A 288,358-nucleotide genomic window follows, 5' to 3' on the forward strand; every position below is an offset into this window, starting at 1 on the left:
CTCTTAGAGTCTCCCTTGAAAGACCTATTGCCTTCACATTAACCATCTTCCAGTTTTCTGGAGCTTTTGAACTTCAGCTATATTGATCATATCTGGCTTATTCAATTTGCTTTATATTAATCACATCGCTCCTCTTATACATGAAAATTCATGTACTATGTATTTATGAAAAGTCTATTAAGTTCTAAAAGATAAGATCAGCCATTAGATTCTGTGTATTGCTTCACATTTACAGTAATTACAGTACTTCAGTGAGGAAAAAATCCACAATTCATCTTTTTAACTGAAAATCTCCACAAACTTAACCTCTGTGAGACTTTATTTTCAGTAATTCTGAATTGTTTCTAGCTCATGGGCTACTTCAAAAATCAACTAGCATAAAACAGTACTTTCTTCTGTCATTCATTGCTCAGTGTTTAGCACTGTCTCTTAATCAGAGAGAAAAAATCACAATGGAGCCTATGAATATTATTTACTATAGAGCTGTAAAGAGCGGATAAAGACATATTCAAATATGTTTTAATTGTACTGCTGGAACATTATGTTCATCTGATACACTAGCACATAGTTTACCTAGCAAATAAATGATAGTTTCAGAACTAGGCAAGACCTATTCTATTTAAAGCTATGAAATTGGGCCTTTATTGAATCTCAGCATTGCACTTGCATTGAAAAACAGTGCCAGAAAATGTGAAAAACACAACATTTTTAAAATTAAGGTAAATAACTTTTTCTTTTTTTTTTTCCACAGCTGAATTACATTATACTTTTGAAGATCCATATTTTCACAAGACAACAGTTTTGTACTCAGTGATCTGATACTGGCTTTTAATTCAGCTTGGTGCTCTTAAAAATATGGAGTTAATATCAAAAAGAGATGTGAAATTAAAGTAAAACTTACTGGAAGCCACCTAGAATCACAAGACTTGTTTTCAAGTTATCTTGCTCATGTTGTCTAGGTCATATTTGGCCTTTGGATATTTAGCCAATAGCCTGCATTTTTAGAACATTACACACTTTGGCTATAGAAGGAGCCACACTCTGTTGAACAGATGTCATGGATCACACATTTCAGGCCAGAAACAGATATTTCTTAATTAAGTTATTGTTTTATATAGAATCTGTAAAACACACTGGGAAAAGTAACATAGATGGATATGTTAAGGCTATGTGATACACGACTCATCTGCACACACTCAAAGTTGCCCAGAACCACAACAGCCAGCAGCTGGAATGGGTCCATCACAGACCCATATTTCTGGATGCCATCAGCTGGAGGAACTGAAGCACAGGCATAGAGTGTGGATGTGTATGTCAGTGCGTGACAGACAGTATTAGGCAGGACTTGGTGGAGAGTAGGTAAGAAGCTTAATAGGTAGGTATTGAAGTGGCCATAAGTCTGGGACAGACCAAGATACTAGAAGGTCTGCCAGTGGGCTACCAGAGGAACCATGTGGTCCAAGCCAACTACTGGCAACACTGTAAGGTCTGAGGTTCACCGGAGACACCCATTTGCACATGTGCATCTTTGCACAAGGTAACTAGAGATAAGCAGATTCAAGGCCCAGTTATTAGGTAGACTGTCTGTTGCTGGTTGGCTCCACAGCGTGTGTTTCTGCATGTGTTTATATTCACATACACATGCAACTGGAGCAGGCCAGCAGCACTGCAGCCTTATATGCCCCAGTGTCAGCAGCTGGGCAGACTGCGATCCAAGGGGCAGCTGCTGGCTAGAATAAAAGTCTGGTCACAGCTGTTGGAAAGATCCACATTGCACATACAAATAGGTTTCTCACTGACAGACCTTCATCCTGATCAGCTGGAGAAGGGAATAGAATGAGGCCATTAGTGCTAGACTTGAGGAAGAATTTTTTTACAATGAGGGTGGTAAAACACTGGCCCAGGTTGCCCAGAGAGGTGGTAGATGTCCCATCCCTGGAAATAGTCATGGCCAGGCTGAATGGAGCTCTGGGCGACCTGATCTGGTTGAAGATGTCCCTGCTCATGGCAGGGGACTAGATGAGCTTTGAAGGTTCCTTCCAACCCAAACCACTCCATGATTCTATACTCTTTGTGTTTGAGTGCTGTGTTTGTGTGTCTGTGTTGATCTATGTGATCACTCATGTACACATACGTTGTATATACATCTTCTATGTATGTATGCTTAATGGGAACACATACTTGGTTTTGCTCTGGGGTGGACCTGGAGGCATGGAGATGTAATAGTCTCATAGCTATCAGGCTACCAGATTTGGCACTCCTGACATATATTTCATAGGGACTTTTGTTTGATTTTTTTTGGTTTTATTTTTTGTTTGTTTTTTTTTTTTTTAGGTTAAAAAAAAAAATAAAATCATCACTTAATTGGCAGAAAATTTTACATCATACTACTTCTCTCATCAGAGAAGTCCAAAAAATGCAGGGTTATAAAAAAAAAATAGATGAAAAACGTTATATGGACAGGTATATGTCTAGTTTAAAAAAGGAAGCATTTAGTATAAGCTATTCTTTTCGGTTCTTTTAATATTTGTAGATCAACAGGCACATCCTAAAAAATTACTGATACCATCCTAAAACAAGTTTGAGATGAGGTGAATTGTTGTCTAATGTTTGTCTCCTTCACAGATTCTATTACTTAACTGTTAGATAATTAAACTTAAGTAAAATGAGTCCTACCCAGGAAGCAGAAAAGCTTCACGATCCACAAAAAGTTTCCCTTCGCCCTCCAATTTTGCAAACCACTGGTTTTAATAATGTGTGAGACCAGACTGATATCAAAAGGTATTCCTGTAGTGATATGCTGCTGTAAAAGGGATACCTTAACCTGTTCTCTCTTCCAGACCAATGAATTGTCATAATGCCTTAATGTCTGTTTAAGGTCCATATCAGGTAAGAAAGAATGCCATGGGCCTGAGATGTCAGAGAGAATAATATATAAAAAGCTGTTTAATACTCAGAAGAAAAGTGTTCTGATAAATGCATCTTTCTTATATAAATGATCATTTTGTGAATAATAACCTCAATTTTACCTTATTCATGCATGGCTATGAAACTAAATTGTCAGGGAAAAGATTTTAGTTTGGTTTGTGTTTGTTTGCTTGTTTGTTTTCTTTTAAATAAGCTTTTTTTTTTTTTTAAAAAAAAAAAAAGGTAATTAGTTTAGTTTTAACCCTTCAGAAACATTAAGTCTTTGGATAACAGTTTAAACAATCTTTCACAACTTACTTTGTGAGCTTAATACGACCCTGAATTAATCCAAAAGGTCACACTTATTGCACTTCAATGTTGCAAAGGTCTTAGTCAAGATAGTAGACTCTTTGCAATGGATACAGTACAGAAGTATGATATATGTGAGATGGAGATCCACTGAAGTAAGAAGGGTATCTGTACTTTGGCGTCCCCTCCTTTTTCTAGCACTGGGTTAGGGTGTGCATGTTTCTGAATCCCACCGAGTTTAGCTTCAGTGTTGCAATGACCTCTCATTGCCTATTTCCAATGTGGCTGTCTCTGTGTCAGCCCTTGACAACCTTACCCCCAAAATATAAACATCAAAGTAGATAAGAGAGAAAGAACGTGTGAGAGAAATGGCAAGGTGACCTAAGTGAATTTCTGGTCACAGAATAACTCTATTGCTAATTGTAAATTTGGACCATGAGATCTGGACCATGAAATATGCTGTCACAAAAGCAATTCTTCTCTGAACAATTACTGCTTTCAGCCTCGTTAGTCTCTCTTCGTTAATTTCCTCAATAACTACATCCACCACAGGAAGCTGCTAATATTCTATGGGAGAAAGGCATTTGAGGAGAGGATATATTTAAGAAAGAAAGCAAAGAATGAAGTCATGCAATTAATCTAATAAACCATCCAGGTAGCAAGGAAAATGTAAAGAACTAAAACAAATTCAGTTGCTTCCATAGATGATTGCATTTTTCTGCAGTTTAGCATCCTTTCCGTCTTACCAGAATCAAAATTCTGACGAGCCACAGCATCAGATGAAGTGGTAAAAAGGACTTGGTGTGAAATGACGCCAGAGAAGAAGGTATGAAAGCTCCCCTTATCCTACCAGTGTGTTTCTCTAGAAGAGTATCACTTCTACTTTTAAACTATACTAATCACAGAATCATAGAACGTCCTGAGTTGGAAGGGACCCACAAGCATCATTAAGTCCATCTCCTGTCTCTGCATATGACAACCCCACAGCTAACACTGTCTGTCTCAGGGTGTTGTCCAGTCTCTTCTTGAACACGGTCAGGCTTGGGGCTGTGACACCTCCCTGGGGAGCCTTTTCCAGTGTCCAGCACCCTCTGGGTGAAGAAACTTTTCCCGATGTCCAACCTGAACCTTCGCTGACACATCTTCCTGACATTCCCTCGGGTTCTGTCATTGGTCGCCAGAGAGAAGACGTTGATGCCTGCCCCTTCTCCTCCACTTGTAAGGAACCTATAGACCACAATGAGGTCTCCCCTCCGTCTCCTCTTCTCCAGGTTGAAAAAACCAAGTGACTTTAGCTGCTCCTCATACAGCTTCTTCTCCAAACCCTTCACCAACTTCATGGCCCTCTTCTGGACACTCTCCAGTAGCTTTATGTCCTTTTTATACTGTGGCACCCACAAACCTGCAGTTGTATCCCAACATCTTTTGTTACAGAACACCCCAGAGCAACCTCATGCTGGGCCTCAGCCTCAGGGCTCTCCCAGACAGAAAAGAGAATGGATACAGCTGTTTGTGCCCTGCAAACCGAGCTGCTTCTGCACAACCTGCTGAAGCAGAAGGATTGCACCTTGCCTATTAATTCCTACACAGGTTCAAGCCAGTTCCTAACGGTACGTTTATCCTATTACACACGGAATTAAATTCTTAAACCAACTTACCATTGTAAAACACCACCTGATCCTGCACAGCAATATGTTGTCACGGAAACTTGAATCAAAATAGTCATTAATAGCTTTCTTCACATGGGAACTTGAGTGCAATGTTTTTTCAGACTGAATAAAGTTACGAGTTCCCTGTCTGACAATAACATCAAAGAAATTTATGAAGATATGCTTCATTAATGGTCTGCTAATGTTTAATGTGAATATCATTTAATAAACATAACATATGAAACTATTATATAACTAAGATCTAAACCATTAGCTATTATGAATTATATCTTTATGTATCTTTAATGATAATTAGAAATATATTCTATAATGTATGTTATACCATAAGTGTTTTATAATTACAATGTAATTTATATGGGGTTTCTATTTTATGCAAAACATATAATTTTATATAATAACATAAGGACTTGGCAATTAAAAGAGTTTGCTCACGGTGATATCTTGATTTAAAATATCTCAGTTTCCATGAAACAAGAAGTATTCTCCATTCTTAAATTAAATTATGCTGAAAAAATTTAAGGAAAGTTTATTTGAATTACATATTTCTGTTCATCTTGATCTTAACTATATGATGGCTAGTAAAAATACTAGGAAAAGAAACAATATTTCAACACAAGTAGGTAGCTAGAAATGTTCAAAGATGAAAATATGATTTTTTTTATGAGGCTTTGTATAATGAAAATACGCCCATCAAAAATATTCAGACACCTGTCTGATAAACATCTGTGTTTTGGGTGAAAACACACTGAAATTCTAATTCCTTATTACTACTGACTGTCATTAGAATAGCTGATTGAATCTTTTTCTTTTGAAACTGAAGAAAGGAATTTTTTGTTACTTTCATACATTTTTAAAATATCCATTCTGCATGGAAAAAACACTTTTAAAAAAAAAATACAACTAAAAAATGAACTTATTCAGAAGAAATCTGTATATTGGTGGGTGGAAGTCATCATTTTGATTGAAACCTTGCCAAGTTGTTCCCTGATTTTGCTTCTCTTCCTTATTCTCCATTTATATGAAGGCTCATTGACCAGTACACATCTTCCATATGGTACCTCTGGCTGTGTGACTCTCCTAACATACTGAAGTAGCTCAATAAGAACAGGAGAACAAAAACACAGTGGGCAAAGTGGGCATCCTGATCAGGAAAAAAAAGCTAAAAGCAAACTGCAAATCCCATGATATCAGAACTTCTGAGTTCCTGCCAGAGCTTTTGAAATAGTCTTCAGGTGTTTGCTTGCTATTTCTAAAAAATCAATGGTTTTAAAAAAAAGAAAAACACTTTTCTGACAAGCCTTGGTTACTGCAATAGTAACTTCCGTGGCCAAACAAATATAGAAACACTGAGAATCAGGAAGCCTGGGTTTATTTTTGATTTTGCCACCCACAGTTTGACATCAGGTACGTCACTTCACTCCCTCTCCATTTCCACTTCCATATTTGGCCCATGTCTCCTGGTTTGGGCTTCTCTTTTCCTTGGGGTGTCTACAAAAGGATTTAAGCCTCATTTCACAGAGCTGTGAATTTTAAGGACAAAACACCAATCTGAACTAAGCTCCTGGCCAACAGAAGCTACACCTTTTCACCACAGAATTCCTGTATCGGGACCATCATTTTCCAAACAAAGAGTGAGTCTAGAGAATTAATAGCATAGAAGGAGCAACCAACAGTTAAGGCTTGTATCTAAAATTATATTGTCTGGCATCAGCTTCTAACCACTGATTCTTATTAACTTTCATCTCCTAGATTAAGGAGAACTGTGGTGTCAGAAATATTGATCACCTTGGTAGTCCTGGGCTTTGATTAAATATGCTGTCAACTTTTTTCCTTTAAACAACCCAAATTCAGTTTTCTAAATCCTCCACTACAAAAAAAAAAAAAAAAAAACAAAACAAAACAAAACAAAAAAAACCCAACAAAATAAAATGAAAAAAATAAACCCTCTAATGATCCTTGCAGCCTCTCTCTGAGTTTTCCTGTCTAGCATAACTTTTATTGCAATCTGGTAGACAGTATTGCACACTGTCTCAAAAACTTCTCTCAGGTAACAGTTCTACTTATGGGGAATTAAAACAAATGAATGTCCATTTGTTATAGGCAATTTACATTTAAATAAGTCACAAGACACCAAAGTTAGTCAAGTATATGTGTGGTTCAACAAGGTGTAGCACAATGAGTCCCAATCTCAGTTGCACAGAGTGGAAGGAATAAGGATTATGGAAAGGCATGGTTGTTGCTAGAGCCGTGCATACCTGGAATCTAAGCAGTGTAAGAAATCATAGGGGAGGAAAATGAAGCTTCAAGATCAGTCCCTCTCATTTTCCCACCTAAACCTTCCCTGCTAATAAGCAGGTTCGTGGTTGAAGGTTAGAGGAAGAAAGCAAGAGTCAGACCCATTTCTTGCTCTGTTATTGACAGATGCCTCACACACCTTACCTGTAAGTTATATATGGCCACTAAAGGGTAACCATACTTAATTAATAGACAAAATGTGGTTCTATCTCATAGAGAAAGGAATATATAAAAATTTTTATAAAATGTGTGACGTTGGCATTTTCAATGGTGTGACAGCACTTCTGTTAAATACCAATATAGGAAACCTCAAAGGTGCTTTGTCTGGAGGGGTCTATGACATCAAATTTGGAGTCTCATCTGGCTGGGGCAGTTGATTTCTGTGTTATTCCCTGGGAAAGAGGTTGCACCAGTCAGGAAGGGACAGAACTGTGCATTATTAAATCTTAGGAGAAATATTAGAATTCTAATCTTAGAAGCATCCATTCATAGACAACCTGTAACTGTAACCATGACCTTTGTCCACTGCAGTCTGCTTCTCCCTTAACTTAAAAATCATTCTTGTACAGATCAGTATCTCCATATGTCAGTAACAAGTGGTCTTTGATTCTCTTTTAAGCTCTTTCTCTGAATATGCCTAATGTTCTAGGTGATATCTATGACCTTGTTGATCTGCTTTGGGATTCACAGAATACAAGTATGACTCAGAGGAGCCTTGTGCCTGAGCCACAGTTCATTTAATGGCCAGAAAATTTTGCTGTTTCTGGATTTAAAGACCATGGAGAGTTCAATCTCTTCTGAGGACATCAAGTCCCTCCAAAGGGAAGAAGAGATAATAAGAACAGAGGCCCCTGGAAAGTGATTTCCAGGGGGACTTTTGGACTCTAATACCTCTGACTATATGTGTTAGAGCAGACCTAACATTCACAAAGGGACAGTGGTGATTATCCTGAAAACCTCAATGCATTCCTAGGTTTCAGTGAGGAAATAGATTTTTTTTATTAACCTTTCATGTGAACTGTGTTGAAAAGGCATGTTCTGATTCTTCCCAGTGAAGCAAATTTTAAGTCAATGAAAGATTATTGATAACTACTACATTGTAACTAAATAACACCTAGAACTGTATGACTCAAAGTAGCAGCAGTTTCCCCGCTCAGATGCTCTGAGTTCCTGTAATTTTTGTTCAGGAGAGATATTAGTGCTTTTAATACTAAGTGTAGATCTCCTTCGTGATTGTTAAAAGGACTATCTGGTGGATAACTATGAAGTGACTGGAAATTATCAAATGCTTTCACTGCAGGCAATGCAATAGCTTCTGAGGACAGTTAATACTCAGATTTGCAATATCAAAGATTTTATCTCCTGTATGACCTACACTTTTTAAAAATAGAAAGGGCTTTAAATGATGTAACCAGAGGGAAGAAATCTTTCTTCTTCAAGCCACACAACATTAGTGGTCAGAATAATAACGAGTTTTGACCAGACCACATTGTCTGTCTCATAGATTAAACCATTAAATCTCCGGGCTTTTTGAAGAATAATAAAGATACAAACAGATCAGCCAACAGCAGGAAGAACCTGCTTCCAAGTGCTTTAGTGGCCCAAGCAGAGCTGTGTATTACAACAGCAAACTTCTCCTGGTTTATACACTGCTCTGCTAGCAATGTTGTACTTTGGTCCAACAGCACAAAACACCTCCATTAGCAAGGTAACCTATACCAGTAGTTGTCCTTTTTAGTGCACGGATGATATATATTCATAAACCTGATTAGACAGATGTCAGCTGCTGGACATTCATAGAGTTGGCTTAGTTTTAGGCAGAAGCAATGTAATATTTAAATTAAATAGTTTTTACCTTGCAACTGTGTGTTAGAACTGCTTACTTCTTGCCTTTTCTCAGTCCCTCTGTTTCAACTATTTTCCATTTAATCAGTTCCAGCAAAGCCAACCTCTGATCAGCCATGCAGGCAAGATAGGGTGCTCATGATCTCACACACCTGCCTCTTGGAAGAATCTCTGGCCCTCATTTCTGAAGTTTGGATGATGTGTTAAATTTAGTAAAATTATTAAGGTTTTGTAGTTTGTTAAGTCCTGACTAGGCTAAGTGGGTTAAATTAGCCCTGGAGAGGATAAATTAAAGATTTAAAGACTTACACAAAAAGCTTTGGCTGAAATAGTTATTCTGGTCTGGGTCTGAGGGATATGATTATTCACTGACAGAGCCATGCCAATGGAAGGTCCTACATGTCCATAACTTGATCCTGATTCTTAGGTTTAAATAATAGTATTATATATAAAGTAGTATGGGAAACAGTATATCACAACCATTGCAGACAGAATGAGTAAAAGGATGAGATTAGAACATGTGAGTAACATGTAAGGCAGTACAGTTAGTACTTAGTTAGACTAAGAGGACTTTGTAGGATCAAACAATATCAGATGCACGAGAAAGAGCCGAGTTAAGGCTTTAGATGGATTAAAAGTTAGAAGAAACCATTTAATTGCCAAGCAGACATAAACATCCTTGCTTTATTTAGATTACAGGAAAAAAGTGTAATCATATCAAATTACATTTTTATAGATTAAGATGTTTCATAATATTGATTGAAGTAATAAAAGATGGTTTTGGCACCCCAGATATGTTCTTCTGTCCTTGAAGAATGGGACTATAAAGCTTCTCATTTGAGATATTAAAATATTTCTTGAAACTCAGTTGTTGAACTTAGGAATATTAGGTAAGATTTCTGCATTAAAATAAGTGATTTCCCTCTCAGAAATTTTTCCTTTCATTTTGTATTCACATTCCTTTATATGCATTTCTTATAAGTCACAACAGCACATACATTAGCTATGTCATATCTGCATGGCATAATTTTTATTTACTTATAAACCAGAACATTTCCAGTACAGCATTTCCAGTACAGCACCGTTGGTGCTTTGCTGCTATTCTATTACTGGTAAAGTGCTTCTACCATCTGTATCTCCCTAGTGTCAAAAGTATATGTTTTTCTGCCCTGTTTAATTCCTTATATGTCCTGACTTTATTTAAAGAAAAAGAAAAAAATAGGAAAAAAAATAGAAAAATCATTCTTTGCTTCTTGTTGAGCAAAATACAGAACAGGATATTCCCCTGAGGAAAGCAAAAAATAACTAAGAAATTCATTTGAAGGATTGAACAAGCAAGGGAACATTGCTGAGAAGGTATAAAGCATATCTTACTCTGTTTCAGAGGCTACTAAAATTCAACATAAGTATGTGGAACAACAAAACAAAACAAAACAACAGCAACAAAAAAATAATAAAGAGAAACCAGAAACAAAAGAGAGCTGGAAGAAAAAACCTGGCTTATTAAAGTGCAGACTAAGAATAACATAGTCTTGTGATCTGAGAAACAGTAATGAGGAGGGAACTCCTACAAACTCATGCTGTCTCTAAGTGCAACATCCTTCACTTCTTTGCTCCCCAAGCAGCAATGATAATCAGGTCCAAAGCACGAGAACGTCCTCCACTGTCGCTTTTGTAGCGCTCAGGTACACAGATGGTGAACTCACCAGGCAATGGGTTGCTCTAATTGACAGGGAGACACCTGCAAGCTGGATGCAAACAGTTGCTTTGTAGGAATAAAGAAATTCCTAATCCAGAAAGTGCTTATGATAGAGTTCACAAGAGCTGCTTCACAAGTTCTTTTCTGGCCTATCGTATGTGTGTGAAAGTTTTCTTGTGTTCTAAAATTGCAGGACACTGATCACACATTTTTCTTTCTAAATCATTGAAAGCCAGGTCATACACTCTCATGTGCTCATATGTGGACTCTGTGATTCAGGGATGTGATTCCAGACCATCAGCCACACTGCAATGAAGTAGATGTGGAAATGCTTCTGCAATCATCTCAACTGAGAGGTCACTTCTGGCTCTTCTAGTAACCCAGGAGCTTTTCCACTGAAGACACTACAGCTATGTATTCTTTGGAGAACAATAACAAACAAATGCTAGAGATCTCCTTGAGACTAAAGTAAACCAGATACAGTGGATGCAGGTAGATTTTCAGATTCAGTAAGCTCTTTTTTTTCAGTACTCTGATGGGGCAGAAGTCCTTAAAAACAATGTAAATATGAAATATTAAGTCCCCTTTATAGAGCTAAGGAAATGCAAAGGAGCTTCGTTGTAAAAAGAATCAGGTTTGAGGACTACATGAAGGTGTGCAAATTAAATTGCACAAAACTAAACTGCATAAACAATAGGGTGGAGAAGAATTTAAGTAGATCCAGGTACCTTGCCAGCAGAAAGGGACGTGTCAAACATCTGCTGATGTCTTTGCTGTTCCCGTTACAAACTAGAACTACTGAAAGTCAACTCAGAAAAGCCCTCCTGGTCCCCTTAGTTTTTTCTTCAAGTCCAATCTCCTCCTCTGCCTTGTATCTCCTGTCTTCTACTATACTACATTAAAATGCGCTACTATTATGAAACATGTAACCTCATCCAGGTGCTCCTGTTCCAGCGGGGGGATTGAACTAGATGATTTTTCAAGGTCCCATCCAGTCCCTAACATTCTGTGATTCTGTGGAACAGTTGTTTCTGTTTGCTCTTTTTGGGCAGGGGTGGATGAAAGAGAAGTGACAGGGCTGGGGACAGAGCAGGGACCAGGGCCTATTTTGCAAGTTGAATTTTTGTTGTAGGAAAGCCTGAACACCCACAAAACTCAGTTTTGCTGTTCAGGCTGGCCAAGTCTGATTTCTACTGCTTCTTCCTCCTCATGTTTGCCTTTTCCAAAGACTTTTTTCTCTTTTGTATATAAAACACTAAGTCCAGATTGCATAAGGTGCGAATAGCCTCCTCCACCTCCCCAGGTTTTGAGGGTTTTTTTCTGTGGCATTTTGTTCTCCATTTCAACAGTGTTTAATGATCTCTTGTTCTTTCAAAAGAATTGAAGGCTTCTGTCACTCTAAACAGAGAAAGTAAAGAAGAAAAAAGCTTCTCATGTAAATGGAGAAATACAGCAAGGCTTGCAGAGAATGGAGGGTAACATTTCTTTGTGTCTACATGAGAAAAACTAAACTGAAGACAGGATTATCTATTCAGCAATAAGTGTGCTCTGTATCTTATCCTATATAGGGCCAAATTCTTGGGTTTGCCTCTGTAAATCTAATAAAACTCTGAAGAAGGAAATGGCATAGCTCCTGTGTTACATATCTGTGAATGAGACAGAATAGATTAACTAGGTGAACAGGTGAACTGAAGTGGTGTAATTTCTACAGCTAAAAATACATTTGGAAGGAGTGAATAGTGAAGAGATATCTTCCTAAATTATGCCTTGGGAAAACAGGGCAGACAGATACATACAGCCGGTACTGTATCACCATCTATAATGCTTGTTGGGTCATGTTCTAGTAACATTTACTTAACACATGAATTTCATGCCCATCATCCACTAAACATTTATTCATCCTCGACAGATAGAACCAGAATATAATATCTGCTGATATCAATACAGACATAGGCACCAGCCATGCAACAGCTGTAAAAATAAAAGCCATTTTCCCTTTCATCACATAACAAAACAAGCCCTGTTTCAATGAACCTCTCAGCCCAGGAAAGATTCTGAGATGGACTTCTCATGGTTAAAGAAGCCAAAAATTTCCCTACTTCCCTCTACAGAGAGATTCTCAACTATGTTTCATAAGAAGCAGAAGAAAATAAATTCCAGTTCTATGAAAATGCTGAAAAGTTAGAAATTAAAAAGGTGCTGTCCAGGTTTAGCTGATTTTGAAAATAATCAATGAAATAATTCAAGAAAAAGGGAGCATTTACTTTGATTTTATTGGGGATTTATTTCACCGTTATGGGTTCAGTAGTTGTTATATATCCCAATGGAACAGAAACACCTCTGAATTGTGTTGCAGCACAGATTAATTTGTTAAAGCAAACTATCACTGAAAATAGCCCATTCTGTAGGGAGAACAAAGAAATAGATTGACGGTATGAGCAAAGATGTGCTGTCTTCAGAGAGGAGCTCCAAATGAAACCTCAAATCTGAGCTCATTTGAAATCTGAGAAACTGGGCTCAAGATCTGAGTGTGTCCTTGTGCCAGTTTTTGCCACATCATGCTGTTTCCCATACTGGCAACATTTACAAAACTTTTGAAATAATAAATGATCATCATAAAAGCAAACAGCACTGCAAGAGCAGTCTGGCACAAGAAAAGTAAACAGATCTTTGACTTCTGGTCACAAGTACATTTTTTGCTACTTTTATGGTGTCCATAATTTTTTCTTCATTACTAGTACCCTGTCAAAATGTTTAAAATCAATCTGCTGTCTTTTTAGTACTTTTATTTTCTTTTGGCTAAGGTTGTCACCTTCCCATTTGTGCTTTCAGCACACAGCATAACTCATTGTAGGTCGGCTGTTTGTTTGCTTTTTCATGAGCTCAGACGTGACAGTCAACTTCAAGCTGGGGACAGAATTTGCTTGAAAGAGAACTGTGGTTTTTGGCACAAGGAAGACAACAGCATCCTGGTCAGATCTTGTCCCCCCAAACTGATGATCTATGTTTGGAAATGTTGGTGTTTGAAACACCCTGGCAGGAAATAGAATGTGACCATGAGAGAACTCATGGACCTCTACTGTCATATTGCATTAGTGAGACAAAGGTGCTAGAAGTTACAATATCATAACCTCTCACTGAAGGAACCAAACTGTGTGTTGAATAAAGCTTATAAATACTTGCATATGAAGGTTCCATATGTGACAATTCATGTATTTTCTTCTTTTATTTCCAACATAAAAAATGGTGGATTCAAATCAAAATCAGGATGCAAATATTTTTATCTTATACCCCTTATTTTGCCTGAATGAGATTCACTCTATTATTGCATTTACCTGTTAATTTTCTTAGTCATGTGTAAGACAGAAGAAACAGCAGTTTTGCCCAGAGGATCTCACAATCAAATCAGTTCAGCTATATCTGTATGCAAAGAGGATTATTGTCATTTCAGGCATAAACTGAGGTTAATTATTTAAGCTGTAAGTAACTTTTAAGAAACAAAAGAGTATATTAAACACAGACAGTAAAACTACCACAAGACATTCCCTACTTGAATGAGTCTGCTTTATAGCTGATTAAATTGTAGCCTCAAACTATTTGATAATGCAGTTTTAATGTTTCCAGTTTATCAAATTTTAATATTAAATGAGTGTGAAATTTCAGTAAGAAGTAAAGCAAAGTTTCAGGACTAGAAAGTTGCTGCTAGCTAAGGCAAAAAAAAATAATATTTATGGAAACTAAAATAGGTTCTGGATGTATTTGCTGTAGTTTCACCATAAGCCAAAAGTAAAAGAGAAAAAAAAATGTGTAACTAGTGCTCATCAAGGAAATCATAGGTCAATTATTTTGCCTTGTTACAGGTCAGGAGGAGAGAAATGCACAATGGTCAGCTGAGTATGTGCTATATGCAAGATTTCTAACTTGAAGAGTTCAGCGATGTAGGATGAAATGCTGGCTTCACTGAATCCACAGTAAAACTCTCATTTACAGCATTTATATCACACTGCAATATCTCTCCTCCTCAGAACAGCTGATAACTTTGCTCTCCCACCAGCCTAGTGTGAGTATTTTACAATAAAAATTTAATATTGCTGAGCAGAAAGCTACATTTTTCTGCTCAAGGTCTTCCAAGATATTCTTGTCTGTTAGTGAGATGCTGGCACTTTGAAGTCATCTGCAGGTTTCAGCCAGTGTACACCTAAACAGCTACTGTCATTTCAAAAGCTCCGGGAAGGTTGAGTAATTTCAAACTCCAACCCAAAAAGGGAGGGTGAAAGCAAGCTAGGTGTTTTGCCTATTTAACAATGAACTAATGCACTTATATCAGACATCCTCTAGCTGAGAGGGCTTGAATTCATGCCACATCCCTCTGAGGTAGCACCATAAATTTTTAGGGAGCTTTGAGTTAAGGACCTCTTAACCTTTCACTCCTTCCTTTAATATCTGATCTAGTTTATATATAATATTTAAATATTCACTAGGACAAGGAGTGTAACCTCAGTAATCCCCTTTGTAGCAGTGGGTCCTGACCTTGCTCTGTTGCTGCCCTATGCAGACTGCACTCTATGCCTAGGCAGCAGGGAGTGGAACCTCACAGAGGTCCACTGAGATTCTGTAGTGTTGATGCTTCCCATATGTTAACATTAAATATTTTCAAGCATCCATGTGACTCTACTAGCGTATTATTGTAGATGGGTGTATAAGGTATCTTGATACAGATGGTGTATTTAAAAATGGTATGAAATTACGAATCTGAGATCACAAAGGAAATATTTGCCCACTAAGGAGTTAAGTTGGTGATTTGCCGTCCCAAGAGTTGAAACATGACTTCTGCACAGTCTCATAATTCATAATAATGCCAATATTAAAATCACTGAACAGAGCAAGCTGTTTTATCTGTTATATCCCTCTGTTGGGCCTTCTGGAAGTTTTATAATAGCAGGCCAGCACCTGATGCCTGTTTTGATATGGATATGGAAAACAAACTCACACTGTCTGGTTAGTGCTCTCTACTCATGGACAGGAACAAGGTATCCACCCTTATTTGAATAAATTTATTATTAACCTTTGAAACTATTGAACAAAAATATGTGCTAAGTGGCCTTTGAATTCTTTTAGGGTTGAAAATTTTCATGTTTTCAGGTCAGGCACAATGCAGGGCAGCTGACTATCACAAAATCCATTTTGTTCATGAGTTTCCATCTTACTTGATATCTAGATGAAGCCACAGAGGAGACCGAGTAAGAACTGGGACTTCGTTGCCCTCCATATGCTGCTGATAGAACTCACCATGACACCCAAGGCCACATTTTGGCTGTGCTTTATTCCTAGTGCCTGACAGGCACCGGGCTGTAGATGAAAGTGAACAGAGCGTGAGTCATTTCGGAGGAGAGGGAAGTGCTGTGTTGTGAGTGGGAGGAAGCATTTGGATGAGCTGGCAGAAGCTGTGACTGCCGCAGGACGCAATGATCAGTCATTACTCCTGAACTCAATAGCACCAGTGGCTGGAAATAATTCTTGACTTCCCCTGCCTGGTGATTGTACCCTCCCTGGTAACTGTGGATGTCTTGATGGTCTTTTCTGAGCTAGTTAACTTGTGACATTGACTTTGGATTGTGAAAAGGTTAGGGCCACCTCTGATGTGGCTGGTGTTAGGTGCTCCAGCTGAGTCCTGTGACCAGGCACGGACACTTCAGATGGCTAAATGAGTATCTGTTAAGATCTGCTGCGTGAACTTAAGGTCCATTCTCTATGTCTGTTTGAGGGTGGGCTGTACCCAGGCTACTTGTGAGGACAAGGAAAGGACTGACCATCTCTGACGATGTCTGTCAGAAATGCTTCCTCTGCAGGTGCAAAAGCAGATCAGCACCGTGTGATAATCACATTTCTTGCTGTATTGAGAGCTTGCAACACAGCCTGGTGGTGACAAGAACCCATTAAATCATCCTAGCTGCAAGTCTGTCCCAGTAATTATATGCCCATCGCACACATCTTATAAAATGGAGGAGTGCATCTTCAACATTACAAAGCAATTCTGACAATGAATAGAGGCAACTGGACCTGCCATTGAGCCATCTTGGCTCGATGACTAGGGCATAAAGTGAGGGCTCAGGCCTGCACCCATTTCCCTGCTGTATTGTGTCTTTCTTTCCTTTGGCTGCACCTTCCCATCCCAAGGGATCTGAAGATCTCCCTCAGAGGTGGTGAAAGCAGGAGTCATGGAAGCACCAGAAATAAGCACTTGCCCCAGCTCAGGCTCTTTAGAAAAGCTGTTTCATCACTTGTGGCAGCTTGTCAGAATTAGAATCAAGTGACCTCAAATGTGTTTATCTTTTTATTATGCAATTAGCCACATTGCAGGGTCTCGTGATTTCTTTTTGTGACTTAATCCTTGTAACTGAATTGCAGAGCTATCCTAGAAATAGACTCAATAGAAACTTGGGAATAGCAATAATTACAAACCTCCTGAGCTTTCCAGTCTCCCAAATTAATGTATGTTTTAATTAGGCAGTGGTACTTAATTCACTCCTAGAGGCAGTTCATTTAAACCATTGCAAAATAATTTAAAAGTTATTTCCATTTTTGCATCAGAATATGAAATCAATGCTTAAAATATCTTGAAAGTTCATGCTTTTCATTCGCACTATCACAATGAGTTTCAGAGGGAAAAGGAAGACAAACAGAGTTTTCATTTTACCCACAGTTTTTCAATGCTGCACCGAATAAATTCAGTGCTTAACAGCCCCACCTCCTGGTGAAAACGCCACGAAAAAACGATCTTTTTTAATTTTATTTTATTTTTTATTTTTATTTTTTTATTTTTATTCTGGGTTCATACATTCCCTGGCAATTTTTCTAACTCTAGCTTACATAATTGGAAACACTTCTTTTTTACCTTTGCATGACAGCTCTGGAGCATGTTTAGAGCTCCTTTTTTTTTTAACTTTTACCCTGAATTCCCTCATTTATTTCTCTTTTAATGGAGATAATGTATTTTAATCCTTGCTTCTCTCCTTAACGTCTCCTTTAAAATAGCTGAGAAAGCTATTCTCTGTCTTTTTATGCCTCCCCCTAGATAAATCCAAAACTGAAAATCAGGAAAAAGCCAGCAGGACCTTGAACTTCTGAAGCAGTTCTTGTGTACAGTATCTTCAAGAGATAAAGCTTTAGACAATGAGGAAGTCCAAAATGGTGTGAATCTTGGAAAATAATTCATTAGGTGTTAGAAAACTGTTATCCAGTAGCATGGGTCAAGCTGCTCCTGCCCTTAGGAAGGACATTTCCTGCGTGGCTCTTTTTGGTGCAAAAATCTAAGCTTTCAGTTCATTTTGTTTCCCAGTAACCTGCAAATACCAATTTCTGATACCTTATATCCTTTTCCACTGATTCCTTGCCTCCAGAAGTGGACTTATAAAATTGATATAAACCCAGAATAGTTAATACTGAGAAAAGGGCTGCCGGCATTTTGGGGGATAAAAACAACCTATATTCAGTGCTTGGAAGCACCATGAGGACAACGAAAAGGTCAGTGACTTCATTGCTAAACAGAGCATACAAGGAGGGAGCATGGCATGTACATGAAGAGGGGCTGGGTGTTTCACAATGAGAGACACCTTCAGTATTGGGCAAGGTTGCTTAAGGTCTGCCACTTTTACTTTTCCAATTCAGCCTCTGCTTCAACTTCTGTGCCATCTTTAGGCTTGGCAGCACCTTTCTCCCCCAGCTACCTGTCAGCCCATATCTTCCACAACCTCCGGATTCCCATCATTGTGGCTGGCCCTGAAGCATCTTGCAGAGAGGAGACTGTTTTGCCATGAACTGCCTTTTGAGCAAGGCTTCATACAGCCTGCTGGGAAGCTGGGGTCTGTTTGGGGTGGGCAGTGGCATCAAGGCAAGTATTTTCTAGAATTAAATGCAAATTAGGCTCTATTAAGGAATGCATTTTAAAGCACCGTAGAGACCAGCAAAGATGTGCTTTTACAGGTATTAGTGCATTTCTAATGGAATCTGTCCAGAAAATATATGTTTTCGTTTCCTCACTTGTCTGTAGGGTTGAAATGCCTCAGCTAACACTTTCCAACAATATCCAGTTAAATACTAATCAAGATCAAGCCTGAATCTATTGACCCCTATTGCAACACAACACATTAGCATGTGAGGGAAACCTTCTCCGCCCATACCTGAAAGGGGCAAACCAGTCCTGGAACCAGCACTTGGCCCCATATAATCGTTATTCCATTTGCAAGCTTAACAAAGTGCTGCATTACATTACATCAGGAACTATTGATTGTTCTCGAGGTGGTTATACAAAATCAATTGTGGGGTTTTGTTTTAGGGAAAGGTGTAAGAGAGCAAAAAGGAGTATATACCAGCATTTAAGAGAAAATGCATGTGGTTGAGAGGCTTGGGAATGTCATGGGATCACAGCTTTGAAGATTGAAGCCTCATCTAGCCAAATCTTTTCTGTTGCTCAAATATCTGATCAAAGGTTGCTTGTGGCTGCCTTGAAGGATCTCCTGGACTTGTTCACCTCCTTTCATTTTATAAGCAGCTCTCTATAATTTTCAGTTTATTCTAGTTTAAAAAAATAAGTCACTGAGGATGAAGAGGGGAGAGTGGATACCTATGCTCATGCCTTAAGGTTGAATTGAACCTTTTATCTTGTTTAAAAGGTTGTGTACAAAAAGGAATAAATGAGAATATTATTGGGATCTGGGTTTCAGTTCTGCCAGCTTCTAAACATATAAGAATACAAAACATTTTGATGCTTATATAATTTGTTGATATGGGATAAATTGATTCACCTTTCACAAGAAAATACATAGAGTATCCTACCTTGCCTACTTTACCTACAACATTTACCAGTAGAACAAGAACCATAATGAGGTCCATGGACCTAATTCAGACCATACTGATGCAGAATAAAAGTCATTTAGAACTGAAATAATGTTGACTCACCACCCAGTGACCATAACACAAAACACTTCTATCAAGTATTGTACTCCCTGGATGTGTCATAGAAGATATTTAGGAAAAGACACTAAAAATGAAGAATGTATCTTCTAACCTCTTGCTGGACTATTCAAGGAGCCTATAGCATCACTTCCATGTTGTACTAACGTACATATGCTGTACATATGTATAAAGAGGAGTTTGTTTTTTCAGGCTGTCAGGAAAAATCCTCTTAGGGAGCACTAAATTAACTACATTCACCTGAGGCTGGTACAGGGGTAATAGTGGCAGGACTCAAGAATTTAAGGAATGGAGTTGAAAGCTGTATATAACTGAAGAAGAAGAAAATATAAAAGAAAAAATTAAATTACTCATATGGCTCATGTTTTAGGGCCTTCAGAACTTGACCAGTAGAGCAATTTATAACTAATAAAATAAGAAACGGCTATTTTTTTTCTCAAAATAATGTGTATAATCCTGCAAAATAACCAATAAGTAAATTGTTCATGAGCAGCTGATTGCAGTAGAAGACCTTTGAGCTGCGTTGGATTACCACATGAAAAGCATAGGGACTGCTATATGGAACCAACCACAGTAAAAAATTAATCAAAGGAATTGCTATGTGAGTAAATTCTGTAACAAATGAAAAATCAATGCAGTTTATGGTTCCGTGCTAAATAGTTTTTTAACAGTTGCTTCCTAATATTCACTTATTTGGGCTTACTATTCCATTCACAAAACTTTTTTTGTTATGCATTCAAGTTGCATGTTTACTTACTATAATGTTTCACTGAGAATATACAATTAATGAATATTTATCAATAATTGATATTAATATCAATAATAGATAAATGGTATTAAATTAATAATAAAGCTGGTAGACAAAAATTGTAATCAAATACGAAGTAGATCCATTCAAAGCAGAGAAAGTACGAGGAAGGATTAGGAGACCAGTGCTGCCAGCATCCTTTTCTATGGCTGTGAGGAAGACAAGTCATTTTGGGATGTCTTTATTTCCCTTTTTGATAGTTCATTTACTTTGGCATGGAGCACACTGCTGCCAGCAGAGTGCCTGGTATGATGAGAGCCTTATCCCTGTGATGTCCCCTGGTTGCGGCTGACATCTGAGTAATCAGTTATATAATTACCGTTTGTCATAGATAAATGTTTCTCAGCGTGTAAATCTCTTAGTGGTCAATTTTTTTTCAGCGGTCACGCACTTCTAACCTTGAAACGTTGCAGGGTTTTTTAGAGGTTAGCCCAAAATCCACCTTCCTTTGTAAATATAATAAGAAAGACAGTGCTGTTGGTAGAAAAGCTAATCAGCTTTCATCATGGGGAACAGACATGGGGTTTTACTATGAATTTCCATGAATGCAGGATCAAGGCCTGTGTTTTGCTGACTTTCTTTTTAACATTTTTTCATTTTAAGATTCCTTAACAATCCCTCCAGAGTTTCACACTGTGAAAGGCATCACCAGGCTGAATTGAGCAATGTTTTGATGTCTTTAAGGGATCTGGATATACTGGGAGAAAATTTCACCCTCTTTTCCAAACTGGACAGGTATTTTTGCTTGGGTTTGAGGAGGAAATAATTTAGATAAAATGGTCTTTCCTCAAATTGCCGTGAATGAGATAAAATGGCCTTTCTTCAAGCTGCTCTATGTCAGATCAGGTAACTATGAAGTTGTAAGAACTATTTCATGTCACTGTTTCTTTCCTCGCTGGCAGCAACAGAAAGAAACTTCTCATGTGCAGGAATTCCATAAGCATCTTTTCATCATGTTACTTCTCATTAGTTCAGCCTATTAACTAAATATTTTGGCTGTTTATCACTACCAAAAGGAGGAATATTCCTCAATATGACTCTTCTCCAGAAAAAAATATATACAGAGGGTCTGACTAAACAGACAGACAACAAGGACAGCATATTATGGAAAGAGAGGTAGCCTTTGGAAAGGCCGTTTGCAGCCTCATCTCCAGTACACATATAAAGAACTGTGTTATTCAAGTCCCACAAGTCTCCTGACAGGACAGCCAGCCTGAAAGCTACTGCTGTTGCACTTGCACCCATGCCTGTGGTCAGTGAACCCACAGGAGCAGTTACCACCAGCTTCTCGTCCCAGACCTGCTGGAATTAACTATGGTCAAGGCGAGGTTAACAAGCTCACCTCTCTCAGGTCTCTCTTCATCCCAAGTCAAAGTCCAAGAGCTGTTTTAATTTCACCTGCCTGTGAGGACTCAAAAATATAGTGGAGTTCCAGGTTGAGAAGCGTGGAGGCAGCTCTGTGCATCCTCTGACACACAGCCAGTGACCGAAACAAAAGGAATGCAGGCATTGAACACAAACCAGCATGTGTGCGCCTTCAAGGGTGCTGCATTTCTATGCCTTGCTATGCATGTGAATGGAAAAAGGAATAAAAGTGTTAAACTAATGCTCTGCTGCACAGCTTTTCCACAGATAGCTGCTTCAAGGCTCAGCTAGCTTGCTAAGCTGAACTGTCTGGGTCTGAAGTGATATAAGTACTAAACTCCACCAAAAACCATGTTGGTTTAGATCCTGAAGTCAACTAGCAACTTTTGAAAATTGATCTGTGGAAACTTGCATTAGAAAATAAGAGTAGCAGAACTTTGGTACACCTAAAAGCTTTTTGAATGGGCCAACAAATAGGTGGAGAGTGGTAAACTGAATATGATTTAATTTCATATGAAATTAAAAGGGCTCAGGTTCAAAACAAACAAAGGGAAATTCTTCCTGGTACAGGTAATAGATTTGTGGAACTCCTTGCTAAAGATGAGTGACTGGAAAAGGCTGAAAGAGACAAATATAAGGCTTTCCTAAATGGAAAACCATGTCAGCTTCAGGAAGTCCCCTCAGCTGAAAATACTTTCAGGCTGCAAGGATCATAACTATTAGCTCCGTTCTTATGCTTTTATGGTCTGAAAGATGGAGATTACAATAGGAGGCAAAAGAAATTGAGTCATGTAGTGACAGGGAAAGACTTTTTTCAGTAGAATAACGCCTGTGTAAATGCAGTCATGCCCTCTGTCATCTCCCTCCTTCAGTCATTAACATTTTGAAAGCTCTAGGACATTTTTTTTTGCAGGTCTTACACTTGCTTGGACAGGATGAGTAGGGTTGTGTGCCTGGTAGGCTGCACGAGTGAACACATTAAATCTTGCAGGCTGTTTTCTGCAAAGCATCTGTTACATATTTGCTTGTGATTGCCATGGATGGGACTCACTGGTGTGTGTGGCCAGTGGTCCTGTACCAGCTCAGGCCATAGCCAGCAGCAAAGAATCCAGTCCAGCCAGTTACTGATGAGGGTCAGAGTGAGAGTAGTAGGAGGACTTCATCCCAAATGAGAGGATTCCCCAGTTTGTTTTCCTCTTGATGCACACATTTTAAAGCCTGGATCTCACCCTCTGTTTTTAGAGCTTACTCAAGCTAATTTCAAGCCTTTCTTCCTTTTTTGTTCAGCTCCAAAGAATTGTTCCTTTCACAAACATGGTCCATTAGAGAAAGTCGTGCTCCATCGGCTTGGCTGCAGTGTTGTGAGACAGCTGCTGCTGTTGTGTCTAACGGGGCTTGCCAACTTCCCTACCTCTTGCTTGTCTTTTGATTCATTATTCATACAGAGAGAAAAGAATCTAATCTAATCTAATCTAATCTAAGTATTAAGGCTCTGCCTGCACTTTTAAAGCTTTTTTTTTTTTTTTCTTTTCAACTTCGCAGAAAAGCTATTGCTGTTTTATAACAAATCTCTCACTATTGGCAATTAGACTCAAAAGTTAGAGTAGGCAGCACATATTCCTGCTCTTCTCTTCTTTGCTTTTTCCTTTCTACTGAATGAGAAGAGCAGCCATGAAGGTATGTGCTAGGTATGAAATAGTCAAGCACACAAGCAGTTCAGAAGAGACAGCTAGATGACTTCCACTGAGCTCTTTTATTTGGAACAAATCCCACAAGCTTTACTAGGAAAAATAGATTATGAAAAAATACCTGAAGATAATTCCCTTCAAACTTTTCCAGAATTTCAGTATGAGTGAATTAAACTTAAATAGACTTTTTGGATCGTGAACAAGAAGGGCAAAATATCCTCTACTGTGCAGCAGATCATGTTCTCTCACGAACAGAAAACAATCACTTTTTGAAATGTCAGAGGCTGTCCACAAATTCTTACATACTTCCAGACATGTATACCTGTTTACATCAGGTATTATTATTTCTCTTTCATTCGTTGATATTGTCCTAACTCATAATACAAGAATGACATATCTTGAAGGATGCTTATATTGGTAAAATCATTACAGCCCAAGTGATAAATGAGGTCGATCCTGAATCGGCTGTCCAATCTTCTGATGACATCATGCTCAAACACTATGATATGGTACTTAGAAAAGAAGGAAACAGATAAGAAAAATGGAATTAGCAAGAGATTTCTGAACAACCACTAATGGTATGAATAGTGCTCAACATAATGATAACTCAGTCTGGAAGTGAGAGTGTTAGCATTAGTAATACTGTAGAAAGTAATATTCATGGTACTGTCTAGCCACTTTTGAGTGTTTTAAGTATCTTACAGCACCTGGCATGCAAATTTATCTATGGGTTTTTTTATTTCTGCAGTGTTAGGGGTTTTTTTTTGCTGGAGAGTGATGTTATTTCTGGACACCTTGTGCCTTGAACATGATCTGACTGATCTAGCACCAAAAAAGCATGCTATGTTTCATTTACACAGAAAATGAACAATATTTCCAAATAGAACTAAGTAGATATTCCTGATATAGCTCCCCATATCTGAGAAATGAAGACTTTTCTTTAGGTACACACTATTTTTCTTTAAGTTTCCTTTACAAGAGCACAATAATTCACCCAAAAAGCACTTCAGAGGTCAAGGACCTCAGCTGAGCTCCCCTGTGGCACACTATCCAGGAAGATGGACCTCAGTCTCTCTGATATTGGTGCAAGTCAAAATTGTCGCTACCCATTCAAACTCTGTACCCTACAACAGCTTTCAAAGGTCATATAGAAACTGTGAAGCAAAATCAAGGATTTAATAAAAAACTCATTTTTATCCCTGTTGCAAGAACTGAGTTAGAAGAGCATTTCTCTTCTCAACCTGCTTTAAAACTACAAAAGCTTGAGTTATTTCGCAAATACAATAAATACAACATATATAATAGGAAATAGGAATTAGCATTCCTTCTGCTTCTTTTTCTTTCCTTCCTCTGTCTTCTAGATAAAAAAAAACCAAGATCCAGCTTTTGCTCTATAATAACAAAACGTGTTGTGAGTAGAAAACTGGGCAAAATTAAAGACAGTCCTAACAGACAGCATTAAACCTAACTAAACATGCTTTCATGGAGATTGTTAGCCAGTTTATTAAATTCTGCACAAGTTCTCAGGTGATGCCAGTCCACAGAAAACATGTATTGTAAGAAACTTTTGGACCAGTGTTATTATAACTTTCTTTCAGCTACGCCTTTCAAAGCATCTTATATCTTTTCTGGAATGAGTATAACAAAGAACAGTTCTCTCATATGAAACACGGATGAAAACCTGGCAAGAGAGATGTTCAAATGATGGAGAAAATTCACTGGAGAGTAATTATTGATCATGCTGTTATTTTACCTAAGGGTGGATAGAAGAGCCAAGGTTTGAAGGAAGACATGGTATCTTTTATCATACCAACTAGTATAGTTGGGAAAAAAATACAAACTGTTAAGCCCACAGTCCTTTTTTTGTGTCAGGTCTTCATATTATGTTAGTAAGTTCCATGTCCTCATGGCAGTGTTTTCATAGCCAACCTGGCCTAAGGATTTTACATAGACAAGGTTAATTATTGGCATTGTACTGCCTGCTTCAGCCTGGAAAGGGTAGGGGGTCTTATAGGCAGAATTATTCTGCTCTTAGTACTCTGTGATGAGCTGGATTTAATGTCAGTGACACAAGTAACTACTAGCATAAAGCAAAGAAAAGATTTGGAGGTGCATGCAGAGAGGAAACAGGCGTGGTAAGAGATTCAATTTGTCTGTTTATTTCCTCTCTGTTGATAGCAAAGAGCCCTAGAGAAACATTTCAGATCAACCATAAATCTATGTAAGTAAACTTTGGTCTACATAGAAGATAATTTGTGTTTGTGAATATACTTGTGTGAGCATACCCCCTGTCTATAAAGCTTATTACATACACATTTGCAGCTGAACTGGCTTAACTATTCCATTACTCAATTGTACCATTTAAATATGTGGGCTGATCTGTTCTAGAAAATAATTCAAATTTGTTTTTCTCAAAATGGGGGCACTGGAGCACTATGCTCTCCTAGTGATGTGAGAAAATTAGATTCAGCCTTGTGCGTTTGCTCGCTTTGAATGAAATTCTACTGTAAATATAAGAGTCAAATGTTGCTGGGAGTTTGTTTTTGCTGTGGGTCGGGCCTCTTTTGTATTTGTTGTTGAACACATGTAGGTAGGAGAATTCCTGCTGCACTGCAGTAAAGCCTAAAATGCCATTAGAATATATTTGTGACAGCATGACAATAAAGCAACAAACTCCAAAATTTTTCCCTGAACATTAAGAGCATGAAAATGAAATAAATGACCTTTGCTTTTTACTTATTTATTTGGTTTTGTATTTTCCATAGAATGAAAAGATGTCATTGTTTTAATTCACATATTCTAATAAAGCTGCATCCAGGTGGTCCCTTATAACCTTTTTAATGAATACCTTCTTCTGCCATGACAAGACCTGAATCTGTCAAAGATTTTCCATTCCTATTGTACATTAAAAAACTCCAGGTTCATCCACAGATTTTTTTTTGCTTATCCTGTGAACCTCACTGATTTATTGGCTGTGACCAACACAGTGCCTTGTTTCCTTGCTAATAATCAGACTTTTGCAAGACATGGTAAAAGTCTGGAGAGGTGGAAAGAGGCAGAAGAATTCATCCTGAAAGAAGGTCTGTATTAATACGGGATCAACTGTGGAGAAACCTGAGGTGACTGCTATTCCTCTGTCTTTCACACACTCTAATGAAGCAGAAAGCGGGAAAGATATGTTTCCTTGCCCTTTCCACTGACTCCTGCATAATTCCTCTTACTGTTGTTAATTGTCTCTTTTAAAATTATAGTATAGTTTGCAGGTGCTCTAAAGCTTGCCTGAATCATATATAACAGTACGGCCAAGGCTGTCATATGGAGCAATCTATATCCCTGGCTTACCAGCACCCGTCAGAACAGACAAGAAGAAATCTCACTACATGCAAATGCCAACCTAGGAAAAGGAATGAAAGCCAGAGTGTAGGAGGGTAGAATTATATCCTGAAAAGTCAGTGATTCTGACTACGATTCAGGCCTTGGAGTGTAGAAATGACTCAGCGTGAACTCCAAATTGAGTACCATAGATAATATATATTAGCAGGATTTTGAAACAGCCAGTGAGGGCGGAGGAACAGAAAGACCCTTTACTTATTTATTTGTTTATTTACTTATTTATTTGTTACTTTTGTATACATCACAGGAAAAAACACTGTATCCAGGAACACTGTATCCCGACATAATAGCTACACTGGGGAAAACTGGAACAGATACAAAAAGTTGCTACAAAAATAATTAGAGGGCTGAAGTACATGCCTCCCTGTGGGAGACCTGAAGAATTGAATCTGTTCTGCTTATCAAAAGATGACTGAGAGATGAATTGATTACAAAATGTTTGTGTTAATGAGGAGAAAATAGAGTTCTTTCATCTAGCGGAGAACAGCATAACAAGAATTAATGACTACAAGCTTCAGCCACACAAATTGAAATTGGAAATTTGGCAAATATTTTTAAAAATGAGATTGATTAGCCAATAGTTCAAAACTCCCAAAAGAGATACTGCATGCTTTGGTTATGTTGAATGATACATTGAAACTGTCTGTAGGGCTACTAGTTGCAGGTCGTAGATTCATAACACCCATGCCACGATGTGTGAGCACTGAGCCATGACACAACCATTTGTGTCTATTCTAGTGTCCATCTACACCACTGCTTTCTTAATCTCTCTCTGCTCATTTTCCCCAACAGTTCCTTTCCTGGGATGTTGTTAGCATTGTTTAAAATAGAGTTTTGGAAGCACATACTTGAGATATCTCTTTAAAAAAGGGCTCCAGAAAGATTTTTTTCTTTATTTTTTTTTCAACTTTAGCCCTTTACCTAGCAACTTATATGGCATACGACCGTGTTTTATGGGATTTTCCCTCTGCATCAGACTTTTGGTTTAAATGTTGCTGTTGTTGTGACAGCAAGGCTGTGGCTTGGGATAATCACCCCGTCCAAGCTGCAAGGCAGTGCCATGGATGCTTCCTTTGTGTCTCCAATTCCATTTATTCCTATTGACATCCAAGCCAGACACGGAAGCAAATACTTGACCTGAGATGTTAGAGGTAAGTCACAATGCAGGGTCTCCACCAGATATGTGCTCAGTGATGGAGTTTACTGTGTCAGGGATTTTGAAGTCTGCTGCCCAATAACCTGTCAGGTTCAGTCCCAAGTTCTGATCAACACTTCATAACAGGTGGTAGGCTCTCCTTTAAAGTGAATCAACAAAACCCCTCTGAAACAAAACACACTTATGTGGTTAGGAGCACTTATCCAAAGAAACCTCTCTTAATGGGTAGTAAGGATGAGACTGGGATTTTTGTCACTGAACACACAGTCCTCTAACACTATCTGAGTAGATGTTCCATCCTCCAGCATCACTATATGTTCTTATGTCACACTCCAGGGAAAAAAAAAAGAAAGAGACAAGCTTTGGTTTTATACCATAACCACACCATTCTCACAGGATTCAGAACAGGTCCTGCCTTTTTTTTTAATATGCTAAATTGAAAAGATACATAATAAATGATAATTATATCATTGGGCCATAGGGACCTATAGATTCTGGAGTTATTCCAATAATTTTCTAATGAAGATATCACGACTTCACTCTAGAGGGGCCAGTCGCAAACGCTGAAATAAAACTACTCTGTAGTGCTTAACCAAGCAACTAGGGATTATTCCCCAGAGTGGACATATTTAACAGCATATGTATAGCCATCTGTGCTATGTTGTTAACACCAAAAGGACTTGAAATATACCATAGCTATAACTGATACTGCAAAGAGAGTCTGTAAGAATGACACGGTTGTTAATGGGCACTGTAGCGTTGTAGGAAGTGTCAAGCCAATACTGCAGCGAGTACATCTTAAGTGGAGAAAAGGATATTGCAGATTAACATTCCAATCCTTTTTCTGAGGCCAGCTAGTTTCTTACATAAAGGAAAATAATCTAAATCTTCATGGAAAAGAAGGCCATCGAAAACATTACGTGATTTATCACCAGTGAAGGCCACAGTGACATGATTAGGACAGATGACATCCATGCTTTTTTGGTTGTTGTTTTGTTTCATTTTTTTGTCAACCTCTTGTCATCTCTTACATATTTCTGGGCATTCAGCCAGATCGTATGTGTTTTGCTACTCTTACTAGTATGGCAGGTTAAATAAAACTGGACGAGGTAGCAGATAGCAATGCTGCATTCCTTGGCAGGTCCCAAAATGATAAGCTTTTATGCTTATTCTTCTTCAGATGTTTTCATGTCCAAGAATTCAACATTTTTCATGGATCTGCTGTGACTGTGACAGTACATACTTACTCAGTTTCTCTTTATGTAACAAAATCCTGGACAGAAAATAGCTGACATGGTGAAGTCAGAAAGAGGAAGACTTGCCTATGAAATTATAAAGGTGCCACTAGAAGTGTCACAATTTCTGCAGGTGGAAATTCAAGGAGGTGGGATGCCAGGACCTACAGGTCCATGCCAAAGGGACTACGGAGGCAAACACTGAATTATATCAAGAAAATATAAGCTTTATTTCTTGAATCCTGCATATGTAGAGTTTCAAGTTACAGACAACAGCTATGAAGGTTTTTCCAGAAAAGAATAACTAGGGATTCCTTCACTAGTAGCCACAAAGTTCTGGTGGATAAGAAAATGAACTGTAGCTGGTGGGAAGGTGCAGTTGTTTCCACTGGTGTTTCCCTGAGCCTTCCTGTTGCCATCTGTTGCCCTTTCATCTTGCAATTATTGTGCAGAAAACTGCATGCAAATGCTAGTGCAGTAAAGAATGACAGATTTGACTCTAGTATTAAAGACTCTACCTCTACCTTGAAGTCACAGCTGCCGAAGTAACACCGTGAGGGGATCTAATGAGGTATGAGATTGCTTCTGAACAAGCCACAGCATCATGAATCAAGACAACAGGCCTGTGGCAGGAAGAACTGCCAAGTATTCAGGGTGGCACTGCAACTCCACTAATCTCAAAGCATCAGGTGCATACAGGCTCCTTGGCATGGTTGAGCTAAGAAGGAGCTGCGAAAGACACTGCTGCCATCAATTTAGCTGGTATCAGCTGCAGTAGTCCAGTCTCCACTGACCTACAATGCTTGAAGTACAATGGAGTGAAGCCTTTCTTCCTGTTGAGAAAGACCTCAGCTTGGATGGATAGGCAGAGAATATTAACCCTGTCAACTACATGGTGGACAATCACATGCAAAAAAAGCCTGTTTTGACCCTTCCTGAGTTGGAAGGGACCCATAAGGATCATCAAGTCCAACTTCTGTCCCTGTATAGAAACCCCAAAATTCATGTCATGTGTCTGAAGGTGTTGTCCAAGTACTTACTGAACACTGTCAGGCTTGGAGCTGTGACACCTCCCTGGGGAGCCGGTTCCAGTGCTGCACCACCCTTTGGGTGAAGCACCTTTTCCTAATGTCCAACCTAAACTTCCCCTAACACATTTTCCTGTCATTTCCTTGGGTTCTAATATTGGTTACCAGAGAGATCAAGAGACCTTAACCTGTTCACCATCCAGAGAAAGTATAAGCCAAGACTAATATGTGCAAAATTCTGCAGACAGTTAACATATAGGAGGCTTGAACTAGCATTACAGAATGAGTTAGAGGTTACCAGATTCCGAATCATAAAAGCAATCATCTTTCTATTCTCAGCTATACTTCCATGTTGGTCATCTAACACATCACATAACAGGAAAGCCAGCAGGGGTGTTCAAGCATGTTATTCTATCTTCCTTCACCATCAGACCTGTCTCATTTTTGGCACAAATTTGGCCACGATATCACGTTTTGATATCTTCAAATCAAGTTTTGATGCCTTTTTGAAAGAAACATTTTTGCCAGACACAGGTTACTGGACTCAGTGCAGAGATAACTAGATGAAATACTATGTCTGAAATGAAAAGGATTGCCCTACCTTTTAGCCTTATAGTAAGTGCACCTTTGGCTTTTACTGTAAACTATGCAATATTTGATGTACACCTCTAAAATAGCAAAGAAAACAATTAGAACTATGATTTGACTGCACACAACTCCCCCTAGTAAGTATATCTAAAAGACCAGTATTTTTGAGAAAAACTCGTATTGAATTTATGGGTTTTTTTGTGTTTGGTCTGGCAAAACAGCTCTCCCCAGGTGTACAGCTTGACAGAGCTGAGAAGTGATAAGATGGTGTTGCAGAGAAAACAAAACTGTTCAGTGAAAAGAAATGAGATCTTCTTAACAACCCATCCCATTAAGTTCATCAAGTAGAAAGCTGAACAGAAGAAACCAACTAATAAGCAACAAGGAGTTTTATTGGAAATACAAATTAAGGAGCAAGATTGAATATACTCGAGTTCCTCTTACAGGCACCTCACCTTTAGACCGATACTACCTAGACAGACATTTCCCGCAACAAATGTCTGTCCCCTCATTCACACACCGAACCTCATGTCAGGGTAGGTTAACGGGCACTGGAATCAGATATAGTCCTCATCCAGAGTATCCACTTGCTTCAATATGTATGCTTGACTGCCTGTGGTTTCAGCCCTATATTTGTAATGTCCGACTATCTTGGGAATCTTTCCATGGTTTCAGAGCCCCAGGCATGGCCTTGCAGAGCTTGTACCATTAATGAAATGATTAGTCTTGTCACAGCAGCTGATCCTTAACTTACAGGCCCTTTAGTTTCCTAAGTTCAGAGCCATCCATGCAAATGACAGCACGACACAGAAACACAGTGGCTGTTCATTCAAAAAAAGAAAAAGAATAAAAACCTTTAATTTCAAAGAGCTCTTGTTTTGATGCTGCTCCAAATAAAAAGTCTTTTGGTTTCTTCTTTTCTTTACTAAAGCAATTGATCATGGCATTTAAATGACTGATGAAAGAATATATTTTACTTTTATTTTTTATTATTGCAGATTAATATGAGTGACGAACCTGAAGACACATACACCATACTCTCCTATTTTTGTGAATAGCAGCGACAGTCTGTGGGAGCACACAAGCCTTCCTGCACATTGTCTGAAGCATATTTTATCTTATTATTTTGGTAAATTAGCATGATTTGTAGGAAGAGCAAAAAGTGCTGAGAAATGGCAATGAAACACAGACACAATAGGGTGGTGGGAGGAAAATGTGGTGAGCACCGAATGAGCAAATGATTTATGGCCTGACCTGACTCGCTCTGGGAGGGGGGTGTTGCCAGAGGGGCTCCTGATCAGATCTCAACCCTTGATTTGTTCCCTGACTTCAGAGAATGTTTCACCTGTATGGACAAGCTCTTGTAGTACCTAAAATGATTAGGTATACAAAACAGGCATTCAAAAGGTTTTAATTAATGACCTCACTCCTCCTGACTATTGAAAATGTAATTCACCAGCTTGGCTGTGTGGAAATGAGCTTTAAAGTCCAGTCTCTTCTGTAAAATATGCACATTTAGAGACTTAAATGAAACTGAATTTGCAAATTCACTGTCTCAAGACTAGGGCTGATCCACACACAAGGAAGCTGGACCCCTCTATCCACAGAGAATCAGTGATAAGCCTGGCTGCCTCCAGGATTTGCAGTGCATTTCTGCAGTGTACCTTTCTTATTAGGGCTGTGCAGTTCTTTATAGAACAGTGGTCGAGATTGGAGATCTAGTCACTGCAAAACGGCAGAGCAAGAGGGTCTGGCTGAAAGTGGTGTGTTTCAGCTGTTTAGTTGGAAGGGTTGATAGAAAATTGGATTTTCAACAAGCCTTTTTTTCAAGGGAGTTAGTATTTATTTGCCAATAAATCTTTAAAATCATAGATTAAAAATTGCCCAAAGATGAAATAATTGAAAGTTCTGTATTTCAAAATGTTACTAGAATACCTCATGATAACTATAATCCCATATAATTTCACCTTTCTCTGCCAATTCACATCTCCCGTGATTCTCTGAAGCTGAGAATATCCAGAATACACTATCTCCTTTTCTGTTAAGGACCATACGATCCATCAGTCAAGACGTAAAATAGTCTGCTAATGTACAGAAAGGAGATACACATATATCAAAGTTATACTACCTGTGAAATATCCTGGAAGTGTTTCCAAGCCGAAATATTTCAGGGCTCTGGAATTTCTTTGGTATTTTAATTTTACAGTCAAAACAAACAAACCAAAAAAACCAAAACTGATGTTGTAACAGATAAAGGGCCAGGAAAAAAGCATAACAGTGAAGGGATCTGTCCAAGAGATTGGGTTTATTTTTGGGAACTCTTCATTGCTTAGCATACTGTTGTGCTTCACAGGCTCTAAGACTGGAAGCAAAGTTGAGGGAGGCACGGGAGCAGGCTGTCAGAATGGAACATTACTCATATCATCAGCCTATGCTTAAATAATTCCCATGTGTGCTGCTACACCAAGTTACTGGGTCTTATTTTCAGCTCTGTTACACTTGCATGAAATCATTGAAATTAAGGAGTTGCACTAATGTGCTTTAGAAGATAATTAAGACTCTTGTCTTAATTTAAAAGAAAAAAAAAGTCACTTGTAATTGGTAACTCTGTATCTTTAAACACATGGATCAACCTTTGTCTTTTCCTTGAGGAAAATAAAAAAACCCTGTGTTTTCTTCTATGAGCCTGCAGTCATTTGAGAGAGAGAATCAGAGATCAGCTGTCATTGCAGAGAACATCAGAAGAGTTTGTGGCAGCAAGCCATAGTGAGGAGGCTAAAAAAAACCCTCCATCATGCATCTGTTTTGTTCACATTGTTGGAGGGAGATTAATGTTAAAATTAGAGGCTCATTGTGATCTTTGGAGAAAAGGTGCAAAGTTTACACTGATGAGAGTATGTCCTGTAGCATCCCATACACAGCAGAGCTGGCACAGAAAAGAAATCAGACTGTAGGGGGGAAAGAGAACGATGATCCAGTCAGGAATATTTCCTCCCTTCTCTCCTTGGCTGTACCCCCCACTTGATCCAGTGATGAGAAAAACAAGAATTTGCAGGGAAGAGTATGATCTCTTACAGTCCCATCTGAGTGAACTGGGGACCATAATGGTCAAGGAGACGAGCCAGCAGCAACAGTGTCTCATCAATGCCACCCTCACCTCAGCTGTGGACATTGCTCGCTGTCTGCCATCTGACTTTCTTCCCACTTAACAGTGGTGTTCACTTGCTTACCCCATACCCCTTTCCTTCACTCAACCTTTAACATCCACATTCTCATTTTTATTTTTCGTGCACTTGCTCCTGCCCTAAAATGTTAAAAATGACAGCCAAATGACAAAATAAAAGGTCATCTGTCATGCAAACATGGTGTTTTGCCAAACTTCCCTCAGATCATAATGTTTATCTGTTTCATTACCTTTCCCGGCTCTGTTTCCATCTAGACCAGTCGGATAATAAACCCTCTGTAAGACAGGCTCTGTCTTCTGTTTGTATAGAAAACCATATTTGGCGTGGTGCCTCAAATGCATGTCTTTACATGAATGGAGTTGCTAAGCTACAAAGTTTATCCAGTTCCTTAAAATTCAGTAGTCTTTAAGAAAAAATAGCTGCTTGGGATAGACAGAACAGGGAGTTGTGCTCCCACTCACCTTTTTCAGGGGTCAGCCATGGGCACAGGGTGCCCCACATAACAGCAAATCACAGCAGCATCTGTCACACTGTGAGAAAAGGTGACATTTTGGAAGTCAAGAGAAGACTCTCAAATGTTCCCTTTTAAAAGTGGCAGGGGCAAAAGCCAATAGAATTATTTCCCTTTCCCCCCCGCCCCTCCCAATGCACCATTTCAACATGAAGCATGTTTCTACTGACAGCGTTCAAGGCCAAGAATGCAGCCAAAGGTAAGAAGGGAGTGTATATTTTTATAAATAAGATGTAGAATAGCTAAGGTAAAGAAAAGAGCTAAGATGAAGAAAGACAGATGAATCCTCATGATACAAAGCTCAAGACAAACAGTAACTATTAAGATTCAGGATAAGAGCATTACTCAGGCAGATTATCATATAGCTGTCTCCTGTGAGAGCTATTTCATCTTATTGTAAAGTATTTGGCGCTGGCCCTAGTCCATTAGTGGATAAATGAGTTGACAAATGCTATTTCTGACATTGTGTTAAATCTTATGTTTCACAAGCAGGGCACCTGGCAGGTTTAGAGACAGACTGCTGGATTAGACTTTATTCACACAAATCACCTCAAAGAGGCTGTACTATAAAGTATTGCTATGTCACACCTCTACTGTTATGACAAGCTTCTTTAACAGTTTGTTTGTTTCCAAAAGGACATAATGCCGAACACCAATAAATCTTCATTAAACTGAGTGTGGGCATGCTACAGGCTATGAGGCAGTTTACTTGACTAAAAACACGGTGTAATATTTTGCTCAAATTTTTAATCTTACTAACCCATTCCTGCTGGGGCAGACTTTCAAAGACACAGGGGAGATATATGATAAAGAATAGCCTCTCCACTGAGTCATCTTGCAATAAATTACGAACAGTTTTCTGGCCAAGAAAAAGTGCCTTTCATTGTAAAATCTTGATCTAATTAATCTGCTTTCTATATCTGAAATTCTGTATGTTATTTTTCATAACTGAGGCTGTTTCTCCCGTTTGTTTTTTTTATTTATTTATTTTTCCCCAAATTTTTATTTTTCTAGTCTCTTCAACATTTTTCTATTCTTCCCACACTGTATTTTCTCCCAAAATCTACTTTATAGTAAACCAGCTTTCTTTGACATTACACATTTTCAGATTTTCCTCATCATTGCAGAGTCCTTTGCTAGTTTCTTAGTCTCTGCTTGAAAAGGCATTTGAGGATTTTTCTTTTCCTCACTTCATGTAAAGACTAAAAAGCACAGGGTCTTATCAGGAAGAAAGGTCAGTTGCTAACAGTAAAGGTTGCATTACAAATACATGTCCACACAGTACCATCGCACAAATCACAGCAAAGGACAAACCAGTGTGTTGAGTACCACTTTTGTTCTGAAGAAATGTTCTCTCCTGCTATCACATCTTGCTATGCAAATAAGACTTCTCATACAGCACAAAATAATTGCAAACACACACAGAGGCTCATAAGCATTAAAAAAAATGCAATTTAAAAAAAAAAAAAAGTTTTTGAAAGTAGGTAGAGGAGAATTAAAGTTTAAATGGCCTTTAGTGTGGAGTACAGACATGTGAGAGGAAACTTGGGGCATGGGATAATTTTTTAGATCTGGACTTATTTTGTTTGGTTGTTTTGTTTTATTCTTTCACCCAGTCCCATGTGGCCTTGGGCTAGTTGGGTAACTTGATGTGCCTTGGTTTCTCCATCCAAATTACTATTTTCTAATAAATTACATAGAGCTATGTCATTTCCAAAACAAAATGAAAGAATGAGAAATGGCGCTTCAAATTCTGTATGCTCCATGAGTTACTCTTAGCGTCTCCCTTTCAGTTTGGTGTTGGAAAGACTTTAGAACAATTAAAGTGAAACTCTGTTGAAGTTAAACATTTTTATCCAGAATTCCACCACAAGTAACACCCTTCTTCAACCCAGGTTCAGACTAGCTGAATTTTGATCACAGAGCAACCTGGCAAAGAAGCCTCTGAAATTAATTGTCGAGGGTTTAGATTGTGGGGTGACAATAAAACCCTGGCAGATGTATTGTTAACCTCCTCTCTCCCCTCCTCCCCCTTTTGCCCCTCCCACTAAGCACAGGCAATTGGAAGGGAAAGAAGGACAAAGAGAAGAGGGTTGGAAAAATTAAAAATGTTTTACTAATGCTACTATTAAGAACAGAGAAAATAATACAAAATATACAAAACCAGTCCTGAAAGTCTCAGCAACTGCAGAGCCGGCACCCAAAGTCCTGGACTGGACTCTGCAGCCAATCAGAGCTGGATTCAGTCTGTCACTAGTCCTCAGTTCACAGGGACAACTTAGCAAGGTCCTCTCCTAATGTCAGCCATAAGCAGAAAGGAAGAAGAGGGAAAAAGAGGGCCGAGATCCTTGCGATCTCCCACTTTTATATGAAGTATTAACGTGAATGGAATGTTATACACAGTTGGTCAGTTTCTTGGTCACCTGTTTCTCGTTGCCCCTCTCGTGAGATGTGAATCTGTCCTTATCAATAAGTTAGCATTCCATTGCTATGTTTACTAAAATACATATCTGGTTCTCCAGGAAAATGCAGCTAATATGAAGGCTTTAGCTGACAGGCAAATTCACTAAAAGAGAAACCTTTTTTTTAACAAAACCAGGACATTAATATAAATTTTTTCAGTACTTACAATATTCCCAGGAGTGGGAATAGGAAGGGGACGACTAGAGTGGTTGTAGTCCCAGTCCACCTTCCATTGCTATGGTGTAATATGCTCAGAGACATGATTTATGAGCAGATAACCTACTCTGCAGGCCTGCCACAATCTCATGTGTCATGTTTCAAAGTTCTCTCTGTTTTCTCCTTAGACTACAAGATGTTCTCATTACTGATATATCAGCAACCTCCTCATAAATTGTGTGGTACTTGATATTTACCAGGTGTTCTTCAAAGATACAGTGATGGATGGATGACAGATGGAAGAAAATGAGGAAGGAAGGGAAGGAAGCAAGGAAGGAAGGAAAGAAGGAATGAAGGCAGGCAGGAAGGAAGGTAGGCAGATGACAAGGCAGTTAACTGAAGAATACTGGCAGTCAGGAAGCACATCCCATGCTTAGTTCTGCAAAACACCTGTAAATGGACTATTATTTTTCTGGAAATTAAGCATTGTGATTGTGCTTATTACTGAAGGGTCACAGAGAAAAACTGTAACTGTCTTGGATTTCTTAGATGCATAGGGATTTAATATTTTGTTATTTTCCTGGTTTGATTTGTGTTGGAATAATATCTGCACTATTTCTCTTTTAAAATGCATTTTTAACAAAGAATGTGAATTTCCCAAGGGAAAATAGACTATGAAAAACTAGCTTATTTGTAAATTTAAGGTTGTCTGTTTGTTTTGGTTGGTTTGTTTGTTTGTTGCTTTGTTGCTGTTGTTCCCTGGTTGTTTTTTAATAAAATGTAATTCTCACTGCAGTCTATGCATGACACTGATTCCATCACTTATTAGAAATCCTGGCACAAGTGGAGTACCAGCAAAAGTGGAATACCTTTCCCTGAGTAATTTTTATTTAATTAAACTCAGAGTATAAAGGCTTCCCTTATATACTTTTAATAATCACATGGAAATTAAACAGGGTGAAAATTAAATGTGGGAAAGACTAATGCACACTTTAAAAATAATTTTAAAAATTATTTTCATAGCACTAATCTGAGGTTCTGGGCTTAGTCCTGAGCAAAAACCAGCAGGGTCTTGGCCCATACTAAAAGCAGTCCTGGAAAAGACATTTGTCTCATGGTCACAGGTCCTAATTATATTCCTCCTATAGGCACAAAAACAAGCTACAGTTCCCTTTGAAAGATGCAACAGATTTCCCCTTTTGAGTCTGGTTGACTGTGCAGAGCTGTATCTTCCTGACATTGCCTGTCCTCTTCCACGCTCCATTGGCACATCTTAGTGAACCTGCCTGTGATTTCTAAAGAGCTGGTTGTGTTTTCCTATTTTCAGTTTTAGGCGTTGGTGACCAGAAGGGCAGGATCTATGCACTGCAGCACGTAAAAAGGGGAACTCTGATTGGATCAGATACATAAGGAGGTCTCCCTCGTTTTTATTTCCTGTTTGTTCCCCTGAGTAAGATAAGGATAAATATAATTTTTAATATAGCAAGCAGCAGTTCATTAAGTGTGGGAGTAATAAATTCTTAAAGGATGGATATATGTTGTACCGATATGCACAAATGTCTTTGTCTATGTATTGAGGAACAGAAATGCTACCAGTCTCTTCTTTGCTCATTTAAAAGACAATTCAAGGAGCTACACTGAATATTTGCATAGTACACTCCATGGAGCTTCACTCACAGGCTCCTACATTGAGCTTTAAACTTCTGGATGAGCAAAGCAGGGGGAATGAAACCTGTTCACCTCTCTCTATTGTATCCAGTGTTTTTATGTATCTCACTGTTTTTTACGGGCGGCATCAGGAACCACATGAAGTACATATTCACGGACAGAGAATCCACATCCTGTGACCTTGGAGCCGCTGTTTAGAATGACTGAGCTACCATATACCTTTCAAAGCATGCTATCTTTGCTACCTTATTTAAAAACACAAAACAAAACAACACAACACAAAGATACCCATAGTTTGACTGACCACAAAGGTGGGATTTAGGATCTTCCTTGTTCTGTCTATAGTCCCTATAGTTCTCTACCTACATGTCAATGCCAACATCATCTGTGACACTCAGCTAAGAGTCCTGAGAATGGAGTCAGTGCTGAATGGCTACTGAAATCCCAGCAAAAGTCCTGAACATCAATAGCTTGTTATGTTGGTAGATGTGAAATTAGATCGGAAGGGCAGAGACTGCGAGGAAAGAGATGAGTCTGAAAGTAATGATAAAAAGCCTTTGGGTAACGTTTTAATTATACTTATACTATGCATAATTTAGAATAGCTTTTCTAATATACTGAATATATTCAGTCAGAATTATTGATGCTTCCTCATGGAAAGCCTACAATGATAGTCAAGTTCATATTTCATTATTAGAATTAGCATACAACAAAATTGGGTTTTGGCTGGGTATTTTGATCATCAAAAAGATTGTCATTCAAGACTAAAAAACTGGTGATATACAATATAAAAAATTATAATGTTCATGTCACTGAAAAGATATTGAATTCACATATTTCACTGCTCCTTCTTTTCATTGTTCTTATTCAGAAAAAATGAGATTTTAAAGCATGTCAAGAAGTTGCTAAGTTCATGATACATTGATCAGATGCAGATGAAACTGCATGAAATAGAATTGTTACCCTTATTATAAAAAAAAAACCAAAACCAAACAAACAAAAAAAACCCAAACCCAAACCAAACAAACAAAAAACAAACAAACAAAACACAGAGACAAAACAAAAAACTTAGTGTTTGCAGTACCTGACACATTTACCACCTGTATCTAGAAATTCTCCACATAGTCTGCATAAAAATTATAAGAAACAAAGGACTGAAAATTAACAACTTTATAGACACATGTTGGGTTTATAATAATAAAATTCCATGCACGATTAACTTCTGTCTTCTGTTTTACATATGATATAATCAATTACAAATATTTTGCACTCAGGATAATGAAACATACCTTCGGAGATAAATGATGTGAGACTGAAAAATATAATTAAACTGGAAGGGAGAAGCAGGTGAGTCAGGAAATTTGTAAGAGTGAAATTAACTTATGTTCTGCACACACCAGGTAGAATTACTTCACAAGGCAAATACACAGTGATGGAAGTGAGTCTAGATATGTGCTCTTTCTGTGCCTGGAGTAGAAGGGGATTGCTCCATTAGCTTAAGGTTAGCTTTCTCTGCAGCAGTTCACATTAACTTTCTAAGGGCACAGGCAGATACACCGCTACTACGTGTCAAAGACTTCACCTTGTGTGATACTTGTTCACAACTGATTGACTACCTGTAAGTAATAACGGATAAGTTCGCAGACAGCCTGCAGCATGGTTCCAAGAAATGTGAACTGTCCATTTATTTCAGCTGTCCAGGGAAATGTGTCAACACCGGGGATAATTTCATTTCCTGGAGAGAAAAGTGGATTTCCAATTTGCACAAATTACTGCAAGCAAACATGTCATTCTGAATGACCATTAGGAGAATCTATCACCACATATTTTCCCTTTTCAAGACAGAAGGGGAAAAGACCATTAACTTTTTCAAGCTCAAGAAAGGAGAAGCATAGTTTTAAGAATTCAGTGGATTGAAACAGCAATGTCATCATCATATTTAGACTATCCTTAAAGTCCCTGGTGAGCAGTGTATTACCTGAGTGACCCATGAGGTCAGAACTTATTTTTTTAATATGTCTTAGGAAATGCCATCTCCTAGTTTCCACCAAATCTAACTGTGGCTCAAAACGGAGAGACAGACTTCCTCAGTGAATGCAGAGACTGCGTCAGCACAGTCTCAGTGTCACAGAATCACAGAATGTTAGAGATTGGAAGGGACCTCAAAAGATCATCTAGTGTTTGATATCCATGTAGCAAATTACAAACTGTTGGTGCAGCAGGTAGAGAGTCTGTTTTAAACATGGGCTGACAGAAGGGGATGTGGAACATGGAGACCTGCAAGTGGCATCCTCAGTCTTCCAGGTTTCTGTCCTCATCTGAGGTAGTATATAGAAAATAACTCAAGAAGTGCCGGTATGAGAGAACTTGAAGACCTTCAGTAATCTATGTAAGATGTTATCTCTTACCTACCTGCCTCATCTTTTTAGAAGGATAATGCTTACTAAATCATTCCAGTTCATAGTCCTGTAGCCAAAAGATGTGGTTTAAAACCCCAAAGAGGGGTTGGATGGTGTCCTCACCTTCAGGCTATGTGGCTGAGGGAAGTCACTTATGGGGGACACTGTCTTAGATAACATGAAGCAAAGAACTGAGCCTCTACATTAACTGCCAACTTCGTCTAGTTCCTTTCCATTCAAGGACACAGCAAGAGTCCCAAAAGGAGCAACATGGTGCAAAACTTTACAAGGAAGACTAAAAAAAACATGGAAAATTGGACAAAATATTTGACAGTTAAAAAAAAAAAAAAAAGCAACCGGCAAAGTCAGTTATGAAAAAACATCCTACAAATCAAGTCTGAAATGGAATTAGGAAGCACAAACAAAAGGGAAAAGGAGGAACAGAAGGGAGGCGAGAAATTATTTGACATGATTAAATGGCAGCTTCTAAATAGTAAAATTAGTCAAACAAAAATCTGTTATTTTCTGACCCTAATGAAGCCAATAAACAGGAAGATAGATTAAGCAAACAGCCATTAAGTGAGAAGAAAATTAGGAAGAACAAGACAGATTTCAAAGAATAAATAGTTGATAGTGTGAAAACAAATGAAAACCAGGAAGTCTGCAAAAGATCAATAATTCCACTGAATCATCAGGGGCTAAAGGGATCTATGAAGGAATATAAGCACACTGATGAGAGGCTTAGCAGATTTTTTATATAATTTTCACGAAGACGACTGCTGGGTAAATACCTTGAACTTGTTCTTTCCTGGCATGGAAAAGGAAATATTTTTGGATATTGAAATGTCAGAAGAAGAAATAATAACTTATAGAGTGATAAAATTCATCACAGCCAAATGACACACCTGGGAGTTCTAAGGAAGCATAAGTATGGAAAAAAAAAATCTACAAAAATATGCAGTCTGTCTTCAAAATACCCACTGTTCCAAAGCAGAAGATGGTGGTAAATGTCATATATAAACAACTTCAGCCAGAATAACAAATGTCTGGGGGGCATCTCAAGAGAGGGACCAGCCAGTCTGACCCCTGCAGAAGAAAATTACATCACCCTACTCGCTTGGAATTTTCTGTATATCGTTAGTGTAGTGGATAAAGGAAATATCACTATGGCAACATATATGTTAAGACTGAACACTTAGAATTTTGAAGGGTCTTTGATAAATATGTTGAGAGCAGGAACAGGCTAAACACCAAGATCCATAGGGGAAGAGGGACATCGGGTGCTACTCAGTGCCATGGTTGTAAGTGACCTATGTCAGAGTAAATCTTTAGGGGTCTCTCATTCCTGTTGGTGAAATCTGCTGTAGAGTTCATGACTAGTAGGTCTGACATACTGAGGACAGGCTAGACCACACATGTTCTGCACACGCAAATGTCACACCTGCACTAGGACTACAGTAGGGACATTAAGTCAAGTGCGTCCAGAAGACATTGCACTCTCTGGGCTTATTTGGCATTTCTCTTCAAGAACCCAAATATCCCTGGGAACTAGCAAAGCCACTGCACTGACTGGCGAATATTGAGGCCTTCAGAGTACCTCACTAAATGTTGTTAATGGATAGGTTGCAGAATCTTTAATCATGTAAGGTATATTCGTCCTCCTAAGTGATGTTCATCATCATTGTTGAGAGTTGTGAGGGATCAAGAAATGGGTGACAAACAGAATCAAAAGGAATAGTGTGAATGGAAAACCTGAAAACTAAATGTTAATTTCCTGAAAAGGAGTGGTATTGGTGAGGTCATAACATCACATAACTATTTAAATATAACAGGTTCAACAAGAACCCATTTTGAGAATATTTTTTAAAGATTTACCTAAGTTAGGTGATGAGGTAAAATAATAGACAACTGCAAACACCAGTTCTGAGACTTCCAAAAATGTTTAATTACCCAGTATGCTTAGAACTGGACAGAGAGTGAGCATCCTGAATGTGAGCTGGACTCTTGAATCAGTGGTTACTCATGGACCCCAAACCAATGGTCCAGCTCTTTATTATCTCTGGTTATTTAGAATTCCTGTTACTAGCTAGCAACTAGTAACCTCACAAGTGACTGCAAAGATAGTGTTTCTTTGTAATTCCCAAGTCAAAACTACCTCATAATATGATCATCTGCTGTGAAATAATTATTACTCTGTCCTATAGTGATAGCAGTAACACTACTGAAATTTTCCCTTTTGGCAAAGTGTCTTGACACCCTCCCTGTGTGGTGAGAGATAACACAGTTAAGTTAAATATTCCTGGTAGCAAAGCACAGTGCATTGCTCTACCTGCAGCCTTTTCTCCCATTACCTCTAACAAACTTAAGCTGTTCTCACTTCCCTGCAGTGTGTGTCATGTTTGTTCATTCTCCAGCCACTTTATGCATAATTGCGATCCCACAGAGACTGGATGTTTTACTAAAGATATTAAATGTTACCAGCAATATCCATTAGTATAAGAGACCACACAGAGCTCCAAAGTGCCTTACATTAAGGCATTAAGTGCATTACTCCAAGAGCTGAGGTTAAAGTTTTCTGACTTGGTTGCTTGCAGCATGTCATTTACAGAGAAAGACGTGATTTCCAGGTGTTATCTGGAAATCTTCCTCTGTTTTATGTTGCCTCCATGGGCCAAGGTCAGCTTCCCATCCTGTGACTGGTGATATTGGCTTCCAGTATCCAGCTGGGAGAGCAGGGTTTCTCATAAACCTTGTGGCATATGAGCTGGGGTCATGCTGATGTCTTGATAGCATGTCTCAAATGCCTGTGTTTAGGCAGCTGGATCGTGTTGCATTCAAATTTAAAAAGCTGAATGTGCTAAGCACTTCAATAAATCATTTAGACATCTGAATATGGATGTTGTGCCTCTATTTAGATATTCGAATTTGAGAATTTTACTTTAACAGAATGTGTGGATTACTTCAGTCATTATTTAGGTTTATGTTCGGCAGATCAGTGAAGCTCTCATACAGTTATTTTAGAAATCACCCTGGATTGTTTCCAGATTATATAAAATTATCTAAAAAAAAAGCTAATATATATATTGATCAAGGAGCTGTTAACAGATTTGCAATTTCTAAATCTTGTTCTCACAGTGGAAGTAGAAAAGGTTGTTTAGCAAATATTTTGTTCAATGTTGAAAAGATCACAGTTGATAAATAGCTGTTTGGGAAACTATGTTTCTGATTAAATCAGAGCCTGTCTGTAAACCAACTAACAAAAGGTGAGGAATTTAATGCCAGATATGTAAGGCGGACTTCATCTCATTAAACTTTAATTGTGCAGACCATTAAAAAATATCTCTGATTCTAAAATAACTCTAATTCCTGAGTTAGTCAGTGGAGAGACAGAGCACTTTTGGACCAATATTTCTGTGCTCACTTTCAGACTCCTCCTTTTTGGGTGAGATGTGTTGTACCATATTTCTCTCACTGACTGTGCAAGCAGCAGACATGACCAGGCCACATGTGGATGTTCACAGTAGGTCAGATGAGTCCCATCCATACAAATAGGTGTATTCATAGCACCTCACATTAGACATCAAACTCAGTGGCCCACACCAGGAAGCAAATCCCCTTGTTTTCAATCTGTATACACAAAGAGAGAAAAGTAACCTATTCCAACAAATAATGCAGAGTTAAAGCCTAAGACATGTATTGATCACCATCAGCGAGTCAGTTCATCTCCCTAGAGCTATTGAGATCCAAGGAAAGAAGTTCTAACTTGGCACCTAGATACAGATGCCTACAGTAAGATGGTGTGATTACTTCCAGAGGGAGAAATTTAAAAGCAAGGATCATGTCTTCCTTATTTTTCTCCCCATTCTTCCTTATTTTTCTCCCTGTAGATGTCACCTCATTTTTTTAAGTACTAGCTGAAGTTCTCCTGGGATGATGTCCCTTCCAATCCCTAACATTCTGTGATTCTGTGATATCCAATCCAGATGTTTACAAAATATTTAAACTTATTTTGTTTTAAGTATTATGAAATATTAAATTTGAACTTTAAATAATATATGTATGCAGATTCAGTTTAGTACTCTTATCTCTGTGGTTGAGCCAATTTTAAAACTTTTTTTTCTTCTATCTTTTCTAATGTGTGATCTGAAGGAATATGTAACTAGCACTGGAAACAGATCAAAACTTAGATTGGGAAAGAAATCTGCAGTACCTGCACACTGAACTGATATTTTCTTGCCTGCAGAAGTAATTGCTTTCCAAAGTACATTTCCTGTCTTGCAATTTTCTTACCTGCAGTAGGAAAAAAAAAAATAGTCATTTAGAAAAAAAAAAAAACAAACAACAAAACCACTACAAATCTCATTTGTTTGGTTCTGACAACCTCATCTGCTTAGGTTCCACACTGCCACTGGTCATTGCTGTTCACGTCCTTGTTAAATCATTGGAACACATGTGAATGTCGTGTAGTATTGCCTCTGCTGGAATACTTCATTTAAAATATTGAAGTGGTGAGTTCCTTTCTTCAGTAAAGGTGTGAGCAGCAGTTATAGATGTGAGAAGGTCCAGGGAACGAATGTGTATGGCTCAAGACCAAGATCTCATTTGATACAAAATAAGCTTTGAATAAAGTAAAATAAACCGTGTCTGGACGGTTTTATTTTCTAAGGACTCTGACACAGGTCAATGGTCTACTGAATTCACTTTGTCTCTCCAAAGGCAGAGTTTATGTCTGTAATAAGCCACTATATACATTGATTTACTACCTTTTATTGCTGTGCTTCTCACTGCTTAAATTCATAGTCTGCAAGTAGCATTTTAGTAGAAAAAAAGGATAGATGCACTTTGACCAAAAGGTTTGCAAAGAACACTGCCATTTTCATGTGCCCTTCACTGGAGAAGCATAACAAAAATTAGATAGAGATATTATACCTTTTCCAGGTCTCTTGTGTACATGTATAATCACATTTTCCTACATTTTTTTCTTTCATATTTAATTCTATTTTTAATATTTGCTGCCAGAATTAAAATGAGACCTCTTTCTCCCAGATTGGAAATTCCATCCTTTTTGTACACTGCTATTAGATTTCACAGATTGCATTACTGTTTTTGTTAAAGAATATATAACAATGAAAATGTGAAGGATTCAGATGATCAGCTCACTGGAGTCTCCAGGGCTTGACTGGGACTATGGAAATTTCACCTTGGGAAGTGCAGTTTGTTCCTATGAATGATCAGTGATCCCATATAGAGTTTCAACAACAGGAACTAACTGGAGGATGATCACCTAGTAAGGTTTCTACAAACCTCTGGTCACCAGCAGTGTTCCTCAGGGTTTGATACTGGGGGCAAATATTGTTTTGTCTCTTCGTAAAGAACCAGCCGGGGGAGATGGAATGTGTTCCCTGCAAGTTTGTGGGTGACACTAAGCTGAAGAGAGCTCACTTTGGGCTCCCCAGACATTGGCAAAGAGTAACAGGTTGAGCAGGAGTCCATCAAGATGGTCAAGAGGATAGAGTATTTTACATATAAGAGGGACATACAGTCCTTTCCCACCTAAATTATTCTGTTATTCTATGACTCGAAGTAACCTGCAAATGGCATTTCTCTTTCTGTTGCCATAAATAACTACTGGAGAAAGATTTGCTTTCATCGTTTCTCTTCCTCAATGATGAAATCAAAAGAAGTAAATGGGAAACAATGAAGACCATGTGAGAAGAAACCTGAATCCTATGTAAAGAGACTGTTTTCATGATGGCTGTACACAGTTCAACATGGTAAATATATCTGCCATGACCTGTTGATTTCTCATCCATGTTGGCCATGAGTGTAGCAGAGAAGTTCACCTTTGAGTGTTCCCTCTTTCAGGATATTCAGGAACTTGGGCAGGGGCAGTCTACCAGTGCTGACCTGAGAATTTGCACTGTGCCATGGCACAGAAACTGGACCTGAGTCAGTCTAACCAATAGTACTGACACATGACACATTGTCTGGTTCTACTCAGTGTCTATAGCATGGAGTCCATAAGATCAGGGAAGCAGTACTTAATTTTACCTGTCTTCAAATCAGGTAAAAGAGTCACCTTCACAGAGATGTCACAGTATTTATTGACATTTTCTATAGAAAGTAGTGTAGTTAAATAATCTCTCTTAAACCTCCTCAAATTTAGCCTCACAGAAAGGTGAAGTTGTGCTATTTTTACTCTTTCCTATATTGAGTTGCAACTCTATGTACATTTTTTATAGATGCATTTTTATATAGTAGCATCCTCTAAAAAGTACATAACATTATGTACTAGCAGAAATTTGTGATTGTGGGACAAGCAGACAGAATAAGTAAATCTGGAAACCACGTCCAAAGGCCTTTAGCAATTCATGTTTCTAAATTAAGTACGAAAACATAATAATTTCTTATGTATCTCAATTTAACCTTCTGCACAGCTGATGTTCTTTTTGCTTGGGCATTAATCTCTGTAAGTGAGGTGGAACACTGGAGCACTGGATACAAGAAGTCTATACCCTGAACTACCTATAGACTTTTTCTGTGGGACATAAATTTAGCCTTGATATAGTTTGTACTTATCTGTGCTTAAGGTAGAAGTGCTTAAACTAGAATAACTCAGTCTTTTTCTTGTATGTACAGAAATAACTCCAATGAGGACTGATGAATGGTGATTTCTGTATAAGCATTAAAATATCATATTTAAATACCTGATTATGCATTTTTGGTTCCTTGTCCTCGGATTGAGCCAAACTCATACAGGAGAGGAATTTGCTGGGCTTGTTACAAGAACCTCCTTTACTTGATCAAGCCCAGTCAGCATGGGTTTATGAAAGGCAGGTCCTGCTTGACCAACCTGATTTCCTTCTATGAGGTGACCTGCGTAGTAGACAAGGGAAAGACTGTGGATGTTGTGTAGTTAGACTTCAGTAAAGACACTGTTTCCCAGAGCATTCTCCTGGAGAAACTGGCTGCTCATGGTCTGGACGGGTCTACTCTTTGCTGGGTAGATGGACAGGCCCAAAGAGTAGTGGTGAATGGAGTCAAATCCAGTCACGAGTGCTGTTCCCCAGAGCTCAGTATTGGGGCCAGTTCTGGTTAATCTCTATCAATGGTCGGGACAAGGGGATTGAGTTCACCCTCAGTAAGTTTGAAGATGACACCAAGTTGGATGGGAGAGTTGATCTACTGGAGGGTAGGAAGGCTCTACAGAGGGATCTTGACCAGCTGGATCATTGAGCTGAGGCCAGCTGTATGAGGTTTAACAAAGCCAAGTGCTTCGTCCTGCACTTGGGTCACAACAACCCTATTAGATGCTATGGGCTCGGGGAATAGTGGATGGAAAGCTGCCTTGCAGAAAAGGATCTGGGAGTGCTCATTAACAGCTGAGTATGAGCCAGCAGTGTGCCCAGGTGGCCAAAAAAGCCAACAGCATCCTGGCTTGTATCAGGAATAATGTGGCCAGCAGGACCAGGGAAGTGACCATCCGCCTGTACTTGGCACTGGCGAGACCACACCTCAAATCCTGTGTTCAGTGTTGGGTCCCTCACAATGGGAAAGACATTGAGGTGCTGTAGAGAGTTCAGAGAAGAGCAACGAAGCTGGTGAAGGATCTGGTGCACGAGTCTGATGAGGAGCAGTTGAGGGAGCTGGGGCTCTTTAGCCTGGATAAAAGGAGGTTGAAGGGACACCACATTGCTCTCTACAACTACCTGAAAGGAGGTTGTAGCGTGGAGGGTGTTGGTCTCTTCTCCCAAGTAGCAAGTGATAGGACAAGAGGAAATGGCCACAAGTCGTGCCAGTGAAGGTTCAGATTGGATATCAGAAAAAATTTCTTCCCCAGAAAGGGTTGTGAAACATTGGAACTGGCTGCCCAGGGAAGTGGTGGAGTCACCGTCCCCAGAGGTGTTTAAAAGACATAGATGAGATCCTTAGGGACATGGTATAGTGCCAGAGTCAGGTTACAATTGGACTTGAGGATCTTGAGGGTCTCTTCCAACCTAAATGATGCTATGATTCTTTGAGCAACAGAAAGGCAGGTTTAATAGGATGACAGGTTGAATTGAAGAACTGGACCTTTCTCTTCCCTCTGCTATAGATTTCATGTGATGCTGGACAAGATGACCTCACGAGTCATCATTCTCTGAGCTCCTCTTTTACTGGGAAGGTGTGGAACAGCACATCCCAGGGTCTAGTCTACTGAAATGCTGATTGCTCACAGCTGCTATCAAAATCACTTCAAGCTATGCTTTTAGCAGAGAAACAAAGAAAATAACCTAAACATCTCAGGCAAAGGAAGTATTAAATTTCTCCATTGGGCTGATAGACAGAAGGCAGATGTGTCAAGATTGTGCTGCTTGCGTTTCCAGTCCCTTTGAACTGTAAATACCTGTCCACAGCACAGTAAAGGGGTGTCTGGGACCTGGGCATCTGAGATGAGCTGTGATCTGCAGAATGGCTTCAACAGAGCCAGCAATAAGTCTTGCATGTGTCCCTTCTCTTTCCATAAAATCTTTCTTTTGGATTATAGTAACTGAGTCCTGCCCTTTGCTTCTGCTCCTGTGAATGACTACTTGATATCAGGCAGTACTGAGCAGGCCTTCAGGTGTGCAGAGTAACCCTCTAGCATCAGTATTAAATAAATCTTCAAGAGGGCTACCACATTGCTCTGGGGTCATCTGAGCTCCTCAGTACTGTGATGTAGTGATGTAGCCTTCAGAAACAGGAGTTTAAGGCTGCAGCGGTACTTGAATACTCCAGAGACGTGAACTGCTCTACTGAACTGGTTGTACTGGGGATAGATTTAAAATGGAGTGTGAGCAAAAGAGTCCTCAGGGTTAGAATAAACGCCTGGAAGCAATAAAGTCTTACCTTTCTGCTGAAAAAATAGCTCTCCAGTAGGATTCTGCTTAAAGCCTTATTCCCATTAAAAAAAAAAAAAAAAAAAAAAGGGTAATTACTTTATTTCTCTTCCCCCACCCCCTGCATTCTGATTTTCCATCAAAATGATGCATATTCAGCTTGGAATTTAAGTCTTATCTGAGTGGTTAATTGTAAAATGACCATTAAAAGCTCAGCAAGCATTTTTGCATTTGTGTCCTCTCTGACCTTATAGGAGTTGTCAGATAACAGAGTTATGGAATTTTGATTTTTATCCTTATCTTTGTCCTTTTATATTTGCTTTTTTGTGGATTTGTTTCACCTCTCTCATTCAAATGTAAAAATCAAGTTGATCTCTGCAGAAATTAGTGAGGCCATAATGCTATTACCTTGTAAATAGTGAAGAAACTTGATTTTAGCTTTGCTATATGCATTGAACATTTGTGACTCAATCCACTCTCTTGAGGTGCCCAGTCACATTTGTATAGCTTTAGGAATCCATGAACACATAGTAGAGGTAATGTATGAAAATGGCACTTTGCAGAATGTTTTGATGATCACATTCATTTGCTGATCAGCGCAGTGGTGTGAAAAAGCTCAAGGACTTGTCATCTAGGTTTTGGGGAGAAATTTAACATTAGAGTTAATGTAATCCAACTCTGCCACGAACACTGTCGCACTCCTTTCCCCAAGAATCTCAAATGTTAACTCATATAGTCCTTGCTGACTTCAATCTGTGGATTGTGCCATCTCATTGATTTACAATAAAAATAGTTAATTAAAAAAAAAAACAGTTTTCATTTTCCTTCAGGTCAACAAAAGGATTAAGGTCACTCTGGAGACCAACATTACATTTGATTGAGGGGTGGAGGTAGGAGATCTGCTTTTCTCGCAGCAACTTGGCTTTTTATCAGGTGAAGTACAACATGAAATTGCGCTTGTTTGTTCAGTGCAGCAGCCTAAACAGAGAAATATTTCATGGTCAAAGGAAGATAGGCCATAAAGGCTCTTTCTATTTCAATGAACAAATCCTGTAGGTGTGGATGGAAATACTTACCAGAAAACAACAGGCCAGAAAGAGGAAAACAATCTACTTAGAAGACTTTTATATGAAAGTTTGTGATGGACCGATAGGCTCTGGACACCAGTAGTCTCCCATTGAATCTGCAAGAGCTGATGAACCTACAGCACCAAAAGTCTTCTGAATGTGTACAAGGACTTGAGCACATATTAATATCAAACCCAGGTCATGTAACTCAGGCCACATTCGAGAAGGAGTGGCAGCCATATGTACATGAAGACTACAGGACTATATATATACATCTCATGAAGCAAAGGACTATCTGAGGGATTTGAACCCTTACCTAGAAGATAACTCTACTTCTGAGTGAGCAGCTGAGGTTCTTTTCCCAGCTATTGTTCCAATAAATAAATGAATTATCTGAGTGAATGAATAACTGAATATGTTGTATGAATAGCTATCTGCTATCAGTAATAACAGCTTAATGAATTGCAGATATTGTAGAAGATATTGATTGCAATCCGTGCTTTGTCCACACACACATACAAATACACACTTGATTCTCTATTAGGAAACAAAAAGGAATTTACAAAAGAGGTAGGCAATTACTCTATTTTGCATTAACTTAATTACAGTGCAAAACTATCCTAGATCCAGGACCCAAGTATCCAGGAAAACAGAAACAATGAGCACTTTGGGAAAGGCAGGATCTTTTTCTAGAATATGTGATAGGTGAGTTGTAGAGGTAGGAACAGAATTCAGAAATTCAGATTCACCGTCTCTTGCTTAGCTCATTGTAATGAAGAAACATGAAAAGCAAAGGAGTGAACTAGATTTCATAAGGGAAAAGTATACCCTGTCAACAGCTATGCTCAAAAAAGTCTCATGGAAAAGTTTTGCAGTTTCTAACATCTCTTCCTGAATTGCTAATGTATCAAACAGTTGCTGCTCACCTGAGGCATAGAAATTCCAATTCCATTTTGCTATCTTCTCTTTCTTGCCTACAAAATAGAGTTCAAAGGTGGCAATTCTTACAGAAGCATTTGACAAATTATTCAGTGGCTGTGGTTCCCCTTCAAAGTGCATTCGAAAGTATAGATACATGTAGTTAATAAATTTTCTAGGTTATGAGCTACAAATGAAGGAAACTCCTGAAGGCTTGTGTCCTTTCAGGACAAAACAGGTTTTAGTAATTTGTAAACACAGCTGGGACCACAACAACAAGAATTAATAAAGAGAAGACAAGGTATCTTAGCATATCCCTGTGGGTAGATCTAGATCTGCTGCCTCACATGGGATAAAAGAGTGTGAACCCATCCATGCAAGCTTCTCCTGTGTTATGGCCAGAACAGACCCTGTCTTCTACATGGCCCTGCTGACAACTTCATCACTTCCCAGCCTCCCCATCGGGATGTAACAAGAAGAGCAACTGATACCTCCTTGACACTTATTTAGGACCACTTAAGAAAACTTGGGATGCTCTAATGTTAATAATAAATTTTCCTTACAGCTGAGGGTGATTTTGCCCCCCTTTTTCCATATTTACTTTCCCAGGATCTTAAACACAATAACACTTCCTTCAGCTACTCACAGTTGCCTCATCCGTCTTGACATTAAAAGTTCTACTTTTCTGCTAAAGGAAAATGAACAACTGGTCTCTCCCTGAATCATCAGAGACTACAGCTTTACCTGATTTTTAGATAATGCTTCTCCACTTACCTGGTTCCCCACATCTTCCAGACAGCAGCAGAACTCTCTAGCCCTGAGAATACAAGTATTTACAGTAAAACCAGTCCCAGTATATGTTTCTGACTAGTTCCTAATTAGTTCCAAACTCAGGTAAGGGAAAACCCCAGCTGAAAATCCCTGTAACGGTCAATATCTTTTAACCTCCCACTTCTTTATGGTTGGACTCCATGATCTTGAGAGTCTCAGAACACTCAAAAAGGTTCACCCAACTTGGTCCCCAGCTGTGTTTTTATCAATTAACTGAACAGATTTCAGCTGCACTCAACTGCTTTCTGCCAGCTGAGGGCAGGGCATGTTGCTCATCTGCTCTGTTCTTTGATTCATAAAATTGTGAATAACTGTTCAATCAGATGAAACTCACAGATCTGGATCTGAGGAAGTTCATCCAGGACCAGTAACTGGACACCAGGAAAGTACCACTTCAAGATTTAAAAATAAATTACCTGTTGGTATTTCTTGACATTTATTAAGAGAAAATGTGTGTGGATTCCATAAAACAACGTATATGTTTATACATCAGCAAAGGCCTACTTAGAGGTCCTACTTTCCTATAGTGCTAGACCATGGTGGCACAAGCAGAAGCTGTGAATTCAGTGCTGGCACACATAAGGAAGGACTGAGTGGAAAAGATCAAACTGAAGCTATTTAAACTGAGGAGAATCAAGGACTAAAAATATTACGGTTTTAAAGAGATACCTAGGCAGTGTCACTGAGCATTTGCATACTACTTTCTAAAGGCAACTGGCAGTGCAGCCCTCAGGGTCAGCAGACCTTGCTAATCCTTTCCTATTCTTTAGTTCAGTACTGGGTTAGAGGTGCAATGAAGATGCAAGGGGAACAGCTGGAGCATGTGGCCAAAAATAGAAAACGTCTACCAGCTGCCAAGGTGGTGGCACACATGGCCACATGCCTTCAGACAGTGCAGCTGGGATGTGCTTTTGGCAGTGCAGGCAGAGAACAGGCTCTTCTCAGTGCTTCCCTTGTTCTGCCCTGACCTGCCTTCTGCAGCATGGTGGATTCTTCATGGAGGAGAAGTCTGGAGGTGGGAACCTATGAGAAAGTACAAATATACGTGGGTGAGGGAAAAAGTGAAGCTTTCAACTTCTCTCAGCTGCAGCAGACCTGAAGTAATCTTGCCCAGATGAAGAGGTCATTCTTCACACCCTAGAGATACAGAAAGAAAAACCAAGCTAAATCTGGTCACTGCTATGTCTCTCTCCTGTGCCTTCCTGGAGAGAATTCAGAGGAGGGCTACGAAGCTGGTGAAGGGTCTGGAGCACAAGTCTGATGAGGAGCAGCTGAGGGAGCTGGGTTTGTTTACCTTGGAGAAAAGGAGGCTGAGAAGAGACCTTCTTGCTCCCTACAACTACTTGAAAGGAGGTTGTAGCATGGAGAGGAGTGGTCTCTTCTCCCAAGTAGTAAGTGATGAGAGGAAATGGTCACAAGTTGTGTCAGGGAAGGTTCAGATTGGATATCAGGAAAAATTTCACAGAAAGGATTGTGAAGCACTGGAACAGGCTGCCCAAGGAAGCAGTGAAGTCACCATCCCTGGAGATGTTTAAAAGACATATTCTTAGGCATATGGTTTAATGCCAGATTTAGGTTATGCTTGAACTCTATGATCTTGAGGGTCTCTTCCAGCCAAAATGATTTTATGATCCTTGGTAGCTGCACAGTCTGCACGTGCTTATCCTGGACGTGGCCACGTCTTTCCTTGTGCTCCTGTTCCAAGCCTCTGCCTTTGCAAAACACACTGCTCAGTGGGTTGTAATGAAGCTACAATTTGCCAGAGTCCACCAGAGCACCTTCTGATTCTGAGCAGGCAGGTGTTAAAATTATGCCTATCAAAACCAACCAAACAAACAACCAAACAGAAACAAACAAAAAACAAATCCCCAAAAACAACAACAATTAAACAGAAACAAATGAACAAAACAAAACACACACACAAAAAAAACAACCAACCAACCACACACACCAGAAAAAAAATCCACCATAGGAAGGCCTGGAGAAACTGTGCTGTGTTGTTGGCAAGAGCTGAGCACTCTCTGAACCAGGAGCTTTGTCTTAAACCATGCCTGTTGGGAGCTTCTTTCTCATGAGTCTCCCCTTCTGCCCAGCATAGGCTTTACCTTTGGTAAGAAATAAACAGGTTTTGGTGGGGCAGAGAATGCTTCACCATCTGTTGTCTGCATCCATGAATTAACTTCTTGATGGTGCTGTTAGGTTTGGCACATTCACATATTAGGAACAAAGCAATGGCTATTGGCAACAGTGTGTGTGCTCGTTTATCCTGGATTGGGCATCAGGTCATTCAGCCTGGGAGACTGATATCCCTGTTATTCTTCTCTGCACCACTGGATGCAGAAAATGAACACACAGTCTGCTTGGGCTGCCTGGACACCAAGGCTCATGTTGCCATTTTCTATGGAGGTATCAACTTTTGAGGACTGTTTTTGTGTTAAACCAGTTCAAGGATAAGGCAAATAGCAGTTTTCTCTTCAAATTCCAATGGAGGAGACAAACAGCAACTCAGAGAAGGCTGAGAAAATAAAGCTGCACTCTTATTTTTAGCTGCTGGTGAAGCACTATCACACCTAACTCCCTGTGTGGCTGTAAGTCCATCAGACAAGATTCACAGTGGTATATAGACCTTTAAAGATAAAGAGGTGTCAAGGGAGAGCTATCATAGCATTCAAATGAGTTTACCCTTTACCTTCTGTGAGATTTAACATCTTACCTGGATGGATCTGTTTTGCAAGTCATTCAGACATCTTTAAGACACTTAAAGACTCCAGAGTTCTACAGAAAGTTCCCATTTTAAAACCAGATGCCTTGTCAAGGCCCTGTGCACAGCACTGTGTTGCTTCTTTCAGAAACGCTGATACACATGGGGCATATTTCTATGGATCCTTGTATGTCACTGGCAGCTAAATAAGGGCTCTGCAAGTGCCCCTTGTAGGCATCTATGTACTGTCTATATGTAATATCTCATACTGGTCCCCTGCATTGCAGTTAAAATAGCCAGATGGTGTGAGTATTGCCCTCCATCCCAGGCAAAAGGTCTTCCTGGTTATCTTTATTGAATATGGCATCACACCTAACTGCATCACACCTAACTGCAGCCAGCTGAAAGCTAAATATGCTTTTTAAGTTTGTCTAACTTTCCTCTGAAGTAATAGAAAACAAACAAACAAACAATTAAAAAAGCAATTAATCCCTGCCATAATTACTTCACTCTTAAGGTTGCCTGGGTCACCCACCAGAGATAGTTGTCCTCAACAAGTAAGAAGGAAGCAAGTTGTCAATCTCAGACAGTGAGTCAGACTTTTTAGATCTCCATTTTCCTTTATTCAAGCACTAGATTCTGTTACCAAAAAAAAAAAAAAAAGAGAGAGAATGAGCTTATAGACACAGAGACCCTTGACCTGAAGAAAGGTTGGTGTACTCACAAACTTCTCTGGGTTCTTTTTTGTTTTGTCCTCCTCCGGCCTCAGGCTCACTCTGCTGCTGCTGCTGCCTCCTTAGCTTCCTCCTCCTCTGCCTGGGCTGCCTTTGACCCTTTCAGAAACCTGTTTTCCCGCTAGAGCCCCCAGCTTGGTTGAGGGGCTCAGCTGTGTCCTGAAGTGTGGCCATTGGAACGAGCTGTATCCAGCACGGATCAGCCCAGCTTCTCCTCACAGAGACCCCTGCAGCCCCCTGGTCAGTGCCTGGTCATGTACACCCTGTGCAGTGACACAGACCACTGGAGGGGTTGCTCACAGCTGTGTGGAGAGAGGACCAGATTCTCACTCCTTGTGGCCCCTGCCCATTGCCCTCTGCCCAGCCATGGGGATGAAGCAGGAAAGGTGAACAGCTCACCGAGACAGAGCTCCCTGCAAACATCTATACCTGATGTACCCACACAGTCCTTCCTTCCAGCCTGGAGCTCCTCTGTTTGCAGAGGACAAACAGTTCAAGCTGTCTCAGTGTTTGAAATGGTGTCTCTCCCTGTAGTAGTGTCAGCAGGGGTTTTCTTCCTCTCTTGTCTTAGTGACTTAACATAGAACTCCCCAGGCTCCATGGGGAACGTAGGATGTTTCTTCCTTTTTGTACCTTGCACAAGGGCAATGGGCAACCATAGTCAATGGTACAGGCAGTGTTTTAAAAAAGCAGGTTGAAAGAGATGTTAAGGCAGTTTTCCAAACAGAAGGGATATCACTGAAGGGTCTATTACTCCTAGCCCTATCAGCTCCTGCAGTTGCATGACCTGTGGAAGGTCCCTGTTTCCACCACACCTTCCCCCAGGCTGGCCCTGACCTGGCTCCTGTTTGTTAAGAAAGTGATTTACATGAATACTTAATATTACTCAGGCTTTGCAGCATATATTCCACCTGAAGTCATTATCTTCAGCCTGAGCCTTCCTAATCACTATTCCACAGCAATCAATGAAGAGGTGACTAACAAGAAATGAGGACTTTGGGAGATTGGGTAAACACTCCAAACACTAAGGTCTAGCTTCTTGTAAGTGTGCTTTGCAATAAAGAGTGAAATCAAAGAAAACCAAAAAGTTCTGAAACAAGAATTAGTCCTCAAATAGAGCAATATAAGATAGATGAGCATGGCCTTGCATATTGTTGTAATATTCATTCTTTCCCTTTCATTTTTTTTTTCTTTCTTTCTTTGTTGTTGTTGTTTTTTTTTTTTTTTTAGGATAAGTTGTACCCTTTGCGACCCCAGGAAAGGGACCATCGTTGGGGCAGAACTCCCAGCTGCCTCAGTCCTTTGTGTGGGTTGCACTTTGAGTGGGCCAAGTGGCCTCTGTCAGCATCTGGGTAAATACCAAACAGTCTGACCCTTATTTCGCTACAGTACACAATAAAGAATCAGGTCCTGAGGAAGTGAGGACCCTGGGAATTAGAAGTCTCATCAGCTCTTTGCAGGAGACAGCTCACTAAATATCTTTTTGGGGTGTCCTTCCATGACCTCCTGAGGTTGTCAGGGCTGTGGAAGCAGCTGTCCCTACAGGGGTCCTTCTTCTCTCAGAGAGCTCTCCTCTTAAATTAACAGATGGGCACACAGAATGAAGCTGGAATAAAAGTTCAGCTATTTGTCAATTGTGAGTTTGGTTTTGTTGTGTTTTCTTTTGTTTTGTTTTCTTATTTTAGTGGATGGTCCAGAACCATGGCCCTTCTGGCAGCAAAGCATGTACTGAGAGCAAATAGCAAGGGAAAGATAGATGCAAAGCAAGTGTCAGGGAGGCTTAAGGCAATGTGTCAGCCAGAGGAATGGAGAGTTTATTTCAAGCATGAGAAAAGGTCTGGCACAGAGAAGGTCCCAGGTGGAAGAGAGAGAAAGAAAGGCTGTGAGAAGAAGAAATTATTTTTTCCAAATTCCCTAAAGAGATAGAAGAAGGAACAATACTGGATTTGATATTGAAATGAAATGGAAATTATCTCTGCATGCAATGAGTTTGGAAAATACAGGTAACTCTGGATTCCCTCTCACAACAATTTCTCTTCTAGCTAGTAATAAACTAAACCTTGTATTTGTACCAGTAATTTCACAATGACCAGACTCAGCACTTGGAGTTTTTATCTTGACTTATTATTCGAGGAAGAGATTTTCCAAAACCTCCACAGAAAATTATAAAAGGATACTGCAAATGGAGAATGTCATTTTGGAGGGTTCAAAAGACCCAGAGCCATGCCAGGAGGGCTTTGTGGAGGGATATTCTATTTGATTGCTCGCTGAAGAAAACCAAGGTATGAAATCCAAGACGACTTTAAATTCAATAGGGGGATTAAAGGATAGCAGAGACTTCATCCCTAGTTTTCACTGCAGAAGAGCTTCCACAAATCAGAAAGAAGTACAAGTCCATGGGCTTTGTATCTGCCTTAGTGGACGTGGCTGAACTGCCGGTGTTTTTCCTCATACATGATAGGTAAAAACCTGCAATGTGGGTGCAAGGTTAACAACTGCAGTGATTATCTGCCAGTCTCACTATATCTTATATTTCCTGAAGCCCTAATTCCTAGAATTATTTTTTTCTCTTCTCTTTTTGTAATAAAAGGGACCTTCTGAATATAGAAGGGTGCTTTATATATCTAAGATCAGAAAATGAATTAAAATCTCAATTCAGTTTAAAAATACCTTGCTGCTTAAAGCAATCTAGTGTTTTCCCACTGTCTGTCTCCTGACTCCTGGATGCCAGGCAGGAAAAGAAAGGGATGAACCATCATGCAGGGTGTCTACAGATCACTAAATTAGGAGTAAGCTGCTCTAGTGCTTGCCCCACTCCTACTCCTCACTTTGCAAGGCAAAGTAACAGGCATCATTTAGTTCTCCTCCTGCCTGCCCTCTTCTCTAAATCAAAGTCACTTTGGGAGCAGAGGACTGAAGAGGTTTAATCTTCCTCCAACTAACAGGGGTCTCTGACAGTCCAGACACTTTTCTCATTGGAAAAGGCACTTAGCCTTGCCCTGTCTCTTCACCCACCTAGAAGATGAAAGCAGTGGACTCCAGTATGAGCAGTGATTGTATTGGCATTATTATTATCAGTGTCTTCCTGTCAGACTATCAGGCACATGTCTTTTCTCTCCATCGCTTTTTGGTCCCAAAATATGTAGACCTCTTGAACTAGAAGAACCAAAATGATTGCTAAAACAAGGAAAAGTAAACAAAAGGTCAAGAGGTTATTGTTAGCTTCAATTCAGCTTTGTGGTGTCACAGTCATATTCCTTTTAGTTCATTGTGCCTCTGTAGCAAGAGTCATGTAAAAAAATGATTAAAATTATTAAAATCTTACTTGGCTTTCAGCTTTTTGTCTGTATGTCTTGAAATGTTGATAATAAACTCCAATTAATAAGTCAGCAGTTTGTACAAACACTCAATTTTCTTTGCCAGTCTGAGGTTGGATTCATCTTGCTGCTGGTCTGGATGGTGTCTGGGTTTGCATCCTATTTTTAGATTAGAAGTGTATACTTTAAAATTGAGTCTGATAGTCAAAATGCTGAATGGTGACTGCTTCCACTGAGCACACCTGCTTAAACTGTTTGAGCACTTAAAATATGCTGGACCATGACTTCCTGAGCATCAAACTTCACTGAGTCCATATATTTCCCAGCTGACATGGGAAAGAAAGGAAACATAAAGCCCCAGATTCATCCTATCTAACTGCAGGCACTAGCCAGAGGTACCCATGGCAGACACCTGTCAATCTAAATCTCCCATGTATTCTTGGAGAGAGACAAGTATCTCAAGAAAAGCAATATTTCCTATTTATCTTAGATGTGATGTACCCCATTTCTTTCCATGAGGGAAAATGGGACCATCTCAGCTCCTGCCTTATATTAAATCACTCAGTTAAATGTCTTTTAGCTGTAATGAACCTGGAGACCAAAGAAAGTGGAGTTTGTTGGACATAGTAAGACACTCAAAGCCTATAACTGCTGTTCTAATAATTTTAACAAAATGAGACAACATCAATGAGTACTAGACCCAAACTGTAATTATTGCTACCCTGTTTCCCCGAAAATAAGACAGGGTCTTATATTAATTTTTGATCCAAAAGATGTGTTAGGCCTTATTTTCAGGGGTTGTTTTGTTTTTCCATGAAAAAAAAAAATCTACATTTATTCATGAACAAAAAAATCAACATTTATTCAAATACAGTCATGTCATCACATTCTGGAACATCATCATAACTCTCCAAACACAAAATTCCATAATTAATTTCTTGTAACTCTGTTTCCTTTTTCCATGTACAACAATCTACATTGACCAATATTCATAAACAAAAATAAACTTTTATTCAAATACAGTCATGTGACCATTTTTTGAAACATCGTCATAACTTTCCAAACTGCATCTGTCCTGCTGCATTCTATTGCCAATTATTTTTACTTTTTTACATGTATAGCTCCCTGAACACTACTTAAATTGACTTTTTTATGAACTGTAACTAAGGCTTATTTTTGGAGTAGGGCTTATATCTCAAGTATCCTCAAAAATACTGAAAAATCATGCTAGGGCTTATTTTTGGGGTAGGTCTTACTTTCAGGGAAACACGGTATGTTCTTCAGACTGTCACAGTTTTGGTCTGGGACATTTAGCAGTACCCCCAGGACTGAGCAAATGGCAGAAACTACTCTCAGTAACTAGTCTGTACACAATCACCCTTTATAGAGCAAGAAATACTAACAGTATGGACACGGGCTGTTCTGAGCTGGTCAGCCAGAGTACCAAAGGATGATTTTGAACACAGGTAGTTTATTAGGGTAGATGTAGCTGGGATGTGTCCCAGCTGCCCTCAGACATCCCCTAACCACTGCCAGCTGGAGATATTTTCAATCTTCTCTTTTGTTAAAATATCACTGCCCATAAATCAATACTATAACAGCACCTCATTTGAAAAATGTGGGCAGCACTTTGAGATATTTCCATTGCTGTGTCACTGGGTTATGATCTGCTTGTGATTTAAATGTTCTGATTGCTTTTATTCAAACCAAACAATTTACGTGTCTCTCTGTGACCTTGCCAACGTAAACATGTCAGGGATGAGGACAGTTCACAGTTTGACAGACCTTCTTGCATAGGCATAGGAAATGACTCCCAGCCAGACAAACCTGACTGAGAGAATCATTTGCTTTTAATCAAATAGAAGCCTGCATTGGAAAAACAGAGCTTGATGCTTAATAAAATGTATGAAATCGAAAGGAAAATAATAAAGAATGCCCTGGGCTATTCTTCAGGGATTAGTATCACAAATCCATCATCACTGAGGGAACATCAGGCGTCTCAAACACCTCTGACACTATCACAAATTCGACAATGTAAACTAACACTGAATGAAATAAAGTTTTGTTTGTTTGTTGGGGGGGGGAAGGGGGGGGTGAGGTTATATGTATGTTCATTTTGTCCACAATGAACACATTTAGACAAAGCAATCTTTTTGTTTCCCAAATACTATAAAAATACAAATGGAATTCTACCATGTCTCTATACCATATATAATACCAGTCAATGTATTAATGTATCTCAAAATGAGTATTACCACTGAGCTCAGAGGGAATATGGCTATGAGCGTTCTGGACTTTTCAGAACACTGAGAAAAGCCATGGGTCAAACAAGGGGGCATGGGCTTCAACTCTGCCAGGGGGAAGTTAGGCTGGATATTAGAAAGAAATTCTTTATAGAGAGAGTGGTCAGGCATTGGAATGGCTGCCCAGGGAGGTGCTGGACTCACCGTCCCTGGAGGTTTTTAAACTGAGATTGGACATGGCACTTAGTGCCATGATCTAGTCAATGGACTGGAGTTGGACCAAGGGTTGGACTTGATGATCTCTGAGGTCTTTTCCAACCCAGTCGATTCTGTGATTCTGTGATTCCAAACTTCTTTTTAAAAAAAAAAAAAACAAACCACTTATTTCTGATGCCACAGTGTCTGTGTTCCACAGTTTAGACATGACATGCAAGATCAAATTCCAAGATGATTCAAGCACTCACATTAGGTAGGGTCTTCAGCTGAAAACTATATCTTACTTAAGAATCACTTGAAATTATACATTCAACATTGCAGATAATTTTTGAAAATAATGGGTTTACTTTGTCCAATTATCCCATGTAACAAAAGGATGAAAGTTAGCAAATTCCTGCTCTGTTACTCTCAGATATCTGGATCTTATCTCTTTCCCCACATCATATGTGGCGTCTCAATTTCATAATCAGATTTCTGGATTTGTTTGTACTCATTCTCAAGATTATTCAGTAATGTTCACTATAGTCAAACAAACAAATATAGAAAGTCTCTTCTGATTTCTGAAACTGCACAAGTCTCTCTGACATTTCAAAATAAAATAAATAATAAATCAAAATTGTAATACCTTTTTTTTTGCTATTGAGAAGTTTAGACAGCTTTGTAGCTGTTTCATATGTTTTTCCCAAAAAATATCAGTTGACCTTTTCAGGCTATTACAATTAAAATTTCATTATTATTGTTTTATTCTGAATAATGTTCTTGTAGCCATAACTGTCTAGAGTTCTGCAAAAGGTTTTGTTTGCCTTAGAAGTTGTTTATTTTTTCCAAGAATATGAGTTGAAATAACAAAAATATATTCTTTTTTCTCTAAATCTTGCTTTTTTTTTTTTTTTATAATGAACTATCTTGTCAGCAGCTCAAATATCAGAGCATTCCAAGCAGACCTCATTTCATATGTAAATTAAGTTGTCTGATCTTCATTTATTTCAAGTCATTTTTCAATAAAAATCTTGGAAAGAACTGAAGCAGAATCTTAATGTCTCATACCTAGACTTCACATAGCTTTTAATTCATGCTTTTTGAGCAGCCTACAGACTAAACAAAATATAATCATGTGTTTTATTTGCATTTTGAATCACTTAGTATTCTACTTTAGTAGACTTTCCTGTATTTTACCTAACAATTGTTACTAAAGAAACATAAGTAATAAAACATAGAAGTGATTTTTGGGAATTACGAGCAGAATCAAGTTTTTCTATCTCCCAGTTGTGTTCTGTAACCACAATAGCACAATCACGTCCTCATTTATGTGGTTTTTCTAGGCCCAGAGGCCCCTCTTTGGAGGAATGGGTAGAATGTCCTTATTTAGTAGGGTTGACTGGTTAGTAACTTCCAATCCTTTAAGGTGGAGGAGAAAATCCAAGCTGAACTTCTCTGGTTCTGTGCCAAATCCTCTAATCATTCGACTTCTACCTAAAGAGAGCCAAAGAGGACCAAGATAGGCACCACTGTTTTTCCACTAGGGAATGAAAACCAGGAAACATCCTCTTCTGAGAGTCCCAGCTGGGTTTAAACACTTACAGTTTGGAAAGGTGTCCACAGAGTTCAAAAACCTACAGGCTTGGTCCATGTACTTATGGACTTCACAACCTTAATTCCACTACTTTCTTACTAACTTATAAAATATGTTTTGAGATTTCCAAAGCTACTAGGTAATATAACAGCTTCCATTCCTGGATACCCCCACCTTTAGACAGGAAAGTGCCTCTTTTTACCTTATCCAATCAGTTTCACTTGATTCAACTGAGTAGCTCACTCTTGCAGCAGGGGCACCTATGCAGAACCTGACACAGCACTGGTCTTCGGTGGCTTCTGAGGAAAGGAAAAGCTCTTTCCCAGCAACACACAGCTGAATTTATGCTGTACTGAGGCAGCATCAGCTCAGTTCATGCCCAAGAGCAGCACACACTTCTTGGTGATATGGGCTTCAGATGTGCCTCTGTCTGGCTTGGCAATATTTTCCACCCACCTTACAAGAACTTGGTACATACGTAAAGGGTTGTAGGCCTCAAAGGACAACCTCTAAATGTACAAAGAGGTGTTTGAGACATAAATTTCTTCTTGGACTCAGTTCAGGACTTCCGAACTTCCGAACTTCCATAACCAAAACTTTGCAAGGGTTCAGATTAAATGTTTCAATGACGTTTTCTTCATTTCAGTACTAAATGGAAAAAACACCCTAGGCTAAAAACACAATAATAGAAAAACATAGGTTAGAAAGGACTCCTGGAAATGTCTAGTCCCAGCCCCTGCTCAAAGGAAGGCTAGTTTCAAATCTGGGTGAGGCAGCTCAGAGCCTAATTTAGGGCTCAGTCAACTTCTGAACATCCCCAAGGATGGAGATTCCACCATCTCTGTTGGCCCTTCTTCCAGTGTTAAACTCATCTCATGGTGGGTACTTTTTTATTTATGTTCTCATGTTCTTTATATCCTAACTGAAGGACAAAGAGTTCCCAATGATCAGGAAAACAAGTGGTGTTCATGAGGAGATGCTGATTAAGGAAATCAGGTGAATGGGATGCAGAAAGAAGGCTTCAAGTGCTGTTTGCCAAGGGAAGCAGTCATTCCTACCAGCACTCTGGGATCCTGAAAGGACTATCAAAAGGAGAATGAGAGCAGTGGACGACTCAGGGAATAATCCTGCCCAACAGTAGAACCTGAGCCAAGTTGTTCAGATTAAAAGCTTAATCGCAAGGTGAGCTTTGGAAAGCTTTCATGCTTCTCACTCTCACAATAATGCTCCAACTATCAGAACCTTAATTACCAAAAAAAACTACAGGAGAAAAAAAAATAATCCAGCATTCCATTTTTAACTGCAGCCAGCTGCAGCTGAACATGAGTACAATAGCAATGATTAGTTGCCCATGGAAATTACAATTATGTTTGTGAATAAACTTCCCCAAGTTTACACTGGGAGATTATTAAAAACAATATGGTCAGTTCTTAGTGAGGCCAAGCATTTAGAGGTTCCCTACAGGTGGCTTCCCAGACTCCCAGCCATGCTTTTAAAAAACACTAATTCTGTTGCTTCTGATCATTCTTCTGCTAACGCTGCGGTCTCATTTGAGCTCATCAGACATAGACAAAGGATCTTCACTGTTCTACTTATTCTCTTTATGACACATGAATTTCATTTGGTATTTCAGAGAGAGTATTTCCAACGGACATCCAAACACAGCTGAAATGTTATTGAAATCTTTCCCTGATGCAATATCAAGAATGACTATCAACCCAGCACGTTGGTGTCATTTAAATTGCTTCAAACTGCTAGGTCTGTGGAGAAGCTCACATTAAACTGTAATGCAGAGGACTTCAGGGAGGCTATTTTAACATGGCACAACCAATTAATTAACAACAGAATGACCTTAACAATTCACATTACACCAGGATAATTGAGTGCCTGAGATCATGCCTCTGAAGTGATATAAAAGCATAGCTTGGATGTTCTGAGTGACAGCAGAAACACAAACTGGTCTACAGGTGAAAGCTGCATCAGTACAGCTGCTAATGTGAAGTCACACCTGGATCATTAAAATAATCCCAAAGGCTCTGTGAGTACATGTTTCAGCATCAGAATTGCTTACTTTAGACTGTCTTATGACTAGGTCTAAAAGGCATAAGCTGTTCGCCAGACCTATTTTTGGAATAACTCTAGCACTAAAGCTATCCCAAAATAAAAATCAGATTGCTTATTTACTCAAACAGCTGCTGGAGGAGAGGGTTAGGCCAAAAGCAAAGCTTCATCAAGTGTAACTAAAGTGCACAATCTCCCCACAAATTTAGGATGCTCCTGTTTAACTTGAACAGCCAGGCTCATTGCCCTGAGCTTCCTGGTCCTTCTCTGGCTCTCTCCGTCTCACTCTTGCAACATCTTTAAAAAGCTTTTTTGCTGCCTCACTTCCCTATGCCAGCTCTTTCTTACCCCCAAACTGTCTATAGAAGTGGCTAGTAGGAGTTCATTTATTTTTTGATCTTAGACTCCAACACTGAAAAAAAAAAAAACATGCCAATGTACTTGGCTGCAACCAGATAAATATGCATTTTCCCTGATCCTCCTCTGTTCTTTTAAGGCCTTCTGATATTTTCTTTGAAGATATTTTATCTCTGCCCTTGTTTTATTTCTGGCTGCTCTTACCGACAGCCCTTTGTAGTTCCTTGTAGCAATATAAACAATACCAAGTAGGTAAATTGAAGGATAGATACAATACTTAAAAATGAAGCGGACACCTCCATCAGCTATGAACTCTTTGACAAGACACTATTCCAAAACCTGGCTCTGGGCTGAAATAGTTATGGTACTTCTAAAACAAAGTAATTATTTTCAATTAAATCACTTTTATTGTGCAATTAGAGTGCCATATGGAAGAGGTTTTTTTTTCTTCAAAACCACTAGAAGTGATCTGAATGGTTGTAAAGAGGCTGGTCCATTCTCCCTGTGGAGATGGAAAGAGAGTTCCTCAGGAACAAACCTAACTCATTTACTCACTGGCTTTTGCAGCCTCAGGTAGCAGTTCAACTGTGATGAATTAAAATCTGGTTCAAGTACATTAGCACTGCCTTTAAGCTCCTCTGGGAGAAAAGTCACAACTCCTTATTGCAATGTTTCCAACTTCCAAACTGCTTTAAGACACTAATGACAGAAAACAACCTGACATATACTTCTGACTGGTAAAAGGTGAGTAGGAGTCTGACAGTTTTTTCATTCTGCAGCTGGAGAGGTTAAGAATAGAAAAAAAAAAAAAAAAATGAAAAGGAAGAGTTGGCATGTACAAAACTAATAAGCTTTTCAGTCCCTTTCAAAGAAAAATGGGAAAAAAAACAACGCCAGTGTTTCCACAAAGAGGTAAGAATGAAGGCAGAAAAAATAATGCAAAAGCACACCCTCCCTACCCCCAGATTATTTGATTTCAGTGCTAGCTGTTCCCAGGCTTTGTGCTTTGTCACAGGTGTTGACTGCGCAGGGGGATCAGAGCAGGAACTCTGGATGGCTGTGAACAGGAGAGGCTGCTCTGTGATGGGAAGGAGCCATCTCACATCAAAGCTGCGTGTCTTGCCATGCAGCTATTTCAGTCCAATTAGTTCCTTGTGTTTCCCAGGTAAAGATCTGATGTTCTTCTAGACTTAATTTTATCCTGCAAGATCTTAACTGAAGAGACCATTAAAACTAATGACCCACAGTCTGGACTATTGCTGCTTCTATTTCTTATTAGATTTTTAATGGCAGAAGTTACAAAGGGTTTTCCCAGCCTTTTGGCAGAGATTTGGGTGAAACTTTGTTGTCTATGCCAGTGTACGGCGTACAGATTGCACAGTGTAAATTCAAGTTGTTTTTATTCATCTACCTTGAACCCACGGCATCAGACATGATTAGCTAGGAGTATAGCTTCATCAAAAGCAAGCCCCAAAATCTGTGATCAATTTTTATCTCTTACCAAGTGCTGTAACTGTTTATAACTGGTTTTTGACATTTTCCAGTCTTGATCCTCAAAAGCCAATAAGCTATATCAAATGCTTCCCATTCATTATTGCAGATCTTTTTTCATACATGTTCATCTTTCAAGGTGTTTCAGGAAGAGATTCTAAAATTACAGGCTTCACTGACACAGTTGTCTCCCCAACAAACAATCCTCTAATGGCATACTTTATAGTTCCTAACAAGATTTTGTTCTTTTTCCCTATGTCTCAAATAGGCTTTAACAAAGAGGGACCAAAACCAGTCATGCTCCACAAAAACATTTGTCAAGGAAATATCAAATGAAACCTCTGCATGGATTAAGCTTTCACATAATTGTGCTTCTAGTGATTAGACTGTGTTTTTTTTAATCCCATCTTTACTTTTTCTTGATGTCAAAATTTTGAAAGAACCATGTCTTGAACAAAACTAATACAAGTGCTAGCTGAAAAATTCACATCAAAACTACCTAGTAAAAGAAAATTTGGACTACCAAGGAAATTATTATTTTTTTATAGTGTCTGATTTCTTCAGAATATTCTAGCTTTTTACTGAAAATGGAACACAAGTCAACATACTTCCCTTGGTGCTAAGAAGTTGCTGTAGTGACTCACGATAATTATAGTTTAAGTGCACTGCTCTCCTTTCTGGACATGTTTTTCTGTCAGCATCCCAGTTTCTATAGTGAAGGATGTGCTGCTGATGTAACACAAGCTGATTTTGAAGATGAAGATTAGGGCTATAACATGGAGCCAGAGTGCATATAATTGAGGAGGAAGGAGGAAGATTGGATCAATGAGTTTCCCGGACAAATATGGTCATCTTCCCCACCTACTGTCCATGTTCTTATAAAATGCTTGTCCTACTTTGAGTTTAGTGGATCATTTGTCCATGTGTGAAAGGAGGGGGAAAAGGAAGAACATGAATTATCTTCTAAAATCATTATGAGATAGGAACTTTCAAAGCTGAGCACAAGAAGTTTAAAAAGATTTAAAACCAAACCAAAACAAAACAAAACACACTATTATATCAGCCTGTTCTCATCTCCACATTTTGTCAGACAACTCCTCCATGGTGTCTAAAATGGGCTTAGATACTGGCTATAGGCATCTGAATTGAATGTTATGAACTGTTCAGCTCAACATGGACAACATGGCAGTCTGACAGGGATGCCTGGGGCCAGCTAAGTTGCCTGAAGGATTCCCACCTGGCCTCCAGCACTTCAGAGATATGCACATGGTCTCCAGTCAGCTCCCTGTAGATTTTCAGATATACCTGTATGTGGCTAATGACCTATGGTCTATATTTAGCCCTAGGTGCATATGAGCTCTAACAGAGCTTGGGCAACTATCATATGCACACACAGGTAAGATTTAGGTGTTCTAACCTTTGGCTGATGGCCATCCTCAGTAGATGAGAGTCAGAGCCCCAAGGGCACTAATAGGCCTGAATGTCCCTGACCAGTCTTGGCTGGGGCTTCCACCTTCACCCTCTCCCCATGGGCCCAGGGATGGCCATTTCAGTTCAGCCCTGGAACTTCAGTCCCTGTACCTTCAGGGCTTACTCTGTTGTAGAATCACCAGCCTCTAGTTTGTCATTGACCCTAACTCCTTGATGGACCAAACCTCTCAGATATCTGCTGTGCCTTGTCCCTAGCCCTATCTTCAGTGCTTTCCACTGGATGGACTCAGGAGGCAAATCTTGTAGCCCAATCTCCTGTCCTGTCCCTTGCTGCATAACCTTCTACTCATGACTAAAACCTCTGCATGGACTCTGGCTCTGGTTCATCCTTTGCCATGTCTAGGGCTGACAGTGAACCCTGCACACTGTCCACCGTGTTAAGAACCTGAGGGACTGTGCCCCATTAGTGGTGGCACTGCCTGCACAAGGATTACCCTCGGGTCCTGGCCCTTTCTCCCTTAGAGCGCAGTCAGCCCTCATCGCTCCCTGACAGTGAACCACATTTGATTGGTGTTGTAGGCATTATCCATCTCATGAACCTATGGCAGATATGGGATCTGGCTAAATATTTATAACTTGGAGTAGATAGTGGGATCACAGACACTGATGAAGGTATCAGGTAGCATATACAGGGTGTAAATAGTGTGCAAGAAGCTTTATGATTGTTTTCCAAAATCCCATTTTCTAAAGGGTTGCACTGAAAGCTTTTAAAACTTCTGGCAGAAAATACTCACTCTGAGACTACAGAAAGCCAGGAACACATATCTGAAGGAATAAAATGATTTAGCACCTATGGGTCAGCATATTTTTGCAACTACTCAATGCCAACATGTGTTATTCTGCTATTCACATGACATGAGAGAAGAAAAATCTTTTCCATAACACAATAGCAAATCAAGGTTAGCTTAAGTATTCCAAAATGTGAAGAAGAAAAGGCTTTAGAAGACGGCCTGGCAGGAGAAGATGTGGAAAGTTAAGCTGTTGTTAACATATAACACAAGTGTGGGGACTCATCATCAGTTTTCCTGATGTGCATGAGCTGAAATGTCCAATATTGAGAAACCACTGCCCCTGGGAAGGAGAACAAACAACATGTTTTGTTCTAGCATTTGTTAAATCCTAAATTAGATAATAACAGAACATGAAAAATTTGTCACAACAGCCTCCACACACAGGAAGAGTCTGAGGGACTACTGAAGCATAGCACGGTGGTGGGGTTCCTGTCATCCTCACTGAGGTGGAATTTTTAAATTATATGCACAACAAAAAAAGGCATCTTAACCTGGACACCTCTCATGGGTTAGTAAAACTTTACATTTTGGAAATGCATGTTGCCTCAGCTACAGGAGTTCACGGAGTTGTCCTGAAGAAGTGACCTCTCCTGGTCTGTTACTTCTGGACCTACTGTGACTTTAATCAGAAAAACAAAGAAATAGAGCCACAACAATGAGATAGAGACACAGTACATCTTTGATAAAACATTTTCTTGAATTACTGACTTCTCTTTCTAGATGCCGCCAATGCATCTGAGAGACAACCTACCATTAAAAACATTATCGATTCTAATCAGATGTATTCAGCTTTCATCCTTATCTTTGGCAGTTAAGTTAGACATATAGTTATCGGAAGAAATCTCTGTTTTGGAGGCAAGAGAATTATACATGTAATGTTGTATACATACAGTCTGTTCTTTTCCCAACCTTGAAACTCCTTCCACCTGCTCTACTGCATACTGAGGAGACTGCTGAAAAGGCAAAGAGTGTGTCTAAATTGGAAGGTCTTTTGGTAGCCCTGTCATTGAAATAATGTAATCTATCCTGTGTATTCTAATGCTCAAGGGATTTGCTCTTTAACACAGTTTTAAGATATTGAAGAATGTGTGGGGCTCAAAGCCAGGGAATACACCTAGTGAAACAAGTTAAAGAAACAAACAAAGAAACAAAAAAAAAAGATGGGGGGGGTTGTACTACTTAAAGCAAACAAGTAAGAAAACTGATGAGATCGTGTATTGCTTGATCAAAGATAGGTAAATACACAGGAGACAAAAATATCGGTTCTGGATATGAAAGAATAAGAGTTATTTTATGGTGGAGGATGAGAAATAGAAGGTATAGAATGGCACAGAGCAAAAATACCTGTAGATCGACCTTAAAGCAATAGAATAATGGCAATGCCTGTTAGCTGGAGAGAAACATGCCTGTGGTAGGCAGCGCTTCATTTTAGTAATTGAAAACTGCGCAAAACAGAACAAGGAGTCAATCCTGTATAAGCAGAGAGCTGGAGGAGGTTACCGAATAACAAAACTTTCGGTCTTATCTCTGACTTGAATGTATGACAGGCAATCAGGAATGAAGCTGTACAACAATACATGTTAAGTTTCATTGTCTTCAGGAGGATGTGTGTGGGATTGATTTTGTATTTCGCAACTGGAAACAGAAACTCTTTTATTCAAAGAAAGGAAATAAAGATCATGGATGATTTTTTTTAATGTAGCTGAGTCAGAAAAGTCTCTAGATCTCAGTCAAAACAGACCTGTTAAAGTCACTGCATTAACTGCTGCCACAGCTGGTAAAACCTGGAGACACATTTCAGCCCATGTCTCTGCCAGTCTGAGTTTCATCCTTGCATATACTTGTTGGACTCTGTTTCTAAGTTGAGTCGTGGAGGTTGATAACAGGACTTCAGGTCTTACCCCTGAGAGCTCAGGCTGCACATCATTACTGAACAAAGAAGAGAATCTTTGGATCAGCAGCTGCAGAGAAATGTTTGAGTAGTTTGGGCTGCCCTAGTTTTTCTGCCACTTCAAGTTCATTTGTCTCAGTATCCTTAATCCTTCACAGTAGTGAACTTCATGATTTCTTAACTAGTCTTTGTTTTGTCTGGGTTTCTCTGTCCCTGCCCACTAGACAGCCTGATAGGCAAACTGCAAATGCAGTTGGAAGCTGTGCTGAGAGGCCTCGAGATGTTTCTGCCATGGTGGATGGCACATCAGCATGTCACCGCCCATCAGCTGCCATCAACAAGACAACCAGAAAGACGCAAAGTCACGTAAAGGATGTTCCTGACCAAACAGCCCATTCACGGACACATCTCCAAACAGCTCTGACAGATCCCAGGAGAGAGAGGAGCAAGAAAACATTCCTTAGAAGAACAAAGTTCTCCTCCTAGTTGTGTGTCATGGAACCTTCATCCAAGATATTCTCTTGCTCCTGCCCTCTTTGTGCAGCACTTCTTCACTCAAACACTTTCTTCTGTGTTCCCAGCCCTTCATTAAGGGCAGGAAACCTTCCTCCTCTAATTACTCCTCTTAACACGGAGGGGCTTCTTACCCTACTGGCAGTCTCATTCCTCTTATTCAGAGAAATATCACCCTTTTTTTCTTTAAAAATACGAGACAGAAATGCAAGAAACTCACTCCATTCTCCCTGGACACTCAATTAATCCTCATAGCCCACTTCCCAGCACTTAAGTGTAGCTTTCACCTCTGACTCATCAAGCTGCTGAGGAGCTATATAAGTTCAGACCTCATTTAGCAAAAGGGTCTCTCAAGTGTGTCCTCTGCCTCGGCAGCTGAGATCCTAGCCACCAGGTCCCCTCGTTTAATGGGAGAATTTAACTGTGACATGGATAATCATCTTTTCTGTTTCTAATCTGCTGACTTGAAACTCTGCCTGGTGTTTTTAGAAACCCACAGCTCTGCTGAAACCACCTGTTTTCAGCCTAGATCATTCTGCACATTTACTGCTCATCCAACTACAGTGATTATTAGTCTGCTTTAGAAATGTTTATTTGCATTTCACCCTCTTCATTGCAGTGAAATCGAAGGCCTCGTACAGTACAGCTCCAGGCTTCCAAATTGCTGTTTGACATCTCTGGTGTCAAAGTATGTGCTGTTTGACATCTCTGATGTCAAAGTGTGTGTTTTCGGGAAGACATTACAGGTATATACCATCTCTGTTGTTTTTACCAAGTTTAATGTCATGAACCATACAAATTGTACTATCTCCAACCCATCCAACATTCCTCTGGCTTCACTGTACTTTTAGGGGGGAAAAAAATATAAAGGTCATTCTGTTTTTCTGAGGCAGCTACTCTAATATAAATGGAAAATTTGTGAGGGTGCCCAGCAGGTTTTCCTACATCCAAAGGATTCAGAGAGGGAAGTGGTTTCAGATAAGATATTATCAAAATTATCTTGATAACCCTGACTAAATATATGACATGACTCAAGTACTTAGGTGGTTGAATCCTCTGTGTCAAGCAGCAGAGTGAACGCTAGGAATATCTTTGAAATCTTTTCTCCTTTTGACAAAAAATGGCAAAAAACCTTTTCTTGGTAGAGTTTTCTGGTAGGGTGGTGATCAAATCTTTGGTCAAATATGCCTTACTATGCTATGAAAAACATTGAGTAGAACATCAGCCCTGTTCTTTGGTGCTGTCTCTGGCTCCTGCCATGGGCCATATTTATCATATACTTCTTTGATATTTCTCTATGATTTACTTGCCCTTTCAGTGGTTCAAACCACCTCTTCCTCAAATTCCTCTCCTAGGAAAAGTCTGGAGGTTTTCCTTGAGTTATTTTCTTCACTTCATGTAACATGGCACAATTGCATGCTGCTTCCTTTTCTCATGACTCTTTTTTAATGCTGGCACTTCCCAAAGGACAAAGCTCTTTCAAAGCTGGCAGCGCTGCCTTCTTCACAGGTATCACTGCTGTTCTCTTTCCTTTTCTAGACTCACTATAACTATATGACTGAGGAGAACATGGAGCAAGAATTTTCCTGTCTGCTTTGGTCTCACCAGACCACCAGCTTCTGAAACCGATGACAGGGAAATGTAGCATCCACCACATGATCCTGGATACCTCAGTATACATCCTCTGTTGGAAACATCATTCTACATTAAAGAGGAAGAGGCAAAATGGAAGTTACATCCTAGAGTAAGATTTACCCCCGTGGGTTGTGCCTTGAATGTTCTCAGTATGTGCATAGCCAGGAGCCAGGCTGAAACACAGATGCATAAGTGTCATGTCCCACCCAGAGTTATGGGTAGGGTGAGAGGTAACTCAGGTTCGTAGGTCCCCTTGGTTGGAAAATAGTATACACAATACCTAAGGTCTGTGAATAAAAGGCTTTTATTTTGGAGTTTGGCCTAATTGGCAAATTATTTGGTGGCAGAAGGTTTTACCTTATTTTAGGTTTAACTGGTAAACATAAAAAGTTTGCTACACATGTAGGGCTGTAAATCTTATGTTACTATAGTACTTATAAGAAGGAAAGCAAAATAATAAAAGTATCAGAAAGAAAGAAAAGAGAGAGAGAGAAAGATTTCACAATCCTCATGGCTACGCTTTATGTGTGATGGAGTTCGTAGTCTCGAATCCAGCGATATGCAGCATCCTCCAGTGTCTTCTTCAGTTCCTGCAGTGACATTGCTGCGTGGAGCGGTCCTCAGAATGGTGGGTGCGCACCACCAGTGCTTGTACAGGTGGAGTTTTATAGACCTCTGGATCGCCTGCTTGCATAATCTTTGGTCAGTTGTGCAGGCATCACTGGGAGGTCATTGCGAAAGATGGAAAAGTCCCAAAGGGTCTTGGGCCACCTTGAAGGGCCTGGAGTGCTCTGGGGTCTTTTCCCTCAGTGCCATGCTGGGCCTTTCAGAATACAGGGCTACATGCCCTTCAACAAGTCTCCTGCCTATGGTATCAGTCAAGCTGGCCTTTGTCTGTGGCTTATTAGCTTGTCCTTGATATGTAAATCACAATTCACCTTATCACGAATTGTTTCATCTCATTCTCCTTGTCCCATCTCCTGTGGCAGGATGTTGTGGAACTGGTTTTGCCACAGTGTTTGAGACACTACCCTTTCCATCTATGACAATAAGTTCTAGGCATTCCCTCATGTCACACTTCAAAATATGTGGGAAAATTGACTCTGCTTCCTACTTTGCAAAGAGGCAGCAAAAGCTTTGCAATGACCTATCTATATTTGAAGTGACCTTTTGTTTGATTACAAGCATTGCCTGCATGGAAGTCCCATTCCACAGTGTCCAAGTAAAAGAGTTTCAGAGCATAGTGTCAGTAATGGCATGAATCATTCAATTATATCAATGTCAGAATTTTATAGCTTCAGGCATCTGGAGTTCAGCATAACACTAATACCCCATGGCTATATAAAAATAAATTGGGAGAAAAGCTGGCAAGGTGGAATAGATTGACTCTTTGAGTGAAAATAGTGTTTCCCAGGAGAGTGCAGCAAAGCAAGATGCTTGCAAGTATTTTTGTACTGAGAAGACCAGCACAGGTGTCAGTGGAGCTGGATTGGGAATGAATGAGTACAGAACAGCTAAAGGATTCAGCACTGTCATTCAGCAGCCTTTGTTCTGCCATTCCCAAGGAACCATTCCAGCAAATGAGAAGTAGTAAATGGAGGTCCAGCTGAACGGTCGTTCATTCTGCTACACTGCTGCGCTAAGATCCAGTAAGAAATAAAATACCACAACACACACAGTGCACCCCAAATGGTGAATCTTGACTTCTGGGGATTCGTCTCCTTCCAGGGATGGGCCATGATGTTGGGTCTGGCCCTTCATCAAACACAGAACTGGACAGAAGTAGCTGGACTTCTGCCAACCTGTCTCTTTGCTGAGTCAAGAGAGTCTCAATGAAATGAGAACATGGTCTTGTGCATTCAGCTCATACAAAATACTGAGGCCTGCAAAAATTCAAAGCATTATGAGAGTAAATGTATAAGTATCTATGACTGAGCTATTGAAATAATGGAAGATGAATAGCTACATCTCAACAGTTAATAGCCCATCAAAGGTAAAAGAAAGAATTCCTCCCTGTGCTACAGAAATTGTTAAAACTGATCTGCTAGAATGTGACAGGTTTTTTAAAGGAAATTCTTAACTTGTCCCCTTCCCATACTGCTGTATGTATCATTTAAATTAACACAGAGTAAATGAAGTTTTGAAATGCAAAGGTGAATATGAGTCAAGAATACATTATGCATAAAGTTTACATATGGTGATGACAAGTGTCATCACATCTAAGCAGCATCCACCACACTCTCTAGAAAATTACTAACACAATTTGAATGCCTCCTTTCTTTAGTCAAATATGTATCAGTCAGATTAAAATATCTAAATAGCAGCATCCTCTACAGTTATAAAACATTAATACTTGCTTTGTGTTGCTTTACTTTTTTACTATTTTGAGCGTGGTGATTATTTTTATTAGGAAACAACATTTGAAGGCAACACCTGAACACAGCCAAACAAGTGGTCCTTCCAAACTTTCTGGCTCCATTTCCTGCATCTCGGATCGCACTCTCTTAACTGCTTCTGGAAGGTCCCGTATTTCTTGATGTGACCTTCCCAGAACCGGTGTCCTGCCCCTGAGGGCACCAATAGCTCTTTACTGACCCTGATGCACCTCACCCAGGGCCTCCCCCAGTCCTGCCCATGGTGTCTCAGCTTGTCTCTGTCCCCACAGAGGTACTAGATGACCTGGGCTGGGGCTGCATGGCCGCACCAGGGGACCATCACCTGTGCCCATCCCCAGAGAGTGCCCAGCCCACACTGTACCTTTGCAACTCAACAGAGTCCAGCTACAGCATTACCAGTATTGGACAGAGTGGAAGGATTATTTCACAGGCCCTCAAAGACTACCCTTCTGCTTATGCACTGCAATGTTTGATTTTCCTGCAACAGCATGACATTGTTGGCTCAATTTCAATAACCCCCTGATCATTTCTTGCAGAACTGCTATTTAAGCAGCTGTTCCCCATCACATGCTACTGTAACCAATTATTTCTTGCTATACACAGTACCTTGTGCTTGCTCCTAGTGAACTGCATCTTCTGTTTTTTTCTTTGTTTTTCTAGATCATAACTTGAATTACTCAAAAACATTTTAAATCTGGTTGTGCCATCCAACTACTGGTTGTCCTGTTTGGCCTGATGCTTAGTAAGAACAGCACTTATTCCATCATCCATGCTTTTACCCCTAGTAGATATTTTAAAGAGTAAATAACTCAATGATACTGCAAGTTAAAAAAAGTCAGTGATGTATGATCACAGACACAATGGCCCACCAGGATGTCTGTTAAGAGCTCCTGATTTTAGGTGGTAAAAATATACAAAATATATATGAAAGATCAGGAGTACATTTACTGCTGGAGTGGTTTTGGACAACTCTCAGTTCAAAGATGGAGAAAGACTTCAATTTTCTATTCTGAATTTGTGGAACTAAAGTTTCACTACTTTCCCAGCCTTTCGCTAAGACTCTGTCAGCTTTTATAAAAATGAGGAAAGCTATTGTCTTGCCCATTAAGTATTTAAATACTTCCCTGCCATAATTTCTGCAGAAATCTCAAAAGAAGTCAACTGCTATGTGAGGGCCATTGCTTACTGCAGTGGTCACAACTGCTCTCTTGTTATCTAGAATTCCTTACAGCTCTTCACTATATCTGAGTGTTGTGTCCCATTCCTGGCTGAAAATTTGAATTAGAAATGTTTTGTTGTTTGTAGACACAATTTGTTTGTTTGTTTGTTTGTTTGTTTGTTTTTAGAGAGAATTATGCAATGGAGTTGTAGCCACAAGTCAAGACTGTAATTCAAAGAAAAAAGTATATGCAAAAGCCTGGACCAATCAAACACACTGGGCCTTCATCTTGGACGCATCTCTCATATATTTTGCTGTGAACCATATTCAAGTAACACTTGGGATCAGTAGGCAGTAGTGCCATAGTGTTTCTTTACTGCTAAAACAAAATGTCTGAGCTGCTGCTTGATGAAAGCATCCACTGGAAACGTCTTGATTAGAGAGATGCCAAAAAAATTAAAGCAGAGCATAGTGTAATGTAGAGTTTCCTCCTTACAAAGCACTGGAATTTAAGATATTTTTTCTCCCATTATGATTCCAGAACAAAAAAACTGTATTTGCTTCCTCATACAATTGAGAGCAGCCACAGCCATCCTCTGTGTAAATTATTCATGTTTCCATTATAAGTAATATTAACCATAATAAAGGTACCTGTGCTTGATTTGCATATGAAGCTATTTAACATGGCTTTAGAGCCCTATAGGTGTCATAGCGATTCTCCATGCCTGTTTCCTAGAAAAGGCTTTTGGGTGTTCTGTAGATTGCTGTGTTACCTGGCAATGAGATGATATTCTCCTTGACTCTTAGTAACATCATAATGTTGAAACTAGAGTACATACAGTCTTTAAGGCTGGCATTACCTTTTCTAGTCTTGTAAGAGAAAATCAGATTAATCTCATATGTAGGATAGACCACCTACAGGCCAATTTTAAATCTTCTTCTGTAGCACCAACAACCTGCCATTGCTATCAAAAGGAGACCAGATTTAATCTGCTACTGCAAATCCTACAACACTAGAAAATGACAGGTTTTGGTGATTTAGAGAAATGCAATATCAAATAGATTGCTCAAACATGAATCTGTTATCCTCCCCCTATGCCAAGGAAGATGTTACTGAATGTTAAAACTAGATAATAGCATGGAGAAACAAGTACTCTGCTGATCGCATACACATTAATAGTATCATTTCAGAGAATGACTAAAGATTGCTATGAGTCAACGATTCCTCCTAAACATTTTGTCTAAGAACACCTACCCAGCTTGACTGGCAATGAGCAGATTAACATGCTTCAGTTATGATGGGAGCTCAGTTTGAAATAAATCACTGTTAATATCAGCACACCAGGCATCAGAGCTGTGGTACGACAAGTCACTTAAAGGGTTATTTTACATTCTCTCAATTTTCTAATGGAAGAAACCTTCATATGGAGGATAAGGGAGTTGGAGGGGGCAAGAGTTTTGTAGCTGGGGAAAAGTACTGCCTAGGAATCCAGCTGAATCAAACCTTGTGCTTATCTGCAGGCCAGGAAAACACAGAGTCCTACACATTTGCATATGCAAAGCGTCTGATGAGGCAATGTTTCAGAAACATACTCCAGGTACTTGCAAAAACCTGCTGGGTATCCTGTCAGCTCTGTAAAGAGCTGCTTGAGAACAGAGCTCGGGCTCTGCAGCTGACATACTGCAAGTCTTTTTTGGCCCAGACTCCCGATATTTCTGTAGCTCTTACCATCCTTGCAACCCCAGCATCCCTGGAAGCAGGGAAGTGTAACCACAATCTCAAGGCTTCCAGGTTCTCTGATTCTGAAAGCAACAGGGCTGCAAAGAAACGAGTTCCCGTGAGATGAAAAGCTGGCTCCATATTTTATTTAAAAATTGAACAGAATTATTTTCCCCCAGACAGAAGAAGAAGGAGAAGAAACAAAAAGGAATTTCCTTTCCCTTGGAAACACGAATGTTTCTAGGTTTGTTCCTTTTCCAAGATTTAATACACGCACATAACCACATGCATACACAACCCTACCAGACTTTCCTCTCTTTGATCTGTCTGACGGGGGGATTTCCTCTTAGGATATGTCTTGCTGCAGTAACGGCAGGATACTGATCTGAATAGATTTAAAATCTCATACAATATAATGGCTTTCTATTTGCAGTCTAATTAGATTTATTGTATATATCCACAGGAAACATCTCCATCCTGTAACAAGAAAAACACTTTGAGATCTGCTTGTGAAAACCTCTACATAGAGCTAAGAATTATTATTCCAAGTGAAAAAGTTATAGAGAATAGCCTTACGTGTGCTTTTGGGGGTTTTTAGCTCCTTTTGAGTGTCTCAAATTCAGGTCTTCTTTCTAGTATTAGTTTCAATTGTAACTTCACCCATCAGGCCTTCGCTCCTACCACTTGCTGCTTCAGATAGTAAATCAATAATAAAATGCTTATGAATAGTCTGCCTGTTGTAGATTATGAAAATTTCACTTGTAGTGCATTGAGAGGTGAATTTAATAGCTCATTTCCTTTTAACTTCTGTTGCAATTAACATGCAAGTCAAAGGTCTTTTGTATTAAAAGAAGAATAAATCTCTTCTTCAAAGGAATCCCATAAAGCATCAAGAACTATCCACTGCTTTGTAAGAAGTATTATTCATTCAGCAATGTGGGTGCCTCAAGGATTCACCAGCATTAACAGCATTGCAAGGAGAATGATGGAGTGTGTAGAGGAGAGAGAAAAGGAAAGAAAGAGCTACTCCCTGAAACCTGGTTGAAAGAGGGTGAAAAGGTGGAGAGAAACATCTGGGTCACTTGGAGATCCCCCCAAAAAGCTTTGTTTTAGGAAGTTTTTTTTCAAATTATTGAAACCATATTTGATTTTGAATTAGGATAAAGACCCTCATTTCCCAAAGAAGAAGTTTCTCATTTTCTAATCAATCTTCTTTACTTTAAAAGCTCCATCACATTTCATCTATGATTCTGAAAAAAAAAAGCTTGTAATCCACAATTAAAATTTGAAAGAAATATTTGAAAATGAAAACCTTAAATTCACTGTTTTTAAAAATGTTGGTTTTTTTTGTTTTTCATGTTTTGTTTGTTTGTTTTTTCCAAGGAGTTGAAAATTTCCATCATATTAATGTCTTTCTGAAGGTTAATTTTCAGGGAAACTGCAACAACTGAATGAATAGACAAACCAATATTTTTCAGTACAGACCAGTCCAGCTAATATATTCCTGGTCAGTACGAGTGCCCACAAAGTCATAAGTGAAAGAATTGCAATGGTCACAGCTGTTAATTCATTTTTAAAACTGGAGTGATGTCTGAGAGGATAAAGAAGAAGACCTGGAAGAGAAAGGGGGAAAACACAGCTCCACCCATGTGTTAAAAGGTGAATTATTAATTTCCAACCACTTATCTCCCTCCATAAAATCCACATGACCATCTTTACACCCTTGTATGTGGGTATGTGTATCTGTGAAGGGAGGGAGAGAGAATAATGAATTCATTTTCATCCAAGGGGACTTGAGCTTCACAACATGGAGAAGTTTTTGCGTGCACAGAAAACAAAGAAAAACTGAAAGTGAAAATTTAAAAAAAAAAAAAAAAAAGATTAAAAAAAATAAAAATGTTATTTTAAAACATAGACATTTAAATTGACATTACTTACCACCTCTTTATACTATAACTGACCTTTCTTTCTTGTTTTCATTCTTTTTTTTTCTTTCTTTTTCCATTTCTTTCCCCTGCTATATAGTATCATTAAGGTATTCAATAACTTAACTTCATTGCCTACAAACTTTAAAGTATTCCATTGATCTTTTCACTTTACTGAGAAAAATCTACTGCAACCCCCAGCAAATGTTGATTTATTTTTTTCCATCATCTGTTAAACTATGTGTCCTCATCCTCATTCTCTTTGATCTTTCAGTCCATGAAACCTTACTTTTCTTTTACCATGGCTTTCATTAATCAGTCTGAGTGCTTTTACTAGCTAGTGTTACAGTTTTTAATCCATTCTCTTATGCTCTTTGCTTACTTTCATGCAGGCATCATACCAAGATACACATTCATTTGAGAAAAACGATAGATGGGTTTTAAAAAAGGACACTCAATCAATAGCAGAAGTTCCTTTTTTCCATTATTATTAGAATGTCTAAATTGTTGCCAAGGAGAAAAGAAAAAAGAAAAGAAAAGAAAAGAAAGTTACAGGAAAACAAAGAAAAACAAAATATGCGTGGGGGAATGAAAGCTAATTTGTTCATGTTCTGTCATTTCCATCATTACTGAAGTTTCACATTTCATGTGTATATGAAGGGATAGACAGATTATATGCTAATTTTTCACTTTTCCTTTTTTAAATAATTCTGTGAAATCTGTATTTAAATAAAGATGATCTATAGTAGCACGAGCATTCCTTCAGAATGAGTTCGATATTGAGGCTACCTTTATTGGACAACCCTGGAGTGCTTGGCAGAGCACAGTAACAGGCTTGCAATCCTGAGGACATAAATAGTCCCACCATGGTGAATGAGATCATTATTTGCATGATAAAATATCATAACATTAAACTGTACATAAATGTTACTTCTGTGGGTAGAGAGGGGGAAGGAGAAGTGTGACATAAACTTTCAGGTGACAGAAGAGGAATGAATTCTGCCTAATTTCATCCTTCAAAAGCCTTCTAGTGACAGTATTATTTTTAAATGGCTTTTAGTGATTTTGTGACACTGCCAAGTCATTTAGCTCTATTAAAAAAAAAAATCCAATAGCAACAAAGATTGAAAAATGCACAGTATTAATCTAGGGCCAACTGAGCCCTATCAGGACCCACAGGACTAGGAGGTATGTGTGAAATTACTTCATTGGACCCCCAGCTCATTCGCCCTTCAGTGGCAACCAGAGCTTGGGCAGCCTCATTGCTCTTCGGCTCCTCACAGTGCTTGGTGTTTCTCCTTGCTCTCCAGAGCCCAGAGCATTGCTGCAGTGGGTCTCTACATTCAGAAAGATCTTGTCCTCCCTTGGCAGCCTTGCACAAAGATGTCCACTGCTTCTGAGGTTGAGAACACCCCCTCCTCCTTCTTCACTGACCTTGGTATCTGCCAGGCTGTTTCTCTCATGTATTCTCGCTCCTCTCTCCAACTTGTGTTGCAGTTGTGCAGCAACTTTTTCTTGTTAAATTTGCTATCACAGAGGTGCTACCACCATTGCTGAATGGCTCAGCTTTGGCCAGTGGTGGGTCCAGCTTGTAGCTGGCTGGCATTGGCTTTATCAAACATAGAGGAAGCTTCTAGTAGCTTCTCACAAAAGTCACCCCTGTAGTCTCCACACTACCAAAAGCCACATACACGCAATACAAAAAATGACAAGGTTTTTAGTAATGGATAATAAACCTGGACTTCATTTTATGTTATGGTTTGTTTGGCTTTTTTTTTAATTTTGACATATGACCGATGTGGGACCTTAAAATAAATGGATAAAACAGAACATAAGTGACTATCCATCTATATGTTCTCTTAACTCATGAAGTAAAAACAGAGATAATGTTATTTCACTGATGTTTTGGGCTAAGTCACATCACCTCACAAGGGAGGAATTAGGTGCAGGTACACAGGCAGTTACTCTGCAGTTAAATGCTGGTGTCCAATGTCATTTGCTGTGCCACAGTCTTAGATTTCAAGCTCCTACTCCAGAAAGGTCTGGCTTAACTTTTGCGTTGTGTCTGCCAGACCCTTTAGGATGTCTCAGATACCATGAGCCATTTCAAATAGTTCTGAGCACTCACCTTCAGGTGACTGAATTGAGTCCTTACTAACAACTCCAGAAGCACAACTGGCATGTGGTAACTTAATGCACCATTCTGCCTGGGGAGATGCCCTTGACCTGTAAGTACACGTGTATACACTTACATATAAGTACGCATATGTATAAGTCTCCCACTCAGACAGTGGGATGCCCCTCCTTCAAAGAGGTGCCCTCCCTGCTTGCTCTCCCTCATGAGGGAGACAAAGTTAGTCAGAAGAGGGCAACAAAGTTGATGATGGGAAGATGTATGAAGAGCAGCTATAGTGACTAGGTCTGTTCAGCTTGGAGGAGACTGAGGGGAGACCTCATCACAGGCTATGGTTTCTTCACAAGGGAAGAAGGAAGGGTAGATGCCAATCTCTTCTCTGTGGTGACTAGTGATAGAATCCAAGGGAATGGTAGGAAGATGTGCCAGCAGACATTAGGAAAAGGTTCTTCACCCAGAGGGTACTGGACACTGGAAGAGGCTCCCCAGGGAGGTGTCAAGGCCCCAAATCTGACAGTGTTCAAGAAGAGACTAGACAACATCCTCAGACACATGGTGTGAACTGTGGGGTTGACATATGCAGGGAGAGGAGTTGGACTCGATGATCCTTGTGGGTCCCTTCCAACTCAGGACATTCTATGATTCTATGAACTTACATGCGAACTAGGCTGCACTACTTTGCCATCACCACTGAAGATAGAGTAGGCTCATCAAACACATGAATGGCAAAGAGGCTGGAGAGGACCGCTGGCGTGGAGGAGGGCAAGTTTAGTATTCATCATGTTCTAAGAAAGTTGGGTGTACAAGATGAAAAAACTACTATGCCTTTTAGTGAGGCCAAATGCAAGATACTTCGTGTAGGCTGTTACGCACATATGGAGCAAATAACACCTGCCCAGGTCTTGAGGACAGCAAAGAAGTTTCAGTAGGTCATCAGTTGTGGATATGCCTGTGATGGAAGGAAGGCAGACATCTCACGGGATGTATAAATAGGAGTGCAGATCATAAGACACAGTTAGTAATCTTTCCGCTGTAGAACTGAGTTGGGTTGTGAGCATCTCATAGAGAGGGGAAAAAAAAAAAAAAATAAATAAAACATGAAACAAGTGTACAGAATGCAGAACAAAACAAAAAGAGCAATCAGAGACTGAGAAAATGTGACCTATGGGGGGAAAAAATGGCAGAAATTACGTTGTTTAGCCTAGGAAATGAGAAGGGGAGGAGGAACAGATGGAAGAGCCATTCATTAAATATGAATAGACTACTGCCAAGAGAATCTGTTGTCCCTGTCCATGGTGAACAGGACAAGAAGGGATATGCTTAGTGAATGCTGCAAGGAAAATTCAGGTTAGATATGAAAATTATAAGGATGGAGAAGCATAGAAATAGGCTGCCTGGAGAGGTACAGGACCTTCATCACAGCAACAGTGGTGAAGGTGGACCTCACTCTGCCGTGAGGCCCAAGGACCCTTCCAGCACTGTGATTCAATGATTACAGCAACATTAGAGGACTGAGAGCTTCCTATCTTGACTTCATCTTATCTCTTTTGAATGAGTGTCTTCTTAAACTGCATTATATATTGTCTCATTTCCCTCTGATTTAGCGTGATTTGTGTTTAGCAATCTGAATGAGCAAGATGCTTTCTTGCTGTGCTCTGGGGTAATACCACTAATAATTATAATTTATTTTATAAAAGAAATATGCAAGTCTTTGTATAAAGCTTCGCCACTTATAGTAACATTTTAGTCTTCAAGTAGTGCTGCAATTTCCATGAGATTTATCTAGGAGTAAGGATGTGTGTCTCTGTTATTATTGTGAAACTAGTATTAACCCTTTCCAGATTAGCAAGGTCAGGCTGAACCACAGGAAAGACCCATCCCTGTTCACAAAAGCACCACTCATTCCTTATCTGGGCTATCAAGAACAAGAATTTCCTCTGCTTATATTTGTACAAAACCTGCTTCACACATGGGACACAAGCTTGACTGCAGTTCCCAAATCCATTGTAGATCAAATACTGAAACAATCAGTGAAATCCTTCCTAAATCTCCTTGCTTTCCTTATAATAATAATAAAAGTTGAATTAAATAATGGCAGTCAGAGGAGTGCTCATGAAGGCTCAGGCCTGATGAAGGTCAGACATCACATGCCATGTCCAAGCATCTGGTCTCTCAATAGAAGCCAGAGCTCTGAGTGGGGTAGCAGAGCTCCCTTTCAGGCAGTGCCTCTGTCCACACACACATCCTCACTGCTGACCAAAGGCAGCTGCTCATTTATCTGAAGGAATTCAGCAGGCTTCACTCTTGTCTTTTGAAATACAAAGAAAACACCTCTCCCTTGGTTTACAACAGTCTAACGTATAGACAATTTCTGTTTCAGCTGCTTCTAGTGAGAGGGTTTCAGCTCCAAAACTGCCTTTCACCCACTTTAGGGTTGATTCTGGACAGGGGAGGGGTGGGACAGGTAAAGACAGATACATCCTACTCCCTTTCTCCAGTCTGTCCCACTGTGCACAAAGCACCCAGGTTTGCTAGCACAGACAGATTCCACAAGCAGGGACAATTTCATCTGCTAACATGGGGGAGTGAGAAGTAGCTCTGACTCCAGTATCTGTACACAGGACGGTTTCTATTCTTCATTCAATGGCTTTAATATAAATGCTGACAGGGTAGGAGCAATCAAATACACAGCACCTTTCTCAGAGGCTCTGAGCTCTCCTGTGAAGAGGTGAACTTGGTTCCCAAGGCTCCGCCACACCGGGCAGGAGCTCTGCCTCCCCAGCAAGGCCTGCGGCGGCTCTGCCTTGTCCTCAGTCAGAGAGATGCCCGACTTCAGCATCAGGTCTCACTTGACATGACAGATGGACGAACCTGCTAGGCGCAGCGGGACAGTCCGTGGCACCTACAGAAGTGCAGCTTGGAGAAACCGAAGTGACAAGCAGAGCAACCTCCTGGGACCAGAGAGCCTGTCCCGGCCCCGCCCCGAGCCGCCGCTCTCTGTTCCCCTCCCGGCGCCGCGGCTGCGGCTGCTTTAACCGGGCAGGGGGGTTGCGGGCAGCCCCGCCGACGTCGTGGGCATCAGCTGACCGCGCCGGGCTCTGCCTCCTCCCGGGCCGCCCGCCCGCAGCATCACTCCGGCGGCGGCGGCTCCGCCGTGCTGGTCCCCGCCGCTCCTGGGGCAGCTCCCCGCAGCCCTGCAGCCGCCTGCCCCTCGCCCCTTCCTCCCGCTCCTCCTCCTTGCTGCCGGGAGAAGCCACAGGGCCGGAGCCCTCCCTGCCCTGACCCGCGGAGAAGTTGGGATGCTCCCAATGGGCTTCCCAGAGCTCTGAGTTTAGAGTGGGATTTTCGTTCCCTGCGCTTTCGCTTTTTTAGGCTTGTTTTTTTCCATGGGACTTTTTTTCCTTTTTTAAAAATTTTTCTCTTTCTTTCTTTGCCTCCTTTATTCTCTTTACCAAGCTAGCCGAGCGTCTGCGATGGATGGCAGCCCCGAGCCTCCCCCGGGCAGAAGCGCCCCGTGAGCCAGGGCGGCGCGCCCGGCGGGGCATGTCCCGCCGCCGGGGGGATGCGGGCGGGCAACCCCCGGCCGGCGGCTCCGGCGCCGTGACCGAGGATGCCCGCGACCCGGCCGCCTCTCCCCTTCCGTCCCAGCTCTCAAGGCTCCCGCTGATCGCAGCCTCGGGAATTACAGCAACTCCCAGGCATCAGACCTTGGAGAGAAGCCACGGGATCCCCGGAGAGAGGAGCTGCCCTCTGTGAACGGCCCTGCAAGGCGGCTTCCCCCATCTCTCCGCGCCTCTCGCCTCCGGATGGGGCCGAGGATCGCCCGCCGGGCAGCGGGACTGCGCCCGTAGATGCTGCGCTCCTCCCTTCTCCTCTCCGGACGCGCGGCTCGGCTCCCTCCCTGCTCACCGCCCCGAGGAGGGCGCGCACCCAGCCCGCCGGAGCACCGGGGCTGCACCGCAGCCGGGCTCCGCGGGATGCGGCTCCGCGGGGCGCCGCGGGAGCGGGCGCGGACGCGGTGCGAGGGCAGCTTGAGCTGAGCCGGTGCGGCCGTCCCACGGACCCCAGCGGCAAACCGACCCCGCCGCCAGCCAAACCATCGGACCCAGGGACCTGCCTATAAATGTGATCCCCACACCGCCACCCCGCCGCTGCCACCCGCCCTTCTCCATCCCCTCCCTCCTCTCCTGCCGCTCCATCCCTCCCCCGGCTCCCCTCCCCAAAGACAGTCCCCCCCTTCCCCTCCCGCCAGTGCTCTGCCCCCCGCCAGTCACCGCCATGGAGCTCTCGGAGGTGCGGTGCCTGAGCGACAGCGATGAACTTTACACCATCAACAGGACCCCCCCCGGCAGCGGCAGACCCCAGCGCCTGCTGTGGCAGACAGCCGTGCGCCACATCACCGAGCAGCGCTTCATCCAGGAGCACAGCAGCAGCAGCGGCGGCAGCAGCAGCGGCGGTGGGGGCAAGGGCTTCAGCTCCGAGGAGACCTGCTGCCCCAACCACCACCCCCACCCGCCGCACCACCACCACCTCCGGCGGCAGTCGGCCGGCCGGAGTTTGGGCAGTGAGCGCCACAACAACGGAGGCACCAAAGTCTTCCCGGAGGGCACGAGCAGCAGTGGGGACTTGGGCTTCCTGCCCCTGGACTGTGCCCCCAGCAACTCCGACTTCTTCCTCAACTGGGGCTATACGTATCGTGGGGTGATCTTCCCTACTCTCCGCAACTCCTTTAAGTCACGGGACTTGGAGCGCCTTTACCAGCGCTACTTCTTGGGCCAGCGGCGCAAATCCGAGGTGGTCGTGAACATCCTGGACGTGCTGACCAAGCTGACTCTGCTGTTCCTTCACCTGACTCTGGCCTCTGCTCCCATGGACCCCATTAAGGGCATTCTCTTGGGCTTCTTCACTGGCATCGAAGTGGTAATCTGTGCCTTAGTGGTGGTCAGGAAGGACACAACCTCATACACCTACCTGCAGTACAGCGGTGTGGTCACTTGGGTGGCCATGGCCACGCAGATCCTGGCGGCTGGCCTGGGCTGTGGCCTCCTTGGGGACGGCATTGGCTATGTGCTCTTCACGCTTTTTGCAACCTACAGCATGCTCCCGCTGCCACTCACCTGGGCTATCCTGGCTGGGCTGGTGACCTCTGTCCTGCAGCTCGTCATGCAGCTGGTTATCCCCAGGTTGGCTGTGACTTCCCTCAACCAGGTACTGTTTCCCCATCACTCTGGGTGAAAGGAGGTGTGGGGTGTCCCAAGAGATCCTCTCCCTTTTAGTCAGGTGCTCAGAAGTTGGTTACTTGGTGGAGAGACCATAGGCAAAATGCAACCTTCTCCTCCCCTGCTCCTTACTCCCCAGTCCCTTCAAGCTGAGGATGGGGACACTTTGTGTCCCTCTCATTGTACGTTCACTCACTGTTGTCCCCTAGAATAGCTTTGAGGATGGGAGATCCTGTGGCAAGTGGGGAGGATGTGTCATTTATCATTACCCTCCCTTATTTCCAGCAGTAGTCCATGGCATGATATGACTCGGCTTGTCCAAACTCTCCCTCTGTTCGTCTCTCATTTTACTTGTTCATGCCTTTTAACTCTCAATCTGCTGGGAGGACTGGTGCTTTCCCATGTGCAGCACAGCTTGATCTGGGCTATGGGAAAACAGGAGCAAAACATACCACTCTTTTGCCAGGGGAGCAAAGTAATGTCTCAGTGAAATCAGGGGAAAGTTTCCATTGGAGGTTTGGAGTGAGGTTTTAGCCTGTTTTTGGAGGACACCAAGAAGCCTTTTCTGCTGGTGATTAGGGGGCAAAAGTTGTCGTGCTGCATCCTTACAAGTGATGTCTAGGACAGAGTGCTGGTTACATGTGGGAGTGGTGATGCAGCGTAAACTGCTGAGAGGCACCAGGAAAGATATGGGTCTGAGGAGTTAAAAACTAACCTGACCAGACTAATCCAACTTCACATTCACCTGTCTTCTCCCACACAAAAGTGAGAATGCACCAAACTCCCTATATCCCTGCAAGGCAAGATAACATTTCCTTTCTAGGGCAAGGTAATCCTGGAGATTCTTGCTCCTCCCTTTCCCTCCCTTCCCAAATTGTCACAGCTCTGTGGTACCAATATTTTACAGCAGATTATCATTTGCTCCAGGAGTCAGGGAGAAGGCGGTGGAGGTGTTGATAGATAATCCCCAAAGGAGGGAGGGTGCAGAGGAATGTGGTGCTGGTGGCATGTTGTTTACATGAATGCCAGGATTCACAGCTGTGAAGTGACTGATCTTGCACCTGGAAGTTTTGATGATGATGGGTCATTGGGACACATCTAACTCCCTCAGACCCTGCCCCTTCTAAAATCTCTGCCTTCCCTGTCCATCCCCCTCCTTGTTAGGGGTGGGTTGCCTGACCCCACTTCACAGGCTCATCTTGTTGTGGGAAAACCTGCCCCGCTGTGTTGTGCTTGGCTGAATGCTATGGAGGTGAGACAATTAGACTGCGCAGAGTTGTTACCCAGTTCGTGGTAGCATGCTGATGAATGAACCACAGCTGTGCACTGTGTCTCACTCCCGTGTGCTGCTGGTGATATTAGTGCTGGGTCAAAAGCTGTGTGAGTTATACTGATTTCTTAATTTACTTCCGTGTCCTATTCTGGAGCTATGAGTAATGCGCTGCTATCTCATTATGTACAGGTATCACAGCTGTTTAGCCAGTCCCCATACACACACACATTTCCCACACACATTCCTGACAACGATACTTCTCAGGAGATATACTAATATCTTCATTTTGCAGCCCGGTACCTTGCCAGTTGTGTGAATGAACTGCCTTTGAGCAGTGCACAATGAGACATCACCAGCCAGATGATTGCCTTCATGAACTACACATATAAATCTCCTTAACACGATCCACACAGCGGTGTTGTGTTATACTGGCTCCCGCCTTCCCAGAGCCCGCTTCACGTCGCCTAATTGTGTGCCGCTTTGGCCCCTCCAACTGGGGAGGTCGGATCCTTCCCCCCGGCCCCGGGCTTCTCTCCCACCCCCATGCAAGGGGGAGCCCGGAGGGGTCCGGAGACCCTCTGCCTCCCGCACAGAGGCTTCGAACCCGCAGCACGCAGAGCTGTTTCCCCCATCCCGCGGACAGATGCGCGGTCGCGGAACGCGGCCGCTCGGGCGCTGTCCGCCACCGTGGTGCTGAATCAGCCGCGGCGCTGCGCGGCCCGGGGGCGCCCCCCAGCGGCCCCGCTGGGAACCTGCGCGCCCCCTCCCGCGCACGGCTGCGCCCCCGCGCACGGAGCTGCGCCCGCCGCGGAGCCGGCCCCGGAGCCTGAGGAGAGGTGCAGACCTACCCAGTTACTTTGTACTGTTGCACCAGTTTTGGTTTTGGTTTTGGTTTTTATTTGTTTTGTTTTTCCCAGAGAACTGCAGCGCACTTTCAAGTGTTAGAGAATGAAGGCTTTTATGGCTGATGAAGAGTATATAACTATTACTTTGCAGGTGAACGCAGAGAATCTAAATGACTGTGTCATCAAGGTCATATAGGAAGTCTTTGAGACAGCACAGATTTCTTGATCTTGCAGACAAAGCACTCTCTTTTATCACAGGGCTTATTTTCCCTGGTAGAATGCTGCATCTCCCCTTCAGAAAAGCCTTACAAAACTAAAAGAACTATTTGATTATGTAGCAATACCTGTGACCATCTTGCTGTGCCTCAGAATGCAGAAAATTGCTTCCACTGGATGAAAACCAGGAATTAAAGCATACAATGAAAACAAACAAACAAAAACAACAGCAGCAACAACAAAAACCAACTAAACCAACCAACCAAAACAAATGAAAAAGCCCCAACAACAACAAAAACAAACCCCACAAACCAACCAACCAAAAATGACCTAAACAAGACAGTGGGTAAAACTCTGATCATGGTACAGATAATGGGTTTTCCACTGACTTTTATAAGATCAGGATTTCATGCACGGAAAACAGTGAATTCAATTCTGAGCAGAAAGAATTGTCTGCCCTGGACTCAGTTTATTACGGTACCCATTAGTATCCACAGGGATAATGGTTCTGATTTTCTTCTCAGTCACACAGGTGTAAATCATTTACAATTCTATCTAAACTCATAATGTTACAACAGTTTACACAATAGGAAAATCAAGTGCTAGGATCTGTTTTCCCTTGATCTCTTAATTAATCTTAGTTTTCATTAATAAATACGTTCACTAGCAGTTTAAATCATTAGCAATGCTGAACACAGGCATGCAGTACTGCTGCCTGATTCAGCTTTTTGTTGAAGTTGACAAAGTATGCATTATCATGGATTTATTCTTCCTTTGCACCTCTAAAATTAACTTGAACTAGCATCCTAGGTAAAGGTGAAGGAGAAAGAGTGCTCTGAAATTAGATTTAACAAAAAAAAAAAATAAAGACAAAAAAACACATGTAGACTCACTGTTCTCAATCCTGCAGAGTGCTTGATGCTTCTGGGGAGATATGACCACCCTTAAATCCAGCTGACCCCAGCCTGAAATGCTGAGCAATGTGTTATTGCTTGGCTAAGTGAGAGCCAGGAAAAAAGATTCTGGTATCATGGTTTAGGTAAAGGTAACACTGATACTGACTTCACTAAATATTCTGTCAGGAAACAAATAAGAAATGCAAGATCTTACTGGTAAACAAGGGCATTGATTTGTGTGCCTGGTCAGGTACCATGTGGGGGGTGGTGTTTGCCTCTGACATTCCCCAAAATGTATGCTTCATTTATATTGCTTTCATTCTTACTTTTTCCTTGGTGATAATATGGTATACAATCAAAAATTTCTAAGATCATATATGTGTTTCCAGCATATGAGGAGGAACAAACAACTCAGGCTTCTTAGTGTTATGTAACATAGGCAGATGATAATATAGAAATGAATTTTGACAGTCTTGGAATTACATAAGCTACAAACATACTCTGGATTTTAATCCTCTGCCTGTGCGCTCTTCTATCATGTGAGTAAATTCCACTGGAGTCAGTAAGCCCACTCCTGTAAGTCACCGGTATAATGGATGCCTTGAAGGATCAAGTCCTAACTTAGGCATATAAAATCAAACTTTAAAAAATACTTTTAGAAATAACCTTTAAGTGAGTAATACCAAGACTAGGGAAACTCATTCTTTTCCCTCTTTTAGCATCTGTCTTTCCAAGTTTTGGCAGTTCTGTGAATTAGTACAGTGATTTTGCTTCCTTGTTTTTTTCCCTCAAACCTTCTCTCAGGATTGCTTACTACTAGTAGAGGAAAAGCCAGGATTCATGAAGTCACAAGAAAACCTATAGAGATAAATCAGCATAATTATACAATAGCAACAGATAGCTTTTATATGCATATTTCATCTGTATGTTTTCCAAAATCTGAACACAGATATCAGTATACAAGTATGTACAAAACACACCTTTTCAAAATTTCTGCCAGAGTCTAGTGAAGTAGCTGTTAAATCTGTAAGATATAAAGATATTTCAAAGTTGTCTGCCATTTGAGGATTGAAATCCAAACACCCCACTTTTATCCATATGGTTGCTTCCATAGCATTACTTACCATTAGTGTTTCTGCCACAGTTCGTTATAGGTGACTTATAACCTGTTTGTGTGATTTTAGACTGGATTATGATCTGGTTTCTTTTTATATCCTGTAATATCACCTGAGCAGTATCAGTGGGTCACAGCATAATTAGATTGGAATTGCATACACTTTTCTCTGAAGCAGCTGCATCACTGTTTTGCTAAGTAAGGCAAATGCATTAGTTATATTTATAATTTGATGATTAATTGCCTTCAGAGAGTTCCTCCAAAATGGCAGAAACATGAATGAAACCTGCTTTTATCAGTGAGTTCCAGCCTACAACAGTTAGTACACTTGTTCTCAGTGAAGGTTACTTTGTTAGATCTATATGACATTTTTTCTACTGTGAAGACACTTCTGGGTTGTTTTTAAGGTTTTGTTTATTGCTTACTTGTTGTTTCTCATGGCCTAGAAAGATGCATATGCTCTAAAATAGCAGCATCTAATGCAAAATAATCACACCAGAGCAGCACACTTACAGCTGACAGTTAACAGCAGATCATGCTGGAATGATCCTTATTAGCGTGCACAGAAGACTGCAGGGGATAAGCATCTCCAGTCCATCCTCTTACTGCACTTCTCAACCCTGTCAATGATGTGATCTGAACAGGAAATAGAAGAGGGCAAAACTAGAGCAGTTTAATGGATTCTTGTTGTTCCAGAGGGCAGAGAAGCTGAGGAGTGGAAGGACTTCTTCCTCTGTTTTCCTTAATCCAGAATATCTGGCAAAGCACAAGAAAAAATAGGTTGTTTCATGCAAAGGGTGTTTCATGCAAAAGATGAATTTTAGTAAACAGAAAGGAATTAAGGTTTAAAGGGATATTTAGGCTGACAGAAACTCCAAGCCAAACAATCTTTATTCAGCTGCTGCCTCAATCCCCATCTCTTCAGGCATCTTGTTAACATCAATTTTCTTTAAGTGCAGCCGCCTTGCACTTAACTCCACTTTAGTTTCTGAGCATCCCATGAAGGGTCTCAGTGACTCAAAGTCACCATTCAGCCCAGCCAGAATGCAAACATTGTTCTAGTGGGAACACATTTTGCAGTTGTACTACAAAGTGTCTGCCTGATGTCAAAGCCAGATGAGAAGGAGACTGTGCCCCTCCTCTGTATAACAAATGTGGTGATGAAGATGTTCCTGGGATGTGACAGACCAAGGTTTAAATCCTTTTTATTCCCCAGAGGGGATTGAAATCCACCTCTTTTACCTCACCAGAGAGTTTCCAAAGCAAACCTTCCCCCATTCCTAGCACAGCTATTATTTTTGGAAGATAAAAGGTTAAGATCCAATGGGCCAAAAAAAAAAAAAAGAGTGAAAGAACAATCTTGACTCTAACCAACTGATTAAAGAATTCATCCATGGTGGTGTCCTTGCTGAACATTTTAGTGTTTTATATCATGCTATTAAATCGTTCCCTCAAGCACACATCCCAGCCAGCAGGCTGTACAGTCTGGTCCTCTCTCTCTGACCAGATGCAATGTGGTGCAGATTCCACAGAGAATTCTTCTTCCTCCTTATCTGCTGCCCCTCCAGCTCCTCAAAAGCAAACATAGCCTACAGGGAGGGAATTTCCTAAGGAGGCAAGAGAAACTGAAGGAAGGGTGAGACTCCAGTCATTGAGCCGTTATATAGAAGATTTATAGCTATTTTAAAAGTCAATGGCAGTCTCTGTCAGCCTTTGAACAAAAATATATAGGTAGTGCCCTCAGGGGTGAAAGGGAAGCGGGCCTGGGGCTGAGAAGCCCAAAGGTAGAGGGAAGACTTCATAATCAATCTCTAAATCCAGAGGAAAAATAAGATTTAAGACATATTTTCTATCTTTCATGGTTCCCTCCTACCTAGCTCTCTTATCATTCATCACACTGGCTATTTTATATTCAATCTGAGACATGAGATTCTTTCTGCGTGTTGTGTAAGGAACCGTAAAAGCATGCTGTCATTCAACACGGGCTTCTGGCTTAAACTCTAGTAGTCATGTGTCTGCAAATGAGGTGCATAAAGACTTTGCTTTGTGGCTTCTGAGTCTTTTTTTCTTCATCAAGCTTTTCCTTCAGACACAAACTTGGTTTCACTTGCTCTGTTCTTGGTGCAGTGCAGCTCATACCCATCCCCAGTGCAGAAAGGCCTGTAGAGCGGCAATCTGTCCCAAGGAGGGAGATGAATGCAAATTGCTGAGTTAATGGTGCAGGGAATCTCAAGCATTTTGGTACCAGCCTCACTCATTCAAACCAGGGACAAAAGAGACCTGATTGGTCAAAAGGGATCAAACATAAAAAGTACTGAGTACTTAGTATTTCTTGGAACTAAGGATCTTACTAAGGGAGCTTATTAGGACCTGACTGACTCAGAGACTCACAACAGCTTGATTTAGGGACCTGAATTACATCCCACAGAGTGTAATATAATGAATCCCACAGACATTAGGATCTTCAGGTGAACCAAAAAGATCACTTCTCAGGACCTTCTGCAGCGAAAGCATTTATCTGAAACCACATTTCCTCTGAAAGAGACACAAACATGGACATCCAGCTCCTTCAGGAATCTATTAGAGTGAGCTCTGTCACTCTTACCTCTCCAAACACCCAGGTCTGCAGAGATACCTCTGTAGTGCTGCCTGATCTAGAACAAAAATATCAGGAAAACACAGGGAAAACTGCAAAGTCAGGCAGCCATTGGCTAACAGAATAATATTTCATCATGTGAGTTTTGTTTATTAGCAACTATTTTAAGAAGTGCTGCTGTTTCATTTGCCAGCTGCTTCTGCTGCAAGGTTTCATGCAGTTAGCCCTAAAGGAGAGAGGAAGGCTGCCGAGTTCATTAATTAACCATTGCTGCAGCCTGAGAAACAGCTGAAGTGTATCAGTGTAAAAAAAATATGTATATACATATATACTTTTGCATTATGCTCTTCGTTTTAATCTAGAGAACAGTTGCCCCTGGTATAAATTAAAGCCTATGTAAATGAGTTTAATTATTTAATGTTCTGACCTACTCAATTTTCTTTTTTAAATTTTGATTTAGTAGTTATTTTACAGTTTGGAATTTTTGTGTCTTCACTTAGTTTTAACAGCACAGTTCCTTAAAAATAAAATGCAGAAATCCCTCTTTACTAAAATCAAGCATTTAACAGTGGCGGAAAGCTAATTGGGAAAATCAGGCTTTGTTCATGTTTTGTTGTTGTTGCTGTTTGTTTTTGTTGTTGTTTTTGTTTGTTTGTTTGTTTGTTTGTTTTGGGTTTTTTGGTTTGTTGTGGGTTTTTTTGAGGGAACCGACCTCCATACACATTATTATTTCTGCTTTGTTCAAACTCTGCTGTTTTGTTTACCTGGGAGCTACTCAGTGATGGAGCTATCTATTCTGTGCTGCCTGCTTTAGGTCTACCACAGTAGGAGCCTCATCCATCAATCCAGAATATCATCACAATGCAAACAAGAAAAAATAATAATGAGGAAAATTAATCAACATAGAAGAACTACACGATATAATTCTGTGTGCTGGTGTTTTATAACTCTGAAGTAAGGATTTTAGATCTAATGGCAGTTATTCTAATAATGCATAATTCTAATAACGCATGTTCTTTTATCCTCTAATTCCTTGTCACATATGAAAGTATCTCTAATGCTTATTAGTATTAATAATCTTCATAAGCATCCTAGATAGGGTCATAATTAACATAGAAATCATCTCACATGTGCTCAGTATGGATCTAATTTAATGTGCCAGATATGTATACTCTTTTAGAGGAAGGAGTGATAATCACCACAGATTTCAGGTAGGTACTGGGAATGAGGGTCATTCTCATTTCATCACTAAGTTTATCATCAGCCTTTGCTGACCCACACAAATCATTTTATGTTTCTGTGCTTCATTTGATTTGAAAATTTGCCTTTCTCAGTTTCTGTAATATGTGACTAATACATTTAATTGCTCTGAGATTTTTGTGCAAAACATGCCCATCACCATCCATGATGCATCACAAGAGGAATACTCTATTGACTTCTGTCAGACACACATGGTTTTTGTTAAAAAATGAATACATTTAATGTAGAGGGAATGTGCATCTCATGTTGAGCTCTGTGCTGCCCAAAGTCCAAGTTAGGACATTTCAGCATTCAGTCCATCCCTCTCCTCAAGTCTGTATTAAGCCCTTCCAAATAGGGTGCCTGCATCCAACATGTGAGGTTGACACTAAGCTGAGTGGTATAGTTGACACACCTGAGGGACAGGATGCCATCCAAAGGGACCTGGACAAGCTCGAGAAGTAAGCCCATGTGAACTTCATGAGGTTCAACAAGGCCACATGCAAGGTCCTCCGCCTCGATTGTTGCAACCACCATATCAATACAGGTTGAGGAACAAAGGGATGGAGAGCAGCCCTGCAGAGAAGGACTTCGGGTTACTGATGGATGAAAAATTGGACATGAGCCAGCAATGTGTACTTGCAGCCCAGTGGGCTACATCAAAAGCAGCATGGCCAGCAGGTAGAGGGAGGTGATTCTACCCTTCTACTCTGTTCTGGTGAGAACCCACCTGAAGTCCTGCACCCAGTTCTGAAGCCCGCAACACAAGAAAGATGTGGACCTGTTGGAGATGTTCCAGAGGAAGACACAAAAATTATCAGGAGGGTGGAACACTTTTCCTATGAGGACAGGCTGAGAGACTTGGGGTTGTTCAGCCTGAAGAGAAGGCTCCAGGGAGACCTTATTGTGGTCTTTCAGTACTTAAAAGGAGCTGATAAGAAAGACAAGGACGGACTTTTTAGCAGGGCTTGTTACAACAGGACAAGGGGTGGTGGTCATAAACTGAAAGAGGGGTTAGACATGAGGAAGAAATTTTTGACAATGAGGGTCATGAAACATTGGTCCAGGTTGCCCAGAGAGGTGATAGATGCCCCATTCCTGGAGATATTCGAGGCCACACTGGACAGGCCTCTGAGCAACCTAATCTAGTTGAAGATGTCCCTGCTCATGGCAGGGAGGTTGGATGAGATAACCTCTGAAGGTCGCTTCTAACCCAAAGTATTCTATGATTCTGTGAAAACCAAATCTATGATGACTTCTAAACCACATGTTGGAATTGTGAAGGGAAGGTTGGTTGATCAAGGCCAGAACAGTACCTGGGACTGTTCTGGTGTTTTAGCAGCTTAAGTGGTTGCATTCCAAAGACGTTCCTCAATGCTGTTTAGTTCACTGCAGGGATGCAGCCTCCCTGCCTGTCTGTCCTCCTCTGAATTACAATGAAGCTGCGTGGGAGGTGTGTACCTGGTTTGCCTAATGTCACGGAGGCACCCCGAGGTTAGTTTAAGGGACAACAGGGTCCAAAACAACTTTTATTAAACTGGTGAGAAACAGGGTTTTAGCACTCCAAAAGTGACTTAAATAAAGGTTCAGATATCAGTTGAGGAAAATTATTAAGGGGCAGCAACTAATACAACAGGCGGTCCACAGAGCACATGGCTTCACCCAAAACAATGCCGGAGCCGTCCCTGAGTCCCAGAGAAGTACACACTTGCCTAAACACAGTGTGGGATTATTTTTAAAAGAGATACACGTACTCGTAGTGAGTATGGAAAGTGTACACTCGTGATTGTGCAAGGGTAAATTTGCAATACACTCGCAATCGCGCGAGAGTTAATTTACTTACACGTGCAAATGTGCACGGAATATTACACGCGCTTATGTGGAAGCACGGGAGGAAAATACACTCGCGATTGTGTGAGGAAATAATTTATACACATGCTTGTATTAAGCACGGAAAGTACGCATGCAAATGTGCATGGAAAGTTGCACGTGCAAATGTGCACAGAAGGAAAATACACCCACGATTATGCGAGGATTAATTTTACACGTGCTCATATGTGCATGGAAAGTATAAATACACTCACAATCCTGTGAGAAGTTTTACTCACACCTGTGGTGGCAAGGCAAGCGGATTCTCCATCCCGGGGCGTCTCTCGGCAGCAGCATCTTGCTCGTGCTCCGAGAGACCCGTGACAATGGGCAGAGTCTCGACAAGAATCCCATTTTTATACTGGCTGATCAGATCTGACTGTAGGCATTCCAGAAGCTTCTCTGCATCCCCACACTGGCTGTGGGTGCCCCTGAAGCCTCCAAACATCCCCCACACTGGCCGCAGGTGCCCAGCGGCTCAGTGGCGCCTCGGCACTCCCTTCTCCAATGGCCCTGGCCAGGGTGCTCTGGGGCCAAACAAAAGAAGCTGTTGGCCTCAAGTAGCAGAGAGAGAGGGAGATGTGCCTACTCCTTCCATACTGAAGAAGGGAGGGGGAGAGAGCGAGGTTTGCATTCTGCCACACCTAATAAAGGTGTTAAGCACATATAGTAGCCTATACTTGGAGCACTGAGGGAGCAGTGTATCTCAAAATGGTTGGTGAGCTTTATATGAGATTCTTCCAAGATCTGGAGATCCTTGGGAGTAACTAGTGAAAATTGTTCTTTGAGACTTAGGCAGAACTTATTTCATATGTATCTTGCCAAAGGATGTTATTGTAAAAATGGTTTTGACATTTCCAGAATGTAGCTAAATGCCACTCTGACTGATGCTGTGATAGTTCCCATGTTCTCCCCAGTCCCTAGAGTAATAGCAGCTTGTAATAATGGTAAGAGAAGAAGAATTTATTATATGTGTTTCATATGTTCTAATGTATTTGCTTTTGTCTGCTGTGTTTCATTAGCTACCTGAGAGGGCAGTAGAAATGGCAGAATACATGAGGTGTTCCATTTTCTATGTGATAGCACAGGATGATAGGGCCTCCAATAATCTTCTTAAAATCTTAATAGCTCTTCATGCTTAGAAATTATTTTTCCAACTACTTATCACTTTCTTTCTTATAAAAATGTATTTGTGCCTCTTTATTCTTAAGGGATAGTTATGTACATTACCTGATGACAGACACTCTTCTTTGCTATTCTTCCATAGTAGAATATATATTGTAAACATTCAGTTACTTCAAATCCCATCAACAATCAACATGATGAAATTTACAAGCTTTAAAAAGGGGCTCTCAGAGGTAATGTGACTTTGGAGAAGGGTGATAGAATGCATGTTAACATTATGCCAATTATTTTAAAGTCAAGATAAGCACTCATATGCCTAAAGATATGCATAAGTTTAAGGTATTTGACAGTCTGAGGCCATAAAACTTAGTACAAAGATTGTTAAGGTAGCTGTTCTTAACTCTTCAAGCAGCTAACAAAGCTTTTGCTGGCCAGATTGCTTTCCATGGCACCAGAATACTCTAACTTCCTTATTGAATTCACAAATGGTCTATCCAAGTGTCATTTATTAAAGAACTCTTTGAATTATTTATAAGAAGGAAGAGTATTTGAGACCATTTCTGGTTTTCTTCTGCAACACAAGGCTTCTGTAATCAACATAGTTGATTTTTTAAAATCCAAAAGCAACCAACATATCTAATAAAATTTAATAATATCTCACATTTAAATTTCTAAGCATTCAAACCACTTTATAGATTTACATATATTGGTATTAAATAGATACAAATACTCAGCAAAGGCAATGCTGTGGAATTTCATGTTTTCTTCTCTTTTTTTGTAACTTGCTTTCAGATTCAGTAATTACATTTGCAAGTCAAAATAATATTTACTATGTTCCTAACGTCTGTGTATATCTAAAGGGAGTTTATAGGTGCAATTTAAAAACGCAAAATGCACACACCATTAATTAAGAGACTTTTTTTTTCTAATTACTATAACTAAAAACTCAAACTATAATCTGGAAATCAAACTGTCATCTTCTGGCTAACATCAATATGAACTCAGCTGTTGCAGATTTGCTAAGAACTTACAAGGTGCTTAGTCAGAGCTTAGTGGCCTTTACCAAATAATGACAATGGACAGAATTTCAGACAAAATAAGAAAATTCTAGAGCATTCAACAAATAAAGAATGGATTAAAAATCCAAATGATAAACATGAAGACCTTGTATGAGCCCTGTGGTCTACAAAACATGGAAGGATAGCTGGTCATAGCAATTATTTCCAGGATAGTCATCTGGCCTTAAGCCTGTTTTTCAATTTGATCTAGGGACTTAAAAGCACGAGGAGGTAGCAAGTGAGATTTTCAACACTCCACAAGCTAAAGGACTCCTTAAATAACTTAAGTGGTTGTAAGAGTATCTTGTTGGACTCCTTAAGTCCCACTAGCTCCCACCATCTCAATAGAGTTAAGCAATCTTACAGGATGCAGACAACACAAAACTGGGAGGAGTGGCTGGTATATTGGATGATCATGCTGCTGATCAGAGAGACCTCAGAGAACTGAGGAAATGGGCTGACAGGAACGTCATGGAGTTCAGTAGAAGGGAAGTGTAAAGTCCTGCACCTGGGAAGGAGTTACCCCATGAACAAGGACAGACTGGCAGCTGCCTGGCTGGAAAGCAGCTCTGCAGACAAGGCTTTAGGGGTCCTGGTGGGCACCAAATTAATTGTGAACCAGCAAAGTGAAGACAAACAACATCCTGGGCTGCATTTGGCAGAACATTCCCAGCAGGCTGAAGAAGGTCATCCTCCTCCTCTGCTCAGCCCTAGCGAAACACATCTCAACTGCTGTGCCCAGTGCCGGGCTACCCAATACAGGACACATGGACATGCTGGAGTGGGTCCAGAGAAGGGCAATGAAAGGCCACCTGACAAATGAGGAAAGGCTGAGAGAACTGAAACTGTTCAGCCTGGAGATGAGAAGGTTCAGGATGTGTGTGTGAGGGGGAAGTAATCTGATTAATATGTATAAATACGTTACTGAGATTAGTAAAGAAGACAGGGCCAAACTCTTCTCAGCGGTGCCTAATGACAGGATGAGAGTCAATGGGCATAAAATGAAACACACTAAGTTCCATTTAAACATAAAAATATCTTTTTTACCCTAGAGGGGATTGAACACTGTAACAGGTTGTCCATAGATGTTGTGGAGTTGTCACCCTTGCAAATATTCAAAATCTGATTGGACAAGACCCCAAGCAACTTGCTTTAAGTGATCCTGCTATGAGGAAGTAGATTTGACTGTGCAGTCTCCAGAAATTCCTTCCAAACTCACTTATGCTGTGACTCTATGATAGCAGTACAGATATTGTTTCAAGCAGACAAATCTGAAGATCTGCTGAGGACCTGGAGGGCAGAAATGACTTCTCTGAACCCAGCCTGAAGCAAACACACAGCCAGACCAGTGCACAGCTCCTGTGATTGCAGTGCCAGATCTGGCTTAAGTGACATGACGTGCCTTCTGTGCTCACTTCACTCCATTCCAGCCTTGAGTCCTACTGTGGGACTTAACTGCAGGCCTGTATCATACAATCATTTAGTCTGGAAAAGACTCTCAAGACCATCAGGTCTGGCTGCAAACCTAACACTACGGAGTCCACCACATCATCACCTGGCATGGCACATCACTTCATTGTGAGAGTTGTTCTATGGACTTATCACCATCATGTGATCCAAAGCTCAAGCAGCATCCTAGCTTTCCCCATCCCCATCTGGTAACATCAGGCAGTCCTGGAGAACGAGCTTGCTGCAAACATCAGGCACACTCACAGTCTGTACTTCTTTAGGGGAACAATTCTGTGAAATGTGCACTATGACAGGTAGAAGAGTTTGAGGGGTATCAGTAATAAATGTCCTTTCTTTCCACCAGCAGAAAGAGCTCCTCCACCAGTACCATCCATTCTGTTCCAGATAGTCAGATTGCTACATAAGTGCTAGGAGGTATCTGATATACAGTGTGTGAACCGTGGCCTCACTAGGGCTTTCTCAACAGGTCTAGCTGCCAAAGAAAGCTAGAGACAGGTTTACCCTTAGGCAGCCTTCCAATGCTAGGACAATATTTTGAGCAACTGACTCTATCCTTGTAAAATAAAAACCCAGAAACTAACATTCTCCAAACAAAGGACTGAAAATCTCTGAACATAAGTGTTTTCAGTTGCAGTGGATCCTGCTCATTTTCACTGCTTCTTGTAGTGAGATTTTAGAGTGGTGGGTCCTTTCAGGTAGTTGTAGACAGCTATAAGGTCCCCCTCAGCCTCCTTTTCTCCAGGCTAAACAGCCCCAGTTCCCTCAGATGCTCCTCATCAGACCTGTGCTCCAGGTCCCTCACCAGCTTCATCGCCCTTCTCTGAACTCTCTCTAGTACTTCAATGACCTTCTTATGATGAGGGGCCCAAAACTGAACACAGGATTCAAGGGGCGAACTCACCAGCACCCAGTACAGTGGCACAATTACTTCTCTAGTCCTGCTGGTCACACTATTCCTGATACAACCCAGGATGCTGGTGGCCTTTTTGGCCACCTGGGCACACTGCTGGCTCATATCCAGCTGCTGTCAATCAACACCCCCAGATCCTTTTCTCCCAGGCACTTTCCAGCCACTCTTCCCCGAACTTGTAGCGCTGCCTGGGATTGTTGTGACCCAAGTGCAGGACCCGGCACTTGGCCTTGTTAAACCTCATACAATTGACCCCAGCCCAACAATCCAACAAAACCTCTATATGACCTTCCTACCCTCCAGGAGATCAACACTCCCACCCAATTTGGTGTCATGTGCAAACTTACTGAGGGTGCACTCAATCCCCTCAACCAGATCATTGATAAAGAGATTATACAGAACTGGCCCCAATATTGATCCCCGGGGAACAGCACTTGAGATTGGCCACCAACTGGATGTCACTCCATTTACCACAACACTTTGGGCCCCGTCACCCCACCAGTTCTTTATCCATCACAGAGAATACCCATCCAGGGCATGAGCTGCCAGAGTGAAGAGAGATTGAAGGGAGACTGTGACAGCCTTCAAATACGGAAGAGGTTGCTACAGAAAGGAAGAAATCAAGTGTTGTTTCTTCTATAGCTATCAGGAGATTATGAACTTAGGTTATTATAAGGAATATTTACATTAGATAGTAGGAGAAACCTGGTAACGATAACCTACCAACTATGACTTAAGTAACACAATTTTTCTTGTGAGGTTTTACCCTGAGGCATGATCAAACAGTTTAGAGAGGCATTTTTTTAGGAGTGATTTAAAAATATCCAGGACCTGAAGCATGGGTTAAATGACCTGTCAAGGTCCTTTCATGCCCTACTTTCTATAATTAAATGATACTGGCTCCTAATTCTGGCTAAGATGCAAAGTGTTCTCAACCCCCAGTTTCCAAAGAAGCAAACATTTTTATATTTCTCATGACTGCTACACTGAGGCTGATGGGTTAGTCTGAAATAGCTTCATTTAGGTAGCCTGAAATGTCACAGGTTCAAGGATTTATATTTGTGGTTTGCTAAGGACATCTTGTATGAACCATTACCCAATAATATTGCCGATAGTGAAAGAAAATAAGAGAATCTAATTGTCTCTTCCAAGAAGCTAACAACTTGTGAAAGGACTGTATTGTTAATAAAGTCCTGTTGGAGGAAAAGAAACAGTAAATAGTGAATCTGCTGAGTAAGGAGGGGCCATTTTTACCCAGCAGAAAATATTTTTCAGGTCATCATCAGTCCGTTTTATTTGACTTTCAATCCTCTGCCTTTTATGTTGTAAATCTGATCTGTTTTTCTTTATTATAAGCATATATAAATATATGTATTAAATATATAAAAATATATTTAGATCATCATCTTTATTGTGTATTCCATTTTTTATATATATTTGTGATGCATATGCCAACTAATTAAAAAGAATAAGGATTTATCTGATCATATATAATAAGAATTTACCTGTCTCTGTTCTAAGCAAAGTATGAAAGTACCTGTGTGCATTTAAATAAATGGATATTGCCCCAGAAATCTGTGGGACTATAGCTGGCTTTAGAACTGTTCTTAGATATATAGTACACATTAAAATAATGGAAACAACATGGGCATACAGTGCCATAAGTAATTGCAGTAATTACTTCATGCTTACTGAGTAGCTGAAACATTATTGGGAGATGGAAGGATCCTGATTCTTCCTTTACATTCATATCAAGCCTATAAAGTGGGAAGCCTCATGAGATAGTTTGTCTCTTGCAAAGTTTCTACATGTGTAACACCCACAATGGATCCATTAGGTCTGAGGCTGTTTTGTGTTACTGGAGTAGCAAAGCACCTTTCCTAGGGCTGAGCATCCCACTCTGCCAGAAAGGAGGGAATTGGGCTTTTACTTTTGAACAGACATAAAATGTTCCCTTCCTTCTCCAATAAAGACAAAGGCCTTAGCAGCACACGATTGTAATTCAGGGAACATGGTGGCTAATGTTCTCTTCAAGGGCAATAAACTCTGACCTTGTCAGGATATTTTAGTCACGTTTTTCCTGTCATGAAGGGCAATTCAGTCTTTCAGCAAAACGCCTTTATTTCCAGACTACAAAATAAGTATCAGCAGTTCAGAGCAACTATACAGAAGCCTTTAATGAAAGATTTTTAAACAACCATTTCTACTCCTGCCAGATACAGGAATGTCTTTGAAAGATGAATACTTTGCGAATTCATGCTGGGTTTTCTGTTCAGAGTAGACAATGGTATAAAACACATGTGAAATACAGGTTCTCATCTTCTTAATGAAAGTAAGGAAGTAGGTAGAGGTAGGTCATCCTGGGGTTTTTTATCGTTATAATCATTTTGATGTTACTCACATTGACAGTTTTTGGACTAGGATAAGTTTTTCCAGGAATGTCTGGATGATCCCAGCCAAATCTAGTGGTATTGCTGTGTTGCCAGGAGCCCTGGACTGGACTGGCTGCTGAGCTACCACCTCTCACAATTACAAATCCTGCAGATCATCAATGTCTGCACTTGTGATCCAGCAAAGAGGTTTTTTTGAATACTGAGGTCAGCAGGAGCCTCCATCTCCCAGAGGAGGGATTTTCCAACTTTGAGTGGTAGTGACTCTTCTGTTTCAGTTTCCAGTTGAACTCAGTGGAAACAAGGACTTGAGAGTTACCAAAGGCTGCTCCCATGCTACAGGTGTCTTCTGAATCCTAAATATCTCTAGGCAACCACATTTTCTGTTCTGGGTGCCACCAGAGTTATATGAGGCTGAGAAAGGCGTTTGCACACATACAAGGCCGAGCTGCTCAGAAATGTAGTAGTTGCGCCGCTTTGCTACTCACTACAGGAAGAGAAAAAAATGTGGTTTGCGTTTTTTTTAGCATCTGCTGAGAACTGAAAATTTTAAAACACACACACATTTTGGTTTTCATTAAAGAATCTTGTTAAAAGAGCCCTTCATAAAACTTTTTTGGGTTATCCAAATTTGTCTTGTCTTTCTCCAGATATTGATCCCAAATTTATATATATATTTTTAATACCATCTTATGAAGCATTTCCTCTGTTGGGTTTTCCTTTTTTATTAATATTTTTCTCCTTAAAAGAATAACAGGTGTGACCGTTTGTCTTTTTTATAAACTCTTTGTGGAAATAATACATAGGAACATGTTAGAAAGCAAGAATGCATGACAAAATTATCTATGATACAACTACACTGTGCACTTATTGCAAGGTTATGTTAGTTTTATGTTCACATAATTGAGTTGACTTTAACAAATGGATATGGATGTTCGTGAAGAGGGCAACATGAAGAAGTCATTTGAGCTTGTTCTTGTTTTTACCCAGAATTTAATATAAGTTACACGTGTGGTTACTCTACAGTGTCAGCCATCAGATGTCAACTTGATGTTTACAACTAGCATGTTTGAAGTGCTGTCTGTAGACACAATTCTAATTGCTTTCAGCACTGCCCTATCTGAACAAAGAGAAAATAATTTGAACAGTGGAGCTTGGCCAGGGCCTTTTTCTTTTTCCTTAAAGAACAGAAAATCTAATGTTTTTGCAGTTTGAAACTTTTATGTGCACTTGGGAAAGGGTGTATCTGGCCAACGCTGACTGGCTGGGTGGCAAAATTTACATTCTATGAATGGATTTCATCCTTCTAGGGGAAAAAAATAGTTCAAATTGTTATCAAGAAAAAGACAGAAGTGATTTCCTAGGATATTTGAAATGCTTGGTTTCACTTGTGTTCTGGTAGCTAACAAAGAAAAATTGTTGGAGGAAACTGCTTAAAAAGCCTTAAGAGTCAGCAGACATATCTCCATCAAACAGAACAGGCTTTGAATCGAGCATTAAACACTAGAAAATGTCTCACCCTGTCATTAACTGTGTCCTTTCTCCTTGAGCCCTTTCATGAATTTAACTATTAACGCTGTCTCGTTCTAAAAAACAATCAATCAGGCAGGACAGCTGCTAAAACAGTTTGTCCCTGGTTCTCTTTTTTAAGGCTCAGAAACCATGTTCCCTCCACTGCCTGAAATTCCAGCAAGAAATCCACTATGTTGGCTAATTTTTGACTTATTATGGCACATTTTTTGTGCCACAGAGCACAGCATTGTCAGCCATGGTATTCATAGCCCAGCATGTCCAAGGCCACACACAATTTCTTTTCAAGCACTCATCTGCTGAGTGCCCTGAAGAGAGCAACGTTTATGTATTATGACTGCTGCTAAATTGATCTGAGTAGTATATACATGAACTAAATTCTCACTAAGACCAAACACTGCTTGGCTCAAGCAAATTTCCCTTTGAATCCTGTACATTCCTGTATGAGCAGGTTAAGACTGAGTGGGTGCCTTTAAACAACCTGAACTGCAAAAATATGGACAGCATTCATGGCTGTGCATTGCATCAAACCTTCTACGAACTGAAACACAGCTATGCTGATGTAAAAAATCTGAGGGCTTCTGCTGTTATTTTATGTCCATCAAGATTTAATACTCTCCAGCAGCTCTCACTGGTATCAACAGGATTCATTACTCAACATCAGAGACAGAAGCTGTTTTGTCTTGTACCATTTATTTAATATTCCATGAACAGTCCAGTTTCATTTTCTCTTGCTTACACAAGCAGTGAAAACAAAGGCATGACTTGTATTATCAGGCAAAGATAATTTGGCCCATGGTAAATACCAGGGGTTGATGTTAATCCCATCCTTGTTTTATACCAGAATAAGCCACTGCCTTCAAAGGAGTTAGTCCTAGGTCACACCAGTGCCAATGCAGAATGAATCCTGTGCTATATGTCTCCTCTGCTAGTGAAGCGGCAGAAGAAACCTAATCCTTCATTATTTGTCTGTGGCGTTTTCTGCCAGCCAAAGGACTGAGTCAACTTTTTCCCACAGCACTCTCTGTACTTTTGATGTCAGTCTGACTTCTTCTAGCTCACCACACTGAAGCATCCACCGTGACTAATAGCAAAACAACACCCACAGGTTTCACAAAGGAAAATGTTTGTCCTCGCCTAACTCTCTGAGATGATGTTTTAATCCAGTTGGTCTGGAATGTTGCAACCTCCCATGGCTTACTTCTGGTACATTTCCACTTGTTCCCATGTCCCTTCTCTATTTTATCTCCAGGATAGTTCCTAAATAAGAGTTTAAAAATTTGAGATAAATCACACTTAAAGAGAATATTGAGTAACATTACATAGTTGTCAATAAAAATCCAATTTAACCTTGGAAAAGAGTTATTCATGTCTTCCACTGTGCCTAATCTGTGTTCAGCTCAGCTTTGCAGGACAAAGGCTCCTGGACCTTATTACCCCATCCCAAACCATCTATATCTTCATGGGCTCACCTTTTCCCTCCCGAGGTGTTATCAGCAGTGGCTTTCAGTGTGGTTAAAGATGCCTGAAATTCTGTGTACTCTGAATTTAGACTACAATCCACTACATCTATGCTGCCCAAGATTTCTCTAAAGGCCTCAGGTGCTATGATCTGCCATGTTTACACCCCAATGTTAGCATCAGGGATAGACAAGAAATTAGGTGTTCAGGTTTTTTGTTGACCTTTTTTTTTAAAACATTTTTCTAGGGAAGGGTTCTAAAAATGTAATTGCTGAGTTCTGTCTTTTCTTGATTTTCAGGGGATCATCATAGCCAACAACAGAAAAATAAACACAGGGAATATTAAATTGCTTCCACTGAAGTTTTCAGGTCAGTTTTCCAAAAACAATTTAAAACGGAAGCAGAGCAGACATAATGGGAAATTTGGAGAGAGGAGATATTTTCCTTATTATTTCTGGGCTAGCAAACCCACAGCCTGATGTGGGATCTGTAAGTCTGCTCTTGTGGTCTCACACTTTAATCCAGTGTAGATTCAATGGGCAAACTTCATCTCTAATGACATCTGTGCAAAATGACAACCACTTACAGGTGTTACTGTGGGAAAAATTTAGCCCTGCCATTGGTCTTTGGTTAAAAATGCTGATAATAAAGTGTAAAGCCTTTGTTCCCAGCACTGTTTTGGCTTTTTTTCAGTTTTAAAAAAGTACAGCTGTGGTGGTTGGTTTGTTTACCAGCAGGTGTAACAGATAAAGATTAACAGCTGATCAGCAGAGCTTGCCATCAGAGTAGAAGCAGGCTTTGAAGGACAAGGGTTGTTTGGAAAAGGACACTCAATACTATGATCTCTTGTTTGTTTTTTATTGCCAGTATTTTCAGTAGTATTTCAATTAAATCAATTTACTTTCTAATAGATATTACTCTTACTCTCACCCAAACTGGAGTGGCTTTCATAAGGCTGTCTTTATTTTTTGATAAAAAATCCAAGAGTAATTTAAGATTATTATGTTTTGCTATTACTTTCTTTTTCCATTGCAATACCACAGGAAAAAATTATTTGCAGTCTTGCTTCTTTCCTCCATCTATGGCCACAAGCTGATAATTCAGAGGAAAACACACATCACTGGGCTTAGCATAGCTGGGAAGAAAGGTTAAAAGCTTCTATTGTGCAGACTGCTGTTATAACTCTGCAGAATGCACCAAAGCAGGGTCACGTGTACACAAATCACAACAATTGCCAGTTCAATTGGGAAGAGACATGGAGTACATACTGCAGGTAATTGCTGGGGTATGCATGCATTTTATCAGATGAAAACAGCGATGAAGTGTGTCAGAAAAGATAAACTGCTGTTAGCCCTACAACATAATTATTGCTTTCTCAGTTTTGACATCCTACTTTGGATAAGAGCCGCTATCTAGAGCAATAAAAACAGCTGTGCACAACAGCACCCCAATCTCATTTAGCAGAAACGCAGACTACCTAATTCTGTTTTCCTTAAAATGTAGTTAAACTCTGCCCAATGTTGCATAGCAGCTTTGTTGAATCTTTTTTCCCCTACCATTACTCCTAATCAGTTGTATAATCTATGAAGGGGAGTACTGGGAGTTGTTCTGCCTTGGCTATATTGCATTGACCTAGGAAGAACTACTGAGATAATTTGAGGAAAATTTCCAAAAGTGACTTTCAGTTTGGAGATCCTAATTTTATGGTGTCCAGGCCCAGTGATGCTCTCAGACATTTCCAGACTGGATGTTAGATAGAAGGCTTTGTCACTGAGAAGTTATCTATGATGTCTGGTGCCTGGTCCCCAAACACTGGTGCATCTGTGTTGGGAGACAGTTATTTACAATTCACACATCAATGTATGTAATGTTAGTGGAAAAGTTAGTATTTGGTAAGGGTTACTTCAAACAAAATCCCAGAAATTTTTTCTAATTCTTAATATCTAGGATGTTGTGAGTATGGTTCCCTGTTTCAGATTATTTCCTTACAAATATTTGTTTAATTGCTGTAACTTTTATTAGGAGTAACTTATTTCTCTAGTGGCTTTAAATGGAATGTGGCTTCTATTGAACATAATTACTTTGATATTTGTTTTGAACAGTTAATGTGCAGCTTGTAGGGGAGTTCAGTTTCCACATTAAAAAGGGTAGGGAATATTTCAGTGTCAGACTGAGCTTCATGAGGCTGAAATATGGAAGTACAGAAAGGGAAATTCCACAGCTGCTTTACACTCCCTTGTGAGCAGTGAACATCATTTCAGCCCTTTCCTAACCTAACCTGATTGCCATGGGCTGCTTCCAGCATGTTGTCTTTTGCACATGCTTTTGTGTTGTGCCTTGTTTTTGCTGGTTTTTGTGTGTTGTTGCAGGATACACTCCTGATTTGACAGCACAGGTAATTTAAAATAATTCTGTAGATCTTGCTCTATGATTTCAAGGTTACGTATATTTGGAGAAGAAAACAGAGATTCCTCTCTGAGCCTTTCACATTTACTTGAACACACCAAATGAGATGAAGTTTTTGGACAATAAAATGATGACAGCTGGAATGTTTGGCTTTAGATGTCTCCTTGTAATTACCCTGCAATGCAGATGTCTCAGAGTACAGGCAGAAGGTACGCAACCAGCACACAGAAAACACTGAATAGGGAAGGTTATTCATGTCAAAGGATAAGATTATTCATTCTAAATATGAATATTTCAGGTATCCATAATAGCATCCTGTGTGCAAAATGATGACAAAAGAGGACAGTGCTTCTGAGTGAACAGGAGAAGCGATCATCAGATTTCATGGTGTAGTTCAGGATCAGTTCCTAGATGAGGGTCAGAGAGTTCAGCAGAATGCCCTGTAACCATGGAAAACAGTTACTAAAAATTGAAGATCAGTTACCCGCCTCTGTCCATTTGCCTGTATGCATGGGCTATGACCCACTCCTGACATTGTCCCAGACATGCCTAGTCATTTTAACATCTATAAAAAGAAAAGCACCAAAAAAGGATTAACCAAAGTCCCAGAATAGATTTTTTAAAATAAAGATTGTCTGAATCCTAAATTTTAGACAAACTTAAAGGGCGTTAGAGGAGATTTGCTGAAAAATATTTGCCATTTGGGGCTCCTTGATGGCACTAGCAGGGTTATATATTTGCTTGACTGCCTCTGTGCATCACTCAAGCTATGTCAGCCCTTATTTGTCTGATATGACATGATTTACCTGAAAGATCTCTTGTATCGCACCATGTTGCAAGACTATTGCCATAGTTGATAGCTGACTTACCAAATTGCATGGTTCAAGCTACCTATGAGCAACTTAATCAGACAACCAATTTTCTACATTTCTAATGGATTCAGTGAGAGAAAGAGCAAGAAGGGGACAGCTATTCTTCTAAGAGCAAATTAAACTCTTGTTCTCAATATTAAAGATAAACATTTCTGAAATGTGTATTGAGATGATTTTATGTAAACATGTCATTGTTCAGAGGGAAAATGCTCTTTGTTTTCTAAATCATTAGCAGTTCAGAAGCAATAGGTATGTTAGGATATTCTGCAGTAGGATGGAGAAAACCATGTCTTACACCAGTTACTCTCTTTGATGGTAATTAATAATTCCTTGGGGTACACTCTGTGTTTTGATAGGGTCAACCTGCCTTGCAGGCTGCAGATTTCATGCACATTAAGCAACATGTTAGACTGTGTCCCTAAGTGTCTAGTGAATTCCTCTAATGCCTAGTATGGATGGATGAAGACCAAGTTTCTTAAAAGATCTCATCTCTCCTAAACAAATAAGATAAATAAGATCCAAGTTTTTGAAGAATCAGCCAATGTTCCCATGGGAGCTGTGCACAGCTGAACCACAAAATTTGGTTCTAAACACAAAATCAGGAGGTGAAACTGATATGAATGGCTCCTTTCACATTTAGTAAATCGGGGGTGGGTGGGGTAAAGCACCGCTCTTAGCCATTATAATCTGTACTTGACTACATTTATCATGAATTAACAATACACCTGCCTTCACCCCTACCTTCTCAGATGTATGGTATATTCCTGTCTTTTGATAAGCTATGTATATGTAGAAGAGATAAAAGAGTTAGCGCTTGCTCCAGCTATGAGTAAGAGCTAAAAAGCCATTTTACGTATACATTAGACAATATAGAGGATTAGGGACAGATAAGCTTTCTGAAAAGTCATGGCAGCAGTTTGGGCATCTTTGTGTGACAAGTTGCTTTCCAATAAATGTTAATGAAGAAGCACTCACAATTTAAAACAAACAGAAAAACCTCTGTCGTGACCATTGGCATTTAACAGCTAGAGCCAGGAGAAGTCAGAAGGAGTAAATGTGGGGAATAAAAAAACTTCTTACAAGGTGATTTAACAAAAAGACAGCAATGATTTCAGTTTAATGAGTTGGCAGCAGTGCCAACTATGAACGTTCATGTGCTTCCTCTCCCTGTGGAGGCTGTGCTGTGAACTCAGACAGCTACTTTAGATAGGAAAATCACTGCCAGCGCCAAAAGTTTGTTTTTTTAAGTTGGCCAAGTTCCCTGATATAGTTCACAGTACGGTCCCACAAATAATTGATCTGGCATGACAAAGGGGAAGCTGTGCTGAGGGATCAAGGTGGGCAAGAGGCAGTACAGAGATACAGGTATTTAATTGTTTCACTGCCAGGAGCTTTGATTCATAAAATCATGGTCTCAGCTGGAGACAGAGGCTTTCTCTAGCCCAGCAGTGAGAGAGCGGTAGAGTCTGTGCTGCCAGATGTTCCTATTCTATACAAAGTCTCAAATCCCCACACTTCTCATGCAATTCTCAGTTCATTCCTGGTGACAAGTTCTTATAAAAGCATAAGTTATTTTTCTTTGAAGTAACCTAAGCAAGGGGGTGATGGAGAAGGGAGAGAGGGCAATGGGATTTCTGAGACATTTTAGTTACAAAAAAACAACACTGTGGTGAGCTGCTATTTTTAGTTAAAAAACTAATGATGAATCAAAATGCTTCTCCAAACCTAATTACCCAATAATAATTACCATAGCAACCGGGGTTTTTTTATGTGGCACATGCTGAAAACACTCTTAAAGAAATGTAACATCTTTACATTCCCAGTTTTCCCAAAACCAGACAAGAACTACTCTAATCCACTGTTGAAGCCAAATCAAAATTAGAAAGCAAAATATGAAAATAATGGAATTATTTTCCGCAGCCTCATTTCAGGAACTAATGAAACTGCTACTCTTTAGGACTGGTCTGCTTTGAGAATGTCAGATTACATTGGAAACCACTTTTCTACTTTTCAGATGTGTTTTGGCGAGATCAGCCCCAGCACTGCTCTGTTTCTGCACAGCAGAACAGAATTACCTGCTGAACAGGAGAATAAGTTTTATTCCTGCAGAGCACCCTAGGGTTTCTTTCTGTTCATGAGGTGGTAACACACAAGCTCAGTGTCCTCATGGTTTTCAAAATTGTTTCTAAACTTTTCTGTCTTTCTCTCCTCCAACTCCACTGTGCTTTCCATGTGAATATATGATACATTGTTCAACTATTCATGACAGAGATTGTCTGTGGCAGTTACTACCTTTCAGGACTAGCTATCAATCAACATATTTCCAATATGTTGGGTTTGTTGAATGTTCTCAAGTATTCACTTTTCCTCAGGTTATGGGTTCTTCAGAAGTGCTGAACTCTATCACTACACAGTCTATAAATGTTTATTGCTTGCAGGTCTTAGAAAGCACTGAATTAGGAGACTCTACAGCTGACCTTATGGCTTTATATAATTTTCCTGACAGACAATTGACCTCTTCAAAGATGAAACTCATGGCAAAAATAAAATACACTTCAGTTATGATTTTTGAAGTTTTAAAACTTCTGGCATTTGCAAATCCATCTCTAACTCGCTCCCAGTTGTTCATAAACTCACAGGAATCTGTGTAAACTCCAAATCAAGGCAAACTCAATTAGGTGCTCTTATTAGCAGAAATGCCTACAAATCCCTGTTATTATGCGTAGTCCAGCTCAGTTCTCACTAACTCACCTTTACTTTCTGAAATTCCTGTCTCCAGAACCAGATTAAATTCTGTCTTGGTAAGCTGTCTGCAACTGTGGTTCACCTACCACTTTGCAACAGACTTGTGAGTTACTTCACTGCCTTTCAAATGAATTCTTCTTTTCCTGTTCTCTTACATTCCTAGGCTGTGCATACTTTGATTGACACTTCTTCCTGACCAGCTGTGTCCAGTGCCTTTTAATTGTTTCTTTGTCTGAGATCTGGTGGTCCTCAAATCCACTCAAAACATTATCTTGGTTTCAGCTGTCTGGGCAAAGCCTTTTTTATACGAGTGACAGATAAAAATGAAATTTTTTGAATCAATGTGTACTGTCAAATTAAAATTTAGCTTTCTTGCCTGACTTATGCATCCTCTCCTTTCATTGCTGTTGTTTTTGGCTAGTTTTCATAACGATTTTACAAGGGGCTCCAAGTTGCCTGCATGACAAACACTTTCTAAATGTAAATTTATTTGACAAATGATTTCTCTGTGAACTAAGCTCTTAATCACATCTTATGAGAAATATGGAAAGCAGAGTTTTGGAGCACAAATTTTAACAGCTGCTTCTAGCTACCTGCATGATCTTGTCAAGTAACTTTCTTTAGCTCTTTTTATCCTATTATGTGATTATGTGCAACTGCAGGTTCAGTGGGGACAGTGCTGATCCTGTTACACAGATATTCCCAATCAGGGTGGTGATGGGTACTTTCTTGTTTGTATTTTTTAAATATTCAAGAAACAGACCTCCACAAAGCCCTATTCAATATGAAAACACACTCATGGCTTTTTAAGATCAGTTGCTGTCTCTGCTACGGTTGTTTATTTGAGTGTTGTGCAAGGTACAAATAGACTAAAAAGACTATAAATGTTGTGAAAATATTTTCTTTTTTTCACATTATACCTCAGCTTTCTTGCTGTGTGAGCATTGATTATCTTCAATCAAAAAGACATGAAACTCTGTATGTCTTATAAAATCAGTCTTCCCTAGCTTGTGTCCTTAATAGGGAGTAGAAAAACCTGCAAGACTCTGGAATTTGCCGCAGTAAACAGTAGAAAAAAGGACTGGCAATGAGAGACTCAAGTATTATCTGTCTTTATTTATTCTTTTATTAACAAGAGCCACAGATTAATATCATTGCAAGGCATAGTGCTTTACCCTTTAGATTGGTTTCAATCAGACTACTATATGTAAGAAAAGCAGATTCTGCTTCAGAGTAAGCTGTTGTTTTACCTGTTACATGTTTTCCATAATTCACTTTGTCCAAATCAAACTACATGCTCATGAAATCTAATTGAAGGGCAAATTCTACTGCATTTTCTCTAAGGAGATCTGCTGAAGTGAGTGGCACTAGTCCTGAGTATCAGCATAGATGGGTGACTGAACTGGGTTCATGAGAAATTTGCAATTAAATTTACAAGAAAACTAAAGCATCCTGCCACTGTTTTCACTGCTGAAATGCACATTTCAAATGTTGTGAAAGGCTTTTCTTTTTCTTTATCTTTTTCTTTTACTTTTTTTTTCCACTCTATACTCTGGCTTTCCTAGTGTGTGAGCATTGATTATCTTCACATCAGTCAACAAGGTATGAAACGTTGATTCCTCCAGCCACCCACAGCTGACTTCAGTTGTCCTGCTGAACAATGTAATTCTGAACTGGTTTTATCTCATGTCAGCTCATCACACGCCTCTTAGCAGCCTGCACCAGAAAGGAGTTATCTCATGGGCTGAATTACTGCATTCTCTGTTTTATCTTGGAGCAATGGCAGAAAGTCTCTGTGGGAAGCTCTGAAGGTCCAGGGCAATGTTTCTCCAGTGAAACAGAGTAAGGTAGTTAACAAGGGAAAAGAAGAGGTGGAATAGGAACAACTGCAGTGAGACTAAATAGTCTCAAATTCCTTTCTCTTTTTAAAAAAAAAAAAGATGAGAGGGGTAATCCTCTAAGTCAGTAAAACCAGGAATGACAAGCAGAAGATGAGTTGGGAATGATTAGTCACTGATTCCCATAACATAAGCATGATGTGGCATTCAGAAAAATTATAAGACTGTGAATTAAAGCAAACAAAATAAACATTTTTTTATCACAAAGTGCCTACTTAAATTGCAGAAATCTCTCATTGTATGCCATAAGGGTCAAAGGTACAATTAGCTTCAGAAAGGTGTCAGAAAAGGTTAAGCAGACAGAGTATGACATTTCCAGCTCAAAGGTGCTGTAAACAACAGGATCCTGGAAGCCAGGAAGATGCAAGAATCATGCTAATCATACCTTATTTCTCACAAGCTTTGCCTAGACATCTATTACTGGCAGAGGTTAAACAAAACTTCAGTTGGAGCCAGGATATGCATTCTTATTTAATCATGGCATATAAATTGTAAATTAATTCCCTGTACTATCATAGAACAATACTCCAGATTCAGGAATACGGGAATATATGAAGCTGAAGTTTCTGCCAAATGCATTTGGTTTGATATCAAATCTCACTTTCAAACCCACATGAATGTGAGGAGCAAGACCTGCAGATCTGAGGCACAGCAAAACAACAAGACTAGGGAATTTTTCTAAACATTTTCTCTCTTAGGACAAGCAACACTGATTTTAGGGAGACTGATTATACAAAAATGGAACCTCCAGCCCACAATGTTATGCAACCACAAGTTTCTGAAGTGTTCAAGACTGTTTTGACAAAATATATCTGGATGCTTGTTTTTTTTTCCTAATACTCTACTGTTTTATCTTTCTACCTGAGCACTCTGTTGTCTGCTCTCAGAAATAGGATCCTGAATGATGGACACTATCTGTTCTGGGGTGGCAGTTCTGATGTTTTCATGATCCTGTAGGTATCACCTATAGCATTATTGTCCACAGCTGGCAGAGCATAGGCAGCTTTTTTGGGCAGGTGATGTGGCTGCAGGGTGATGTAACCCCTCCTGCTCTCCTGCCACTGGGAGAGAGATGCGATCCTGCAAGACAGGGTGCACTCAGTGGGATCTCATAGCACGGTGTCTGTGACAGGACCTTGGCAGGAAGATAGGGAGCTGCAGTTTGCAGACTTTTAGATGATTCACTGCAACCTGATGGCTTCTCTAGATAAGGTAGGAGTCAGAGCCATTTGGCCCTATATGTTGAAACTGAGGAATATTAGTGGCTTCTGGACTTATTTTTCACTCTTGACCCTTTCACAAGTTAAAAGAATGAATAACTTGATATGTCCAAAGAAGAGCAACAAAACTGGTGAAGGGTCTGAATCTCAAGGCTTATGAGGAGTGGCTGAGGGAACTAGGCCTGTTTAGCCTGGAAAAACAGAGTCTGAGGGGAGACCTTATCACTGTCTGCAACTACCTGAAAGGAGGTTGTAGCATGGAGGGGGTTGGTCTCTTCTCTCAAGTAACAAGTGACAGGACAAAAGGAAATGGACTCAAGTTCCACCGGGGAAGGTTTAGCTTGGATATTAGGAAATATTTCTTCACCAAAGTAGTTGTCAGGCATTGGAACAGGCTTGCCCAGCGAAGCAGTTGAGTCACCATCCCTGGAGGTGTTTAAAAGAGGTGTGGATGTGATGCTTAGGGCTATGGTTTGGTGGTGGACTTGGCAGTGTTAGGCTTACAGCTGGACTTCTTATGGTTGGACTTGATGATTTTAAAGGTCTTTTCCAATCTAAATTATGTTATGATTTTAAGTAGGAACTGACAGGAGTTCACATTAATTTGTAACATACAGGAGGTATGAGGTATTGGATAAAGTTGCTGGAATTGCTGGCCTGTGTTGTGTCTCTAGTGAATGCAAATATTATATATTTCTTACTCAGTTTCCCAAACAATCCTCACTTCAATGGTGTTGATGTTCTCTGCCTTATAAATGTGCAGATCATAAAGAGGAATCAATGAAAGACAAATAAATGACTGGAATTTACAACGTCCAAGGATCCACTCCCATTTGCCTCTTTTAAGTTCATATTGCAAAGGAAGAAGCTGTGACGCACTTTGCACAAGGAAAAAGAGTACAGGTCTTATGTAGATATTAGTGAAGAAAAGGTCTGTGTACACAGGCACAGGCTGTGCAAGTATTTGGTTATCCTTTCAGCTTCCCCTGTGAATGGTTCAGGTTTCAGATTGTGCAAGCTTGTGCTTCAGCATCAGCTGAAAATGAATTTATTTAATTTGGTCAATAATAACAGAATAACTATTATCACTGATATTAATCCTTAGCTAACTGACACACTTGTTTTCCTTAATGTGGCTTTGTTCTCAAACTAAGCCATGGAACAAATCACAAAGTTGCTTTTACAGAAGAGGCAGTGCAAAAACAAATTGTTAATTATGCTTGTAATTATTCTTGGCTAGAGCCCTGTGAGTCAGTTCTTGGAAACATCGTTTGTGGTTCAGCTAGAGTTTAATGCCCCTAAATACTGCATATTTCTTCCTCAAGGCAGAGAGAATTTTACACGTTTGATGCCTCTAATTAAGATCCAAGAGATTATTTCATACAAACTTTCCTAACCATTTAGTTAGTAGTCATTCTCTCTCTCTCTCTCTTTTTATTTTTAAAATAGCTATTTTTGGTTCTCCTCTCTGATCAAATCCTCTTTGTTGTTCCTTGCAGATAGCGGCTCAGGCAGTGTTATTTATGTGTATGAACACCGCGGGAATCTTCATTAGCTACCTATCAGACAGAGCACAACGTCAAGCCTTCCTGGAGACCAGAAGATGTGTAGAAGCCAGACTGAGACTAGAGACAGAAAATCAACGACAGGTATTGGGGAAACTATCCTATTTTTATGTTAACAAGACTGAGCTTCTGTAGCCTCATGTGATATCACCTGATTTGTGCAGGTTTAAGTGGGTTTCATGATGTTCTTTTCTTGGTGTGTATTAATCTGATGCAACAACCTAAAGATTTTCACTGGGGAACAGGATGGTTAGAGAATGGCTGTTCATTGTCTTTTCCCTTACAAGAAGAAGAGGCCATCAAATGAAACAGCAGCTGGCAGGTGTTCAAAAATGGGTCTTTACACAAGAGAGGTTCAACTGGGGAACTTAATGTTTCAAAGTGTTGTGGATACCGAAGGTTGTATCAGTCAAGTGAAAACTAAGCATGTTCATGGGAGTCAACTGTAGGCAAGGAAGATATTAAAACATCATATCTGGCTCACAGCTGAAATTTTGGAGCTGGAAAGCCACTGCAGAGAGATATTACTCTGTGCTTTCTATGTTCTTAAACGCGTCCCTAAAAATCTCTTGGCTACTGTGCCCAGTAGAACACTGGTTGAGATGAACTTTCCATCCAAGCAGCTATGGTTGTTCTTAGATACATCAACTTTTCCAATCTAGTATAAGAGGCATAGGATAGAAAGAAGTTTGCTGTTTATTATTTTGTACCAAGGCAGCAGAAATGAGATGTAATGTACTGTGCATATTTTACATTCACACTGAAATATAAGAAGGTTCACCTGATATATATTGAGATATATATATGTATAACGTTGTTATTTCATTCTCAAATTTACTTAGCTATTGATTTTGTCCAGTTGTATAGATATGATTATTGCTTCTCGATTTCATTTCATTAGCATCTCGAAAGCCATGCTCTTATATAGAGATCTAGGAAGACATATTGTAGACTTTACTGACTAATGACTCAGCACCAATGCATGACTGTGCTGAGTAATGCAAGTTACCTATGCCAGAACATCTCTTCAGCCATTGCTGACTGAAGAGCCTTTGAGGGATGCTATTTAGGATGCTTTATTCTCATTTTAACTGCAGAATCACATTTTTATGGCTTTTGTGGGGTTTTTTGTGAGTTTAGGTTTGGTTTTGGTTTTGATTTCTGCTATTTTTCTTCTCTATTCTTTTATAAACTAGTATTTTATAAGCTTTACTTTGATCATTGCTTTGTAGAATTTGTTATAAAAAACTTTGTAAAGCAACATCAAAAGATTTTCCTGTTCCAGATGTCTCTGAGGATTTTCCATTAGAATTGTTTTATTTTCTCATGGAAAATGAAATTTCTAAGAAGACAACATTTTTTTTTGAGAAATTCAATTTTGCTGAAATTTTATTTCTTGCTAGAAAAAATGAAGATAAATTGTTTCCATTTGGGTAGGTTTGAAAAAATCAGATTTTTTTTTTTTTTTTTTTTTGGTAAGAGAGGAAGTAAGGATTGGATCTGAAATATTTTTTTCTAATCAATAGATGTTGAACTGTCCATTTTGTCTTGGCCCAGTGCCTTGCAGAGCATCAGGGCTATGCTGTCCCCTGAAGGCAGAACTTCCTGGAGAGTTACATCACTGCAGCTAAGACTCACCTGTAACCAAAGTAGTGTGTCATAGGCATTGTACAAATGGAAATGCATATGGGAAAATGTATTCAGGCCATGAAAAATGCCCGGAAGAGAAAAATACAGACATCAGGACACCAAATGGAATATGTCCTCTAAAACCCAATTTAATGATAAACTAACCTAAAATTTAGGAACAAAACATTTTTAATATTTCTCATTAGTTTTGTTGAACTTTGTGTCATTACACACACCTATAAATATACATATATAGTACACATAATATAGTTTTCAGCTTTTCATTTGTATTTGGGACAATGACAATGACAAAATATTCCAATAATGGACTGTTTTGATGAATGGGGAGCTTGTTTCCCTTAGTCTTTCATATTTAACTGGCAATGTCATATTTTAGGTGACTGCTTTTCTTGAGCAGCTTGTTCAAGGTCATTTGATCAGTATTCACAGGCATTAATTCAGTGACTGCTAGCATTTTTCTATTTTGAAGACATATATTTCATGATACAGGGCATCTGTAGTTCACATGAATGTAAAAATCATATTACTTGTTAATGCATACCACATTTTAAGAAGTAAGCATTAAATCCCCATGAGATTTCATAAATTAATTCTATGACTTTCTAGACAATAACTCTGGTATAAGAAAGGGATGGAAAAGGGCAGGAAAATGTGTGCTGGCCAATAGTAGTGATGTGACTTCTGAAGATTTCTAAAAATACAGCTGAGAAGCTCAAAATTTGCAGAGAAAATAGAGGAATAATTATTTGTGTAGTTCTTCCATATAATAACTCTAGGTATTCTCCATTCTGTTGCACTTTGATTTATTTCTCCTCCACTTTTCATAAACTGTCTTAACTTGTGGTCTCTTAAGGTTTGTTTCCACCTCACACAGCTTCCACTTCTTACACTAAATAACAGATAATTACAGTGGTTAATTCTATTGACGTGTCATACACATGACATGTCATACACATGACATGTCATACAAAGCATGATAGCTTGCCAGATAGGTCCCATAGGGTTTGATTTTGTACATTGTTTAAATCAGAACACCAGTAAAATTAAAATAAGAAAAACCAGCATAGTTTAAAACAAACAACAAGGAATGGTATGATCTTCCATAAGTAATTGCAGAAAAATATTCCAATTTTTTATCAAGGTTATACAAATGCTTCAGATATACTTTTCTTCATTACTGTGCATTGTCAAAACTAAGAAATCAAGTTTGTGCACTCTTAAAATGACCCTTCCAATTTCTCAATATCCCTTAGATTTGTCATCACTAATAATCTATCACTCTAATAACTACAAATAACATCCAATTTTGAATCAAACGTTTTATAATCTCTATTTTAGAGATGAGTAAGAGGTAGCATCTAACATGTGGGGCAGCACAAGGAGACAATAATACTGATAAGTAAGAATCTGTTTGGGCTTCAGAGACTTTTAAGAATTGTCTAATGAGTATTTGCAGATTTTCTGGAATACAAATATGAAGTTTCCACCATATCAGCTTGTCTCTTGCTGTGAAAAGGGAGAGATGGTTCCCTGTTTCCTGAGAAAATGCATATAGACAAGCTGAACTTTTATTCAGTGAAAGCAGTTTCATTCATTCATTTGCCACCATGTCTTTTTGTGGAGTGTGATGAGAATAAGTGAAGCCACAAAAATCCCACTAGTGGAAAAAACTCTTTGTTGTTGTTGTTTGTGCTACTATGATCTTAAATTTGGACAGTTAGATATGACAAATTATTTTCCAGGCATCATTATTTTCCATCAGTCTATGATCTCTTCCTTTTGTGAGATTTTCAGAGTTTAAGGACTCCTTGTTCTGTTTCAGTGTTTCTGTGGGGTTTTTCAGTTTAACAGTCAAAGTCATTTTGATTTGTAGAAATCTTTGTGTGCCATGTTATGGTCTCAACTGAATATCTGTGAATCTGAATTATCTCTATCAGTTCATTGTCCGTGGAAAATGCCCTCAGGTGCAAGTTCAGCTTTTACAATAATTGCAATTAATTCACTTACTGCACAGGAAGGAAGAGGGTGAAGTACAGACCTGTATGACAGAAAATACTTCAAGAAGACTGGCCAAAGTTTTTTTAGGTTTTTAAGTGACTTAATTTCAAGTTTCCATTTTTCCAAAACTCTGTACAATACAACTCCTATATCTTTTTTTCATCCTTCATCCCCCATCACCATTTACTCTCAACAAGAGTTTAAAATAAAATTTTCAGAAGTATTTCGGAGAGTTAGGAGTTTTAGTCATATTTTCAAAAGTGACTGTGGTTACAAAGGAGAAATACTCTAGCAGTCGTTGCTAATGATGTTTATGCACTTACTGTAAGGTATTGTCTGTGTGATGCAATTTGGAAATCCCAGCACTCTGTGAAACTGACAGAGCATCTGTATCTATTTATTTTCCAATTTTCATTACAAAATTCAAATTTTTATGAAGATTTAGAACATTTCAGAGCTTGACTTAGTTAAATGAGAATATACTCTCATCAGTAGCAGGAAAACTGTCATAGGAAGACAGAAATATCAGAGAACCAAGATAGAGAAGGCAACATAAACAAAATAATTTGTTGTAAAAGCAGTCTTAGTTTACCAATTATCAAGAAAATAATTAATTTAAATATTTTCTAATTAAATGTAGTTAGCTGCTTGTGCTTAAAATGCATAGTTATATCAGTCAACCAAAAATGGCAGCCATAAAATGTCCTCCAATTTTGTTCTCAACACATTGTAATTACAAATAAACAACAAACATGAGTTTTCTTAAGTCCATTTCATCCCAACAATATCTTGACTTTCCCCTACCTGTTTGAAATTTTAGGTAATTTTTTTTGTTTGATACCTATGTGTTTCAAAAAGTCTGGCACCTAGTTCTGTACCTAGTTAATAACCACTTCAAAAACATTGTCTTCCTTTTTACCCTTATTTTATTATAAGAACATACCAGGTAGTTCTGCTTTCATCAGATCTGGGCAATGAAAATAGAAAGTATAACTTTCTTTCTTTCTTATTAGAAAACTTTTAAAAACAATGAGTATGTAATTTCCTTCATTGTGAAAATGCTGTGAACTTGCCTTAATGAAGAGCAGGAATCTGCAGTAAATTTCATTTTCATTTTTGTTTCTTATCATACAAAATCCCTAAGTTTTAAATGAATGACATATTAAATCCAAACACATCTTGAAATGATGACTTTATGAAGAATTGAATTGATAATATATCTCTGGTGTCCTTACCTGCTCTTTCTCCAACAATTCATCTTCAGTTGAAATTTGTCTAACATTTTAAACCTTAAAACATTACCATTTAATTACAAAGAGTATCCCAGATAGCTTTGTCACTCTGCCTTTGCCTCCACTATACATAAATATGTTAAGTTATACATATCTGAAAAAAAATATTGTGCAAGTAGGTTAATATTTGATTTATAATATTTCTTATGACTGAAGCTGGAGACGGAGACTTAAAATTACTAGGAAGGGGACATCACAGAAGTTAAGTAGCTAGATGGTTTTAAAAATCAGTCCAGTACTTACTTATGTTCTTGTAATAAGGCTGCGATGTTGCAGGACTGCTATTCATAGAAAGGTAATATCACTCAGAATTAAGAAACTTCTCCTATGTCACAGCCACACTTCCACTCTCCATTCAAGGCCTCTCTAGACCAATGAGACTAATGAAACCTGGATAAAGGAATAGGGAAATCTGCATGGGAGGCTGCTTTCAAGCTAAGCAGAGTTGTTAGACTCTATTTTTACATGAATAACCTGTTGACTGGGGTAGTGTTCACAAAATCACAGAATCACAGAATCGACTGGGTTGGAAAAGACCTCAGAGATCATCAAGTCCAACCCTTGGTCCAACTCCAGTCCATTGACTAGATCATGGCACTAAGTGCCATGTCCAATCTCAGTTTAAAAACCTCCAGGGACGGTGAGTCCACCACCTCCCTGGGCAGCCATTCCAATGCCTGACCACTCTCTCTGTAAAGAATTTCTTTCTAATATTCAGCCTAAATTTCCCCTGTCAGAGTAGAAGTCCATGGCCCCTTGTCCTATTGCTGACTGCCTGGGAGAAGAGACCAATCCCCACCTGGCTAGAACTTCCCTTCAGGTAGTTCTAGAGAGTGATGAGCTCACCTCTGAGCTTCCTCTTCTCCAGACTAAACAACCCCAGCTCCCTCAGCCTCTCCCCATAGGTCTTGTGCTCAAGTCCCTTCACCAATCTTGTTGGTCTTCTCTGGACCTGCTCCAGCACTTCAATCTCTTTCCTGAACTGAGGGGCCCAGAACTGAACACAATACTCCAGGTGTGACCTCACCAATGCAGAGTACAGGGGAAGGATCACTACCCTTGTCCTGCTGACCACGCTATTTTTGATACAGTTCAAAAAAACCCCAAAACATACAGCCTCTCTGAAACATTTTATTTGCATTACTTCTGGTAGATTTAAAACATGTGATTGGCATCTTATGAAAGAAGAATCTTCTCTGAAGTTGTTTGAGGTGACAGATGAAATCTATCTAGATCTGTGTGCTGCTTATATTAATCTTCTGGTGAGGTGTTCATTCTTCTTGTCACTCTAGCAGGTTCTGCACCATCCATGAAAAGAAAATTCCCTACCTGGTGTGCAGAGTTCACCAGCAAAGCTGCACTGGCACTGCTGCACTGAGCTGTTGGGAGGGACTAAAGTCAAATCATAAAGAAATCCTCCAGTTTTTAAGCCCCGAGAAGCCAAATAGAGAAAATTATTCTACTTTAGCATTACATTTGTGCAGTTTCAGTTCTAGAAGGTAGTAAAACCACAAAACATCAGTCTCTTCAACTGTGTTGTTTACATCACCCTCCAACACAGTCTTTAGCAAGCAGAGCCCTTTCTCTGCAGGCATCATCAAGAGAAAGTCCTCTTATGTGGAAATAAAACTTCTCAGTGTCTTCCCTAAACTTCATGAATATTTTCTTGGGTGTCTATCTAGCACACTGGTAGAGGAAATAGCTGAAGGATAGAAGAAGGAGCAACTAGGATAGATGGTAGGGACTAACCAGTGTCTGTCTCTAGTCTTGCAAGGATTACTCCAGCAAGAAGGTCCAGGCTGGCATCTCGCCTTAGGCACCAGGCTTAATGGGACGCTTCCCATCAAGGTGGGACGAAGACAGGCAACTGTGGGCAGATTTATAGGTTTGGTCAGATTACTGGGAATAAGAAAAACCTTTTCTTCATTAAATCATCTAATGAGAAGAATCCTCTGTGAGAACACCCTAGCAGACATTTCCTCCATGCTAACTGGACATCACCTTCCCAGCTAATCTCTTTCTCATAGGGGATTCCACAAATTCAATTAAAGTTCATTTTGAAAGTTAAAAGAGTTTGGATATTATTTCATTTGACTTCCACAAAGGATTTGAACTCAACCACACTAATGAACCATTTGTCCAGCTGAGAAGTGGGTTGCATTCTTTTGGGGTATGAACACCCATTCTTTTTTGTTCCAGTGTGGGTATAAGGGATGTAGAAGGAGAAGACACCTCTCAGTCTGCTGTTGGCATATGTAATCCTTTCTGCCTGTTAACTGTGGAAGAACTATAATCCTGTCTTGATCTCCTTTTCCTTTAGAAAACTGTTCTGTTTGAACATTTGTTTCCCTTCTACATCTACTTCCAGAGGATTTTTTTCACACTTTCCTCTGCAATGATCTCTATTTCCCCCAGCTTTAAAAAGCTCTTTACAAATTGCTGAATTCTGTGCTGGTTTTGTTTGGGTTTGGTTTTGCTGTGTTGTTTTGTTGTTGTTGTTGTTGGCTGGCTTTTGTGGGTTTATTTTGTTTGGTTTGGTTTGTTTTTTGTTTGTTTGATTTTAAAGAAGCTTACATGTTGTGTAGGTTTTATCGAGATCTTACAAATCTAGATTTTAATCAACCATCAGTACTTTGTAACCTCTAAAGTAAGAACAGATTGGACTGGGATTGGAAAGGACACTTTAAGAGGGTTAAACACTGTGAAGTCATCTTTTTTTTTTACATATTGATGCTAAGAATATGAAAATCCCTCTAGATTGGTAAGAGGATGAAGTCCAGATTTGGTTTTAAAAAAAAAGTAATCTGAATTTTAGAGATCATGTGACATTCCTTTTTCATTATAAAAGTAGTTTCAAATGCTTCATAAATAAAAATTATTATTACAATAATTGAGGCTTTATTTTTAAAGGGCAAACAATACCCCCACAATTAAAAGTTCTGTGTAAACCTCTGGTTAGGTTTTGCATTATAGTCAGCTTTTTTTCTTTATAGCAAATAATCTGTTGAATGTGAGATGCTCAGAATGGCTCCACAGTTATCCAGACTTTCTTTCATTTTGGTGCCTTTCTCAAAGGAACCATGATCCCGAAAGAAATTTGTTCATGGCTTTGCTCCTTTGGTACTCTACAGGATCAAACTCAAAGTATAACATACTGGTTAATCCAACAAGAAAAGGAATATGAAAGATTTATATTCTTCTTCATGATCCATATCTGTATTGTTATTCAGTATATAACAAGCTTCTTAAGTCTATTGATAGGCTTTTCCGCCTCATTGGGGTGGGGAGAAGCAATATTTATATGCACATATTTTTTTATAGGTACCAGGGAAGATATCACAGGACCAGCATGTTCATTTTCTACATCTACTTGTCTAAAAACACCCCATCTGCTCAACCCACTTGCAGTAGGAAACAGCATTTTACCTGTCAGATTTTAGATGCTTCACATTTGCTGCTGATGTGTTTCCTATCATCAAAGCACAATCCCTACATTTTGCTTTCAAATAGAAATATAAGGTAAAATCAAGATAAAAGTCAACCTCTGCCTTCTTTCCCATTCCCTGCAAATCTGGGGTAGTCACATAAACTCAAACAGAAGAGTGAGACTTATAGCCAGTGATAGAAAGATGGAAATCAGATCTTGAACCGCAATTTATACAGGGGAAAAATTATCCCTAAGAATGTCAGGACTTCAGGCATTGGAGCTTTCCCTAGAATAGATTTGTGAGAAGGTAACCTCTGCTTCCTTTCCCCAGTAGATGGATTTTGGATACACTAGTGGTAAAACTACTTTCTGAAAACTTGTGTGTTTTGTTTTCGGGGTTTTTTTAAATCTCTAAACTAGGCTGTTCAAATGCTGTGCTGGTCGATAGTGAATGGGTCTGATAGGTTGTTGATCAGGTTTTGGTGGCCTGTGCCTCCCATGTTCACAGCTCCCTGCTAAAGAGAGACATCTAAAAATTAAAAAAAAAGCTATTATCAGAGCTGCCACTGCCTAGTGACCCTTGCTGATTGTCTCGGGGAAGTGAACAAAGGTGAAATGAGTACAGGGAATGAAATAGTTTCAATCCCTTACAGTGATGAGACACTCCTGCCAGCTGGTCTGTGGTACAGTCATCTCTGCTTAAATAAAGAACTCCAGGCTCCAGATTCATCAGGCTAGTACCTTTCCTGACCTCTGAATATACTTACTCATTGTAAAGTCATTTTTCTTTCTTGTTCAGTATCAGAACTTTGAGAGTACTATAGTCAGTTTATACCAACTTTCCTGACTACCCTGAAATAACTGTAGGAGAACTCTAAAATCCTTACAAGCTTCACAATCACTAAAGAGACTCTGTGGTCCAGATAATGGCTTGAAATTATCTGACCATGAGCAGTACCAATTCTAAACTGGCCAGGGTCAAGGCACTGATGCCATTGCTGAGATAATATAAAGTAAGATAATTTTTTTTATTCATTTTTATGAATAGGCTGGAGGTCTTTCACACTATCAGTACTGAAGTATTTAAGTACCCACCTACAAGCATATTAAAAGGGATATGATTTTCTGAAAGAGACCATTACTCCCACCTATACAAAGTTCCCATGGGTAGTTTTACTCAGGTTGTGCTCTTTAATATTGTAGTCTTATAAGACTCTAACAAGGTGTATTCCTCGTTTTGAGCAGAATAGATGACCCCCTAGCTTTTTTCCTCATTGTTATGCAGCGATTTAGTCATATAAAGCTGAAAAAATAAGTTGCAAGTAAGCTTGCCTTCCATTTTCCATGTCATTAGCTGCAAAATTGGTACTGTTGAGAAATGTATATTTTGCTGAAGTTACTTAGTAGTTTCTAAACCAGCAAAAAAGTAACAAAATGGAAAAACAAACATCTAAATGAATAGAATGTAGAAACAGGGCAGAACAATTACATGAGGATTCAACAGCAGATGAGTCAAAGTGGTCCTAGAAAAATAAAAGTGCATTGAGTACTATAGACATTAATGTTAGATGGGGCCATTCAGATATTTTAGAAAAAAATTAAATCGTAGGAGCTGTTTTACTCTCATTTTCTATTCCTGTAAAATAAAGAATGGCTTAAGATCGTGCCATTATGGATTCAGTCTCCAGTAGGTGTGTCTATCTTCTGTTCTTAAGGTATGTCTTCATCCTTCCAGTCCAAAATAACTAGAATTTATAGAAGCCAATATACTAGAACACAGTACAATTTTTATTGAGATATGTGTCTTATTATTATATAAATGTTTTTGCTCTGGATATTTTACTTTTCTACAATAATTTAACACAAAATAAAAAAAAAATTAAAATGCTCATGAGATTTGGAAGGAACAAATTTACAAAACTGTAAAATCTGTCTTTCTATGTGTTCGAAATGTCTAATGGATTACTACAGGGCTGGGCAGCATCACTTGTAAACATAAGCATTCATATCAACAAGGCAGGGTGGTAATACAAGTTGTTTTGTAACTCTTACTATTTGTCCCATGTCTTTGTTGCATGGTTGGGTTTCACAATGGAATGTAAGTCTAACATGATCTTCATTCAGGAGGTAAAAGATCATGTGTTTTAGGACCCAGAAGCTCCTGGTTTATTAAACCATTGCTTGCACTCAATGCAGACACTGGCACTGAATTTGGGACCTGAAGATCCTATTGCCTAAGCTAAAAGATAGCTGAGATGACAAAGCAGTGTGAGGAGACTGTTTTGTGATCTAGCCCAGCAGATTGAACAGCTGGCCACAGCTGGCAGGGAACACAGACTTGCTCCCTGCAGCTCTTATCCCCAGACACGTGCTCCTACCCACTCCCGTGCAAGTAACTGGCGCTCATGTGGCTTCACAGTAAGCTGATTCATTGTGCTGGTACCAAACAGTGTAGGCATCACCCGCACTTAGTTTCATGATTAATCATGTCACTTTAAAAAATAATTTAATAAATATTTTTGCAAGTGTTTTATGGAGGAATACAATTTTTCACTCAAAAGATACGTGCAGCAGTGGTAACAGGTACCATGCAAAAAAGAATCGACAGGGAAAGTTGTTCCACCACTTCCCAGCATGCTACAGGCTGAGCTAAGTGCTTATGAGGCCAAAATGACACTGGGAAGGTAGGAAAATACAAACTGGCAGCCCTGGAATCAATCTACTGCTCAGGGAGCACAGGGCAAGCAGGCATTATGATTATGACATTGTTACATAGCCAACTGGCCGATGAGAAAGGCACCTGGCAATCAACCGGTAATCATCATCCCTGCCAAGATTTTGTAATGTGGCTTCAGGTACTTGAATCTTTAAACCATTCATCATCCAAACAAAGCAAAGGACCAACAGCATCTTACAGTCCTTCTCTTCAGTATATGCTACATATATTGTCTCATGCTGTTCTCGACAATAATATTGAGGAAATAATTGGACAAATATGCTTCCTGCAAGAATTGTGTGCAAGAAGCATTTTCTTTCTTGCATTAGCAAAGGCTTTACAAAATATCTCAGTTAACAACTATTTGGGCACCACGATAAAAAGACATGACTCTCATAAGCACTGGGCTATCAGTTTGGATAAGGCTCTAGTTATGTTCCATGGCCAATAGCTAAACAAAAGGAGACTCCAAAACCTCCTGTGTGATCTGGCCTTGTTTCTCTTTGAGAACAGCAGATGCCTAAATGGAACATGAAGCCAAGGATGGGATGAATTGGAATGGTAATTGCCTGAATTCACATGGAAGAAAGATGAAATAGCTTGTATCACATATTACAGCAGTAAGTAGTAAAAGCAAACAGCAAACTCATAACCCCACAAGTCTGAATGTATTAGATATTGCAGTTCCTTCCATGTTTTTAATTACTTGCCACTGCCTCAATAATGCACAAGAAAGAACAGCTGCAAATAGACTGTCCATTGTGCACTAAGTAAGAATGAATGAATTTATCTTTAGAGTTGTTCATCATAATGAGAAGTGCTAATTGCCATTTTCTAGAGTGGCATCTACAATAATTACAACTATTCTGAGCATTGTAATTTTTTCAGTAGAAAACAAAACCATTTTTTCTACTTCCCTGAAATGTAACAAGCTCATGAGTCCTGGAAAGGCTAAAACCTCTGCTCTGAACAGCCTTTTTCTCAGCCCCCTTAAGTTCAGTGCTTAAGACAATAAAGCCTCTATGATAGTAATTGGTCATGTTGTTAAAGCCAAGCTTGATGGTTCTGGCAAAATTATTCTTAAAAAACAAGATGGGAAGTGTGGAGCAGTTTCTCTAGAGTCCCTGCCAGGATAAACCTTCCTGGGGTATATCCACTTCAGTTCTACAGAAGCATCTTGGGAACATTCATATCCAATTTATTCCCCAATCCAAAGACTTCCTCACATAAGGTATAGGTTTAGGGTTAGGATTAGGGTGTGAGTTCACCCATCTGAAAGTATGTGTAGAGGAGAAAGAACAAACCTGAACTGAAGTATCATTCAAGAGGGGCTTTTCACCCCCTGGGGAAAGTCAACCCTGATAAACAGGTTGAGAAACAAAGGAAAATCCTGCAGCAGTACAGGCAGCATTTTGTCATTTGCCGTGTACAAACTAAGGGGAGACAGTGCAGGGAGCTTATGCAGGCAGCAGACCTTGTAGGGATGATTCCTCACATAGTCTGCAGGGAAACCTGGTGAATTTGACCTTCCCCCTCGCAACCTCCTGCAGGCCCCAAATTGTTTGATGATGCTTTGTGCTTGTGGTGTTTTGTTTTCTTTGATCAGCACCAGTGGAAAGGTCTCCAGTTCAGTTTTGATTACAAGACTGGGACCTCATGCACTGGTTAATTGAGTTTTCACAAAAAAATGTTCCAAAGGTTGTTACTTACTGATCAGGGACACATCCCACTTTTCCGACACTGTGCTTAGCTACATTCATGCAGCTGTAAGCACTGTTGATTCCTCCTGATTTCAGTATGAGGGACACAAAGGATCAGTGCATGGAGACCACAGGGAAGCTGTTCAACAAAGAATGACTATTGCAGCTGCATAAAACAAGAAGTGGGCATTAGAGAAAGTATCAATGGTACAGTCTTGGGACTTTAAACAGACATATGTGACGCATGAAGTTAATTTACATTATTACTGCAGGATTTATTTCACTGTTCCTAAGTTTTCCTGAAGGAGTAGGTTGGGTAGTAGTCAGCTACATATTTAGACAGCACCTAAACTGGGTGACTACATGCTCTTATAACCTCTGAGCTTCTGCTACAGTCAGCTGACATCTAGTCAAAACAGACAATGGAGCCCGAAGAGACTTGTACTGACACCAAAGTAGTCATTTATATTTGATCTGTTGAGTACCTCTCCAGATTCCCTGGATAAAATAGAAGCTCAGGCATACCTACACTGTAGTTGCCAAAATCAGGTGTCTGAATCCAGATCTGAATTCTACCACCAGTTTGTTACACATAGTGATTTCTACTATTCTTTTTGTCTTTTACTTGGGTATTCTTTGGGTTAAAGGTTCTTTTTTTTCATTTATTTACTCTAAAATGTGACTGTTACATTTTAAAGACTAGAGCTGATTCATGTCATGGATGGTTAATAGGAGAATAGATCATCAGCTCTTTTACAAATACTTTTGTTGCTATCTTCTTTGTTCTATAGATTTTCTCTTGAACAAATATATCTCTGTTTCTTTTCAAACCACTTATCACTACTGCTGCTCAGCTTTGAATTGTCTCTCCTTAACCAATTGCTCAACCAGCAAGCTTTCAACAAAGCTGGATAATGTAGTTTCCTTCACCTTAGAGCTCATGACACTTCCTTATTAGGCCTTTCTCTGAAAAGGTAATGATTTTTTTCTCATGTCTTCCCCTCTCCCTCTGAAAATACTTTCTAGGAGAGTCTGGCTAGAAATGTGAGAACTCTAATCATGTGAATAGTGAGGTACAGAAGACTATTAGAAATTTGCTATTTTTTCTCTGTGATCTGATACTGCTCTTTTGCACATGACCTTCCCACATTTGCACTGTTCTTATGTGACAAAGTACCTAAATCTGTGAAATAGGAATAATAATAATTTATAGTTTAAAGGGAAGTTATGTAGGAAGGATCTTTATATAAAGAGGACTTTCTTTACTGCTGGATTGAAGCAAAGTGATGTGAAAGGCCTGTCAAGCGGGATGTAACCTGGTCCATAGAACATTAACATCAGCTGTAGGAAAAGGACAGACACATTATATACCAGAGTCCATCTCTCAGTGCCCAGTTTGTGGAAACAACCTGGTTCAGCATCCTTACCACCTTGTCAGTCTGGCATAGTAAGAGCAGCTTGGAACAGAAAAAGGCAGCTGATGCACATAGAGGGAAGAATTTTCTGTTCTTTGAATATTTCAGTACCAGAGAACTGACCAGTGGCTGAACCTCCCTGTAAAATTATATATAGACAGACACACATACACACTTAGACATTATTTTCCTTGTAGTCTTGCTCCACGGTATGACGTACATAATACAGAGAAGTGACATGAACTGTATATATGCTTTCAATAGTGAACCCGATGAGATCTCTTCACATGCTGCAGTATTAATAGAGGAGGACTGCAGCAGAGATGTACTAATTAACCTCTGTTTTTACAGGTCAGTGCCAGATCTAATGTGCAGTCAAGAACATTTGCCTTACCTAAATGAGAAGCATGAAGGTTAAGACGTCAAATGTGCTGGGGACATTTTTCATGGCTTAATGAACATGTGTCAAGTGAACTATGTTTTTTAAAAAAAAATAAATATTCTAGAGCCATTGCTTGATACCTTCTTAAGAGAATGCAAACAAAGAAAGTGAGATTTTCCTGTTTAAAAAAAAAAAGTGCTTTCTTAATTTTAGCCATATATCTGTGAAGAAATGGCATTTTTTATCTTCTCTTATCACAGATTTCATAAGCAGCTCAATAATAACCAAGATTCATGTTTGCTTTCCTTTTTTTTATCTTTTCTTTTTGAATTTGTCTTCCTATTTATCTGCTACAAGGATAAGGTAGGAAATAACATATTTCTTTTTAGAGTGAAAAGGTTTTGTGCTGTTGTGAAAGTATCTTCACAGGCTCTCATCGAAGACTTTAATCATATGGCTCCCTGAAAGACTGATCTCATTAATTCAAAGAGTGGATTTATTATACGATCATATTGAGAAATGTATCTTAATAGTGAAGGAATAAGAGAATATATAACCTAAGTGCCTTCAGTTATAGGAGGCTGAAGGACATCAAATATCAGATATATTTCTGGTTCCTGGAATATCAATCACCATCCATTACCAAATATGCCATTTTATGATGCCATGGGACATTTGTTTGAGAGTGGAGCTACCTTGGGGACAGACATTCCTGTGATAACTTGGGCTTTCAGGAGTGGAAAAGACCTCCTGAGAGACTGTTTTTCTTATTGTTACCACAAACACCACATCCAGCATTTACACATCAGAAGAAGAAGGGAGGATAACAGGATTCCCAGGTGGGAAGGGTGGAAGAAAGTCAGGACAATGTAAATGTGCTAAAATTAGTACACCATGTATGGGGAAATGGAAGGTGTGAGATGTTTTTTTTTTACCAGAGTAAAGGATGAGTTTGCTGTATGATATCTCACTGCCTTCTCTGTGTCAGCTGTCACTGCCTTGCAGCATTTTTTTTCTCCCTCCTGAAGGCAGCCCTTGCTTTAGTAAAGGTTTAGTAAAGGTTTGTGGACAAGAGTCTCTAGTCTCTCATTTTCCATGTTAGCAGGCAGGAGCCCAGGAGAAAGCTGCCATCTCAGGGTGGAGTGTTGCCCACTGCCACACCAGCAGAAGCTGTTAACAGAATGTGTTTTGCCTTCTTAAGTAAACGTACAGTTCACCTCAGCTGGGGCTGCCATCTAGACTAATGAAAGCGTTTATCCACAATGCCTTTTCATTGTAGCTGAGGATTGTTTACCAACTGCTAAGACTGCTCAGAGTATGAATTATTTATGATTTTCACTGTAAAAGTTATAAGTGAAAAGCTATCTTGCTTCCTACAAATACTGGGAGAGGCTCATTCATTTTTTCAGAAGTTTCATTAATAGCTACAGTTCATCCACAGCATCTAATCATTCTGGCATCAAATCCCATTGAAAGTGTGCATAATATGTTTAATCTTCCACAAGAAAACTGATAGTACAGAGAGGAACTGAAGCCAGGACTCCTGGGTGCTACACACTTTGGTACTTAGGAAGACTGGCGCAGTCTTCATCCTTAAATATCATCTCACTGAAGTGTGCTAAAACAACTATGGGGGTAAGCAACCACAACCAGAAAGAAATCTGTTAAAAAATACCATTTTGGTGATAGGAGAACCTGAATCAAAAGCCTTCCCTTTTGTAAGATTTAGGATTTCAGTGCCAAGAAGCATTATATTGCCCGTGGAGTGCATTTTTACTTGTATTCTATGGTACTTCACAGGAATAGTGCTCTCCTTATAGTTATTACAAGAATTAACCATATTCGTATAAACAAACCTAAAATTGAGTTTTATCCTCATATTTCTCCAGATAGTGAACCAAAACAGACCTTTAGGAGACCAAAACTTTTCTAAGGTCTGAGAGATGAGGTACAGAGGAAAAAGACAGCTCCTAATGTAACGAATAACTGAGAAATATGCATAGAAAATGCAAATGATGTATAAGTTAAGATCTTCAGACCAAGTTAAGACAATAGGAATCAAAGAGAGTGACCATTGCCAAGCATTGATGACAAAATAAACTTCTCAGCTTCCTGTCTGGAACATTACACAAAGTAAGACCAGGGTGGTTCAGCTGACCAAAAAAAAAACAACCACAAAAAAAATCAGAGATTAATGTAAAGATTGTATCAAGCCTGCCCAGCAATTGTCATGAACAAAACACATCTGCTTACCATGTTTGTGATAACTTCCTACTAGTAATCAGATTTTATAATATGGGTTTTGTCCTGTACCAGGCCTCCTCTGGAATTGAGCTTAGTTAAGAATTTATTGACAGCAGTGGTAATGAAACATTTGTTTCCGTACAGTTTTAAAGCTTGAGTAAGACTTAGCTTTAAAAAATCTGCAATCTATTAAAATATCTGAACATCTTAAAACTTATAAATCTATTTCCAGAACTCATGTTTTTTCTTATCAAATATTTATAGGACTTTATACTGAATTACTTATTTTATTCCACATTCATATTTTTGGATTTTGAAGAGATTTTGAAACCTTTGGACATTTTCTTTTCTGAAACTGATTTCTTGATATCTTTTTGCTGCCAATTCACGTCTGGGTTCAACAGTGATCTCAGTTCCCAAACTTGCAAAGGGCCTTTCTTGAAGTGTGATGGGTGCAGTGAAGGAGATGGAGAAAGGGTTTATGGAAATAGCTGACTTTCCTAAGTATGAAAAAGAAGAGTTGGTCTGGAACCACTTCTGCCCCTGTATGACTTGGCAATTTATAAGTGCTTTCACCATGGTAGTGTCACTAAAGTCTTTCGAAATTACAAGAAGAGATGCACACTGCACTGTATTTCCTCCATTGGCATTGCCTGGGACGACTTTCTTCATTGGTGTCTTCCAGCCCTTTACAGTCTTCATATGTGCCTGATTTTGAAGTTCACATCTGACTTTCCCTAGACCTATCCTATTCCCCAAAATGTCAACTGAAATTTGGTGATAAGTAGCTTACAGAAATGGCATCCTCTTCTTTAGTTCAAGAAGATTTCACTCTTTGCAATCCTGTAAAGCACAAGATGGTTAATAATTTGAAGCCAGTTCAGTGAAAAACTGCCAGCTTTGCCTCAGAGTGATTTGGAGTGATATATTCCAATACTGGACAAATCTACTTAATCTAGAAAAGAAAGGCTGAGGGCAAGAGGACACAATAACAGTATTTCAGTACAGAAATATTGTTACAGAGAAGGTGGCAAGCAATGATTATCCATACCCACTTTGAAAGGATAAAAAGAAAGCTTAATTTTCAGAGAAACAGATTTGGGTGGAATACTAGCAAAATCTGCCAAAGCTGTCAAAATGATAAGCCACTGAAATGAGGATACTGTAAAATCTCTCAGGGGATGATCTAGGGCTTTCATGAAAGAATTCAATAATCTTTCGAGGGCTTGCCTGGCTCTACTTGAATGTTGTTAGTCTTTATACTATGACAGGGTCTGGAAAACGGCACTTTTTTGTACATATATATATATATATATATATATACTTATACACTAACACTATATGTGTATGTACACAAATATACATTGATGTACTGTATGTACACACTAATAATAAACTAATATACATTAATACTCTACTAATGTACATTAATAATATACCTTATTAATAAGCATCTGCATGTATGTCACATCAATTTGTTTCAGATGTTTATTCAGCCTGAATATTGCTGAGACACAGACAAATCTAATTAGAAATGCTGAATATGTTCTCCATTCTTCCTAGTAGAGAGGGTCAGCTTGAATAGCTTTATTTAAATTAATTTCCATTTTTCCTTACCTACATCAGTCAGTCAAGAGACATGCTAGCCCTCAGTCCTGGATGTACAATCTGCAAATGTCCGCTCAGGGAGTTCTTGCACCTTCCTCCAGTAGCAAAGGATGACCCTAAGCTGACTTCACATGACTGGACCTATTACACGTGAGCAGAAGAGTAAACCCTTCTCAGTAGAACTGTGTAACACAGCTAAGGAACTCGAATTGCAAGTATAACTAAATAATTGATTTCCGTAATTGTGACCTAACACCTGAGGGGTGTGTGTTTGCTCACATATTAGACTTACGTTGCCAGTTCTCTGTGTGATCCAGCAGCTTCTTGGTTAGTACTCCGTATAAATGAGATAACAGGCTATTTGGATACAATGAACTAACCTGAAACCAGTGTGAAAGCAGGAGATTGAATTAACTCCCACAATTAAACACTGATGGACCCTTATAGGAGCTGGGAATTTTGGTCAGTTCTAGAAATTCCCAGATTCACCTTCTGCTCTGTCTAGTTCCATTTATGTTTAAGTGTGCTAACCAATATTCTGGGTGGAGTGCCCCATCCAGGACCTTTGCTAGGTGATTTCTTTAGATACCAAATAGAAACTGTCCTTGCAGAAATAATCTACGGAACTAGTCTTTTGTAAGTAGCTTAAATATTTAAGAAGCGGTTAGTATGTGGCCAAAATACACCAGTAGGGGTGAATTATGTAGGACTGGGGTTGTCACACATGATCATCGGCCAGCCAGGCTATAAGAACTGAGCAGAACAGTCATGTGAGAAATCTCTGCTCACCTAGCTGAAGACACTGCCATGAGGACACTTGCAATGGAAACTCCCATCACCACCAGTAGCCAACTGTCCATTTTGGGAGATTTGAGACTATGAGAACATCAACCTATGCAAACATCCCAGTGAATTAGTTCATTCTTTCTCAACAGGCACTCTGCCAGGAATGTCCATACAATGGATGAGTAAAAACCTATCTGCTCCCTTAGAGCCTAAAAGATGGCCAGGAGCAGGCTGTCATCTGCAGAGCAACCCATTCTCCCCACTTCCACATGCCTTTGGGCATAGGAGAAGGCTATATATTCCATGGACTGTTTTGGTAGCTGCCGTTGTACAGTCCTTACTGTATGACATAAACAGAGTAAATCCATTATGGGACAGGGAGGTCATACAAGGCCTTTGGGAAAAAGAACAGTCAGCTCTGGGTCAGCAGAACAGCTCAGCCCACAGTTTGTCCTGGGGGGATCTTCAAAAAAGAGGTGAAGTGGGCCACAAGACAAATGAGTCATCCTGGAATCATATAATGCTTATTTCTGAGATTACATATAGAGTTTTCAAGCTTACATGATTTTCAAGCTGGGAAAGATGTAGCCATGGGCTATTTTGTATGTTAATATCATCACAATAGTTAACAGGAGCTACGTTTTAAAGTGACTGGGGAATGTCAGAGTCATCTCAACAGTTTGTGATATTGAAGTGCTTCATCTAAATGCTATCTTTTTCACCAAGTGAAGTCAGGTTCCTTTGCATATTTTTTGCTTGATTTATTCTCCAGCTTTATTAATAATTATACAGTTTATGAATGCTAACACACAGTATGTAATTTATGAGAGATAAGCAACAATTAAAATCTGATTCTGCTTGCTGTAGAGGATTTTAAAATTCCTCTGACCTCTATCTGTTAATCAAGTGACCATTGCTTGAAATGCAGTTCTTGGTATGTTCATAAGTCAAATTTAGACAGAAGCTTGTAACAGAGGCAATAAGTAGGATGGATCTTTAAATAATCAACAAGTAAGCTTAAAGCATTAGAAGTAAGAATGTCTAGGAAGGGAAGAGAGAAGGGTCCATATTCTGGACTCAAGTTGATAATGTGAGTTATCACAAGTGGTCTGAGCTAGATATTTTAGAGGGGATGGTCACATCTTAAACTGCCGGTTATACAGATCCCTAAATTGGGCAGCGCTCAATCAGCTTCCTGTGAAGGACTAATTCAGACTGATACTGACACTTTGGTTCCCTCTTCATTTCAGGAACGGCTGGTGCTTTCTGTCTTACCACGGTTTGTAGTCCTGGAAATGATCAACGATATGAGCACTGTGGAAGGTGAACATTTGCAACATCAGTTTCATAAGATCTACATTCATCGTTATGAGAATGTCAGGTGAGTGGAGGAGCTTCTCTTTAATGTTTAATGTCTCTGATGCTGTGAAGTGTCTTTTGTTTGAGAGTTTCCCTTCTGTTGCTTCATTCTTTCATAAATTAGAAAATTAACATACCCCTGTTTAAGTGCTGAGCAGATAAGCACTTTAGTGGCTTCTTTACTCATCAGGATGGCTGGATGCCTTTGCCATGGCAAGACCCATTTAAACTGAACTCTGGGGGCTGGACCATTTGTATATTTTTTCACTTTAATTAAGTGGTCAGGGTTGCATAGAAAGGGGAGCCTTGCCTGCATGTGGACACATATTCTGACACAGCAATCTGGTTAACCCCATATGCTCAGAAATGAGATGGAGACTTGCAAGATGCTTGCGAGGACATAGACATGTCATGTGGCTTCTCTGTTTAGTAGCCATTTTCATTCAATCTTTCTTGTTATCATTGAGAAGGTGATAGTTATCCTACGAGCTGCTACTCAGACTAGTAAGTCCTAATTGTACATTTACACCAAAATCATCAGTTTCCACTCCATGATGTTACAGATTCTCTGATTTTATTGTGGTTCCTGATCATCAGAATATTTAGCTAAGCCAATAACATTTTCCATAAGTTTGTCCCAAACCACAAGGACAAATGACTAACAAATGACAGACATCCTTGGATATGATGAGACATGGTTTGCTAGGAAAACATGTCTTTCGCCTTTTGATGAAACCCAAATATAACTTTATCTGGACAAGTTTGAGAAACATCATTTGAACTTCTGCAAAAGAGCAAATTGATTATCTGTTTCTCCTGTGGCCTTATTAAATTTGTTGGAAGGTATCAAGGACCCTCACAAAAAGTTTGAATTGCACTAGATTAAAAGGTCTTCCATTACTCTTTTTAATTCTCAGATTAAGTGCTGTTGTAGAAGAATCAAAATAGGGAGAAGATGGCCCTTCTGTTTAAATAGAAAAGGGGTTTAGTCAGGGGTAAAAACTTTAAAGAGATTTAGAATTAAAATTCTCTGTGCTTTGGAGTACAAATGCTAGGGACCAGATCTTTTCAAAACAGTTAGGGTTTTTTGTTGTTTTGATAATGCAAACTGTAGAAATTAGTTGTTTGAAATCATATTTCTATCAAGTTAAGCTATCATTAATATCCATTTATTTTCAGGTAGTTCGGTGCTTTGCATTCCAATTTTGTTTTTTTCTCACTAGTAAAAATCTTACCTAGTTTATGAGCCTCTTACTTGACCCTCACCCATACTCTTACCAGGCCACACTTTTGAAAATGAATTGAATTATCATTACTCGTATTTTATTGTAATAGAATCGTAGAATAGTTTGGCTTAGAAAGGACCTTTAAAGATCACCTAGTCCAACCTCCCTGCTATGAGCACCTCATCATTATTATACTTATTATCGGTTACTTTGATGATTCTTGGACATTGTCAAATAATGATCTCATTCAACACAAATGAAAGGTTTTCACCTATTCAGATTGTAACACCAGTTATGTTATTAGTTGACTATGAAGGGCTAACGAGGTTCATTTGGACTATTTCCAGTCTGTGCCAGCACGATATGTGTCTTTTTGAATGTTACTAAATTTTAAAGTAGACGATGCTTTCCTTTCTTCATCTGCTAAGTACTGAGCTGTTAGTCCAGATGGTAGCTTGCACAACATGGGCTTTACTTGTATGTGTGTGTATGTTTTTCTATATTCACATGTGCTCGTTGTGGGCATAATGAACAGCCAAACTTGCATAGCTAGGAAATTCACTGGCTGCTGAAAAATCAATTAGAGCTCTGTTTGCAACTAGTTTGTTTGATTAAGATCCTACCATAACTTCAGGCACCCCGTCTGACGCACCTAAATTCAAAGTATAAGCACACTGCACTCCCTGTGAAGTCAATGGAAAGAACAAGGTATCATCCAAATAAAGATCCATAACTTAAATAGAGAGCATTGTATGTCTAACTCAGGTACTTCTGTCAAGTCCCTAAAGTTAGATGCAATAAAGCTGGCCTGAGCCTGGTATATATCAAGATTGTCATGAATCTGTTGTCTTAGGATTTGGGTCTTGTATGGCACATAGTTAAGTAAAGCCTGAAATAGCACTAAAAATTGAAATCACTGAAGTCAAACCCACTGTAAACAACAGCTATATATAAATCCATCCTCAAAGAGTACTGTCAGATGCTAACAGACAGCTGAGTGCCAAATCTATCTGTTTATGCAGCCCTCTATATTACGGGTGCACAACGCTTCCATCTTCTCACTGATAAGTAACGACAACTGCACTTATTAAGGCTTAACTATATCTTCCTGAATGATTTGAAAATCCGAAATTACATAACATATATTTTTCACAAAACCCTTTCTCATACTTGGTGGTATTTCTTTGGTTCCTTTGATATTTGTATTCAGTACACTAGAATCTCCAGAAGTCTAGCCCTAAGGTAGCATGATTTCAAAATGATCCTTCAGTAGCAAATTACTAGAAGGTAACTTAACATATTCAGTTAGCAAAGGAAATAGGCTTCAATATTAATACATCTTCTTTTTTTTTTTAGTATTCTTTTTGCAGATGTTAAAGGATTCACCAACCTCTCCACAACTCTGTCAGCCCAGGAACTGGTCCGAATGCTGAATGAACTCTTTGCCAGATTTGATCGACTAGCACATGTGAGTTAAACACAATTAATTTGCAAAAAGATATTAAGTCAACTCTGTATTTATGAGCTTTTGGAAATATCTTATGATTACTTTGAGCAATATTCATCCATATTTTCCCCATTGGGCCTCTATACAGGTATAGAGGTTGGAAGACACTGAGAAGTTTTTTTCAAAAAGGATGGCTTCCAATAGCCAGTGAAAGCTCAGATAGTCATTCCAACTTCTTGTTTCTGCAGTGCTAGACCAAGAATGGTATGAAAACAGATCACATACCACAGTTTCTAAGGAAGTTTTGTAGTTCTGGTCCTTGCTGGATAACGATTTTTTTTTAAAGACTATAGTTTTATTTATACTTTTATTTTAAGAACTGAGGAAGGTTAAAAGACCTATTCATTGAAAGGACTTCTAAACAGTCACCACAGTCATTGAAATGGTTGTTTTACGATCTTTGGATTGGATTCTATTTAACTCAGCAACGAAATTAATTAAAAACTGCTGGGGAATTTGTTACCTTAGGCGAATTATTTGTTACTTGATTAGTAGTGCTTAGAAAAAGAGCAAAGCACAGAAATACAAGCAGAACATATGATCAATTTTACTAGGCTTTCATTTTCTTCTCTTCTTTGGTCAAAGTTTCATTTTATGTGACTATCTTTAGCTGTCAACATCTGAGCTGGCTGATAAAGTTGCTAGTGTAGGCATTGAAGTACATTTAATGGAGTTTAGCTTATAATTTATGCAACCGAATGTAGGCACCTACTATGGGAAAACAGGAATTACAGTCTGAATGTCATTGACTTTGCTCTCTATTTACTATAAAAAGATCCTATAGTGACTTGCTCTGATGTAAAAATCTGCATCCCTCACTGATTTTTATGCATTTCTAGTTCAGGGCTATGGAGTATTTGTGCAAATATGACACAAGCATCAGTAAAACTCTTGGTGTCTTCTCAGCTTGTAAACTCAAGTCAAGACAGGCAAGACTTCTGTAATTATTCAAAGCTCTTTGGAGTCAGCTATTTTTATCTCAAATATCAATGTGATTTCTCATGTACAAAGTGATGTCATAACCTGCATGCCATTGCCCGGACATTGGTAAATTGGTAAATGCAATAAGGTCAACCTACAATATTTGTTTCTCAAAGAAAATAATCCCATTAACTCTGATCTACATTAACAAGCAAGCAGGGTGAAAGAAATTACCTCAGTCCTGCCTTTTAGAAAACTTATAGGAGTAATGTCTGCTGCTATATGTCTTGACTAAAATAACCACCCGAACTGAAGGTACATATTTTAAACCAAATTAAATGTATGAATGTGTCAGAAGTATTTTAGGCAGAATATGTGCACAGTGTAAATTATTGCCTTGCTTTATATTTCAGTTTTTCCTAACATTCTTGGTAGAAGAGATTATTTTTTTCATGAAAATTAAGCATATTTTTGATATTCAATAAACTATATTTAACCAATAGATATTTTGTATAGAATGACTAGATTCGATAAAGGAGTTAAAAACAAAGAAGGCATTTACATCTAAAAGTGTAATCCAGAGAATTTTCTCTCACTTGCCACTTTACCCTGAAAAAAAACTCCCTGCTTGGTTTTAATATTTTATAGGAACTGAAAATTTTACATCTTTAAAGGCCCAGGAGTTTCCCCCTTTTCTGTGATTTGTCACACATGTCTTACTTAAACCCTCTAGAAATCTTTCTGTCACAGTCCTAAACTGAAAAATCTTCACGAAGAACTCTGAATGTGCACACATAGGAGTGGATATCCCAAAAATGTAGGTGCATTTATTTTAAAGAGATAGTAACAAATATGCCAGTTTATCTAACATATCCAAGAAGTTAATTTCTTACTCTGAAATTTGCAGAGTTTGAGATGAAAGAACTCTGCATGCAAAACTTCATCATCAGGACAGTCACCCCTCAGGTGAATGTTCCAGTCACTAAATTCAAGACTTCAGGCTCCTTGGTGCATTTTCTTTCCTAGTCTGTGAATTTGCTTTTATCTTCCACACATCGTTGACTAGACTAATCCAGTTGTTTAAAACAATCCACTGAAAAGTGAAAGATGCAGGGAAGAATCACCAAAGAAATTGAACAGATTAGACAACAAATATTAGAGTCATTTAACTATGACTAATTAGAATTAATTACAAAGAACGGCATTTTGATTGTGTTTCTTGGTTGTGGCTTCTGATACTTGGATGTCATGATACCTGCCTGATGTTCTGACGATAGAGATGCCCAACAGCCCTAGAGAGGAACAGGAGCTCTACATGGCTTTTGGTGTTTCTGTCTAACCCAAGAGGGGACCAGTTGCCCAAAATATAAGGGTCTAAATCCTGTGTTGGACTTAATGTTTGCCTTTGGGGAATTTTGGAAGTGGACACTGACCAGAATTTTAAGGACTTGTGGTTTACATGGAGCCATCAACATACCCAGCTGATACTGTGTGAAGCTTTCACATCTGGTAAAGGTTTCTCTTTTGGAAAAATGCCACGTTTTCACCTGAAGTTTCCAAGAGATGGAGAAATACTTGCATATCGTGGGAGTGTACTCCAGTGCCTTAGCACTCTCACTGTTAATTTGGCATGGCTTGTTTCTCATTTGATTCTCTCTGACTTTGAATTACGTCCCTTGATTCCTGCTATGACCTATTTTTCCCAGACAAAAGAGCTACCTTGTAGCCACTGATTTTCTCCAGGAATAGATTTGTGTGTTTTGATCAAGCCACTTTTCAGGTTTGCTCTTAATAAAAGAAATAGATCAAGCACATTGTAAAGCTTTCTTATTTGTAAGATTATTTTGGACTCCTCAAATTTTACAGAATTTCTTTAAAGACATAGGTACTAGCACTGAAAGCAGACTTTCTGGGACAACCCCAACTAGTGTGGTAGAGACAGATCATCACTGTTCCTCCCGTTCTGTCTTTCCTTGATCACATGTTTCTGAATGTACAGTGATGACATTATTGTACTGAAACATATTGTTTTGTTCAGTCTTATTTCTTCTGCAAATGTTATTGGCAATGGATTGCCTGTAATTCCTTGACAGTCTTTTTGGAAAGTGGCCCTTTTGAAACTTCCCTAGAAGGATCTTCCACTAATGAGGATTACACATCCACATCTAGATTCCAGATCTATCACTTAACTAGTTCTTAATCAGCTTAACTAGAGTCATCATAACTCTTTAAAATAGACACTGTTGCTCAAACTCTCGGGTTTTGCTAAGAATTATCATCAGAGGTCAATTGCAGAAAGCTTGAGGCAGTTTCTTTAGATTTTAAGGAAAACCCTTATAAATCCCTATTTACTTCTACATAAAATACTATTGTACAATCTCATATAAAGGATTGTTTGATCTGATCTATCTTCTTATATAAATAATATAATATTAAAGAAGACACTATCGCACAACATACTAAATAATGTAATCTAGCTTAGTTTCTTGTTGCTCGTATTCAGCTTTCCTTTTTCTTGTGCAATGCAGAAGCAACGAGAGCTTGGGGGTTTTTCTGAATCTTCAGTTGGTTTCTTCAAGTATTATGGCATATGTTGATGTGTATAATTAATAACAGAAAATTCCATAATATCGGTATCATTACCACAGAACACTCCGAATAAAAATTAGAACTCAGTTCTGTATTTCATATAAGAAATATAATAAATATTGTATTTTGTATAAGAAATATTATGTTATGTACAGATACATCACCTTTCTAATCACTCTTGATATTTGTGAAAGACTGATACTTACTAAATATAAAAGTGATAAGAGGAAAGGAAGAATAAAAAAAAGATTTCCTTATATATCAATCTACTGAAAGGCCTGAACAGAAATTAATATAAATATTTTCTTTCAGTAAAAATTTCGAGGAGAGAAGGGAAATAAGATGGCATTTGGTAAGATACTTAAGCCTAAAAAAGGTCCTGATTTGATGAAATAATAGTTATTTTTGTTGTTTGTTTTCCCCTGCCTTCTCTGCAGTGCTAGATGTCAGCCGACACTATGATTCAAATTGTTTGTTTTATTTCTAAATGTACCCACACTGTGTGTAGATTCAGTTTCAGATATGGCAAAGAGGAAAGAGTAAAACCTTAACGAGAGGAGCAGACATCCGTAAGGTTTGTCACAACAGCAGCTGAAATGTAGTCCTGCATCACTGAGACCTAGAGGTGAAACCAAACCACAACATTTTAATTTAGGCACACACACAAAGATGAACACACAGGGAGTCCTAGGTTTGAGTCTGGGCCCATCTTTAATGTGATGCACTGATGCACAGAAATCTTCTCTGAAAGATTAAAATCCATAGTTTTAATGTAAGAACAAAATGGCCGGCCTGTAAGACACTTCATCTCTTTACAGTCTCATCATGTGATAACCAGAATACTAGTGCTTCTTACTCAATGAATGGAAAATTCATGCTTTAATATGAGTGGTTTTTTCTCTTTGTGTCACCAGCCTGGTGTTTGCAAGAGAGTCATTTGTGTAATGTGAATCACAGGTTGCTTTTAACTATGAAAGAACTGACTAATTTTTTTTATTTTTTACTTTCTGAGAGAGGTGGTCTCTTTCTGCAACCTTAGTTAACTTCTTTCTTGGGAGATTGCAGACAACCCGCCAGAAATTCCTCTCACAGTGTATTTATTACCAGTCTTAGTTGTGACCAGCATTTCCAGGGATGGAAACCAGCCTAACTAGAAGGCTTTACAAGAACACATCATGGTATTGCCCCAGTACATTACCTGCACCAGCAAGAAGAGCATCTTAAAGGCTCTTTTGTGCCCTCAATAAAGACACTCTTGTTGCAGTGTTTTGTCATGCCCTGCCACGTTTAACCTCTGAGCCAGCAGTGCTTTGTTCTTTTGTGAAATAATCTTCAAGCACATAACCCGCAGGACTCCAGAGGCTCCCTAAAAAACCCTCTTTGCTTAAACATATATGCCAGTAAATAAAGGTGAGAATTTATTCATAAGTATATGCTTGGGGTACTGTGTTAAGAAGCAGACTTAACTGGATTATAAGTGTGCATATGTGATATTTAGTTAATTCTAAGGACATTGTACAAATTTATAGTAATGTGAGGAAGTGAATGCTCTTTTTGCAATGTTTAATTCTAGGATGTTTTCCCTCCTCATCGGTGTCAATAATTAATTGCCTAATATTAGTGAACAAACGACACTGTTAAAAATGTTCTTACTAAAGTTATAGTATTAATATTTCAGTTACTAAAGAGCCCAGTAAAACAGCAAAAGACCTGCACAGTCAGATAAAAGCCCAGTCCACAAAACACTTTTAGAAGTGATAGTCCACTGATGAAAATAAGAGATTAAATTAAATTTCAGTTTCAAAATTTCTCAGTGATATAGGAATCAAGAGTTATGTAAATCCAAACCTAAGGAAAAGCAAACAAACAAACAAAACAAAAAAACTTTATGTCATAAATTGGAATTTGAATGAGATTTAAGCTTCACAAGTATATTCTTGAGAAATGTCTACCTCACCCTTTATGTATATGCAGTCCTATAAATTCCTAAGGGGCAGAATTTCCATGCAGAGCTGCTCCTGCCTTAGCAGGAAAATAACACACCTTGAATCTTTCTAACAGGGATTTCTTTGCCTAAAAACACTTATGGCATAATCTACTATTTAACAGTAGCTGGTGAGGATGGTTGCTCACCAGACACAGCAACCACAGCTGTTTTTCTTCAACAGAATGTCAAGGAGCACAAGTGTTGATATAATATACCTAGAAAACTCAAGCAAGAACATGCCTCAGTTCCTTCTGCAACATGGGAGGCCTCAAACTCATCTTTCCTTTCAGCGTGGAGAAGTCCTAACCACACTGTTATAGCTATTCTAGAAAGAAGAAAGCATTCCTTGTGTGATCTGTTGAAGTAAATCAAAATAATTTAATATGGGGTTATATTTAAATTTTACTTGGCCCAGGCAGAGAATGAAATATTGCCACATTTTTCCTTTCTGTGTATAAAAAATAGAAGCAGTCCTTGCAACTGTGACCCAAATCGCATCCTGCTTTCTGCCCCTATTACCAGACTCAAGAACGTCCCTTCAACTGGCACTGTCAAGGTCCCAGCTCTGTTTTCCAAAGCAACAGAGATGCAATAAGAGGAATTTGGATGCATCTCTCTCCAGCTAAAACCCCAAAACAGCCTGCTGATTAACAGCTTTGGCCCAGACCTCACTCATGCTGAGAAAGGCCTTTTATCTAAGTTTCCTATACCTTTGGCAAGTGTTTCAGGAACTGAGCTATTGTACACAAAGGCCAAGTCCGTGCCACCCCCTACTCTGGCTGCCTTTTAAAAGGAGATTTATGTCTATGATCTCTTTGTTCTGCAGTTCAGCCTCAGCAATTTCTCATCCACAGTGTTCTAAATTTTTAGCATAAAATCATAAAAATTGTAAGTGTGGACTTTTCTGTGAGCTGTTCACTGGCCTATGGGATTCCCTTCAAAAACAGGAAGAATTGAAAAAGTGGCATAATTTCTAACACGCAGTTACTTTTTTTTTTTTTCCTTTTGTCATAAATTTAACCCAAGGAAATAACAAACACTAATGAAATTTCTGACTGTGTCTTTCAGTAACTTGATATTTCAGCAACTCATTTCTTCAGCTTCCTTTGCAGTCACTGAGTGTATTTAATAGGCTTAAACGTAAATAATTCACATGTATAAGGTAATTATTTATGAAAAATCTGCATATTTTCTTTTGCTCTGGATTAAGGTGGTTTGGAAAAAGATTTTTAATCAACTGCCACTGAATTAATCTAGAATTATTATTAGTAATAATTGAGTGTTTGAGTTTGCTCAATATCCCCAGGCAATATTTCTACTGATTTAAATTGATCTAGGTAGAATCAGGCCCCTTAATCTTTCACTTGTAGCAAATGAGAAGCTGCAAATAAAGAGAAAAAAAAAAGCTCCTATTTGTGACATGCTGAGAAATTAATTGATACCTTCAGTAAATGTCATTAATGAGTGAGTATGGGGAGGGATGTGAGGATGATGGATACTGATATGAATGTCTGTATAATATCAGCTGTCATTCACATGACCAAGGACAACTTCTGGAATTGCTTATGAGAAGATGAATGAATAAAATAAACAAGCACTCATAACAGCCTCATGACAGTGTAAGGATTTAACACTGTAGTGTAGTACCTGCTGCATCAAAATTCCTCTATGGCTATTTTCTCTTATTTAAATAATTTACTTATTTTACAGTTTCTTCATGCATGTTTATATTTTTCATTCATTTTCATTTAACATCAACTTGCACCTGTTATATATCATTGTGGTGAGATGGTTTTAGGAAGTAGGCTTGAGCTCTAGAGTGTGAGGAAAATCTTGAGTGCTATTATTACCATTTTATACCACTGAGAAGTAGGTAAGCCCTTACAAAACTCCATCTCCTATTTACAACTACAGCATGGGTGCCCACATTAGCTATGAATCTAACCTCAATGTACTAATAAAAACAGCCTGACAAAGCACCTAGTCTAAACTGTAGATGTGATTAAACTACAGAGTTATCAGAGGGAATCTCAGGAGCCCATGCAACCCTCCTCTGCCAAAGGCAAATACCATTAGTCCTCTGTCCTTCCAGGCAGTTGTCGAATCATCTTCTTCTAGCTGAAACTTTTACAGTGATGAGAAATTCACAGTTTACTTTTGAAATAGGTATGATGGGAATAATAAGGGAAGAATAGAAGCCTAAGGGCAATATAGTCAGACTGTGATACATTCCATGTTTAACAGTCATAATTATTTGACTAAGAGGAAAAATAAAGAAGATGCAGAGTTATTGAAGTGCTCCCTGTGGCTTCTGGTGCTAATAGAGACACCCTGCCCGGTCCTTGCACCATTCCAGAGGGACACACCTTATACCTTATGTCGTGTCTATTAGTCCTGCATGGATGCCTCATGTATCCAGCGGTCTTACCAACGCACTGTAAGCTTTTGTGTTGAGAAATGAGCTGAATCCCAGCCAGCTGCTCTGTCTGTGAGCTGAATCAGTCCCTCAGCTTCACTGACTGTGTTATCTGGCTTTCCTTTGTAATGGCAACCTTGACTGACATATGGACACCTATATATAGTCATCTCACCCTGTAGATGACTTATTGAGCTTTGGGAAATGAGTGTAAAGATGATGTATCATGACAAGAGAAAGTACAAATTCCTGTGCAGCTGAAAGGATTTCCTGTGTCACACACACAGACACACAGGTTTGCTTACGTTGAACTCTCATTAGCAGCTCTTGTTATGCATTAAGATCCTTCTTTCTTATTCTTATCAAAATCACATCTTTTTGAAGTGGTCTGCTTTGTTCTGATTTTCAGCAAAAGAGCAGACATGCAGTCCGGTGACAGAGGTCTCATCTGACTTTAATGGAATCAGCACTTCAGCCAGTATAAATGAATCATTAAGAACTAAACCGCTGAGGTTGTTTTCTGTTGCAGACTACGTTCTGTAACTGTGCTGAATTAGATGCTCACTTAATAGGAGATTCTCACATCATCAGATAGGAAGGTACGACAGGTGCAAGACCACTTGATAAACGTAAAAACTAAATTATAGTACTAAAATATGATAATATGATATGAAAATATAATATGAAAATATGATAATAAAATACTACTTGAGACATGTTTCTTCCTTTCCTTTCCTTTCCTTTCCTTTCCTTTCCTTTCCTTTCCTTTCCTTTCCTTTCCTTTCCTTTCCTGACCTTTCCTTTCCTTCCTTCCCTCCCTTCCCTTCCCTCCCTTTCCTTCCCTTCCCTTCCCTTCCCTTCCCTTCCCTTCCCTTCCCTTCCCTTCCCTTCCCTTCCCTTCCCTTCCCTTCCCTTCCCTTCCCTTCCCTTCCCTTCCCTTCCCTTCCCTTCCCTTCCCTTCCCTTCCCTTCCCTCCTTTCCTATAAATTGACTGGTTTTCCCTTTTTTTCCTGTATTTTACTATGCGATTTTCAGTTGTGATGTATTTGTAGTGACTCTGAATGGAGTTGAAGTTCTGCCTTTTGCTTTACTCCAACTCAGACCAATATGGCATTGCAATTTCTCCTTTTACTTTGACAATTAGAATATGAATCAATTGAATGACTCTATTAGAAAGAACTTCAGAGTCTGTTTTATAGTACCTTTATCTCTGCATTTTGTCTAACCAGGGAACACAAACAGAAGCTTAAGGAAGCCCATTAAAAGATGGAAAATCTATAGAAAAAAAAAAAGTAGATGGAAAGTGTGGCAAAATAAAATCTCTAATTCTTTCAATTGAGGAGGAAGCATGTCAAAAACTAATATTTTGGTAGATTTTAGGATGTACTATTTCATTTGCAACAGTATGAAAAATACCTGATGTTCACTTCTGCGGGTCTGCAGAGGGTTTGAAGAGAAAGAGACAAGGAATGTGAAGAGTTACATATTAATTTAGACATTTTGGAAGCCGGACTTTAGTCTAGAATTTCCTTGTGAAACTTGGGCAACGAGGCATTGCACTCTGAGAGCCAGCAATGGTATTAGCTGAAGACTTAGTCAAAGCTTCAAACACAGTCAGCTCCTGCTGATGGTTTAAGAAGATTTCAGGGTGAATCAGCTTACTTTGGCCCTGTGCCCAGAGAAGATTTTTCCCTCACTGGCATGCTTAAAACTTCACTTGACTTCTGAAAAAGCTTTGGGTACAAGTTTGTAGGTTCCCTTTGCCACTCTAGGATTTGTAAGGACTTGTCTGAGGTTGACTACAAAGCTTCCGTCTTCCTAGGCAAAATCTTGAACAGTAAGCTAGAGTCCCATTCATTTGGCCAGTACTCAATTCCTGAGGCACAGTCGGTGTTCACATTTGTTCCTATGTCCTACTTAGAGTTTTCTCTTCCCCAGTGGGTTCAGTGTATCCTTGCTCCCTTAATTAGTACAGCCTCCATCACCGGTTGCCAGAGAGAAAGAGAAAAGCTGAGATAAATACCATGGGCCAAATTTTGCAGCCATCTACTGAACTGGTTTTGCAAATCTTTATCCTGTCCTCCAGTAGTGACTGGTCTTCCTTTTAATGTTCTGCCATCACAGCCTTTGCTGATCGGGTGTTAACACTGTACTTATTATTTCAATGATTCTCCACCATAAAAATGCTTCCCTGACTCAACTTGTAATACCTTTTGCCCAAAGACACTTGCAGCTCTGTCCTCAAATTATTATGGTCTCTATCCCTGTGCATTGATTGTCTCTTGTGAGGGCCAAGTCAGCAAAATACATAGGTCAAGTTTACAGCTAATCTCAGGCTCATTTGTTTTGCTTACCTGGGAACTGCAAAAGTTTCAGTAACTCGGGCACTTCTGCTCAACAGAAATGAATCTTCCAAAATAATGATCCAGTCGCAGAGTGATATGCTGTGTCAGTCTATAACAATGTTGTTGATATGTATTTAAGAAATTAATTCAGTATTTTCTCATAGGCTAAAGGATGTCTCTAGATGGATCCAAGATAAATGAAATTTCCACACAGTGTAAGCCTAATAAAAGGCACCTTCTTTTATATCCTTGGCAGGCAGATACTTGATCAGCTCCCATAGCTGTTGGAAATGCTTGAGTGTGACAGTGGAAACTTTAGGTGGGAAGGGATTGTCAGTGGGAGGAAAGAGGTTTTTAATTTCTTTCCAGTGTAAAAAGGGGGCAGAAGGAATGCCCTGGAGCAATATAGTCTAAAATGAGTTATTCATTATCTCAGCTGGTGTTTCTGAATCCTTGGCCTAGCTTCCAGACTAACTCTGATGAAACCTTTCTCACCATCAGCAAGAGTAACTCTGACTAACATAATACAAAAATCACTATATATTTTCTTTTACTGAAAATGTAAATGTACTTTATTTGAAAAGTGAAATAAATCAAGATTATGCTAATCACAAGCAGGAAACACCCAGCACAAAACTTTTATTTTTCTTTTTTAGTCCTTTTTTAATGACTTTAACATTCATCTTAAAATTATGAAAACAAAACTGCAAATATTTTCTTCCTCTTTGGTACTTTTACATATAGGAACATCATTGTCTCAGAATAAAGATCCTGGGGGACTGTTACTACTGCGTGTCAGGGCTTCCAGAACCTCGTGAGGACCATGCACACTGTTGTGTTGAAATGGGGCTCAGCATGATCAAAACTATCAGGTAATGCCTTTTTTTCCCCCCTTTTTCTTCTTTTTTCATTGTTTCTGACAGTGTCCTGAACTTCTTATCTCAGAATGCTATTACTAGACAAGTAATTCCTACAGTGGTTCAGAGACCTCAGGATTATTGCTGTGAAAAGGGCAGGATTTTTCGATCCACGTGATGCATGGGAACAGATAGTAAATGCATTTTATTAACCTGTCCTGCTTCAGAGCATGTAAAACAATAGCTATGTGTGCATTACGAGTGACAGGTTTCACAGCTCTTAACAGCTCTCAATTTGTACTGTTGTCATTTTAAAGAGGAGGCTGAGAAGGAGGATACTGAATTGCTTCCTATAATCCCATTAATAATAATTTAAAAAACTCAAAAAGCACGACAATATGAACACTAAATAGACATCTGTGTCAATACTTTAACTTGGAAACTACCTCACAGACAAACTCATAAGCACTAAGGTTTGCCAGATGAGTAATTTTTCCTTGTTAAATTAGATTGTTGCTTAAATGTTTTAATTAAAGGATGTGTTCACATCATGTAAATATAGTTGTTTTGATGATAGATTATTGTAATTTGATGCAATCAGGATTAATAATAACAATGTTTCAGCAGTCCATGTATAAAACTTATCCACTGATTTACTGTAACAGTGGCCAATGTCTAATGCTTCAATAGAGGTCTTCTCCATCTTTTTATCCTCTGTATCAATGTTGCTCTGTACCCCTTCTCCAAATCCTTCTTCTGTTCCTGTCTTCCCTAAAACAGTGTTGTTTAATGGAAGCACTCTCCTCTTTCCATGGATGTTTTGCTGTCCAATCATCTCTTTGTCTGCTTCTTTTCCAGACTGCTTTCCTCCTTTAATCTGAGTGTCTCTCATTACCTACATCAGACAGTTAATGTGTACTGCAGCTGTATTACTGTATCTTAATAGAGAAAGAATTTGACAAAAATTAATTAATGGAAAATGTAACTGAATAATGATTATGTGACAATGATCTCTAAGAAGATTGGATTCAATTATCGCAGACTAAATGTTGCAAAAATTAATCAATATTTTGCTTCTGGAATCCCCACAGTGAAAGTGAAACAGGAATTAGAGAACATACACAGATGAAAAAAGCTACCAGCATTGTTACAAATTCTTGGAGACATACATCAAATCATTTGCATTTGCTTGGTAATATAATCTGCAGTGAACTCATTGTAAGTCTTTTTTCTTCTAAGATAGTATATTTATCTGAATCTCATTACACATGTGAAATCTCTAACACCCCAGTGCCTTTTTATAAACTGGATCTCAAAGGTGGTAATCCAGTAGAAATAGTACTGTGGTTTTACCATCTTAAATGACAAATATATTTTGTGGGAAATGTGAAATTAAAATCCATTAGGACTTTGGTCATCCCAGGCTAATTCAGTTCAGACCACCTCCAATTTATTTGATAATCCCAGTATCTGAATTTCTGGCCATTCAGGGAGGATGACGTTTTCCCCAGGCTTTTCTGTCCAGAGTATAGGAGCCTTATGTTACTTATCTTGATGCGTGCTCACAGAGTTCACAGGGAGGATCACTTCTTCCATGGGGTATTACTGATCACAGAATCACAGAACCACAGAATGGCTGGGGTTGGAAAAGACCTCTGGAAAATATCTAGTCCAACCCACCTGCTAAAGCAGGTTCACCAGAGCAGATCGCACAGGAATGTGTCCAAGCTGGTTTTGATTGTCTCCAGAGAAGGAGACTCCACAACCTCTCTGAGCAGTCTGTTCCAGGGGTCTGTCATCCCCAAAGTAAAGAGGTTTCTCCTCATATTCAGATTGAACTTCTTGTATTTCAGTTTGTGCCCATAGTTCCTTATCCTGTCATTGGACACCACTGAAAAGAGTGTAGCCTCATCTTCTTGACATCCACTCTTCAGATATTTATGAGCACAAATAAGATTCTCTCTCAGCCTTCTCTTCTCCAGGCTGAACAGACCCAGCTCTCTCAGTGTCTTCTCATAAGAAAGATGCTTCTGTCCCATAATCATCTTTGTAGATCTCTGCTGAACTCTCCTAGTAGTTCCTTGTCATTCTCAAACTGAGGAGCCTAGAACTCAACATGCGGCCTTATGAGGGCAGAGTAGAGAGGGAGGAACAACCTCCCTCGACCTGCTGGTCACACTCTTCCAAATGCACCCCAAGACACCATTGGCCTTCTTGGCCACGGAGACATTGTTGACTCATGGTTAACTTTTTGTCCACCAGGACTCCCAGGTCCTTCTTTGCAGTGCTGCTTTCCAGCAGGTCAGCCCGAAACCTGTACGAGTATGTGAGCTTGTTCCTCCCCAGGTGCAGGACCCTACGCTTGTCTTTGTTGAACTTAATTATGTCCCTCCCCGTCCAACTCTCCATCCTGTCCAGACCATGCTGAATGGCAGCACAGCCTCTGGTGTGTCAGCCACTTCTTTCAGTTTTGTATCATCAGGAAACTTGCTGAGGGTCTACTCTGTTCTTTCATCCAAGTTACTGACGAATAGGTTGAATAAAACTGGACCCAGTACTGGCCCATGGGGAACACCAGTAGCTACAGGCCTCCAGCTGGACTCTGTGCTGTTGATCACAACCCTCTGAATTCTTCCATCCAGCCAGTTCTCAATCCATCTCACTGTCCACTCGTCTAACCCACATTTCCTGAGCTTACCTATGAGGATGTTACGAGAGACAGTGCCAAAAGCCTTGCTGAAGTCAAGGTAGATACCATCCATTGCTGTCCCCTTGTTTACCCAGCCAATCATGCCTCATAGAAGGCCATTATGTTGATTACATTTCACTCCACATTTCTGCGAGAATTTGAAGTTATCTACAGTCTATTAATTAGAACTTAAATTAGTAGATATCTCTCACAATTAAAATGAGGAGAAAAAAACAAAACAAAACAAAACAAAACCAAACACCAAAAAAACCTCACTTCTTTAAAAAACTGAGTTTCTACTATATTGGTCACTGCAATATTTACCAGATGTAAAACCAGATCAAAATGATATTTTGATGATTATAACATTTTTTACCTTCATCTGAAGATTTCACAAAATAATAATTTTGTGTTTCCAAAATAATAGGGAGATGATCCAAGATACGCGAAGCCATCATTCAGACTTCACAGATACATTCAAGTTACATAGATGCACTCAAAACCTTCTTGCAAATCAGAGGATGTTTACAGACTTTCAAAAATTTCACTACTTATAAAACCTATGTTAACAGTTGTTTCTTCTCCCTCCTACAGAGCTATATATTAGCTTTTAAATCTTAGCTATATTTTAGCTCAAGTGCTTAGTAGACATTAAAATATAAAATAGTATTTATGTTACAACATCTCACCTATAATTGGGATTTAGGCACCTAAATAATGGAGAGCAATCTAGTTACGTTTACACCCCCTGATTCTTATACTAGCTTAAGCTCTTTAAGTAATTATTGTATAAAGAACTTTAAATTAAGTAGAACAGATTTCCTCCCCAGGTCCTGCAAGATTCATGTTCTCTCTATCAACAACAGGTAGTTGGTAATGTTGCAAAGATCAGTACCAATGATTCTGGTGAGATGTTGCCCCAAAATCTACCATCTCAGGGTACCATTACTAGCTTTTCCCTCTAATCTTCTTGATGACTGCATGGTCAGCAGGAATTGAACAAGAACATCAAATCTATTCATTACACAAAACGTAAAATGAATCTACATGGACAGATTGACTCACAAAGGACTTCTGAGTGTTTTAATACAGCTCATATTCATAAAGTGTTAATTTATTATTAACTAGGGCTCTACAACTTGATGTTGAGCTCATACACCAAGGATCTAGACTTGAGTCTTGCTGCTCTGCTCATCTCTTTGCAGATGTAAGGAACTCTTCAGAATGCAACAAAACAATCCAAGATCATTATTTTCTCTGTAGTGATTTTTGTCATCACTGTGTCTTGTTACAAATCTTATAAAAATAAAGTTATTCTTGTAATTCCACTCTGTCTTCTTTTACTTTGCCCTCTACATTGAGTCTGACTGAGATGGAGTTAATTTTCCACATAGCAGACTCAGCAGCCATTGAGTACAATTGAAATACAACTTTCAGCCATAGGAAGGTTCCATGAAGCCTGATATTTACTCTAAAGCAAGGAACTTTGCCCCATCACATTTGTGTATGAGTAAGAATCTGGGCTCTGATTGTCTTGCAAAACCCATCTTTCTGTAAACTGTCTTTATCTGCAGTTAGAAATGCAAATTAAAACAAAAAGAAAAATATCTTTGCAAGGGTTCATTTATTCAGCTGTTTCTCATATCTTTTCACATACAGTGTAACTTTCTGTATTTTATTGTATTAATATCTGTCTACAGTGGCAGTTGATAGAAATTAGATGCTAGTGGAATGTTTAGTCATCAGATGATAATGTTTCATTTTAGCGGTTATCATTCAAGTTAAATGAGTGTCAGCAATAACACAGAGGCAAATTAAATCTGCAGTTGTTCTTACCTATAAGAAAGAGCAACTATCTTATCTTTATCTTTATGTCTATATAGGGAGGGAAAGATTTTTAAGAATAAAGTGGTCATCAGCATTTCATTGCATGTTATTGAAATTCCAAGGCTGTGCTGGAGTGCCAGCTGGATGGGATTATGGATGCTCTATACGATAAATTCAAGATGGGGATATCTATTTGCTGACAGCCATATATGGAACACGAGCTTAAGACCTAACAAAACAATGAGGATAGATTTGGTGAGAATGATAGAATCATTTTGGTTGGAAGAGACCCTTAAGATCATCAGGTCCAACCATAACCTCTCGCACTAAACCATGTCCCTAAGAACTTCATCTACACATCTTTTAAACACCTCCAGGGATGGTGACTCAATCACTTCCCTGGGCAGCCTATTCCAATGCCTGACAACCTTTGCAGTGAAGAAATTTTTCCTTATATCCAATCTGAACCTTCCCTGGCACAATTCATATCCATTTCCTCTTGTCCTATGAAAGACAATCATTCCTTCAATTATGTTAAATGGGTATAAAATACATAACAGAAAGATACAGAATATAAAAGTAAGCTGAACTGAGATAATTTCTAAATCTCACATTATGCTCCAGATAGAAATTAACGTGCTTATTCATTGGGCTTTTCCATTCTTTGGGTTGGGCTGTGAGAAGAGGAATACTGATGTAGAGCATAGTGAGGAAAATTCGGAGGGGAAATGAGGTAAAGGAGAACAGGAGGAAGGGTGACAAAAAGTGGAAGCAGAGGAAGGACTGTGAAAAGAGGCAAGTGAAATAATCATAAACAAGAGGAGAGAGTACTTTCAAAGTGTGAATTACAGAGTGCAGTCTATCAATGTCAGGACTGAGATGAGAATAAAGAATCTTGTTGTGGTGGCCTCATATTAAAAAGCTTGTTAAACATTTTTATAAGAGTACAGGGAAAAGTCACAAAAATAACTTGTGAGGCAGAAGTGCCTTTAAAATAATAGAATTGAGAATCTTGATGTTTTTAACTGAGAAAAAAAAAAAAAAGACTAAGAACCTATTTTGTAGCAGCACATAAAAAATGTTATGGGCAGAAAAATATGTATTTACAAATGGGCAATGGTATTACTAAGAGAAGTGATGGCTTTTCTGTCCCTTGCTGTTTTCAGATCAAAACTGAATTTCTTCCTAGAGTAAATCCTTCCATCAGGCACAAGTGGCTAAAATGTGCCAGCCCATGTGGCACAGGGTATCAAGGTGGACAACGTAACCATTCCTTCGGCTATTCAGCTCAGGACACAGCAGCAGCCTTAAGAGACAGGAGATGCCTCCAAGGGTTAAAGGCTGCTGCTTTCACCACCACCTTCTCATATGTCCTTATTGCTAAAATCCCTGTGGCTGGACATAGAGGGGGGAGAGAGATTTTGTGAGGTCCATCTCCTTAAGGTCTCACTCACATGGTATAACGTTGGAAATCCAACAACAATCCACATAAGAGCGGAAATTCAAACAAACCTTTATGCTGGTGTATTTGTTTGGTCATCTCTTGGATTATGTCCCACTAAAATACCAGCTGAAAGAGTAATTATTATGACAGAAAAGGTAGTCCCAGCATAAAATGCAAGCTAAACTCCAGAAAGTAGATAACAGTTTGTTGTCACTAAAATTCTGCAATTAACTACTAATATTAACACCAGTTCATGAGAGAGGGGAAAAAAAAAAAAACAACAAACCAAACACACAAACAAACAAACAAACAAACCAAAACAAACCAAAACAAAAAACAAAACATCGAGCCAAAACAAAAACTCACCACAGCTATTTTAGATTATCTCAGTGACTGACCTGGCAGTTTTCATGCTTTTTGCAGGAAAAACAGCTTTTAACTTCTTCTGTTGGATGTTAAAAAATAAACATATATATACATATATATATATGAAGTGATCAATGCTTGTTAAAGCAGTTACTTAAGCAGTGAATCAGCCAGGAATTGCTTTGATATTCTACAATTAATTAATCATTCTTTAATTATATAATTATATAAAACCAGAATTGATCCAGTTCAGGATTTCTTCCACAGATTATTTCTTGTATATTGTACAAGGCTCAGCCTATGTTACACAAGCTAGGATTTACAGAAGACAAAATGATGCTTCACAAAACCAAAACCTATTGCTTGCCTTCATCTCTGTCTGATGGTGGAAGGGGCATTGCGGGATATTCACAAGTTCAGCCAGAACTCTTTAGACAGGCCACAGAGTGAAAGGGTTCACACTGAGACTTGATCACATTGTCACCTCCATGTGCCCATTTCAGCCACTGACCGTGAATGAACAGAGCATCAGGACAGTGTCTCTTTCCCTGCTTGTGCTGTTGAGCGTTCATATAAATTGAACTGGGTAAAGATTAATAAGTTCTGAGACCTCTTTTCTTTGAATGTGCCAACAAATACAATCAAAGCTACATTGCCCAGATGGCATAGGAGTATAAATAATTGCATAGCTTTTTATAACATACTTTTCAAATTAAAAAGCAGACTTGTGATAATATTGTTTGTAGTTCCTTGTGCTGTAATACTATATCACTTTCCTGCCTCTCAGAGCAGACAAACATAGAAACAGGAATACAGCAGAGTCTTTACTTCATCCATAAGCTATAGTATCCATCTGAAGACAGAGCAAGTCAGTTATATTAATAATAAGTCTGATGATATGAAACTTCTCCAGATAATAGTTTCTGCTGACGCTCTAATTCTAAGGTAAACTCAACCAGAGTTTTTTAAACTGATCTCTTGGGATAATATCTACCTTAAATTGTAAATTCAGCGCTGTGTAAAGTCCACCTACAAAGTGTTATATCCTGTGAGTCATCGTACCTTAGCTATATTCTTTGAACTGTTCAGTAGTTTAGTTCACCCTGTTACTTAGCTTTTAAAAATAATGGATGGCTCATGCACAAGCATGATACAGTTCCCAGAATCACACTAGAAAAGATCATGTACCTGAGTTCACCTACTATTCTTTAATGTCTGAACCAAAAAAAATTTGAGCTCATTTAGGAAAATTCCACAAATCTGTTGCATCCAACCAAAAAGTTTTCTAGGTAATTGAACCTTAGGATCATAGGACACTTCAAGCTGGAGGGGCATTCAGGAGATCACTAGTCCAACCTTTTGCTCAAAGCAGGCTCAGCTATGACCCTTATTTACTTCAAACGGAGTACATAGATTTTCCTATTACATCTGCATGAGGATCACAATGGTTGTGTCTTGATAGCTAAATTAAACAGCCTCAGGGAATAACAGCTATCACCAAGAAAAAGTGACACCAACTGGCTAACTCCTTTCTTCTCAACTCTTTTTACCTCCAAAACCAGGCAGTTGCATCCAAACTGCCTACTGAAATTGTCTATGACATACATGAACTCCTGAACCTGGGAATAGGATGTGAGAGAGCTAGTTGGCCAGGAAAAAAAAAAATCTGGGGCAGTTTTAAGTATTTCAAACTGTAGACAGAGCCTTGTAGAGTTAAACTCGTGAGCACAGACGCGTGCCACTGTCTGAACCCGCAAGGCATGAATTCTAGGACATTCCAATTTTTGGCAGCTACAGAAAAGGCTGAAAAGCAGATTTTTGACTTTTGGTTCATCTTCTACATGCAAATAGGAAAGCCTCCAAGTAGCAGCACAAAAATCAAATACCCATCAAAGAATGCTGGCCAGAAGGAAACACAAAGATCCAATTAAAATCAATAAAATTTTTATCACCGACGACTGAAATGAGATATGGCATGAATAGCATCAGTCATAATTGTCTCATCTCAGATAAGATATCAGACAGTTTGTGAGGTAAACAGGGTTGCTTTATAGATCATCAATAATGCAGCTTCATGCATGTGCTTTGTCGAAGTATTTGCAGAGAGCCTGTGAAACATTTGAAGCAAATACTATTATTATTATTATTTATGAGTTTTTTACTGAATAAATGAGAAGTGCCCCTATTGATGAAGATGTTCCAGAGTTTTGAAGCTGTGATTTGTTTGTTTGGGGGGGGTTGTTTGTTTTTGTTTTGTTTTGGTTTGGTTTGGTTGTTTGTTTTGTTTGTCGGTTGGTTTGTTTTCCTATGGGAGTATATTAAAAAAGCCTCTTTAAATATGTGGCAGTCTGGCTACTACAGAGATGGATTTGACCATGGTGAAGTCCCTTTCTCTATGTAATTCAAAAATCTGTTTCACTCCACATCATTTTAAATTTTAAGAAAAATAATAACTCCATGGGTTTTTTAAATACTAATCAAGCACCTCACTTTTCAACTACAACCATCTCTTCTTTATTCAATTTAAAGCATTATAACAAAAGTTTGGTGAAAATTAATGTCTCCACAAACATGTTCTCAGCAGCTCTGATCTCAGTCTTGTGTTGCAAATAATAAAGCAGTGAGAGCAGCATTAGATCTCTGTTTTGCTTTGATTCGTGTTCTGGATAGAGCCTGTTTAAATATATCTTAGACTACCTGTGGCTCAATTCAGTCAGGTCCCCTCATGCAATTGGTTTCCTGACTATCCAAATATCCAGCACATTGCTGCAAAGGGCGAGTAAGAGGAGGATGTGAAGATGGGGGCTCTGCAGGTGCACCAGCACTGCAGCTGACAGGAAAATGGAGCAACCCTCAAAGGATGCAGGCAGGTAGCCAAATCCTCCCCGACTGCAGGTGAAGAGCTGAGATCAAATATCACCTGAGCAGCACACAGGAAGAGGTTGCTGGGAGGCTGTGAAAGACAACAGCTGAATCAAGGGGGATGAGACCTTGGTTAGAGTCTGCAGAGTCATGTAGGAGGCAGCATGGACAGCATAGTTATGTGCAGTTTTGAACAAATGTAGAAGTCCTATGTGGCTGACTGAAGATGCTGAAGCCTTTTCAGGCCATCATCATATTTTTAAGACAAAGAGAATGCTAAAATTCAACAATCTGTAGCGAACACTCTTTAAACAGAAGGATGCATAGCTTAGTTGCACCATCATTTGTACTTGGTTTCTTCAACGAGATGTCTGTGTGTTCATTCCCATATCAGGTACAAATACGAGGCCGTAAGTTATAGGAATAGAATAGAATAGAATAGAATAGAATAGAATAGAATAGAATAGAATAGAATAGAATAGAATAATTTCAGCTGGAAGGGATCTAAAACCATCATCTAGTCCAACTGCCTAACAAATTCAGGGCTGAGCAAAAGTCAAAGCATATTGTTAGGGACATTGGCCAAATGCCTTTTGAATACTAACAGACTTGAGGCATCAACCACTTCTCCATGAAACCTCTTCTGGTGTTTGACCACCCTCTTGGTAAAGAAATGCTTCCTAATGTCCAGTCCAGACCTCCTCTGGAACTGCTTTGAACCATTCCCACGCATCCTGTTAGTGGATACCAGGGAGAAGAGCTCAGCACCTCCCTCTCCCCTTCCCCTCCTCAGGAAGCTGTAGAGAGCAATGAGGTCACCCCTCAGCATCCTCTTCTCCAAACTGGACAAGTCCAGAGTCCTTAGCCCCTCCTCAAAGGACATTCTTTCCGGCCCTTTCACCAGCTTTGTTGCCCTTCTCTGGACACATTCAAGGACTTTAACATCCTTCTTAAACTGTGGGGGCCAGAACTGCACACAGGCCTCAAGGTGAGGGCACACCAATGCTGAATACAGCAGGATAATCCCCTCTTTTGACCTGCTGGTCATGCTGGGTTTGATGTGCCCCAGGATGGGGTTTGCCCTCTCGGCTGCCAGGGCACACACTGGTATGGAGCTGCTGTCAATGAGCACCCCCAGATCCCTCTCTGCTCCCCAGCCACTCCTCTCCCACTTGTGCCCGGCGTTACCCCAGTATATAATCTGGTATTTGGACTCATTAAATTTCATGCCATCGATGATTGCCCAATTCTAGTATTTGTCTAATGTTAAATACTAGTATTTATTAGCAATTAAATGCAATAGTACTTAAAAATCTATATTGGTCTAATAGTGTGTGTGTATATCTATACATAGAGAGAGAGATAATATATTGTGTGCATTTTTCAATGAAAAGTTTTTTTGCTTAATTATTCCTCTGGATCCAATTAGCTTTTTATTTCAAGATAAGGAAATCAGACAAAATGAGAAATAATTATCTTAGTCTGAACAAAAGAAAAAGGCAGACTGGGGAAATGATCCTGTGGAGAGTTGTGTGATAATTCCTCTTACAGTTTTAAGTGCTAGTTTAGTTATTTTTGTAGCATATTTATAACAAATCTTCAAAACATATTACAAATTGCAGTGTGGTTGCTTCTTTTAGCTGTAAGGCACCACTTCAGTGTGGAGGAATTGTTTCCATGTCCTATCTTCCAGAGACAGGTGTTTGCTTAATTTTGATATTTCAAGCTCTCTTGCTTGCAAACCAATAAAGAATTTGTAGATGAAAACTCTAAAATCAGTGTCTAATAACACAGATAAATTCCTTCCCGAGGCTTGTTTTTAATTTTATTATTAAATTTTAAATCACTTTGTTTTAGATACTTGAAATATATTAGCTTCCTGATATGAACAGATCTTCTGCGGTGGGTAAACAACTGCACTGGGATATACCATATGTTTTCTCCATAGTTGCAGGAAAGAGAAATAAAGATGAATTGCTTATTTTCAATTCCTCACATGTTTATATGACCAGTTGCTCTCCATTTTGAAACTCGTTTGTTTTTTTCCCCAAACTGAATTGATGCCCCATTGCCACAATGAAAGGCCAACTGTTGAGTGCAGTGAGCAATTTACCCTTTTCTCCCCTGGAGAGGGCCTGTCAAGGTGATGACTGAGGCATTTGAGGCAATGGTAGTTAGCTTCAGAGTTGTGGAACAGAGCTGTTTATTCTTTCCCTGCTCTGTTGTGTGATCTTACTGTGCTGCTATTGACTTTGGTGACGGTATAACCGGGACTCTTGACAAAGAAACAGAAACCTTGTTTGTAGACCAACAGCAGCAACACGCTTTTCCTGTTCTGAGCATGCTATTCAAATATTAATGAACACTAGCTCTAAGAGTATTTCTGGTGCAAATAATTGTTGTCACACAGGCAGAACTGGGAAAGTGCTCTCTTTCTCACCCCAGTGGATACAGCTCAATTATTTTAGTTGTGAGCTTCCCACATTGATCTGCTGGAGTATCCCAATACTGATTTGGAAGAGATCTAAGGTACTACTAAGGTGTCTGTGGCTATAAATGATATATGTTGTCTTGTATGATAAACGGTACTACTGTAACACAATAGAATTCCCTTTATAACCAATAGATAAGATAATTAAAAACTGTGCTGGAACAAAGTCTCTTTTTTGAGACTGTTAACAAATATGCCCACATGTGTTTATTTTTGAAGAGGTAAAATGGTCTTTGCCATCTCACAATGGAAGAAACTGATTTTAGGATCACACCATTATCATAACAGAGCAAAAGGTGTTCTAGCCAAATCATCTGAAAATAATTTACCTTTGGACAAAAAGTAACTCTGGAAAATTTCAGTCAATAAACTAACATTTTTTGAATATTGAAAATTATTCAAAAAAGTACAATAGAATATAAAAATATATGCAGGTTGGATGATTTTTGTAATGTTGAATGCTCTTTTATAATTCCAAGCTAAAGGACTCAATGAGTCCAGATATTTCACTCAGACATCTTTTTATCTTCCTCTTTGTCTTCCTGTCTGATAGGAATAATAATATGTGCCACTGAACCATGCATGCAATTAAGCACTTAATGATAATCTGGCTTTTAGAGTCATGTACATTGCTACCTAGAAAGTTATCTCTTTGTTTTACAGACTAAGTGGTTCTTTATAACAAATGACATCGTGTTTTACATCGTAACATTTTCTAAAAGATATGAAAATGTGCAATATATATACTTTCATGAATCTTCTTTTTTTCTTTTCTTTTTTTTTTCTTTCTTTCTTTTTTTTCTTATATTACAGATATGTTAGGTCAAGAACGAAGCATGACATTGACATGAGAATAGGGATACATTCGGGATCGGTTCTGTGTGGAGTGCTGGGCCTGAGAAAGTGGCAGTTTGATGTCTGGTCATGGGACGTGGATATTGCAAACAAACTCGAGTCAGGTGGAATTCCTGGGTAAGGCAACGTGTATATCACACAGTCAGAAAACATTGCCAACACAGTACACTGTTAATCTTGTCAACAGATTAACTGTCTAACATTATTTCATCAAATATGAATTTATTTTTCTGTTTTGTGGTTTGCAAGGATTTGTGAGGCTACAGTCAAGAAAGGTAGAAATGGTCAGCTTGCAGAAGCATTGGAAAAGACAAAAAAATCTTTCTTTTTCTTTGACAGCTATTATTTCCTGAAGAGGTCAGTGGTTGTATTCAGCCCATATAATACTCAGAGGTAGCCCAAATTTTCCATTTAGGTGTTAAACATTTCTGAGTTTTTCCAGGCTTCATTTTCTCATTTTTTCCATTCAAATGTGGTTGTGAGGCACAAGGACATAATTTATTTTATTCCATAATGCACAACGTTTGGGAAGAATTACGTGTTCTTACATTATTACTCTAATAACAAGGTGTTATGCACAGCAGGCTTTCTAGAAAGTCTTTTAAATAGTTTGATCTTTGGTAGGTGTTTTGAGACATTTATATCAGCCTATCTATAAGTGAAAATATATGGTTTTCCATTGAGCTGCCTACTTTTCCTTTGTGTGAGGTATCTGATTCACCTGGAAGACTGAATGCTATTTCTGCCTGACATGGTCTATATCTCATGGTAGTTTGGAAGTTGCAAATCCTAAATTTGAATCAACAGTAGTGATTTCAGGAATCCTCTGTTCACTTCCAGTTCTACCTTCCATTGATGAAAGATGTAGCAAAAGAGTTCCTACAACAATTTAATTTTAGGCCATGGACACAGAAGCAATATCAGTGGATATCTTTATGTGGAAAAAGCCTAAGTGGTACTGTCATCGTGAGCAAGAGAGGTTTTAAGTCATCAAATCTGAGTCATGTGCTGTACTCACTACACACATCACCATCTGTCAGAGCTGTCATGTTCCCAGGAAGTTAGAAAGATATTTGCTTTATATTGTATTTGCAAATGTAGGCCCCTTCCATTGTTCTCCACAGTAGACTTTGATACTAATATATATTCCTAGAATCAGCAGAAAATGAAAAATTGAGCACTCTGAAAACAACTCCTGTACTCTGCATACATCACTAGCCTATAGAACAGTACCAAATTTTTCTTTGCCTGCTGTATATCCCACATGATAACCCCAGATAACTAAGAAAGGTCACATGCTGCTTTGTTAACATGAGCAAATTAATCATCTAAGTTTCACCACCCACACTTACAAACAGTCTATTGCTGTTAATGCATGCAAGTAATACTGCTATTAACGAACAACCCAGAGAATGCATCACCTTGCTGCTGTTGATAAAATGCCTGGCCAGGCTGCAGTCTATCGCAGCAGAGTGACCTCCACTCCTCCATGTAGTTTGCCAACAGAACGAAGCCTGTATGTGATAGCAATTCACCAGGTCCCTCAAAACAGTGATTTACATCAGGCTTTCCTAGTGCACAGAGCAGATTTAATAGAGCAGATAAATTCACTTCAGCCTCTCCTTATTTCTCCCTGCCACCAACATTCAAATCCCTCTGTCATCCTCAATACCGAGATCATTTCCATTCACAGAGCTGCACTGCTTTCCTCTATTTTTTTCAGCAAAACTTCTCTGGAGTTGTGGATGGTCATAGAATCACAAAATCATAGAACAGTTTGGGTTGGAAGGGACCTTCAAAGCTCATCCAGTCCAACCCCCTGCAATGACCAGAGGCATCTTCACCCAGATCAGGTTGCTCAGAGCCCCATCCAGCCTGGCTTGGGATGTCTCCAGGGTTGGGGCATCCACCACCTCTCTGGGCAACCTGGGCCAGCGTTTCATCACCTTCACTGTAAAAAATTTCTTCGCCATGTCTATATAATAATTAATATTCTAGGATGTATCAACGACAGGTATGATCTAAAGCTTTGGGCCTGATCTGTTTTCAACAGTAGGCTAGGCTACACTTATTTATTTTAGGGCTCAAGTTCCAAATTTACTACATTCATATCAAATTAGAAGGACATATTGGGACTATGGATTTTAAGTTTTTTAAGTAAGCTGTACAAAAGGTGAAAATAGAAAATATCATTAATCTACCAAGTATTTATTAATATTTGGTCCATTTAGGGATATTACATCAATATTCAGCTCCACACTCTGGTTAAAGCTGTTATAATTTCCGTTATAATATCCGTAGTTCAGGACTTTATAAAACAATCTTCCCAAATTATATGAGTGGAAATGACACAAAGATAGTCCGTCCTTCCTTCCTTCCTTCCTTCCTTCCTTTCTTCCTTCCTTCCTTCCTTCCTTCCTTCCTTCCCTCCAGGCTAATAGTTGCTTATATTTGAGAAATTTTGGGGAGATTTTTTGTTGTCAGTTTTACTGATACTGACTACAAAAGAGTACTAATCTCTGTGGACATCATAACAGCATGACTCCAGACAGTAAATGTTGCACAAAACCCACATTGACTTCAGGGGGAAGCTGAGACAGACTGAAAAATGGCTGAGATACAAACTTTTTATCTTTTACTTATATACTCGTGTTTAGTATTCTATGCAGACCCAGTTTGTGTTAAATTCTGATACTCCTGGGTACTCTACAATGCTTAAAGACAACTAGCATCTTATTTTCTAGCAATACATATACATCACACATGTGGTTATAGTCTTTCTACTCCAGCAGTGTTTTACGCATTTTAACTATGTAATGACATCCAAAAGAAAGTTCCAGAAGAAATTTCACAGGAAGTATGTTAGGACCACTTCCTTCAGTGGAGACAAGTCATTTTGTGGTGCCTGAGAAAAATGCCTCAGCATGTGTCATTAAGAAATGATCTAGAATTTTAACTGACTGAATCTGTCTGCAAGCCTGACTGACAGAAAGTACCATACATAAACATTTGAAAAATGAGATGATTTTACAGTATCTTAATGTAGTCACTACATTTATTTGCTTGAGTTATCTAAGTGCCTAATGAAAAATCTCTTGCTACATTTATGATGCTTCAATATAAGGCATAGAATGGCTAAAAACTTGGATATGTTTTAGAGGTGTCTGCAATGTACCCTACATGTAGGAAGTTGAAAATTTCTTAAAAATAGAAATAAAACCTATTTTTTTTTTTCACTTAAACTTCTTTCTGTCCTTCTCAAACACTAATAATTATGGTTAAGTCCAAATACCAGACACCTCCAGGTTTGGTTGGAAGACCTCCAAACCCTTATGATGCTTTCACAAAATTTGAGCTTTTTGTACATCATCTCTTAGATTCAATTTCACTTTCCCAAAAGCTCTTTGAATCATCACTTAGTCTTACCAGAAATTATTACCCCCACCTGCTTTTATATAGTTTCCTGTTTCCCTAATTCACTTCAGATACAATCAGACCGCTAATTTCAGTCTCAGCTACTTCAGGTAACTGAAGAAAATTAAAGAGCATTCATGCAAACTGCTCTAATGCATACCATAAATTTTCCTCTCACCATATTTACCTGCAATTTTCTTTCACTCTGAATAGTATTTTACTCAGTAAGGTCTCCCATTAAACTATTACTGTGAGCCAAAGTATCAGGTGTGAATATCAAGGTGTTTTTCCTGTGACAGGACTCTGTGCATCCACAAGATCTTATTGTTGTGAACATGCCTTGAGAGCATTTGTCCTCAAATGAAGCTCATGTTTGTTGAATACAGTATTTCATTTCCTTTACAGAAATCATCATATACAATAGAAAACTTCCTGTTTACCCATCATGTTTAAAGTTAATACAGAGTTTATAAACTTCTTACTTATGCATACTAGAGCACAATCAATATTTACTACAGCTTATTTCACTTCTGCAGGAGAATTCACATCTCTAAAGCCACTCTGGACTGCCTGAATGGGGATTATAGAGTTGAAGAAGGCCACGGCAAAGAGCGTAATGAATTCTTGAGGAAACATAACATTGAGACTTATTTAATTAAGCAACCTGAGGAGAGCCTGTTGACTTTGCCTGAAGATATTGTGAAAGAGGCTGTCAGCTCCTCTGACAGGAGAAACAGTGGAGCAACATTTACAGAAGGATCATGGAGCCCTGAACTTCCATTTGATAACATAGTGGGAAAACAGAATGTAAGTCAAACTTTCTTTAATGTCATCAAGTACAAATGCATGCTTGAGTCCATTTCAATAATGGAAAGCTCAGAGGAGACAAATTCATCTTTAGCCTTCATTCTAACACATACTGTAATAGCAAAGGATTAAAAAAGTTGTTTCAGGGCAGAAATAAATCATGTATCCAAACTGGGGAAATGCCAGGGGAACATAGGTTTTTACCTTTTTTTTTTTTTTCCAACTGAAATTAAATACTACACAGTTTAGTTTTAATTGAACTAGTCCATAAATAAGTAAACTAAAATTAAAGCTAAAGTTACGGATGTTTTGCCAGAGCAAAAACATAGTGTAGGTTATTGATGTACAAGCGAAAGAAAAAATGTTTGCCTTAAAAAAAGCACCTTGTGAAAAGAGTTTGCCCATTCTTCGTTATTCTGGGTTTTTTTTGTTCTGTTTTGGTTTTTTAATTAGAAAAAAAAAGAAAAAAAAAGAAAAAAAAAGATTTTAAGACATAATTAAGCTTCACTAGCAGGTAAGTTAGTCTAATGTTACGTGTTAGAAACACAAAATCAGAACAACTGCTTCTGATCAGATCTTTTCCAAAAACACTGCATGGCTAATTGCTAGCACCCTGGGAAGCAGGGATTCTTGTACAGTCACAAAAATCTCTTTGTGAAGCCTGCTGGCTCAGAGGAATTAAAGATGGAAAGGTTAAAATGCACTCAGACACCACATGTTTCATAGCATTTTAAAGACTGATGAGTCTTTATGAAAGATGGTCAGCTGGAGTTTTCTTCTATTTTTCTGAGGGATCTGTAATGACATGATATATCCTTAATTCTACTGCACATTCTTAGTCCTACTTGTCTGCACTGTCTGTTGAACTTCAAGCGTTGTTGTGTGGAGGCCTTGCTTTGTCAACCATCTTCTGCTTATAAATCTGCTCAGAAGCGATAAGCCTTCACAATCAGTCATGGTGGTGTGTCTCTTCAGACTGAACCAGAGCATGGCATAGTTTGTTGTTATATAAAACATTTGTTTTATATATGTTCTATACATCTGTGTATCTGCATGTACACTGCCTTTTAGTATTCTCTATATTTCGTTGACTTGTCTCTATATTCTCATTTAATTAGGAATGGAGGTGTGGGTGTGTGCTGCTGTGAATATCTTCTGATCTCTCTCTGTTTCTTCTTCTTTCCCTTTCAGAAAATCTAATTTCTGTAGTCCAAAATATCTGTGCAGAGCAGGCTATCATTTCATTGATCATTTTCTCAGCTAAACCTGACTTTGATATTAACAAAGAGGACAAATGAAATAAAGGACTAGTGTTTTTCATTTGATCATTGAACAACTTACACTCAATAAACTAGCAAAAAGCCCATGAAAATTATTGAAATAGGTCTAACTAAACAGTTGTTTTAAAGCAAATTCTTGTCTTAGGGCAATAAAAATCCATTTTTAGAACAGTTTCTCACTGCTTTTTCAGAACTTTTTGTTCTGCTGGAAATAGCTATAGTTTTATATTACAGAGATTTACAATACGCTTTTAGTGGAAATAAGATTTTAAAAGTCTGCTATTCCATGTGTGATTCAATTATGTATTTTAAATTTTAAAGTTGAGACAATAAACACTACTGCTTATAAAGTATTTCAGCACTGAGATGATAGATTTAAATTATACTAGGCTGTAGTAGCCTTTTTCCAGAAGTGTGTCAGCCTTGAACAAAGCAAACATTTAATAACATTAATTATGCAGCCTAAAGGTCACTGGTAGCAGCAGACATTGAGGATCCAAGTAGCAGCAACCCAACAATAAATCACTCCGTATGTTTGAAAAATTGCCAATAGCATTTAAATTATTTCTTTATTTGATATAAGTTACAATAAAATTTGAGCAACTCTGCTCACATGTCTTTCTTTTAGCTGTAGTTATATTAGGAAGAATATACAATGACAAAGGCTCTGGTGATTTCTCTTGCCAAATTCAAATTTGTCACAGTTCATATTCTTTACCTCAAAATCATTTTCTCTGGGCAGCTGAAGTCAATGAAATGAAGTTGTGTAGATATGAATAAGGTGCAGAATAACCTACAGCACGTTTAGCACCATGTGCCTTAGCTCTAATGGTGAGATAAGCCAAGGATGGAAGCGCCTGCTCTGTGATTCAGCCCATGCCCAATATGGATGGAGCTTTCTGTTATTGAAACAAGTGTCTGGGCTTCTTTCCTAAAGCAAAAAAAGTCAGATAGAAGTTATCTTAAGAGAGTGAAAGCCTCCTCCTCTAAAATTAGTAGCTGATAAAGTTGAACTGGGCCTTGCAAAAGTAGCTGAAAGCATTGTATGGTCACTGTGTGTGGTCCTAGAAGCACCTGATGGGCCTGTAAAGACATGAATTAGGAAAAAAGCATATTAAGATGTCAATGTCTTGTATAAGTTTATTTCAATGGTGCCTGGAATGACCCTTACCAGTTATCACAAAAATTATACTTAAAGACTGCCAAATGACACACAAGTATAAACAACAGGGTGGAACTCAGTTCAAAACCAAGGCACTAGCATTTGTCTCTCTACAGACTGTCCCAGGTGTTGATCTCCCACACAGCTCACCTACTAAACAGCTCCTTATGGTGCTCTAGGGTGCCTGAGACATCCGTATGAGAAAGGGTTTATAAGAGGCCTATGAAATCATCTGGACTATCAGTTAGAAGCCAGGCAAGAGACTCTGACATCTCAAATAGTGCTAAACACCTACATCAAAACACACTAAGAGCTTGATTCAACTTCTTAACTTGAGATACCCTTGCACACTGCAGCTGGGCCCCACCAGCAGCACATGGGGCTCCTGTAGGTCTTGTGCAATATCTCCCTGCTCCAGACTGTTGTCCAGGACACCGTAGGGCATCTCAGCTGACAATAGCTGCCTATGATTGGGCAACTTAAAAAATCCACAGTGTATATTGCCAGTAATAGATGTTTAGACAGTGAGCACCTGGGCACCTTTATTTAGGTGTCTTCCTCTTGAAATAAATCCAACCTGTATTCTGATACATTATACATATGACCCTGTGTTTTCCTATATCCCTCCAAGACCTGGTGTTTGCAGTGTGAAAAAAATAATGTGAAACCTTCTTGGCACCGATTAAATATTCACCTCTTTATTAAGGTCACCATGCTTGGACTCATTGTGTGAAAAGTTTGTGGAAAGGAAGTAAAATCTAATGCCACCTACTCTTTTTTTTTTTTTTTAATCTCTATAAAGTATCTCTAAAGTTGGAGTTTTATTATTTATTTGTTTTAATTAATCCCATCTTTTAGTGTCAAACGCAAGCCTGGCTGGGTTTTTTCCTAACAGAATAATGTCTGTGTTCCTGTATGATGAATGGTCATTGTCAGCAACAGGAAAGGTCAAAAGCCCATTGTAGGATTCACTACTGTATCTTCCATACAGCTGTTCACAAAAGTGTAAACAAGGTAATAGGGAGAACCAATATTTATTTATCTTGTTATGAAAAGGTCTCAAAAGATGCAGAGCAAAGAAAGGGATACAGAGACAAAATGTGGTTAGAACATATTATTGGGACAATAATTTGCATGATATTTTTCATTATTATTATTACTAATTACAGGAAATCAGTGGTCTTGAGTATGTGTATGAGAGTGAGCGTGAGGTGACTCCATTAAAATCAAATATGAATATCCTTGTTATCCTCTGAAAATAAATGCAACTTCTGAGTCCATTTTTGCACTACTGGCACCATTGCCATAGTGGTGATTTCATGTCAACTTCTTCTACCATGAATTGTAAACCTCTTCATACATTCAGCAAGAAGACAGTTCTTCATATTAATCAAATTTTAAAATATAATTTGAAGCAAAATTTAGTCACTTAATAGAATGAATTGAGAGAATTCTCCTCATGTTGATGAAACACAATGACCACTTAAAATATTAGGGACTTTCTTTACCCTCATTTCCAGTGGAGCTATAGCTCTACGGACTAATTCTGAGGAATTAATGCACACAACAGCTTCTGACTTGATCTTGTCCTTTAACAGTGGCTTCAGAACCTCTTGTAAGATTTCAGCCACCACAAACTGATAATTACTTTTCTGCATAGCTCAGTTCAGAAGACATAGTAATAACTAAACTAAAGTAGTACCTTAGTATATATTAATACAGTTGATTCAATGAATAGTTTATCTGGAATTTGGCTCTAACCTTAGAGTTTCCATCTTAGCTCTAAAACTGAGATATATATTCAGGGATATCTGAAACTTGAGTATGAGAAAAGTTTGCCTGACCCTTTTTTTTTTCTCTAAATGTTGATAATACGGACTTTCTGATGGGAAAATGAGGAGACATGAGTAGAGTGGCTTGCCAAACCTTCTCTCTTGAAGTTCTTTCTCTACTAAAGCAAACAAGAAAGTTGCTTTTCACTTCAACAGACAAAAGACTTCAATCCTTTTCTGCCTGTTTATTGGGGTCTTCAGATACTCACCAAATGATGGACTACGAGAAAACGAGATACTGCCTGTGACAATGGAGTACTTGGACTTTGTTTTTGGACTGCAAAGAAAGTTGTCAACTAGGGTTTGACAGTGGGTACTTGAGACCCTTCCTGTGTTTTAATGTGATAACCAGGATTCATTGAATATAATTGCTGACCATACTTTGAATATGAAAAAGGGAATCTCCCTAGATCATTTGCTGTATATAATCTCATTATGCAAAAGAACTGACTCTCCAGAGAAATCTAGTGACAAATCCATCCCAAACTCCTGTTTCCAGCAGTGCTCAGCAGAAGGTAAAGCAAAAGATCTTTCCAGCAATGACCTATGAGATAAATTTTCTCAAGCAGAACTGTGTTCTCATCCATAATCATTCTAAAATGTCTTATGCTGTGATGTATGAAGGTTTATATTCTTTCCATTCATTAACATTTCTTAATCCTTGGGAATATCACAAGTAGTAGAGTTTATTTTCTCTTTCAAGTGGTAAAGTGCTGCTTCACTGTGGTTTATGTCTTGAAATGATACCATGAAACTGGATTGACTTATTCTCTTTATGAAAGCAAACTCTACCTCTTTCCTGAAGGTGAAGCGCCCTTTGTACTATCTCTGCTAGCTTTCTTTTGCAAAGCTGTGCAAAAGTATTTTCTTTTTCTTTTTTCTTTTGATTAGTTAATAAAACACCAAAGGAATTATGCATTTGAGATAATATTTAAAATAGTAATATGACTTACAGTTAAATTAAATCATATAACCTGTCTGTAATCTAGACTGGCTGAAATATACCAGTAGTGAAGAAGAATGTATTATTTGAAAACCAATGCTGAAGTAATCAGAAATCTCATCTTCTTCACTCCTGCCTAACTATCTGTTCCTTAACTACACACATCCAGTAACTTTAAGATCAAGAAAAACATTGTTACTTCTGTTTCCTGACTTCTGTTTTCTGTAGCTTATGTTCTTAGTTGTTAAAACACACCAATGAGTTAGATACCCTGCTGTGATTTTGGTGTGTACTCCATTCATGCATGCTCTAATAATTAATTAGCAGAATCTGAAAAGGGGAACATATTCCTAGCATTCAGTGCAGCAGCAAACCTCCTAGTCTGTATAAAAGAGGGCATTAACATACTCACCTTGAGGTACTGTATGTGTTTAGTGGAACAGACATTATTTTACACTTCTATAGATTTCATTGAATGAATTGCATGGAATGCTGTACTGATTTGCAATGCAACATGATCTAAAACATTGCATTTTTAACCCAAGGGGACCAGCAGGTTTATTCTTTTTGCATGTGCTTTCCCCTAGACTCTGGCTGCCCTAACAAGAAATTCAATAAATCTGCTTCCAAACCATCTTGCACAAGCTTTGCATGTCCAGTCTGGGCCTGAGGAAATTAACAAGCGAATAGAGCACACCATCGACTTACGGAGTGGCGATAAATTGAGAAGAGAGCATATCAAGCCTTTTTCACTGATGTTTAAAGACTCCAGCCTGGAGCATAAGGTAGCTGGGTCTTGGTAGCTGCATTATTCGCAACTCAAACTGTAATAAATATCTGCTGAAGTAGAGAACCTGTAGGTTCTAGCCTGCATTGTTTGTTTTCTGGTTTTGTTTTCCTTCTTAATTCTGTTTCAGTTTTCAGAAGTTGAGATTAGCTAGAGATCATAATAATGTCATGATGGAGGGGTTATAGTGCTGCAATGATTACAATTGGAAAATGCCTACACTGAGCAAACTCTGCTTCTGAAAACAACAACAGCCTGTTTCCCATTTCATTTGCTGTAGAGAACAAGCAGTTTTCTGTCAGATAACAAGTTGCTTTGGCATAGACGGTGATTGAGTATATTAATAAACTGACACTTCTATTCAACATATATATCTATATTTATATAGATATGTTTCTTTCATTTAGTCATAAAACCCATCTGATGTCCTCTAGGCAGCTGCCATGTTTATTTCAAGTCAAAACTAATTTGTCAACTCCTTGTTTTACACATCCTTTTTTGCTTCTAAGAGGTAAATATTGTTCATGTCTTTACTGCTTCTCAACAGCAGTAAGATCTCACTAATTTTTATTTCAGTCTACGTCCAGATGTAAGTGAATCCAATGGGACAACTTTCCTTGCGAACTGATGACATGGGGTGGGGTTGCACAGATCTCAAATGATTTTATTGACTTATATACTATTACAATGCAGCAACAGCAGGTTTGCAACAGGATATGCACTTAGACTGAAATGAAAGACAAATAACAGAGAATTGCAAGCACGGAGGCTCACTTCTCCATCATCACTTTAAGCTCCACTAGAAAATACACTTCTTAACTTGACTTATGGGAAACTAGTCCTCAGGCGGTATCAGTGGTGAGACCTTAAATATAACCACTAGAAAAAGAAGAATTCCGTTTGAAGTGTATCTAAGGCCCTATTTCACAAGCAATGCTGCAGAAGGAAAAAGAAACGTTCATTAAAAAAAAAAATCAATTTCTTCATGAAGATATTTATGACTGTGGAACACAAGGTAGAATTCCCAAAATCAAATTAGCCATGACTGCTGCAACAGAAGATATGACAATATAATATTTATTTCAATCTAGTCATCAAGCAAATCTGTCAGGGAACCAGAGGAAGAGAAATCCAAGATTTCTGATATCCTGTGAACTACCACCCAAAGGCAAAAAATCCATGAGTAATCTTTAAACTTCTCAAGACACAAGGTCAAAAGATAAAGTGAAAAAAGTCTAGACAAAATAGCATTTAACCTAGAAGGTGGGGGATGGTATATTAGGATTTTCTTGTGCAAAAGAAGAAATAGCATGAGCACAAACAACTTGATGAATGAAAATCTAGTAAATGGTTCACTTAGTCCTACATTACTATTTAATAAAAATGAGGCCTGAGCATAGGTTGGAGTAAAGGGACACTGCCCCAAAACAGATCCCATATTCAGAATACAAACCCTCTTCTTATTTTAGACTTCACAATTAGCAGCCACAAGGAAAATCTATACAGAAAGGGTAGATTTTCATTTACAAACAATTAAAGCCACAGGGAAGAAAAAGATGCTCTAATCCATCCCATTACATAGGTCAGATTTTAAATATTAATAACATTTTGAATTGCATCTGGTTGACAAAAAGTCTATTTAAAAGTCAACATTTTGAGCTGTTTTGGTACTTTTTCTCCTCTTTATGATATTTCCAACGCCAGCCTACGCTGCAATGCTGAGAAAATGGTGCTTTAATTCAATATTTCCTTAGGTGTTAGTCCCAGCTGGTAAGCACAGGCAATACAAATAGAAAATCCTTTTTGTAAAGTAGTCTGAATCTTCTGTCTGTCCTCTAAATCATGCTCATTTTTAGAGTTACAGAAGAATAAATGTTTAAAAAATATCAGCACTTTTTTACTTGCTCTGGTTCATCCACTTCCAAGAGTTGAATAGTCACTGGTCAGCAACCTCCTTGGTTGTGCTCAGTGTGCTGGGACACCATGGGTGTGCTCAGAGATGGAGGAAGAATGCACCAGGGTGCAAAGGGATGATGCGGCTTAAGGAAAATGAATCACATCTTCATTGTAGGCATGGGGAACCTCTTGTGGGACAACATGGGAAATGTCCATTCCCTCCTCATTTGCCTGTGCAGTAATTACAAGTATGCCCCAGTAGCTTCAGTGTTAAACCATAATCTACAGTCAGTCACGAAAAAAATAATGTGTAAACTGTTTTCCTACAGAAAGTAACTATTTCCTCCAAGTTATCTTGTACATCTATCACTTTCTCCCTTCCTGCCCATTTAGGAAACAAACCAAAACAAACTCATTTAAATTGGAGCTTCATAAAGCTATTTCAGAAGCCTTTTGCCTCTGCTCTCCCCACCCTACCCTTAACCTTTCAGTCTGGAATTATGCTTTCTTCTAGTCATTAACATTTTGCAACTGCTTACATGACCTTCTGCATCAGCATCTTTAGCTGCTCCCCGCAGTGTTGAGCAAGTAGACAGTGTGTGTCTGTGGACCCCCCATCTCACGCCGCCGGTTCTGTTTGCTGCCAGTCACTTTCTGTACAGACCAGTGGCAGCTTCAAGTCAGAGGTAGCTCTGAAGTCAATTCTCCTGTGTAAAATCTTGTTCCTTCACTTTCGGGCAGCTCCGGCATCTGCCTAACACTTATTTCTTTCATCTGTAAGTACTTCTCGCCCCAGACTATACAGTTGTTTTCTAGACAGAACAACCATTACCCATAGATAAATTCCCGATCAAGAAGTGTTACGTTAATCTTGTTCAATGAGAATTTTGTTAAAGCTCTGTACCTCAAGCCACAGAGAAGTGAGTAACCGTAGGAACAATAGACAATATTTCTTCCTCCAGCTTTAGTAACAGGACTGCTATCCCATGGGATCATAAATCTTTTGGAGTGACTTGAATAGATCTGAAATGTCATACTGGACTTCTATTTAAACAATCTGGGTTTTTTCATTTCTTTGTTTCACTGTAAAACAATTGCAGACAGCAGATTTACACTGGCAATGAAAGTGCTGTTTTGCTTTCTTTAGGGTTTCAAAAGGTAAAAAAAAAAAAAAAAAATCTCAAATCAGCATGCCCAAAACTACCATGGCAGCTAGTACAGCTACTGGTTCACAATGGTTTAAACAGACTGGTACATCACAGCACATTAAAACACTGGTACGTCTTCCCATTCCTCTCTTATCCCACCAATCTGTGTCCCTCTTGGTGACAGCATAAATGTAGATTCCACAGAAAGCAGTAATGGTTACATTAATGAATATGTTATATTTCTGAGACAGAACGTATACTTCCACATCAATTTTGTAATATTTTATTTTTTAAGAGGATTTGTGCAGGATCCTCACCTGGTATATGTTGTAGATTTTTTACCTAAATGTACTAGTCATTATTAACCTCTATTTTACTCAATAGCACTTGATTTCTCGTTTAGAGACAAGTTCATTCTCAATTTTGCTAGAGGTTATTTTCACAAATAGAATGTAGGCAGATAGAGCAAAAGACTCATCACAGGAGAGTACTTCTAATAGTAGCGTAAAAATACACTAAGGGTTTCCAAATATGTAATAGCTCATAAGGAAAATCTGATACAACTTTAGATGATTTCCAATAATTAAAAGATATCATTATGATGATCTACTTCAATAGCAGTGACTCAGAAATATCAGTACCATGTACTTTCATATAGGATAAAGAACTGTAACAGAGCAGGGAATTTTATCTTCTGGTAGGGTTTCTGTTAATGAAAGTTTCCAATGTAAAGACTTGTATGAAGATACTCTAAGTCTTCCTGTGTATTGGGATAGTAAATCAGACTGGGCTTACAGATGAAGCATCTATACATTTTCTGTGAGGTGAGCACACTGAAAATATCAAAAAGGCTTTGCATTTCACGGTACAGATTTTCTTAAGTCAAACATTAGATTTACATATCTGAGTTCTATTTCAGAATTTCTAATGGGTGAGATAAATAGAAATTAAATGAGTAGGAAACAAATTTTGCCCTTCTTCCATGCTGTAACCTTGCAGACATAGACCTCACCTCTGTCCTTCAACCCAGAAACTTCCCATGGCAAGAAGGTCTTCAAAAAACACTGAGAAAACTCTGGGCTTGTTTGGCATCTTGTTTTCTGTCATTAGTCAACAACTGCATCTGTTTCTACCCTTTGGTCTTCTCAGGAGTTCATTCATCTCTTCTCCTGCCTTAAGCTTCCTCATATGTCTTCTTTGGCACAAACACCAATGCTTTGAAGAGAAAAGGCCATAGTCTCCCTTTTCAGCCATAAGATCCTATCTGAGTGAAAGATCAACAGTGAGGATAAGATGAAAAATCTTCCTCCTTGGTGCACAAACACATTCTCGAGTTCAACATGTAAAGCCTGTTTTATTAATGGTACTCTCCTTTCAAAGAGCCATGGAGAATAAGCAGCATTACTTGGCAGAGGAAAGCTGGCCTTTCTTACAGAAGCTCAGTTTCAGCTGGCTGGGGGAGCCAGTGGGTAAAGCGTCCCCTCCACCAGCACAGATAAATGTCTCCAGCCCCATGGGAAGCAGCGTGAGCCCTCGCTACGCGATGAGCAAGTCACATCAGCACAGGTAGGTCTGTAGGATGCTGCAGCAAAGGTTTTCTTTGCAGAGTAGGTCACATCATGATTCTTCCTACCGCTCTGCATGGCTGTAGTTGGGTACATGCCTTCCCATACTTATGGAAGTGCCTTGAGGTTTAGCCTATCCTTCAATTACTTCTCCAAGTCATTAAGGAGTGGACAGCTACAGAAGTGCAACATTTATCATTGGTGTTTGTGCTGCCTCAGAGATGCTAACAAGTTCTCATCACGTTTTTACTGATTAGAGGACAGCATTCATCCTTTTGACATAATGCTCAACACAGCAGGCAATTCCATGTTTGTGTTTCATTCAATTATTTTGCTATAATTTCCCTAAGGAACAGTTTGGATTTCAGGTTATATTTTAAGGAACATACCTTTCTTTTTCCCTTTGGTTCTTTTTATGCCACAACCAAAAAAGCCCTGGTCCATTATTTAAGCAGACTGATGCAGTTCTGTTTTGCTGCACATGAAATCAAGGTCAGCACCTCTGTGCTTCCAGCAGGAAAATGAAGTGGAGTTGCCTGCGAGCACCATCAAAAATCACGTCAAAGTCATACTGCTTCTGCCAACGGCAGACACAAGGTAAAATCACTGCAAAGGAGGATTCAGAATGATAGATGTTTGATTTTGGCTAACAAATAAGCCCCTCTCTTACTCATAATAAATGTGACCAGGATCATTTCAGGATCTTGAGATTGTTTTGATCAGAGGTTTATAACTGGGATGACATCCCTGCCAAAGGTTCATGTAGTGAATATGGTCTAAGTCTAGATAGAATCTTATTTCAAGAGCAGATTAGCTATAAAATGCAAGAGTTCATAGATGAACTCTCTTAATGCATGTTCCTGATACATTTCTTATTTTCTTTTTTCATATTTCTCAATTATAATGCTCTCTATGCATGTAATTTTCCTCTTTTCCAAATTGCAGGGGGAAGAGTCTGATGTCTCTTTGACTCTGGTTTCCTTTTGTTTTGCACATGCAACTCTTAGCTACTTCAAAACTGCAAGAGTTTTTGTTCAGAGAAGGAAAAATGACCAGGGCAGGCATCTGTGGGATTTTTTTATTGTGTGAAGAAAATGTAGTGGCATCAGTATAGAGCAAAGTGATTTACTAAAATATGTCTATAGACCAATCTTTGCTGTAAACAATGGGAGTTTAACTGAATCAGCAGTGATAAATACCAGCTGAGGACTTGGGTAACATTTCCACTTCAACTGATCCACCCATGTATCCATTACTCCTTTTTTGGTAACCCAAATAAAAGAGGAACCAGCTAGCATTTTCAGGGGTTTGATACCACGCAGAAAATTACTTTTGCAATAAATCATCATAATAATAATGTACCTTGAATGGTCTTTTACGTAATAATACCTTCATTTTCTCTTTGGAGAGTGGCCATATTGCCAAGTTTCTGCAGAGGCTCTGGATAAGTCAGGATACAGAGATCATGACTCACATCCCTAATAGTCACAGAATGTCCCAAACGACATACTTTTCTTGAAAATAAATAAATAAATTTTAAAGGAAGAAAAATAAAACAGAATGGTCGCAGCTTGACAAGCATGGAGAAACCTCCCCAACATCATGCATGCAGAGTCACAGCTGACTTCAGTGTTTGTCTTCAAGTGAGGAAACCCATGGTTCCTCTGGTTAAGCTATTAAGTATTTAGTATTCTAGTCAGCTGCACAAGTCCCTGGTATCTACCTGGAGATTTTTTAAAGCAAATAATTTTGAAGAAGAGGCAACCAAGTAAATCAACTTTGTATTGCAAATTACAGAGTTTTGCTCTCTTGGATAAAGTATTTCACCAGCTTATTAATGATTTATTTGTTGTCTTTCATTTCAAAAAACCACTTCAGGTTTATCGATTTGTTAACTCTGCTGATTTCCCCAAGGTGTCCTTTATGCATCTGTCTTTATGAAACCACTGCATGGGTTAACAGCTAATTTACTCTTCTGTTTCTTTTTTATTCTAGTATTCTCAAATGCGGGATGAAGTATTCAAATCAAACTTGGTGTGTGCATTTATTGTTCTTGTATTTATCACCGCTATCCAAAGCTTACTTCCTTCTTCCAGGTAAATAAAGAAATGTATCTCTCTATATCTCAATGAACTTTTGGGGAAACAGCAGGATAACTCTTCTAGGAGTGACATGCAATGAACAAATACAATCTTCTTGTTCTCTGAAAGTATTCAGAAATATTTGTCTTGGGTTTGTTTCTTACATGCTACACAAGAACACTGTACTGTTGTGCTTTGTTGCTGACGATACATATTACCTAGCTGGGGAAAACAACCTTGTGCCATTAAGAAGAAGCAAGGAGGTGATCTGGTAGAATTTTTCCCACTTCTGCTTTTATATGAGGCTGACCAAGCAACAACTTCCTATCAAGGTGAAGAAAATGCGACACAGCTGAGACCTCTGTGTCCACATTTCACACAGTCAAACCCATCAATTGGCATTTTTGTCTACTGTTTAATAGTGAGAACACAAGAGTGTGTACAAGGATTAAGAACAGTTTTCTAGCATCACATCAGAGCCAGCAGAACATGACTGACACTAAAATAGGCCCTGGTCCCATTTGCTCTTTGGCAAAACATGTGCTAAAATGGAAATGCCCAGATGAACACAATTCTCGGGTCGTTTCTAACACTCAGATGAACCTTAACTTATGGCTGCCTGTAGAATAACCTTGAAAATCCAGTGTTTATATAAGAAATAAGACACTGTGTTACAATAATGCAGCAATAATTCTTGGATCATCTCTGGAAGACCTGATTCACCATGTTTATGTCTAAGAATACCAAAATGGTAGTTAGATGCAGGCAGTAATGTCCCTTGTATTTTGTAGTTCTTAGCTGGGAAAGTATCTTGAGCATTAACAGACCTGCTGTTCCTATGTGCTATGTTACTCCAATATTAATTGTTTGTTTGCTTTTTAAAATTTCTTCTCCCAATACACATTCAAAATTCTTCACTTCTGGTAGCTGTTATTTTTTTTTTCTCCATATGTACAAGAAGATTTACACTCCTCATGGTAACTTCTGCATTTCCTAACAACACATTTAAGTGTCTTTCAGTGAACGCTTCAGAGCCCTGTTGAATGAGGACAGAATTTTGTATTTGCTTAAGTACATGTTTGAATATTTTCTGACCGGAGTCTTTTGGGGATTTCTAGGAATTTGGTAGAAGGAAACATACTATTTAAATAATCAAAAATGTATCTTACTAAGGATCTTCAGGGAGTTTTCCAGATAGGTTGCCTTAGTTTGTATGTTAAAGAAGGGAATCATCTTTCTATTATTGCATCTACTCTGCATGGGAGTTTCAGAATTTTATCTCAGTTTATATCTGACTCCCGCAGGACAAATATCTGATCCATTCATACATTTTTCTGACAGTGTAGGCACTGAATTTAAAAGTCTTTCCAATAGTTTTCATTCTTTGAAATATTGAGTTGGGGAATTTACTTTAAGTCACATAAAATAATGTCATATTTCTGCTGTAATTATCCTCTGTGAAGCCATTAAGTTATGCTGCCAACCTTGCAGTGATTCATCTTGTCCATCTGAGAGGCCTGGGAGTTTGATTAATTTCTTGCAATGAACTCTCTATACCCGCACATGAGAGGTGGTTCATACTAGAGCAAGCTGCTGAACTGCTCTTAATTCTGTCAAGTTTTCGCTAGGTTATTCTTGTGAGGGGATAAAAACAGGTTTCAAACTTGTCCGTTTAAACCTCTACAACTTCTGTTTTACATAAATTTTCCTTCTGACTCCACTCTTGATTTAAGACTATACATGAGAAAGAGATAAGGCAGAAACTCCATTTCAAAATTCACTTTATTTTGACGTAAGGGAACCTCTAAAAATTTTGTTCTACTTCTGGAAGAAGCCCATAGACAGAAGTGTGTTACAGCTGTTTGTTCCTATTCCTCTAACCATGGCTATGTCTTCTGCTGTACTTGATCCTGTCAGCATGCTGCCAACAAAATCTTAGCATAGATACTGGATTGATCCTCTAGGAGGTCATCGGTGTGAAATCTTCAGTTTTATTTTTATCTCAAACAGTCTTAGACAAGAGAAAAACACAACAATGTTCAGTTGAATAGCTACAGTGGAAGAATTTTTGTTGCCTATATATTTATTACAAACAAACGCAAGTGGTTTCTCAGGCACCTAAGCAGTTTATGCTGCATTTTGGACTGATATATCCGACTCAGGTCCCTAGATGTTCCGTTTATAGTACCTTAACTCAGTAGCACTGGGCCTTACATGTAGAGTCTGGCAGCCCAAAATAACAACTCCTGTTTAGTGTCCTCATGTTTGACCTCTTGAAGCTTGACCCTAATCTTTTTGAAAGCCTTAATTTAGTTTGACTTAGAGCTGGGTCAGGCTAGGTCTGCAGAATTGATAGGCTACATCTACATATATAGACTGTCTATATATATCAGAGATATAGATAGAAACTATCAGTTCCAAAGAGGATCTCAGTCATTTGGCTTTGCAAAGCAAGAAGGCTATTGAAGAATACTGCTGTAGTGTGGGAAACAAGGAATTAGTCTCACAATTATCTGACAGCTTGTATAGCATGGGTTCAAAGTATAGCCACTAGAGAATGGGCTAGTCAGTGGACCTGAATAAATCTAAGACTTCTGTGCAAAGAGACGAATTGTATCCTAAACATATTTTAGTTCAGATCTGTATGAGTTTAGAATTTGCTCTTCTAAAAGCAAACTGAAATAGCCTGAAATTGAGAAGAATTTCATTTAGGTCGAGATAGAGTCCATTCAAGATTCAGGGAGTAGATCTGGCTGACCTGCTGAAAAATGAAGAAAGAAAAGCTGTGTTGTTTTCACTTCTGTTTCCAACTTGAACCCTTAAATGCTGATGTATAGTAAAATCTGAAACTTCATGTTTTCAATAAGACAAAAGATATGTTTACAAAAGGCTTTATGAGCAGGGCACAGCTCACCTACATTCAGGCACCTGGAAGTTCAAAGCCTCCCTGGAGAACACTGATAGTTCACTTTCAAGATTTTTTTCTGTGAGACAATATTATTAAACCACTGTATTGAACTGGCATTTATACAACTAGGTTATTAGAAATTTTAATTACTTAATTCAAAGCCTAAAGTTTAATCATTCTCCTTCTAGCAAAAAGGCATTGGGAAAGCAGAATGAAGAGGGGAGAGATCTGCAGGAGCAGTGAAGATGTTTTTATTTTGCATGGGTTTGATCTTTGGGTGAGGAGACACAGGAAGAATATGACTGGCAAAAATAGGTACAAAAACTTGACTTGTGAAGTGCTGAGTGCTTTCTTCTCAGCAAAGTAAAACAATCTGCCATATTTCTCAGCCATGTCAGTAACTCCATTGACTCCAGGTCCCACATTTTAGCAAGAAAAAGGAATAAATTTAGAAAAATAGAATGAAAGGTGGACTAGAAGAAATCATGGTCTGTAATGGTTTACTAAAGGAATTGAATTGTTCAACCTGTTCATCAATGACCTGGATTGAGAGACCGAGTGCAGCCTCAGCCAGTTTGCTGATGACACCAAACTAGGAGGAAGGGCTGACACACCAGAGGCTGTGCTGACATCCAGCGAGACCTGGACAGGCTGGAGGGCAGGGCAGAGAAGAACCTGGTAAAGTTTAACCAGGGCAAGTGTAGGGTCCTGCACCTGGGGAGGAATAACCTCAGGCACCAGTACAGGGTAGGGATGGACCTGCTGGAAAGCAGCACTGCAGGGAATGATCTGGAAGCTCTGGTCGACAACAGGTTGACCATGATCCAGCAATGTGCCGTTGTGGCCAAGAAGGCCAATGGTGTCTGGGATGCATTAAGAAAAATGTGACCAGTAGGTCAAGGGAGGTTGTTCCTCCCTCTCTACTCTGCCCTCATGAGGCCACATCTGGAGTACTGCGTCTAGTTCTAGGGTCCCCAGTTTAAGAAGAACAAGGAATTACCCAAGAGGGTCCAGCATCTTTATTATGAGGAAAGGCTAAGAGAGCTGGGTCTGTTCAGCCTGGAGAAGAGAAGGCTGAGAGAGAATCTTATTTATGCTCATAAATATCTCAAGGGTCGAGAGGATGGGACCAGACTCCTTTCAGAGGGGCAAGAGGCACAGACTGAAGCATAGAAGGTTCCATCTAAACATACGGAGAAACTTCTTTGCTCTGAGGGTACTAGAGCACTAGAACAGGCTACTGAGAGATTTTGTGGAGTCTGCTTCTCTGGAGACATTCAAACCCACCTGGACACATTCCTGTCTGATCTGCTCTGGTGAACCTGCTTTAGTAGGTGTGGTGGACTAGGTTCCTTTCAACCCTAACCATTCTGTGATTCTGTGAACTGTCTGTCATGTGTATGCACTTAAAAATACATAATTAATTGTCACATTCTCAAGAACAAAATTTGTAGGATATGCCAAATGACATGTTTTATTTAAACATGTTCGGATCATAGAGTACCTTGTTTCAGATTTATTACAACTGGCTTTTCCTAGTCTTAGCTGTTTAGACATTTATTTTTATTAGCAATAGTATTGTGCTGAGGTTTAATGCTGGGTTCTCTTTTTGTTTTCTTCCCAGGGTGATACCAATGGTCATTCAGTTTTCTATTCTGATCATGCTGCACTCCGCTCTTGTGTTAATCACCACAGCAGAGGATTACAAATGTTTACCCTTAATGCTCCGGAAAACTTGCTGCTGGATTAATGAGACCTACCTGGCCAGGAATGTCATTATATTTGCATCCATTCTGATTAATTTTCTTGGAGCCATCATCAATATTGTAAGCTTATAGGGAACTGGAGAATTTTGTACAGGGAAAGATGATTTATGAATTATTAAACTTGCTGCAGGACTTGTTAACTAATGTGTTTATAAGGCAGCTATGGTTTAAATGTAAAAGGCAAAGTACCACAGCTTCAGGAAATTCAGTCTCTGTTGCTTAAACTGTATATTTCTGAAATAGCTAATTATTTCTTCCTTATGAGTATCATCTATTTTTAAAACCCTTTTGCTACTTTCTGTTCAATGTATCTACCTTTGAGGACCACACTTTCTTAAAAACTGTCAGTCCAAGTAATGCTTATAGATATCAAATTCTTCATCTCACAGTTCTCCTATTAATTGTATTGCTAAAAAAGATGAGAAGTGTCAATGAACCCAGCAAATACCTTTAAAAAAGGACAAAGCAGAGAAAGCTGAGCCAGTAACCACAGCATGTAAAAAAAAGTTAAGTATAAATTCTAAACATGCCTTGCTCATTTAAAAAACCCTTTGGCCCAGGTTCACCTTAAGTATGCACCAAAAAAATAGGCATAGTTACTCTCAGCTTGCTTTATGGTCAGTGCAGATAAACAGAAAAACATCTCCCAACAATTCTACTGATCATACTGGTCCCAATAAAGATATTTTCTTCTTTCTACTGCATCCACTGATTTTAGTCTGGCTGGGTTCCTAGTATACATATGCCCAATAAGACCCTAAAGTGTGATGAATATAGAACAAAGTTTATTAGTATATCTGACATATACTGATATATATCAATATATCTATATCATCAGTATACCTATATCTTATATATAAGTGATAAAAATTCATGTACCAAGCTTTACTTAGCAGTTGTGGTTAGAAAAAGATATTAGTAATTGAATATTGCGGGCCTGGCTCTGTACATTATGCCATGGTATAAGAGTAGGGTCTTTGTAAAACATATAAAACAAATATGAATGCAATAGAGCCCTGATTATCTGGATGTCTTCAGAAATATGAGACAGCTTTGCATGAATTAGGCAGATTATCACATCAGACAACCTGGTAGCCGTTCAGGCCTGAGCCAAGAAGAAGGTAAATATCTCATTGATAGACTAAAAGTAACATTTTCATCACTCTTCCCTCTCGTAGGGCACCTTTTGGCTGTGGATGTAGCAGTGCTTTTTAATCTGAACTTTATTGCTTATAAAAATTTATTTCCTTCTAGATGAGTCCAAGAAAGCATCTAGTGACAGTAATAGCAATAGCAACTGTAACAACACAACAGCAATAACAATTATCCTGTAATAATAATAATAATTATTATTATATCATTACATTCAGTATGCTGAAGTCTGATACTTCAAGGGTTTGCCTCATCTTTTGCTAACAGATATGAGATTTTATTACATTCTATTGCTCTCATTCTTCCATGGTTGAATTCAGATTGCAAATGTGCTAGGATTTGGCTTCTATCTTGGTTTTTTAGTGATATTATGCAGTCACTGACAGGAGAGCTAGCCAGACAAAGAAGAATGTAGCCACTGATTGCTATCCTTACAGAGAAAATACAAATACGGTAAACAACAGGAAAACTTCCTGAAGATAAGGACAGCCTCATATTATAGTGTAGATCACTAAGGAGTATTGTAGAATTTAGTGGGTTTTAAATCAAATTTGACAAATATCTGTTGGGAAAGACTGTAGTGAAATTCATCCTGCTCTTTAAGATGACCTCCAAAGGGCTCTCCTAACAATTTGCTATGAATATGATAACAATGAGATTTCTCCATGACTGTGGATTATTTTTTTAAGACTTTGTCCACTACAATCTTACAGTATGGCTAATCCAAAAAACAGTCAGAAGAAGCAGAATTCTTTTCACTCTCATACCAATGTGCTTCTATAAAGCACTAAACAATTATATTTATTGTCACATATTCAGAATGGCAATGACTGGAGTCACTGAGTCCTAACCTCTACAGGAAACCACATATAACCTCATTATTTCATATGTCAAAATCCTGCCATATTAATAGTTTACTTTTAACTACTTCCTGTACCCCACTGAAAAAAAGGTTCCACAGCGGCCAGTGAGGCTCCGTATAGTGGACTGCAGCATTCAGGAGGGACCTGCATGTATTTAAAAACAGGTAATGCAGCTCACTCTTAAGCTATATCTTCTACTGAATTCAAGTTCACCCACTTGGAGGGGACTAAGTCTCAGATGCTTTCTAACAACAGCCATAAGACTTTGTTTTCACCAGAGGGTCAAATGAGTCTTGTGGTTCTTTATATCAAGCGTATTCTTACTCTTGTAAAATGAGAATAAAGTTTCTGATCCAGAGGTTCTTTTAAAAAGACACCAAGAGTGGTTCTCAGGGCACTTTGTCCTGCAGAGAGGTGCTGTACAGCTCATAAACTTGCAGAAGGTACCATTAATTATCTGTTGTCACAGAGGATTGCACAGACAACCTAGAAAATGTTGCTGCATTGCAGACATGACTGAATTGCTGAAAGAACAAACAAGAGAGTTCCAAGTTCAAAATCCATTAGAATTTATTTATAAGAAACCAGGCCTCATTAAACAAACTCTCTAACTCTGTTGGTAAGACAGAGAGGGGAACTAGCTTGTACATACCAGGTGGATGAAATGACCTAATATAAACATCCAGATTGTATTATTATGTGTAAGAGGAGACTCCATCTGCTTTAACTTTCAAAATATGAAACCATTAATGATTTTTTTCCTGTGTTCTAAGACCATGATGTATGTTGCAACTCAATACTACTGCTTTGTTTATATTTACTACAGTTGGTTTGAAATACCATTACAATGAATTCAGGTCACAACAGCAAAAGACAGTATTACACTCTCAAAACAATTGTATCATGAATGAATTTTCATTCCTTTCTATTCTAGGCATCACAGTTGCAGTTCTGGGTCCACACTACAAACCAATTTTGCATGATGCCATGGGGTTTTGTCCCACACTAGAAGGATAACTATGTCCATAGCAATGCAGCAGAAAAAACCTGCTTGCAGACAAGCGCATACATGCAGTCTGATTTTATGTTCCCAATTTAATTTTTTTCTATAGTTTATAGCAAAGTATAATCATTTAGAGAGTGTAATTCTTAAGAGTCCAACAGTCCTCTGAAATTCCCAGAGGAGGACCTCATCTTTCCCCTTTGGCAAGAGGAGAGCATAGGAAAGCTATTCAGATGCTGAATGTCCGTAGCAGGAATAGCTTTTCCATTTCATCTCCACAGTGTATCTTCTTGCTGTCCTTTCAGTCCTTATCACCAGTTGTGGAGCTGGCATGGAGAGCAGCAGATCAGCCAGTTCCACCTCTGAATCCAGGCAGCCACACAGTCACCAGTGAACAATACAGTCCTGATTTTTTTTCTTCTTTCTCCACAGCTATGGTGTGATTTGGAGAAACCAGTAGCCCTGAAGAACCAGACGTTCAATTCATCTGCATCTTTTCCAGACATCTGTTCCTATCCTGAGGTATTTCTGGGGGTTGTTTGAATTTGAGGCATGGATCCACAAAGGTTACGTGGCAACCACTACCTGGACTCAATGCCTTGTGTACTGGTGGTGCCTCAACAACACTGTGAAGCTGAACCTTTGCATCTACCCATATACTGATAGAAAAAGAAGAGGCAGGTTACAGAAGGAATTAATTTCATGGTTTACTGGGGGATTACAACCAAGTTTCAACCTTTGAACTTCATACAGTGTCTTTATGATAGAGACACATCCAGCAATATTTCAGTGAACCTACTGCAATAAAACACAGAATTCATATGAAGCTAATGGAGACTAATACTTTTTACACAGCAAAACCAGCAGTGATTCTGCTGTAGTTATTTCAAATTCGTATTTGGAGAAAGAAAATCCACTCTATGGTGAGATAGAAGGCAACAAAATCAGTGGGTTGGCCATGTGCAGATGAAAGAAGCATGTTGCTTAGAAAGTCATATGGCAGTGACATGATACTGCTGGTATCATGCAGACATTCCTACAGAGGAACTATACTAAAGAAAAACTACTCTGAAAAAATGAATGCTATCTCTCCTAAAGCTCTATGATAAGACTTAATTTAAACTACATTTGGGCTGTGGGTGTTGATGTTGCTATTTTAAATCCAAATGGCTCATGGCCATGATTGTCATTCTATATCTTAGTATCAGTTGCATAGATTACATTTAACAGATGACTAATCATAGAGAAAAATGAGACAATGAAGAGATTAGAAAAAGAGATATGAATACAACTTCTAGGCATCTCATTTTAAGAGAGAAATGCAACTAATCTAGACCTGCAATATTAAAAAAAAAAATCAAACATGGTTTTATGCTCTCTTTAAGTAGCATGGGGAAAAGTATTAACGCAGGAATATGATTCTGACATCCTGATTAATGATGTCTTGTGGAAGTTGAGCATCAAAAACAATATAATTTTTTTTTTCTCTCAGTTGACTTTTATTAACAAACTACTACATGCCGCATTACTCCTTTCCTCTTTTCACTGTACAGGATGCCCCTTCTCTTCCAATACAATGAAAATTATATTAAGGCTCAGAGAACGATTTCTGCTAACTTGGAGGTGCCTTGCAAAATAAATAATTTGCAATTTCACATTCTATCTTAGCAAAACTTTTATTTTTAAAGTGCCCTGTACCCTAAGAAAACAGCTGAGCACTGAAATCCAGAGCAATTTCTTTTATACTTCTGATCACTCAATGATTTATGTAGATATTTATGGAGTGTATAGGTAGTCACTGATCACCAAAAGTAACCATTGCTATTTTCTTTTCAGTATTTTGTCTTCACTGGAGTGCTGGCAATGGTAACTTGTGCAGTATTTCTTCGTCTCAACTCTGTCCTGAAGCTGGCAGTACTTCTCATCATGATTGCGATCTATTCTCTGCTGACTGAGACCGTTTATGCTTCCCTTTTTCTGCAATATGACAAGTTAAACCACAATGGAGAGTAAGTGTTCACAACCCCTTTTAGGAACTGCTTTTTAATACGGTAATGGGTCAAGTCTTGCCAGAGTATACACTATTGAATAACACCATAGTAAAGTATGGAGTGATGGCTGCAAGAGGCAATGACTAATCCAAAAAGATTTATAGTGTGATTGTTTCTCAGGATTTTTTATTAAAATGCTCATTTCATGAGGACTTCTAAATATTGAGCAGGTTTTATCTCTTACGTCTCCATTAGTCTACCCAAGTTACTAAAAATATGCAGTACAACGCATATACATTGGTCGCTTCTATTCTATCTCTATCAAGAGATACCAATTTAAACTCTCACCTAAATTTAAGAGAACAGGATTGAACAATTAATTTCTTTTTAGGGGTAGGGGTTTAACTGTATAAATTTCAAATTAAAACATACAGTTATGAAAGATGCAAGGAATACAGGGGTGATCCCATTTTGTATGGGGGCCTTACAAGATCAGATTCTTCCTTCCAGGCTTCCTTCCCAGCAAGAGGAGTTGAAGAGGAGGACCAAAGAGCCACAGCAATTTGCAGCAGAGTCAGACGGCACTAAGTGTTTCAGTAACTGAATCTAGCACAGCAGTGATTTAGCTCATTCAGAAAAACACTTCTTCAGTCTTTTGTACCAATTTAGCATTGCAGATGCTTCTGCTTGTAAGTGTGTGCCAGATTAAGATCCTCTGAATGACACAAAAGATTTGCAGTGGAATTGGTTCACACAACAGCCACATCTTTACACATAATAAGGCTCTGCATGCATATCTTTCCTTGTTAACTTCCTACCATAGCAGCATACTAAAGATTTGGGATGCAATTCCTTTTACTAATGTTACTTATGCTCTCACAGACTAATGATTTAACATTTAGCTTATTCACAGCAGAGCCCAGCAAATATGACGAAGGACAGTAAACAATACTTCAGTCAAGTGAGTAGAAGTAGAAATCGTTATCATTTTCTTTAGTTTTTGTCATTAATCAAGCATGGCAAAGAAATGTACTTTCTTGTGTGAAAAACTTAGATAATTCAGAGTAGTTTCTATTCCCCGTGTCAGTAAAACTCTCCAGTGACTTTTATCACAGAGAGTAAGAAAGAGATAGGAATATTCTCTAGCATAGCCAACAGCCCAGGATGTAGCAGACTCAGCTGAGATGTTCCATGTTGGGGGCAAACATCTGAACTTCAGCTCCAATATTAGCGAGCATGAGGTTCAAGGATGTGTGCCCAGAAACTTATCTGTTTTCTTAGCTATACCAATTATTTGAAAAAAAGGTTTTGCAACTGCCTAAGAAACTCGTCTAGCTCATATGTGCTGCCGTCCAGCGGGATCTGGACAGGCTGGAGAGTTGGTCAGGCAATAACCTGATGAAATTTAACAAGGGAAAGTGTTGAGTCCTGCATCTGGGCAAGAACAACCCCAGATTCCAGTATAGGTTGGGAAATTACATATTAGAGAGCAGTGTAGGGGAAAGGGACCTGGGGGTCCTGGTGGACAGCAGAACGACCATGAGCCAGCACTGTGCCCTTGTGGCCAGGAAGGCCAATGGCATCCTGGAGTGTATTACAAGGGGTGTAGTTAGTAGATTGAGAGGGGTTCTCCTTCCCCTCTACTTCGCCCTGGTGAGACGACATCTGGAATATTGTGTCCAGTTCTGGGCCCCTCAGTTCAAGAAGGACAGGGAACTGCTGGAGAGAGTCCAGCACAGGGCAACAAAGATGATTAACAGAGTGGAGCACCTCCCTTATGAAGAAAGGCTGAGGGAGCTGGGTCTTTTTAGCTTGGAGAAGAGGAGACTGAGGGGTGACCTTATTAATGTTTATAAATATATAAAGGGTGAGTGTCACAAGGATGGAGCCAGGCTCTTCTCGGTGGCAAACAATGATAGGACAAGGGGTAATGGGATCAAGCTGGAACACAAGAGGTTCCACTTAAATTTGAGAAGAAACTTCTTCTCAGTGAGGGTGACGGACACTGGAACAGGCTGCCCAGGGGGGTTGTGGAGTCTCCTTCTCTGGAGACATTCAAACCCGCTTGGACATGTTCCTGTGTGACCTCACCTAGGCGTTCCTGCTCCAGCAGGGGGATTGGACTAGATGATCTTTTGAGGTCCCTTCCAATCCCAAACATACTGTGCTACTGTGATACTGTGATATATTTGTGGCTACAGTTACATTATCAAAATATGTTAAAAACAAACTATTTCATAACTGAGACCTTAGCCAGCGTACAAGGGGTCCTTCTGGAATGAAATCTTTGGGAAGTTATGTTTCAAACAACTTCAAAATGGGAAACATTTGAATTCCAAAATATTTGCAGATAACAAAGATGTTTCCTGCCTGTCTTTTGCTCTCTACTGGTGACTCATCTCACAGTGGTATATTTCCTTACAGTAGATTCTTCATTAAGGTCCACAAAGTCAGTTCTGTTAGCTCTCTTACAAGAAAGTTTCCATTTGGTTTAGTCTCCATCAAGCTCCAATATTTATCTCTAGTTTCTCCGTCCTCCTGTGACAAATATCACCTGATCTTTTTCCAGAATTACTGCAGTAAATGGATTTGGGGTAGGGACTTTATTCTTAGATCTCAAGGCAGATGGAAGAGTTTCTAAAATTCTCTTCCAATTTCTGCTCCTTGTTTACTTTTTTTCACAACTTCCAGCTTTAGACACCTCTTAACCATTTCCTCATCTTCTTTCTATAAAATAATTGTCAAGCATCCATGTTGCATTTGCATCCAAATTTAGTTCTTTCTCCCTTTTGTTTTACTGTAAGATTTGCCCTACCAGTTCCTCAACCTCTCCATGTATGTCTCTCCTCCTGGAAAATATGTTTTTTTAAACTCCCTTGTATTACAGAGATACTCACTTTCTTCAGTTTTGTCACCTTTCCACATAACTTATTCCTTCCCCTATTTGAAACCCACTTTAACTTCTCTGGACCCCTTTCACCTTATTTTGTCACACTTTGTTCTTTCTCCACACACAGCATATCAGTGATTTTATACATCAGGTTTCATACACGCAGTACCTTCTTGGCTCATCTTCATTGCTTCCCTACTATCTGCAAGAGTTTCCTTTACGTCCCCTGTCATAGGTAGACATTTCTTCTCTGCTCTCCTCTTTGTGGCCCAGTGAAACCAGTCTGAATTACTGTATGCCATTTTTTTTGTTTCCTCTTTGATCCTCTTCCTTAACTCACCTGTCATCTTCTCCAAACCTTTCTCACAATATGGGGATGTTTAACTTTCAGCACCTGCCTTGGTGTCCATCTTTTATCTCTAGGCCCATTCATTGGGTTTCTACTTCAACAATCTGGAAGTTTCCCTTTTCCAGCTCCAGTCTCAGCATTTCCCATGCAGATCTCACCTCCTGTACTCTGCAGAAGCTGTGGTGTTTATGGTTGTTTACAAAGCTCCCAGGAACAGAGAATGGCTTGACACACAGCTGGCATATCACATTTGAAAGAAAAAGCTCATCACCTTCTGTGTACCTACTGTAGACTACAATTTAACTGTTTAATTAATTTGTCTCCAAACAGTCAGCACTCAAATTACACTCCTGTTCTCTTGAACTAACTATTGCTAAGTTAAAATTTCAAATGCAGGGCATTTTTTAAAGAACAACAAAAAGTACCAAGGTGCACAATGAAATGAAAATTCCAAATAATTACAATACTGACAAATCAATAACTATATTTTACTCTATTTTTTTTTTCCAGCACAGACTTCCTGGGTACAAAGGAGGCATCTTTACTACTGATGGCAATGTTCCTTTTAGCCGTATTTTATCATGGTCAACAGGTAATGCAAACATTTACTTTAACCGTTCCCTGTATGACTTGCAATTGCAGGATGTGACAATAATTACTTTCAAAATACCAACTGCCTTTTTATCCACTTGAGCATATGACCTTTAACAATTTAATAAACCATGTGTAGAATCTGATTAAAGAAAGACCACATCTGACACTGCCTAGCATTCTTAAAGAACACGTGCAATATTATATTCAGCAATATGCAAGTTGTGCTACATTTTCTAATAGAAATTGAAGGAACAAACTGGACTTCTTTTATCTTGGGTACATATGCAATTTTAGTGATGTCTGACTGCTTCAGTTCATTGAGTACGCATAAAACCAAAATGAAGAAAGGGAATAACAAACAGTTTATAATAAAACTTCCATGAAATAGCTTTTTAAGTTCATAGATGAAAAACACTATATTTGAGGAAATGAGGAAAATTTGTGGTTAAGCACCAACACTAACTTATTTGGGTCATGGCCCATTTGCAATAATTCTATTACGTGGACCTAGATTATAACCAGGATTTCGGAGTCTCAGAGCTTTAGGACCAATAGCCTTGAGGAGGAACTGAGAAACCAGGTGTTTCACAAATCCACAAACAGTGCACAGAGAGACTGAAGTGTGACAAAATAAGATTCAAAACAACAAATCCATTGAGTAAAAGTCACCTAAAGAAGGGTGTTTTCTCCACCACTTCTGGTGGGCAACCTCTAGGCTGTTGCATGTCATACATGTTGACTTCAGGCAGTTTCAGGCAAACAGGACAACTGCATTAAAGGCAGCAAAAACAACAATTGCCTTTAGATGCTGTCCTGCGTGTTCAACTTCTTTAAAGATTTTCCCTTCAAGTACATTAGGCTGATTAGTATCAGCATTTCTCAATCCTAGTTCTAGTGAGACAGTAAGAAAGGAATGTTGCTGTGATGAACAACACAATATTATACACTTAATTACACTATTACAGTAACTTTATAAGTTGTGCAGGTACCTACAGGCTCCATTCCTTCCACATGAGAGCAATAAAGAAGGCAAGACCTACATATTCTAGAAATTTTCTTCCTTCTTATCTTTTTTTTTTTTTTTTGAGGAAATGAGGAATGTGTGAATAATGTAAATGGGATGAAATCTGCTTTGTGCCCAGATTTAAGTTTGATGGAAAACAAGGTACTTTGACATATCTTTATCAAGACATAAAGCTAATTTAGGAAAAACATGCAACAAATAAGAACTGACTATCCCAAATTTGTGATATAAGCCTTACAGTATTCCCAATGATTCTTAACATAGGCAAAGATACAAATCTAAAGGTTGGAAATGGCCTCAAGTGAGAGTACATACTAAGACAGAAAACACTAAAGGAATTGAAGTAGAGCAAGGATTAGGCAGAATTCAGGCAATGTTCTTCAGAATCACAATTCTGAGTCTGTCTTCTACATAAGCCTCATCTGGGATGTTGAAGACTATTTTCCAGCTTAGAGGTCTCTTAGCACAACACATTCTTTTTCCATCCTATTTATCTTGCTTGTTTCATAAAACAGGGAAGCTGTACTCAAACTGCCCTTGGAAATGGTCCCTGAGATGTGCTAACTCTGGCATCTTCTCCCAAACGATTCATAGGACCACTATATCAATTTAACAATATCCAACAGCAGTGCCCAGGAACATTTCCTTGCATTGTTTAATTTCCTATTATAGATTTAACCTGAATGTCTCTGTCAAAATACAAACTGAAAATATATATACAAATTTTGTCCAGAGAATATTAAAAGATTTGCTTCAGTAGTCTAAACTGATGAAGAGCACAGTAAATCCAATAAAGTTGTCCTCCAGCACAGCTTTGCTTCTCACAAATTGCAAAAGTATTCTGTAGTAGAATATCTAACAACTTACTCCATTTTATTTGGATTTACAAAAAAAAGATGACTTTTATAAGATCAGATGTATAGACCTTTAATTTCTGAACAACTAACTACTGTTCTTTACCCATTATAATCTGAAGTTAATCACTAGTTTTGCACCCAGAATTTCAGGTTAGATTTGACAAAAAGCTGTGTGAGACTGTATAATCAGACTCAGAGCTTTCTTAAAATCTTACCTGTAGTTCAGCCAATGAGGGTCTCTGGTGTCAAGGGTCTTTGGTGTTAAACCCATAATAAAAAGTAGTTGTGTTACTGTTACATGACATCAGGCTAAATGGCTAATTCCCTATTAGAAATTAAATTTCATCTGGAAGCACATCTTTTTTAACACAAGTACCATATTATACAGCAGTGTTTCTGCAAACTAAAGTTGACATGAAGCACATGACATAAAACACATGACAAAGGTGTTGTGAGTAATTTTGAGGCTGGACTTATTATTTTTTTAAATATACTCATTTATTCCTTGATATTTTAAATGGTGGAAGCAGAACATTCTGTATAAACATAAACTATCCCTCAAAACTTTATCAAATGGAGAAAGAACTGACATCCCTACACAGCAATTTATCTGAAAAAACATGACCCCCTGAACCTTCTTCATGCTTGGGAAAAGTGGGAGTAATGAGGAAATGCAAAGAAGGGATTGATCCAGTTGAAAGAGAAAAAGAGAGGAAGAGACATACCTAATTCTGGCATTATGCTTCAGATCTCTTCATTATCCTTTCCATATTCATAGAATCACAGCATCATAGAATCATTACAGCTGGAAGGGACCCTCAGGATCATCGAGTCCAACCATAACCAAACTCTAGCATTAAACCATGTCCCTAAGAACTTCATCTAAATGCCTTTTTAAACCCCTCCAGGAATGACAACTCCACCACTTCCCTGGGCAGCCTATTCCAATGCCTGACAACCATTTCCATGAAGAGTTTTTTCCTAAATTTTAGTGAAGGGAAGAAAGGATATTTGATTATTTTATCTGGAGTTAGACTGGTTTTGGTGGTTGAAAGTGCCCCTTTGGGATGTAAATCCTCTTTTCTTGTTCTTTAAGGAAAAATATTTTGTCCCTCAAATGCTTACCTTGTGTTTTCCTTGTATGTGGCAACTGTCTACAGAGAGATTGGCTTATACAGCATTTAGAGGACATAGGTAGCGTTAGGCTTTCTGTGTAATACATCTTCCTCATCTTCTTCACTCACTACTGGAAATAAGAGTGTTTGTAGAGCTACATACCAGGGCAAGAACACCTGGACATTTTAAGATTTATGTTGCAGACAGTCATTTTTATTAGCATCACTGTGCCCAGGAACATTTCTTTACACAGTCAAAAAATAAACTCAAAACTCAACCCTATAATTTTATTAGTTTTAACAAATATGAGAACTTAATAAAGCATCTTCTTAAAACTTTCTATTTTCAAACCTCATATGTAGCACACGCTTTTATCTCTGAACTGACAGTGTCATCTCAGTTGTCTATTGATGTTGAAAGAAAAATATTTTGTTATTATGTGATTATAAATAACCAGAATGACATTATCTAAAATGTAAAGATTAGCTGCTGCTATTCTGAGTTAGGTTTATAGATGTGAATTTTTCCTGTACCGCAGCATAAAAAAATCAGCTGTGAAAAACTGTACTGAGGTTTTTTGCAAAGCTATTATTGTAGTACATTAAATATGTGAAACATCAAAGAACTCAGAATCCACCAGCAGCTCCTGCTCCAAGCCAACCTGAAAAATACCTTTAGAACTCCTTGTGAAATTATAGTCAATGTTGCCTTCTCAGTGAGCTGGTAGAGATAAAAGCCAGTTATGATCTGATATGGGCTCTGTCTACTAGCACAAAAGGGTGAAGGAAAATGAAAAATGTTGAAAAAAAATGATTAAAAATACTGTTTTCTGACAGTTTTTTCAGTGTAGTTAATTTAGGGAATTAATAGCCACAAGACAAAATATTAGAACTAGAGAAGAGATTGTCTAGAAAGGTGGCATTAGCACCCACAGAGCAAGTAAATCACTGCTAAATTGCATACAAACTTTGGTAGCTTATGTCAAGCCAGAGTTTCTTTCAGTTTTTAAGAGGAAAGCTCTCTGAAGTACAGTTCAACCTGTAATCCCCCTTGCAAGGTGCTTTGGTTTCTCTTCTGAACCACCACCATTGGCCACTGACGATGAAAAGTGTGAACAAAATGAGTCACTGAACAATGCCTGACCCACTCTTAGTCACTCCCACCCACTGCAGGTTTGCCCTTTATTTCAGCTTGAAACATGACTTATATCCCAACCACTTCCTTAATCCCAGCACCTTTTGGTAAAATATTTGATGATAACCAATTGTAAAATTCATTTATTTGCTGATATAATATGCTTCTTTTCTGCGCCTTTGATTATTATCTCTGGTTAGAGCATCTCAAGGTTCACAAATATATTTGCTCTTTCAGTTTACTACACACAGATATATATTCATCATTTTCAACACAGCTGTATCTTAACAAGTCACCCCTTGTGCAAGCTATAGTATCTGCCTGCCTTAAAAACTGATTAAAGCTATCTATTAGTGTAATGCACCAAAAATTCTGGGAGGGTTGGTCTTGTCCACATGCTGACACACATGCCTCTCAGGCAAACAGCATGATGTTTCAATATGTTCCCCACTTCAGCCTGCAGACATTTGTTGTTTATGTATATATGAATATGTATTTATATGCATATATATATAAAAATACACAATATACGTATATATGCATATATAGGCTGTGCAGGAATCTTCCTTTTTTTTTTTCTCTGTACACATACAGCACTGAAAATCATTTGACTTTGGTTTGTAGCTGAGGGCATCAGGCATGGCCACTGTGCATGTTCTAAATTGTCAATGCAGACTCTGCATCCACATCAGGGACAGCGTATTTGAGGGGGTATCAGATAGCATGTCTTTCACTATATTTAAAGGACTTAAATGACACATAGCTCATGTCCAGGCAGTAGCAATACCTCATTTTGGTGCCACGAATTTGAAAGTCTTCTTTGGGACTGTGTGGGGCTGTTATATATAGTTTTGCTGAAAGATGTTCATTCTTGAGAAATAAACTACTTGTCTGTGCAAAGTGTTTAGAATGACCCCCACACTATTTTCTTATGAAACCCATTTCATTTGAAAACGCATATGAGGGTAACATATTTATTTCATACTGATACTGATATCTTCCAATACCTTATCTCCTGTCTGACTCTATTATCTAACTAATAAAGAGTTGTTTAAAAGGAAAATAATTTTGTGACATTTTCTAGCCACTAACTAAGGTTCCTATGAGACACCATACACAAGGCAAAGAAATAACCTCTTTTTCTGGCAGTGAAATTGAATTACTTCAGAGTCAAAGAGCTTAAGCAGCACTGAAGGCAGTTACATGGCAGGAGCAGCCTGACAAGGATGACAACACAGTCTCTACTCTTACCCTATCAGATTTTATTGTTGCCTTTTTTTTCTTTCTGGAACTACAGCTTGAATACACAGCAAGGCTGGATTTTCTGTGGCGTGTTCAAGCAAAAGAAGAAATCAATGAAATGAAGGAATTAAGAGAACACAATGAAAATATGCTACGGAATATTTTACCCAGTCACGTTGCCCGTCACTTCCTGGAGAAGGATCGGGATAATGAAGTATGTATCAGTTTTATTTCTGATGCTTTTTTCTAATTAGCAAAATAAAATCAAATCTGCTAGGATATTGTTAGAACTTAGTTCTCAATAAGATTCTTTACACAAATACTGCCAATATTTGGCATTTGTTTCACATTAAAAAACATTCACGTTTTAAAGTAAAGCATTCTGCACTTCTGCGACCACATCTGGAACAGCGTTTCCACGTTCAGGCTCACCAGTAGGAGACACATGGACCTACTGGAGCAAGTCTAGTGGAGGAAAACCAAGATGACCAGAGAATTGGGGCACATGGCATATGAGGAGAGGCTGAGAAAAATGAGATTGTTCCAACTTAAGAGGAAAAGGCTGAAAGAGGATGTTATCATTGTCTTCAACTACCTAACAGGTTTTTATAGAGAAGACAGAGCCAAACTTTCCTCCAGTGTGCAAGTGGAAGGATAAGAGGCAACAACACAAGCTGCAGGAAGAAAAATCTCAGCCAAATACAAGGGGAAAAAGTATCCCTGGGAAAGCAGTATTGCATCGAGGCTCAGAAACCTTGTGAAATCTCCAGTCTTGGGGATATTCAACTCTCAAATGAACAAAGCCATGAGAAACTTGACCTAATTGGCCCTGCTTCGAGTGGGAACTGTATTAGATGACCTTCAGAGGTCTCTTCCAATCTATGAGCCTTTGAAAATCTAGTATTTTTAAAAAGGATATGTGAATTTAACAGAATGCTTATGCAAACTTAAGGTAGCCCGGTATTGCAGAAGTATTATTACAGCCCCGTCAGTTAGTACAGGAGGAATCTGTGCAATGGGAAGCAACAGACCTGAGCCCCTTGTATCTCCAGACCCAAGAGAACATTTTTACCACTTCATATTACCCCCGATTTGCCCCTTTGGGGCAGTTAACAAAGCATCCATTGCAGAAACATAGTTTGTGGCTATGTTCCTAAAAAGTGTAATACACGAAGAAAGGCTGGATAATGGCATCTCTGAGTATTCCTAAGACAGAGTTTGAAGAGATGTTGCTGAAGGGATAAAAGAAATTCCAGAATTTGTTTCTGAAAGTAGCAGTAAGGAACTCACTCTTTACCCGAAATTAGGCAAATGCATGGTATCATATTACCTGTGAATAAAAGCTATTGTGTGATGAAACTGGAATTTTCTTAGGTAATGTTGGAATTATCAATTAAAATGAAGAGGTCACAAGTGCTGCAAGATTCAGGTACTGCTATATGTATTTATTGGGTAGAAAAAAGGGAATCAAGGCTACCCTTTTCTGATTGTACATTTTGGAAATAGACATAGCTAGAAGAATTAGACTGCAAAATGAGGAATCATTGTGTTCTGAAGATGTGATTTCAAATATCACCTAGGGAAGGACAACATAGTGAGAAGCTACAAGGAAAAGCACTTCAGAAATCAGCTTCTTGAGGAATTTTACACTCTGTGGGTAATAAACTGCCATAAAAACACTGCTCTGCACATAAGAAAATGTATGTGTGAAAGCAACCAGGTTAAAATGCCTCATGGCAAATGGAGCAACCCTGATATCAACCGTGAGTGTATTTTGGCATATCCTCATTATGGATTTTCAGGGAATATATGTCCTCTCTTACACATTCATTTACATACACTCACATGCGCAATAATCTTCAAACGCAGACAGATGCCCCATGGATCACTGCTGATGCTCCAGTAATTTGCCACTGAATTGAATTCTACCACCCCTGCTTTTTGTAAGGTAATTTCCAGAGTGACTATACTTGGGGATGATTTATGCGTGAGCCGGCTGGCTGTAACATCTACCAGATTTCAGTACAATCAATCCTGCCATTCATGTCTGACCATTAAGTTAATTTCTCTGCTCTCAAAAAAATGAATTCCCAAATGTGTACTGTAAGCATTTTCTCATAGATGGATTATTTCTGTTTTGATGCTTCTTACCAAAAATAGAGCAGCTGAAGGCTCAGCCAGTTGTTTTCTGTCCTCATGATCTGGGGAAAGTGTATGCCTGAGTGTATATATGCTTCTCCTAGCACATATTGTCTAGTCCTCCATAAGCATCCATGAACTAACACGTGTATTACTTTTTTCTATACCTATGAAAGAGAATAAGTGTGTCCTTAGAGTATGGCTTCCATGACCCTACAGATGTTCTTCGGTGAAAGAAAGTGTAAAGTCAGGAAGGGAGTCAGTCATGTTTTTTTTTTCTCAATCAAAGCTTTGCAGTATCCTTGGAAACCAGCAGAATTTCCCCACTTTTACTATAGGCCACATTGTTAAAGAGTCTGGATAAGAAGCAACATTAGCAGCAGAGTAAATTACAGGGCAGGAGTTCAGGATACTTTCTAGGGAGAAGCAGGATGAAAGAAGAAGAGGAACCTGAGGTGTTCACAGTAGGTATACAGCGTCTAGCAGCAAGTCCTTTTACCACGAGAGCAAAGCACTAAAATTTCCTAAAGCACACTGACAAGAACATTGAGAAGCAACTACTCCAGGTCAGAATGTCATGAGAGAAGTCACAGAAATTAAAGTATCTGCCATTGGGTAAAACCACAGAGGCTAAAGCTAGAAACAATTAAACAAAAGAGAGTGCATGTGGTTTTGATACATTAGTCACTAGAAAAGCACACTAGGAGTTGTTGGGGACTATGTCTTAGGCTCTTCTAAAGTTGAAGTTAGTTTTATTACTCAAATTTTATCTGCATTCAGAGAAGAACTGACTGCATTTTCACATATGTAGTGACAAGACCCCATCCATAAATGAAACTGTCATTCAGTACCAGAGTGAATTATATGAATAACACAAGTAGAAGCTCATCCCAGGACAGACTTTATCCTATTAGCCTCCTGCGTCCGATTCCTTATAAGCTGCTTTCTGCCCAGTAACTGCTCACTTATCACCCTCACTTATGTTTCTCCCTCCTTCCAAACCCTAATAGCAGAAACTTTCCCAGCGTCAGGAAACCAAATGGCTCCACAGTCCCCTTAGGAGAACCACAGTTTACCATAGAGTAAGAGCAGGGGCTCTCTGAAAACCTGTGAATAAAAAACACTTGTAAAGACCTGCAGTACTGTGAAGTATAAGTTATCCATTTGAAAATGTGCTGAGGGGACTTCTTATGAAGATGTCACATTAGACGATTTATACGGCCCCATCTGATCCCTGTTAATCAAAAAATTTAGAAAAATATTATCAACTGCAAACATTTGCAAGACAGACTTAAATAATAAATATTAAATGTTAGGTTCCTTTTACTTGCCTAACAGTGTTTGATCCTCTGGTATTCATAGTTGCAAATGAATCCTTCATTTCTTTAAGTGGTTCACCATATAAATCAGAATGAAAAATTCTATTTTAGGTTTGCTGGTGTAGACCCTGATCTCAGAAGCAGAAAACACCGGCTTTCAAGGAAAGGGCAAACCCTGCATATAATCCATGATATAAATGTGAGAGCTGCCAGCTTTCTCCTGTTGAATTTGGCTAACACTTAATATACTAAGGCTAACCTCATACGCATGAAAAAAAATAAGAAACCTATTTTAATTGCAGCTAATTATGTTCTCATCCCTCTATTACCACTTCAACACATTTTTCTTCTCTGTTCTTTTAGGAATTATACTCTCAGTCCTATGATGCTGTTGGTGTGATGTTTGCTTCTATTCCTGGATTTGCTGACTTCTATTCCCAGACCGAGATGAATAAACAAGGAGTAGAATGTCTGCGCTTGCTAAATGAAATCATTGCAGACTTTGATGAGGTAATACCAGCTACTAGAGAAAATATGATAGCCCTTAAACAATGAGTTCCCAAATACCAAGCATGTCATCCTAAATTATCAAATTTATAACTATTCTGCTTCCAATATTTTTTTACTTCAATTACTATTACAATTGTCTATTTTACATTTTGTACTTGGTCTTGCAAAACTTTAGTCTGAATGATGTAGTGAGATAGAGACTGAAATTAATAGTTACTTGAGTATAAACACACATTAAAAAAACAACAGCAAAAGCAACAACAAAAACAAAAACAAAACAAAACCAAAACAAAACCAAACCAACAAACAAAAAAACAAACCAGCAAACAAAAGAAACCCTACAATCTGCACCAGTGTATCTAGAAGTAGACCATGCCTTAATTTTGTAGAAGAAAGAAGGGTGAAGGTATTTGCAACAGTCCTGGAAAGCAGTGGTCTAAATGCAAAAAGACAGAGACTGTTTCAAAGACACTATTCAAATGGACTCAATTAACATTAAAGGTAAAATAGCATCAAGTTGAATGGGAAGCACACAGCTTAGAATCAAAAGTTGGATAGAGAATGAAAGGTGTTGACATATTAACTGAGGAGATTGTCTGGTCAAATACATCATACAGAGGTAAATGAAGTAAGTTTGCTTATTGTACTGAGGAATGCAGAGGTGAAGGGAAATGCAAAAAAAGAAAAAAATAGGATATAAAAAGGAAAAATAACAAATTTAGGTATCCTGTCCAGTTAATTTCAGAAAGGGAGATGAGGAAGGAATAAAATAAACAGGAAAAGTCAGATCCCCAATGTAGGTATTGCCAGGTGGAAGAGGAAGTCAGGAGCAAGGTCCATGGTTGGTATTGCAGAGTCTACCAACCAGTTAGCAAGGAAGCTTAGACAGGTGTTATCACGTCCTGCAGTGAGCCCAAGATAAATTAAGAAAAGGGACGAAGCACAGATCATCAAAGAGCTTTGAAAAAAAATTTAGAACTAGGAAGGGTGAAAAAATAAGGCCAAAATTATCTTGCTTGGGGAATTTTAATGTCTACACTGCAAGCAGTTTTCAGGACTCTGTAGCCCTCCTGAGATCTCCAAGTGGTAGAAGCAGAATCTGACCCACCTCTGTACTTAACAGTGAGATTGGGTCTGTGTGCCAGGCTGGAATGGTCCAGACAAAAAAAGGGAGAAGAAAGTCAGAGATGGTAGCGGTATCATAGGTCTGTGACTCTGTTTAATGGAGAAGATATTGAAAGATAAAGTAGGAAAAAGACATTATTTTCAGAATTCTGCTGAGCAAGAAAAGATTAGCACTAATCTCGACACCAGGGGAGAGGGCACATGGATAGTGAGAAATCTTTGGGAAAATATAAAATATCCTACCCAAGGAACTCATTCTCTGTTTATCCCAAGGAATTTTTCTATTGTAGTAGAGTACTGACTGGAGAAGTGATGAGTGTTTTGTCAGTAGAAAATTAATATGCAGTTCAAGAGAAATGAAAGAATTACTTTGTTCCCTGAAAAGGAGCTGGATCTGGATCTCGCATCCCACATGAGCTGTGTTGCCATGGAACAATTGTCTAAAACAGAGAAGGGAAAAACTCCACTTAGATTTGAAAAAAAGAGAACATCTTTTACCACTTTGGGTCTCAACTCAAAAAGCATTGTCAGCATGCAAAAGCTTTTTTAGAGAAGACAAGAAGGCAAAATTACTCTTTGCATCTGGACTAGAATTCTGTCTGTAGATTAAGCATACAGAAAATGTCTGAGGTTTGTTTTGTTTTGTTTAAAAAAATAAATCAAACATCTGCAGAGTTCAGACCTCTCCAGAGTTTAAAATACAGCTGAATGAAGATTTTAGAATTACTGTCTTTCTTTTTTTTTTTTTTTTAATTTATTAAATCCTACCTTAGCCCTACTTTAAAATTCTATCAGCCTTTGAGAAGCTAGCCTAGAGTTTTTGTTTTGGTTTGGGTTTTTTGTTTTGAAGAGAAAGTAACTCCAGGGGCTTCAGAGGAAGGTACTAGAGGAAAAGATGAAAGTGGAAGGCATATAACTGAGAAAAAGAGATTAGAAAAAAGAAAAATAAATTATTTTTTTCATTCCATCCTGAGCAGCAAGTGCCAAAGGCCTCTCACAAGTTCTGAAGAATTTATTTTCAATTTGCTTCTCTGATAAAAGCTATGTCATCTTAATTTCATAAGTGGAAAACAAAGACACAAAGGAGTAATTGATTTTCCTGCTTTTCTTTTTTCTTTTTTTTTTTTTAAACAAAGATATCTGTACCCATATCAGAATGTAAATATGAACCTACATAAGGATCTTAATTTCATCCGTAATCCTTCCTTATTCTGGACCTCTGCATGGGGAATGTTTACGTAGTGGAAGCTCATAGAAACTGGACCAGGGTTAAGATTACCAAACTCTGAGAGACAATGAAAAGGGGAATTTATTCATGTAATTGATCAGATAAGAAAATTACTAATGGAAAATAGGATTCACAGGTGATGCATCCCTGTGCATGTTTGTAGAAGAAAAAACTACTCTCTTATGAGAAGAGCTCTGTCACCTTCTAAGCTCCTTCATTGCTTTTTCTGTAGGTACAAATACCTGCATTCTTCTCTGAGATCTTGCATAGCTGTCAGCACAGTTCTTGATTAATAGTTCTGTTTTTCTTTCCAGATCTAATTAAAATGATTATGGTTCATACTTAATGCAAAGCCTATTGCTATGAATTAATTTAAGACATTTTGTCATGCGTGTTCATATAATCTTCACAACAGAATTCCATTGCTGCCATGGCAATTACTGAAGACAAGGTTTTCATCAAAATGCTAACCCAATATTATATTCAGGGCCCTAACACCTGCTCTGTAATTAATAAAGGACATAATTAGGGACTGTATTACGTCCCAGACATGTTTAGTTGAAAAATAGATATGTTCCTGGTACGGGCAGTAAATGAAATTATGTGATCCCCTGCTGACTGCTAACCTACTTCCAGCATCGTCATGCCATTAGTTTATTCTGTCTGAGCAGTCTGAAAGGTGATAGGCCAGACAGAACAACTGAAGTCAGTAATCTTACCCATGGAAAAGGAACCAGAAGTCATTTCACATATGGTGTTTCAGGGCAAATGATGTTTCCATGTAAATGAAATAACATAATGTCACTATTTCTTGTTTTTTATGACATTCCTTGCCAAGATTGTCTGCTGTCTCATTACAGCTCTGGAAGTCAAATGCAGATGTACAGCTTTAGAGCACAGCAGATCTGTTGGCCATGGGAAAACTTTACTCCTCAGGATCATGGGAACACCACTGTAGAGATACCCAAGTGTAGAACTCTTAGCACAGGAGTGTGAGACATCACTACCTCGCGCCATCTGAGATATCCCAGGTTATTTGAGACACCCACATGGGATTGTCAGGTCCCGTACTACACCATCAAAAACTCATGCTCTTCTGGAGCAAGCCACTGGAGGTCTTTCAGGGAAGCATGCTCTAGATGACAAGAGACATCTGTGTTTAGAGAACTGAATTGAGTTCCTGATCTTGAATCAGATTCTATACTTTGAGTCCCTTCCTTTCCTTACATAGATAATAGTAGTAGGAATGTTGTGTCCATAGAGCCAGGAAGATGTTTCTGAAGGAAAGCAGTGGTAAAGATACAAATCAGTCTGATTTGGAAAATGAGATCTGCCCATGACAAGAATATCTGGATTATTTCTTTCTTCTTTCTAGAGGAGTTTCCTTGTACTACAAAACAAAGTTTACAATCCAGATGTTATTTTGATTTGCAGTTAGTGGATCTATGTTAGACAGTCAAATGCAGTCAATTAAAAAGTAGTGAATGATGGAACAGAACCTGTCAACACCTGCACAGGGTAGGAGCCTGCAGAGGATGCGGGTTGTGACTGGGTCTTTCTTAGGGAGCCAAGGGAACCTTGTCCAAAAGTCCATCTTGGGGAGTAGGTGATCGACTTTTCTCAAAACACTGCCTTTGCTCAGGGTTATTTTTCCCTGATGGCTCACAAATCTCTCAATTTCCAAATTATCCAGGCTTCCTGACAACTGAGGCAGAATGAGAGGTGTTGGTTGCTAGACTGAGAAAAGAAGATATAGATAGATATAGCTATAGATATAGCTATAGATGCATATATATACATATATTTAGCATCATTATAAAATACAGTTCTATATAATTTCTTATTTTGTACTCAAGCACAGTGGTGCTGACATGACAGTTCATACATCAAAAAACAAACATGAACATTGAAAAACCTATTTTCGTAATTACGCATTTTTATATGTGTAGTCTTAAGACACATACAGGGTTAAACTCCCATTCTTAGAGATGCTGCACCAAAAATAATATTGGAACATTTCTCTTGAAGATTATGAGTCTTGAAGGATTTTTTTTTTCTGGATTGTAATATTGTTTCTAGCCTTTTTAATCTACCATTTATGTATCATAGTGATATTACAGTTTGGATTTGTGCTTTAATAAGAGCTTTCTTGTTCATGGGCTTTTTTTCCTGCTGTTTTCTTTATCCTGCAGTGATTTACACAGTGTTTATGACAACAGATTTAATATATGGTGTTGCCACAAGTAGAGGTTTTTGGCAGAAAACAGGATCCTGCTTTCAGACTTTGCTGATTACTTTGCAATTGTGTTCTATGTCCTGGAACATTCTCTTTTGCACTACTTTGTACATGTTTCATTGCATGTGTATATCCCAGGGGCTACCTCCATATGACCTTGGCAGTACATGAATGTCGACATCATGCCATTAGTTGCTTCTCAGATACCAACCACCTTCAAGTGTTTGAAAATGTTCCCTGAATTATCTTGGTAAATTAGTAAGCCTGTTTAAAATGTCATAAAAAATAGCAGCTGATTTAGGACTGAGTTGGAATATCTTTCCCCAATATCAAAATCCATCATCCTGTCATATTGTGAAGAAAGTAGTTGGTAAATAAAACATTATTTGAAGAAGGAAAGAATCTATCTATCAGACAGGATAAAGCTGGAAAAAAAAGATTTGGAAACAATAATGAATGAGAAGAAAAAAGATAACATGAGATTATTTCTTCTAAATTGCCTCACAGCCAGCAGGTTCTTTCTTTCTTAAAAAGAGTAATTTCAGATATTTATCGCATATTTTAAATTACTGTGCTGTTTGCTGTTGCTTCCAGCAACCATCTGGAAATGAAAATATAGCCTGTTTTTAACCACAAGCATTTTCTCCCCTTGCCCACACACCTGGTGCTCTCAAACTGCTCACAAAAGCCGAGCCGCAAGAAATGATCTTTTTCTTTAAGAGAGCAGTTGGAAGAGCTGCCCTTGTAGGAGGGAAATGCAGATAATGGGCTTTTCTGGCAGTTTGAAGAAAAATGAGAAGCAGGTCAAGATTTTGGTCTTTCCTGACTTGGAAGGGAGCCATTAACCATATGGCTTTGTGTTCCCTGTGCGCGATGCTGTGCAGCCTCCCATTAGAGACAGATGGTGCGATATCTGCACACGAACAGCAAAGCTTCCAAGACCTCAACACTCCGGCTGACGTACGCTGTGGTTAGTTCAATGGCGGGGGATATTTCATGTTATACTTTTGGTATGTTTCTCTCTTTGAATGAAATAATCCCTTTAGTTTTTAATTGACAGGAAACTCAAACCCACAAAATGGAAAAAGAATGCCTGGCAGTGTATAAAAGAAGGGGGAAATGCTTCATTAAATTTTTACTTGACCACAGCAAGAATTTTTTTCGTTCAAATCCCTTTTTAGGCTTTAGAAATGAAAGTTTGAAATTCCTTATGTCTATGAACTGCTTTTTTGTTTGTTTGTTTTCTCCCAGGACTGCCTAACCATATCGATACCTAAATTTATTAGATACCACACTGAAGTATCATGAAGTTTACTGGGGTATTTCAATATTAACATCAGCAAGACATATTTTTGAAGCCTGTGATGGGGTGATTTGTGCCCATAGCCCACATAAAACTATTGTTATTGATAGAGTTCACAACCTGAACTCTACTTAGGTCTCTCAAAGAATATAAAGCTTTGGCTTCTATTTCATGGAAAGTCCAAAATTAAACTGTGAATATGGACTTAGAATAAGGACCACACTGTCACTCCCTCTCCACTAGTGCATTAGTCACTAGACTAAATTTATTCTTCTTCTTGCAGATTCTCAATCTGACAAATTCTTGATTCCTACTTAGCACCTATAGCTACCCCAAATAGATATGAGAGTTGACCACTTCCCATTGGTTCCCTGTATTTTTTGTAGAAGGGGACAATACATAACAAAAGTGCAGACCGAATGACCCAATGGACACACTAGTGTTAGGTCTGACAGTAGTAGATGAAATCAAGGAGTACAAGAGAACTTAAACTCTCACAGAAGTTCTTTGGAGTCATCTGTCTCCATCCATTGACTGTTAAAATGGGCATTGCAAGTGAATTGGATTCCCTTTCACACTGGTTTCATCATCTGAATTGCTGCTGTATCAGCACTTGATTTGTAAACTGAGCTCCTCCAAAAGAGATTTAGGAACACTTTTAAGTGATCACGTTTACTTATAATTGTCCATAGATACATAGAGAACCTGTCTTCACTAATTTTCAGTGACTATACCTCAGAAAACAGAGGACTCATCTGAATTTGAGTTATGCTGGAATATCCGTGTGTTATATTATCCATTATGTGATTTACCGAACAGTACAATTTAGCTTGAATGCACTCTATGAGTAGATAATTTTGTTCAGTATGTCTCAGAATCCAAATGGAGGATACTATGAGTATAATGACTCATTTTGATATCTGTAGAAGCATTTTGCATTAAGAATTACAGAAGTAACAGCATTTTTTGACATATGTATTAGTTACTAGGTGAAGAGAGATTTCAAGATATTGAAAAAATTAAAACGATTGGCAGCACATACATGGCCGTGTCAGGATTATCACCTGAAAAACAGGTAAGAAAATAGTTTTCATTAAGAAACAAGGCTTTTGGTGTGTTCCACTGTTCATATTAGACAATATTAGCGTTATCTTTCTGTTATTTGTAGCGCTGCCTTTGCTAAATAAAATAGACATTTGGGGCTTCTGACAGACAACAGTTGCACTTCTTGATGAATTGAAATGTCATCTTGTGCTCAGAACAAGAACCATATGGATTCCTTCCTCAAATTCAGGCTTAGAGAAAGAATCTCCTTTCAATCACACTGATGTGAATCTAGAGCAGGTCTATCTATATCTTTGGACGGAAGTTAAAGTTACCACTGTAACTCAGACCAGAATCTGGCTGACAGCCTCCAAAAATCTATGAAGAGAGAGGATCTATTAACTGACAGAATACGTATGGAAGTGTAAGGTTGTATTTAAACATTTTTTTAATTATGTAGCTGTATATCTACAGGCAGCCTGGTAAACCACACATCAAAAAGAAAGCAGACTCATCGGTTCAACTGAAGAACATCACAAAGCATGAAATCTGCACTCTGCCCTCATCACAGAGATGTAAAACAAGATGGGGGAAAAATCAGCCACAGGGGACACATGCACAGTCACTGCCATAAACCTCAGATAAGTCAGATGAGAGAAATCCATTCATAATTACACCCAAGGATATGCCTGAAGTGGGTCTCCAAAGGAATAAGATGAGGCTCTCAAATACATCCAACAAGAATCTGGCTGTTGCTGAAATCTCCCCAAGGAAGAGCACCACAAAAAAGGTTGTGCTGTCCTAGATCAGCCACAAAGTGGGAATCAGATCTGCCCACATAGATTGCAACTGCCAGAAAAGCAGAAGACAGATTAATGTGAGCTTTATAAATTAGAAAATTTCCATTGTTTGTTTAGAATACATTATAAAATATGTGAAGTATAACTAGCTGAGCATCTCCCACCTACAGAGTCACAAGTGATGCTGACAGCTAGAAATCCACAAAACTAGGCATGCATGAGATTCTGTTTGTTCCAACTCAAAATGCTTCTGTACAGAGATGAGCAAAGAAAGACTGAACAACAAGGAGGTAGCTGGTTACACAGCTCCTAACTGCTTCTTTTGGCTCCTGATGTCAGTAAAAATTCAAAGGGAGAAAATCTTTACTGCATTTCCAAGACTGATTAATTTTTCTTGAACTATAATAGCCTAATGGAATTGTTATGGATGTTTTAAATATACTGATCTCCATACATACATGTCTATCACCTTGTCAGCATCTAAGAGCTGAGGGCTGCCAAGGGAGGTTGGCACATTGTGAAATGATTGAGGCTGAGGACAAGGACTGAGCACAGCGTGAACAGAATGTAGTAATGCCAGAGAGATGTTTATATTCCAGATTAAAAACTATGGATGACAAAAATTGCAAAAGACTGGACTGCATGACCCAGGGAGAGCCTTGGAATGCTTCATTCCTATGGACTGGAAATTTGTTTGATAAAAGCATTACCTAGTTTCAGAATAGATAAGACGATACCACACCATTATCTCACCAAAACCACAACTGTTCCTTACTCCACTGTCCACTCAGAGAAACAATTAGGGAGTTCCCTGTCCTTGAGAGTCTCTGCCCCACCATCTGCCCTGGTGGTGTTCTGGGAAGACCAAAACCCACTCCTGGTCCCCATCTGTATATGGATTTCCCTACAGGAATGGGAACCCAGGGGAAGGAGCAGGGATGACTTGACTGCTATAAGAAGAGATGACTGATCAGCTACAGAATAGCCTTTTCTCTCGCACATAACCATTCCATAACCAGGTTGGCTGGCTTGCCCTGTTGCTCCTGTCAGTGTTCCATCTCTGATAGCACTGGAATTGGTGCTTTTCCTGTGTGACAGTTTCAGCAAAGGAGAGTTATGTCTTTCACTTCTTCCGCTCATCCCTGGTTCTCACCAGATTTTGTCTCTTGCACCTAAGCTAACTCAATCCTCTCTATACTTTCTTGCTCAGGCTTAGATAGGTTTCACATGCCTTATTAATTCCCATGTTTACCTGTCAAACTATCGACAGGAAATTACTTTCTTTGGTACTTCATGCTAAGTTCTCTATATCCAGGTATACAAGTATAATGTAAATGGGAAGCATTACCATTAATAATGCCCTACTTCTCTTGGTTCAGTATGTTGAGACTGTTCTTATAATTTCTAAATTAAGATACTTGACACTTGGTAGGGATGGGTGGGAGCTGAGAAAATTGCAAAATCTTTCTAACATATTGGTTTATAACTTAATCCTCAGCAATGTGAAGACAAATGGGGGCATTTGTGTGCTCTGGCCGACTTCTCCATAGCTCTGAATGAAAGCATACAGGAGATCAACAAACATTCATTCAACAACTTTGAACTCCGTATTGGTAAGCAGAGTTCAAACATGATAATTAAAATGTGGTTTTGTCTGCAAGGATCCGGCTCTGTAAGTGTACCCCAGGAGCATTGCAATGACCTGTGCAATTTCAAATACTTCACATACTGAAGCTCCTCTTTTCAAATTGACTTAATCCTAGACAAAGTTAGAAATAAGAATTGCTCTGTTTGCAGATCATAGGCCCTGGTTTGGGGACTGCAGAATTTCTAAGGTTTAGTTTCTACTAAACCCTTAGAGTAGTACTTTGGTTTTGCACAAAAACTGAATGCCAGTTCTGACCTGACCTGTCCCAGTGGCAGCAGCTCTGAATTGCTGTGATGGAGAACCTGTTATCCTGGATGGGAAACCCTGGATGGGAAATCCTGGATGGGTAGTAAGAAGGGACATGAAAAGGTGGTCTGAATATATGCAGCATGGTAGGAGCAACTCTCACAGCTTCTCATGCTGACTGGATTCACTGGCCAAAACCAAAAAGCCAACCAGAAGAAATGTGTCCTTTATGTACTACCCTGCCATAAAAAAAAGCTGAAGTATATTTGTCAGCCACAGCATGAAGGGTCGCAGCATCACTGTCTGTGATCTGGGCTTCCTAACAGTTTTAAACAGAATACTCTCAGTTCCCAAGATTTCTTGGGCAAAATGCATCCACTCTTAGTAGGTATGGATCACTGGCAAAGATTTCATAGAGCATGAATGCAACAGCGTTTGGAAGCCACTTCTCTTACCAATTTAAAAAAAATATTCTTTAAAAAAATGTAAAAAACTAAGATACTTTCCCCAAATATGTGCCTTTCACTATCACTAAACATATTCTTAAATTGATGATGAAAAAAAAAAAAGCCTCCTCTTTATTATTGCTTGTCTTTAGTTTATGCAATAATCTTACAAGATATAGACTTTCAATAACTTCCTAGAATACTGTAATATTTTCACATCATGAAACATTTGATTGTATAGCACTAAGAAGGTTGTCTTCGATAACTATAGGCACAGAAAGATCCTTCAGAGAGATCTTTCCTGCTACATAAGAAACAGTTTGCAGGAGCTTTGGCAATAGTGTGCTGAATACAGATGATACAAAAGTACTGTGATTCCACTGTGATGAATGTCCTGACCTTTTTTTCTTACTTTCTTTGTATATACGTCTCTTCCTTAAGCTCAGTGATAGGCGTATCTGAACCAGGTTTCACCTGCTTCTTGAGTGCAAATATGGTTTTCAGCCATTCTTTCTAACTGGCTACCTCTTCTCAATTTTTTTTTTAATAGGGATTAGCCATGGCTCTGTTGTAGCAGGAGTTATCGGTGCTAAGAAACCCCAATATGATATCTGGGGCAAAACAGTTAATTTAGCAAGTCGAATGGACAGCACAGGTGTTAGTGGCAGAATACAAGTGCCTGAAGAAACGTATCTGATCCTGAAGGACCGGGGATTTGCCTTCGACTACCGAGGAGAGATTTATGTCAAAGGTATCAGTGAACAGGAAGGAAAAATCAAAACGTATTTTCTTCTAGGAAGAGTTCAACCAAATCCTTTAATCTTACAACCAAGAAAACTGACTGGACAGTATTCATTAGCAGCTGTTGTACTAGGACTTGTACAGTCTCTTAACAGGCAAAAACAGAAGCAAATCCTTAATGAGAATAATAATTCTGGAATCATAAAAGGACATTACAACCGGAGGACTTTGCTCACTCCCGGTGGATCTGAGGCAGCAGTCCAGGCAGAGGGGGCTGACAAAACTGAATTGCCATAATCAGCATTTTGTTTGTGTTCTTTTTTTTGTATTTCTTTTATATATAAAAATAAATATACAAATAAAAAGGATTTAATTTTTTTTAGAACGAGTGTGATTATTTTCTGGTGTGATGTTTCTATGAGATTTTAATTCCTACATTTTAACTAATGGTGCCCCCATCTCTCCCCTCAGCTGTGATTTACTTCTGGAAGTCCAGACATAGTAGCCTTAAGCCACCACTCTGTTGTGCCAGTTACCTGTAGAAAGGGGCAAGAATAAACCCCTGACTGAAGAGATTTAGAACACAAATTTATATAGGGAGTTAATCACGGGGAAAGGAGGCAATACCATCCACACTTTTCGGGTGAAAGAAAAGGCATAAGGAGATTGAGTATGTCCTTCTCACCTTCGGTTGCTTTCAAGCAGTTATATGCACCTAAGCTAGTTGCCTGGTGTCCATAACAGCCATGGAAAAGCTAGTCGATGAAGCAAAAAGATTTTAAGATGTATCTATCTGGGAGATAGATGAGGTTGATTTTACCCTAAACCCACTGATTCCATTGAGTTCACTGGCTGTGGGCTGTTAAAATAGCCTCAGGCCTTTTCACAAATGGGTGACTGCACTGTAGACAGATAAATTAATCCACCTGATCTCTTGCACTCATGACAGGAGGTCAAAGCTCTCCTGTAGACACTATATCTTATCTGTCAGTCCCATTTGGAGAGCTCAAATGCACTATGGTATCTTGAGTGGCATAAAACACCTATGAATGGATGGCAGAATTAGACCTTGAATGATGTGTCTGGAGTCTACAGCTGAGTCTATTGCCCAGTCCAGGAACTAATCAAATTCTCCAGAGCTTAACTCTTAACCCCATCACCAGGTCTGTGTTTTTACCAAAACAAGGGCTCTCTGAGGCTGTAAAATGAGTATGTGCTGAAGTACAGTAGGAAATAAAGCTCACCGCTAAACTCCTGCTCAGCTGCCTCAAGAGGGAGAGAGGCCAAGACTGAGGACACCCCAAATCGTGTGCCAGCACAGAGACTGGGATCCTACAATGGCACATGTCAGTGCTACGAGCTCTGCATCAAAAGAAGGATAAAATTTGGGGGGATGGCTAATTATGTTCCCCTTGGAAACAGTAAATATATTACACCAGTTCGTATATGCATCGGTGCCATGATTCACACTGAGCTGTGAAGTGTACAAATGAGCCTCTCATCAAGTCTGTAGGCTCAAAGGAGCTGGGGTTTGTCTCAGTAAATATTATCTTTAAAATAAATCACAGGTGGAAGAAGCAGAACCTGTAATCACACAGCAATCCCCAGATGAGATCCCACACAACAAATACAATGCAACATTTGGATTCTTTGTAAATATGGGCCTTGCTTTTTACAGGCTGTTACCCAGTTGTTAATGAAAACTGAGATTTCTTGGGAGCATCACCACTGGACCAGGCACATTTTTATAAAGATGGCCAGTATGGCTAGGAAGTATTGATCCCTACATTTTATGAAACACCATTGTTTACTAACAAAAGAGGCACCAAAACATGAAAATGTTGAATTGTAATAAGACAAAAATAATGTTTTTTGTTGTAATATAGCCTGGTGAATGAGTATGTGGGGCAAAATTTAAACAGTTGAGTGCTGTCTTCAGAAATAGAAAATAATAAAAATTACCAAATAATTTTCAGACAAAACTGTATCACTGAAAGATGGGACCGCGTACAGATAGCATAGCAGTCTGAAAAGTCACACCTAGTAATGAAGCTACCAGTAACTGAGCTCTCATTCCAAATTGATTACTCCTTTGAGCACCCACAAATATTATTTTTATGCCACATAGGGAAAGCTGAGGCCCTCAGCTTGCCCAGGCCAGCACTGACACTGTAGGAGATGAAGACAAGGAAGGTCTAGCATCTGAAGCAGTTAAATTAATTTCACATTTACAGTGGTATTTGAGGCACTAAAGAAGGAAGTTTTGACTGGTTTAAACAGCTCATTAACAGCTGTCCTCTCCTTCACAGCTTATTTCATTGCTGGATTGGCTTATTTCTCCTGGTTCCCAGAACATTTAATTCCTGCTAAATACACATCCTAGCTGAACTGGTTTTCTAATTCTCACCACTGCTGCCAGCCTCTGTAATGACAACTAGCAGTGAGTGGAAGGTGTTAACTGGATAACAGGGTTGGAGACTGGAGCTGTGAGGTCGACTTCACTGCTCCTTAGCAGGGGCCCAAATCTGCTCCTTATCATAGACACAGATGGTTTTCTGTGTTATCCCTCTCAAAATCTCCATTAGCATAACTCTGTTCCCAAGTAAAATTGTCTGCTAATGAAACCTGAGTCTGTGTTGGCCAGATAGTGTTTGCTAAATCAGCTCATTGACGTGAATAATTCTTTAGTGAGGAATTTCACCTGTGATTGCCTCAGGTAAATCCCTGCTTGGGACTATTTGTCTGCACTGTATGGTTATTTATCATCCCAGCAATTACACTGCTTGTTCCTTTTCCAAGTGTGGTGACCTCAAAGGTTCAGCAATGTTATTTCTCATTGTAGTATCTGTTTTCAGTGGAGCTGCAGCTATTATTTATGCTCTCAGTCTTCTAGTTTTACTCTATGACCTTATGGTACCACTAGAGTATTCATCTTTCCCTCACAACTCTATCTTCAGGGTTTCTTGTTCATACAGGATAATACTGCTCATACAAGAAGAACCTATAAAGCCAAAACATATCCTGAATATCCTTTGAAACATGCATGCTGGGGATAACAAAGGCAAATTGCCCTGATTTTGTAACTCTTTGGCCAAATCAGCTGGTCAATATTGAGAGCCTTCGCAGATTTTCCCCACTAAGAGGAGAAAGCATTGACAAAATCTAACTATACTCTTTGATGTCACTTTATTCATTTCTACAAATGCTTACTGCAAACATAAACAGAAGCCAGCTGTTTGGTCAGAAATTTGTACCTTGCTCCCTCCAACAAGCTCCGTGCCAAGCTCTGCTGCCTTAAATATTTTCTTAACAAATGGGCTGAAATCTGCAGCTTTCTTCACTGAAAAGCAACATAAAACCAACTACATCAAGGGCAGTTTATGCCAGCTTTGAAGTATTCATCCTTAATCATTAAAGCAGATGGAATATTGACTATCTGGACCAAAAATCATTATTCTGCAGTGCTCCAAGCGTATATTTTCAACCATCACTCCTATATTCTGGCAAAGATCATAGCTGTGGCAAGAGTGCTTGTTTGCATGACAGTGAAAAGGTTTTAGTGTTGATTAATTTATGTCATTCACCAATTTCAGTAATATCTCTTCAGAAAGTCGCAGTTAGGAACAGATAACAGTCAAGGTATCTACTCTTATCTCACATTAAGACCCAAGACAGAAGAGAGTTTACTGAGAACAGTGTGGTAGGTATGATACCATTTAGAAATGTAGTAGCCTAGCACTCAGGAGAAAAATATCATTCACTGTCTCCAGCCTTAATTCATTCCTGATTACTTCACAGTTGTTTGCACATTTTGAAAAGTGCAGGAAAAAATAAATCTCATCCAATCCTTTTCTCATTAGCAGAACTCAGGCTGCCTTTCCTAAGTGCAATGAGAGCCAAGGAGTTTGTACAAATACCCCGCCCAGGAAAGGTGACTGGTAGCCACATGTCCCGTCATTGCTCCCTGTCACGCTGCACCGCAGGGAGCAGAGCCCAGGTCCAGAGCTGACGTGACAACGTGCAGTGAAATGATCAGAGGAGCAGGAAATAACCACATTAACCAGCGTCAGCGGTACATGGTAAGCGTTATAATTGCACAGTCAACTTATTAACCTGCCCATCAATCTTTTCCCGTTGCTCAGTGGCAGTGACACAATTAAGCATTTGTGGTTTCCCCAACTCTGGGCTTTGCTGGAGGAGGGGGAAAAATATGACAGAGAAGGAGTTGGCAGATGGGAGGGAAGGGGTGAAAATTCAATGTGCATAACTCTGGGCACTTGAAACTTACTGCAATACAGTTAGTATTTAAGGAATGCTGTCATTAGCTCTCCTAGTAGAACAAAATATTTCCTTGGTTTATGTAAATTCAGTAGATAAGGCCCATTTTTTTCCAATTTTTTTTTTTTCTGTCTATTTTCCACTAAGCTCTTTTTTAGGTGATGGCTGTCAGAGTTACAGAGCCATCCAGAGACTGATTCTGTTCTTTCGTATGAAAATGACAGGAATGTGCAATGCTGGTTAGACAGCATCTCCTGAAAAATGCCACTCATTCTTCTCCTGACCCAGATCTCACTCAGCCCAAGGTGTTTTCTTCTGGCTGATAAATATATTAATATTACTATACCGAACATCTCTCTGTTTCATAGTTCATGTACATTTTGAGGGTCTTGAAATCAGTGCCTCCTTCAGTTTTGCAATATTTAAAGAAAAAACAACAAACCACCACCACCATTGGCACATGGAGAAAAAGAAGAAGAAATCTCAGCTGGTTTGCTGAAAATATAACAATCAAAAATAAATGACACATGTGTGAAATTACTTTTGATTGCAAAACCCACTCTCAGCAGCAGTTACATGGGATACATCAAGGGATATTTTCACAGCAACAGGATATTAAGTATCATTTTAATTAACTTATCAGTTACTTAAAATAATAAAAATACAACAGCCTCTTCCTACTCATCTTTCTTCATAGAGACTGTTGTGACAGGCTGTTTTCTAAGTTTCTATAAATCACCAAGCAATTTTGTTTCAGATGAACGATTATCTTCTCTGGATGTGCCAGATTGATGCTCCAAATCTCTATCCAGGAGTCAGGAGTCACATCCCCATCCCTGGGGTCAGCACACTTAGTATGGGTGACACCAGGAGTCACAGCAGCACCAGCTCTTTTCCCATGGCCCTGTTACTGGGAAAGGCAAGACTAGGGGCTCAGATAGGCTGGGAGCTGTAGCCAAACAGTTCTCCCAACTGAATGAGGCTGGGAAGAAGATTCCAGCAGGACCTATCCCACAAGGTTCGTCAAGACTCTAGCTCATTCTTCAACAGCATAGTAACCTGTAAATCGTTTCAATGGCCACTCAGCAGCTTGGTTCTCCCAGACGTGCTCACAGGGTAATGAGGACTCAGGGAATATCTCCTCCATGCCACAGCTGACACTGCAGTATGCAGTCACCTGCTACTCCATTAAATTGCCCTTTTCCTGGCAATTAACTTGGCAGGACCCATTATCTCTCAGAAACCATCATGTGTATGTCAGCAGGTAAGTTTTCATGAAACCATCACCAACAAATCCTTTGGTTTTGGGCTTGTTTGTGGCTTGCTTTCTTTTTGGTTTTGTTGGGGTTTTTTATATTTATTTATTTATTCCTGCAGAAGAAACAGAAATCTGTGTTTTCATAATTTCCTTTTTATTTGTCCATTTGGAATCTATTCAGAAACAAAAACCACACCTGTGTCCAATACTTAAAATATTAGCTTAAGCAACAAGCAACAAGCAACCTCTAGGACAAGGTTGATTGTGTGTCCATTGCAACTTAATAATCTCCATCGTAGTTCCCTTCCAGAAGTATTCTACCCTCAGCTCTATGAACTGAAAAGTTAATATCCAGCATGTTTGCAAGGAGACCTCAGCCATCAGTTCACTCCATCATTCTGCTTACACCACTTTTAGTGCCAGAGGACTAGAGCAGAAGGGCCTTTATGGGCCTGAGAATGATGTAACAAACAAGAAAAATTGTCCATAAAACAAGTTCCAAGATATTTTGAATTTTACAGATAAAAACCACGTTGGTTTTGAACTTTTAACTCCTAGTGAACACAGAGAGTTCCCATATCACCCATTGCCCCTAGAACACAGTTTCATAGGTTTTATGTTCACGTTTGTTGCTGCCTCTGCATTTAATCTGCATTCCCATGCAATGCATATTGACATTAGCCAGTCTGAGCTAGGCATACCACCCATGCCATTGTATTCCTACCTGTGGAGCATCATCTGACAAGTATACAAGAAAGAAAAATTTGATGGCAACAGGGGCAAAGTGAACTTCTACTTTAAGACACTGAGACATACCCTAATTTGTATTCTTCGATTAAGAGTCCAAAAAGCATCCTTACAGCTCCAATCTATTATCCCTGTTTTTATAAACCCAAGCTGGAATAAGTTTTGTTGATGTCAGAAAGTATCACATCTTAGCATCAACACATTTGGGAAGAAGTTGGTTTTGTTCAGTGTTCCAATGGTTAAGAAATTACCAGTAAAGCAAGCAAAAAAACAAAAAAGCAAACCCAGAAACAGCCGCAACAACAACAACAATAGTGAACAATCTGTCTTTGAGACAGAGACTGGTATCCAAACAAAGTTTCTTCTTCAAGGTGGAAGTCATTAACCTAGACAAAAGCCATTGTCACATTTGCTCAAGGTAATAACTTCGGCTTTGGCCACCTGTCTTCTGTGTAAGTTCATTTTAGGTGTTGGGCTCTTTCAAGCAGGGTTCACAGTGTTGGAACAGTCTTAGCTGCTCCATGGCCAGCAGGACTAGGGAAGTGATTGTACTCAGCACTGGTGAGGCTGCACCTCAGATCCTGTGTTTTGTTCTGGGCCCATCACCACAGGAAAGACATTGAGGTGCTGGAGAGAGTTCAGAGACGGGTGACGAAGCTGGTGAGGGGTCTGGAACATAAGTCTGATGAGGAGCAGTTGAGGGAACTGGGGCTGTTCAGCCTGGAGAAAAGGAGGCTGAGGAGAGACCTTATCACTGTCTACAACTACCTGAAAGGAGGTTCTAGCAAGGTCAATCTCTTCTCTCAAGTAACAAGCCATAGGACGAGACAAAACAGCCTCAAGTTGCTCCAGGGGAGGTTTAGACTGGATATTGGGAAAAATTTCTTCACAGAAAGGGTTCTCAGGCTGGAACAAGCTGCCCAGGGCAGTGGTGGAGTCACCATCCCTGGAGGGGTTTAAAAGGCATTTAGATGAGGTTCTTAGGGACATGGTTTAGTGTTGGATTTTGCAGTGTGAAGTTTACCATTGGGCATGATGATCTGAAAGGTCTTTTCCAACCTAAATGATTTTACAATTCTATGATGTTGTGATCTCTGAGACTGTCAGAGATGACAAAAATGTCTTCATAAGAATTCTGCTGGAGGTCAGTTTCAGAACTGAGCCAATCTGTGTGGCTTATTGAAATGAAGGCTTCATTGGAGCTAATTGATTTAATTCCAATATATGAATACTTTCATGAACCAAAAATAGTATTTTTTTGAAACCTCTTTAAGCTAGTGGAGAAAAGCAGAACAAAAATGATGGTGGGAGGTTAAACAAGGTCAAACTGGGAATAAAGCACATACATTTGACAGCAAACATGATTAACCACTGGAACAAACCACCATGAAAAGCAATGAATCTATTATCTCCGGAAGAATTCAAAACAAGATTATAGAGACATATGTGGAAATTATGCTTTATTCAAATACAAGTGCCTGAGTCCACTGATAGGGGAATAATGAAGCTTTCTACAATCTGTGAAGTCCCGACGGATAGACTGGATATTTCAACTGGGTTTTTTTTTTTTCTAAATTCATGAATTTGGCATTTTGTCTTCACCACTGAGATAAACAACCAAAACAGACAAAGGCCAAATCTTCAGCCCTGGGAATATTTCACAGCTTTTGCTAGTAGTACTGTGTTTCCCCGAAAATAAGACCTACCCTGAAAATAAGCCCTAGCATGATTTTTCAGGATTTTTGAGGCTGTTCAAAATATAAGCCCTACTCCAAAAATAAGGCCTATTTACAGTTCATTTAAAAAGTCAATTTAAATAGTGTGCAGGCAGCTATACATGCAAAAGAGTAACGAGTTTTGGAGCAAAAATTAATATAAGACCCTGACCTATTTTCAGGGAAACTTTTCCATTTCATGCATTGATTAAGAACCTAGAAAAAAACATAATTTGTTATATGTCTCCCTTTGAGGAAGGCACTGGAGGCGTTGCAAAACAGTGGCTCAGCTGTCTGACAGACACTCTACCAAGCTATTTAGCTTCCTTGTCACTCAAATAACTGCTTTGTTGATTTTACAAAAGAAAATCCAAACAACTTGTTAGTTAAGCATCAGGAAATAAACTGAACTACTCTCCCAGTTGCATTCTACCATTCCTACCCCACCAGATCTCATTGAGCTGTGTTTCTCCTTACCCTGGTGCTCCAAGCAATAACTCCCTGTTTCATTTGTTCTAAGTAAGGGCTGTAAAACCCACTGTGGAAGAGAAATTGTTTCTTAACAGGATTCTGTTCACAGAGGATTTAATGTGATCTCAGGAAATCTTTGTGGTTGTATGACTTTGGCTACAATGAAGGTGTTCGTACTTTCCCTTGTAACTAAAAAAGTGGCCTTGAGTTAAGTGGTGAAGAGTTTGCTACAAGAGTAGTTTTTTTATCATGATATCTTCCTGTCTTTTTTATATAAGCATATGATATTACATACATAAGATACCCAGCCTGACAAGGCTTCTGAAGGCTTTTGTTCCACAGTTATAAAAGCCTCTGCTGAATAGGAAACATGGGATGCAGTAAAAGAAGACTGGAAATAAAAGCTTCCTCTGAAGTCGTGTGGAGGGAAGAGAGGCATGTTAAATGCTCAGAAAGTATCTTCCAAATAACCCAATTACCTATTAGCAACATGTAATTCATGATGCATTTCTCAAACTCCTCACAAAGCCTGACAAGAATTTTTCCCCTTCCCTCCCTAAAAACATACCGTTACCTAATTCTGTCACCAAGATGAGAACAAGTTAAGTCCTAATATTTCACTTGGATTAACAGTTCCCACTAAATGACAGAGGCGAGAGATTTGTACTGGAAAGTAACAATGGCAAGGCAGAATAAAAGCCTCTGCTGCTTTGAATTATTAATAGTGTATCACCACAGCGCACATACCAATCACACTGTTCTCTTTTCTGGTGCCCCAGGAGGGGGGAGCATAGTTTCCAGTGTACTTCAAGCCTTTTAAAACTGCTTTGAGTCCACCCAGCTATTTCATACCAGGGACAGTTGCAGGGCAGGGCAGACTTCTTAAAGACATATCTTCCTGCTTAGGGGTGTGAAATGGAGATTTCAAGTGAGCTATTTTAAGAAGACATTTTCAACATCTAAATGGAAGAACGGTTTTGTGCTCCTAAACCCCTCAGGCTTTGTTTAAAAAAAAAAAAAATGTAATTACACAAGTATATAGTTGTGTCTGAATTGCCCTGCATCATGTTTTCCTTCTCCTGGTTGCCTTTATGCAGCTTATCCCACAGGTTCTGATGTTTAGTCTTTTCCTAATCCATCTAACAAGCTTGAATGGTATTTTTGAGGTAGAGGAGCAGCTTCTTCAAGACAACTAGAAAGTACTGTGCTGGACAGGTGCTCTGGAATTATTGTGGCTCATGGGAAACACCAGCAAGGACAGGTCAGGGGGTTGACAGTGGTGGTTTTGCTGTTTCCAAATAAATGTTCTGTAATATGATGACCTTGCTTTCCAACCAGTTTGAGGTTTAAGCTGCAGCAGACTAGGGACACATCTTTACTTAGAACTCATCCTCTCTCCTCTGTCTTGATGGGTGAAAAGATTCAAGGTATGACAGCTTTAGAGGGAACCATGAAGCTCTCTTATTAGATTATTTTACCTAGAAAACTCAAGATTATATTTCAATGGCAGAAGATCACTTTTTTACTGTTTTAAAGAAAAATAAGGTGTTTAAAAGCTGAAACATGTATAAATGTTACAGCAATATCTTTTTGCACCTGCAGTCAGGATGAAACTATTGTCCCAAGAGATGAAAAGGATGAAACACTAACAGCTGACCAAGTTAATAATTTTTACTCCCATAGTAGGGAGTAACTTTGCTCAGCATAAATCAAACTTGCCAACCAGAAGCTTTTCTTGTGTAAGTATCCTCTTCACAATGCTACCACAAAGAGATTATATATATATATATATATATATATATTATATACACATATATATATGCTGGGATAATACATAACGAGCTGTGAACATTGCCTGTGGGCACAGTCCTTCTGCAAGTTATGTCCATGGACCATGGGTTTTATTATCTTGCACTGAAAGCACCTACGGCTGGATAATCTAAATAAATGGGTTTTATGGCCCAGCAAAAGATTAGCATTTGTTTCTGACCTTACCTACTTTTAATCTACGACCTGGAGCTTTTCAGTTTACCAAGTCTTGTAATTTCTATGCCAATCAGGGGGACAGCAAATACTTTCCTCAGTGGTACATACATTTCATTTCTTCAAGCATTTATGGGAACATAACTTTTCCCAGCTGTGTCTGAAAACCCCTTTGTCAGTGCAGGCTTCTACCATGCCGATGCAAATCTCAGTTGTGCTGGTTTGACTGAAAATTAGTTAATTTTCTTCATGCAGTTAGAAACCTTTCTTTTTCATAGCTAGCATGGTCATTATTTGGACTTAGTCTGAGAACAAGAGATAACACCCCAGCACAGAGCTAATGCTTTTAATTGCTGTGGTCTGAGAGCCAAGGATGTTCTGAGCACTCTGCCCACAGGTGTGAGGCATTGAGGAATTGGGGCAGGGATGGGGCAGAGCTTGACTGACACCCCGACTGACCAATGAAAGTATTCCATCCCTTTAGCTTCATGCTTCATATTTAAGGAGAGATAGGAGCTTCCAGTTTTGTCTCTTGCATTCTCTCTCTGGCTCTTCTCTTTGCTGTCAGAGACCTGTTCTGGGGAGTCCTGTTTGGGACTTATTTAGTTCGGTCATTTGCCATCCTGTTGTTCTGCAGAAGCTTCTGTGTCTTTCTGCCTTTTTTCCTCCTTTTCTCTCTTTGGGATCAGCTGTTGGGGCCAGGTGTTGCTTCCTGGGACTGGCTGTTCAGTGTAGATGGAGTTTGTGAGGAATTTGCCTTGAGTATCTTTTGTTTTATATTATATTTCTATTTTATATATATGTTTACTAGTAGCGTATTAGTATTTTGTTATTTTATTAAACTGTGTTTATCTCAATCCAAGTTTCTCCCTTCCCTTTTGATTTGCTGCCCAGAGTGAGTGAGTGGCTATCATGGTTGTATTGCTAGCCCAGGTTAAACCACGACATCAGTCATGGAGAGATAGATCGGAGATCCACAGGAATAAGTAAGCCCAATGTTTTACTGGGGCACCAACCAGTTCAAGTGAGATTCTCCTTCCCAAGCCAAACAGCATAAAATTACTACTGGTATCTGAGACACCCTTGTGATTTTTTTTACCTCCTGATCTGATCTTTGCTGTTGACTTTCCCTTATGATCATCATTCTACAAGTATTGACAGCGCAGTCTTGGCCCTCTTTATGTTGTACTCCTGCCGGAATCAAGCCCTCAAGGGTGTGATGTAGGTTACCGAAGCACATGGGGGACTGCCAAAGATGAAGAGCTTCTTTTTCCAGAGCAATCAGATCATAACACCTACCTTTCCTGTCCTTTGCTGTAGCATTTCACTGCATCACAACAAGTTTGGTCCTGAAACACTTGTATACACATGCTTATAAAACGAATTAAGAAGATGAAACTTCCCACACTTGGCATCACCTGAACCCTTCATAGTGTTCAGTGCAAATTCTTTCATTGCTTTTGACAAAACAGCTGCTCCCATGACTGAAAGGATGGAAGTTATAAAGAGCCACAGGTACAGAAATAAAGGATGAAAAAAATGCATTCAGAACACACACATTGGCAAACACAGGCCTGGACCTGGATATGTGAAACAAGCTGCCATGAAACCAAGACACTTCAAAGTCTCACCCAGTTTTAAGCCAGTGAAGATCAAAACACCTAAGATATTGGGGGGAGAAGAATAACAAAGATGCAATGCAAGCTCCTGTTGGAAGCAGGGAGCTTGGAGAAAAAAAGAAAAAAAGGAAAAAAAAAAAAAGATAATTTCAGTAGGATCTTCTTAAAAATTGCCCTGGAAAGCAATCACATCTGCTGACTATTGCAGCTTAATTCATCTGAAAATCTGTCATACTGTTTGCAGAGGAAAACCACTAACATTAGAAACACTTCAGTATTTTCTGAGAGATCCATTTACTGTGTGATCATTGTTTATGTAGCTACTAACAACTTTCCCTCTGTCTTACTTTCCCTCAACACCCTTAAATGGCACTCACTTCTTTACCAGCAGAGAATGCTGATGTGCAGAAACGTCAGCTGCTTTCAGTTTTCTACAGTACATCATTTTTTTAAAAGGAGCTCTTAACTCGCGGGGCCTCTAACAAACAAGTGTCAGATGCTCTTATCACACTCAACACCCTCCGCCTGGAACAAGAAGGCAGATCTGTCCAAAAATATAACGCTACTGTATTTATAGCTGAGTAAAAAATTTTAGAGTGCAAATTAAAGTATATGGAAATCATCTGACTTTGCTCAAAGATCACATCAGTTTCCCAGAAGGTCACAAAACAATGCTGATGTTTTAAGGTCAGCTGTAGGGCTCAAACTAACCTAGAGAGGTTTGGCATATCAATTGGGAAGTGTGTGGTTTGAATGGAAATCACCATGCTTTGAGGTAGGAATTGAGATGAGAAGGAGGGGATCAGAGAACACATGGGCATTCTAACTTAATTTCGTCCTGGCTGTCCCCAGCCTTTCCTGTGTTTCTCTTCGGTGTGGGACAGGGACTATTTTAGTATCTTTGTCCTTTACAGTAGACAGGTATTTCATGAGAACTTAAACGAAAGTAACTGAACAGTAACTCCCAGGACACCATCATTCTCGCTGTTGGACCTCAGTAAGGCCTGAATGTTATAGGACTGCACCTATCCAGTGTATATATCTCTGTATGTCTAAAACAAGACACCGCAGTAATCAGCGCAGCTGAACTCCAGCTGCGCTGACAAACTGTTATTCCCCACAAAGGTACCGATTGTCGTTGACTGGGTGCCTGCTGGTAGCCTCTGCCACTTGCAAAGTCGAGTCTGTTTGTTTAAAATGACCTTCATCACATATTGTGACTCATGAAGCTCCGGGACCTCTGTTGTTTCTGATCAGGAGAACATAGTTTGAGACTCAGCCCAAATCTGTGAATGGCATCAGTCATTGGCAAGTCATGTCAATCACCTGGCAGAAATACAACTTGCCTAGTCTTTTCACCTAATGTAATACATAACTCAGAGCTTTCTAACACTGAAGTGGAAGGTTAATATTAAAAACTCTTTCTACTGGAGTTATTGTACTAGAAAAATCTAGAAAAATCTACCCCACGCATCATAGTCTCCAAGACATTATCTTCCATGAACAAAATGCAGGGTCTAAGCTGTCTGGCTAATTCACCTTACTTTTCTTTTATATTACACAAGACTCTTGCTGATTTGTAATAAAGTCTCTTGCCAAGATTGGAATCTCACTTCACTCCATATGGCATAAATGGAGTTAGTTATCTCTTCAGTGCTCCTGGAAATGGTATCAGATGCAGGTCCAGGTGCAGTCACACTATGGCTGAGGGGAAGTGTTCAGCAGTGCTCTTGCACTACTTCAGTTCCATGTGGGGTGCTGACACTCCAGAAGAGAGGGAGTCTTCCTTGGTACCCCTCATCTCCATCACTGCACACAGATCTAGCATGGTGGGACTCCACAAGACTCCCTGAGTGGTTCTCAGGTTGTATTCGCCACTTCAGCAGCTACTTCTGAAAGTGTGTCTAGAATGACAGCCTTGAAGAGCTTGTGACCAAAGTAGACAAATGGTATTAATAGGAAAGGAATGAAAAGCCCTAAGCACCAGAGGGATTTGTTTGATGCTTCTTGGACTATTCATGTGAGATTAAAAATTGAATTTCAGGTCCTTGATCCTAAACCAGACCTAAAGAACCAGGTGGTGTCACTTCAGATAGTGTACAAGGTTTTTACAGGCTGCATTGTTGAACTGACTATACACATCAGTCAAACTTCTCTTTCTTCCCCTAAACAAACCCTTATAGAAGAGTTCCTGCCTGAGGAATCTAATCCTCTTAGAGCCTTAAAAGAGACTCACATGGATTTTTGTCTGTTTTCTGTCACTGTTAGAGGATTTGATTGATTCTTTCATTATTCTTCCAGCTCAGAATAATGGAGAGTGGCATTTTGCTTGGAGAGAATCACATTGGCTTAAAAAACACTCCAGTCCATCCATCTGCTAGAGCTCTGGAGAGCAGAGCTGTACTTACTATTTTAGATGTTCAGTCTAACAAGGAAAAGATTTTGTTTTCCCTTGCTTTAAAGTGTTACGCTGAGGGCATGGTTGTGTCCCATGTGTGTTTCTCTTTTGTTCTTAACCAGGGCTTGGCCAGGGCCCTTCTGGCCCTGGAATAGATTTAGGGTGGATTCTTGCAACCCAGAAGGGACAAGACCACACACCTCACCCTGGAAAGCTGTAACAGAAGTATGACACAAAGACCACATAAAGACATGGTGCCCTGGTAACAGGCAGATGTGCTGAGAAAAATGTGCACAGCTGCAAGCAGGTACCCAATAGGACCCAGACTGCTGCTCACAGTGGGGCATACAGGCTGATGCTCTGTAGTGAATGTTGGACCATGGAGCTCTGCAGACTCAGGGAAGAGTGGCTGGAAAGTGCCTGGCAGAGAGGGATCTGGGGGTGCTGATGGCTGAACATGAGCCAGCAGTGTGCCCAGGTGGCCAAAAAGGCCAACAGCATCCTGGCTTGTATCAGAATAGTGTGGCCAGCAGGACCAGGGTAGTGATTGTGCCACTGTACTTGGCACTGGTGAGGCTGCACCTTGAATCGTGTGTTCAGTGTTGGGCCTCTCATCATAAGAAGGACATTCAGGTGCTGGAGAGAGTTCAGAGGAGATGATGAAGCTGGTGAGGGGCCTGTAGCACAAGTCTGATGAGGAGCAGCTGAGGGAACTGGGGCTGTTTAGCGTGGAGAAAAGGAAGCTGAGGGGAGACCTTATGGCTGTCTACAACTACCTGAAAGGAGGTTGTAGCATGGAGGGTGCTGGTCTCTTCTCTCAAGTAGCAAGGGATAGGACAAGAGGAAATGGCCTCAGGTTGCACCAGGGGAGGTTTGGATAGCATATTAGGAAAAAAATTCTTCACAGAAAGGGTTGTCAGGCATTGGAACAGGTTGTCCAGGGGAGCAATGGAGTCACCATCCCTCGAGGTGTTTAAAAGGCACTTAGATGAGATTCTTAGGGACATGGTTTAGTGCTATATTTAGGTTAGGTTACAGTCGGACTCAATGAACCTGAGAGTCTCTTTCAAATGAAATGATTCTATGACCATGTCAGTTTATGAGTAGCAGCAGCTGGGGCACAGTGGTTGTCACTGCCAGTGTGAGTGTGAGGAGTAGGGCTTCACTCAGTGTGGTGGGCTGGCCCTGGCTGGGTGGCCAGTGCACATCAGAGCTGCTCTATCACTCCTCTTCTTTGCTGAACAAAGGAGAGAAAACACAATTAAAGGCTCATGGGTTGAGATAAGGACAGGGGATTCCTCAGCAACTACTGTCATGGGTAAAATGGAGTTAGCTTGGGGGAAATCAATCTAATTTATTACCAATCAGAATAGGATAATGAGAAATAAAAACTAAATCTTAAAACACTTTTCCCCCACCCCTGTCTTCTTCCTGGGCTCAACTTCACCCCTGATTTCTCTGCTTCCTCCCTTGCAGCGGCACAGAGGGACGGAGAACAGGGGTTGCAGTCAGTTCATCACACGTTGTCTCTGTTGCTCCTTCCTCCTCAGAGGGAGGACTCCTCACACTCTTTCCCTATTCCAGCATTGGGTCCCTCTCACAGGAGACAGTCCTTCACAAACTGCTTCAGCATGAGTCCTTTCCATGTGTCCTTTCCATGTGTCCTTCAGGAACAGACTGCTCCGGCGCAGGTCCCTCATGGGGTCACAAGTCCTGCTAGCAAATCCACTCCAGCGTGGGTGGGCTGCTCTCTCCATGGGTCCACATGTCCTGCCAGGAGCCTGCTCCAGCGTGCACCCTCCGAGGGGTCACAGACAGACACAATATGGCAGCGGCGGTAGCCGAAAACACCACCATCCCAAGGCTACAGAACGATTAATATTTGAGTCCATATCCAAGCTCTAATACAGCCTTTGGAAAGATGCCTTCACTTTCCTGTGTGAGGTTTTTGTTGGTTTCTTATTTGTTTGTTTTTTCTTTTTTCTTTTTAATTTGCTTTCTGTTAGCCATTTATTTAGAAGTTGAAACATTCAAAATGGGGAAAAGCCTCCTATATATTTTAAAGGTATTTAGCATGCCGGTGCCCTGGTTGCCTGCAGGATTGCAGAACACATGAATGAAAATGCAGGATGCGACACGGAACTGCTTATTTGACTAAATCTCTACTTGCATTCAGCACCGGCACCGTAGCACACAGGCACTCCCCCAGCAACTGGAACGAGCTGTAACACCCTGGCTCCTGCTTGAATAGCTCTGTTAAGGCTTCTGGAAAACAAAATCCCACAAATCAGCATTTATTTGTTACTTAGGTGGGATTTTGGGATAAAATAGGCAAAAGTGAAATGGTTTTGTAGTCACCAGGTTGCTCTTCGAGTGTAACCCTCCCCATTTCTATCTGTGTTTCCTCAGGCGGAGAGTGTTTAGAAAGACAGGGAGGGACTTGGGGCGAAGCAGTGAAATTCTGTGAGAATAGAACAATTAACAGTCGGGAAGAGGCTGCTGAAGCCCAGGAGACCTTGCATAGCTACTGTGCCATTATCACATGACCGGGGAGCATATTTGAAGGTAATACCAAGTAACTTCATTAAGCTCACAATAGATCAGGAAGCTTGGAGATTATTTGAAAATAAAGTCTCTCTTTCTCTCAGCAGGTGGCTTTCCACAAGCTCTCAGAGTTCCCACATAATGGTATTTTCAGTATCTTATTAAACGCAGTAGGAAACTTAAATGCTTAAACGTCCTTGAATGTTTTTGTCTTGCGTTTTGGCAACCGTTTTCCTTTGCTGCCCTCTTGTGGGGCAGAAGGCAAAACGTTCATTCAGAATAAAACCAGAAAGCTTCATTCATCAAAATACATTCTGAGCTAAATTCACCTAGACTGGAGACAGATCTCTGTGAAGCAAGCTTGTTTTATTTCATAAAGTTTCTCAACGGGAAGAGGTTTTCTTTGAATGTCAGTCTCTGTCTGGTAAAATAGCTCAAATGTAAAATATCCATGTCGTAAAATATCATTCAGGCCAGGCGAAACGTTTTTTTCCTTGAATGAGCTGAGGGGAATAGACATATATGCACATATGCACAATACCACTGTATGCAGTAGTATTATGTAAATGCATACATATATTATATATATACATATATATGCATATGTAAAGTACAACATACATAGGAGTTTACTTAAAGCAGTGCAACCAGAATTCTCATTCTCACTTCCATGACTTTTAGGGCAGACTAATAAAATGCTATCAAGTTAGTTATGAAGCCAATCCTTGTTTTGAGACACTAGTCACTAGATTTTGAAGACAATCACACAAGACGAACAACCAAATTTTACATTCCATTAAATATGAAAACGCTGACCTGAAAAGCCAATATGTGATGAAGACATTAAATGCTCACAAGTTCCTAGTGATGTTGAAGAGTGATCTCACAAACCTTCATTGCAATTGAGATGCTCAGGTTTTTCTGGAAACTCAGTTCACAAGGCAAATTTGCAGCTCATCAGTTCTGAGGTTCTCAGTGGCACTTGCACTGTGCATGCATCTCACATGAGAGACGACTTTCACCTCTGCAAGTGCATTGTTATCCAAGATTTTCCAAGAAGAGGTCTATTCATTGGGGTAATACAGCTTACACCCTGAAAAAGAGCTGAAGAAAGATCATTCTTAGATTTATCCATTTATAGAACTGCTTGAGCTGATGAATGATGAATATTACGCAAGACTTTGTTTATTGTGAGGGAAATACTTTTTTTATTTCCACAGGTATGATTATGATAACAGAAAGTATACTGTGTGATTCTCCATGCAGGCAGTCTTTTTATCCCAAGTAGGGAAAGAACACAAAATAAAAACAAAAATGAAGATTAAAATAAGAAAAATATAAATATAAATATAAATATAAATATAAATATAAATATAAACACAAACAAAAAACCAACCAATAGTTATAAGCTAGATCCTATAAGGACTGCTCACCTTGGTAGGATGACAAAAGTCACAAGCATTTTAGTGTCTTGTGCCAGTGGCATCATGAACATAGAGTATAACTTTATGGTAATAAATCATAAGAATAGAGAATAGATATGAATGTATTATATCCATAGTGGGTTCCCTTTCACAGTACGAGTTTATTAACATCCTTAATTTCTGAAAAATGGTACCATGTGATCTTTATTTATAAGGAACCAAACATTATTATCCAATACATGGTGGCCCAGAGCAGATAATGCAATAATCTCTAGATGAGCTGCAGCCAAGGCTTCCTCCAGCTTGCTTCACTGCCAAGAAAAATATCCACAGACTACGTGACATAAACCTGTGAGGCCTGAAGGTCTTTATGTCATCCCAGTTAAATACTTCTGTAAAAGCCTGTGGGACTGCAGGGCTCTATAGGTACAGCTTTGCATTGAGACATGGTCTCTCACTGAGGCACTGAAAACAGCATCAGCTGAGACATTTTAAACATGTTACCTCAGAATCGTCACTACCTCTTTTTTTCTTTATATATAAAATATATCTCTTTAGGAAGATAAAGTTTGAATGTCATAAAAAGCAAGCAGATATTCATACCTTTCAGAAGTAGCTGACATTTCCAAAACTCAGGCAGTTAATACCGCCCTAAACCCTTCCCATGAGTGTTCAGCAAGATGAACCAAGTCCTTCTTTTCCTGGGCATGGTCTGTTATTAGCCTGACAACAAAACCAACAGAAGCTTTGGAGCAGGCATTAGCCCAAGCAAAGGAAGGAGCACTCTTCTGGAAATCCACCACAGACCCCTTTCAGATGTCTGTCTGGGCGATGGTGGCATGTACAAGCAGGACAGGTTGGTTGTTTGGGGGTGCCTTGGGTACACTAAATGTCCCCCAAGCAGATTTATTCACCAAAGCAGCACGTTCTTTGGGGTACTTCACAGTCATCGCTGAAGTAAGCCCAAACATTAGATAGTATAGTATAGATAGTATAGATAAAATGTAGGCATTTTGAAACATAGTGAGTTCACCTGAGGGAGTGTTTTCAAAGATTTCCATCAGCACCCTGCAATTTTCAGAGAATAGTATCACTACGGGTCTTCTTGTTGTACCATATGTGAACTCCAAAATCCAGGACAAATACTTTGTGTTCATGATTCTGTGAATATTCAGAGAAACAAAGAGCATCCTTTGTGTAAATTCACTGAATCACTTAAAAAAGTTTAAAAGGGGAGATCACATATTCTAGAAGAGGATATGTAGCAGATGGAGTGGGAAAGATAGCCATCAAGCAATTCATTCATGATGCTAGAGCAATGTAGAACAGCTACTTTTCTGTTAGTTTTGCGGGAAACAATAGCAAACATCTTGTCAAAAGTGGTAAGGGTTGTAAGACAGGACCTCAGTTCAAGAGGGTGAATCACTGTAATGGAATGGATTCTTCTACTATAAGCTTGGCACTAAAATTGAAAGCATTCTATCTAGGGCCTGTTAGAGATAATAAAGTAGGCATCACTAGAATGTCCTTTTCATCAATTCATCCCAAAATATTCTTCAATGGAGATCAGCAGCACAGCCACAGTTCTACAGATGAGAAAAATGAGGCAAATCAATTTATTCAAGGTCACTCAGCAGGCAAGAAAACTCTCTTGTTTGAACTGGAGACCAGTACTCTGCCCACTTGATCCCACTGAATAATGTTTACATTCTCTGAGGCCAGAAAATGCTCTATTTGTCCATGTAATGCCTAGCATAACTAGCTGTGAGTGGCTTTCTAAGGGTGATGAATACCATTCAGTGTGCAAAGTAGTATGGCAACTCACTGATGCTCTCTAGCCATGTGAACTGAAAGATCTCTTTACCCTCTCTGGCCATGTAACAGCAAACACTAAGAGACAGCACTGCCTCACGATGGAGCCAGGCAAATATTATCATCAGTAATCTGCTAGAGTAATTACTGTTTTGCTTAAATCAGTGTCACTTCACTGCCTGTCATATATCTCATTAACAAACAGTCCAAACATGAAGAGCAAAAATACCTATTTCATTGACATGTAGGGAAGACGTGCAAAGGGAAAATGCAATTAGGATGCTATTCTAAGCCAATGCAAATTTCTGTAAAACAAGTATTGGTGCAAATTGGTATGGGTCTACGACATCGACTGATGCTACATTAATTAACATCTGCAGAAATTCTAGCCCATAAATCATAATTTTTCTCGTGTCTAATTTATGGAACAACCTAACTAATCTCATGCTCTGAGCATTAAAACCAAACCAACACCTTCAGGTCTTGATTTTCTGCAGTCATTTTTCTTATGTCATCATACAGAAATCTGGCAAAATGAGTGAACTCAATGTCAAATCACAGTTTTCGACTCACTGACCCCAGAGCAATATTTAACACTCACAACACACAACATAAATTATGAGAGAAGGAGGCAATGCCAATTAGTATCTGACCTGCTGATTTTCAGTAATGAGTGACACATTCAGTTCTGAAGCAATTCAGGGACACATGGAAGAGTCTTAATTGCCAAACTGTACTGACAGCCCTGATTATTCATAGTTTGTGAATTCGTGACATTATTTTGTCTGGGAACACTAACAATACAGTTATTCACTGAGGAAAATTATGTATCTCAATTCCAGGCCTGCCCTCCCTCCCTTCCTTCCTTCCTCCTTCCCTTCCTTCCTCCCTCCCTCCATTCCTTCCTTCCTTCCTTCCTCTCTCCCTCCCATCTTTCCTTCCTTCCTTCCTTCCTTCCTTTCTTCCTTCCTTCCTTCCTTCCTCCCTTCCTCCCTTTTTCCCAACAGCAGAATCTGTCAAAATCTAACAAAATGCAGAATCACATTGTACTATATTGTGGCTAGAAGAGTCACTATGATTTTCTCCTAGTTACTTTCATGTTTCAGAAACTTCTCATTTGTGTTCCTCATGAAAACAGGGAAGCGTATCTTTTTCTTTCGTTAAATACATTTATAATTGTCCTATATCATCACCAACAAGGCCCTTTTAGCTTTGGGGTTACCTTTGTAACCTATATCCTTTATGTGCTATCCATGGAGTATAACACAGAGTGTAGGATATTGTAGGTCCCAAAATTCTCATATTAAAAGGAAAGGACTGGCACAAGCTTGGTGTAGGTAAGAGAGGACTGAAGGGAGGCAGCTCTGGTGCCTCCCACCCTTATGGAAGTGATGTTAGGGAAGATTTTGTGAGGGAAGAAGCAGCCAAATGGGAAAATTAAGCCAAGGAGATAAAATTAGGAGCAGGAGAAGGTTTGGAGGGATGGATGAGTCTCCATCTGAGAGTACAGCAGTGTCCATGCTGTTTGTGGCCACCGCTTTCAGAAAGGGGCTGCCCATGGTCACAAAAAAGGGCATTGGGCACACACCCATCTGATTTGTCTGCGCATCTGCTCACTCCCAGGCCCCTCCAGAAAGCTGAGTGACACCTGTACAAGCCACATCGGCTACATGTTCACGCCAACTGGCTTCTCCTAAGAGACCTCCCCAGGCCCATGTGGTGGTGAAAAAGAGATGTCCCTGTAGCTGGGCTTCTAGGAGAATAACAGAATCATTTTGGTCAGGAAAGATCTTTCAAGATCATCAGTTCCAGCTGTTAATGTAACACTCTCACTAAACCATGTCCCTAAGAACCTCATCTATGCATCTTTTAAACACCTCCAGGAATGGTGTTGGAGTCCTTACTTCTGCCAGCCACTCCATTTATGCCCTGCTGGGATGCTATTAGTTAAATCTGATGAGATTTGGAAATGTTCAGTGAAAAAAAAAAAGCTCAGTAACACCCCAAGGAGAACTTTGTCTATTAATCTCAGGTTGACCTGGGAGATTTCTAAATCAACAGGCTGCTTTTGAGCTGGGTCTCAGCTGGTGGCTGGACAGGAGTGCAGTTGCGTGTGCTGGCAGAAGAGCAGCCTGCAGTGTTATGAGCCAGGTGCATGTAACCAAACAGCTTTGCTAGAGGCTGCGATCTCTGCATGCCACAGTTCTCTCTGCCCCACAGACAAGTGGGGAGTCCCCTGTACAGCATCCAAAATGGAGATAAGGAGCTTCTGTCCTGCAACTACAAATAAAGACTCTGTTCTGTGTTGGGAAACATAATCTACCAAGGAAGACAGGAATTGATGTGTTCAAACCCTAAATACTCAGGGGCAATGCAAGTACCTACAGTGCCATTTTTGATTCCCCAGGGTATCCAGCTGCTGTTCATGAGAGGTTCAAAGTCCCCACCCATCCCACCTCTCATGTTCTCACTGTGTTCAGGACACCTGCCCTGCAGAGGACCGAAGTGTCACGGCTGAACCATGGTGCTGTGTCATGGGAGAGCATCTCTTGTCTGTCTGCTCTGCAACTCCACCCATCCCTGTCTACAAGACCTCATTTAACTAGATTAATTTAGAATCTCCTAATTTATTTTTTATTTAATTCTTCCAGTTTCACAAGTTCCTTGTTTTTTTCTTTGAAGCTTCACCGTTCTGAATGCATGGCCCTGATGTGCTGGATACATAGACAAGACTGACACCTCTCAGCTAAATGATCATTTTATTTTGCTCACTTTGTTTATGCAGATCAAAAGTTTCAGTAGAAGCTTGTTAAAAACTTGCAGAATCCTAAAAAAAAAGACAGAAAGGTAGAAACATCTGGGCCATCTTACTGACTCAAACCCTGTCAGCTCTACCAATAACATTCCCACAGATGTATTTCTGTCTCTACATTTCAATCAGCACCATTAACTTATAATATTCCTCCATCCACTGCCTAAAAGAAAAATAATTTTTGCTGGATCATTTTGCTTCTCTTCCTCTAAGCTGAACCTCATTTTGTTATTTGTTAGCAGCTTTGTGTACTTTTATTGTTATTACTCTCTCCTGCCTGGTGTTCACATTACCCTTCTATTTAATAGTCTAAGAATCCCATTAACAAGCAGCCTACTCAGCCTTCTTAGTCCATTAACACAGGTGTTAAACAAGACTGATTCCAATAGTAAACCATCAGCCACATCTTCAAAAATGCTGCAGTTTCAGTGTTTTGTATCTAACTTGCCTACAAAGACATTTTGAACTAATGTTTTGGGTAAGATTCATTCATACATCATTTACAATATCTCCTTGAAGTCCAAAACTGATTCTCACATTTATTTCATTCATCTAGATCCTGACGTTTATGGAGAGCTGAAAATGGCAAAACTTCGCAGTGTAATTCTGTCAAAAATCAAGTCTTCAAAACATGTCCCATACTTTTCTGCACACAGTGTCAGTATTTGCTTCATTTCAGGACACGCCCATCACTTTATTCACAGTTTAATGAACAGGAATTACCAGGATCATTTTCCCTTGATCTTCAGAGCACTCTTCTCTAAATTTTCAGAGCTATCTCAATTGTCTGATGCTTTTCTAGCTATGGTGTAGTTCACTGAATGAATATGTTTCTTCTGTCATTCAGACTGTCTCAGCTCAGGGGCAGGTGAGAAGAAAAAAGAGCCTCTCTTATAATACTGGATAGGTCAGCTGGATCTTGGGCTTTGATGTGGGAACTGAAAGCAGCCATGGCTCTGAGAGCCACCGTTCAGCAAAACAGTGCAATGGCTCCTTTTCCACTGCTGAGATGCTGTAGAAGATTCCATGACCTTCAGGCAGGTGATTGATGATCCATGGCTCTTCAGAAGTGTGGCACACCTGGGGACCTTAGTGGTCATGCCTCAGCAGCTGAACCACTCCAGCTGCTTGTCTCCCTTGGGTGACACTGGGATTCGGTTCTCCTCAGGCCTTCACTCACCATTGCAAGAGGCCAGGATACCTTAGTGTCAGCTTGCTGTCTGCATCACCTGAATCACAAAGCTGACCATTAAGTACTACCCAGAAGATGTCTCTGCCTTGAGGTGACTCACTAGCTTCAAATGGGATGGTTTAATAGCTTGGTTAAGAAGGGCTAATTAGAATCATAGAATCATTTTGGTTGGAAGAGACAATCAATATCATCAAGTCCAACTATAACATAACTCTAGCACTAAACTATGTCCTTAAGAACCTCATCTATACGTGTTTTAAACACCTCGAGGGATGGCGACTCAACCACTTCCCTGGGCAGCCTGTTCCAGTGCTTCACAATTCTTTCCATGAAGAAATGTTTCCTGATATCCAATCTGAACCTTCCCTGGTGCAACTTGAGGCCATTTCCTCTCATCCTATCACTTGCTACTTGGGAGAAGAGACCAACCCCCTCCACGCTACAACCTCCTTTCAGGCAGTTGTAGACAGCAAGAAGGTCTCCCCTCAGCCTCCTTTTCTCCAGGCTGAACAGCCCCAGTTCCCTCATAGTTTTGGGAGATATTATTCTATGTTTATAATTGATTTTATGCTTAAGGAAATTTAAGCTGTGAGAAGTTCAGATTTTCAGATAGCAGAGAAATTATTTATTCACAGGAATAGAAGGCTGCACAGATCTTTATCCAGCATTGTGAGTGGGAAAAAATGTTCCAAACTTCTGGTTATAAGGCTTGAAGAACAGCAACACGATTATATATCTACCAGTCCTAGAACAGGAAATGATCTGTGTAATAGACCTTTAATTCAACCACCTGCTTTAATTAGGAGGGAATGTAATTATCATTGAAATCACTACCTTGAGACACAGGTTTGCAGGAAGAAAGAATGACTGGTCAAATTCAAAAGTTTATTTAAACGGCCATTTCACATCCAGAAAGTGCTTCTAAGCTACTAAAAGGTGACTTCTCACACTCATAACCAGTTATATTTTATCCTTTTGTTGTTGCATAGGAAACATTAGCAAACACACTGCTGTCCTAAAAGTATTATCAGACATGCATTGTCATCTGCTCAGAAATAGCCCTTAACAGATATTCATAGAGAACTCATCCAGCCTTGTAAAAGGGCTATAAGTCTCTCCTCTTTAACATGAGAGAACTTTCTGGAAAAACTTGCATATACTTCTTCAGAAGTCTTTCTTAGATATCTCCACATACAAGCTCCCATTTGTGCACCTCAAGTCTGGGAAGAGTCTGATGAAAACTGAACTAACAGACTAAAGATGTGTATTTTACAGAACTGTTAAACCAGACATTTTCTACAGAGACACATCAGTAACCAGCAGTCCCTGAAAAGGACTCATTTTTATTCCAACAGAAGGCTTCCCACAACAGGGCTATAAGCCATGGCTCCCCTGTCAGCTCATAGCAAAGAGTCTCATACTTAATGCCTAACTAAAGGCTTCTCTCCTATGTCATTAAAACCAGCTGGAGGCTTTCCGCAGTTTCACTGTGCGCTAACCAGCCACAAAGAGATTGTGATTAATGTTTAACACTCATAAATTCAATACAAATGGCAGCATTGGTGGTAACTGACTCTGAGAGTTTTTAATTCTACAAGCAAGCAGTTGAAATTAATTCTTCTTCAAGACTTCTCAGCCTGGTTTGTTTGTGTGTCAGCCAAGGCATATGATGACACAGGTCCACTCTGTCAAAACACCAAAGCTCCAGAGCTGTAAGTAATGTCATAGGGCAAATGGGCACAAAAAGCTGTTGGAGAGCAGAGTGAAGTCCTAAGAACAGAGTTTAATCTGCAGTGTATGTCAGCTCATTCATGGACAGGCACCTTGCAAAGTATACCCCAAGGAGTTAATCCCAACTGTCAGCACCAATCTTGACTGGCTAAGTGCCTTTTCTAGCCAATGGTGAGTCAGTGGAGTCTGAGTTGTGACCCATCCATCCATTCAAATGTGGGCACCTACTTTGCAGTAAGACAAATCACATCCTCTGTTGACTTTACCGAGCAGATCTCCACTGATTATAAAGGAATGCCATGATGCTATACAGGACTCTATGTTATAAATAGCTAAAACTAAGCAAGATAAATCCCCCCACAGACACTTCCATTGTGGCATTTGGGGGCAGTGGGTGTCATACAGAGTTGCTGGCGAAGTACTGCAAAGCTGAACAAGGATCCTGGAGATGAGGTCAGCTCTTTTGTGCAAGGAGAACTGTGAGTTCAGAGGTCTGTCTCCATCCTTTGCAGAGAGAGCTGGGTCAGCATTTCAGTGTTTATTGTCCATACACAAGATCTTCCAAAGTCATTCTATCGCCCCTCTCTCTTTAATGGCCTCAGTAGAAGGTAATGACAAAATACTACTATGCTTTTATTTTTCAAGTCTTGATGGTTCATTATCTTCCCACTTTGCTTTTAATTAACCAAATAGTTTGTTCAATTCTCTAACTAATGTTGAAGCTGTTATTAATATACTTCCCTTCAGAATCTCTCTTTTTATCATTATTATTAATATGATGTCTATCATTCAAGCAAAATTTTTTTTTTCATAAGGATACTGTACAGAAAATTGAAGATGATCTCTCATAGCTGCTGGGGAAAAAAAGTTCCTCTCTACTATCCTTCATTATCATAATGAGTTGTCACCACTGACAAGAAGCAGTCTAAAATGAGGTTTAAAAATATCCTGCTTCTCAAATTAATCAGGTCATCCCTAGAGATAGGAAGATTTTAGTTTGTGTTATCTGTCAAACCCTTGGCAAGGGAATTAACCTGTACAGATATGTTAGAGGGAGACTTCAGCCTGCAAAGCCAGGAGGATTTCTTCATTAACAGCAGGATACAAGTCCTCGAATTAGATTAGTTTCCTTTAACTTTTGTCCTTTTGAAGCCATGCAACAGTATCACTGTAAACAGAAGACTACCAAAGAAGTGTTGTATCTATATTACTATAGGAGTACTAATATATTAAAAGCCCGATTCATGAAAAATCACAGAAAATGTGTTAAAAGTCATAACTGCTCTGAGGCTTTAGATGTCACCTTACTCACAGGATCAGCCTTTAATACATATTTTACAGCCCTGGCCCATGGATATCTCCCCCTGACCTTTTATAATGTCAGTTTTGACCTATGCAGAGGAAAGGTCCAAGTCCTTCCAAATCAATTAATGTGGTTGTTTCCTCAGCCCACACAGATGGGATTTACAAATTTGTCTGTTAATAACATTTCAAGTACCTTCTATAAGTTCCTATAAGCACAGCACGACACAGAACTGAATACTTTGCTACAATACCATTATTTACCAACATGTACTTTCTTTAAAATCCTGGAAAAACTGCATTGTACTAACATCTGTGTTGCTAGGGTGTTTTATCAACCCCTCACAATTACGTAGTCAGCAATTAGTGAAGACATTTGACTTGAACCGCAATTATTCTTCTTGCCATCTAATCAAGATAACTGTGATTGACATTGCTGCATCCTTAGATGAAACAGATTGAGCTTTCCTCTCATTAATTTATGAAGAAGGTAATGTCTTACGCAACAACATTTTAGAACATCTCCTCACACATCACATGCAGATGGATATCTACTCATAGTACACAAATATCTTGCCTTACAAAGAAACGCGAATTTTATCCAGAAGATGGGCACCTTGAAAACCTAATGCAAATTTGTATTTTATGCAAAATGAAATTTCTAAGATTAAATGTTGGAAAAAATTCATTAGCTCTACTCAGATAACAATGCCTCAAATGTAAAAAAAGAGCATAAAAACATAATTACTGAGCTAAATTATTTTACGCAAGCTGAGGAACAATGAAAAATAAAACATTTTAAGGAAGATTCATCACCATTATAAACTCTCTCTCAGTTTCCATTAATCCTCATTTAAGAAATCACAGATAACCATAATCAGCTTATGTAAATTTGTAACTTCTGAAACCTCTTAATTGATAGATCACTTGCTTAGCTAGTTACTAGTTAATAGTCCAAATACTGTTTTAATTGATATAGCTCATTAATCAGTTGTAGCCCTGTAATGGTTTCTTCAAGAATCTGCAAATGCCATCTGATTACTTCTGGCACTGGTCTCAACAGCACAGGCCAAGAATTGTTTGAATCGAGGTAACTCTAATCATTTACTTCCAAGGACAGAAAAGCTGGGCAAAGCTTCACGTGGGATTTTTTACAATATAAATTAAATAGGCTACACCTGCAGTGCTGAATGCAGCTTCAAGACCAGACTTGCAAATAGTCCATACTATGAGCTACATTTGAGGTGTGCCCAGGTAAGTTTCCCATCACCATGTAGGTTATTCACTCAGCAGTTTGGAGAAGAAAAGCTAAGGACGGGAAGCATGTAGTACTACAGCCATGCTTCTCACACAGCGTATCCATAAGCTGAAAGAAGATAAAGTGGGAGAGCCTACCGACTTCATACTAGTACAACAGCAAACTTCTTCACTCACCTCCCACTTATACCCTCACCCTGTTGGGGCAATCCTTCATCCTGCTTTGTTGCCCCACTGTGTACTCAAACTAACGCTCCATGCCAAATGCTGTATCACAGGGTGGAAAGCAACCATGGAGGGCACCAGGCTTCTTTCTCTCTATCCTGGGGGACAGTGATGGGATGGAGTTTCCCCCGCCAAGTGAATTGCACAGCCCATAAGGGAGGAGGGAAAAGTACACTGTGCTGAATGTAAAGCTGATACAGCTTTCCCCAGACAAGAGTGGGAATAAAGGAGCATGTTGTAAAGCTGACTCAACGATCTAGCATAGAACAAGTATGTGCCATAATATCTGAGCACTAAAGCTGCAGAGGCACAAAGAGGAGCATAAATAAAGGATAACATAAACATGCTTTGCAGCCAAGATCTAAATATACATTATACTAAATGTATGGCCTCTGTTTTTCCTTCTTTTATCTAGTCCTGTTGGATTTGTATATTAAATTATTTAGACTGCATTTATTAACTAAAATCTCTGATTTTCCTTTAAGTCTTACAATCTTCTTCCATTGCCTGCAGCCTGGCACAACTGTTTTGCTTCCCCCCAATATGCACTGCAAGGCAGAAAGTTAATATACTCTTTGCAAAGAGCATAAACAGGTGATACTGGAATGCTTCCAAAAGCCTTACTAAGTGCAATATGCTCAAATTTCTTCAGCAGCAGAAGAAGCCTTTAGGGATAAATATTTAATGTGGTGTGGTGGGATTTAGCTCCATGCCTCCTATTACTTTTCAAGAGAGGCACATATCTGAAGATTTCTGCACCACATTAAAAAATTTAGGCCTTGGTGTTTAAATATTGAACAAGATGTTTAATGTGAGAACATCAGTTGCTCTTTCTTTGTTGTTCAGCCACTATCAAAAGAGGATGGAAACAGTTTATGAGCTTTCATATTGGCTCCTTTCACTGATGTTGTTATAAATGAGGGCACAATTCAGTCAAAATGTGGCCCCTAGCCAATGGCACAGAAATGCCAATTTTAATTTCTTTCATAGTTCATAAATGCACATAGAGGAAACGTTAAAATTCCCACCCTGGCTTTCAATACCACAAGTGTTACAGGATGACAGGCTGCAGGGGAAGACAAAGGCATCAAATTATCATCTCAGGAGGGAAGGTTCTACCTCCCACCAGGTTTAGGAAGTACTGGCTGATGCGAGTATGGGTCACCCTGGGGAAAGTGCAGCTACCATATAAACAACAGGAAAAAGGATCATCCCTCCACATGGACCCCTCACCACTTGCTGTGCCTTTTTATCTGGAATATTATTGATGTCTGCTCATTGTGGTTTAACCCAGCAGGCAACTAAACACCACACAGCCATTTGCTCGCAACCACCCACACCCATGGCATGGGGAAGAGAACTGGAAAAAGAATTAAAACTTGTGGGTTAAGATAAAAATGGTTTAATAGGACAGAAAGGGAAAGTGATAATAATAATAAAAGAATATACAAAACAAGTGATACACAATACAATTGCTCACCAGCCACTGACTGATGCCCAGCCCAACTCTGAGCAGTGATCGCACCGCCCCAGCCAACTCCCCCAAATTTATATGCTGAGCGTGACGTCATATGGTATGGAATATTCCTTTGGCCAGTTTGGGCCAACTACTCTGCCTGGCTGGGTCTCCTCACAGCTTCTTATTAACCCCCACCCTATAGATGGCAGGTCAGTATGAGAGGCTGAAAAGTCCTTGACTGCTTAGCAACAACTAAAACATCAGTGTATTACCAAAATTTTTCTCATTTTAAGTCCAAAATTCTTTTGTGGCAAGTTATCAGGAAAACATACTGGAAGCCTCTTTTCCCCCATAACATCATCTTACAAGTGAGTTGACGTTGTTCTGTGAGTTGTTGCATACAGATTAATTTTATCTTTCATGTGGCTACAAACAGGAGCTGAAGTAAATCATTTGTCAGTGACAGAAACCCTGTGTGTTTTCTGAATAAATAAAGGAGTTATCTATTAAGCAGTGCATAGAAATGAAAGTCAGGCACCTGTGGGATTTTTCACAACTCACATAATGATGATTGTGTGACATTCCCCAAGTTAACTTATCTCTGTGCCTTTTGGATCCTTGCCTGCAGAAAGGATTCTTCTTAGAGGCCTCGGGGCCTCCAAAGGCAACGTAACTGCTATTAATGAAATAGAAAATGGAGAGAAATGCCTTCTTTTGTTTTTTCTTCATTTACTTTAATGATATTCTGAACTACAGGCATACTCCTAAGTGGTTTTCGCTGTTCATTTTCTCCCTATTTAACAAGCAACAACACTATCAGAATCAGTTGAGCTCAGCCACGTGGATTTTAGTAGGAAAGGCTAAGATCATCAACTTCAGTTGTATGGCCTAGGGCTGCAGTTCTCCTGCACAGCCCTCTGCTGTGATACCAACATAGTCTTCCCCAGCCACAGCTGCTGCCACTTTTTAACTTTCTCCTCTCATGGAAAGCCTTGACTACTTGGGCCGCTGATTTCTCAGCTTTAGGAGTGACATCTTGAAGGAGCTGCTCGTCTGTCTTAAATTCTGCCAAACAGTCCAGTAGAGTGCCAGGGGACAACTGTGCTGCTGTTAGGTTATCAAAGGCCTCCAGCTTGAAAAGCATGAACTGGGACCTTGCTGGGGACCAGCACCTGAAGGCCACCTCTGAGTGATCCAGTTGTAAGCAAGTAGCTGATCACTCATGCCAAGTATTCAAAATGGGCAAACGGAAACTCTGGTCATACCTTTCCCTGCCCTTGTGCATTGCTAGCTGTGAAACTGGAGTGTCTTCAGTCAGACAACCACTGAACCTCACCTGATTGGGACTTTTCTTAGCTATTAATTGCCTATGTTCAGCAGGATTGATTAGATGACCTACTGAAGTCCATTCTAACCTTATAGTCTATGATTGGATTAGCCAGAAAAAAATGACAAGACAGTAAGCAGTAAAGGTGTAGAATAACCCAATAACTGTTAAGTTTTAAGGGAAGGTGAATTATACAGTACGACATTCAAGATGGACTCATGCCATATGTCATTTAACACAGGTGTGGTGATTTTGCTGGGAAGGGGTGGGGTTTTTTTTCTTTCCAGTAGCCAGGCTGTGTTTTGAAGTTGGTATAAAAAGAATGTCAGGACTCACTGACGTTTTGGCTGTTGCCAAGGAGATCAAGGACTTTTTCAACTTTCTAGCTGCAGATGCGCATAGAAGCTGGGATTGGGCATAACAGGACAGCACCTAGATTGACATCCAGGTTGGTCAATGAGATCTTCTCTATCATTGGCATCATGCTGTTTATATAGCTTTTCCAGCTCTATCCTTATGCTCTTTTTTTCCCTGGGTTCGGCTGCTCAGGACCGCAGTTCATGAGCAATTGCTTTGTGCATCACTTATTTTGTGTATATATATTATTTTTATTGTTGTTGTTGTTGTTTTACTGCTATTTTTATTATTATTATCTCTCCCTTTGCCATCCTCTTACACTCTTCTTATCTCAACCCACAAATTTCCCCCTCCCCTTTCGATTCTCTCCTCAATCTCACTTGGTGGGTGCAATGAGCAAGTGTCTGCATGGTCCTAGTTGTCAGCTGAGGTTAATCCATGACAACAGGCTACATTAAGGTTTATCATAGTGACTATAATGCGCTTTCGTAATAACAAACTGTGTTTTAAAAAAAAGGCAGCTCAGACTTCCTTGCAGGTAACTGGATGAACACTGGCTCTTTTTGTAATAAATAGCTAAAGAGACCGAGTTTCATACCCAACTGTGGAAAGGAAATGCTGATCAGGAAAAGTAAGACAATATTACCTTCGCATGAGGAGCTCAGTGCTAGGATACTGAGCCCAGTGCTCAGGTTTGCACTTGGAGAGTGATAGATTCCACCAACCATTAAGTTTGTGGGATAGTTTTGTTCATTTTCTTTAGTTTCTGAGAAACAAAGTTTCCAGAACAGTCTTAAAATTGTTGGATACAACACTAGGGAGGGAGATTGAAGATGGTCAACAGACCTTCACAAAAAGGAAGATGAGAAGTTGATTTGATGTCAGAGTATAAACGCTTCCATGAAGAAAAGATGACCACTATAAAGAGTGTTCAATGTAATAGAAAAGGATGAAATAAAGCTCTTTTAAAGCTAGGCAACTTCAGACTGGAAATAAAATAGCATGTTTTAATTGATGATTAAGCACTGAAAACTTTCATTTACAATGCAATGCATACTCTGGGCCACTCTGCCTCTCTAAAAAGATATTTTTTAATGCAATCTTGGATGTGAAGCAGAATCAATGAGTGCTACTCTGTGGCCTAAGTGATCCAGGGAGTCAAATCACACACAATAAGGATGAGTTAAAACAGTGGGACCTGACTCTTCCAACTCCTTGTCCATAGTCCTTACCTACTATTATATCCTGCTTCTCTAAAACTCTTGCATAGACCTAATCTTGCTGTGTTCTCTACATAACCCTTCAAGTTAGTGAAGTTTCACTGATTTCTGTGAAAAAAACCTTTGGTCACATTGCAACATCAGGAGGTAAAGGTTATTACTGGTGACATTATGCTAAGTCATAGTCCTTTTCTTCAGCAGATCCACCTCTATATCTCCTTGGGCCATTTTTTACTTAAAGAGTATTAAAAGGTGTCTATCTCTCCAGCTATCTTCCATATTCTAGGTTGCAATATAAATTCACTAAAACTAGCAATTTTTTTTGTGAATCTGCCACTGAGAGGTGCTGAAGCAAGGGGAAAAAAAAAAAAAGTAAGTAGTTCCCCAACAATTTCAGTGTGCATTTTGTGTTTTGATCTCCTTGACAAGATAATATTTAGAATTTCATTGGTTATCCTCTTGGTTGCTAAGTGACAGCAGAACTGAGGATGAGGAAAATTCACTTTGCAGGAGAGCACCCACAGAACACTGTTCTCAGGATAACGCTCTTACTATTACAGTGCAACACATGTCATGGAAAATGATAAGCTATAGAACATCCAAGAAAGGGACTCCTCCAGCAAAGCTGTCAGTTTGCAAATTTGAACTGAAACAGTCATTGCTAAAAAAAAAAAAAAAAGTGTTTTTCAGAGTGATATCCCTGCTGTCATATTCAATTGATACTTTCAGTTCATACTGCAGCCACCCTAGGGCTCCTATTCAGTGAAATGTTGTGCATGCTGCCATAATCCAGCCATGCAAGGACATGTGTGGTGTCAGTTGCTAAATTTATCCTCCAGAATATTGGATCCCAGTGCAGTTGCAATCAAGGACTGCTCTGTCTCCATGTGGCTGCCTCAGTGGCTGAGGATTGCCCCTCCACTCATCAGTTGGCTATGGCTGGATATGTTCTGCAGCCACTGTAGAGGACGTATCTAAATATATGTTTGCTGGCTTGTGGTGCACATGGACTACTACCCTGAGAAGACCTGAACTTCTCAGGGGCTTGTCCAGCCTCACAACCAGTGGGCAACCTTGTTGTGGATTTGGACCCTAGGACAGTGCAATGACACAGCAGAACAATATCTTAACACCACACCATTTATTCTTTCAGAGGAGGAAAGAGGTATGTGTATATCTGGAAAATAACAGGAATGCCATGCCAACATTTTGTGTGGTGAGTCATCTCTACAAGTATAAGTCTTCCAAGCTTTCAGTCTGCACAGAGTGCCATGGGCCTTCTCCATTTCTAACAGTTCTAATTCTATGATAACATATTTAAGTATGGGAGAAAAATGTTGCTTGGCAGCTGTGACAGAGGAGTGAAAAGAAGTGGGAAAAACACCCCTGCAGACATCAGTGTCAGTGGAAAAGTAGGAAGTGCTCCAGGAACTGGAGAAGAGATTTACCTGAAGCTTGTGAAGAAGATCATGGTGAGGCAGGTTGTCCCCTTGCATTCCATGGAGATCCACTGCAGTCTGTGGAGGACTTCATGCTGGAGTGGGTGCATGTGGCCTGAAGGAACATGTGACAGCATGGAGAGCTTGCACTGGAGCAGGCTCTTGGCAAGACCTCTGGTCCATAGAGAGGAGACCACGTAGGAGCAGATCTTCTGGCAGGAACTGCAGGCTGAAGCAGTTCATTCCTGTAGGACTGCACCCCATGGAAAGGACCCACACTGGAGCAGTTCTCAGAGAACTGCAGCCTGTAGGAATGACACACATTGGAACAGTCTGTGAAGAATTGTGTCCAGTAAGAGGCACCCCATGCTGGAGGAGAGGAAAAGTGTGAGGAAGAAGGAGCAGCAGAGATGAAGCATTATGGACTGACCACAATCCCCATCTCACTGTGCTGCACAGGTAGAGAAGGCAAAGGAGCTGGGAATGATAGAGTGAAGCTAAGCCTGGAAAGAAGGAGCACGGGGCAGGTGTTTTAGTTTTGCGTTTGTTTCTCACTATCCTACTCTATTTTCTTAATTGGCAATAAATTAAATTAATCTTCCCCAAGTCAAGGTTGTTTTGCCTGTGACAGTAATTGGTAAGCAATTTCGTGTCCTTCAGTTGACTCACAAGCTTGTCCTTAAATCACCTCATGAGCTTTTTCATTTTCTCGCCCTGTCCTGTTGAGAAGGGGGAGTGTGAAAATGACTTGGTGGGTGCCCAGCAGCCATTAACCCACTGCACCCTGGTGGCATCTCCACATCATTCTTCAACAAGACATCAAGCTTGCTTTCTCGGAGGAGGCAGCTATAATGAGTATCTGTACCTAAGGCCAATGCAGAAACCTGATTAGTCCACTGAATAAAATGGATGTCATGCTTTCATATAGATATATCTCAGACTCACAAATATGTCTGCTATAGCACACAGGTCCTTTCACTGCTTCAGTGACATTGTTCTACTTAAAGCTGCTCAATTTGAGACTCCTGTTCAGCTAGAGTCCACAGCCAGCATAGGCATTGATTAACAGTTAATTGCAGTCTGATCTTAGTTGTAGTCTAAAAACACTGAGGGTGTGAAACTGAATATACGATGCAACCTCAACACTAATTCTACCATCAAGCCAAAAGCCTCCAACAGACCTTTTTAACAATCAGTTCTAATGGAGACTCATGAGCAGTGGTGTTCACTGACCATAACTGCATAGTTATTTAATGGTAAAGATGTCAATAATAGTGTTTGTGTGCATTCTCTGCCTGTTTCTATGCTTCACTACACCTGAGTGTTTTTTCAGTACAAATACCAATTGTACTTTTTTCCCCTGATATTACCTTTGTAAATACTCTAAAAAAAATGGAATGTGTATTTTCCTAAATTAAAATTATGGTTTTTATATAAACAAATGACACATTCATTAGCCTTAATCATATAGATAAAGATTACTCAATCTGAAATTTTTACTTAAAAAAAAAGGTGTATTGTAGGAGTATAGGCTTTCTGTTTTGCAATCTGGCAGAATAAGATTCATTTAGAGCTCCAAAGAACAATTGGGTTTAGTTTCTTGTTTTGCATTTGTCTTGAATCTTCCAGCAAGGTGTAAAGATTCTATCCCATCTGTTTCATTTTGCACTTCTGCACTCCTTACATCAAGTCAGTATTTTTCTGTGCTGCCTTGCCCACCCATGCGACTGACCAGCTGGTGCTGGATCCAATTTAACCAGCTGTTAGGTGCTCAAAGAGGGAGCACCTGTACTAAGGAGGAGTACTAAGCTGATTTGCAACCTTCATAGAGTGTTGTGAATACATACTTGTAAAATAATCCTTCTTCTGGGTGAGTGCCACGAGGATGGAGCCAGGCTCTTCTCAGTGGCAAACAATGATAGGATAAGGGGTAATGGGATCAAGCTGGAACACAAGAGGTTCCACTTAAATTTGAGAAGAAACTTCTTCTCAGTGAGGGTGACAGACACTGGAATAGGCTGCCCAGGGGGGTTGTGGAGTCTCCTTCTCTGGAGACATTCAAACCCGCCTGGACATGTTCCTGTGTAACCTCATCTGGGTGTTCCTGCTCCGGCAGGGGGATTGGACTGGATGAGCTTTCGAGGTCCCTTCCAATCCCAAACATACTGTGATACTGTAATACTGTGATTAATGCAGTACGTCTCACATTTCAAAGTGGTACACAGTTTGGTGTGTATTTGTGATTAATTTATAAATATTACTTCAGCAGAGCAGCTTGGTTCAATCTATTTTATTGACTGAAGCTATAAAGGACCATAACTAATCAGCTTTAAAAAGACATGCGTTATAACGTCCTTTGCTTTTATTTCAGCTACGAGCATCAGGTCAAAATGAAGACAAGTTTTTTAAACATATATTTATACTTCCAGTCACTATTTATTAGTTAATTGCATGTTTTCTGTAGCCTGACATAATCTCTATTTGACCATTGAATAAGCAGCTGTACTGATCTACTAAAATATTAATCATAAAGACCACCTACAGGCCTTCCTGTTTTCTAGCAGCCATCTGGCTGTTGGAGAAAACCTAGCTCAGAAGGGAAAGCAAGAAAAACACAGAACATGAAATAGCTCATATTTGTGGGGGAAGAATAACCAAGCCAACCAAGCAACCAAACAAAAAAACCCCTCTGGGTTAGCAATCTAACAATTCCCCCCCTCCCAAAAAAACAAACAAACAAACAAAACCCACTGCTAGGTGAAATATGAGATCTCAGAAAGTCTATCTAGGCCTAAATCCGTGCAGCAAAGCACCTTTGAAGTTCGTGGCACAGATTATCATAAGCACACAAAACCTTACAGTAATGAATAGCCAAAATAATGGATGATAACAGGAGTAGATGAGACAATATTCCATAATTTGAGAGAGGCATTGGGTTTTTTATACTAAACTCTGACTTAATAAATCAAAGTGCCTGTGTCAGACTCAAATTTAGTAGAAGTATGAATCTCACAAGAGGAACAGAGCCAAAAACTATTTTAAACCTACAGGCTGGTTTTATGAGCAGATCTTCCTCCTACCTGCAAATGGCTATTTTATTGTTATTTCACAGCAGTTTCTAGGTTTGGCTTGCAGCAAGGAAGACTACACATGGACTTGTACCTCTCACCTTCCTATCGGACCCCAGGTAATCAGCACTGCCTTATACATCTCTGCAGAAGCTTTACAAGTTGCTAAACATCGTTCCTCCTCCTCTCTTCTCTGTATATATAAGTGCATGATTGCATCTATATGTACTGGGATTTTATTTATAGTATCATTACAGACTTTGCCAACAGCACCTTGAGTATATAATGTTCCTTTGAAAACACCAAAAGTCATCTTACAGCCTTAAATCTGGCCCCTGAACAGATGCTCTTCATGAGTTTTCTCATCTGTAAAACACTTTGTTGTCAGTCATGAGGATTAATGAGTTGATGTTACGAAAGTACATGGAAAACAGAAAGTGCCACATTAGATGCTAAAAATGATTTATATTGTTATGTACATGTTACAAGGCTTTGACTGAGCTTTAAATGCCACTGGCTATCTGGTGGGTATTTTCAGTCCTGTTATGTACCATTTCATAGAATTATTGTAACCAGACCAAGATAAAAGTGATTTCTTGAGAATAAATTTCATCACTCTAATTTTCTTACCATAAAACAAACCTAAACCTAAAAAGTCTAAAAAACAAGACTGTGTTTTGAGAAGGACCCACACATCTTTTTCTCCATGGTCACCCAGATTGGGCCACCAGACGAGCAGTTGCTTCTCTAAGTGTTGACCAGATTCAGCCCTGCAAGCTGTTGCACACTCCATCAGCCCTGTGTAACAAGGCAGGACCAAGATGTCCCTCACCAAGAACTACCTGGACTGCTTTGCCTTGCCTTTAATTGCTGACTGTGGGAGAAATGATTGAGAGCCTGAGGTCATGTTTGGCTGAGATAGTGTGGGTCAAAGCCAATAATATGAGCTGAAGGAGGCCGTTCCTCTTTAAGGAGAAGATGATTATTTGGGAAGAGCATCTGGAAACCAAGACCAGGCATTCTCTCCACTGACTTAAGGGACAGAAGGGAAGTATCTTCAATAACTTAATAATTCTCTGTCCTCATTTTCCCTATCTGTTATTTTATGCTTCTCACATACAGGTTTTGGGAGATAAAATGAGTGTCTGTAAATTATTTTGAGCATCCAAGGTAAGTGATTTGAACCATAAGCTGGATTATCAATGCTTAAAGTACAATATGGTCATGATAATAAAGAGGATCATCTTGACACAGGGTGAAGTTGACATTTTTGTCTCTTTCATTTCCTATTCACATTTGATTTGGAGTAAACTGGATGACTTTTCCCTGGAATGATGAATTGTCTGCTTGGACACTTGTCTGTAAGCCTAGATGAAGCATATCCAGAGTTCTAGATAGATCCAGCTTTCCTTCTTTTTAAATCAGTAGGAAAACTCTTGCTGTCTATATCAAAAGAAAAATGAGGGCTATGTTCAACTGTTTTGTCTCTAAACTACTTAAATTTCACTCTTGAAGATAAATCCAGTATCCTTGCCAGACAGCTTTTTAGAAGACTGAGGCAATTAGAAACCCAGGAAGAACAGATTTGTTGCTCTATTCCTACAGCTAGACCAGACACTGTCAATGAAAAAAGAAGCTGGCTGAGAACAAGATGGAAACTCCGAACTTTCAAAATTGTCAGTTCTGGAAGTTCCTTATGAAAAAATGCCTGTTCAGACCTAGTACTAACCAGATGGAAAACGTCTATTTATTTAAAGACCAAGAGGTTTGTTTTATCATACTCAGAGTACATTTTTTTGCCAAATGCTGATCTCACTTATTATGGTATAAATATAGAAATGGTTTTTATTTCTTTGTTTTGTTGTGGTATAAATATAAATACAATGGTCAATACTACACAAGACCAGAACTTACCCGAACAAGTGCAGATTTTCTTTTTAAATTTACCTTTTTCATGTCAACAAGCAAAATAAGGAATATTTAAAATAACTCACACACGCGTGCTTCTAGGCCATTTTCTGTTTTCTTTTCTTCCCCTGTCATATTAATTCTAATTTCATCAGATGGGTGATAAAAAGTCTGAATTAAATATTAGTTGTTCAGAAACTCCAGAAGCGATATTCTGACAGCTCTCAGCAATTCACTTAATGAGAGATTGGTGCTGGATTTATCATAGGATCATAGAATCATAGAATGGTTTGGGTTAGAAGGAAGCTTAAAGATCATCTAGTTCCAGCCCCTCTACCATAGGCAGGGACACTTTCCACCAGACCAGGTTGTTCAAAACCCCATCCAATCTGATCTTGAACACTTCCAGGGCTGGGGCATCCACAGCTTCTCTTGGCAGTCTGTTCCACTCTCATGGTGAAGAATTCCTTCCTTATATCTAATCTAAATCTCTCCTCTTTCAGTTTAAAGCCATTACCCCTTGTCCTATCACTTCATACCCTTGTAAGAAGTCCCTCTCCAGCTCTCTGGTAGGTCCCCTTTAGGTACTGGAAGGCAGCTATAAGGTCTCCCTGAAGCCTTCCCTTCTTGAGGCCAAACATCCCCAGTTCTCTCAGCCTGTCTTCCTAGGAGAGGTGCTCCAGGCTTCTTCTTGGTCCTCCTTTGGACTCCCTCCAACAGGTCCATGTCCTTCTTACATTGGGACCCCCAGAGCTGGACACAGTACTCTATGTGTGGTCTCATGAGAGCAGAGTAGAGGGGGAAAATCACCTCCCTTGACCTGCTGGTCATGCTTCTTTTGATGCAGTACAGGACATGGTTGGCTTTCTAGGCTGCAAGTGCACGTTACTGGCTCATGTTGAGCTTCTCATCAACCAACACCCCAAGTCCTTCTCTTCAGGGCTTCTCTCAATCCATTTTCCACAAAATACAGGTTGGGATTTCCCTGACCTGTGTGCAGGACCTTGCACTTTTTGAACTTCATGAGTTTCACATAAGCCCACCTCTCAAACCTGTCAAGGTCCCTCTGAATGGCATCCCTTCCCTCCAGTGTGTTGATCGAACCACACAGCTTGGTGTCATCAGCAGACTTACTGAGAGTGAACTAAATGGCACTGTCCATGTCACCAACAAAGATGCTAAACAGCACCAGTCCCAATAACAAGCCTTTAGGAATGCCACATGTGACTGGTCTCCACTTGGACATTGAACCATTGACTACAACTATTTGAGTGTGATTGTCAATTCCTCATCCACTGAGTGGTCAAATGCATGTCTCTCCAGTTTAGCAAGAAGGATGTTGTGTAGGACAGTGTCAGATGCTTTGAACAAGTCCAGGTACTGTCTTTTGATCTGATCTGTTTAAGACAGAGGCACATTCACTAGGAGCATGCACTGGGCAGATATTGTCCTTAGCAATATCTGCCAGACACTAATTCCAGTTTTCAGATTAAAAAGGAATTCAGCTCTAACCCATGGATGGTATAGTAGACGTCCCTTGAATTAAAATACACATTACATGTTCTGCTTTCTCCCTCACTATTTGCTGGGGATGTGAACTTGTATGATCACTGAGTGTTTGACTTTTTAATTGAATCAGACTTGTCTGTAAAGCAAAATTGCAGTTATAAAAACATTACTTGAGAAGGAAGCCACCTGGCTAACTACTCAGCACCGCCGTTTCTAAGGCCTACATTGAACATGTGATGAAGAGCAGGACAAAAGGCCTCTGGAAAAAATAAAACTCACAACAGCATCATGTTGTTTCCACTCTGAAATACAGTAGAAAGTAAATTTTCAGCTGGGAATCCCAGCCCCATTCAGGACAGCAGTTTGGTGCCCATCCTCATTCCACACAACCTTTCACCATGGTATGAAAACATGTTTCACTTGTCAGTAGAAAGGGGACTAAGTGGCTCTTCTACCAGGTCGATGACCTCCTGAATGCAAAAGTCTTGGCATTTGGGATGTTATAAGAAGAATTTCTTTTTTTTCTTTCGACTAGCTCTGCCTTCCCTTTTTTTATTACTGTCTTGGCTCCTTTCTTATCTCTGTCTTGGGGATGAATGCGATACAAGTCTCCCCACTCTGCACACTGCTATGGAGATCAGTGGTGTTCACTGGTGTTTTGATCTTCTTGGAGAAGAGAAGGAAAAGAGGATGGAAAAAGAAACCTGTTTAGCATATGAATGAAACATTTTCCTTTTTTTTTTCCTAAAGAATGCTCGCTGTGAGAAGAGACTTGTGTTTCAGTGGCCCCATCTGTCTGCAGACAGGTCCTGCTATCACTAGGGCTCGCAAGAGAGCTGCTAGAGCCAGCGTTGGCTTGTCACAGGAATCGCTCCTCTGCTGAGCCCAGGCTGTAACGCAGCTGACTGTGCCTGCCTGCTGCCAGGAAGGGGTGGAAACCTTGAGAAGGCAGTCTGCACAGCCGCGAGTCTTACAGTCCTTGATACAGGAAACTGGGGGATGCCCTGGTACCCAAAGGAACCAGGCTCTGGGGATGCTGCCAGCTGTGTCCGTGGAAGTAGATCAACCAGTGCTAGGCTCTGTCCTGATCTCTGCTGCTTGCTGCCCTCCATCCAGCTGTGCTGTCACTGTTCCTGTGCTGTTTGTGAGCTTTTATCAGGCAAACAGTGATATGATGTCTTTTCTTAAGCCTTGTTCCCATGCAAGCCCTGACAGAGAGAGAAAAGGATTTTTCCAAAACAACCGTGCTGTTTCACCCAAACAAACACCTGTGAGCAGTGAAATGCCATATGATCATTTCATATTTATTCATATGGTTTCTCCTGGCATGTGGATAACATCACTACTGGCATCAACTAAGTGTGGGTTGCACCTTGACACCTGCACAGGCACTTCACTGTCACCCCCCTCCCTTTCCAGCACCCCTGGAGAGCATTGCCAAAAAGGGGAATGTGATCAGCTGCTTTTCTAAAGCACATTCACAGCCATCTCTGTATGCCATGTTTCTACAGAGATGGGACAACTTGACACAGTTATTGTGCCGCACAAATCCTTTCCTAAACAACACGGCTGCTGTCAGAAAGCTCCTTGATAGGCGCTCACTGCCAGCTTCTAACAATAATTGCTTCATATTTTCACAGGTGCTGAGTTTGCGTAATCCCAGTCATTTCTTCGCAGGGTAAGGTGCAGTGAATTAAGAAGGTACCAAGGCAACACAAAGGTAAAGGGGTTCACCCCCCTCCCAGACTTACAAGAAGAAGAGAGAAGAGTTCTCCCATGCACTTCCACTTAATTAACATCTCATTTGCATTTGGCTATGTAGCTGCTCAGCTGCACTCCTGAAATGTGCAGCTCTGAGATACGGGGGCCCTGGAAACAGGGTTTTGGCAAACATTTTTTTCACATTGCCTGTTGTGTACCTCAGGCCCTGCTAAGCCAAACACTTGATAGAATGGAGACCCATGTGCTGGGAAGATTTGTGATTTAACGGCCACGACAGTGGATTGAGAGGGGCAAAGACATGGTTTATCCCCCTGCTCTGAATCCTGAAGTCCCTTCCAATCTGTGAGGTGAGTATCTGAGCACTATTTGGAGGGAGAGGGACACAGCAGTACCTTGTCTCTGTTTTAAGACTCCGTCCCCTTTTGACTCTGTCATTCAGATGAGGACATTGCCCCTAGGAAATACACAGATTCTGTCATTCCTAAAAATTGTTAATCACATCTGATTTAGTTGAAATTGCCCTTTGGAGGCACAGAGATGATTCACGAGTAGAATGTCAATCTGAGCTCAAGACTGCCTTAAAGAAGGGGACAAAGCACCAGCCCCACAGCCCTGTTGAAATCAAGCCTTTTGCTGACGTCAAAGGCCTTGACACCAAGGTTCTCAGAGCTTCTCAGATCTTCTTGGTCTCTATTTTAATTATCTTAGACTGGTCTTCTGAGTTAATGATTCCAGGAAGGTGTGAGAGCACTTGGGGTTTTCTGAACCTGTTGGGTAGCATCCGTAATGCCTTATGACCCCATTTTCCAGGGAAGGCAGCATAAGAACAGTCTGGGAAAGCTGTGTCTGATGGCTCCTGTAAAAATAGAGTGGTCTGAGGGGGATGTGGAAAAGCAGAAAACATCCAGCAGCATCCAGGAGTCGCTGCAGCTGTGTGGCTGCAAAGTGAAGCACGGAGAGCTGGAAAGCTGAGAAAGAAGAGTCTTCCAAAGGCTGTGTCCTGGTTTTGTTAAAAAACAAGTTTCTCTTTTAGTGAATTTTGCCTGTCAGCTAAAGCTTCATATTAGCTACATCTTCCTGGAGAACCAGATACATGTTTTGGTAAACATAGCAATGGAATGTTAACTTATTGATAAGGACAGATTCACATCTCGCGAGAGGGACAATGAGAAACAAGTGACCAAGAAACTGACCAACTGTGTATAACATTCCATTCATGTGAATACTTCATATAAAAGTGGGAGATCATGAGGATCTCATCTTTTTGCCCTTTTGCCTTCTTTTTCCCTTTTTGCTTATGGCCGACATTAGGAGAGGACCTTGCTAGTCGTCCCTGCGAACTGAGGCCTAGTGAGAGACTGAATCCAGCTCCGGTTGGCTGCAGAGTCCAGTCCAGGACTTTGGGTGCTGGCTCTGCAGTTGCTGAGATTTTCAAGATTGGTTTTGTATATTTTGTATTATTTTCTCTATTCTTATTAGTAAAACATTTTTAATTTTTCCAACTCTCTTCTCTCTGTCATTCTTTCCCTCCCGACCGCCTGTCCTTAGTGGGAAGGGGGGAGAAGGAGGGGCTGAAGGAGGAAGTTGGGGGGGAGAGGAGGTTAACAATACATCTGCCAGGGTTTTATTGTCACCCCGCAATCTAAACCCTTGATAGGCTGACATCCTGATTTCTGGGGTATCTCTCCAAGCCACTCAAAAGCCAAGAAGCTTTTAGGTGATCTGTGCATTTAGGAAACCAGAGGACCCAGAGAAGAAGTACATGGCTACTGGTATGAACAGCAACATTGCTGCTAGAAATAAAGAGGTAAAACAGTTACAGTTTCACCCTGAATATGTCACTGTATGAAACAAAGATAGCTGCGCTGAAGCGGTTTGACTGACTCTCACACCAGGACTGTTTGAGCAATAGGCAGACTAGAGCAAGGGGTCGAGGGAAAAAATCCAAGACATAAAATAAGTGAAGGATTATGCTGAATGAGTCCCAGAGCTCATCCTGGAGAGAAAATTAAGTACTGCTATGTTAAAAGCTGGGGTCATTCTTGGACAGAATAGGGATGTTATTACTTCTGTGTTCAGGAAACCAGGATTTTGTACATTAACAACAACAAAAGATCAAATATTTGTGTCTATTATCTCCCTTTCCTCCTTAAAGACACAAAGAGCCGTTTGAATTCTCCTGTCCATGTGGGCTATGAAAGGCTGATGTCACTTTTCTGGCTCACAGTGGTTCTGTGAGCTATTAATTAAAATGCTTCTAGAGCACTTGGAACCTCTTATTAATGACACAATATCTGTGCATTTTGTCTCTTGTTTTATTGCAATCCTGAAAGCTAGACCGTAACATTTCTCTTCTCTGCACATTTTCATCCTTTTACATTTCTGAAGCACTGCTTTCTGTTTTCTCTTCCAGTTTTTAACTATGATGAAGTTTAACTTGCCATCTTTTTTGGTTCATATCCCCGTTCAGCAGCATCCTCATTTATTACCTGTCAGCACAACACCAGGAACAGCAGTTTTAGAAACCACTGGTGCAAATATCTCCCAGTTCTTTATCAGAAGTAATTACTCACTCTGGGTCAGAAATATCTATCCAGGTGCCCTCATTCTAAATGTACGTGTGCTGTTACTCCCCTCAACAAACTTCTTGTTTGCCAAGCTGATGCATACTGACAAGATAGCCATGACAATGTAACCTCCATAAAGCAAAGCAAGCCTGAGTCTGTGATACTGAATGTGCTGCTTTTTTGGAGTAATAGATGATCTCTGAACTTTGCTTATACAAACAGTTGAGAGCAAGTGCAGCTGCTTGTGGGAGAGGCAAGGTTCAGCACATTGATGGAGTATGTGTCAACCCTAGAGCACTGGGGACTTACCTTCCCAAGGGGAAGACTGGAGCAGAGAACAGAGACAAAGGTGAGATTCAGCTCCCATGTCTTTATCCATCTCAAACTCCAGGTTATCTCCAATCATTGGAAAAATGGGACCAGGCACCACACTGAAAACTTTGTTCCATAATTCCTTTCCAGACATGCTCTTCTCCGCTGACCCTAGAAGGAGCCTCCTGTTTGCCAGCTCACCAAGGGCTATCAGTTGAATCCTACAGTTCTCACCTTCCCAGCCTCATTAGCAGACACAAATATCTCAACACCTCAGAACTCTAAGGAGACTCTTTCAATGGGGCTGAAGGTCCCAAATATAAACCTTCCTGCCTACCAGTGCGGCAAAATAGTACATGGAACATCACTGGGAGACCACAAGGGAGTGTAGCATCATCCTCCTGATTCTGCTGTGTCAGTTTGTCCATGTGGGACAAGCTCAGAGTAACAACTCCACTTGTTACTTTCATCAGGCTGCTGATGACATGATACCTCAGTCAAAATGTTTAAATGGAGACCTTCTCTAATTGCAAAGAAAAATCAGTTGCTGGGCTCACACACAGAAACTAAAGGTCCTTCCTATCTCCTTCATGCCTCACTCTTCGGTTTTATGATCATTTTCAAGTGTTTTTCCGCATGCATGAATCTATCTTTGTTAAAAAGCAGAACTGACAATATGGAAAATAAAATGAAAAACTCTTCTCCCAATAGAGACAATAATACAGGAAAATATTGTCTTTACAAACCGTTTTCGTGTATAATAATTAAATCTAGTAATTAGAAAAGTATATTGATTTACCAGTGGGTATGTATCAATACGAAGACAGAGAAGCTAAGAACTACAGGTACAAGCTGATGTTTGAGTTCCTTTAAGGACAAACCTGCTTTTTCTATTTATGCAAGGAAGAGTGAAAAGGGTAGGACAAGGGGAAAAAAGTGTTGCAGGACAAAGCCACGATGGCCACAAATCACTGTTCATTTAAGCGATCTCTTTTTGGAAGACAGACACAAGATCAAAGTTTGCCTAAATGAAAGCAACGGTCTGAGGAATTTGTTTATTCCTTATATCTCCTCTCACCTAGCCGAAGGACAAGTTACTGCTCCCAAGTTTTGATTAGCACCTCTAAATTACTAGCACTCCACAAGCAATGAGGGAGGCAGCTCTTGGCAGCCCTGACCTGGGATCTGCTGTGATCTGAGCCTGATTTGTGACCTCCTGCACAGAGCTCACTGCCTCCCCAGAGCAGTCCAGAGATCTGCCTGGATATTTTTAGCGTGTCTCTGGTGACATTCAGTCAGTTTTCCTAGGGACTGAAAAAAAAAAGACAAACAGACTGTCTTTGTAGTTAGAACAGTCTGGTTCCAACTGAGGCTCCTCGGAATTGCTTTTCCCCTCCCCCTTTGATGGAAGGCAACCTTGAGTTCTCCTGTTTCTTCCTCTTGTTTTTAGTGAGGGTCATTTCAAGCCCCAGTTGCTCCCCCAGGGCCACCAAACACAGAGCCCATGCAGATGAACTAAGGACAATGGCAGGGTGCAGCATCTCACCAGAGGCAGATATTCCTCTCCATCAGCTTGTTCAAATCAGGCCATTACTTACCTGCAATCATTCTTGCTGCCTTGTGTCAAAGCCAGGATTTGGAGAAACGGGCATCTCTTAGCAGTCTCTCCTTTTGTACACATGTCAAAACCTGATCTGAAGAGATGCTGAAGAGACAGAGACTGTTAACTAGAGGGACCACAGGCTGGATGGGGTGTTATCTATACAGCCGCACTGAGGGTCATATCGGCAGACTCCGCCTGCCAAAAGAGAGCTGCATGCTCTTTAGCCCTTCTCTGTCCATGCTAAAGTAATTCCTGGTGAGCAGAAATAACACACCATCCAAAGCAGCTAGCAGGCCCTTGTTCTGCTAGTTATCACTCAAAAACAAGGAGGTTTTCACTCAAATTGGAACCTGAAAGTTTAAAACCAGTAAGGTTTTCATACATCACATGCAATTAAGATGTTTTCTCTGTAATCTAGCAAGTTGTCAAGGCCTGGGACTTAGCAAGATGGTAAAGTGCACAAGCAATTGCCTGGCACACACTTGATATCCAAGTTGCACTAAACTGTCTAAAGACGTAGGATTTGGAAGAGCCGATTAACCTCTGTTTAAGGATTTGAAATGATTTGTCTATCAGAGACCAGGGTGACAGTTGGTGAAGGACAGGGACTTTCAGGTGACATCCAAAACAGTCCTTTCAAGAAATAGCTTGCTTTTTATGCAACCTGTTTCATGACAGATAGACTGGAAGAACTGTACCACATTTGCTAACTCATGGTAGGGTTTGTCAAACACCACTAAAGGCTGGAGTTAAACATAATGTGGCCAAGTGCTATCATCCAGGGCCTATGGGATATAATTTGGGTTGAGGCAGTGGCTGAATTATGTAGTTCCAGCCTTGAATACTCCGCAGGCCTGTGGGATGCTGAGTTGCCACCTTCCCCCAGGGATATGGATGAGATGGCACCAGCAGTGTCAGAGTTTAAACAACAGTTAGTGAGGCTTGATCCCTGCACTCAGCTGACAAGAGTTGCCACATCACTTTACCAAAGCCCAAATTTAGAAATATCAGCTCTTTTCCATCTCCAACAGCCACCAGGATATTGCAGCCTATAAGCCTGCCACACCAATAGGAAGAAGGGCAAAACTGGAGTAGGAAAAGTTGCACCAAGGTAGTCCTCCAATGGCTTTTATACATTGCAGTCTGTCCCCATCACATAACCAGACTTCCTTTTACACCTCCCCGCCTGCTCCAGGCATTTACAACTGTTATCACTTCCTTTAGCAAATAGTTGTTTAGCCTGGAGCCCTACACTTAGTGGCTTTGGATGAGGACATCCTAATGATGCTCTGCTGTCACTCCATCCCTTGGCCATGGGCTTACAGGGAGTAGCTGTGGGATGATCACCCAGTTTTTCCAACAATTTCTTGGCTGGGGGTGCAGGACAAAGAGGTAATTACCCATTAATTGCTAATTAATTGTAGCCTTAAACTGTCAGGGACATAACACTGTCTCTAAAGGACCAACCATTTCAGACAGTTCGGGAGGAAAAAGGGAGATGTTTTCAGAGCTGGAGGTTCTCAGCACTAGCTCCTCACCTAGAAAATGCATAATTTCACACCAAAAGTTCTCATTTTCAAGTAGGTTATACTGCCCAGATACTGATCCCATAAAAAAGGCCATCACCTTAGTTTTGCAGGTGAAGACTAATATTTTAGCTCCTTTGCCAACAGTTGAGTACGTGCACATGCATTTTGGGTGTTACTGCATAATACCTATACACACAGAAGACTTTCTCAGACTAGGGCTGCTATCCTAACAGCAGTGTCTTCATCATAAACAACACAGAGACCATCTTGCAATAAAAGTTGTTATTTATAGCAGCAGCCAAGAGCCTTCTGACTACCTGTTCTCCCCGAGGGCAGTCCATGCTCATCAGATCATGGCCAAGCTAGTCCAGAACACCTATTTATTAGTTTGCTGAGATTCAGAACAGATAAGCTTTAACGAGTCTGCTATGACTCAACATAAAGAGGCACCAAAGATCTCATTTGACCAGCTGTTCCCTAGAGCAAAGTGCAAGGTAATGCTTCTGAAGAAGTGCCTCACCCTTCAGCTATTTTCAAACCTCCTAGCTCTACTGAAATTAAACTTTAATTCCGCTTTCAGGAGTTTTATACTCTAACGTTGGTTAAGATTCCTCAAATTATAATGCTAAGAAGTTTTATTTCTGGCTCCACCACTGACTTGTTTACCAAAGAAATTGATTTCACTTTTGCTTCATTGTCCCCATCTAAAAACTGATTTACCAATATAAACAACCCTTCTTTTTCAAAGTGCTTTCGAGCTTGGAGATAATTCACCATACAAGATTTAAGCATTGTTATTATAACCCTGGCCTACCTTGGAAACAAGGATTTTACTAAGCCAAAGGTCTGTTTTGAAGACATTATTGATGCTGAGATAGGTCGAAATAGCAGTGTTTTTCAAGAAGGCGACCAGGTAACCTCGCATCTCATCATTTCTGTCTTGTATGACTAGAGGGATGTTGAATAAACACACAAGAGAGGCTGCATACAATGAAACAGGAAACATATTTTACTGGGCTTGATCACATTTGTTCCTTTTGAACTCAGTGATGCTACATGCCAGAAAACTTCCATTCATCACCATCATTTCAGAGGTTCTTTGGCATTTGAAGCAAATAGCAAAACAAAAGTAAGATAGTGTTTAACAAATGGCACACTGACAAGCCTGAGTCCATTTTTCATTATATAAAGAAATACTGAGTTATTCTATTATTTTTTCAAATGGTTTCCTTCCTTTCAGTCCCTTGTTCCCCATTCTTGGTTTACAGCAATAAAATAATCACTGTGCCAGTTTAAAGCCGATATTTTAAAACCTTTAAAATGTCTATATCTTGATGATAAATAGTGACAGCAGAATAATCTTTCTTTGTGTTCTATATTTCATATCAAAGAGCTTCCTGGAGATACTACATGAGGGAGACCACACTTACATCCATGGAAATGTAAGCCAGAGTGGTGTATGAGGCTCTAGAGCAGTGTAGCACTTAGGTGTACCAATAGGAAAACAGTTGTTTATACAAGTACATAAGGAGACGCAAAGTTTGGGGAAGAGGACATGTCTTCTGTCAGACTAGCCAATAAGGTCAGAGAAGGAGAGGAGCTTCCTCAGCTCACTTAGACCAGGTGGCAATTATTGCAGATGCAATAGCACTGCTACTACCCAGGGATACACATTTACATCAGATCTGCAGAGCCTCATATATTAAACATGAGGCTCACAGTTGTCTTCTGCCTCATGTTACTCTGCAGGTGGGACATACGCAGCATCACAGCCGGGTCTTCCCAGCACTGTCTTCATCAGACCTCCCAGGTTGACCTCTTCCAGTGAAGGGGACCATGCAGGTTGTGCTGCTTCACCACAGAGTGGAAGAGGGCACAGGACTGTGTCACAGCTGCTGATGTGCCATGAAAATGGAAAGCTGGGTTAAAAGAAGCCCTGGCTGGGAACTTGGCAGTGGGCATGTGTCCTGGCAATGGGCATGTGTCCTGGCAATGAACAGATCCATTTGTCAGGGGAACTTCTCAAACAGGGAAGTTCATTACATAGATCTTGTGTACGCTGCTAAAATTTGAGAAGTTCAACACAGAGAGAGCTTAACCCACAATTTAGAGTTTGGCAGAAACAGAATGCCTGGAATTTAACTGTTCCTGTTATGTGCTTTTTGAAACAGCACCAAGAACCATTGTATGGGTGGGCATATATCAGAGTTGTGATTTGCATTTTTAAGTGAGGGAACAAACAATAATGCCAACTAGATAATCTGCAACACAACACAATGAAATGGTCAATGAGTAAGAAATCAGAGATGATAGTCTTTGGCATGTCCTTTTTTGGTTACTCCATGGGTGGTTTCTGATCAACTATGTGTGAGTACTGCATTGCTTGTCAGTGTAAATAAAAACCAGACAACATATCAACACATATCCTAGTGATAGGGGTCAAAGCCCCTGGCTGAATAAGACCGTGGAGATTGGTTGAATATATACCACTAGAAGGCAGCCCAGTCCAAGCATCATGTAAACCAGCATATTGTCCAAGTCCCATGACCCAGTGTACAAGGTCTGATGCACTTAGAGACAAGATATTTGTGAGGTCTGATAAAGGAGCTATGTCTGTACATAAAAAAAGTGATTTATTTTTCCAGCTATGTGTTGTGTGTTGAAGCTTTTTTGTTGTTTTTTTGCTTTTTTTTTTTTTTAATCAGAACTGTTTGAATCAGTCCTGCATTACCGAGTCCAAGGAGATGCCATTTTCCAACACTGCCCCACAGCCTGGGTGGTCTTTGAAGCTGACTATTGAGAGAGCTGGATACTACAACTCTATGTAGATGTAGAATATATGTTACCCATCAAAACTGTTTATGGCTTGGAGAAAGGAACAAGGGTCTCCCTAATTAAAAGCAGATATTAGAAACATGCCAACTCCTCCACCATTCTCTCCCACTAAGGGTCATTAATGAAGGGGTCATATTGGAGTGTCCCTGCTCTTTCAACCCAACAAGCATAACCTAGCAATTCACTTAAATTCCAGCCCTCTGAGACTAATGAAAACATTGTTTGACCCTTTGTGCATCATTTGTGGATAAGAAAAGATGAATATGATAAGAAAACTATAAGTTATTTCACAACACCTCAAAATGGCATGTGAAGATCAACAGCTTTACCCCAAACACTATGTGTTTTAGACATTGGCATACATGAAATAAATGTATACATACATACATACATACGTGAAATAAATGATATGCTGCTCCCTCTCAGACTTTGTTATGACTATGTCAGTCGTGTCAATGACAATTGAAGAATGAAAGTGTTCAGCAAAACTTCACCTAACCGCCTTGTCCAATGGCCTCCAGCAATAATCAGCTGTCCCAGAATACCAGTAAGTTAGTCACTAATTTCAGTGCCTTTCTCTCCTGACACTGATGTCTATTGAAACAGACTCAGAAAAAAATTATTCATTATATTAACATTAGCACTTATATAAGCACCACTAGCCAAAATTTTTAGAGCACTTCGTGTACATGAATTAATTAATCTGCACAGTGGAAATAGAAGTGAAGCGACTTTGACTATTGTCCCTTTAGGTTTAAAGTAAGAGTGTACAAGCTGGTTTTGCATAAACTCATTTCTGGGTCAAGCCTTACGTTCTTTGCTAGCATTAGTATTCATTAGAGAAAGAAAAAAAAATGCAAGAATGGAAGAGAGTGGATTAAAAGCTGCTTGCAAAAATTACCTTGAAACATAATTCTTACAAGGAAAGAGCCAGTAAAAGTGCAATAATGCCTTCAGAGTTAATGAAATAGAAATAGCATTTTAATATGTTTAGGTCAATAAAACTGAGTCATGAAGGATTTTCATTGATGCTGTGCTAGCATAGAAAGTCATTATAAAAATAAAAAAACACTAGAAACAAAAATACCCCTAGATGTGGTCTATTTCACAGCAGTTTAAAATGTAAAACCAGAGCTAAACCTCAGAGTAAGAAGATCCAAATTCTGTTCTAGACTGTAATGTGACAAATTTCTTAATTCATACCTCTGTATACCTAGTTATGACCCCTCCAACCCAAAACCTCAAGTGCTATCAGTGAGGCTGAATGATGTTGTTTAAAGGGGTCCTTGTCCCTCAGAAGAGACTGAGAACTGCACCCCTTTTGCCTGGAATACTGAACTAAAGAGATGACTACAGCATTTTTGTTTTGCTTTTGGCATAGATACATATTCAACAAGTATTTCCAAGTTTATTTTGGCCTTTCTCTCAAATGAAGTCCAGATAATCAAGACATGCAAAGGATCAGGAGCTTAAACATTAGTTGTGAGTACTGGGCAAAGCTGGGTGCCAGAGAGAACACTGTGGTTGTAAGGAAAGATTGGGTGCACTTTATTGCATTATCCAAAGTTTGTTAACTTCTGAAACACCGTCATGAAGAAATATGGACATCACATGTGGCTCCTTTTGGACCCCTCCTGATCGCCAGCTCATGGCCACAAGGTCACCGTTTTTATCCTCCCTGCTCTACTGCACTATCCCATTTCCTTCATTCTTCAAGGCTTGCTGTGAATTATCACTTGGCTTTGTCTGTATTCTCTGTTCTGTCTTTTAAGTTTCCAGTTTAACTTTTCCCAGTACCTTGGTTTTTTTCAGTCCCAACCCAACAGCTTCAACAAGATGTTTATAGAGACGGGACAAGTTGCTGTGTGCAAGTCATATCTAAAATGTCTCAGGAAATGGGGCTCTGCAGTTCTTATCCTTACGAGCCAGGGAGCAGTCAGTTCCTTCCTGAAGTTACACCATGGCTACTCCATCCTCTTTCCTCCTCCAGCACATCCTGACGATGTTTTACACACATGCAGCCAGCACAGATGGGTAAATTCTTTTCATCACTTGATGAGGCATGCATGGAAGTATAGGACCAGAAGGAATGACAATAGGCCGTTTTACCCTAAGTATAGGTATTCATATTTAGATTGTGCCTGAAAAATTTTTGTCATACTGCTCTTATAAATTGTCAATGAAGAAGATCCCAGAAAATCTGCACACTGCTTTTCATCTTTCATATTTTGAAAGATTTTCTTAATACGTAATTTGCCTTTCCCTAGCTTGATTAAAGTGAACTGACTTCTTCCTATCCACAAGTGCAAATGACAACATTTTCATTGGCCTCATCACACCATTTTGCACATTGACTGACCATGATTTAACCTGCTCTTTTCTAGATTAACAAACATACTTTCTCCAGCTTTTTCCAACTTCATTTGTTTCTGTGGATTTTATGTGGATTCTTATTCTGGATTCTTTTGATGTTGCCTACATATGTGTTTCGGGGTTTTTTTAATTATTCTGGAACTCATACCTCTTCACTCTTTCATCCAAAACCTTTCTCAATACCTCTCAGAAGAAAATTTTTCACCCTTGCAACACCATGTCATTCTAATGCAGATTCAGTTTGTGATCCATTATACTCATCATACTCTTTTTGGCAGTTGTTGAACTAATGCAAGTATGAGACACTTTATTTGGGCATTTTTCTTCCCCAAGTATAGTGCTCATCTCCTGACTTTCACTGAACTTTGTCTGACTGTTTTCAAACACCCTCTCCAACTCATCAAGATCATTTTCAAGGCTGATCTTCTACCAAAAGCTTACAGGCCACTTCCACCCAGAGCTCTCTTCAGCTGTCCTGAGGGTGTTGTCTCTTCATCCTCCAAATCACTCACAATGACCAGCACAGGAGCCCAGACTGGGTCCAACTGAATTCCTCTCACTATGAAAATTCCCTCATTCTCCATGGCTCCTCAATCCGTACTTATATCCACTGACACCATTTAGACTCTGTTCTCTAACCTTGGACCCTCTTAATGGAAAATGAGGTGGTGGAGAAGGAGAAGGGATTAGGACAACCCACTATTTGTCCTGCCCCACTGTTGTGACACTGAACGTTTGCTGTCAGGGAGCTAAACAGTATTCTCCTAGTTTATGTGCTACTGTCAATTGGGATATTGCCAATAGCATCACTAAACTTGATCTATAATTTACTAAACCGATCTCATCTTCTGTGTCCACACAATCTTCCAATTCCCTTTCAAAAGAGAAAATTAAATTATTTTGGCCCAATTTATTATTGACATACCTTTATTCTTTGTTTTTTAAGTATTTTTTCATTATTCTACAGACCCACGGAAACTGATTCTTTAATAATATTTCTGATATCTGCCTGTGTAACAAAGTTAAACTAGCTGATCTCGAAATCCTTGATAGGTTGTATGCTTTCCTCTGGTCCTCTGGGACCACAGTGCCCTTGCTGAGGTCTCAGAGATAATCACCAACAATTCAGAGCTGCTTCGGTTAGTTCCTTAAATCCGCTCAGTTTTATCAGGCCCTGCTGAGCTGAGAACATCTATTTTATATAAATACCCGTTGACTGTTGGTTGATCTCATTTGCATTTCAATTTCTCTGTTAAAATTAATTTTGTCATGTATCTAGGCATAAGTAATCTATTTTGGGTAGAAAAGTGAAGCAAAAATGGCAATTATTTTCAGCCTTCTCTGCAATAACCCCATTTTTTTGTTCTTCCCATTAAATGGTGGGCCGCTTCATATTTCTAATGTATTCACAGAACATTTTCTTGTTAGCTTGGTGATTTTAAATGTTGGATTAGATCTTGGACTTTTGTGTTCAGTCTTTATTTCAGGAAGAATTTAAAGAAGAACAGGGAAAGAATTAAAGGAGAAATCCAGTGAGAAATTGAAGTAAAAAGAAGGGACAGGGCAGGAAAGGAACAGAGGAGGTGGAACAGTGTCAAATAAAGTAACATCTCAGTAACTGACAGTCACATTTTATCACATTCACTTTAAAGTTTTCTTCTGCGTGTGAAGGTAAAAAATGTTAATCTAGGAAAACCACAATGATGTTTTAAAGTTATTTCAGTTTCTTGGGACACATGAAATGGGAGAGGTGATCTGTGAATCTGAGTCACTCTGTCGTGTTAGAAATTAGTTGCTGTGCTTTCCCAAAGCACTGCATGAGTCACCCAGGCCATTTTCAGCTCTCCCAGATGATGCAGCGATGAAGTTCACTTTTCAAACACAGCTGATGTCGGCATCAACCCTTTGATATCTGGTACATATGCTTAAGCCAATATCTTTCAGAAGTGCACCTACAACGACACAGCCAATAGAACTGGTTTGTTGTCTCACCTGGTCCCAAAGCATTGCAGGGTATCCTAGCAAAACTCCCACTGGATTCACAGGTGCCAGGATTTCACCACGTCCTCTTCCAAGGGGAAAAATGAGACAGATTCTTTGCTGATGCCTCTGAAGAAGAAATAGGCTTAGGTCCATCAAGCATACACAGTGCAGATCAGCCAGCCCAGGGGTAACATTAATACAAGGACTCTTTATTATTTCTCCTCTAAGGGAATTTGTTATTCAGTGCCATAGGACTGCAGGGCAGGTGTCATTTTAAAGATGCTGAACTACAGTGACATGCAGTTTTTTTGACCACTGTCAGTATGCTCAACACTGGACACTGCAGAAAAGAGCTGATCTGCTGATACTACCTGCAAATTTATTGCCCCTGGAGAATGAATGAATTATCTGGTAGAGAATTATCCCTCCACCTCCTCCCTTAATGACTCCCTGGCTTTTTTGAGTGTGTGCACAGGTAGAAGGTACCTGGCTGGCACGTTGTGAAAACCTGTAGGCCTTCAGCATGCAGTGTTTGCAGCATGCTCCTTGGATGGATTTAGATGCCTTGATCTGACTTGACATTTCTAATTTATAGAACGATATTGAATTTTAACTACCTGGGAGAAGCCTGACAGACCATGTTTTCCAGATAGTACAATGTGGATAACTTTTAGAGCAAAGTTGTCAAATATTTGGTAGCTGTTACTGGAAGCTCAGAAGACATTTGCTGCTGCATTAATTAATGTTCTTTTATATAATTTCTCTCCTAGGGCGCTTTCCTGATTTAGAGATATTACACTGAGCCTTAGATTTTGATATCAGCTGTGACTAATATAACGGCCCAAGCCTATTAGATGATTTAAATCTAAAGCAAAAGGAACAGACCCAGGTCCGAGAAGTTCATGATCTGAAAAGGTGTGACCAGAGAGGAAGAGAAAGGGAGAGAGGGAGGTAGGGAGGGAGATAAAGATAGGTTAATAGGCTCTTTTGAAGCAGTTTCTCTTAACCTACATATTCATTCCTAAAAGGCATTGGGGTTTTGCAGCAGGTTTTTATTGGTGGGTTGTTGTTTTTTTCTGTTTGTTTTTGTTTGTTTGGTTGTTGTTGTTAAGATCAGAGTGATGAACAACTACCAAAATAAGGCCCTTTTTAATGCTCTGACAGCATAACTAATCACTGGCATAACTAATGCAAGGCCAGAGCTCCATCACAACAGATCTTAAATCAAGAAGAAAATCATGTTCCAGCTTTGCACAGAAGTATGTATGTGACACAGGATATCATGGGTGCTGCCTTATAGCATATGGTAAGAGAAGACAGGTTTATTTTATCACAGTCTTTATTTTCCGTCTTAGTATTTTCTCTTTCTGATTTCAGTCATGTTCCAGGAAAGCATTTATATTTCAGAGAGCACTTAGCCATATGCTTACTCTGCAAAATGACTCTTGCTTAAATCTCATGAATTCCACAGTGACATGAGTACATGCAAAAGGGTTCATCTGATTTTGATTTATGTTAAAAGAAGGATTCACCATGCCAGCGAACTGCATCCTAATTTCTTTCTTTTCGCTGCATCGTCATTAAACATGGTGTGATCATTAAGAACAGCCTGAGTTTGCACTTGTAACTTCGGCTCAGGTCTGCTCTGTCCAGATCCCTTGAGTTCTGGAAAGCCAAGGGTATGTCAGGATCCTTACATAACCTCCGTAGCTTTGATGTGGTTTAGTTTATTTATAACAGCCAGCTCTTGCGAATAACAATTCCTGCTTCAAAGAGTTTGTAGTCAGCTGCAAGTTCTTGGCCCTACGCTTCTCACCCTCGAGAAAAACAGTTTGTTTACCAGTGCACTTTTCTACCACCCCTGGGGGGAACGTGCACGATGACAATGCCTAGTCCTCCACTTTGATTCACTGCGGGCTGGTCAACGCTGAGGACAATACCATCAATCAGGTAATTAATTCCCTGGATTGTCGGCCTTTTCAGACACAAGTTTGATGTTCAGTCTGAGCCTTTTGTCCTCTACTGTGTATTTTTAGAGGCTCTTGCCACTGGCATTGGTGAAAAATTTACAGATGAATTATTTGACTTTTGTTGGCATCCAAATGCTCTAGGTTGCAATTAAACCTCAAAATAGAGCGGTGACAATTTTGGAGTTGTGAAAAAAAGTATTTGCTTGGGACAATATTTTCATTTCAATCTATTCAGTGAATTTCTATTGACATATATAGGAAGTTTGCCCAAGGGCCCTTGGAGAGAGACAAACCATTTGTGGCAGTATTGCATAAAGATTTTGAAAGCATTGTGCTTTACCAATGTGAACTAAGCTTCTTTCCTAAAAGAAAGGCATTGAGTACTTGGAAAAGAAGAGGCTGAAGGAAGAAATGCAAAGGGATTTTCCGGCTCTTGGGTTTGTTGCTATAAAAACAGCATTTCGGGGTCAGAACGCATCAGAAATGAATAAAACTTGTGTTTCTGGATTAAGCTGGATTCTTACATCACTAACTAACATATCAGAGCTGGCATTTACCTACACTGTGGTGCTTTGAAGCTCTGGGTGGTGTAGAAAACATGTGGAGCCCTTTGTGGAGCAATTAACTCATCATTTCATCTTTTCAAGGATGCTCTTTAATCTACCCCATCTTTTCTTCCTAGGTCAGTAATTTCAGGCCTCTTATCATTTTTATTGCTCTCCTGAATGCCTTCTAATTTCCAGTAGTTAGAACTTAATGCAATATGCCCAGTCCAGTTACTGCAAAGCTTCTAAGAGCTACAAAGAGCCTCAATTACCTCTTTGGTCTTTAACTGCAATTCTGCTTTGCTTTATTTGCTGATAATATCAAACTGGCGAATTATATGTCCCACATCATCATAATCCCTGTGTGCTCAAGCAATTTTCTATACACTATATGAAAGCAACTAGCATTTTTCTGACACTTATTGTGTTACTTTTTGTTCTGTATTTCTAGCTTATTTCTCTGTGTCTTATTCTTCTGGTTCAACTAGCATGCACAAAAGCTCTAGTCTGTTCAAGAGCTGAATTCTTCTGCTCCAGGTCATGTGAGCAAACACCTTGCTACAAAAATCAATTAATCGTAAGAAATGAAGGCAAAATCCATCTGCCATCAAGGAACAAACCAAATCTGGTAAAAGCCCTACCGCAGCACGCTGTTCACCTGAAGAAAAGGAGGGTATCACCACACATGCATCAACGTCTGGACGTCCTTTACAGGGAACAGAAAGAAATGGGCACTTTCGGGGAGAGTTCTGCCTGCTCTGCTTTGGGCATCTCTTTCAGCATGGCGTGTCCTGAAGGTGTGCTATCTCTTCACTGACTTAAAGGAGCAGAGGTTGCCTCTCTGGTGGGCAGGTGTCTAAAGCAGAGTGAGATTAATCCCATTTTATTCCTCTCCAATTACAGCCCCATTCAGAGTCATGTACAGATGCAAAGGATATCTAGTTCCAGCTATAGCAGCTACTCTGACATCTGAAACAGAGAGGGGTGATAAATGAGTTGGATCAGGACTCACTTCCTAGGATCTGCACAGACAGTGGGGAACTCTTGCAATACCTAAACGAGGCTCATCAAATAGGATAATTACCAAGTTTCAACATCTCTGGCCCACTTTCACGTTTGTATTGATTTGAGAGACTTTGAGCCAGAGTCCTGACTCCTCCATTACGTATGTACAGAATCTAGCACAACAAGCTTGGTTTGCCTAAGGAACCCCTGGATGTGACTTTAGAAATGCTAGTAGAATAAGGTGGATTTTGTTCTTTGTTTTTCTAAATATAACTCAAGTGGCCAGTCACATTGCAGCTACTTGTCTGATCATATGATCAACCTTGAACACCTTCTGTAAGTGTCCTTCCTGCAGTGAATATTAAAGAATTTAGTTGGGTCTTATTACTAAAGACAAATTTCAGCTTCTGGAAGCTGAACAGTTTCAGCTGCAGCTCAGGATGACTGGAGACAGCAGGTAGATATACCCAACAAACCAAGCACCATAATATCTTCACACAACTACTTTATTTTTAAAGAAGGCACTTGTAAGCTACCACCGTGCCTCAGTCTCCTTCTCCTTAATTAAGAGATCAGCACAGCTGTGCTCTGCAAGGTGAAACACTGAAATGGAAAATGTTGTTCATTCAGTGCTGCTCTAGCATCATCCATCTCTCAAGGTCATTAGCAGATCTGCCTAAAGCCTCATTTGACAGGCACCTAAGTTGCACAAGTCTAAGCACTTTGAGGCTCAGTGGAAATGATGAGGTTTCACAAGCTATATTCAGATTGTTAAGATAAAAGCATCCTTTCTCTGGGCACACACAGGACTCTCAAGCTGAGCAAGCCAGCCCGGGAGCCAGGGTTGACTTGACCACTGTGACATGTTCCCAAAATGACAGAACAAAAATCAGCAGGTCAGAATGATGGCCATGAGACTCTTCTAAAGCACAGAAAGTTTTATATCACCTTGGGCTCCAGATTCAGTATTGCTTATTTCAGGAACAAGCAGTAATAAATAGTGAGAGGCAAGACCAGGTTTTTACAAGATAAATATTCCCAAAGGGCCGTGCAGGACAGACTACTTTTTTTTACCCTCTCTTGAGAAAGATCTGCTTTGTCCTTGTTCTTTGTTCATTTGTCCTACTTTGTGCAGCAGCATCTTTGTTGAGACTTTAAAAAATTGGACTGATCTCTATCTACGTTCCTGAGTTTTCTTCAGTCATCCTCAAGGATGACTCTGTACCCCAGAAAAATGGGAGATCTCCCTAGACTGGGCATACTGGAGATGGTACTGGGCTTTGTTGTGACCCAGGCTATAATTATCACATGCAAAATGTCAACAGGAATTAGCCCCCACTGGAAATCCCTGCCTGCTTAAGACACTGAGGACAATTCAATCCTGAACAGCCCCCAAGAATAGGAGACTAGAAGGATCTCCTGGGTCAAGTCTCATCTCCAGCTGCCACATACTAGTGAGTTCAGTTTATAAATTGATCACGGTCAAAATTAAAAAAAAAAAAAAAAAAAAAAAAAAAAGTATATATATATAAAAATATAGGAGGGATTTTTGGATTTTTGTCCTCATTACCACTGCTGCAGAGTCTTTCAGAATCGCACCGCTGCAACAATTAGAAGCATTCTTCTAACTTCCAGCCAGATTCATCCACAAGCAGTTGGTACCTACTTGTTCTTCTAGCTGAATCACTCAAATTAATTCATTCTGATATTTCCCTGGTGTTCACCAATTGATGGATTTGTAGCCGACAGCCACATCCATTCCCATTCTTCCTTCTGCAAGACCAGTCAAGCTCCCAGCTTAGTTAGACACTTTTCAAGTGACGAAGTCTCCCTTACTTGGTCACCACCGTGACCTCTCTTTGTGACTGCTGAAGTATAAATTAATCTTTCTTTTCAAATGGGTGATGAGAACTGTGCAGTATACAGCACAACCTAATGCTTTTCTGCTGGAAATGCTTTCCTTGAGACGCTCCAGAAGTGCCTTTGCCTTCTTCACACCTGCATCATTTCTATGGCTCATGTTCAGCTTTTATCTGACTGTTACACGCAAGTCTTCCTTCTTCATTATTTCCTGCTGATGAGCTCCCAGTTTATTACAGAAATCCATCTTATTACTCCCTAAGCCCCTGCTGTAACAAAGGATTTAGATTTCTAATTCCTATATAGATGGTTTCTGATATCCTACTGAAATCAGTAGGAATCAACTGATGCTACCCTACTCCCACTGAAATCAGAGGGAATGAGACTAAGTTATCAACTTTTCTTTAAGATGTTTACAATAGAAATATTATCAGCAGGAGGCCAGATGCTATAAGCCTTAATAGTTCTAATAATTATTCCTGGAGTAATAAATGAGAAGTTGCCTTTAGAGACCTAGTAATGAATTCAGAAACCAAAATGAGCATGCACACTGATTTGACAGCAGCCTTTCTTTTTAAAAAAAAGCTTTACTAACTGAGCAGCCCTGTGCTGTATCTTCTGTTTGCTATGGGGGGAAATGATACAAGGACAAAATAAAAGAGACAAAAGACTGACGATAATACAACAGTTCTAGCTTTTCTCACTGAGCCAGAAAGGCCAAGTGGAACTACCTTGAAAAGAAAATGGTCCATCCTAGCCTGTTGGTACCTTAAATTAGCTTTAGTACCCACAGTAATATTTCAATCTCAGGAGTTCCTATGAGAAAAGTTTGCAAAAGAATCTTTATGGAGAGAGCAAATTTTGTTTATTATATTCTCTATATCACAGTTTGTGGCATTATCCAAACCTACCATATGTTTTTTTTCTTAGTGCTACAGTGTAGCCTCGCTATATTTCTAAATTATGACAGGATGAAATTACTTGAGATATCACTGAAAAAAACAAAGCACAACAAGAAGTGAAAATTCTTGCATGCAAAAATAACAATGATTTGGGGTTTAGTTATTTCCAAATGAACCAAAACCAAACAACTATTTACTGAAACTAAACTGTAAGAATATTTCTGAACATTGGCTTCTGCAAAGAAATAAAAGCATGCACATTAGTTCCAATCTGCTTTGTAAAAGTTAAATAAAGTAGTCAACTACAACTATGAAACAAGATTGTGTTAGAATAGTTACATGACTGCTCAGAAGCAAAGGCATATTAATTTTCTTCCAAGACACTTAGTTTCTTGGAATTTTACCAAGGATGACTGGCATTTATTCGTGTGTCAGAGATAAGTCCCTGTTGCAGAAATGGATCCAAAACTGGGAAGCAAGAACTGCTGGGAGGGCTCCTCTGTGTCAGCCCATTGCAGGGACAGGGAGAGGCTGCCACACACAGAGCAGCAGTTTGGCTGCAGCTCCATCTCAGCACGCAGCGCTGAGCCCAAGGTCTGCGCCCAGAACACCAGTCTATTCACCCTTCAGTTAAACGAGAAGGATTAAATTTCAACATTATGTTCTTTATTTTACCAAGCAAAAGGCCCAAAATACTTAAAATCTTCCAGCTGTAGCTTGATTTCCCTCACACAAGCATTTTGGAAGAAAACTGTGATGTTACCTTACGAGAAGCCCCAAGCCAGACACAAAAGGTGACAGAGGGAAGTAGTTGAAATACATCCAAGACCTCAGGGGATATGCAAAGCAGCCTGAAGATACAGATGAACATCTTGCCACTCCATCAGGCTTTTAAAAATACCTCAACCCCCAGAAAAGTCCAGATTTCTAGTTTCAAAAGTAACTTTGTGAAGCTGGTGCTGCATATTCAAGAAGCACCATGAAGAAAATTAACCTCAAGACTGTAAATTTTAAATTAATAGAAGACAGTGAGATGCTCAGGTATAACCTAAAAAGTTGCTTGGGAAAAAAAAAGCTGCACGGAGGTGTAAGTAGTAAATGTATAGATTAACAGTCATATTACAAAGGTGCAAGGCCAGGAAGGTGGTGGGGCACCAGAATCCTGCCAAGTGACACAGGCCATTGCATTCCTCCTAAAAAAATTGACTAAGCACGTGTTTAATAGAGATGACATATTTTCTTGTAAGGATTTTAGGCAAGGGTGAGATCAGCACCTTTGCTAGTAGCTCCTCCAATGTCTAATGAATCTTGCAACTAAGACATTGGCATTTTTTCTAACTTATAACCCATCATGCCAAAATATGATAGAGGACAAGGCTGGGAAGGACCCTGAGAGGTCTCTTGGTTCATTTTCTTCCAGGAAGGGATCAGCTTTACTCACACTGGTGACATATTTGACATCTGTTCTTAATGACCTCCAAGGACACAGCACCAAATGCCCCATTCCCACTTTCCCTTGAACAACATTCCCAACTTCCAGTTAGTGTTTTGGCCTCTTCTGGACTTTTTCTGTTAGTTCCATATCTGTCTAGAAGGATGATCGGCTCAGCTGGATGCAATATTTTCTTAAAGAACCACCTAATATCATGTCCAAAGAATACACCTTCCCTACAAACATAGCCTCTTTTTTTCATATATGCCCTGTGGAGACATTTGTTTATTTCCTTCCTGTCCTTTTACCTTGATTACGCCATATAAGACTTCATTTTCAGGATGAAAACTAAAAAAGCAGACATTTCCAATCATCCTTCTCACGACATGTGCCAAACAACAAATATCTATTATTACCTGCTACATCAGTGATGAAAACATCATATAGTATCAGACATGCCCAGTACTAATGGCCTCACTCAGGAACAGCCACTTTAAGAACTCATCTCAAGGTCTGTCAGTAAGCCAGTTTTTCAACCATTTTGCATCCCATTGATTCCTTTTAACGCAAGATTTTAATCAGTGTGTCAGGCAGTATTAAGTGAAGCGCCTTGGAGAAATCCAAAGGTACCACCTCAGCACAGCTGTCTTAATCATCGCGACCTATAATCTTATCAAAAAGAGATAACAGACTTGTTTAACAAGATGTGCCTTCCATTAAAACCATTTTGCCTGGTGTCAATGACCTTCTTAAGCTCTTACTCTTCATTGACAGACCTGAATTCACTAACCCACTGTCTGGCCCATAAGGAACATCAAGCTGTTCTCTGGTTTATACCTTTTCTCTCTAACTAGAAGAATCACAAGAGGATTCTCAGATAATATGATTTTGCCTTATTTATCAGAATGAATTACCAAGTAACCATAGGATAATTCTTGCCTGAGGCCTTCTCGATTCTTCAATGTAAAATATTTTCTTGATTTATTTGAAGAAATCTGGTATCAAATGCCACTTCACAGATTCTTTGGATATAGACTGAAATTCTAGTCTTTGTTTTGTGTCCTTTAAATAGAGAACAGAAATATCTGCTGAACTTTTTTGCATTATTGTTTATGATTTTATATTTACTTATTACATTGTTTTACAACTGTATCCAGTAAATTATTTACACCTACCCTTAGGGGTTTTTTTCTCCCCTAAAACATTTGTTCTAATTGTCTCTAATCCTGACCATTTTTGCTATTCCACTGATGCTTTAGCTTTTTCTATCAACCACTTATATTTTAAAATGTGTAACTTACCTGCATGGTTGCTAACTCCCATGTATTTCCTGTTCTTAACATTTGGCAGAAGTTTATGCTTCACAGGTGCATTTTCCTACAGGATGCCTCTTTTTTCAAAAAACAAAAAAACCACTTTCTCGTGTTTGGAGGATCATGGGATCATGATTTTATGGACATTCAGAAGCATTCAGATAACCAGTTTACAGTGTTAATAAAAACTTGCCACTTATGTTCCCACATTGCAAATAGATGTTTAAGGAGAAGACAGTTGTGTTATCCAATGAAAGCTGGGCAGAAGTGGTAAATGTTAAACATCCTACACTTTGGTATTCCAAGTCTGTAAGTATTCAAGCATTCACTCTGACCTTGAATCACATATGGCCCCATAATGGTAACATGAGCTGTGATTAAAAGTGTCTCCTTTCCTGTCTGTTCCAACATTACAGAACTGGGAGGATACTTCTTACATTGCTCATCTATGTTCCCCAGCAAGTTGCCTCTCTGCTGCTGAGAGACAACTCTCCTCCCATTTGTATTATCTTCCAGGATCTGTGTAATGAAGCTTCTGATGACACAACCAGTTCCAGTGCAGATCGCTGCAGGTAACTGTCCCTCCAAACCTCAGGATCTTATCTCTAGTTAATAAGAGCTTCCCCTCTTTCTCCAGGAAAACATTCTTCTACTCTTCCCCTTGAAGAAGGCCTTCTAAATTTTCTGAGGACTTTTCTCCTCTTTTTGTCAGTTGTAGCTACTTTATGGGTTGCCAAGTTTGAGTTGAAGAGAAGCTATTTTCTTTCCTCATATTTTTTTTTTAACCTGTACTCCAGCTAGTTCTCACATATTGTTCTCCCCTACCTAACCACACAGAGACATCATTACCTCTTCTCTCCTTTTCCAAGATGTTTCTTACTCCCTTTCCTTGTGATACAACATCCATTTCTGTGAAAGGATGTGCTGTGCTATTGCTTGGATCTGGATGTAAAGGAAGTAATCTTTACTCCTGATACAGATGAAGGTGATGAGCTATTCCTCAAGAACATACTTCTTAGATACCTTAGAGGCAAAGACTCTTCCACTTCAGGGAGGAATATCCAAATCATGTCATGATCATTGGTTTCTCTATCAGCCCTTGACAGTGAATTAAACTCATACTTAGAAAACAAAGCTACCACCATTAATTCCCATGTAAAATTGAAAGATCTTATTTCTTTCCACAGCCACTCACATCCTTCAGGGGGGACAAACTAGGTAAATACATGGAATAGCCTCTTTCTGTCAAAGAGAACTGAAGCAAAATACTGATGTGTCAGACTTAAAGCAAAAGGTTAGTTGTTCAAGTGCCAAGTTTGTTTCACTATAATATTCCTTATTTCCAGAAAACCAGACAGGCAAATTACCCACTTGCCACCAGTTCAACTGATATGTATTTGGTAAATGTTACGAAGTAGAAAGCTATATTAGAGTATACCACGGCATCTATATGAACAACATACACCAGTGGAGAAGAGACGGAAAAGCACTCTGATTTCCATTTAAGATTCAATCCTACCATCCTGGCATATACACAACTTATATAAAACATATATTTTCAGCATATGGATGGAGGATCAAAAAAGGGAGAGCTCAGTAAAACTTCCTTACCAAAAAATGTAATGTCAAAAGCTGTCTATTGAGTATTCCATTCTTTTGTGTAAATTGCAGATCATTAAAATGTCACAAACAGAGATCTGCTTCTCAAATCTGGACTTCTGAAATGAGAAAAAAAGAGATGCAGAATCTAGGTCATGTAATTTCAGAGCCTGCAAATGTCAACAGAACTTCATAGTCTGGGGTGATTAACATTCAACTGCAGCAACTGCTACAAGTAAAATCTTTTCTTTTGTTCCAAAGCCTTAAGGCTGTAGCCATAAAACTGTCTGTTCAGCAATTATTGATGCTGGATTTGGTTTCTCCTGATTGTTCTGGGGTTTCTCTACACACTTTTCAAAATGGTACAATTCATGCATTGATTTTAAATACCTAGTTTATAAAATACTGAAAGCAAATGAAATGAGCATATCATTGAGTTATCCTATCCATCTGAGTCTTGGGTGAAAACATCACACTACTGCAGTCTTCGGTCTTTTTGTCTGCACTGTCAGGTTTCTGTGGTCCCCTCTGTCAGGATGAGGGCACACTGGAAGGCAGAGTGAGTTTTACAGTACCTCAGAATCATGATCCCTTGAGTTACCCTCCACGATAAGGGAAAGAAAAGGATGAAATCTGCTTCTGCCTGGGTTAGTTGAGGAGGGCAAGCTACCACAGTTCCTCAAGAGCCATTTTCTAGAATAGGAGGTCAGGTCCACAGCCATGGGCCACTAGATAGGTTAGGTGGCACTGTAATTATTTCAGTGTACCTATGTAAGAAGAGATGAATCCAAAACTCTTCCAAGGGCACCTTGTGCTTCAGTGCCTTTCATTGGTCAGGGAGAGCCACCTCAGTCACAGGTAGATCAATGCACCATGCTGGAAAGGCACTAGCACAGGAAAGGGGCTGTGGTGCAAGAACAAGTCTGGCCCTGTTTGATCAGTTGTCTGTAGACATTTTGAGCATGGAGCATCTCCAAGAATGGATCCTAAATCAGAAGATTATTGCTTGGCATGCTCTGCCATGTACAATTTACTCTTCCTTGGAATTCTTCTGTGTCTCTTTTGCCCTGACTTGAAGAAGTATAGACAGTGAATTTATTACCACACCTGCTGTCCCCAAGGTGTGTTTCGGAATGACCTCCCTTTGACTCTGTGTTATTACAATTCCATCCCATCACCATTTGAATCATATCCCCTTCCTGCATTTTTTCCTGTCTGAATTTCAAGGGGCTGGGGAAGCAGAGTTTAATTGCAGTTTCACTGGCTTTATGATGTTGTGGCACCGAACTCCAAGGCTTGGCTATAAGGGGAGCTTTATGATGAGCTATAATGATCTATCTTTTCTTATATACTGTGAATTTTAAGCCCCCCCTCACTGATTACTTATTATTTCAACTTGATGTATGAATTATTTAATTCTCCCAAGCTCTAGCATGTATGAAAAAAATGCTATGAAGCAATAAAGATCTAGATTTGCCTCCACTGAAGACAAAACCCCAGCCCCTGGCAATTTCATTTGCCTTAACCTGTAGGATTGTTTAAATGGAAATTATTTCATTACCATGGTGACTTACAATGTTATCAACAGAACGGGCTTTCAAGATCCATATGGACACACAAATAACAACCTAGTGCAACACCTAAAATCAGTTCCTCCCACTGCAGGGTCTTGTAGCTTTTCTGCAACCTCACCTTCCCCAGTTGTCTCTGATTTGGTCCCCCAAACTCTATCTTAGCTATAGACTGGGGTCTGAGAGAGGGTATTGATAAGATATTTATGCTGTAAGTATATAAACTCCATGTTGTGAAGGTCTATTTTGGCGTTAAGCCTGGAGTAGGTATGAAAGATCATTCCTCAGGATTGGCATTCACAGTACTCTGCCAGGAAGCAGTCACTGTTTGGGAAGGGTCCAGATTCTGCCAAAGCAAAGGAGTGCCAGAAGGGACATTTATGCAACTCCTGGAAGGCATCTCAATCTAAGGGAACAGATTCCAACCTCCCAGGCAAAGGATCCCAAAAAAAACCCCAAAATCACTTCTGCAAAGCTCATCTGAGAAGCTCACTTCCCTTCAGCAGCAGCTGTCTTTGAGGGAGGTGGAGATGCTGCCCATGCCATGCTCCTGTCTTCAGTTGCTATGGTAATCCTGAAGGTTTTTTGGACAGAGCTTTACAAGTTTCATTATTGACATTAGGTTGCTCTCTTTGTTTCTTTCCACTCGTCTTGCTTATTTCCCACTCTCCCCATTCCCATGGACTGCCTGTACACATCGTTAAATAATTAACACTCCTTTGTATTATGCACCTGGGAGAGCATTGCAAACATCAGCTGTAAAATGCAATTTGAAAGTACAGAAATTCCTCTCTGATTTAAAATTAAGCAAGGGAAATGTTCAACCCTGAGATCATATTTTTCAGTGCATTTACATTTCTATGTCGCTCACAGCAAATAATTTTTAAAACTTAATTTGCATTTCAATTTTTGTCATTCCATACTTACTTTCTGCATTTCACTCCACATAAAGAATTAAAATAGACTGTGAAACTCAGTGGAAGCTAACAAATCTGGCTCTTCTTTTCTAGCAAAATGATGCAGTGTTTGGCTTACAAACCCAGCAAGGGAATAATTCCAATCAAAATTGTTTTCATTGGAATGCTTAAATACGGAAACATTTCTATTGGTTTGAATCTTCATTTCACAGAACTTAAATTCAGCTCTAACCTGACTTGTTGTTGTACCTTCTGAAAAATTCTTCTGCATATATTTGCTTCCCAGCCTGCAGACCCCGCAATTGACTAACCCTTAATTGGAAGGTGAAACTATTGAGGCTTGTCTGGGGACAGCAGGATCCCATACTACCTTTGAACCTAGTGACAGGCTTGAACACTACGGCAAAGAAATAAATTCAAGCAAGAAAAATATCCCAAAATATATGAGAAAATGAGAGTTGGGAAATGTATTTGGAAGAAATCTGAAACAAGATAGCTCTATTTTCTCCCAGTTAGTTTGAAGTGGAATAAGAATTTTTCACGTTTCTCATCCCCTCTGGGCTGGAGTTAACCTATCTTTCAAAGTTCTTTAAATCTAAAAAAAAATGTAGGAGAAACCCCAAATTTGGCTCTGTGGACTGATTTTCTTCCATTAGAATTTATTTTTTTTGTAAAACAGAAAGCTTAACTTCATCGTTTTCATGTCCAAAACCAACATAGAATGCTTCCAAATGTAGACATACGGATTTAGTGTACTTCCACTGAAAACATGTGTAAATCTCCAGCTACCTTTCTTCGCCTGGAGGAAAATTCCTTACTCTTCTTAGCCCTTGAAATCAACTGCAACGACAAAAAAGGGATGATTTCTGGCAATTAGGAACTGCGACTGATGGAAGAAGGTAACTAAGAGGTTATCTCAAGGAATATCTTTAACTGTTTTTGAGCACCCTCTCTGCTCCAGAAAGACTCTCCATTAGACCACCACAGAAATAATACTTGTCCCTTGTGGCATTGAACATATCTCTGCAACATGTTGCTTCGAAGACTTGTTTTTATTTGTGGCTTTTTTAAACTTCCCCAGAAGAATTTCAGTGACAGTCTTTGTGTTGGAGAAATGGGTCAGGACTGAGCGCTGGATCTCTGGAGCTCACTGATGCTAATAATTAGTATATATCCTTGGAGGATTTGAAACAATAACACCAGTTCTGCCACAAGCATGAAAACAGTCTAACTGTTGTTCAGCAGACAAGAAATCCCTTTTTTCTCACCACCTATCTGTAATTAATCACAGGGTCTTTCAGAGGAAAAGAAGGCAGCAAGTAGAATAGTTTCCCATCACCCTGTTTTGAATGAGCAGGGGATCCTAACTCAACACTTCTTTGTATCTTCTGCCATAGACCAAGCCACAGTTTGAGATTTTTACTTCAAAACTTCTGTACACCACATTAATCATTATTATGCACATACATACCCCAGCGGTATGTTACGGCAGTTTGTCTGCTGCATGTGAACCCACAGAGCCCTGATGGGATGCACAAGAGGATCGGGTCACTCATGAGGCATGAGTGAGATCCTTTCCACACTGCTGGCCACTTGAAGGTAAGGTGGGAAGACTAATCCCCTCTCCCTACTCCCAAAGACCAGGATGAGGGTGCCACATGTCTGGGGTTGGCTGGCATCCACTGGGCTGAGAAGCTTTGAACCCCACTTGCTTGGCTGTCATCTCCTTAACCGAGTGCCAGTTTATGCTCTGTAACACAGCCCAAAGCAAAGCTCTGAGACAGAGTTCTGCTGTGAAAACACTGATTGAGAAACAGAAGCAAAAGATGAGGTCCCTGTAGGTTTGAAGGAGGTAGTTGTAGAGAAGAAGAGGTCATCCAGCAGTGAGACCGCTTATTTCCAAGGGGGAAATTTGAGCTAAGCTCTTGACCTCCCACAGACATCCAGTGTGGAATCAAAGGAAAATTGTATGGTCTACTTACATTTTAGGTCCTCATGTATAGCATGGGCATAATTTCCCTGCATCACAAAAGTGTTGGGAGGAAATGGGGAGGTACTCCCAGAGTGCAGCAGTGACATCCACAAAAGCATGCGGGATCTGAAGCCTTGAATGTGATACAAGTCTGGATCTTCTGTGAAACTGGGGGGAGCTGGCATGAATCAGCGGTCTCCCAGGCCAACGCTTACCACAGGAGAGCAGCAGATGCAGAACGATGACTTTTCACATTCCCATAGCAACTTCATAAAATTATAATATTAATAATAACCATTCACTGTACTGTTACACCCAAAAAAACCACAATGCAAACCTCAGCTGAATGTCAGATCTCCTCCAGTGTCATGAAAAAGGTTGTGCAATGCTGACAGTCAGAAACAAACCATTTAGGGGAATGAGGAAGATTGTAATGAGAAATGTCAGGGAGACAGAAATAGCTGG

The 288,358-nt window shown here is 39.5% G+C and overlaps 1 protein-coding gene across 1 annotated transcript; it reads left to right on the top strand.

Annotated features, from left to right (window-relative positions):
• Window positions 1–87,623: 87,623 nt before the first annotated feature.
• Window positions 87,624–217,125, top strand: ADCY8 (adenylate cyclase 8; the record flags this gene model as incomplete). Its single annotated transcript, XM_080340061.1, has 18 exons — window positions 87,624–88,571; window positions 119,215–119,364; window positions 139,749–139,879; window positions 142,440–142,551; window positions 153,593–153,720; window positions 166,198–166,356; window positions 170,190–170,460; window positions 176,265–176,462; window positions 183,069–183,169; window positions 187,687–187,888; window positions 191,279–191,368; window positions 192,683–192,855; window positions 196,587–196,668; window positions 202,099–202,257; window positions 205,865–206,011; window positions 212,886–212,978; window positions 215,246–215,360; window positions 216,638–217,125. Exons 1-18 carry the CDS (start codon window positions 87,642–87,644, stop codon window positions 217,123–217,125), a joined length of 3,729 nt encoding a protein of 1,242 aa, XP_080196187.1. The 5' UTR covers window positions 87,624–87,641.
• Between the last annotated feature and the right edge of the window lie 71,233 nt (window positions 217,126–288,358).

Source organism: Nesoenas mayeri (genome assembly GCF_963082525.1).
Source record: "Nesoenas mayeri genome assembly, chromosome: 2".
NCBI lineage: Eukaryota > Metazoa > Chordata > Aves > Columbiformes > Columbidae > Nesoenas > Nesoenas mayeri.